Consider the following 288,358-nt stretch of genomic DNA (forward strand, 5'->3'; position numbering starts at 1 on the left):
ACACAATTATGGGAAACTGACTTTTGACAAGGGTGTCAAGTCCACTCAATTGGGAAAGAAGAGTGTCTTCAATAAATAGTGTTGGGAAAACTGGATCTCCACTTGCAAAAGAATGAAGGTGGGTCCTGTTCTCATACTATTACAAAAATCAACTCAAAATGAATAATAATAATTTAAAAAACTGAGATATAAGAGCCAGAACTGCCAAACTCCTAGAAGAAAATATAGGGAAGTATCTTCAGGACTTTGTGTTAGGCAATGGTTTCTTATTAGACTTTGCACCCAAAGCACAAGCAACAAAAGGAACAATAGATAGTTGGGAACTTATCAAATCTTTTTAAAAAATCTGTGCCTCAAAGGTCTTTATCATGAAAGTAAAATGACAACCTACACAATGGGAGAAAATATTTGGATACCAATATCCAATAAGCATTTAATAGCCAGAATATATAAAGAAATCCTACAACTCACAAGGAAAAGACAAACAACCCAATCAAAAATGTGCAAAATAATGAATATGGCTTTCTCCAAAGAAGATATACACATGGCAAAAAAGCACATGAAAAGATGTTCGATATCATTAGTTATTAGGGAAACACAAATCAAAAGCAAGAAATAACATTTTACACCCATGAGAATGGCTACTACTAAATAAATGGAAAATTACAAGTGTTTAGGAGGATGTGGAGAAATAGGAGGACTCATTCATTGTTGGGGGGATATTAAATGATGCAGCCACTGTGGAAAACAGTTTGGCAATTCCTCAGAAAGTTAAATATAAGATTACCATATGACCTAGCAAGCCCACTGCTAGGTAGGTACCCCAAAGGATTGAAAGCAGGCACTCAAACAAATATTTGCACATTGATGTTAATGGTGGCATTATTCACAATTGTCAAAAGATGGAAGGAACCCAATTGTCCATTAATTGATCAATTGATAAACAAATATGATGCATACATACAAGGGAATATTATTCAATCATAAAAAGAAATGAAATTTTGCTATATGTGATAATGTGGGTGAATCTTGAAGACATCATGGTGAGTGAAATAAGCCAGATACTAAAGGACAAATACTGCATGATCTCAGTGATATGAAATAATTAGAATATATAAATTTATAGAATCAGAAACAGAATATAGGTTCACAGTGGCCACACTGGGTATGGATAAGGGGGTTATTGCTTAATTGTACAGAGTTTCTATTTAAGATGATGGAAATCTTTGGGTAGTGGATGCTGACAATGGTAGCACAACATTGTGAACATAATTAATAGTACTAAATTATATATTTGAATGTCATTAAAAGGGACTTAAAGTTGTGTATAGGTTACTAGAATAGTTTTCTTAAAAATCTATAGAACCATACAACACAAACAGCAAACCCTAATTTAAATCATGGAGTATTCTTAATAGTTCTCTTATCAGTTGTAACAACTGTACCACACAAATGCAAGGTATTATTAATAGGGTGGCATATTGGAACTCTGTCTTTTATGCATGATTTTTAATGTAAAAAAAATAATAGTCTGGAAGAGGGAGAAAAGCAGTACATGGCTGCCACACTGGGCTGAGGAAATAGAGCTCAGAATTCATGGCAACTAAACATTATATATATATAATATATATTTTATATATACATATATTATAATAGCTGGTATCTGGAGAAATGGGATGTATATACCAAAGGTCCGTAGTCATTGGCTGAGTCCTGCACTGCACATATGAGGAGTAAAGAAGGGGAAAAAATGACTTACCAAAGAGCAGCAGCTTAAGAACAGAACACAGGAGAAAGAGCACACACAGTGCTGGGGATATTGGAGATTGCTAGTATAGAGACACATCTCTAGCACACTAGGCATCTAGCTAAGGAAACAAAATGTTTTCACCTTAGGATAAGAGCCATGTACTAGAGTAGAGTCTATTTCTAGAATCCATCACAACAAAGCCTGAAACCAAACCCTGAAATCCTTACATGATTTAGAGAAAAAGAGTTCTACCAAATAAGTGGGACTTGGTTTGATATCTGGATATTTATACATATCCACTGTATAAAAGCCTAAAACTAAGTCCTGATGTATGTCAGAAAAAATATCTGAATTAGAGACTGTAGCAGTTTGATATGGTTATGAATTCCAAAAATAGATATTGGATTATGTTTGTAATCTGGTCTGTACCTGAGTGTGATTGAGTTATGATTAGGGCTTTGATTGGTTCATGTCATCAGGGCATTTAGTCCCCATCCCTTGGTGGATGGGCACTTACAGATAAAAGGCATGGCAAAAGATAGAGTTGAGGGCTTTTAATGTTGGAGTTTTGATGTTGGAGTTTGATGCTGAAGTCCTAAGCTAAAGCCCCAAGGAGAGAGACAGAGCCATTCGCCTGATAGTCTACAGCTGACCTTGTGAAGAAAACAGAGATGCTGAGCCCAGAGGAATCCAGGAAGCCTGAACCCTTGCAGATGTCAGCAGCCATCTCGCTCCAACACATGAAAATAGACTTCGGTGAAGGAAACAACTTATGCTTTATGGCCTGGTATCTGTAAGCTCCTACCCCAAATAAATAACCTTTATAAAAACCAACTGATTTCTGGTTATTTTGCATCAGCACCCCTTTGGCTGACTAATACAGAGTCCTTCCAAATAAGAGAAGTTTGGGAAACATCTTTGCCAATTCTTCTGAAAGTCATAACAATCCCATATGTGTATGCACCTGATTACAGAGCTTCAAAATTATAAAGCAAAAACCGAGAGATTTAAATGGAATATAAACAAATAAACATAGATGTTTAAAGAGTGCTCATTCAAAAGAAGAAAAAATTTTAAAACAATATCGAAAAATTAATTGCATTTCAAAAAACACCAGAAAACAATTGGAGACTACACACTCTTTTTAGGTGTAGATAGGATTTTCACCAAAATAAAATATTATGCAGGGAAGCACAATGTCTCAGTAAAACTTACAAAGCTAAATCTAACCAATTACATGGAAAAAAAAAACACTAAAAAAATTAATTAAACAAAACAAAAAGATAAATCTAACCAATTATATTTCATGGGTCATAGCAGAACTAAATCAGAAATCAGTGACAGTAAGATATCCAGAAAATCCCCAAATGTTTGAAAATTATTAATATATAATAATATGCAATAATGTATTAATACATAATATATATGTTTAAAGGTATGAATAAAAAAATAAATGCTAACAATATTAGGAAAAATAAAAACACAGTATAGAAAACTTACAGAACCTAGCAAAAAATAGTACTTAGAAGAAAAAACACTACTTTCAATATTTATATTAATAAAAGAAGAAATGAGTAATATCAGTAAGAAAAATTTTCACATTATGATGGTAGAAAAAGAGTAAGAGCAAGCCTAACGATAAGTAAATAAAACAGAAATAGCAAAGCTATGAGCAGACCCAATGTACAGAAAAATAGATCAAATAAAGAGAAAGAAGTTAACACAGACAAAAGTAAGCTCTTATAAAAGATTAAGAGAAAAATCACTGGTAAGACTAATCAAGAAAAGTTAAAGAGAAACAATACCAATGGCCAATCATTCCACATGAATTGCTTACAAAAACAGGGATAAAAAAATGTCCTGAACATGACCATTCCCACCGTGTGTCCACCACCTCCTGGTCTCTGGTTTGGGCCTTCTCTGATCCTCCCTTGTGTTCTTCTCTACCCTTGACTTAAGACAAACTTAATGCATCCACATAAACAGTAACCCAAAGCCCACCAGAGAACCATGAACATATATGTCCATGGTCTCGCTCCAGATCTTCCTTTGTTGGAATTATTCAGATGGTTTTCAAATTCAGAATTCAACACTCTCCTTCTTAACCCCAATTTGAATTAACCTAATCAGCTTTCTTCTTCCATTTAGATGACCTCAGATCATCTACCAAATGTACCAAATCTCCTAGGACCCTTTTTCCAGTTATGGCCTCATCCTTCCTGCAGATAAGCTAATGGAGTACCACAGTACCACTTGATGATTGGCATCATTTATTTGGTATGTCAGGGCTAATGCTTCAGAGCACATCTATTGTCCTTAAGAGAAAAAAGACATTGCAGGAAAAAAGTGATTACTGGTCCCTCAACCCATCTAGAGGGTGAGTGCTCTTGCAGAATTTGCAAGACTTCATTGTTGAGATGGTATGAGCACATTAATTCTGTTTATCTGTGTATTATTCAGAAAGGCAAGAATAATCATAAAATTCAATCACAGAAGAAATGAGTCCTAGTCATGGTCAAGAGAGCAAGCAACTAATACAAAAATCATTTCCAAATGCTCTGTGGAAGATTTACATATTCATAATGATTTTATTCCTCTATTATGCACCAGTTTTTATCACCTATTAATGAATTAATCACTGTGTGAATGTATCACATACTCCTATAACCACAAGCAATTTTGCAGCAGACTTTCCTTCATCCAAGTGTCAAGTACTGATAGCAAAATATGACCCTACCAAGATCTCCTTTCACTGGCACTCTGTGATCAGGAAAGGAGGGAGAAGTGGCTGGCTAACTTACATTTTCTTGTTATGTCTCATCTGAGATTCGTTTAAGGGACTCTGGTTCCTTCTGACCCACAAAGTCCATTAGATGTGAAAGTTCTAATGTTGGAATTCCTTTTAGCAACTGACATTTGCAAGTAAAAAATATTAAAGGATAACTTTGCTCTACTTTTTCATTGTGACTAAGATTTTAAAGGAAAGAAATTGTTCCATTTTTCTGCCTCAGGAAACCGAAAGTGAAGAACCTTAATGGGAGGAGACTGGAAAAAGTTTATAACCTCTCTCTCTGGGGAATAGCACCTTATGAGACATCCCACACGAGTCAAGCTTTTAAGTGACTTTGACCAGTGCCATTTTTCTTGTTATCTTTCACAATATTTTATTTTCCTCTGCCTTTCACAAGACTGTAATACCTGCAGTTCAGTCTCTGAGACCTTTACTAATTTACTTCCTACTCTAACAAAACTAACAGTGATTCCTGTATTTCTGAAGATCTCAAGAACTGAACTACTGTAGAAGGAGGTTCTAGTGAGGTGAGTCCTGTGAGGATTTCTGTAGAGAAAAATCTGCTACCAGTGGTTAACTACAAGCTCAGTAGGGGAGTATTTGTTATGGAGTCTTCGGTGGAAGGAAAGGGCTGGTATCAACTATTCAGAAAAGTGAAAACAGTAGTAGCTCATCTTTCATCTACCTCGGCAAATAGTAGACATCTTTTATTCTACCTCAATTGAGGACTGAGCAAAGGGAAATGCATTTTTATCAATTTTATTATAACATATTTATAAAGCATACAATTCATCATCCAAAGTATACTCAATGGTGTTTGGTATAATCAGAGTTGTGCATTATAATTCAATCAGTATTTTCATTACTCAAAAAAAAAAGTCAACAAAAAATAAAAGCAAACAAATGAAAACAAAAAACCCTACCAATTAATATTCACCTCTCGATCTTTCTATCCTTCCCCTGTCATACACAGCTGCTAATCTAATTTCATCTCTCCAATTTATTTGTATTTACATTTTGCATAGATAGTCAATATGTAGTACTTTTTGTCTAGTTTCTCATACTTAACGTACTTCCTTTCTTACAATTGATGGAAGATTATTGATATATTACTATACACTATTGTCCATAGTTCATTTTGGATGTATTTTTGCCCATATATCACCCTGGCATTAACCTCTTGTAATATTAAAATACATTTATTCTGTTTCAGAGAAAAACATTGTTATATATGCACTATTTACCATATTTATTTTTCTCATGAAGGCTTGCTATGCTATACAGTCACATGTTTTATCTCTCAGTTTTCCATCTAGTGATATAGATATCCTTAGACTTTCCTTTTCAACCATTGTTATACATATGTATGATACTAATTACAAATCCTATGATGTGCTTTCACCATTTCTATTCATTTACAAACATTTACAAACAACCTTTTTTTACCAATTCTGCACATATTAAACCTCAGCTTTCCATTCTCTGGTGATTTACTCATTACATTTAGTTCAGAATAGTGAAATCTTTACAATATTTTTCCTTTTGTGTCTGGTTTGCATTACTCAACATAATGTCTTCCAGATTCATCATGTTGTCATATGCTTTACAACTTCATTTCTTCTTATAGCTGAATAATATTCCATCATATATATAGCACAATTTGTTTATCCATTCTTCAGATGATGGACATCTGGGTTGTTTCCATCTTTTGGCAATTGTGAATAATGCCACCAAGAACATCGGTATGCAGATGTATGTTCGTGTACCTGCTCTCAGATCTTCTGCGTGTATACCTAGTACTGGTATTTCTGGGTTACATGGAAGATCCTATATCTAATTTCCTTAGAAACAGTCAAACAGTCTTTCATGGCAGCTGTGCTTTTACATTCCCATCAAAAGTGGATAAGTGTTCCAATCTCTCCATATCCTCTCTAACACATACAGTTTTCTGTTTTTTTAATAGTGGCTGTTTTGGTGTGATTTGCTTTGATTTGCAAGGGAGATGCATTTTGACTATAGCAGATTTTAAATTAATTCTCTGGATATCTTTTGACATAACATGATATTTAGAGGAAGATTTTGTGTTTCTTGGCTGGAGGATGAGGAAATTTCATGGCTACAGTGGGGTCTTGGGAAAAAAGACAAGACAATAGCCTTAGAAAACCATCATGTGAAAATAATTAGTAAAAAATTAATGTGGCTGTAAAGCCATATTATAAGGTATTATCCCAATTTTATAAAACATGCACACAAATACAGTTATTCAAATACATAATGTCTTAATTTTTTCATATGTATATTCAAGTTTTACTTTGCTGTATTCTACCCCATATCTTACAGACATTCTTTCAATCCTTTGGGGATTGCCCCCTGCTTTCCTCAAATTCATAGCTAAACTTGATTGGTTGGTGAGAGTTGATAGGGCAGAGGCAGGTGGAATCAACTACATTTATATCTGCTTTTTAGAATGCTTTAGACTTTGTGTAGAGCCTGGTACATACACATTTCATATATGCTTGAGAGGAATGTTTAAGTTTCATATGTTCTGTATTCTCTCTTTGTTAAATAAAGCTTGTTATTTAAGCTTGTTAATTGTTTCGTACAAGTCTAAATATTTGTTGATTGTTCCTTTACTTTGTTCATTCAGCAATTGAGATATATAAAAAACTTTAGCTATATTCATGATTTCATCAAATTCCCCTATTAGTTCTTTTAATTTCTAATAACAAACAACATATATTTTTATTAAGTACATACATAAAGTAGAACTGTTGTATTTTCCTGGGAACTGAATATTTTAGTCATGTGATAAATCTCTCCTGATGATACTTTTTGTCTTGAAGTCTATTTAAAAAACACACTAATATAGACAAACTGCTTTCTTTGAATTGCTCTTTGCATGATTAAATTTTTCCAACTCTTTTTCAACATTAAATGACCTTTTGCCAGTAACATATTTTCAGATTTTTCAAAATCTGTTTTAATACGCTTTTGTCTCTTAACAGATTTTGCCCTTGATGTGTATTCTGTTGAATGTTATATTTTGACTAGTTCCTTTCATTTTACTTTATTTCCATTTGTGACACTTGTTCTGTGCTTTTTTATTCTCCTTCTTTGCCATTTATTTTATCTCTATTTCTCCTTAAGGGCAAATACCTTAGTGAACTCTCATATACTGCTTCCTCATTACCTCTGCCCTATTATGTTTTTATATATATATATTTTTTTATTCATTTTTTAAAAATATTACATTCAAAAAATATGAGGCCCCCATTCACCCCCATTGCCCCCACCCCACCACTCCCCCCACAGCAACACTCTCCCCCATCATCATGACACATCCATTGCATTTGGTGAGTATATCTCTGGGCATCGCTGCACCTCATGGTCAATGGTCCACATCATAGCCCATACTCTCCCTCGTTCCATCCAGTGGGCCCTGGGAGGATCTACAATGTCCAGTAATTGTCCCTGCAGCACCACCCAGGACAACTCCAAGTCCTGAAAACGCCTCCACATCTCATCTCTTCCTCCTATTCCCTGCACCCCGCAGCCACCATGGCCACTTTTCCCACACCAATGCCACATTTTCTCTGTGGACCTTGGATTGGTTGTGTCCATTCCACATCTATGTCAAGAAGGGGCTTAGATTCCACATGGATACTGGATGCAATCCTCCTGCTTTCAGTTGTAGGCACTCTAGGCTCCATGGTGTGGTGGTTGACATTCTTCAACTCCATGTTCGCTGAGTGGGGTAAGTCCAATAAATCAGAGTGTAGGAGTTGAAGTCTGTTGAGGCTCAGGGCCTGGCTAGCATATTGTCAGTCCAGAGATTCAAATCCCCTAGATAAATCTTAAACCCCAGTACCAACTACAATTCCAGTAAAGTAGCATGAAAGGCTTGTGAAAAGAAATCATATCTGAGTCCAGCTCCATCATGCAGAAACACCAGCTCCAAAGAAGGGCCAACTGACATGGCAGTGAACTCCATCTGCCATGACCATAGAACCTGTGGGTCTCTTTAGCCCTCAAAAGAACCAATACCTGGGGTTGTATCTACTTTGTCTGTCTCTGAAACTCTGCTCATGTGTGCATAAGGGCAATCCTTCTGACAACCTCCAGACTCTTTTTTAGAGATGCATAGCCATATAAACTCATTTGTCCTTTCCATTTCCCCCTTACATTAGGTCAAACAGCATTTTTAACTCCTGTTATTATATGTAGACAGGGATATTCTGCTGGTCCGCGTTGAACCTTTAATTCAAGGTCATTTTCTAGTTACGTCATCAGCTGGTACTTGGTAGTGATCCCTCGGTCCTATTATGTTTTGTTTTGCTATATTTTTTTATTTTTATTCTTAAGGGATTGAGAAACTTTATTAAGTTAGTTCTTCTCTCTTACTTGCCCTTTAATTTGCATCATTTATTGACTTCATTTATTTATTTTTTATTGAATATTATTTCCAAAAGTATTTTGGTGGATACCTTTGTATTGCAAGTCTCCTGAGGTATTGAATCAGAGAATCAATTTTTGGCCCTTGCATTTAATTGCCATTTTGGTTAGATATAAAATTCTAGTTTCAAATTGATTTTTACTTCAAGGCTGGTTGACAGCACCACTTTTAAAACCCTGGGATGGCATACTTTGAAATTCAGAATGTGAATGACTTTAGAAACACTATTTAATGCATGCACTATATAGACAGTATCATATAGATGGTCAAGTAGGGGTCAAATACACTAATATTTCTGTAGTAAGATGTGAACATTCATACTAAAGTGGGATAAAAACAGAGAGAGAGAGAGTAAAAATAGCATAATCACCACCAATAAGGTTTTGGGTTTTTTTTGAGCATATTCTTTTAATTGTGCTAATATACAAAGGAAATAAGCAGAGATTTTAAGATGATAATGTATTATTCAACAGCTTCAATGACATTATTTTTTTGGATCTTCTCATTTGAGATTGCTTCTCTACTAATTGTTTTAACATTTTCTTTTTTTTTCATATAAAAATTTTATTTTTAAAGAAATTTTATATTACAGAAAAGTTATATTGAAAATGTAGAGGATTCCCACACACCCACCCTTATGCCCTTCCACATTTTCCCCTATAATAAAATCTTACATTAATTTGGTACATTTGTTACAATGGATGAACAGCTATTGAAGCATTGCTATTAACCAAGGTCTATAGTTTACATTATGGTTTACACTTTGCACCATACAGTTTTATAAGCTTTGAGAAGATGTGTATAATGACCTGTACCTGTAATTGCAATATCATGCAGAATAATTCCAATGCCCTAAAAATGCCCTATGTTTCACCTATTCTTTCATCCCTTCTCCTCAGAACCTCTGGTAACCATTATCTTTATATCAATGCTACAGTTCTTCCATTACTACAATAATAATGTCTACTTTGGTCCATGAGTGCATTCTTCTTTAATGTTTGTTCATTCCTCATTCTTGAGGATTTGGGGATGTGATACTCTCTCTGCTTCAAATCGGGAGGAGGCTTAGATCTTATGGGGCAGTTGGAAGGAACTGTTTTGCTTGCATTTGTAGCTACTTTTTGTTTTTTTTTGGATGGGGGTTTCCATAATCATCCTCTCATTTCTTCTGGGCAAGCCTGATGAACTGGAGAGTAGGTGTTGCAACTCTGCTGAGATTCAAGGCTCAAATGGCATTTGAACAGACCAAAGGTTTAAATTGCTGGGATATATATTTAACAGGTATATTGCTAATTATAAGTTCAAGTAAAAGGGGTAGAAGAGTTTTGTATAGGGAAACTATAAATGAGCCTAACTCATTTACATTGGGAAATAGATTATTTTATATTTCAAGGCCCACTGATGGGGTGCTGATTTCATGGGGTTGTGTGCCTTGCCTATAGTGTCTGGATGTCTCTAGAACCCCAAAGAACACCCCCGTTTGAGGGTTTGTTACTGTGGCAGTTAGTGAGATCCTCCTGAGACATGAGTAAGTGTAACCTCTAGAATGACCTTCCCACTCACTTTGAAATCTCTTAGCCATAAAAATTCTTTTGTCTTTAATGATTCCCCCTTTTGGTCAAGGTCTTTTTCTAAATGCTTCCCTGGTTAGTATAAGGTATTAATCTCTTGGTGCCAGGGAAGCTCATCCCCAGGAGTCATGTCCAACAGCAGTGGGAGGTGGGGCTGGGAGGAGGTAGTAAGTTTATCTACTGTGTTTTGCTTAGAGGGAGGCCATATTTGAGTAACAAGGAACTTTTCAGGTGGTAACTCTTAGGCAATAGTTATTAGTAAGCTAAGTTTCAATTTTACAAGAATAAGATTCACAGGTACAAGCATTATTAGCAAAGGTCTGGCATATTGGTCTGTTTTCTTTTATTAGGCACTGCCTATGTACTCTAGAAATTTTTGCCACCCTATTTGAGAACATTGCAGGACTCCCTAGGATAGGAGTCTAATTTTTTATTACTGTGTGGGTCTCTACCCATTGAGATAACACTTTATGACAACATGAACACATTCATATTCCATAGAGGCATGCCCCAGATGTACCCTTCCCTACATATCCCACCACTATGGATACCCTGCACCAGTGACCCTCCCTTGCCTTAGATACCAAAAGAACATTCCCACAATTGTTTTCTCAGCTACAGTCTTCAACCTCCTCCTTCCTCCAACCTTCCAATTTCATGGATACCTCAACGCACCCTCCCAAACCTGCTCACAGTCACATTCCAGTACCATCAACCCCGCTCAAATCTCTACACCATCCCCATCCCCATCCCCATCCACTGCCAAACCACCATCACCCACCTTTTTTGCCCAGATTAAGCATCAGCTCACTATGTGCTACTCCCTTTCTATCTCCTGTAACCTATCTTCCAAACTCTACCTACATGAGTTTGCTCAATATCCTCGGTTCGTATCAGTGAGATTTTGCATTATTTGCCCTTTAGTGACTGGCTTACTTCACTCAACATAAGGACTTTGAGGTGCACCCTTCTTGACATATGTGTCAATACTTCATTCCTTCTTACAGTTAGGTAATAGTCCATCATATGCACCAATAAGGTTTTATTTATTTTTCTAATAGCTTTGCTGTCAAACTCGCAAAAGAGAAATTGTTTAGTTTTCAGTCTTTTGAGTTTCAAGGATTTTGGACCAGTACTATAAAAGAGTCCCTTCATTGTTCTTCCTCATGAAGTTTTGCTGTTGAGGATATAATCTTTGAATCTTTGTAGGCCATTTATTTTTTATCTCTGGTTTTTCAAATTTTTCTCTTTGCCTTTGATATTGGACAGTTTCACTACAATGTGTCTTGCTGTGAGCTTTCCTTCACTTTCCTCTTTGTCATCTCTTTTTCTTTTATGTTTTCTATTTCTTAACTCCATCATATCTCCTTGTGGGAGGATTTTCTATCTGATCTTACAAATCACTGATTTGTTTTCTAGATGTATCCATTGTGCTGTATAGCCAAAATATTACGTTCTAGAAGCCAGTTCTCCAAAGCCTAAGTTATTAATACTTATATTCTGCTCTCTGAGTCAGTGTGTCACAGGAAGGTATTTTTTTTTTATGGGGGAAGAGCCATATTAAAGAAAATGTCATTTTAACAAATAGTAATTTTCATATGCTATACTATATTCAGAGTTTAGGACACCATATCTAAAACATCCAATATGAGAGTTGCCATATGCAGGTTTCAGGCTGAATATATCTGTATTACTATAATATGAAAGAATATATAAACTAAATTTGAGTAGCTTCATATGATCCATGCATTCTCTAGATATATCTTTCTAGAAGAAAGGAAGTACATTCCAAGCAGAAGGCCTGCAAAAGCAAGGTGTCCTTTATATTTCTGGAGTTTAACTATGAGAAATGGAAAGCATGAGAAGTAAAAAAGAATGTTATTTAAAGCCTTCCAAGCCATGTAAAGGAAGAAGGAATTTTTCCTAAGGAAAACAGGGAACTATAACTGGCTTGAGGAAAAGAAATAAATTGAAAAAATAAGCCTGGAAAAGAGAAAAATCAAACAAGTGTTAAATTAGCCAGACCAATAAATGCTGTACTAGGGAGTAGTTATAAGTACAGAAAAGGGTGTGTTTCAACCCAGAGGGAAAGAGGATGCTAATTAGAGGCCATTAGAGGACAGCCAAATAGACTATAGTTAGTACTCCAATGTGGAACTGCAATACCGTGGCAGAAGCATATTTATACAAGGTGAGAAGCTGCAGCCATTTTGTACATAGGCCACTTCAGTCAGAACAGTTGAGGGAGGAGTCAAGAACCAGCAGAAAGACATCCAGGGCCAGGTTCCAGACCCAGGCTCCAGACCTAATAAAGGTAGAGAAAAAACACTGCGGGAACCAGAGACTTGGATACTACACAGCCCTCCTCTAAACACCAGAACAATGGACTCTTTCCAGACATTCTAACATCACACACACCTGACCCAACTCAACTATCCTCATTAGTAGACTTCCTTAGAACTTCCTACTGCCGCAGTTCTCAATCCATTTTCCACAAAGCATACTCGTGATTAGAGCCCATTAATGCCATACAAACAGATGGACAACAATTGACATGGGCCACTCACATGGGCATATCCAGTCTTTTAATCTGTCTGCATAAGGTGTGACACAGATGTCATTTTTCTCTTCTAGGCTCAGTCATACCTTGAGAAATGATGAATGAATACAAAGAAATTGTTCTACTGAAGGGATTTGAGGCCATCAGTGATTATCATTTTAACACAATTAAATCATTACTGGCTTCTGATTTAAAACTCACTAAAAAATGCAAGATGACTATGATAGAATTAAGATAGCTAACTTGATGGGGAAATAAAATCCCTGGGCCCTGCCTGTATGGACAAACTAATAGAATTATTCAAAGATATACTATCACTTAAAGACATCTTTGAAACTCTTAGAAAAGAGAAGTCAAAAGGTGAGAAGACTGCCTTACTTCTACTTTACCTCACCTTCCCCAAAGTTAAATAAAACCCTGTCTTGATCATAGTTGATTTATTCCTTTACCAGTTTATGACTCAGTAGCGATGATAATGCTGGTACCACAGATGCCAACAAATTGACAATTTAGGGCATTCCTTTTCTTATAAGGGGATTGATATGCTTTGGAGGGTATATTCAGGGTGGGGTAGAGAGCAGAAGTCCAAGGGATGGATGAGGCTGAGGTTTTCAGTACATTAGAAAAATTAGAAAATGGCAAAACATAACTACAAAAATTGTGGTTTATTTAAAATTTATTTACATTTAACCAATTACTGCACATGCCCTATTAAGACTATATGCTCCATCCCTTGCGTCAAAGATGAAGTAATAAAAATGAAGCAGAATTCTTAGAGGTGTAAACTTCCCTTCTTGTGAAATCACTGGGCATAAGCAGACTATTTTAAAAAGTCAAAGGCCAATATCACCACTTCTCACTTCTCATGTCAGATCATATTCTCTTTCATTGGCTTCTGTAATTTAAACAGGCCTCTGTAGAAGGTGGCCCACCAATTAGCATCATAAAACCCTTAGATCTTTTAAAAAGAGAAAATAAAATAAGATAGTGTGGAAAGGCTTTGACTGAGGTGCATGGGAGTCCAGAGGACGGGATGGATGTGCTCACTGCTCAGGGAATGTGTAAGGAAACCATTGAGAAAGCACTAGATAGGGCCTGTGCTTGTGTTGTATGTACTATTGGTATCTTCTTGGCCAGGCTTGGCTAATGTAATGGAGATACATAAGCATGTACTAGACCCATCAGCAGGAGCTGAGAGGAAACAGTATTGAAAATGCTTCAGCTGACCTAGACCAGCTCCTCTAGGTTTACTGTGTCCTCCTTGTTTCTGCATCAGTTGCAAAGAAAATCAAAACAACAGGAAAAACTCCAGTGAAAAGAACAAGCATGAAGACGCAAGTCCTGCTGCATCTGCACCCACGACAAGTAGAGCTCTGGAATCTGAAAGACAGAGGAGACTGCTGTAGGTCAGGTAAGCTTGAGGGAGTGGAGCGGATTTGAAGTCTACAGAAGGAAATTTTCTTTGGCTCTTCCACTTACTCTTCCCCATCAGGCACTAGACACTTCATTAATATTCCAACACAGTTCGTATTTACAAAATCAAATAATTTTTTACCATTGTCTTTGTGCCAGGTAATAAGATAGGCACTATAATAAATGTAATGAAGATATTTGTGATATAAACATATCATCATCCCCATTGCAAAGATGGGTTAACAACTGGATTAGAAAAATGTCTTGCCCATGCTTCCTTACATAATCTGTTTTTTTCTAATTCCAAGTCAGTTATATCCCACCACACAGGTCATTAGAGGAATGATGTGTATAACTTTTTCCTCCCCTTTTGTTTAATGAAATCATCTATGCCCACATCTTACCTCTATAGAGGTCTCAAGGAAAGCACTTACAGGTATAAGTAAACCTACTACACAGTAGTAGGTTGCCTTTAATACAGAAACCATTAATGAGAAAAAGTAATCTACTTTTAGAAAAGAAAAGGCACAACCAAAGAGAAGCCTGGAGCCAAAAGAACAGGATGTCTCAGGAGCAGGGCAGCCTCCCTGCCCTTCTGGAGCCAGGACATCTGCAACCATGAGCCTAGCCCCACTTCCCCAGATCTCATCAGCTTCATCCTCCACTTCCTTAACTGAGGTACTTTTCTCTTGTTTCTCTTTCCTTCCATTTCCTTCAACCCAAAGTATAGGACTTAAAATACAGGACTCAGAATTCAGTCAAAATTCTGATCCCATCTCCTATTTATAAAGAACTCCAATTACTAATTAATCTAATAGATTACTAAATAAGCAACTGATTAGTAATTAATCAAATATATATACTGACAATTCACCACAGAAGTCTTCTGTCTTGCCTTGGGGAGGAAGAGGGGGAGCAAGTCTCCACCACACTTCCTCCCTTTCTCACTAATCAGTTAAAGATTCTTCAACATACCATGCATGCTGCGTTCTTCCTCAGGGCCTTCACATACCATGTTTTCTCTGTGTGGAAATTGCTTAACTTGGCCAAACCGATCCACTCTCTAATCTCAAACCTGATAAAAGTTCCTCAGGGAATCCTTCCTGAGAACCTCTTCCTACCATCACTAGCATAGGTGAAGCCTTCATGATGTTCACTTCTGTGAGACCTTATTTTTTCTTTTCTACCATTATGAACTGCACTTTATAAATGTACATATCCCCCCTGCCCCAACTATGAATAGAGTTAACCTGCTGACCTTGTGAATCCCAGCATCCCAGTGTCTACTGCATAGGAGGCTCTCAATTTATACATTTGCTCAATGAACTAATTAAAACTAAGTACTAATGTGTAAATCAGCACAGCTAATGAAGGACAAATGAATCATCTAATTAAGTTAAGGAGATGATGTTTACATTGAGACCTAAAGTACACACACACACAAAGAGGTCAAATCAGAGAGTGGAGTAAAGTTTAGAGTTTGGGAAAATCAAGGCAGAAAGAACTATCAGCCAAGATCTGGAAATGAAAGGAAATTGACTTCAATTTATAATTTCATATTTCTACTAAAACTTTTTTGGGGAGTGTTTCTTTTTTAACTTTATTTTTAAATAAGTTTTAGATTACAGAAAAGTTATATCGAAAATACAGAGGCGCCTCATATACCCCAACCTCCCCCTCTCACATTTCCCCTATTAATAACATTTTACATGAGTGTGGTACACTTGTTATAATTGATAAAGAAATATTGAAGAACTGCTAATAACTGTGGTCTACACTTACATGCTAGTTAATACTTAAATTGCACTCATCTCAAAATTGGACTGACCAGTTGTTTTCTATGTTTCCCAAGAATCCATGACAGTATAATAACCAACAGAAAACCAAATGAGCTTTTTATCCAAAAGCAAGGGGTTATTTGCCTTGACATACAATGACATACAATGACAGACATAGATTATGATGGACCACTACTGAGAAAACCACACCTTCACAATTTGATAGCAGTTGTTTTTGTTTCCTTTGTATACAAGTAATACATGACTATTTTAGAAAAAAGTAGAAAATTCAGACAACTAATCAAACTAAAAGTAAATGAATTGATATTACCTGAAATCCCAATACTCAGATTATACAATTTTTCTGTATAACTGTCAAATATTCTCCTATACAACTATATAGATTTTTTTTCCTGAAAGTGGTTTTGTATTACCCAGCCAAAAGGGGTGCTGATGCAAAATACCAGCAATTGTTTGGTTTTATAAAGAGTATTTATTTGGGGTAAATGCTTACAGATACCATGCCATAAGGCATAAGTTACTTCCATTACCCAAGTCTATTTTCACCTGTTGGAGCAAGATGGATGCTGTTGTCTGTGAGGGTTCTGGCTTCCGGGGTTCCTCTGGGCTCAGCTCCTGTTTTCTCCACAAGGACAGCTGTAGACTATGAGGCTCTCTAGGCTTTGCCTCTCTCCACAAGGTCAGCTGTACACTACCAGGAGAACGGCTCTGTCTCTTTCCCCAGGTCTCCAGCTTAAGACTTCAACATCAAACTCCAACATTAAGAACCTTCAACTCTGTTGTCTGCCATGCCTTTTATCTGTGAGTTCCCACCCTACAAGGGGTGGGGACTCAATGTCCTAATCATAACTCAATCATGACCAGGTACAGATCAGATTACAAATATAATCCAATATCTATTTTTGGAATTCATAACCATGTCAAACTGTACCAGGTATCATACAGTAATTTTCTGTAAACTATTTTATTTTTAACATATTATGACCATCCTTCCAAGTTCATAAACAGAAGTAGCAATAATTACTTAATAGGTATAAATGTTCAGTTGCATAAAAGTACTACAGTTTATTTAAAAACTAACTTCCTGCAGATTAACTTTCCAATATCCTCTACTACAATTGTCCCTACAGTGAAAATTGTATCCTCATTGTCTTATTATGACTCACAAATTAGTTGTAAAATTTCTTCATGTGGGTCCTGTACCTTTCTTGCCAGATTGCATATAACCATTACTATCGTTACTCTAATTATGAGTCTATTGTTATATGAGTAATTTGCACTGGGTAAAGTGTTTCCCTTTGCTAGGGTCAATTGGTCACATTGATGAGGCATCATATCCCAGTAAAGTCCAATCACTCACAGGTCAATACTTGAAACACTCAAAAATGTGAAACAGTATAATGAGTTCTGTACAACTTGAATTTTGGTAGAGGAAATGAGGTTAGAGAGATATAAAAGGGTTCAACGGTGTGCAGCCTTTTGTCAGAAAGGTTCAACGGTGTGCAGCCTTTTGTCAGAAAGAGAGAAGTTAAGATGCTAATGTGAAAAACAGACTAAAAATTGAACAGTTTTACTCAGGGCAATGCCTGATCACTTTTGCATTTTAGCAAAAATTATTCTGGCAATTATTGGGACAAATGCAGGAGAGAGAGGCAGTATTTTGGGCAATGTAATTGGAATCATTGGTGTTCTGGAACCTACTTATTCCCCAACTAGAAAGAGTGTATGAATCAAAAGTGAGTAATAGTCTCAAGGAAATGAGATAGTGAGAAAGAGCAACCTTTAAGAGTGTAGAAGGGGAATTGTGTAGCTCATGGAAAAGAGAGAGTATGGGTGAAGGGAGAAGTGTAAGTGGGATGCATTTTGCTTCGTTCCTGGACTCTCATATTGTCTTTCTTTATCTCTCCTTCAAGCTCATCAAGACTAAAAAATGCAAGAATCAATCAATTTCTATTTAAATCTGGAAGTTGAAGTAATGAAGCTCTTCCCAATCAATAAGGTAGCATTAATAATGATTTTGTTAATGTCTTCCATTTATACAATAGATTCAGTAGGCAAATCCCAGGATATTAAGAGTTATTTATATCCAGTTTGTGGATTAGGTTGACTGCATTTAGAAAAGTTTCTACTTCTACTCTCCTATATTTTCTTAGAATACTATATTTTGCATCTGTAACATTGATTGTGTGAAAAAATTAAAATTTCCTTTTTTTAAGAATCTGCTTCTCCAAGAGTGCCAGACAGGCTTTTTCTTTTCTTTTTTTAGGCTTTTTAAAGGCTTTTTCTTTAATCCAGTGAGCTGCCTGAGGTGGTTGATGTGAAGCACAGGGAGTAGGGTCCACATTTTGTTAGCCACATTGGAATCCATATTTGGAATGTGATTTCCAGAATAAGACCTAAGATTAGGTAGGTTGGTCCTCTCACCTGAGGAAAAGTGAGAAGTGAAATTCAGTCTATGTTCAAATCTTTAAGTCTTATTATTCTAGAGAAGGGTTGTGGTTCCTGTAATTTTTACCCCAAAGGAGAAAACATTTGGGTAATTGGTCTTTCTGGGCGCACCATGGATGGATTGCACAAAGATATATGCAAGAAACTGCCTAGTCCTGGATGATGTGGAATATCTGATCCCATTCATTTGCTCTAGTAGATAAATTTCCTTAATAGTTCTCCAACTATATTGTCTCATTCCCTCATTTTAAATATGTGGCCTCAAACCAAAATTGCCTCAGGTAGAGGCATGCATAAGACAAAAAGTAGAGAATAATGAGTTGAGTTTCATTAAAAGAGCAGGAAAAATCATATAAGAAAAGTAAATGTCTAAAATTATCATTTAAAATATAAATACTGAATTCTGCTTCCAGTTATGATAGAGGATCTGGTTATTAAAAATAAAGGCTGAGGACAAGAAATTTTTCAGATAAAATAAAACTGAGAGAAAACCTAGCCAGTAGATATGCAATAAAAGAAAATATATAGAATGCTTTCTTGAGATCAAGGAACTAATATAGGGAGGGAATTGGATCTACAGAAATGAAAAGAAGCTAATTAAAATTGTAACTAAATGGATAATAAAAAGGTTTTCCTTAAAAGACAACTAGCTGTTTTAAGCAAATATGGTAAATTTGTAAGATGAGATTTATGACAAATTTAGAAATAAAAATTTGATGACATAACACAAAGGAATAGGATGTATAAATAGCACCATGCTCCCATAAAATTATTGTATATATATTTTAAAAGTCAGTAATTTATATTGTCATTCACATATTTCATAGAAAAAGGAATGTGGCATATGGGTCAGGGCTGTATGAAAAAACATTCAGATTTGCTAGATTATTATGTTTTTGAAGTGGGATGCATGAAGTGTGAAGTATGTAGCAAGAAATGTGAATCAGATATAATAAGAGGAAAATATGAAGTCGGAAGAGGGTTCAGATGTGAAATGTGGGGAATGAAGTGCTATGATATTGATAATAAATAAGACTGTTTGGTATAAGAATATGTAATGTTAACACAAAAGCACCTACAAAATCTTAATCAAAAGAGGTATAGATAAAAGCCAATAAAGGAAATAAAACTGAAGGCTAAATATTATTCAATGCATCCTCTAGTCCCTGCAAAATAGGCAGGAAAGGAGCAAGAGAGAAAACAAAAGACAGAAGAAACATGAAAAAAAGTAATATTGTAAACTTAAACCCTATCAAATCATTAAATACATGGAATGGAAACAAACTGAACACTCTGTATGAGTCAGGATTCCCCCAAAAAACAGGAATGTAGGATATGTATGTATATTAAGGAGTTTATTTCAAGGAGATGATGGGAGCCTGGCAAGTACTAACTCTGTAGGGCAGGCAGGTGGCAGGCTGGAAGCCCTCAGGCAGTAATTCTGCAGCAGATCTGAAACAGAAATTCCTCTTCCTCAGGGAAACCTCAGTTTTGCTTTTAAGGCCTTTCAGCTGGTCGGATGAGCCAGTCCCACATTACTGAGAATAACCTCATTTTCTTAAAGTCAACTAATGGTGGATGTTAACCACGTCTGTAAAATACCTTCGCAGCCATACCTAAATTGGTATTTGCCCAAGTTCATTGGTATAATAGTGCAGCCAAGTTGGTACACAAAGACTAACCATCACACACTCCAATTAAAAGGGAGAAAGTATTAACTGGATAAAAAAGCAAGACCAAGCTACAGAATGTCTACAAAAGATGCACTTAAAATGTAAGGCACAACTACATCAAAACTAAAATTAGAGAAAAAAGTGTAACATGCAAAATGTAAGCATGACAAAGCTGGCATTGGCTTATAATTATCAGACAAACTACATTTTAAGACAGGTCATTAAGAGATAATGAGGGATATTTCAAAGTGATATAAGGGACAATTCATCAGAATGTCCAACAAACTTTAAAATTATGAATAAAACTGATATCACTAAATTGAGTAAAAGCAAATCAATAGCCATGGTTGAATATTTTGATTTTAAATTACTATTGTTCATCACTGATAAAAAGAAAAATAATTGACTTTTGTGACCTTAGTTTCTTCCTATTGCTGTTGTGACAAATTACCACAAACTTAGTGGCCTTAAACAACACAAACTTACTATCTTACTATTCTAATGGGTCTTATAGGGTTCATATCAAGGTGCCAGCAGAGCTGTATTCCTTCTGGAAGCTCTAGAGGAGAATGAGTCCCTTGCCCTTTCCAGCCTCTATTAGCTGTCTTCATTCCCTGGCTCATAGACCCCTTCCAGTAAAGGCATTACTCCAAATTCTATTATGCTCAGTCTTTACCTCTCCTTCTGATACTGACCCTCCTGTCTTCTTCTTATAAGGATTCTTGTGTATATTGGGCTCATCTGGGTAACTCAGGATAATCTTCTCATCACAATATTCCTAACCACATATGCAAAGTCCCTTTTCCTATGTAAGGTAGCATACTCACAGGCTTTGAGAGTTAAAAGTAGATATCTTTGTGGGGGGGTGGGGGTGCATTATTCCATCTACCACAATATTCTTACTGATATTCTACCTTCTTGATCTATAACTTACTTAAAAGGGTGTTGACATTTTCAGTAATTGTTAATTTGCCTATTTCTCCTTTCAGTTATATACGTTTTTGCTTCATGTATTTTGACACTGTTGTTGTATACATATGTCTTCTTGTAGAATTGACCCTCTTATCAGTATGTATTGCCTCTCTTTAACCCTCATAATTTTCTGAAGTCTGCTTTATCTGAAATTAACCTAGCTACGACAGTTTTGTTTTGATTAGTTTTAGCATAGTATATCTTTCTCTGTCCCATCACTTTTAACTTGAATCTTTACATTTAAAGCAAAAATATATGCAGAAAACATACAGCTGGGTCTTTTTCATTTTTTAATCCATTCTGACAATCTCTGTCTTCTAATTGATAAATTTGGATGATTCACACTTAAAGTGGCTATTGATATACTTGGATTAATATGTATCATGTTTGCAACTATTTTATACTTGTTGGATTTATTCTTTTTAAAATTTTATTATCTTTTTTTTTTAAGATACATGGATCACACAAAATGTTACATTAAAAAATATGAGTTTCCCATATACACCACTCCCCACAACTCCCACTCCTCCCACATCGATTTCTATCATTAGTATGGTACATTCATTGCATTTGGTAAGTACATACATTTTGGAGCATTTCTACACAGCATGGATTATATAAACTACTGTTGTAGTTTACACTCTCTCCCAATCCATTCAGTGGGTTATGGCAGGATACATAGTGTCCTGCATCTGTCCCTGCAATATCATTGAGGACAACTCCAAGTACTGAAAATGCCCCCATATCACACCTCTTTTTCTCTCTCCCTGCCTTCAGCAACTCCCGTGGCCACTGTCTCCACATTAGTGATATAATTTCTTCTATTGCTAGAGTCACAATATTTCTAGAGTAGAATAACAGTAAGTCCACTCTAATCCATATTTTATTCTTCCATCCTGAAGACCCTGGGATGGCCATGTCCACTCCACCTCTAAATCGAGAAGGGGCTTAGATCCCACATGGCTGGTGGATGGACTTCTGTTTGCAGCTGTAGATTCTCTCAGTTCCCTGGTGTGGTGGCTGACCATCCTCACCTCCCTGTTAGTTGACCTGGGTAAGTCCAATGACCCAGAGAGTAGGTGTTACAACTCTGTTGAGGCTCAGGGCCCAGCTGGCACATAGACAGTCCATAGATTCAAGTCTCCTGAGCATACACCAACCCCAGCACCAATCACAGGTTCAGCAAAAGTGACAGAAGAGGCATGCATAGAGAGGTCACATCTGAGTGTCCCTCCATCACACTCAGGAGCACAAATACCAATTTGGGCCCATTAGCAAGGCATTGAACTCCAGAGTCATCTGTCATGACTGTGGAGCCTGGGTGTCTCTGTAGCCCTCAGGAACACCACTACCTGGGGTTGTATATACTTTGACTGTCTCTGAGATCCTGCTGAGATGTGCAAAAGTGTGACCCCTCTGATGACCTCCCAACTCATTTTGAAGTCTCTTAGCCATATAAACTAATTTGTCTTTATCATTTGGAGGCTCTCAGGAGGTAATTCTTAGGCACCCTGCAGCTCTAGGCCTAGTTGAAATTTCAAGCACACAGGTTCATAAGCATGGTCATCAGTATCAAGGGCCCATCATTGGACCTTCCTTCTTCACTGATCTTTGCCCTTGTACTTGGGAGAGTGTTGCTGCTCCATTGGTGAGTGTGGCAGAGTTTCTTAGAGTAGAACTCAGCACTTCCTCAGTTCTCATGTGAAATTCTACCCCCTATGTCAGTATCCAATGAACATCCAAACATATCCATATATTTATTTCTCTTTTCCTCCTTTTTTATGCTTTCTCTTGTTTTAATTGAGCATTTAATATGATTCCATTTTCTCTCCTCTTTTAGTATATCATATACTTCTTTTTTATTTTTTGAGTAATTTTCCTAAAGTTTCCAAAAATACATTTTTAACTAATCTAGATCCACTTTCAAATTAAATTATGTGGCTTCACGTATAGAGCAGATACTTTATAAGATACAGGTATTCCCAATTCCTCCCTCTCATGCCTAATGACTTTTATATTATTCATTTCACCTAACTATATGCTATAGTCACCCCAACCAAGTTTCTGATCTATATCATTTTCTTCTCTCTGAAGAACTTTTTAAAAATATTTCTTGCAGGGCAAATCCACTGGCAATGAATTCCTTCAGTTTTTATTTGTCAGAGAGAGTTTTTAATTTCTCCTTCACTCTTTCAAACTTTTTATTACGGTAACATATATACAACTCCAATTTTTCTATTTTTACCACTTTCAGTGAACAATTCAGTGGTGTTAATTACATTCACAATCTCATGCTGCCCTCAATTACCAAAACCTTTTCATCACCCTAAACAGAAATGCTACATCATTAAGCAACAATTCACCATCTCCCTGCTTACCAAGTCCTGTAAATTTATAATCACATTTTGTCTCTATGAACTTGTTTATATGTTTCATGTAAGTAAAATCATGCAATGCTTGTAATTTTGTGTCTAGTTTACTTCACAAAGATGATGTCTTCAAGATTCATCTGTGTAGCATGTACCAAAACTTCATTCCTTTCTGCAGTTGAATAATATTCCACTGGAAAAAAGTATCTATATATATATTTTTTACCATCTTTGGTTAACCAATTCATCTATTGAACTTGGGTTGCTTCCACCATTTGACTGTTGTGAATAATGAAGGATAATGTCAATAATTTCATTCAATATAGAATTTTTAGGTGGTTTCTTTTCTTTTTCTTTCAAATAGAATACAACTAAATACTTCACACCACTTTCTTCTTGTTTGTATTGTTTCTGGTAAGAAGTCTATTTCTTTCACGTTAGGGATGAAACTGGAAGTCAAGTTGGATCATTTAAAACCTCTCTCTTGGGTCTCTATTATTCCCTCTAACTAATAAAACAATAAGAAAATAATCAGAATATAGAAAATGCATAACAGCACATTCTATCACCATGACCAAATTATCACTTACAGATCATAATAAAAAACTTGAGACTAAACATTCTTTTCAAATATACATGGAATATTCACCACAATAGAACATATGCTGAGATTTATAAGAAGTTTCAGTAAAAGTCACAAGTTCAAAATCTTAAATATAATCTAATACCACACAGAATTAAATCCAAAATCAATAACAATAAGATATCTGGAAAATTCATAAGCATTTAGAAATTGCATACCATATTTTAAAATAGTCCATAGATCAAAGAAGAAATCAAAAAGTGAAGTTAGAATATATATTCAGCTAAAGGATAATAAAAATATATGATTAAAAATAATGATGACATAAAAATTTAAGGGACAGAGCAAGAAATATGCTTAGAAGGAAAAATTAATGCTTTAAATAATTACATTAGAAAAGTAAAAAGGAGTAAAGTAAATAATATAAATCTTGACTTTAAAGCACTAGAAAAGTTGGGAGCAAAGGAAACATTATGCAAGCAAAGGAATAGAAATAATAAAGATATGAATAGTAGCCAATTCACAGCCAAACTATGGTTCTTTAAAAATTAATAGAACTAATAAATAACAAGCAAGATTAATCAAGAAAAAGAAAGATAATACAAGTGAGCAATATCAGAAATCCTACAGATATTAAAAGACATTAAAAGGATAATAAGCAGAGCAGATATAGCTTAGTGGTTGAGCACCTACTTCCCATGAATGAGGTTCCAGGTTCAATCCCCTGTACCTCCTTAAAAAAAAAAGGATAGTAAAATAACATTACAAACAGCTTTATACCAATAAATTTAGTTTCTTAGATCCAATGGACAAAGTTCTTGTAAAACACAACTTGCCAAAACCTCTATTAGAAAAAAACAGAACATCTGAATATTCTTATATCTGTTGAAATAAAGGAATTTATAACCAAAAACCTTCCTACAATGAAAGTTCCAGAAATAGATATTTGGAGAATTCTATCAAATATTTAAGGAGAAAATATTAAAAATCTTAAAGTCTCTTTTAGAAATGCCAATATTACTTTCATACCAAATCCATTTAATGATATTATATGAAAAGAAAAATAAAAGCCAATGTCTCATGAAAATAAATATAAACATACTTTTAAAATATTTTAAAATATGTAATATATAATAAAGTAAAATTTGCATAGGAGTATATGGTCAATTCAGTATTTGAAACTTAATCACCCTATCCGTTTCCTTGTGAAGACAAAATGAGAAGGGACATTGTTCAGGTAACTGATGACTACATGAATGTGTATATCAATTTGATTAGCTAAGGCTCTGACACTAATAGGTTTTGTGTGTGGTTTTTTTTGTGGTTTTTTTGGCCTTTAGGAATAAAAGATGGAGAAAGGATTTAATACTCTTCCATTCCATTTTCTTCTCTGAGACCACAAAACTTACTGCTAAGCTTTTATCCCTGGGCCTAATATGACCTTAAAAAGAACTGACTGAGATTTCTTAGTGTGATTGCTTCTCTATTTACTCTTGCTTTTCTCCTTATGTGCTTTCTGGTCTTTCTCGTAGACTGTTGGATAAGGGCACAGGTTGGCAAATTTCTTTTCAAGTAAGAACCATATAGTAAAATCTCTAGGCTCTTCCATCGAGATGGACCCTTCTACAGCTAACTAGTCAGTTCTACAGATATAACATGACAGGAGCCATAAACATTGCATAGATAAGTAAGCATAACTGTGTCCCAATAAAATTTCATTTACAAAAACAGATGGTGTGTTGATTTGGGCCATTAGACTACATTTTGCTGACATCTTGGTTAGAACATCAGACATTTCCCTAAGAATTTTGAAGGACCTTGTAGATTATTACTTAGGATGATAAAAAGTTATGCTGGTTTATCCAGACAGCTCCTCCCTATATATTAGAATTCTTTGTGTGCTCTACCTGTAAGCTTTCTATTTAATGGCACAAATCACTAATATTTTGGCCATTGCATAAGTGTTAGGCAGGAAAACTGCAAATATTTGAGCATTTCTTTGGGCCATTAAAATTCCAACTGTACAGTGTAGGTTATGGAGGATTATTAGGAGTTGCCCTTATTGGTGACAGCAATTTGCTTGTCCTATGCTTGAGTCCCAATAGAAGAGGTAACCATATGAACTGGTTACCAAAAGGGGACAGGAAAATACCTGAACCATGGTCATTCCTTCCATGTGTCCTCTACCAACTGACTTCTGGACTGGGACCCTCTATCATCTTTCCTAATGTCACTCTCTACCCAGTATCTAAGACCACCTCAATGAATCAACTGAAGCAGCAACCTAAAGCCTGTAAGAGAACCAGGAATACAAGCAGGTGTTTGTGGTGGTCACTCCAGATTCTCCTTGCTTTTCTTTGACTTATTCCTGCTTTAATAGAGTTATTCAGACAGCTTCCAAAACCAGACTTCAATCTCTCCTTCATGACCCACCCAGCTTTCTTATTTTTAATGACCTTAAATCATTGACCAAACTTACTTATTTTGGGACCCTTTTCCAGATATTATCTCATGCAGTCTACACATCAGCTAGAGAAATGCCACAGTATTAACTGCTAGCTTGTGCTATTTATTGAGCATCTCATGCCTGTCAGTACTCTGGAGCACATCTACTATCTTTAACAGAAAAAAAATAAAGTAAAAACCTGCAGAACTTAAGGTCTCTCAGGCTTCAATATTTTTAGCTGCTCAGTGCTTTATCAGAACTTGCAAAGCTTAAAATACGTAATGATGTGAGCTCACTATCCACTTGTGTTTATCCATGATAATGCAGGAAATCCTGAGTAATCATGATTTAATCATCAAGGTAATGCAGCCTAGTCATAGTCAAGAGAGAAATTAGTACAAAACTCATACATTTTCTAGCAAGTATTTACATATTCTTTTTTTCTCTTTCTTTTTTTAAATGTTACATTAAAAAAATATGAGGTCCCCATATAACCCCCACCCCTCACCCCACTCCTCCCAAATCAACAACCTCTTTCATCATCATGGCACGTTCACTGCATTTGGTGAATACATTTTGGAGCGCTACTACACCACATGGATAATGGTTTACATTGTAGTTTACACTCTCTCCCAGTCCACCCAGTGGACATACAATATCCAGCATCTGTCCCTGCAGTGCCACCCAGGGCAACTCCAAGTCCTGAAAATGCCCCCATATCATATCTCTTCTTCACTCTCCCTACCCTCAGTAGCTACCGTGGCCACTTTCCCCACATCAATGCTACAATTTCTTCCTTTACTAACCATAATAGTTCCATAGTAGAATATCAGTAAGTCCACTCTACTCCATATATTATTCCTCCATCCTGTGGACCCTGGTATGGTTATGTCCAATGCACCTCTGTATTGAGAGGGGGTTTAGATTCCATATGGATGATGGATACAATTTTCCTGCTTGCAGTTGTAGGCACTCTTGGCTCCCTGGTGTGGTGGTTGACCTTCTTCACCTCCCTATTAATTGACCAGGATAAGTCCAATAAACCAGAGGGTAGGAGTTACAAGTCTGCTGAGGCTCAGGGCCTGGCTGTCACATGGACAGTCGAGAGATTCAGGTCTCCTGAGTATATACCAACCCCAGTGCCAACCACAGGTCCACTAAAAGTAAGAGAAGAAGCAAGAGTAGAAAGGTCACATCTAAGTCCAACTCCATCACACTCAGGAGCACAAACTCCAAAGTAGGGCCAACTGACATGGCACTGAACTCCAGAGCCATCTGCCATGACCATAGAACTTGTGGGTCTCTGTAGCCCTCGGGAGGACCAGTACCTGGGCTTGAATCTACTTTGGCTGTCTCTGGGACCCTGCTGAAGTGTGAGTAAGTGTGACCCCTCTGATGACCTCCCAACTCTTTTTGGAGACTCATAGCCATATAAATTTATTTGTCCTTCCCATTTCTCCCTTTTATTCAAGGTAGGTCAAAAAGCAATTTTTAACACCTGATATTACATGTAGACTGAGATGTTCTGCTGGTCTGAGTTCACCCTTTTATTCAAGGTCTTTTTCTAGTTACATCATCAGCTGGTGCTTGGTAGTAATCCCTTGGCACCAGGGAGGCTCATCCCCAAGAGTAATATCCTATGCTGAGGGGAAGGTAATGCATTTACATGCTGAGTTTGGCTTAGAGAGTGGCCACATTGAGCAACATGGAGGCTCTCAGGAGGTAACTCTTAGGCACCTTGCAGCTCTAAGCCCAGTTCATATTTCTGGCACACAGACTCATGAGCATAGTCATCAGTATCAAGGACTCATTGTTGGACCATCCTTCTTTATTGGTCTTTGCCATTGCACTTGGGGGACTATTGCTTTTCCATTGGGGAATGTGATAGAGCTCCCCTGGCTAGGAACAACTCCCTCAGTTGTCATTTTTAACTGTAACCACTATGAAAATATCCAAACATTTTTATGTACACTCTATACATGGCCTGGAGAAATCCCTCCCAACCATGTGTCCCCTATCAATAATACCCCACACCAGTGTTCCTCCCCTGCCATAGTTGTGCCTCTCTGTGGTCCAAAACTTCTTAAAAAATGAAGCCTAATATATTGCCAGGTTCCATTAATAATAAAATGGAATATAGTGATGGGTTTAAAGGTTAGATATACAATATATACTAATTTAGAAAAATTAAAGTAAAAATAAATTGGAGTATCAAAAATTGAAAAATCTTTGTTTTTGACATTTTACCTTTCATCACTGCTATAGGTGTTGCCCTTTATGTACAGTAGCAAGACAATTTCTTCCATTTATTCCTCAATGTCTACATCCTTTTTTTTTCTAATTATTAAGTTTGTCTTCACAAAAATTTTAGATCACAGTAATTCACATATACAATATACGGAACTCCCACATATCCAACATCAAACACTTTGTCCCTTCCCCAGCAATTATCTTTTTACATGTTCATATTATATTTGCTGTAGCTGATGTACATATTTTGAAACAATAGCTTTCAAACATGGTTCCACTTGGGTCTACACCATAGTTTATATTTTAGACTATGCAATTTTCTAAATTTTAGTTATCTTATGTTTTACATTATGGTTTACATTTTAGCCTGTAAACTTTAATCCATGCTCTATCAAGCTCCAGGTTTGCCAACTGTTAACAAAAGGGTGAATGCTTCATAAACAATTTAAACCAAAAGCATTTTGACAGCAGACCTTTTTCCATTTAGGGTGTGCAGTCAAGGGCAGGTAGCAATAGATGTCTCCTCCAAGATCTTTTCCTTCCATGGACACTCTGTGAACAAGAAAGGAGGTAGAAGTAGCTGAGTGACTCATCTTTATTTTTTTATATTTGAGATTCACTGAAAACATATAGGTTTCTACTGGCCCAAGGTAAGATTCTAATGTTGAACTTGAGTCAATATTTGTTACAAAAAACATTCTAAGAAAGGATAACTCTGCTATAATTTTTTCATTGTGATATTTGCAGAAAGAATTTTGTAAGATATTTACAGGCTGGAAACTCTTTCATTTCTCTAAGGAAATTGAAGGCAAAGAACAGTGATGGGAGGAGTCTCAAAATTTGCTTCATAACTCTTTCTCCTAATGGATAGCATGAGACAGCCAGTACTGGTCAGGTTTTTAAGTGACTCTTCTTGTGCCATTTTTCCCTGTTATCTTTCAAAATAGTTCATTTTTCTCTGCCCTTGAGGAGATTATAACATCCTACACTTCAATCTCTAGAATTTTACTGATTTATCTTCCTACTTTACTAAAACAATCAGTGATTCTTATTTTTCTGAAGAAAGTTCTAAGACCTATTCATCTATACTTTTATGGAAGAAATTTCCAGTAGGTGAGTCCTGTGTGAATTCTGTAGAGAAAGACCTGGTTACCTAGTTGGTAACCACAAGGTCAGTAGGGGAGAATAAGGCATGGAGTCGTCTGGTAGAAAAAGGATTGGTGTCAACTCTATTCAGAAAAGTGAAAACAAGCAATTGCTTGATTCTAATCCTTCACCTACTTAGGCAAATTAATAAACATCTTTATTCCACAAAATCTGGGACCTGAGCAAAGGGAAATGCATTTTGATTCTGACAGGTTTTTAAATTAATTTCCCTGGTGTATACTGATGTGAGTTGATACTTAGAGGGGAATTTTGTTTTTCTTGGCTGGAGGATGAGGATGAAACTTGGGGGTTAGGTGGGGGCCTGAGGAAAAGATAAGACAATAGCATAAAATTATCATGTGATAATAATAAGTAAAAAAAAAAAGAAGATATAAAGCTGTGTTTTATGGCCTTATTCCCATTTTAGAACATATGTGTACAAGCACACACATACATAGTAGATAAATTCTCAGTTCCACAAGCATGGTTATGTAAAAATATGACTTACTTATAACTTATATGACAGTTTAATTTTTATTTTTAACTTCTTTCAACACCAGGTGCCAAAGTTATTTCAGTTCCTTTGGGATTATCCTTTGCCTTCCTGAAATTTATTGAGATTGCTTCTGGGGGCAAGATATAGAGGAAAGAAGGTAGGAGGGGTCAATTAAATCTATTGCCTACTCTTGGAAGAGTTTTAGACTTCCTGTATGAACTGATAAAATAATATTTCATGTGAACCTGACTAGACTGTTCATTTCAGAATTTGATATATGTTAAAGCTTATTAACTAAGCTTTTAATTGTACTGGCCAAATTTTCTAAATGTTTACTTATTATTTTTGAACTTGTTTATTTAGTAATTGGGAGATGATGAACTCTTCAACCATAAAATTGTCATTTTTCCTTCCTTATAATTCTTTCAAGTTCAAAAATATGTTTATATACATGTATACATATATGAAAATTAAGTATATATATGCAAATTTAAAATGAATGACAGTATATATAAATATATGAGAGAAATATACTATATATTATTTATAGGATTATAATAGCAATATATTAATATATTAATAAATAATATGTATTTTATTAATAGTATTTTAATAACTATAATAAATAATTTAATAATAATTTATCAATAATTAAAACAGTTTATTTTCTTAGGAATTAAGTCTTTTATCATGTATAATAAAACTCCCCCTCTGATGGCACTATCTGTTAAGTTCTATTTGAAGCTAAACTAATATAGATAAACTGGTTTGCCTTTGGTTACTGTTTGCATATTAAAACTTTTTTCTTTTTTCCCTCCCTTAATCTTTAAATGATCTTTCTCATCAGTATTGGAGAGTTTTAAAAATTCAATTTTACAAAAGTTGTCTCTTAGCTGATAAGGCCCTTTATGTTTATAAGTTACCAATAATTTGTTTTGGCTAGCTTCCTTTATTTCAATTTGTGACTGCTTATTCTATCTTTCTTATACCTTCTTATCAATTTTTTATTTATCCTGTACTTTACCTTAAAAAACAAGTATCCTAATGAATTGTCAAATTCTATTTTCTACCTCCCTCAACATGTTGATATACTTCCTGTTTAACTTCTCTTTGATCAGGGTTTTATTTATTTTAAGGCATAGATGGACCTAATCAAGTTAGGATTTTTTGTTTGGTTGGTTTTTTTTTTCAAGTAGGTACTGAGGATTCAGCCAGGACCTCGTGCATGGAAATGCAGATACCCAATCACTGTGCTACATCTGGGGCCTTCAAGTTAGGTTTTTAGTCTTACTTATCATCTGGCCTATGGTAAACCTTGGCGTTACTTATTAGTATTGTAAAGAATACAATTTCTCAAAGATGTCTCTATGTGGTCTTTTTGTTGCAAAACTTCTGGGTCCTTAAATAATACAGAATGGTCTTTGAGGCTTTGTACTTAAACATTATTTAGGCTAGATTAAAATTCCAGTTTCAAAATTACTTTTATACTCAAGACAGGTTGACAGCACTTCTGGATACCCATGGGGCTAGATACAGTTTGAAATTCAGAATTTGAAAGCTTCAGAAAGGCTGTTTAATGCATACGTTTGAAATACTATATTTCTAGAAACACTGTATTACTAGAAACCCCAAAGGGATCTGAGCCTCTATTTCAAAATTAAAAGCATTAACATTACAGCAACATAAAAAATATGAATATTCACATTTAATTGGAATGAATAAAGATTATACATATCCTCCTGTCACCCTATATCACAGTATGAAAAGTATTCCATTGTACTGTTGCAAGTGGTTTTGCAATTTCAATCTGATTCTTGAAACTTTGTAAGTGAAACTATTTTTTATCTCTGGAAGCCTCAGCATTTTCACTTTGTTTTTAATGTTCATCAATTTCACTAAATTGTGTCTTTGGGTAGGTATTCCTTTGGGTGGGCCTGTTCAAACTGAAAGGCATTTATGTTCTCTAAAGAAGGAAATAATTCATAGCCCTGGGAATTTGAACACCCCAATTATACAAAGCTGCACATATTATACCTGATCTCTAAACTAGAGGAATTCGTGAATGTAAACAGAAAATTGAAATCCATACCATGCACTGAGTGCCATCAATGAAGTACACAAAGTGCTAAAGAGGCTTAGAGCAGTGGCTCTCCGGCCAATATGGAAGCTTCCAGAAGACAAAGGCTTGGCTGAGTCTTGACAGCCATATAGGAATTAGAGGAAGAAGGTGGACATGGCTTCCCAGGCAGTATGAAAGACATTAGCACATTCACCGGGGCTGGTAAAGCAAGGTGTACTGTATATTTCTGGAGCATAAGAGAAGTAAAAAGGGTAGATTATTCAAGAGCTTTCAAAATGTGCTAAAGAACCAGAAATTGTTTTCCAAAAGCAATGGGGGATCTATTGAAGGATTTTAAGCAGGCCAGAACTGTGTCTTTGTAGAAAGATAACTGGCTATATAAAAATAATTTATTGTAGGAATTAAGCCTGAAAAGGAAGAAAAAAAATCAGGCAACTGCCAAAATATTGCAGGCCAAAATGGCTGTAATCCTGCACTAGGCAGAAGGGGGAAGTACAGCAGAGTGACAGTAATATAGGTACAGAGGGCCAAAAGGAAAGGGTCTAAGCCCTAAGGAGTGAGGATGCTAATAAGAGCTAATTAGAGAAAAGGCATGTGGACTAGTGTTAGTACCCCAGCATTAAACTGCAGTACTGTGGCAGAGACAAATTACTGGACAGTGAGAAACTGTAGCCCATTTTGCACATGGGCCATGTGATGGTTAATTTCATGTGTCAGCTTAGCCATGTTATGATGTCCAGTTGTTTGGTCAAGCAAACACTAGCTCGATTGCTACTATAAGGGTATTTAGCACACAGAGATTTAATTCAGTAGTCAGTTGATTATATCTATTGCTGGTTATATCTACAATCAACAGAGGAGATTGCCTTCAGCAATGAGACAAGTCTCCTCAAGGCCTTGAAGAGAGAACTGATGATTTCAGTTGTCAGGAAGAATTCCTATCTCTATTTCAGCCATCTGGCTTTACCTAGAAAATTCACTGTCATCTTCATCAAAGTTCCCAACTCATGGCTTGCTTATCCTGGGAGAAGCAATGTCACCATCAAGATCTCAACTTGTGGCCTGCCCTGTTTTTCTGTTTTCTGTTTTTTTAGAGTACCCTGACTATTTCAAGTCACTTTCTTCAAGTAAGTGTAAGAGGAGTCAGGAACAAGTAGGAAGACATTCAAGGCTAGGCTCCAGGTAAATAAAGGATGAGAAAAAGAAACAGGGTCATTGGCACTACACAACTCATACTCAGAACACCAGACAATCGACTAACTCAACCAAACTCATCTCTGACCTCATTCATTTATTAATATTAACAGGGGAGAATTCTTTAGCAATTCTTAGAAACTTTCTAATGCAACAGGTCTTAATCCATTTTTCTCAATGATGCAAGTAGCAATTACAGCCCCTCTTTGTCACACACAGACCCATGGACAACTCGCGACATGGATCACTCACTCACATAGGCATAGCCAGTTTTAAACTGTATAGTGTGTAACATGCCCTATTAAGACTATTTGCTCCATCCCTGATATCAAAGATAAAGTAATAAAAATGAAGTGGTACTCTCAGAGATGTGAACTTCCCTTCTTGTGAAATCACTGGGCATAAGCAGACTTTTAAAAAGTCAAAGGCCTATATCACCACTTCTCACATCTCATGTCAGATCATATTTCCTTTCACTGGCTTCTGTAATTTAACCAGGCCTCTGTAGAAGGCGACCCATAAATTGGCATCATGAAAACCTTACATCTGTTAAAAGGAAAAGATAAGGTAAGAGGGTGGGGAAAGGTTTTGACTGAGGTACATGGGAGTCCAGAGGATGGGATGGATGTGTTCATTGTACAAGGGATGTGTAAGGAAACAAGTGAGAAAGCATGAGGCAGGGCCTGTGCCTTGGTTGCTACTATTGGTCTCCGTGCTCAGGCTGGGATAATGCAGTAGAGGTAGATAAAACCCTACTTAGACCTACAAGCAGAAACTGAGAAGAAATAACATTGCAAATGTTGCATGCTACCCTAGATCAATTCCCGGGATTTACTGTGTTCTCTTTTTGCTGTATCAGTTGGAAGGAAGTATAAAGCAAAAGGAACAGTGACAGACAAAAAGAGCCAGTAGGTTCCATCACTAATGCTAAATCTATACACACTACAAATGAAGCTTTGGAATTTGAATCAGTCAAGGATAGGCCTGTGTTGAAGGTAAGGTAACTAAGTTCCCACTAAAGAAGCTTCTGCACTTATTGTCTTGTTGTGAACACTTAATTCTTCATTCATTTCCCAACACACAAATGGATGAACAAAATGAAAAGGTTTTCTGGGGACAGAGTGAAAATGAGGTTTGAAAACTGCAAATTAATAGTTTCTGATCACCTACATTATTTCAGAAATACCATGCACTTCAAGCATTTGTAATATAATCCCTTGTAGTGGAAACACGATATCTTTTTCCCTGTCTTGGATATTTTCTAAAGTTGCAAACAAATTAGGAAACTGGCTTGACCTAGCTTACTCAAAGAGGCTAAATTCAAACTTGGATTTCCTAAATCCTAGCATAGTGCTGTTTCCATCAACAGAAAGCTGAGTAGAGGGGTGATATGTACATAATTTTCCCTACTGTATAAAGCAATCATAGCTGCCTACCTTTTGCCTTCTAGCTGTCTCTTCAGGGAAAAGACTGCAACTCCCTGGAGTTCTCAAGGACATCACTTCTAAGTGTATTTAGAATCTAATAATTAAGAGATGATTTGCTCAGTAACAAAAAGCTGTTTTGCTTCATTTAATATTGAAAACTATTAACAACAAAAACAAAACTAGTTTCAGGAAAAGAAAAACAAAACCACAAAAACTGTTGATTCCAAAAGGAAGCTATCCCACGAGGATATGCCAAAAACCATAGAGTCCAGCAAAGTCCAAACTGAAATTCATCCTCAGACTTCTCATATGTCTCCACCAACCTCATCCAGCAGTTCTCATTCCTTGCCCCTCCCTATAACATAATTAGAGGGATAATCAGAACCTTGAAAGTGCTTCTCTTCCAAACTCCTACTACATAAAATTTCTTTACGTAATTAACCACTCATTATTTAATTGACTGCATATATTGAGAGCCTTCTAGACTCTAAGACCTCTGCTATTTACAGGGTATGCATTTATGAAATAAATCCTTGACCTCACAAATGTTGTGATCTTTTGTAGGTCCAGGAGTAGAGAGAGGGATGGGACAAGAAGCCAGAGTAATAGAGATGAATTCAAGAGTGTGTTCATCCTCTAATTTCTAGTTCCCTTTTGCTCTTTTCCCTTTTTCTCACTGCCCAAACTTCAGAGTTTATTTTCAACATTCCATGTTTCTTCCCACATCAGGTGTTTTGACATATGCTATTTCTCTTGGTTAGAATCCACTGACCCAAATCTCTTCAACCTTTAGGTATCAGACTCAATCTCTTCCTCTGGCAAGCCTTCACTGATACTTCCCTTCCAGAAGAGATCAGGTCCTTCCATTGTTTGCTTTCACAGCTCCTTTCACATTTTCTGACAGCACTTCTGTTGCTCCTTTATTTAGATACGTTTTTCTAGCCTACTAGACAATAAGCTTGGATTATATGTACCCTGTCCAAGGGGAGAGAAGACAGAAGTAGATTCACATCTGAGTGGATCAACTCATATCCCAGCCTGCCTTTTGTTTTACCCTGATATGACCCTTGTGGTAACCTGAATTTGAGGTTCTAAAGATATCTGTAGTGGAAGAGGACGCATAGATTGCCCAAGGCAACTTGAGGGTTATGCAAAGCAGAATTAAGAAAGCTACTGTCTAAACTAATTTCTTGCCCAAGTCCTAAACTACTCTGACCCACTTTGCAGTTCATTCCCAACAAACCTCAAGGAACGGTTGGATATGACTTCCTAAATAAAGTGGTTCTGAATTTTTGCTTTTGCATTGGAGCTGTTATTGTTGTTGCTGTTGCTATTTTTGTTGCTAGTTTCAAGATGCACATTTCCCCCATAGTCTCTCCAGGTTTTATTTGAGGGACAGACCTAGCAGCTTGTGCCTGTTTGCCTCTTGGCCTAGGTAGCCAAGGAGGAATTCTTCTTCTAGTCATTGCCAGCTAAGGGCCTATGGTTCTCTGCTACTTCCATGACATATAAGGACATGTCCAGACAGCTCTGCATTTCTCATGCATACTGGCTTGGAAGAGACAATGAGACACTTTCTAAGACACCATTTGCCTGAAGATGTGATGGCCAATTCCACACTCAGGAATCATTCTGCTTCCTCTGAACATCCTTGGAACACAGGACTCCCAGGAAGGCTCATCTGCCTCATCAGCCTCACATAGCTCAGCAAATCACGTAGGCATTCCTTCCTTAGGCCCAACGCCCACCATGGTTTCCCAGAGAAAAAGCATGCATGACTACCTTTAGTATGACACACTTGGTGAGCAAGAAAGTCTTGCTCATTACATATTCTCCCAAAGATTTTCTCTATTAAATGGTTCTTCATGCTTTTTTAATTCAAATTCAGAAGCATGCCAACATTACCTTTGTTTTCTTCAGTCATGTCTTCCTTGAAGCAAAGGAGCTCTAAATGGCATAATCCTGAGCAGGCATGGTACAGGTAGAGGGATTACTCTGAGGGACAATAATCAGTTACTATTTTAAAATGTTATCTAACTCAAGATTGCAGGCATTCAAATCCTATTCCTGTGATAAAAGATTTTGTTTTATCTGCCTTTGAAAAAACAAGAGCTCTAGATTTTCCTATCATTGATATCATATTACTACATGTTAGAGAAATGAATTTTAAAACTTCTTTAATGAAATGCTTCCAAGCATACAACCATTTATGGGGTTTACATCACTAGATCAGCATAAAGCATGATCTGTTTGTGGATCAGAGCAGATACAAAAATCCCTGCATCAACCATGGAATACCAAAGGCAATAATTATATTTCTGTTAAATGGCCATTTACTGAGTGCTAAACTCAAAACTAGTGTTATTCTTCATAATCCCCCATGAAGATCTATGGTTAGTCCCTTTCACACATGAGAAAACTAAGGTTCATAGAGTTTGTGTATCTTAACATGGTCACACAGATAGAGAAAAGTAGAGCAGATTCAAAACCATCCTTATTGAATTCCAAACGGGCATATATTAATATTAATTCCAGAGTCAATGTGTAGATGTTACAATGACTGTAATTTATTTTTAAACATGTCATAATTGACAGTGTTGTGTTTTGGGTTTGTTTCCAAAACCCATGTTCTGCAAGCCTTCTAGTGAGGAATGAGAGGCTGGGCCTGGAGGCAGTAAATGGATGTCCTAATCAGAAAAACATACTACAGGGCCAGGTGCATCAAGCAGCAATCTTATCCACACTCTATCAACAAGTGGCAAACTAGATTACCAAATGCCAAAAATGGTAAAACAAACAAACAAAAACTGGTTGATTGACCTAGTTTGATGAATGCTTGAAATAGGCTTTCATTTGTGAATGTAAAAGTAGTCAAGATATATGATTTAGAGACACTGTTACACTTGCTTGAACAAGATATAAAAATCCAAATAATGATAATGCCCTAGGTGAAATCCTGAATAGTTTTGAATATGGTTGAGAACCCTAAAGGATTCTGGTTGCCTGGTGTAGGCTGCAAGGGTGGTAGAATCCTGTATCTGGGAGTGTGAGCATTTTAGAGGGTCTTTCTAGCACTGTGATAATCAGAGCACCCAAAAGACAAAAAGCTGGGTTTTCTAGAGCCTGAAAGGCAAATGTTAAGAACTGATTTTTATATTTGCTTCTTGAGAAAGACTTAGCCCATAAGTGCAGCAAACACTGTATGAAACTTACTTGATTTTAAACTAATTTTTGGTAGATAAAATTAACGCCAACAGTGTATTTGACCAAGTACACATAAGCCAGTTTATAGCAAAGTTAAAGCCAGGGTCCCATCCTGGACCAATGATATCTCAGTGACTTGAGCTTTTAACGTCTACACAATCAACCTTATAATGCTGGCAGGGGTAGAAGCAGGCAAAGTGGTTAGACTATCTAAAAGTCTGTTATGATTCCAGAGAAAACTCGTGCAGTGAAGAGCCTGTTAAAAAAAAAAAAAGATGAAAAGGGTAGGTATTATGTTTCATCTGATACTGAAAACTACTAAACCATATACAATTAAAAAATGTTATTTTCCTTAAGAAAATGAAAGACACAACCACTAAAAGTGATGACTCCAAAAGAATAATGCTATTTCCTAGGTAAAATCAGTGTCCATAAACTTCAGTGACCACCCCCACCCACAATGGGATGACATCCCCAGGCTCCTCATATATCTCCATCAACCCCATCTACCAATTTCTTATCCAAGGTTCTATCATCCTATTCTCTTTCATTCCTCCCATCCTTCCCCTGAACCCCTGACAATCTGATATTTTTACTGTCTCTAATGTCTGCCTTTTTCAGAATGTCATATAGTTGGAATCATATGTATCTTTTTCAGACTGGTTTATTTCATTTAGCAATACACATTTAATATTCCACCATGTCTTTTCATGGCTTGATAGCTTGTTTCTTTTTACTACTGAATGATATCCCATTTTATGGAGGTACAACAGTTTGTGTAGCCATTCACAACTTTGTTGCTTCCAGCTTTGTCAATTAAGAATAAAATTGCTATAACTTTCATGTGTGGCTTTTAGTGTGGACATTAGTTTCAACTCTTTTGGATAAATACCTGGGACCACAATTGCTGGATCCTATGGTAAGCCTATCACTTAACTTTGTAAGAAACTGCCAAACTGTCTTCCAAAGTAACTGTGCCATTTTGCATTCACACCAATAATGAATGAGAGTTCTTGTTACTCCATATCTTTACTAGCATTTGATGCTGTTAGTGTTTTGGATTTTAGCCATTCTAATAGGTGTGTACTGGTATCTCATTGTTTGTTTAATTTGCAATTCCCTAATGACATATGATGAGCATCTTTTCATATGCATATTTTCCATTTTTATATCTTCTTTGATGAAGTATCTTTTCTGATCTTTTGTCCATTTTTAAATTCTGTTTTCTTATTTTTTTAAAGAGTTCTTTGTACATTTTGGAAGGCAGCTATGCTAACCACTATACCACCAATGCTCGACTCTTTGTACATTTTGGATGTCAGATATGTATTTACAAATATTTTCTCCCAGTCTGTGGCTGTCTGTTCATTCTCTTAAAAATGCCTTTCACAGAAGTTTTTAATTTTAACGTAGTCCAACTCATCGATGTTTTTTTCACAGATCATGCTTTTGGTATTCTATCTAAAAAAAGTCATCACCAAGTCCAAATGAATCAAGGAACCAGAATCAATCCTACCAGAGTAACTCCATGTAGCTCTATTTGTTTTGATTCTGAGAAGCGCTAGAAAATTTCATACTTTTACATTTTACATTTAGGTCTATGATCCATTTTGAGTTAATTTTTGTGAGATGTGAAAGATCTGTGTCTAGTTTCATTTTTTTGTGTGTGGGCGTCCAGCAGCTGTATCACCATTTGTTGAAAAAACTATTTTCTTGCCATTGAATTGTACTTGCTACCTTGACAAAGATCAGTTGGCTATATTCATACAGGTATATTTCTGTCCATTGATCTATTTGTCTATTCTTTTGCTACTACCACACTCTGATCACTCTAGCTTTATAGTAAGTCTTGAAAACTGGTGGTTCACTCCTCCAACTTTGCTCTTCTGGATCTTTTTCTTTCCATATAAATTTTACAATCAATTTGTCAATACCACAAAGTAGCTTGCTTTAATTTTTGTTGGGATTGTGTTGAATCTTGAGATCATGTTTGGAAAAACTGACATCTTAGTAATATTGATTCTTCCTATCCATGAACATGAAATATCTCTTGTACTAGTCACTGTTCTCTAGGGAAACAGAATCAACAAGAGATATCTGTATGTGATCTTTTAAGAGTCTCTCATGTGACTGTGGAGATGCACAAGTCCTCATTCTGCAGGCAGGTTGCAGCCAGGGGCTCCAAGGAAAGTCCAGTGAAGGTTCTTGATGAGTTCTGGGAGATGCTGGCTGTTCAAAGTTGAGCTGGGAAATTCTCACTCAATGCTGGAATCACTTCCCCTTTTAAGGCATTCGACTGATTGGATAAAGCATCACTAATTGCTGATCATAATCTCCCTGACTGATGTCATTGTTATCAGCTATCTATGATTTACCACTACAGTAAAGTCAATGCTGACTAAAGTCCACAAATGCCCTTGTATTACAATTAGCCCAGTGCTTGCTTGACCAAACAGCTGGGCACCATTACCTGGCCGAGTTGACACATTAGTCTAACCATCATATCTCCCCATTTATTTAGATCTTTCATTTCTTTCATCAGAGTTTTGTGGTTTTCTTCACACAGATATTTTTCAAATTTTGTTAGACATAACTATTTCATTTTTTGGTGATAATGTAAATGATGTGTTTTTAATTTCAAATTCCAATTGTTCATTGCTAAAGATAGGAAAACAACTTTCTTTTGCATATTAATTTGCCACCTTTCTATAATAACTTATTATTTCTAGGAATTTTTGTCCATTCTTTGGAATTTTCTACATAAGGCAATCATATCAACTGAGAAAAAAGACAGTTCTATTTTTTCCTTCCCAGTCTGTGTCTGTTTTATTTCTTATTCTTGTCTATTGCATTAGCCAGGATTTCCAGTATGATGTTGAATAGGATTAGTGAGAGGGGACATCCTTGTCTTGTTTCCTGTCTTGTTTCTCACCATTAAGTATTATGTTAGCTATAAGTTTTTTGTAGATATTTCTTAGCAGATTGCAGAAGTTCCCTTCTGTTTATAGTTTGCTGAGAGTTTTTAATTATGAATGGATATTGGATTTTGTCAAATGGTTTTTCTGCATCTATTGTTATGGTCATTTGGTTTTTCTGCTTTAGTCTGTTGATTTTATGGATTAAACTAATTGATTTTCAAATATTGAACCAGTGTTACATATCTGGAATAAATCCCATCAGGTCATAATATAAATTCTTTTCAAACATTCTTGGATTTGCTTTGCTAATATTTTGTTGAGGACTTTTACATCTATGTTCGGATACATATTGGTCTTTAATTTTCCTTCCTTGTCTGGTTTTGGTATTAGGGAAATACTGACATTACAAAATGAATTAGGAGGTGTTTCTTCTGCTTTTATTTTCTGGAATGAATTGTAAATATTGGTATCATTTTTTCTTGAAATATTTGGTAGAATTTACAGGGAAACTTTCTGGATCTGATGTTTACTTTTTGGAAGGTTAATTGCTGATTCAATTTACTTAATATAGGACTGTTCAGATTATTTGTTTTTTCTTGTACGAGTTTTGGTAGATTGAATCTTTCAAAGAATTGGCCCACTTCAACTAAATAATCAGGTTTGGGGGCATAGTGTTGTCATAATATTCCTTGATTATCCATTTAATGTCCATGGGATAAGTAATAATGTTGCCCCTTTCATTTCTGATGTTGCTAATTTGTGGCTACTCTCTTTTTTTCTTGTTTGGCCTGGCTAGAGATTTGCCAATTTAATTGATCTTTTTGAAGAACCGATTTTTCGTTCTCTTGATTTGTGTGTATGTGTATATTCTGAATTTCATTGATTTCTGTTCTAGTTTTATTCCTTCTTCTGCTTACTTTATGTTTATTTTGCTCTTCTTTTCCTAGTTTACTAAGGTGAAAGTTCAGATTATTGAGTTTAGATCTTTTTCTTTGCTAATATATTCACTCAACACTGTACATTTCCATTTAAGCAATACTTTTGTTGCATTTCACAAAATTTAATAAGCTGTATTTTCATTTAGTGCAAAATATGTTTTTATTTTCTCTTGAGACTTCTTCTTTGACTCATGTGGTATTCAGAAATGTCTTGTTTTATCTCCAAATATTTTTTAATTTTCCAAGCTGTCTTTCTGTTGTTGATATCTAATTTAATTCTATGGTCTGAAAGCATACTTTATGTGATTTTTATTTTTAAAAAATGTCTAAAGTGTGTTTTTTGGCCCAGGACACAGTCTATCTTGGTAATGTTCCACGTGAGCTTGAGAAGAATGTGTATTCTGCTGTTATTGCATGAAGTATTCTTTAAATATCAATTAGCTCTAGTTGATTAATGGTGCTGTTCAGTTTAACTATATCCTTACTGATTTTCTGCCTTCTGGATCTGTCAATTACTTTCAGAAGGGTATTGAAGCCTCTAACTGTAATAGGGAATTTGTATATTTCTCCTTGCCATTCTATCAGCTTTTGCCTCATGTATTTTTATGCTTTGTTGCTAGGCACATATACACTAAGGACTGATGTCTTCTTGGGGAATTGACCTCTTTATCATTATGGAATGCCACTCTTCATCTCTGATAATTTTTCTTGCTCAGAAATCTCTTTTTTCAGAACTTATTATCTTTTGATCAGTGGTAGCATGGTATATTTTGTTTCCATCCCTTTGCATTTAATCTCTTACTCTTTATATTTAAAATGGGTTTTTTAATGTAACATTTTGTGTGATATATTAACTTTAAAAAAAGATAATTAAAAAAATAAAATTTGAAAATAAATAAAGTGGGTTTCTTATAGGCAACATAGAGTTAGGTATTATTTTGTCTAGTCTGATAGTTTCTGTCTTTTAATTGAAGTTTTTAGACCATTCACATTTGAAGTGATTATTGATAGAGTTAGATTACTATCAATCACATTTGTATCTCTTTTTTATTCATTACCTTTGCCATTTCCTTTTCTTTTCTGTTTTCCACTAATTTCTGCCTTCTCTGATTTTAATTGAGCAAGTTATATTATTTCATTTTCTCTCTTCTCTCAGCATATCAATTATACTTTTTTTTCAAAAGTTTTAGTGGTTGCCCTAGGATTTGTAATATACATTTATAACTAACTCCATTTTCAAATAATACTACACTGCTTCATAGGTAATACAGATACCTTAGAACAGGGTATTCCCAATTCCTTCTTCCTGTCTCTCAAAATTGCTGTCACTCATTTTGCTGCCCATAATATATTGTTCCATTATTATTTGAAGAAATTCTTTATCTGTCAGATCAGATAAGAACAAAAAATGTATTTTATTTTCACCTATTTCTTCTTGAATACTCTTCCTTTATATAGATCTGATTTTTTAAATCTCCTTTTTTTCCATGAGTGGAATAATACCAGTTTATAATTTTCTACCCATCTATAAGTCATCCTGTCTAACATTTCCTCAGCTCCATCCAATTGAGTTGCTTCTTAAGGCTCAACATTTAGCCTGAAATTGCTCTCCTGAGAGAGTAACTCTGTATTCCCTCTTTAATTGTGCCTGTTCTTTTTGCCTGCCAATTCGAAGTAGAAATGAAGATTGAAGACTGTGCCTAAAGAAGTTTCCACAGAAGAGGGTTTCCAGAGCAGGCGGAAAGTGTCGGTGCTGAATGCAACAGAGCCATTTGCATATAGGTTCTCAAAGGGAAGAGAGATGTTTCACGCCACAGTGGCTAATGAGAGTGAATTCTTCTGAGTGAAGGTTTTTAATGTCAACTTGAAGGAGAAGTTCTTCCAAAGACGGTGACTGCCATATCAAATTATGTTGGCCACAATGGCTTCGTGGAACTGTACACTGCTGTATCTATGTCTTTTGCTAATGTCGACTGAAAGATGGAGGTCCCAAACAGCCTTATTATAAATGCAAATACAACCCCTAAAGGTTGCTTGCAACCTCCAGGAACATCTGTGAATGGGCTGTTTATGGGACGTAAGGTAAGCCCACACCTTTGTTTTGTACAATTTTCTTCAGCAGCATCAGAATGCCATATGAGTTTGGTCATTTTACTGAACCTATGAGCTCAAGGTCCCCTGGTCAATCATGGTACAGTAGAATATTCCTGTTTCAGGATTCTAGGATATGTAACCTGTTAATATTCCTCTTCTCATGCAAATTGTTTAGGAAGAGATTATTCAGGAAACCTTGGCATTTTATCAGATATGATGGTCTAGTCACAGCCACAATAGTCCATGACAGTGCAGAGTTCACATCAACATACATATCCTGAGGATTTTATTTCTTTGAGTTCTGCCTCATCTATATCAGCAACCGTCTTATTTTAATTGTGGATAAATAAGTTTCCTCCCAAGCTTAGATTCTGGTTATGGCAGTTAGAGTAAGAAATTAATAGACTATTCTCCATTAGAATGCAGCTATGTCTAACACTTAGGATTCTAATCATCTGGACTCTAAAGAATCATTACCATGTCCCATTTATTCATTTCCCAAAGACTGTTGGGCATTAAACAATAAAAGAAATAAAGAAGTTGAAAAAGACTAGAGAAACTTAGTTTATTTGCTCAATTTTAAAATATGAACAATACAATGCAGAGCAGTTTGCTAAATTTTAGAATTAGTGTATGTCTTTCAGTCTCAACACACCATGTAAACTAAATTCACCCATCCTTACTTTTTGTGTAAAGTATTGTTTCACACTCCATTATATGTCTTCTAGAGTGGATCTTTATTTTACCTGTGTTGTTTTCTGTACAATCTGCTTAAATGACAGGGTATATATGCATTTGTAGAATGAATGAGTACAGGTGTGAGCAAAATAGACAAATAGAACAATTGAATTAGATGATCTAATTCTAAAAGGGTGGATAGGTTAGAGAAGAGTGAATAAATGGAGAAAGTAGAAAAAAGGAATTAGACAATGGGATAAAATATTCAACTTGATGAGGACATGCACCAATAGTTCTCAAACTCATTATGAGCTTTGACTGTCCTTTCCTCCCTGTAACATAGGTAGGGAACTTGGCCTCCTGGCTATGTCAGTTCTAATATGGGCGGTCAAGCCCAACCAACTAATTTGATATTACAGGGAAACCACAGGTGAGCCCAGCATAGGTCATGACTTTATTACTTACTCATACACAGAACCGATGGTGCTCAGCCTGTTTACAGGACCCCATGGTGGGAAGTACCACACCGTGCTCCTCACCATGGTCTGTGCCACCTAACAGATAGTCAGCTTTTATAAGGTTACAAACAGTGGGACTAGTTAACAATTAGCAGACCACCTCATTATTATCACAGGTGTTCCTTCGATGCTTACATATAAACCCCTGTTTAGGAGGGCCAGGTGGCTGGCCAGACCAACCCCTCCTCATTCCAGATCCTCAGTTCATGGAAAGAGCATTCCATCTTCATTTAGCCTACACTCCAGGTCCTAGGACAGGTGCCAATAAACCTAACAACGTTATCAAATTCCTCTGTATACAGGCTCCTTAAGAAATACCAGATATCTGAGGAGGAAGCAGGAAATAAAAGGAAAGTAATTGATTTGTCTAAAAGAGCCAGGCAGATAAAGCCTGGAATGAGGAAGGCTAGAAGCATTCAAAAAAAAAGGAGGATTCTCTGACCAAGTTATCTAAAGCTACTAAGGACTGTAATTCCAGAACTACATTTTGTATATACCCTGTCAAAGACAAATGTTTCCACTAAAATCAGAGATGTGGAAATTCCCCAACTAGTATTCAGAAGATGGATGTTAATTTTCTTTTCCAGAAAATGGTGAGGGATTGATGAACATTCTATGAAATGTAAGATAATACAGGGAAGATGGAAGTAGTGACCTATGTATAATTAACTAAAATCAACTGTGAAGGTGATAAACGTAAGCTCATCTGCTTTGAATTGTCATTAGGTGTGGATAAGTATCAGCTGAGATCTGTCTTTCACAGTTTCTTCAAAGTAGGAACTGGGTGGGGGACATAATTATTCCAAAGTGGCAAATTAGGCTTTAGAGCAGGAGTTCTTAACCTTTTTCATTCCATGGACCGCTTTACCAGTCAGCTGAAAACCACAAACCCCTTCTCAAAATGTAGCAGCAGATAGTTTTACAACACTTAACATTGGCATGTCTTTAAATTAAATTTTAGCATTATTTAAAATTAATTCTACCTCATGGGCCCCTGAAATCTTTCAGGTTAAGAACTCCTGCTTTAAAGAGGTCAACAAGTGGCAAAAGAACTAAGCCTTGCCCTATAGTGTATACAAAATCTTTCTCGCTCTCTCACTGTTGCTCTCTCCCTTCCTCCCTCCTTCTCTGCCTCTTTCTTTTTTCTTTCTCCCTTCTTTTCTCTTTCTCCCTTTCTCCCTTCCTTCCTTTCTTTTTTCTTTTTCTTTCTTTCCCCCCCTTCTTTCCTTCTTCCTTTCATCCCTCTTTCTTTCCTTCCTTACATTTCTTTCTCTCTTTCTTGAAAGAAGGAAAAGTTTAATAATATTATAGAAAGAAAATTCAAAAAGACTTTCAAAAGGATATGGTACATAAGCTAAATATTTTAAAAATTGGTAGACTACCAAGGGAGAGAGATACTTTAATTAATATTTGACTTGATTGACAGATTTGTCTCAAATCCTGACTCTAATTTTCTGATTGACTGAGGAGCTTAAATGCTAAGAATCTGTAAAATAAGGGAAATAGTTTCTATTTCAGAGGGTAGTTCTGAAAATTTGGTAAGATAATGCACAAACATCACTTATTACAGTGACTATCAAATCAAAAGTTATTGTTAGCAATGCAAAAGTGGGGAGAAATGGAACACTGCATATAATAACCTCATACTGTGAAACAGCAGATGGTGTTTTAGAAAACGGTAAATTTAATAGATGTGGATAAAGGGGAAGCCAGATAACGATTTTTTTTTCAAAAGATGAGGAACACAAACTACAAACATACACACATACATAACTCAAAGGACAGACAAAAATGATATTTATGAGATGGAATATGAGATAGAATTAAAAGATCTTTAGCAGAAGAACACTTTTTTTTTTCTGGCAACAATTTGGACAATGGGTAAAGGTAAGGTTCTACATACAGAGAGATCAGTGAAAAGATTATTGCGAAAATCAAGAACTAACAAGTGCAGGAGAGATTAGTGGATGAAGAAGAAAGAATTGTGAAAGTAGATTTTTCTTTCCCTGTGCCTGACTAGGGAAATGCCACCACAGGTATCTGGATGATGATTGGACTATTCGCTAAAGCAAAGAACACAGGAGGAAGAGGAGAATTAGGGAACCAAAATGTGTTCTGCTTTAGACAGAGTGAGGTACAAGTAGGACATTCAAAGGATACATATCTGATATATAAATCTGCAATTCTAAAAGAGAATTTTGGATTGGGGCTTTTGCTGATCACACCAGCATACACAGTTGATAAAATAATTGCTTACATACTTTAGATTACCTAACTAGAATAGTAATATAATGCCAAACACTTAGGATAGGCTAGATTTAGCAGTTTGATATGGTTATGAATTTCAAAAATAGATATTGGATTATGTTCGAAATCTGGTCTGTACAGGGGGGCATGATTAAGTTATGATTAAGGCTTTGATTGGGCCACAAGGGGTGGGAACTCACAGACAAATAGCATGGCAAAGGACAGAGTTGCGGGGGTTTGATGTTGGAGTTTGAGGCTGAAGCCTTAAGCTAGAGTCCCGGGAAGTAAGCTCACAGAGGAAACAGAAGCCAGCCCTAGGAAGAGAAGAATGCTTAGCCCAGGAAGAAGCAAGCCCTGGGAAGAAAGGAACCTTGAACCCAGAGAGAAGCAAGACCCTGGAAAGGAGGAACCCAGGAAACCTGAACCCTTGCAGCCGTCAGCAGCCATCTTGCTCCAACACATGAAAATAGACTTTGGTGAGGGAAATAAATTATGCTTTGTGGCCTGGTATCTGTAAGTTCCTACCCCAAATAAATACCCTTTATAAAAACCATCCAATTTCTGGTATTTTGCATCAGCACCCCCTTTAGCTGACTAATACACTAGATAATCTTCAAAGTGCTTTTCATACATTAACTCCTTCTCCTTTCATCATTTGTGATAAATAAGACATGGGAGGTAGTTTGATAAGGAGTGGGTGGTCAGCTGAGCTCATGCCAGATCTAAGTGACCAAGGATGCCCCTGAGCATCTATGTTAATCATCCAATACAAAGATAGACCACCTATGTAGCTGGACTATCTTTGTCTTACTTCTTCGAGGTCACCAAGGCCAAGAAAAGCAAGAAGCAATCCTTCAATCCTGATTCAAATATGGAAACTTCACTTGAGTCCTTTTGCTAAAAAAATCTTGATGCTGTTAATAACTGTGCTTATGGATAATATATATCTATATATGATTGAAATTTGAAATTTATCAGCTATTGACTCTACTTAATGGGATTAGAGGTACTTTTAATTTTTTTCTTTAAACTTTTTTAAACCACATTTTGCATCTATAACTTTTGCATTTATACCTTTTGAAACAATATACATAAACAGCTTTTTTATCCTAAAGGAGTGTTTCCAACGAGTCTCTTTAATCCTTTTATGAGGTGTTTATGAGCAAAGACTTACTCTGTGGTCTGCAAATCAGATGGGGCACACAGGCCCTAACAACATTTGGATTTCTGCTCTGGGTATGATCTTTAGAGGATAAAACCCTTGCCAAAAATAAGCAGACTGTGCCATAGACAAAGGAACCCAGCTGAGGAGGCAGATGGTGGCTGAATATCTTGTTGTGTTGAGTGGCTGCTTTAGCGCAGAACGAGATCTTTTTTTCAGAATTGGTCTTCTTGAGGGGGCATAATTGAGTACAGAGATCCTTTCTGGTGATTTCCATCAAGACATTCCTTTTTGTTACAATTATTTCTCATAGCCCTGTCTAATATGAAATATCCAGTCCTATTCATTTACTAAGTACCAATAACTCCTTAGTTGCTCTCCAAACATATTTCCTGGTTATCATATTCCATATATATATTTCATAAGAAAAATTGTCCCAGGCAAAGACCTGCATTAGACAAATAATTAATTTACTTTGGAGTAGAAATAATGGTGGATCTATGTTAAAGAAGGTATATATGTAAAAAGAGAAATTTTCAATGAATTAACTGATCACATATTTGGTACCTAGTATTTTACAATTATTTTGTGTCGCTTAATATTTATACTAACTCTAGAAGGTTGATAGTTTTCTCCTTATTTCTATCCCTATATGAGAAATAAGAGGAATGTAAATGTAAAGTCACTTTCCTCATGGCACGTAGATGATAAAGTATAGAGCTCGATTTAGAATACAGGCCTGTTGGTCTGGTTTAGGGTAGGGAAGGGAACAGTGGTAAGGTGGAGATTATAAAGGATACAGTGAGAAAGCCTCCTACCATGATGGTCTGAAGCTACTTATGACCAACGAATTTAAGGAAAAGAGGCATTAGAATTTTGCCTTACAGTCTGGGACCGAAAATACAAATAAAATACATTTCAGTGCTTTCTTTCTGATTGTGTGTCTTTTATTATGATAGGTTTAGATGCCCAAAGTAAGATTTAAATATAATTGTTTCGTTGATGAATACCATTTTAATAGCATTGCAAAATATATTTCAAAATAATTTTGGGGAACCAGATTTTGAAGGAACATTAGAAGTTACTTAAGCCAATTTCCTCATTCTCTACAAATGAGAAGATTGAAGTAGTCAAGATCACAAGATCACTCAGTTAACTGGAAACAGATTTCACCCTGAAAAGATAGCACAGACTGCCGAAACTTCCTCCTAACACAAATTTGATTTATGGGCACTGAGAAAAAGCACTGCTTGCATTCTGATGTTTGTATTCTGAGCTACTCCAATACTTCATATTCATAGTACTTTCTATCAAGTTTCAGTAATTGACTATTCTTCAGTATGTAAATGACAGTAATTAAGAATTAGATAATGAGTCATTTCAGTAATCTGTCTAATGTCGTTATTTTCTTTGTATCATGCTAAGTCACTTTTTTTGCAGATTCCAGGAATGTTTAATAATTAATAAATCTTTAATTCACACAAACAAAAACATTCTAGAAAAAAATGATACAGGGGAGTGGATTTGGCTCAACTGATAGAGAAAGAAAGAGAGAAAGAAGGAAGAGAAAGAAGAGAGAAGGAAATGATAGAACCATTTGACAAAATCTAAGATTATCTGTAATTTAAAAGGGCCTCCAAATGGCAAGAGCTATGATTAAAGGTGTGTGGGTTGAAGGGGCACTTACTGTAACTAGGCAAAGAGAGGATATTACTCTAAATGATAAAGAATATTTAGCTCAAATCAGCAAAAACTTCATATCAAGCATTGAAATAACAGTCCCCAGTCATCATCATCATTATGTAACTCACTTCCAAGTCCTCTTCAAAGTTCCAAATCTGAACTCTTTAGGATTTTCAGACACTGTTAGCTGCTAGTTACGTTAGTGTTCCTGTCATTACTATTAATACGACCAAAAGACTTTTGCATACACATGTGTACACATTCCTATTTCTAAAAGAATTTACCAAACCCAAATGGTCGCTACAGATTAAAGCAAGGAAGAACCTATTGACACTGATAGATGGACCGATGGAGGGTGAGACGTTCTTAAAATTGGCAGGAACATGGCGTTGGACATGGGTTGTGGTCGAAAGGAGAAAAACATTATTCCTCTTAGACTCTGACAGCAAAGGGACAGACAGGGAAAGTTTATTCTTTCAGGGACACGAAGGGTTGATTTCTAATGCTCCTAATTAAATAATTTGTGCTATTGTCTTCTGAACAACTTAATTCCTTAGAAAAGTGGAGCCATAACAAAATAGAAACTATGCCAACAATTCTATTCTTAAGTGTAACTTTGGAGGCAGTTATATATATATTTGTAACATTGACATCTCTCCTGCTGATTCACTTTTCAACTTCTAACTTCTCAGGACAGTTTCTAAATGTGAGGAGCATGAAATGACACTGCATTCAAAACAGTCTATCTCTGATTTTTACAAGTAAATAGCTTCATCCTCTAACGCCATGATCCCACTCTTGTTAGCACATAGATCTGGTTTCTGGGCTTCTCGGTTCTTGGCTTATGTCATATAAAAGAATTTAAGGACATGCTATAGGGTAGGCAAGGGAGTAAAGAGTTAATAAACTCTTAGTAAGGAATCCAGAAAAAGAGAAAAGTACATATCCAGGCATGAACCGTGGGCAAGCCGCAGCGTGAGATGCAGGCATGGTGCCCAGGCCAGGGCTTTTTAAAAGTCCTTCCTCCTCTCTCTTGGGGGGAGGGGCTCCAATTCTTTGCTGCTCCAATTTATTTGCCCCACCTGTCGTTTCTAAGGGAGCCAATGGTGAGGACTTTTGAGGGTATCCTAGGCTTTTTCTTGACCCCTAATGGGATTCTTATTCCAAATGAGATTCTCATGGCCTGGAACTTGTGGGATCCCTCAGGTTCCCGGGCAGAGTCTCATGGTCATGTTGTCTGCCGGCCATGTTGTTTGCCAGGCCACGGCTGTGACCCATGTCTTCCCTTTTCCTCTGCTAACGTGCCTTACTGATATTTTCCCCCTTGCTTCATCTTTTTTTTTTAAAAAAAAGCTGTACGCAGAATTGTTTAATGTAAGGGCTATTAAAGGAGGCAAGAAGAAAGGCAGTATATTTACCACAGAGTAAAATCAGTCCAATAGAATACAGTAATAGGTTTTCTTGGTGGACAATTTGTATGGAAGATATTTGAGAGTATCTAGGCAAGTTTTCACGTCAAAGGGCTCTGTCAGGTTAAATTGTGACACTGAGTTCTGCCCTGTATCTTACAGTTGAATCAAATATGAAGAAATTTCGTATCTTGAAAGTTTTTGAACAAAAATATCAGGAAAAATCATTTTCATTGAAATTTGATATATAAAGGTTTGGTGTGCTCTTACATTTGTTATCTGGTAAGGCCAAATATTGTCCCAAAATAATAAATTATAAATTTCATGACTGTGACTGAATTCAACCAAAAGCAACTTGGCATTTACTGAGCTCAAAATTCACTTCACAAGTGACTTTTAAAAATATCTTCTATAAAGTGAGGTAAAGCATGTGAATTATTGAGGTTGCTATTTATAGCTATTAATTTATCTAAAAATATAGCTTTACTAATTATTGAAAAACCCTTATCAAATTTGTCTCCCCAATACTGCCATAGACTATTTTTTCTTTTTTTTTATTGATTTTGTAAAAATATTACATTAAAAAAAAATATATGAGGTCCCGTTCAACCCGACCACCCCTACCCCACCACTCCTCCCCCAGCAACATTCACTCCCATCATCATGACACATCCATTGCATTTGGTAAGTACATCTCTGGGCATCTCTGCACCTCATGGTCAATGGTCCACATCATGGCCCACACTCTCCCCCAATCCATCCAGTGGGCCCTGGGAGGATTTACAATGTCCAGTGATTGCCCCTGAAGCACCATCCAGGGCAACTCCAAGTCCCAAAGGCGCCTCCACATCTCATCTTTTCCTGCTATTCCCCATACCCATCAGCCACCATGTCCACTTTTCCCACTCCAATGCCACCTTTTCTCTGTGGACCTTGGATTGGTTGTTTCCATTGCACCTCTATGTCAAGAGGAGGCTCAGATTCCACGTGGATACTGGATGAAATCCTCCTGCTTCCAGTTGTAGGCACTCTAGGCTCCATGGTGTGGTGGTTGTCCTTCTTCAACTCCGTCTTAGTTGAGTGAGGTGAGTCCAATAAATCCGATTGTAAGAGCTGGAGTCTGTTGAGGCTCAGGGCCTGGCTATCACATTGTCAGTCCAGAGATTCAAATCCCCTAAATATATCTTAAACCCCAACACCAACTACAATTCCAGTAAAGTAGCATGAAAGTCTTATGAAAAGAGATCCCATCTGAGTCCAGTTTCATCACGCAGAAACACCAGCTCCAAAGAAAGGCCATCTGACATGGCAGTTAACCCCATCTGCCATGACCATAGAACCCGTGGGTCTCTTTAGCCCTCCAAGGAACCAGTACCTGGGGATTGTATCTACTTTATATGTCTCTTAGACTCTGCTCAGTTGTGCATAAGGGCAATCCTTCCGACAGCCTCCAGACTCTTTTTTAGAGACTCGTAGCCATATAAACTCATTTCTCCTTTCCGTTTCCCCCTTACATTAGGTCAAACAGCATTTTAAAGTCATGTTATTATATGTAGACAGGGATATTTTGCTGATCCGCATCAAACCTTCAATTCAAGGTCATTTTCCAGTTGCATCATCAGTTGGTAGTTGATAGGGATCCCTTGGTGCCAGGGAGGCTCATCCCCGGGTGTCAGGTCCCACGCTGGGGGCCCTTGCTTCATCTTATGGACCTTCCTTGGGGGCAAAATAAAGTAAGGAAGATTCCCCCAGATTTGAAGTATGATTACCAAAGTAAAGGTCCGAGAGCTCACAGAGATGCTTGTCTGCTGCCATAGACATCTTAGAGATTTGGTTTTTATCAAGTGTTTTAAATATATGAAAGAGACAGAGAAATATCTCTGAAAGCATCTCTAGATTACAACACTACAACTATGAATCAGAGAGGAACACACAACTATGTTGTCAATATTCTTCCTCTAAATTTCATTGTGAGGCATGTAAGTTCATTCCATTATTTTTTATGTATTTTATGTTCTAAAATGTTCATAATTAATTTGAACATTCATTACTTTTGTTTTTTTTTCCTCACCATGAACTAAACAATTATATTCTGACTGTTAAATAATTCAAATAATTCAAAATTCTTATTGAAAAACCAGAGGAATCCCACTTTTGTGCCCAAAGAAAATTATCATCAGTTTACCATGTATCCTTCCAGACATTTTTCCATTCATTTATATCTATACATAATAAAAAACATCTTTATTTATAGAAATGTAACCAGTATGCCTCAGTTTCTTCATTTGTAAAATGAAGCTGGTAATAGTAGTTACATAATGTGAACATTAAATGAGGCAATTTATACAAAACACTTAGCAATTAGTGAATATGTAAAAAATCCACAAAGAAAGCTATTGTCATTACTGTTTGTAAATTACATTTATTTACCAATGAGTCCTGGAAATCTTTCTGTAATTGAACATATAAATCAAATTCATGTTTTTTAAATGATATCATGTTCAATAACAAATTCATCATTACTTATTTAACTATTCCTTTACTGTTGGTTACCTCAATTGTTTTAAATTATTCCTAGTGAAAAACAATGTTCAGTTAATACCCATAGGCCAACATATTTCTAGGATAAATACCTATAAATGGAAGGCCTGGGTCAAAGTATATGAACACAATTGTTAATACTTCCAAATTGATGTACCAGTTATTCTTCTGCAAATGTTGTTGTTTTTTTTATTTCTCTCCCCTTCCCCCACCAACCTCCCCCCCCATCAAGTTGTCTGCTCTCTGTGTCCATTCACTGTGTGTTCTTCTGTGACCACTTCTATCCTTATCAGCGGCACCAGGAATTTGTGTTTCTTTCTGTTGCATCATCTTGTTGTGTCAGCTCTCCGTGTGTGTGGCTCCATTCTTAGGCAGGCTGCACTTTCTTTAGTGCTGGGTGGCTCTCCTTACGGGGAGTACTCCTTGTGCAGGGACACCCCTGCGTGGCACAGCACTCCTTGCGTGGATCAGCACTACCCATGGGCCAGCTCCACATGGGTCAAGGAGGCCCGGGGTTTGAACCGTGGACCTCCCATGTGGTAGGCGGACCCCTATCAATTGGGCCAAGTCCGCTTCCCCGGATATTGTTCTTAAAAACCATATTGCTATCACATTTACAATCCTTGGATATGGATAAGAAATAGCCATTTTGTAAAATCCCAGGTCTAGTTTTTGTGAGTTTCTAAAAAAAAAAGTTTCATCTTATTTATCATAATACCAATAGGTACTTCTTTGCCCTGAGTTTTGGCAAGGAGCTGTGGAAAAATATATTATGGCATTTTCTCCCCGAACCCTTCCAGTTCTTTTGCTTTCTAGTTGCAGCAAGTCCGGAGCTGGTTGTGAACTCATGACTCATCAGTAAATCTTGTAACACTGCATTCTTTAGAAGTCCTGCTTCTCCTCACATGCCTTCCCCATCTGCACGTGGGCATGCATTATAAAATACCCCTCTTGTTTTGCCCCATTGCTGAAGATCAAGGTCAGAAAATGTTCCATCTTCCCACCGAATTGAAAGGGATATGTCAGACCAAAGAACAATTCAGACAAATCCTGCTTGGCGAGTAATTAGCATTTATTTAGAGGTCTTACATGGGGCCCTCAACCTTTGCGACAATAGGAGAGAAAGCATTTGTTCTTGAGCCCATTGCTGTACATCATGCCTGGTAAAATGTGATCCTTGGTCGCTATATCCACACAGGTTAACATAACTTTTATTAGCGCCCTGTGGGCAAGGGTCCTATGTAATCTATTTGCCAGGACCTGTAAGGGTATGCTGGCCTTGTGCAGATTTCCACTACTGTAAAGCACTGAACACTGTCAGAGCCATGAGCAGGTCTCACAGTCTTGTATAATACAAACTAGGTGAAAATATTTAATAGGGATGCCTAGTACCTTAGCCAGATGCCACCCTGTGGCAGCTCCTCTATGGCCACTCTTTTTGTGTAGCCATAGGGCTACTTCTTCAGGACCCTTACAGCTGGCTAACATTAGTTCTGACTTCCAAGTGTCATATAGATACTTAAAAATTCTAGGGAGCTATTAGGTTATACACAAAGAGTACAGCATCTCAGGATTGAGAAATAACATTTAGAGACCAGAGTCAAGGAATAAACGTGACTGCTGCAAGAGCTTACAATCTAGGCCCTAATTTCTTTACAAATATTTTAAATAATGCTGCTTCTAGAAGTCATTAGCTACAAACTATAGTAGAAGTTTTGTTTCATTTTAATCTTAACAAGAGTATATTAATAAACAAGTAAAACATAACTTACAGGCTTGCCTTCTTCTTTAAAGTCCCTTTTTGTTGAAGATAAGCTAATTGCATACTATTTTAGAGAAGCATCAGAGCAGAACAATGTAACTGATCAGGGACTTTGGTTGTTTTTATAACAATGTACAAAATTCTTTTAAGAATAACTAAAACTATAGCCAATAATACCACTATGCAGATCAGCATTAGGATAAAATATGGAAAGTGAGAACTTAAGTCTTTAAGAATTTTATACAATCTCTAAATATGTAAATAATTTATAAGTAACATTTTGCTTACTCAGATTTAACCAATAGAGGATTAGGAAATTTCTTCAATTTTACAACAATTCCCAAATGATGAAAGATTTTTCAAACATTTTTTAAAATTTTATGTATTTGTATTTTTTTTATTATTTCAAGTTTAATTTTTTTTTGTATTTCACTCGCTATTTTTAAAACTATCATTATTATATCATTTTCCTATTAATTGTATTTGGTTGTTTTGTTGACTTCAATTTTGAAGAAGCTTTGGGTCACAGTAGGGTTACAACTGTGGCAGGGACATAGGTGTGGGGTGTCAGAGATGTGGGATGCATGTGAGGAGGTTCACCCGGGCATACCTATAAGGCATATGAATGTGTTCAAGTGTTCATGGAGCATTGTCACAGTGGGTGGAGTTTCATGCAATAATCAAAAGAATATAGAACACCCATTCTGGGGAGTTCTGTCACAATCTCTAATTGGACAGCAAGAATTCCCTGAGTACAGGGGCATTTACTAGTGATGGAAGATGGACCATTGATGGGCCCTTAATAATGATGACGGTACTTATGAACCTTTACTTTTGAAATTGGAACTTAGCCTAGTATTATAGTGTGTCTAAGAGTTACCTCCTGAGAGCCTCCTTGTGGCTCAAATGTGGCCTCTCTCTAAGCATTACCCTCCTCCCAGCATGGGACATGACTCCTGGGGATGAGACTTCCTGGCACTGAGGGAATACTACCAAGCACCAACTAGCAATGCAACTGGAAAAAGACCTTGACCAAAATGGGGAAAGTGTAAAGACAAATGAGTTAATAGAGGCTTCAAAATGAGTTAGGAGGTCATTCCAGAGGTTACACTTATGCACATCTCTGCAAGATCTCATTGACTACCAAAGTAAATATTGCCTCATATAGCGGGGCTCCTGAGGGCTCTGGAGACAACTCAGGAGTTTGGCATCCTGCCAGTGGACCCTACTTTGGAATTTATGCTCCCCAGTGTGACAGAGTTGGACTCAGTTGTGGTTTCCCTACACATGGCTTTTCTGCCCCTTCTATTTGAACCTATAGTTTTAGCACTGAAGTGATAGGTGTATGTCCATGAGTCTTAAATCTTTGGGTTGTCTGTGTACAAGTTGAGCCCTGAATCTCAACAGATTTGCAACACATACTCTCTAGTCCATTGAACTGACCCAGGACAACTAGCAAGGAAATGACGATGGACAATGACCATCTCAAGGAACAGAGAGAATCTGCAACTGCAAGCAAGATAGTTCCATCCATCTTCCCAATGTTATCTAAGCCCCCTTTCAATTAGAGGAAAAGTGGGCATCACCATCCCAGAATCCTCAGGATTGGGGAATAAACAATAGACTAGAGTAGACCTACTGTTATTCTACTATAGATTTACTGTGATTCTAGCAATGGAAGAATTTTTATCACTGAAGTGGAGGCTTCTAAGGGAAGGGAGGGGGAAAAATAGGTGTAATTTGGGGAAATTTTTGGAACTTGGGAATTGTCCTGAATGACACTGCAATGTCAGATACAGGCCATTATATATCTTGTAATAACTTACAAAAATGTATAGGAGTGTAAACTATAATCCATGCTTAGTGGCAATGCTCCAAAATGTATTCATCAATTATAACAAATGTACCACACAAATGAAAGATGTTGTTAATGTGGGAAAATGTGGGAGGGATAGGGAGAAGGGCATATGGGAATCCCCTATACTTTTTTTTTAAGATTTATTTTATTTATTTCTCCCCTTTCCCCCCCTTCCCCCCATTCCCCCTGTTGTCTGCTCTCTATGTTGACATTCACTGTGTGTTCTTCTGTGTCTGCTTGTATTCTCATTAGGTGGCTCTGGGAACTGATCCTGGGAACTTCCAGAGTGGGAGAGAGGTGATTACTCTCTTGCACCACCTCAGCTCCCCTGTTCTGCTACATCTTCTTATTTTCTCTCCTCTATGTCTCTTGTTGTATCATCTTGTTTTACCAGCACTCCACATTGGCCTGCACTCCTGTGCAGGGTGGTTTTCCATGTGGGGCTGCATTTCCACATAGGCCGGCACTCTGTGTTGGCCAACTTGCCATGTGGGCCAGTTTGCTCTCGCCAGGAGACCCTGGGCACCAAACCCTGGAACCCCTATATGGTAGATGGGAGTCTAACTGGTTGAGCCACTTCTGTTTGCCCTCTATACTTCACTCCCCCCACCCCCCCCACCTTGTGGCTTGCTTGCTGTCTGCTCTCTGTGTCCATTCACTGTGCGTTCTTCTGTTTGTCTGTACTTATTTTTATTTATTTCCACCCCCACTTGCAGCTTGCTTGTTGCCTGCTCTCTTTGTCCATTCACTGTGTGCACTTATGTGTTTTTACTTGTCTCCCTTTTTTTGTGTGTGTGTCACCTTGCTGAGTTGGTGCTCCGCAGCACTTGTGGGTTGGGTAACACTCTGTGGCATTTGCGGGCCAGAGGCTCTCTGTGGCGTGTGGGTAAGCCTGCTTTCACAAGGAGGACATGGAACGTGAACCCAGGGCCTCCCATATGGTAAATGGGAGCCCAGCTGATTGAGCCACAGCCCCTTCCCTCCCCCCTATACTTTTTATGTAACATTTATGTAGTCTAAGTATCTTTTTTAAAAAAAGAAAAGAAAAAAGTATTTTAAAAAAAAAAAAAGAAGAAACAGTGGCCATTCCCAAAGACTGAGGATTGTTTAATGCAAATGAAGATTTGGAGTCTAGGAAACCAATGATAACCTGATTATGGAAGTGCTAATACTTATAACTTAAGAATAAAGAACTCATTCCTTCAAGTCAAAAAGTAGATAAATAAATAAAGCCAATGTCTCCATGTCAGCTGGACATATGCTCTGTAAGGTCCATAGAGAGTCCTTCCAAAAACAGTTTAAATGAAGGATTCTTAACACGGGGTCCATGAGCTTGAATTGAAAAAAAAAAAAACATTCCTGTGGGGACATGTCCATGAGGGTGTGATATATTGATTAAATAATGCACAGTATAGTATAGTGTGGATTTAGGAAGTGGTCTGTGATTCTCACCTGACTGGCAAAGGGGTCCATGGGACAAAAACGTTTAAGAACTCCTGGTTTAGGTGATTTTTTCCTTAATCAGTTCATTTCAAATAATTTTTAAAGTGCCTAGTGTATTGCTGACACTCAATAAATTACTAATAATGATAATATTATTAGAAGAAAATAGTAGAAAATAATTCCTATAATCTCTCCAAGCTCTGGGTTTCTTTAATGTGACCACAGACTCCCCTCATCCTTTTCCAATGAAATAAAATGCAGTATCATGCAGCTGTTGTCACACACACGCACAAAATTCAGCAGTAAGGCTCCCCTCCACTGGGGCTGTTCCAATTCCAGGTTTCTGCCAGTTGCCCCACTGTCTTGAGGGCTTTCTAATTCCTTAAGAATGTTTCCCATCTCTTGAGGGGTGGGTGAAGAGGTCTCACCTCTTTGTTCTAACCCTGCTCTAATTGACCTTATTTTCTTTATTTTGAAATGCTGCCTTTTCTAAACTTGGCCTTTAAGGAAAGCTGAGGGACTTTTCCTCTCTGTTCCTGCACTACTTCACTTATTCCCTGTAAGTTTCAATTACCAGTTGGAACACCTAAACTTTTTAATCTTCTTTGGGTTTCCTCTACAGAGTGGATTGTATTTTTCAGTAATATATATCTGACACGAGGAATGGGATAAGGATGCACACAAATTCTTTGTCTATTCTTGGAGGCATTTCCAGAGGTAGACATTTTCCTGGCTCAACTACTGATTTTAGACAGCCATCCTGGTTGAATCGAGATAGGGATTCTTCTTTACAAAACCATACTTCAGCCATCCTCCTACTTGACTCTGCCAATTTCTCTTTCTTGAGGCAGTCTGCTGTAGCTAACTCTATCATCCATAACAATAGACAGCATGCTTACTGTCTTTGTTAAAATTCATAATCTTTGTTCTTGGTGTATGGGTTCTATTCCTTTCAGTATTTTGGGGATGTCCCTGTACTCATGCAGAAATCTACAACAATCAAACAATTGGGCAAACCACCCCCCCCACAGAGAGGTAGAAGGCAATCCCCGGATTTCCCCCAAGAATTCTGCATACTGGCTCATGTTGAATTGTTCCAGTAATATTTGTCAAAAAGATTATCCTTTCTCCTTTAAACAGTGTTTGTACCTTTGTAGAAAACCAATTGATCATATATGTGTGGGTCTATTTCTGGACTTCCTATTTTCTTTCATTGATCTATATGCCTATCCTTTCTCTAACACCACAAAATTGTCTTATTATTTATATCTCTTTCTAAAACATTTTTAATGGTTGCCTAGAATTTACAATATACACTTCAATTAATTGGAATTTATCTTCAAAACTATTATGCCTTTTCATGTGTTGTGTAAAGACCTCCCTTCAGTACACTCTGAATTTCTCCCCTTCATATTTTGTGTTATTGTTGTCATATATTTTACTTTTAAATATTCTATAAACAAAAACTACATTGTTACTATTTATACTTTAAACCAGAGGTCGTCAGTGTCCCACCAGTGCCCAGTGAGGACAGACCAATACACCAGGCCCTTGATATTGATACTTGTACATATGAACATTGTTCTTGTGAGATTGAAACTTAATCTAGTAATACATATTGCTAAAGAGTTATCTCCTGAAAGCCCCCTTGTTGCTCAAATACGGCTTTCTCTAAGCCAAACTCAACATATGAACTCATTACCTTCCATCCCACCCCAGTGTGGGACATGGCTCCTGAGACAAGCCTCCCTGGCACTGTGGGATTATTGCCACATGCCAACTAGCAATGCTTTTGGAAAAAGACCTTGACCAAAGAGGGAAATACTAAATACAACTGAGTTTTTATGGCTAAGAGATTTCAAAGTGAGTAAGGAGGTCATTCCAGAGATTAGACTTTTTATGCACACCTCAGGAAGATCTCACTGACTGCCACAGTAACCAGTGCCTCAAACAGGGGTGCTCCTGAGGGCTCTAGAGGCATCCAGACACTATAAGCAGGGCAGGCAATCCCAGGAAATCAGCACCCCATCAGTGGACCTTGCCTTGGAATATATGATAACCTAACTCCCCAAAGTATCAGTTAGATTCATTTATAATTTTCCTACACATGATTCTTTAGCCTCTTTTTATTTATTTTTTCTCTCTTTATTTTTTTAAATGTTACATTAAAAAAAAATAAGAGGTTTCCATATACCCCCACCCACCTCACCCCACTCCCCCCACATCAACAACCTCTTTCATCATCATGGGACATTTGCATTTGGTGAATACATTTTGGAGCACTGCTGCACCACATGAATAATGGTTTACATTGTAGTTTACACTCTCCCCCAGTCCACCTAGTGAGCCCTGGCAGGACATACAATGTCCTGCATCTGTCCCTGCAGTGCCACCCAGGACAATTCCAAGTCCTGAAAATGCCCTCACATCATATCTCTTTTCCCCTCTCTCTACCCTCAGCAGCTACCATGATCAATTTCTCCACATCAATGCTACAATTTCTTCCACTATTAATCACAATATTTCCATAGTAGAATATCAGTAAGTCCACTCTAATCCATACACTATTCCTCCAACCTATGGACCCTGGGATGGTTATGTCCACTGCACCTCTGTATCGAGAAGGGGTTTAGATTCCATATGGATGTGGATACAATTCTCCTGCTTGCAGCTGTAGGTACTTCTGGTTCCCTGGTGTGGTGGTTGACCTTCTTCACCTCCATTAGCTGGCTGGGGTAAATCCAATAAAACAGAGGGTAAGAGTTGCAAATCTGCTGAGGCTCAGGGCCTGGCGGTCACATGGACAGTCCAGAGATTCAGGTCTCCTGAGTATATACCAACCCATGCCAACCACAGGTCCAGTAAAAGTGACAGAAGAGGCATGTGTAGAAAGGTCACATCTGAGTCCAACTCCATCACATTCAGGGGTACAAACTCCAAAGTAGGGCCAACTGACATGGCACTGAACTCCAAAGCCATCTGCTATGACCATAGACCTTGTGGGTCTCTGTAACCCTCAGGAGAACCAGTACCTGGAGTTGTATCTACTTTGGCTGTCTCTGGGACCCTGCTGAGGCATGCATAAGCACAACCCCTCTGATGACCTCCCAACTCTTTTTTGGAGATTCATAGCCACATAAACTCATTTGTCCTTTCCATTTCCCCCTTTTGTTCAAGGTCAAAAAGCAGTTTTTAACACCTGATATTACATGTAGGCTGAGATATTCGGCTGGTCTGAGTAGGCCCTTTTATTCAACGTCTTTTTCTAGTTACTTATCAGCTGGTGCTTGGTAGTAATCTCTCAGTGCCAGGGAGGCTCATCCCCAGGAGTCATGTCCCATGCTGGGGGGAAGGTAATGCATTTACATGCTGAGTTTGCTTAGAGAGTAGCCACATTTGAGCAACATGGAGTCAGCCTCTTTTATTTAAACCTATAATTAGCACTATACCTATTAAATATGTGTCCCAGAGACTTAAATCTTCTGGCTCAGCAGAGTTGAGGCCAACATCTACTCTCCAGTTCATCAGACTCACACAGGACGACCAACAAAAGGATTATGAAGGACAGCACCCATTCCAAAAACAGAGTGCTTACAACTGCAAGCAAGATCATTCCATCCATCTGCCCCATGGAATCTAAGCCCCCTTCCAATCAGAAGTAGAGTGGACATTAGCATCCCCAAATCCTCAAGATTAATGAATGAACAAACTAAGGGAGGAATGCAACTATGGACTAAAGGAGATTTATTATTCTAGTAATGGAAGAACTTGTAATATTGATATAAAGACAGTGGTCGTCAGAGTTTCTGAGGGGAGGGAGAGGGAATAATAGGTACAACATGGGGCATTTTTAGGACAGTGGAATTGTTCTGCATTATAATGCAATGACAGATACAGATCATTATACACTTTGTTCAAAACCTATAAAATTTATGTAGTGTAAGTGCAAACTGTAATGTAAGGCCATGGTTAGTGTAACAGCAATTCTTCAATATGTGTTCATCAATTGTAATAAATGTACCACACTAATGAAAGACGTTATCAATGGGAGAAAGTGTGTGAGGGAGAGGAGGTGGGATATATGGGAATCCCCTATGTTTTCAATGCAACATTTATGTAACCTGAAACAAAAGTAAAATGGTTTATGTAAGGTGACATGAACCATTGGTGGCATAATACTTTTAAAATTCATATTAAATATTTGTAAAGAATCACACACACACACACAGCTATGGCCCAAATGCCTTGTTCCCTCCATTTCCTACTATTATGTAGCTTAACATCTGTTTTTGTACAGCCCACATGCTAAGAATGATTTTTTAAAGATTTTTATTTATTTTTAACACATAAAATATATTTGATGGTTGAGGAAATAGCAAAATAATATTTCATGACAGAAAAATTATAATATTCAAATTTCAATGTCTATAAATAAAGTTTATGGAACATAAACATGTTCCTTTTTTTGTGTTGTCAATGAGCTAAGTAGCTGTAACAGAGAACATATGGCCCACACAGCCTAAAACATACTATTTGGTCCTTTAAAGAAGTAGTTTGCCAAACTGCATTTTGACCATCAACTTTTAGAGCACTTAGAAATAAATAAATAATAATTTTCTATTACCTTCATTTATGCCGTTTTTCAGTGTATACTTTCCTTTGTGTAGATCCAAGTTTCTTTGTGGTTTTTACTCCTTGGGGTAAAGGACTTCCTTTAAAATTTCTTTTATAGAGGAGTGTTGGGTGCTTTGAATATTTTTACACAGTTTAGAATTCTGGTTTGATTTTTTTTTCTTATATAATTTTAAAGATGACAGTCCATAGTCTTCTGACTTACAATAGTTTCTCACAGGAAGTCTGCTGTAATTCTTATACTTGTACAGGTGTATTTAATGTATGTTTTTCCTCTAGCATCCTTCAAGATTTTTGTTTGTTTTTTTGTACTTTTAATATGACATGCTTAGGTGTATATCTGTGTGGTTTACTATTATCATTATCACTGTCATTAAATCTGTTCTGTAAAAATGTTCCTAACATCTTGGGCCTGTGTTTTGTTGTCCATCATTAGTTTTGAAAAATTCTCAGCCTTCATCTCTTTAAAGTATTCTTTATTCCCCATTTTCTGTCTCTTCTCCTTCTGGGACTACATACTTGAAAATACTTGAAATTGTCCTACTTCTCTTGGATACTCTGATCTATTTTCCTTTTTTTCCTCTCCATTTTTTCTTTCTTTCTTTCTTTTTTAAGATTTATTTTTATTTATTTCTCTCCCCTTCTCCCTTCTTGCCCCAGTTGTCTGTTCTCTGTGTCTATTTGCTGTGTGTTCTTCTTTGCCCACTTCTGTTGTTATCGGTGGCACGGGAATCTGTGTTTCTTTTTGTTGCGGCATCTTGCTGTGTCACCTCTACATGTGTGCGGCACCATTCCTGGGCAGGCTGCACTTTCTTTCGCACTGGGTGGCTCTCCTTACGGGGCACACTCCTTGCACGTGGGGCTTCCCTACGCGGGGGACACCCCTGCATTGCACAACACGCCTTGTGTGCATTAGCACTGCACATGGGCCACCTCCACACGGGTCAAGGAGGCCCAGGGATTGAACCGCAGACCTCCCATGTGGTAGATGGACGCCTTAACCACTGGGCCAAGTCCGCTTCCCTCCATTTTTTCTTTATGTGTTTTATTTTCTGGTAATTTTATTGATCTTTAAGTTCCTTTATTCTTTCCTCACTGTGTTAAGTCTGCTGAGATCCTGTTAAGACATTTCTCATTTCTGATTTTTATATTTTTAGTATTTTATTTTGATTTTTTTCAGAATTTCCATTTCTTTACTGAAATTGTCCAACCAAATATGCATGTTGCCTACCTATTTTAATTCCCTTTCAGATAGTTCATACACATGTATCTTATCTGACTTTGGTCCTTTTCATTGTTTGTCTCTTAACATTTTGTGTGTTTCTTTATGTCTTTTGCTATGACTCTACTGAGGAGTTTAGTCAATCTGCTCAAGAATAGAGCTGGGTGTATGATTTGTTGTTTTTGTTTACCCTCCCTCCTATACTAAGGCTTAAAATTCTTTTAATTCTCATTGTTTATGTCTCATTGTCTTCTGCACTATTTTTTAAGTCTTTTCTTTATACCTGGACCTAACACAATGCTTTTTTACATTTACATGTCTTTGACTCTCCCCTGGCAGTAAACAATTATGACTTATTATTTGATATCTGTGTAGCATGATGGTAAGAAACAGGTTGGAAGAAAAGTGCAGACAAGTTCTCCGTTGTTCTGGTCCTGTCTGGTTTGGACAGGCATTGTGCCCTTTGGTCTTGTGGGTGGGCCTTTCCCTGAAATTCTGCCCCTCCTTCAGCTGTAAGACACCTTTTAATATGCTGTGCCCCTGGAAAATTCTGCGCTTTCCCAGAGATAGAAAAACTTTCCTACTTACTGCCCTTTGTGGTAATGGGTCCTCAGCCCTAAAGCTGACAGAGTTTGCTGCCATTTCCCCAGAGCTTTAAAGCTTTGATTCTGTAGGAGAGGATTCAGCCAGAGTTTCATTCCTTTTCCACAGTGGATGCTTTTTCCATCCCTGAAACCTACCCCTAATATTTTTCGTGACCATCTTGTGAGGCTCACTGAGAACAATCTTTAAGAAGGTGCAAATTCTCCTTATGGTTGAGGTTCCCGGTGGTTGTATGCTCTCTGCTCAGTCAACCCCAACCTCTAGTAATTCATTAAAACTTTTAGCTGAATTCTTCTATCCTGTTTAGTATTGTGTGTCCACCACCTGCCTCCAGGTAAGCAAGGACTTACAGGTCTTCTTTCCTTTGAAATGTTTGTATTTTCTTAAGATTTTGGATTATATGGTTGCCTTGCATCCTCAGCTGTCTGATCAATTAGAAAAAGCAACTTTGCAGATTACCTGGCTTTATTTTGTTGTTATAAGGGTGAGAGTGAGACTCCTTGAGGCTTTCTACTTTCTAAGTGGAAGCCAGAATCTTGCTTACTCTTTGTCAATTGTGTTTCTCTGATTATTAGTGACATTGACAATCTTTTCACATTTACCAGCATTTCATATTTGCTCTCCTGTGAATTTTCGTATTTACATCTTTAGCTCATATTGGCTTGTATACCTATATATAGGAAACTTTTTCATTAATCACTTTATTCATTTATTAACATACCTTTATTGAACAACCATAATATTCCTGAATATCTACATAAAGCAGATCGTTACTTCTACCATGAACTAAACCAAACTATGAGGCTGTAATGAATGAGAAATAAACTTTTATTATGGTAAGTGGTTGATATTTTGGAATATTTTCTCAAGAGATAGCTTTGTCTGACTAATTTTGTGGGGAGCCTGTGAACTGCTGTACTCAGGTGGCTCACAATACGGCTGAAGTGTCCGCACCGGTATTCTTCAATTAAATCCTGTTTAGACCATTTGACCTGATTGGTCTTTTTCATTTCACTTTTTGCACTGAATAACCTGGATGGAGGAGAAAGTATACAGTCAGAGATGCAGCTGATTAGTTATTTTTATCCTGCAAGTGCTGTCTCTGTTCTCCTGTTCCTCTTGTTAAATGCTTCCCTTCCTCCCACCTAGTACATTTTTCACTCTTGGATCACTCTCTTGAAGTTAATATCTGGCCAGATACATACATTCGTCCTTAGCAAGGGCACGTATGCAAGTGCCTCAAGCCTCCATTCCCACTCTTACAGAGATACACACAGATTGGTGCAAATGATGCAGATATAAGGGGGAAAGGACCCATGGCAGTAGGACTGGTGTCAAGTGGGGTGAAAGAGCTGGGTAGGCATTTATACTGAACTTGATCACCCTGGACTCTCACAGAGGCAGGGATGGCTGTACTGGCTCTTAAAAATGACTTCTCAAGGTGTGTATGGCCTGTGTCTACTTTTGTATACATTTGTCAGGATGATTTGTTCAACTTTGAACACGCTGTCTACATTAGATTATCAGTGTGACCAAGGGACTCTTCGTGGAGTTATGTGCATGTCAGATTGTATGTCTCTGCCTTTTGAAGCCCATATCCTCTTAACTGCATCTCTAGGATGTGAATTTCCTAAAAGACAGGTTCCTCAGTTCTGTGAGATACAAGTATACTAAGTATCAATGTCTTCCACACCATGGCCTGTTAAACAGCACCTGTTCTGGCTTTCTGAAAGCAAAATACCATCCCTTTGGAGAGCTGACTTTCTTCTGTGCAGATCCCACCTTAATGAAACTGTGAACTCCAGATTTCAGCTGCAGCTTTTTCCCACTCTTTGACAGCTCGAAGCAAGTAAGTCGAAGTTTATCCCCTTCTTTACAGTTGACATTGGCGCATCGTTCAAGTGCAAGTACTTCCATACTACCAGTGTCGTCAGAAATCTCAAATAATATACGATTCTTTCCTTCTGTTACCTGCAAAAGAAAATAAACACACAACCTCTGATAATCTGATTGATGACTGCTACATCAATCAGATATCAGAAGCAGCAGCCTCCAGGAAAAAGAAAACACAAGGAAAAAAATTCAACTTTCAAACTGGTAAGTATATACCTAACACATATTAGCAGATTCATATAGAGGAGGCAGATATGTCTTACTTAGAACATGTTGCCTCCTGAGTACCACTTTCCAGTCCCAGACTCTCTTCATTCAGGAGGCCAGGATGATCCAGCTAGGCAACAATTGGTACATGGAGAAGATAGGGCTTCTCTAGAGCCAGTAGCCAAGGCAGTCAGGGAAAAAAGGCCCTTAGACTGGATGAGAGTTATTAAAGTAACAAATCCTTGAGATATGAGAGTAAAGATGCAAGACCTAATAAAAGAATAAAGTGTCAAGGAAAGATTCCTTTTATTATTACTCATGTTTAGTAAGTCTCCTCATATGAACTCTTTCTTCTCCTTTCTTCATTTGAACACAGTTCTTTAATTCTGTCCTACTTACAGGTCTTCCAGTCAATTAATATGGCTTATTACTTATTATCCAAATACAGTTATTTTTCATTCACAGTAACAGTCATTTGAAGAAAAAATCATATGTATAACGTACAAAAATAAACCAGATGACAAATATCATTTTTCATATGAAGTAATCCCTTTTTCAGAAGCTATAAGGATAAAAAGATATTGAAGCAGGAATGTGATGGCTTCTTGAGAATAAAAACACTTTTAATGTATTTGAGTTTGGAGACATAAAGTCTGCACTTTACCTTAATTGGGTTTATTTGTTTTAGATTTTTCTATATATATCAATACATTGAAATAAATATTTTCTAAAGTTCCTTCAAGATTGGAGTAGAGAATAAGTTATTTATACTAATCAATACAAAATCATGTATGAGAACTTACCTTTATGACTACATAGACACCGTTCACAATTGTTCCAATGGGCTGAATTTGAAGCTTACTTATCTTTGGGGTTTCACCAGCTTTTCTGGTAATGTGACTAGGAATATTCATCTTTTGGTTAGATTTCGCATCAGATACACGTGAGGCACTATGTACTTCCAGAAAGCCACTACGCCTATAATATTTTGATAATACAATGATTCTCTTTGGGATGAATTTATCTTTTAACCTTGTATTGAAAACTTTTACTAAAAAGAAATCACTCTCAGTAGCCACTGTAGCATGAAACATCTCTTGTTTCCCTTCTTGGGTCTCAAATTCAAATGGCTTCATTGCTTTTAGCACCGTGACTGTTAAACGGTCTTCCTGCAACTCTTCTTGTCTGATAGATTCCTGTTGGACCATCGTCTGCTTCTGTCAGAATGAAGAAAAAAAAAATACGTAAGCTGTGAGTAAAGAAGGTACTACTGAGGGAAACTTACTTCACCCTTAAACCTCAAGGTGGAATTAAAGGAAGAGATATAGAGGAGTTAGGCAAAGATGAATTATCTAGATAGAAAAGAGAATGCAGGGAGCAGGGAGAAGGTATTAAGTCTTGTGTTCGGAAGAGTCAAAATAAGATGGTATTTGAGAATGCGGGTTGAGCCAGACTCCCTGAGTCTGAATCTTTATATTCCCATCTACTTTGTCACCTGGAGCCAGTTACTTATCCTCTCAAAGTTTCCTTTTCCTTATCATAAATGTATCTGGTACACAAAACTACATGATAAAAATTAACCCCTATTATTATTTAGTGCTTTGTGTTCTTTTAAATACTAAAGACAGAATAGCTGTTACTCACCCTTTCTAATAGCTGTTCCTAGAGTTATATCCTGAGTCAGAGTAAGATAGAGTCAGACCAACAATACTGGTCCCTGGCAAACTCTACTAACTCACTTCATCAGGAAGGAAGGAAGAAAGAACACAACCTTCACATTAACCACGTTTCCCACAGTTTATCTTACATGCTCTGAAGTACAAGGCAGATAACTGACGGCAATGGGCAAAATATGGAATCATGAGGTAAACATTCATATCTTCATTGTTTTACAACTCTTTAATAGATCTTAGGAATCAGGGCACTCATCCTAGATCCTGCATTTAAGAACTTCACACATCCATAGTCACTCAGGAAGTTGAATGAGAAACATGTAAGGGGAATAAACCAGAGGGTCAACGATATATATATATGCAAAGAGCCCATCAGATCCTGGAAACATTGCTAAGGCAGAGATGGTGAACATGCCCTTGTTCTCTTCTCTTGACTCTGTTAGAGCACATGATGTCCTTGTTCCTCCCCTCATGTCTGTCTGAATAATCATGTTACTCTGGTATAAATGTGGGAGAACTCAATGAGCTCCCCAATTTGTAGGGATGGCCCTGGCATAATACAAGTACAGATGAAGTTATAATGTGAATAAGGGGGAGACCTATTTCAGAGTTCTCACAAGTTAAAGGGGGAATTGAAAAGGAGAACCCATTCTACTTCAGTGAATTTACTACTGGAAAGAATGAGCTATGCATGAAGGTTAATGTAAAATAATTAAATCATGTTATTTACCGTTATTTAAAACTTGAAATAATTTAAATATCTAAAAATACAAATTTGGTCAAATAAATTATGGTACAGTCACATATTATAATACTATGCAAATGTTAAAAATGCTTTAGAGAAATAATATGACAAAGTTGTAATTAACTCACAAAAAGGTAAGGTTCCAAAGAGAATATACAATGTATTTCTCACTGGATAAATAAACAAATCATACACACAAGTGAGACATTTAATAGTACCAAATATGTTTTTTTCTAAATAATAGGATTATAAGTAACTTTATTGTCTTTTTTTTACCTCTGTTTTCCAAATTAAAAGCCAAGAGATGATATTTTTATCATTAATAACAAAAGCCAAAGCTACCTTCCCAGTGTCTAGAGTCTAATGGAAATACAGAAAGAAAAAACAAGGGGAAGGGGGGAGAAATAAATAAAAAATAAATCTTAAAAAAAAACGGGCTTATAAAGTCAAGTGTAGAATTTCTGAATGGAATCTCTAATGAGAACTGTAGAGTGGGAAATGACTGTCCCATGGCATTCCTGATGGACACTGAAACAGAGTTATTAGCACTAATGCAAGAAAATGTCAGCCTCACTTAGGTTTTTCTCTTTGATATCATGTATCTTTAGTTGGGTCTTTCAGACTAAATAATGCATACTTTTATTACATATAACTAGAACACAATACTTACACCTGAATTTAATCAACCTGACAACTCAAAGCGTTCTGGACCAAGCCCTTGAAAATTTGCCAACATGTAGGAAGTGGCTGCTTTAGACAAAGACAAGGAAGTGCTGTATAATCATTTTCCCTAAGTTAACACATCAATAAAATGATATGATACCTGCTTCACAGGAAATGGAATTTCACGTGTGTGGTGGATTCTGTCATGAGTCTCCCAGATGTATACAGGCCGTCACCCTCCATCCAAACCATGGCAATTCTGAAATGCATTCCTAGCTCCTACATTCCCTGTGGGATGCATTGAGGCCTTTGCTGCAAATGCATGAAGTTCAAATTCTCCCTCTTCTCCTCCTTCCTTAATACTCTTCTGGTATTAATCCTGAGAATACTCTTAAATAAACTTCCTGAAAATAACTATCCATTTCAGAGTTTTCTGCCAACGCTTGGCAATGTGTTAAAGTGCCCAGAGCATGGAAGAGATTAGGAGCTCAATAGGCGTTTAACCTGACGAATCTGAAGCAGCTTCTGTTTGTGATACTCTTAACTTTTCTTATAGTCTTGCTTTCTTTACTTTCATGCTGTGAAATAAAGAAGACAGTCCCAAAGTGGAAAACGACAGGATAGTGATTGAAGGATGCTGTAATAAAGACTAAAGACCACTTGACTTATCCCATCCTACCTTAGTATGAGGAGCAACTTCTGCTGCTGCATGTTGTTCCGTGGCATCATTTCTAGTGGCTGCAGAGGCACCAAGGCTCATTTTAGACTGACTCTTCTTTTTCACTAGTGTTGTTTCTTTTTTCTTTTCATATTTCTTATCAACTGATTCAAAAAAATTTAAAGACACATTAACCTAGAGGATATGATCATAAGCAGATGAGAAAATGTAAGTAGACAATGTAAGTATCACTTTGTCTCAGGAACAAAATAAAATTCTCTTGAGTAAAACCTGCTTTAGGGTTGTACATACATATACACAATTACAGTTGCATTTGCCTATTATTGCAGGAGGCTAAACTTTTAGAGGCAATGTAAATATGGAAATAGGATACAAGAAGAGATTTTGCATCTAAAAATAGTGGTCTTGTTCATTAGCAACAAACTCTGCCAAGGGAAGCAATTAGAAAAGGTCGGAAAAGTTTATTTATAAAACTACTGGTTAAATACAATGTGAAAATATTAAGAAAGAAAGAAAAAAAAGATTAGCCAAGCTCCTAAAGAGCCATGACCAAGAAATAAAAGCAGTTAATACAAGTAAATCCACATATGACAAGGTATTTGGATTAGTGGACATGGACTTTAAAATAAGTCTGATTAGCATGCTAAAGAAAATAAAGGAATTGACGCACAAAATAGTGGGAGAAATAGATCAATTCAACAAGGAATAGATCATTCCAACATAGAATTTCCATCAATAAAAACAGAATCAAATGTATATTATAAACATAAATATGCAATATCTATATTAATAACTCATTGGCTAGATGTAATAGAAAACTGAACATAGAAGAAGGCAGGATTGGGAACTGTAAGACAGGCCAATAGAAATCATACAAAAAGAATCATAAAGAGAAAAATAGAAGGGAAAAACAGAACAGAGCATAACAGGTGTACATGTAGAACATGCTTAACAGTTGTACATATATATGACTGGAATTCCATAAAGAGAAGAGGGGAGAATAATACAGAAGCAATATTTGAGAAGATAATGACTGGGAATTTGCTGACATTGAGGAAAGGCCTCAAAACACAGATTTCAGAAGCTTATTAAACAACAAGTAGCAAATATACAAAGAAAACAACAACTACATATATTATAGTCAAACCACTGAAAAACAAAAATGAAAGACTATCTTAAAAGCAGTGAAGGAAAAGAAAGACATTACTTTCGAAAGACATACAATAAAACCTATACCTAACTATTCAATAGAAAAATTCAATAGAATGACATCTTTAAAGTACTGAAAGAAAAACATTGCCAACCTACGGTTTAATACGCGTGAAAATATCCTTCAAAAATGAAGGCAAAATATAAATGGTCTCAAACAAAAATCTAGGAGAAATCATTACAATCATAAATTCACTGCAAGTAATAACAAAGGGAATTTTTCAATTGGAAAGAAAATTATCCTGTATAGAAACAAGTACTTTAGGAAGGAATGAAGAGGATTGAAAAAGGCAAATATGTGGAAAAATATAAAATATTGGCAGTTCAATACCTTAATAATGATGATGTTATCTTATGTACAGTTTATAACATATAGAAAATATAATAATAATAGCACAAGAGGAGACCAACTCTAATGTGCAAGTACTTTTCAAGCCTCTTCTTTTATCTTGCTTACTAATGCCACATTGATCAAAGCAAGTCACATGGCCAAGCCTAGAATTAAAGGGCTAAGAAACAGTATCTCCACTTCCTGGTGGGTGTCTACAACATCATGATACAGGGATGTGATAGCCATTTTTTATAGCTCATACCACAACATCCACTCATAAAATAAAAGTAAAAAAATTTTAAACTATTGAAAGTGTGAGAACGCAAGCCACAGAGTAAGAGAAGAATAAATAAAATCCCATGTACTGATTAGGATAGTAGTATACCTGGTGTGTATACTTTCTGATACCTTATGTACATATAAAACAAAGTGTTGGCATACAGAATATATAAATAACTCCTATAAACATATTTAAAAAGACAGATAAATGGGCAAACCTTGAACAGTCACTTTACAAAATAAGATATCCAAATGGCCAATAACCATAAATGTATAGACAGTGCTCAACCTCAAAAGTCATCAGATGAATGCACACTAAATTCATATTCAAGACTTGATAATCCTTTTTTTTTTCAATGAATCTGAATTTGAAAAAAATATTGTGGAGTAAGAAGAATTCTTAAATCAGTATGCCAGTTTGGAAAAATGTTTGGCACTATTTATTACTAAAGTTCAATATGTACTTACTTTAATATCCAGTAATTTCATTCATAAGTGTATAACCAAGAGAAAAATATATACATAAATGTTCATAGCAGCACTAATCATAACAGCCCCAAACAACTTAAAAACAATCAATGGCAGAATGGATAGATATAAAATATTCATATAATGGAATATAATGTAGCAATAAAATGAATAAACTTGCTACAAATGACATGGATGAAATTTTATTAATATTGTTTGAAAAAAAGGAGACAAACATAAGAGTTCATATTGTATAATTCCTTTTATGTTCAAAGAAGGCAAAACTAAGCATTTCTGGTGTTATACTTCAAGATAATGGACATCTTTGAGAATGATTCTTAAAAAGGGCACAAAAGGGACTTTAGAACTGTTGATAAAACTCCATTTATTGACAAGGATGGTAGACTTCCATAGCATATATCTTTCTTTTTTTTACTTAAAAAATTATTGAGAATATCATTCATACATACACATATGAAAATAATAAATGTACAGTAAAAGTTATGAAATTACAAAACATGTATAACATCATGCAGGACTCCCACACATTACTCTACTACCAAAACCTTGCATTGTTGTGAAATACATCTTGTTTAATAATTTACTGAGCTACACACTTATGACTTGTGTACTTTATTTGTGAAATACTCTAACAAAAAGTAATATATGGATAAGAACATATATACACATATGTATATTTATATGTATTTGTGTGTGCATGTATGCATCTATGCATTAATATATTTCACTCAGGTAGCCTTAGTTATTTGAATGAAATCAAAGCATCTTCTTTGACAATACCTACTCATTAACTTTTATTTCCAGTAATGCGTTCTCCTCTCAAATTTATAATCTAATTAAAGCTGCCTTTATCTTTTCCTGAAACAGGAATAGTGATTCCTCTAATAGCTAACTGGGCCCCTAATATTTTTCTTCTACCCAGATCCAGAGGGAACATTTCAAAATGTAAATCTGTAAATCTGTAAATCTGGTGTCAATTCCCTTGCTTAAAGCCTTTTGTAAGCTTCTGATTTCTCTTGAAACAAAGAGAGAATTTTGATCTTGTTCAATAAGGTTTTGCATCTTATACCGCCTCCTATTCTCTGCACCCCAGCCATGTCTTGTTTCCTTTCAAGTCCTCAAACAAGTCAACACCTTTTGCCACAGGAACTTTACCCCTAGTGTGCCCTGTGACTCAAGAGTTCACTCTTCTTCTTTGTTCAGAAGTGCTTAAGGGCCCCTTCCTTGGGAAGCATCTTCTGATCAACCTCTACTCCGATACCTGGGCTATGTCAGATTCCCTTAACGCAGGCTTCCAAGGACCATCATCCTTTCTGTCAGAGTTTAATACGTTTGTTTGCATCTAAGAAAGATATCTACCCCCAGCATTAAAATACAAGCTCTATAAAACTTTGAATTTTTAAAAACTTTTTATTGTGGCATCACATATACTACATAAAATTTCCCATTTTAACCACTTTCAAATGAACTCAGTGGCATTAATTAAATTCACAGTGTCTTGCTACTATCACCGTTATCCATTATTGAAACATTTTCATCACCCCAAATAGAAATTGTGTCAATTAAAGAGTAACTCCCCATTCTTCCTTCTCCTCACCCCAGCTCCTGGTAACCTGTAATCTACTTTCTGTCTCAATGAGTTTTCATATCCCAGATATGTCATGTAAGTGGAATCATACAATATTTTTCCTTTTGTATCTGGCTATTCTAAACATGGAGCCTTCAAGGTTCACCCATGTTGTAGCATATATCAAAACATCATTCTTTTTTATAGCTGGATAATATTTCATTGTATGTATTCTATAATTTTTATACATTCATCTGTTGATGGACACTTGGGTTGCTTCTACCTTTTGGCAATTGTGAATAATGCTGCTATGAACATGGGTGTACAAATACCAGTTCGAGTCCCTGCTTTCAGTTCTTTTGGTTATATACCCAGGAGTGGGATTTGCCGGGTCATATGGTAATTCTATACTTAACGATATGAGGAACTGCCAAAGTGTTTTCTACAGAGACTGCACCCTTTTACATTCTCACCAACAATGTACAAGGGTTCCTATTTCTCTGTCCTTGCCAGCACTTATTTTGTTTTCTGTTGTCGTTGTTGTTTAAATAATAGCTCTCCTAATAAGTTTGAAATGGTATCTTATTTTGGTTTTTATTTGCATTTTCCTAATGTTGAGCATCTTTTCATGTGTTTACTGGCTGTTTATACATCTTTGAAGAAACATCTATTCAAGTCATTTGCCCATTTTTAAATTGGACTTTCTTTTTTTTGTTGAGTTGTAGCAGTTTGTTATATACCCTGGTTATTAAAGCCTTATCCAATATATGATTTGTAACTATTTTTCTCCGATTTTTAATTGTCTCTTCACTTTCTTTAAATGTGATGAAGTCTGTTCTTCTGTTGCTTATGCTTCTGGTGTCATATATAAGAAATTACTGACAAATACAAAGTCAGAAAGGTTTTCCTCTATGTTTCCTTCTAGAATTTTATGATTTCTGGATTTACTTTTAATTCACTGTTACATCCTCAGAACCTAAAAAAATGTCCCAGTACCTGCTAGAAATTCAAACAGATATTTACTAAATGAATAAATGGATAAATGAATGGATGAGTGGATGATATACTGGCTTTTCACCAATGCTACCAGAATGCAAACCTATAATCTGGCTCAGGTCCCTTAGCTGTATGATCAAGTTATATTTCATCACGAAAAGCTAACTTCCTAACCTTACTTGAAAAAGGCCATGTATCAAGATGACCTTGTTCAATTATTTAAGGTACTATTAGGCAGAAGAGGGAGTGAGAAATTATTGGATGTTGTTCCTGATGTAACTTGAACAGTTCTGAGCTGAAATAACACAGTGATGACTCTGAATTTAATAGAAGGAAGAATGATTTAATTATTTGAAATTTCTAAGAGTAGAATGAGCTGTATCAAGAAGTAGTGGGTTCTCTGCCACTGGTTTTAAAAGAGGAGAAAGTGATTGACAATCTGTCAGAGATATTATAGAGAGACCTCTGCTCTAGGAAGATGTTTAAATACCTTTGAATTGTAAGTTAATTTACTGAAGCAGAGTTTCCAAGAGGTATGCAGGGAAAGTCTCTCTTCTTTGTTGACCATATATGAGAAAAAGCAGAAGCAACAGAGGCCAAGGAATCATTGTACCATTCTGCCACATGGATCACTGTCTGTGATCACTTGGTATCAGAGTGATATCAAGGAAATAGCTGTAGAAGAGCTTATCTTCCCATCAAATATCTCAAATTTTTTTCAATAATCAGGTATAGATTTGTCATTCATTCATCATTTTCAACTTCCTGGTTTAATCTGACAGAGTTTTTATAGACTTTGATCTCTCTCAGCCTCCTTGTTCCAGTCTGAGGGTTCTTGTATTTTTTCATCTCTCTTCTATCTACTGATTATTGACTCTGCCTTCATTCAGGATTTCCCTAATTCTCCTGTGTCTTCCAGGAGGTAAGCTCATGAGCAAAAGAGCATATAGCACTCTTTGTGCAGACATACAGTGATTATGCAGACAGAATGTTCCATAAAGAATGAAAGATGAAATCTACAGGAAAGAAAAAGAAAACTAGTTTCCTACCATAATAATTAGGGCCAACATGGGGCATAAATGAATTTGCTAAGCAAAAGTGGGCCTAAGAATGACTTTGGATAGAATTTTAGAGCTATAAAGGAACTTAATTGATTTCTTATAGAGGTTACAAGCTACCACTCATCCCAGAATTTCTAACATGGTCCCAGACTGGATATTTTACTTTAGCAGGTCAGAATAAAACCCCAGGGCCATTAGAACAGCAAAATGAGGGAAAGATAACATTAGGAGAAATTTGGTCCTAACCTGGTCAGAAAGAAGAATGAATTGTTGATTGGGGTGAAAAAATAAAAGACATTCCTACATATTTTCAGCCTTTATTTGTCAACACTCCTAGTTTCCCGGCTCTTGCTCCAAGTATTGCACTTTCACAGGGCTGGCTATTTTGGGCAATTATGTGTAGTTACTGCCACCTTGTGGCCATATCTAAGAACTACACCTTCCCAAACCAAGTACTCCAGGAAAATAAAATGCCTGACATAATCAGTCCCTTTCCTAAAGTGCTTTAGATACTACATACTAGTTATTTCTGTATAACACCATGTGCCCTATATCATCACTTACATGGTCTAGTTTAATTTTCATCAAAATCATGTACACATACATACTTATACTAAATACTATATAAAAGCTGTCAGTTGATTTTTGCTTTTTGTTAGAGTTCAATTTAAAATACTAAAAGTGCTGCATTTGGGAGAGTACTCAGATGATACTTGGGTGAAATGCTCCTTTACTGACCCTTTTTAATCATTTACATCTAAAGCAAGGCTATATCAAGTATATCAACTATTTTAGGGAACAAAATAAGAAAGGTAGAGCAAATGAAGGTACTGCAGATGAAGACAGTTCAGTGATCTGTTTATCTGCTTAATCATAGAAAAAACAGTCTTTGTTTTGGGAAACTTATATTGTCAGTGATGGTTATAGTAGAGAGAAGGAAAGACAGCTTATGAATTAGGAGAGAATCTGAGAAAAGATTTGATTACTGAGAAGTTATCACTGAAGTCCTCTGTCCATGTTCACTGCAAAGTAAAGTGGAAGAAAAGACAGGGGAAGGTAAAAGATTATGAAATGATAAGTGGTAACTCTACAGCTATAGCAAGAGATGACAAACATACTGGAATGGATTTGTAAGATAGTAACAAACACTTCCTAGCAATTCTCAGAAAGGGGGGCGAAAGGGCAAATGTATACAGTTAACAAATTCCAACAACATGCAGTGGGGCTATTATTGCACAAATATCGTAAAATGAAATGCCAGGTTTAGCTAGACAGATGGACTGGGAAGGTGAGAATATTTCCATGTTACCTTTCTCCTTCTCTTCCTTAAGAATTTTTGCCTGGTGCATATAATTCAACTTCTGGAAAATAGCAATGGTCTTGTCCAGAGCAGAGATGACACCACCAGCATTTTGAATCATCAAGTCAGCTACCTCAGTCCGGTTTGCCTTCTCTAGCTTGCCTGTGGAACTCTTCAACACATCTCTCAGAAAGAACTTAAACCTTTGGAGCTCCTCGTCAGTGATGTCATCCAGGCCCTTGAGTAACAGGATTTCCTTATATTCAATCTCCATCCCACGGCTTTGGAATCAGCCTATAAGAAATCCAAAACCTAACATTATACCATCAAAAATGAATTCCACACTCAAATATTAAGCAAGGAGAGATGTTAACATCTTTGTACGAGGAAAATAAGCAAAATATTTACTGTATAGTAAAGGAGATTTAGGTGAAATGTAAATAAGAACTTCTTAAGCAAAACAGCCATTATTACCCAGAAAGCATTTCTTCAGAGGTTACACCTGCCTCTGAAACTCTCAGAGAAGAGAATACATCCGCTTTTATTAAAAAAAAAAAAAAAAAAAAAAAAGATTAAGAAGGCAGAAGTATCATCCAACAAAGTACATGTGTTTAAAGATACAATTTGATAAATTTTGGCAAGTCTGTACACTTGATAAAGTCAAATATATCAATTTTTCTTATGGATTGTGCTTCAAATATCATACCTGAGAAATCTTTGCCTAACACAGATCAAAAGATTTTCACCTATGTTTTCCTCTAAAAATCTTGTAGTTTTGGTTTTACATTTAAGTATATCATCTATTTGAAGTTATTTTTGCGTATGGAGTAAGGTATGGTTCAAACTTCATTTCTTTGCAAATGGACATAGTATGTTTCCAGGAATACATGTTGAAAAGAATATCCTTTCTCTATTGACTTGCTTTTGCATCTTTATCAGTTATCCATATATGAGTGGGTCTATTTCTGACCTCTTAATTCTGTTCCCATTGATCTATTTATCTATCTTGATGCTAATCCCACATTGTAGATAATTTATGTCTAGTGTAATATCCAAGATAATCCACAAAATATTATAATAATTCAGCAAAGTTTCGGTATATAAAATCTATATGAAAAATGCCTTTATTTCAGTAACACACAATTAGAAACTTGAATGAAAAAGTTACTATTTCTAATAACCATAAAACTGCAAGTTACCTAAGAACATCTAATGAAAAATACATAAAACCTTTACAGAGAAAAATTATAAAACTTTATTGAAAGATATTAAAGAAGATCTAAATAGATAGAGGTATATGTCATATTTTATGTGGGAAGATTTGTAACATGAAGACAACATTCTTCTCAAATTAACCTGTAAATGCCATGCATAATCTCAAAGGACTTTCCATAAAATGTATCAGGTTGATCTTAAAATTTACAAAAAAATAAGGATTAAAATACCCAAGCCAAAGTTCAAAATGATATTTAAGGAAACTCTAGCCCTATTAGATATCAATACTTATTTAAAGGTATGATAGGTCATGCAGCATGATAGTGGCACAGGGAAAAAATAGGTTACTCAATAACAATAGGATGTGTGGAAACAGAACTGCATATATTTGAGAAGATGGTTTTATTAGCAAAGTGCCCATAAATTACAAGGAAGGGATGGCCAACTATAAAAACTGTTGAGATAAATGACACTCTATATTGGAAATGATGATATTGGATTCTTATCTCACAACATAAAATATATTCAAGACCTAATGTGACTAGTAATGCCATTTGGAAAAAAAAATAGGGTATCTCTTATCACATTGGGGAGGGGGGGTTTTCTTATATAATTAATATAAAGCACAAAAAGCACAAGCCAGGAAAGGAAACTGTTAAATTTGATTACATACAAATTCTAAATTTATTTATGAGAAAGGGACACAGTAAACAAAGTGAAAATTCAAGCTAAATAATAGGAGGAGATATCTGTAAAATATATACCTAATAGAGATTCTGTATTCAGAGTATTGGAGACCCACATATCAATAAGTAAACGATAAACAGCCCATTTGAAAAACAAGTCAAAGGAATTTATAAGCAATTTATTCAAATGTCCAATAAACATGAAAAGATACCCCACATTACTAGTAATTAGTGACTTCCAGAGCAGCTTCCCATGGGGTGGAGGACACAAGCCAGAGGACAAGAGTTTTAGTTTATGAACTAAAATAACAGGCTGTGACTTTTAGGGGCACTTGAATACCCATATCAGTAGAATCAGTGTTCATAAATTCTGAATTATTACTATTTATTGGCATTATTTTTTCCTACAAGCTGCAGAGAACTGGAGAAGCTTTACCTATACATGTATGGTTTGAGTGTAAATTCAAACTATTAATCTGGGACCTTGTTAACACATTTGAAATACTTGGAATGATAAAACCAGCCAAATGTCCCTGTCCTACCAAAGACAAGAAAGAAGAAAACTGACGTTTGTTGAGCACCTATCACATGCTCAGCTGGGCATGTTTTCTACTTGCCTATAAGAATTTCTTCTTACTATAACCCTATTAAATAATAGTGTAAGTATACTTTGGTCACATTTATATATGAGGAAATTAAGACAGCTATTTCTCCGGAGTTTTGTTTTTACCTTATAAAGGTAAAATTTGCATTTTACTCTGTAAGATAGGTTTAGTTAAAGAATTTTAAAAATACTTATCATTGTATAAGATTTATACCACAAGACACAACCTTCATGTCTGTGCAGAGCGCTTATGCCCCCAGGGGCACACACTAGTCCGAGAGGGGCTCTCTGGTGACTTGCCTAATGGACCTCCTTTTAGTGCCTTACAAAGGGGGTTCACACAGAGCCTGGAAGCTGCAAGGGGAAGGAAACCGTTCATAGAGCACCTATTTGTCTCTGAAGTGGAGATGGTTAATTCTTACCTTCCTGGGCTGCTTCAAGAATAGATGATATAAGTACCCAGCAGGGTATGCCTGACACACACACACCAGTTGCCATTCCTTATGATCTCCCAATTATTACATGTTTAATGTGGTATCTGAGGTGAAATGACTTACTTGAGGTTACACAGCTAGTAAATGAGAACAACAAGGCTCAAGAATTCTGGATCCAATCCTCTGCTCGTTCTATCACTAACTACTCTTACTGTTCAGAGAGTGGAATGATTTTCTGGAAAAAAATTTTTAAAAAATGAAAGAATGAGAAAGGAAGAGAGCAGTAAGGGAGCGAAGGAGGGAAGGAGGGAAGGAGGGAAAGAGGGAGGGGAAAGGAAAGGAAGGAGGAAGGAGGAAAAAAGAAAAGGTCGATGTTATAGACTATGATTTGGAAGGTACGCACCCCCCAAATATCTAGCTCTCTTATAATTCTGATACTAACCAATCTTTTCTTTGCCTAGATCATTTATCTCTCTTTACCCAAAGTATCTGCCCAACTTGTTCTCTCATTTTATTTAGATTCCTCTCAAATGTCCTCTTCTAGGGTATGCCTCCCCTGACCACATTATATAAAGTAGCACCTAACTCCATTATTCATTGTTACCTTACACTGCTTACTTTTCTTATAGCACTTTTCTATTTGACATTAAAGTATATATGTTATTGTTGTTTGTTTAGTTGTTTTAAATTGTCAGTCTCTACTAGAATGGAAGTGCCACGTGGGCAGGGACTTTGTCTGCTGTTCATTGCTTTACTCCTATCATCTGTAATCATATTTGGCACACAATAAATATTTTTAAATTACCTTTCTAGACTTCACTGCCTAAATTTCAACCCTGGCCACCTCTACCTTCTAGGCTCTATTGGATCCATTTGGTTTGGTTACTCAAGGACCAGAGTTGCCTGAGCTTGGATAGAGTAAATCTCTTCACTATATATCCTCTAAGAAGGGTTTTCAAGCCAGAAATAGTACGTATGAAAAGTAATCAATAGTTAAAAGTGAAAGAAATCCAGAACAAAACTGTGGTCAAATCATAATCCTATTTGTAGAATAAATGCAAAAGAAGAAAGGGTTGAGAAGGCTTGTTAAAATCCAAGAGTTAAACATCAAAATATATTCAAGGTGAGGAACTTAGAAAATTCTATCCTTGCAGAAAAGGGATTAATCTAACTTCCTATAGTTCCATTGCATCAGTTAAACTAGATTCCAGGAAGAAAGTAAAACATGGTGTATTACAGAGAAACTCAACACAGTTCAGCACTTTTCCGAAGAAAGCCGATACCAAATCACAGTATTTTAATGTGTTTCTGCGATTAGTTGTTTGTTCACGAATTTTAACTGAAGAATACAATATTTATTTAGGTTTTGGTTATACTTTCATTCTGGTTATTCAATATATTTTGCAATTACAATATTGTGCAACCCCTAGATGACCAACATGAGGCTAAGAAACAATAACTTGTAATATATATTCCAAACCTGAGAGTAGCTAGATCTCTGCTCTTAATGTGATCCCTTTCTCTGCTTTGTTAGTTGGTGATCCTGACACCAAAATCCCTGAGTGGAATGATGAAATCAGTCTTTGGCACTGTGAGCCTGAGGAGCAGCCAGGCACCTATATCACTGGCCATGGAAACAGAAGCAGTCAAAACAGTAAGCACTTCCTCCACTAACTTTCTACTACCTTGCATATCCAGATTCCTTTTTTTTTCTTTTCTGATACCCATTGGCTGATATGTTAAGTTGTTAAAGATACAGGAACATTATCTGGAAGCACGGGAACTTCTTCCTCTATACTGAAAAGTCTAACACTTTAAAGGAAAGGAAATTCTAAATTAGGCCACTATCTCTTCATCACTTGCAAAATTTCCCCCTCTTTTCAATGTAGCAGCATCCCAAACCAAGCAAAAAATACTAAGAAGTCTAAGTTCCTGTTCATTTTTCCCTTGTGCTGAGTATATGTGAGTAAATTATAGATTTAAGTAATTTGAAGTAAGAATCCCCAAAATTAGATGCTTATGATAGGGAGTTTATGATTTACCACAATAAAGAATCTTATCTCCAATTTTAATGTAAAATAGTATCAGGAAAAACCTTGAGAGCAAAAAAAGGAAGTCCTAAAATAAAGCAGAGTAAAGGAGTTATCATTCAAGTAAGAATCATCCAAGACAGCTTTCTGGAAAATGTACTAGTTAGATAAAATAAGTAAAGTAGAGGATGAAAATGCAGAGATAAAGGCAGATAGGAAGGCATGAATTGTCTGCTAGAGTGAGGTCAGAGAACAGCAGCTTGGATAAATCAGAAACTTCACTCATTCATATAGTTTCCACGTGCTGTGCTGTGAAGAGGAGCTTCATGGTGCGAATTCTAGCCATAGACAGTAGGAGAGAATTATCTATAGCATCCCTGGTGTTCACACTGGGAGCTGGGCTAGGATTCACTCCCTTCTCCTGCCCCAGTGCTGCTCCTAACTATTCCATTCAAAGTAGAGCAGACAACTCTTAGAGTTAAAAGGATGCTCTTTTTGCCACCAGAATTGCTCAAGGCCTATGGTATTAGTTTGGGACAAAAGTAAAAGTAAAAGAAGAAAAAACGGAGACATATACTACAGAAGGCAGGAAAGAAAGTCTTGGAGGGAGATCATTCAAGTTGGAGAGGAAAGAATGCCACCTTGGAATTCAACTGAGTTCCCACTTGACACTTGCACCTTACCTTTCCCTTTACCCTCAACCTTCCCTACTCCATCCCTCCCCAGATATTTGGTTTCTTACTTTACCTACCACCCTGACTTTTGCACATTGTCATAAGCATTTATTTGTTCTTTTTTAAAAAATTCTAATCTATCCTCATTCCTAACCACTAAAACATTCCACTCTTGCTTTTCTGAAAACTAAAATTTCATTTCTAGAACTGATTACTTGTTCTAACCCAAAAGTTCATTAACTTCTTTATGCCTAAATTCATAGACCCCATGCTGGATTCTTCCCCATACATAACCTCCTGACCCGAACCATAAGTAGTGGTGATATTCATATATTTAACAAGTGGTGTGGCACAAGCCCTATGTGGCACAGCTGCCCAATTAGGATGGGTTTCTTTTGCAAATGACCAGTACATTACATGGCAATACTTCACTGCCCTTATCTCCAACAGCTCTCCTGCTCACTTCATTGCAGCCACATTGACCTCCTTACAGCTCCTCAAACCTTTCAGGAACACTCTTATTTCAAAGACATTTATATGTGCTGTCCTTTTTTGCCTGGAAGATCTTTTGTCAGATTTATATGGTTTGCACTTATTACCATCTATCTACTGTTCATTCTCTATATTTTATTTATTGTTTACTTTTGTCTCCACCAACTATCATGTAAGCTCCACAAAGTAAGGATCTTTGTATATTTTATTTCCTGCTGTTTTCCCAGCACCTAGAAGAGTGCCTGTCACAGAAGCACAATGAATGTTTTGGAATTAATTAAATAACTAATTTAATCAAAATTAAAATGCTCTAATATAAATAGTATTAATGTCTGCATTTTACAAACCAGGAAATTGTGATTCAGAGAAACTATCCAACTTGGTCAAGCATACAGTCAATGGTATTAGTTTATGTTTGTCTGGCTACAAAGGTCATGCTCATGCTGTGTTTAACAAGAAAAGGGTTTGAGGTTGGCATGTGGCCTGCACAGGGGCAGACGTGTGGTTTTTATGCCCTCAGTTCCCTTCTGGTTAAACGAATGTATTTTCCACAGTGGATCTAAATTCCTCTCACTTCTGGCCCATATGCTTATGTTTGGATCTTGAATTTAGAGGATATTTGAAGAATTATAAAAAGAAATGGTGGTGTGGAAGAGAAGGGATTAAACTCAGGGACATTGATTACCTATAATCCACAGGCACTGATTAACAATTGAAGGTGAAAGAGGGAGAGAGTAAACAATTACCTTTAAGTTTCTAGTTTGAAAAATTAGGTAGTTGGTAAATGAAAATAAGGAAGGTAGAATACACTTACTATAGAGCAGGGGCTCTTAACCAGTAGTCCTTGGGGGTCCGTAGAAAGACTGCAGGGAGTACATGAGGTTGAACTGAAAAAAAATCAACTTATCTTTATTTTCTCTGACCTCTAACTGAAATCTAGCATTTCCTTCACTTACAAATTTTTGCAATAAATAAATTACAGTAGTATTCATTTCACCTGACTGGAACAAAATAGGGTAAGAACCCCTGCTATAGAGTAGAAGGTATGCTTGGGAGAAGTTTGGATATATTGCATTTGAGATGCCTTCTGGGCTTGGGGTAGAGATGGGGTTCCTAGCCCACTTCTTATACCCTCTTATTCTGATTACATGTTTTATTTTTCTGGTTTCCTATTTTTCTGTATCCCTAATCTGCTGTCATCAGCCCTGACTTAGCTTCACAATTTGATCCTGGCACTAATATAACTCAAGTGGGAACGTAGGCTAAAGTAGAGGGAGGAACATGATAAGATAAGGAGGAGGGCTGGTTCTTCTGGAGGGAAGAGGCATTTCAGTGCATCACATCCAAAGAACATGGCAAGAAGTTTGGTTTCAGATATACCAGTAACAGACAATCCCATTTGGCAGGAGAAGGTTCTAAGCAGGAGGTGAAACTCAGTGTCAGATGGAATGTGGGTTGTACTTCAAGCAATCTGAACTTTCACACAAGGATCTTACTCAGCAGCTGGTATATCCACCTTTTAGGACAAGGGAGTTAGAGTCAAAGACTTCACCAAGCAAGGTAAGGTTAAGGACTTCTCACGGGAATGAAAAGTAGAGCAGGATTAACAGAGGCAGTCACTCAGTTGTTGAAACCAAGTCAGGTTAGCCAGGGAGAAGGGTCAAGAAGGGTGTGGAAAAAGTCAGCAGTTAGCATGGTTGTTATAGGATCTGTGGTGAATTCTGGACGTGTGAACTGGCTTGTGATTATTTCATGTGACGGCCGTGATTGACTTAGATATTTGGCAGCCTGCCAGCTTAGTGGCACAACCTTGCAGGGCTGGGAAATGTTCTGCAGGAGGCTGTATATTCAGTAAATCAGTGTCCAAAGCATGGTGGTGTAACTCCCAAAGGTAGGAATCAAAGAATGGAAATGAGAGGGGCACCACTCACTATTACCCCTAATGATTCACTAGCAATTTTATATTTGCCACTTTAACCATTGTAAGTGTTCAATTCAGTGGCGTCAAATTACCTGTACAAATTTGTTCTACCATCACCAACTACCATTACTGCAACTTTTTCATCAGCCAAAACAGAAACTCTTTATCTTTTTAAACAATAGCTCCCTCTTTCTACCTCCCTCAGGCCCATGGTAACCTCTAATGTTCTTTCTTGCCTTTGTAAATTTACACTAGAAAATTTTTGCTTCCTATCCCCGTGACCTTATTCTCTACTGGCCTAGAAGTCTGTTCCAAAAGGAGGCGTGCTTCCACCATGAGAAACAACAATGATTCCATTGTACTGGAAGTTTAAGACTGTCATTCAGCCACTTTGGTCTCCTCAAGCCTCTGAATCAACAGGCAAAGAAGTGAGTTAATGTACTGTCTGGAGTGATTGATCCTGATTACAATGGGGAAACTGGGTGGCTACTACACACTGGAGGTGAGGTAGCCTTTGTCTGGAATACAGGAGATCCCTGACAGTGTTCCTTAGGACAACCATGACCTGAGATTACAGTCAATGGAAAACTACAATAACCCAGTCTGAAGGCTGTACTACTAATAGCCCAGAATTCAGGGAAGAAAATTTTAATCTCCCCACCAGGCAAAGAACCATGACGAGCTGAGGTGCTTGCTGAGGGTAAAGGGAAGATGGAATGGGTAGTGAAAAAAGGTAGTTATAAAAATCAGCAAGAACCATGTGACCAGTTACAGAAATGAGGACTATAATGGTTATGACTATTTCTTTCTTCATTTTATTGTGAATGTTTGTGTATTTGTATATATAGCAAAAATCTTTGTTTTCCTCCCTCCCTCTTTTATCTCTTCATCATATAACATAAGTTGTATTAACTTTACATCACAGTATTTAAGTTATGGGATATCATGAAGAGTGAACATCATCCAAGGTGTGGATTCTCTTCTAGGGAAAGGGCTAGAGCATTTCAGCTGTGCAAATATCATGTTAGGCAGAAATGTGACTGGAGAACACACCAAACCTCGCTTCTGGTACAAAATCTGTATTAGTCAGGGATCTCCATGGAAAGAGAAGCAACAGACTATATATGTGTGTTTATAAAGAGATTTTATTTTAAGGCAGTGGATTGATGAAACAAAAAGATAATGCTAATAAAAGTGAAGAATAAGCAAATGGATAGAAAATATTTTTTAAAAGATTTTTTATATGAGAGAAAAATTTTAAAGTTAGTAGAGTGGTAGAGGATAAAACTGAGGAGCTCTCAGAGAAAGTATACCTAGAAGATAATGAGATGGAAAAAAGAGAGAAAAAAATAAGAAATTTAGAGTTTATGCAAGGATGTCTAATAATAAACTAACAGGTTTTCAAGAAAGAGTAAACCAAGAAAATGAAGGAAAGAATTATCAAAGAAATAATATTTAGTTAGATGAATAAATGAAACAACATACGGGCACACTTTTTTTTCTTCTTATGAGAGAAGTGGGTTTACAGAACAATCATGCATAAAATAGACGATTTCCATATACCATTCCACCAACAACAACTTGCACTGGTGTGGAACATATGTTATAATTGATGATAGCACATTTTTTATAATTGTACTATTGATTAAAGTCCATCATTTAACTTAGGATTCCCTGCTTGTGTAGTGTAGTTCTATGGATTAAAAAAAAAAATTTATTATGTTCTCATATATACAATCTAAAATTTCCCCCTTTAAATCACATTCAGATACATATTTCAGTGCCATTAATTGCATTCAAAATGTTGTGCTACCATCTCACCACCATCCAATCCCTAGTATTTCCATAATTCCAAATAAGAGCCCTTTACATTTGAAGCCTTAACTTCCTATTCCCTATCCCCACCCTTCCCTTTGGTAACCTACATTCCAGATTCCAGATTCTATGAGTTTGTTTATTCCAACTGTTTCAAATCAGTGAGATCATACAATATTTGTCTTTTTGTGTCTGGCTTATTTCATTCAACATGATGTCTTCAAGGTTCATCTAATTTACTGCATATATGAAGACTTCATTCCTTTTTATGGCTGAATAATATTCCATTGTATATATAATAACACATTTATTTATCCATTCATTGTTTGATGGACACTTGAGTTGATTCCAACTTCTGGCAATTGTGAATAATGCTACCAGAACATCAGTGTGAAAATCTGGTTGAGTCCCTGCTTTCAGTTCTTTTGGGTATATACCTAGCTGTGAGATTGTCACATGGTATGGTTGTTGTATATTTAGCTTTGTGAAGAATGGCTAAACCAACTTCCACAGTGGCTTCACATTTTACATTGCCACCAGCAATGAATCAGTGTTCATGAATTCCTCTGCAGTCTCTCCAACACATATTTTCCTTTTTTAAAAATAACACCAATTCTAATGGGTGTGAAATGGTATCTCATTGTAGTTTTAATTTACATTTCCCTGATGGCTAATGATGTTGAGAATCTTTTCATGTGCATTCTTGCCATTTGTGTTTCTTTGGAGAAATGTCTATTCATTTTTAAAATTGGGTTGTTGTCTTTTTGTTGTTAAGTTGAAAGGTTTCTTTATATATTCTGGATATTAAATCTTTATCAATATGTTATTTCCAAAGATATTTCTCCTAGTGTGTAGAGGCTATCATTTTACTTTCATGATAAAGTCCTTTGAGGCACAAAAATTTTATTTTTGATAAGATCCCATTTATCTATTTTTTCTTTTTTTTTTTTTATTATGCTAAGTCTGAGATACCACTACCTAACACAACGTCCTGAATATGCTTCCCTACATTTTCTTCTAGGAGTTTGATAGTTCTTGCTCTTATATTTATGTCTTTGATCCATTTTGCCTTGATTTTTGTATACGGTGTGAGGTAGGGTTCATTCTTTTTTATTGCAAATGAAGATCCAGTTTTCCCTGCACCATTAGTTGACAAGACTGTTCTTTCCCAATTGAGTGGTCTTTGACACCATGTCAAAAATCAGTTGGCCATAACTATGAGGATTGATTTCTGGGATCTTCAATTTTATTCCATTCATTTATATGTCTACTCTTGTGCCAATACCATGTTCTTTTGATTACTGTGACTTTTAATGTGTTTAAAGATCAGGAACCATGAGTCCTCCAACTTTGTTCTTTTTCAAGATGGCTTAAGCTATTTGGGGCCCCTTACCTTTTCATATAAATTTAATGATTAGCTTTTCCATTTATGTAATGAAGGTCACTGAAATTGTTATTGATATTGCATTGAATCTATAAATTGCTTTGCATAGTATTGATATTTTAATATCTAGTCTTCCAACCCATGAACATGGAATGTTCTTCCATTCATTTAGGTCTTCTTTGATTTCTTTTAGTAATGTTTTGTAGTTTTCTGTGAACAAGCCCTTTGCATACTTGGTTATATTTATTCCTAGACATTTGATTATTTTAGTTGCTATTGTGAATGGAATTCTTCTCTTGATTTCTTCTCCTGATTACTCACTGTTTGTTTATAGAAACATTACTGATTTTTGGGTGTTGATCTTGTACCAATCACTTTGCTGAATTCATTAGGTCTAGGAGCTTTGTTGTGGATTTTGTCAGGATTTTCTGCATATAGGATAATATCATCTGCAAATAGGGACAGTTTTACTTCTTTTCCAACTTGGATGCATTTATTTCTTTTTCTTGCTCTAATATGCTGGCAAGAACTTCCAGTATAATGTTGAATAACAGTAATGACAGTGGGCATCCTTGTCTTGCTCCTGATCCTAGAAGGAAAGCTTTCAGTCTTTCACCATCAAGTAGGATGTTAGCTGTGGACTTTCCATATATGCTTTTTATCATGAGGAAGTTTCCTTCAACTCCTAGTTTCCTAAGTGTTTTTTTAATCAAGAAAGGGTGGTGGACTTTGTCAAATGCCTTTTCTGTATAAGCAGAAATGTTTTTTTCCTTCATTCTATTAATGTGATGTATTACATTAAGTGATTTTCTTATAAACTAACCTTGCATATCAAGGATAAATCCCACTTGATCATGGTGTATAATTAATATGTTATTGGATTCAGTTTGCTAGTATTTTGTTGAGGCTATTTTCATCTATATTCATAAGAGATATTGGCCTGTAGTTTTCTTTTCTTAATGTATTGGTTTTTTTAAAGGTTTATTTTATTTCTCTCCCCTTCCCCATTTTCTGCTCTGTGTCCATTCACTGTGTGTTCTTCTGTGTCTGCATGCATTCTTGTCATGTGGCATTGGGAAACTGTGTGGCTTTTTTTGTTGCATCATCTTGCTGTATCAGCTCTCCGTGTGTGTGGCATGATTCCTGGGTGGGCTGCGCTTTTTTCTGCATGGAGCAGCTCTCCTTGTGGGGCACACTCCTTGCGCATGGGGCACCCCTATGCAGGGGACACCCCTGTGTGGCATGGCACTCATTGTGTGAGGCAGCACAGCACATGGGCCAGCTCACCACATGGGTCAGGCAGCACTGGATATTGAACCCTGGACCTTCCATACGGTAGGCAGATGCTCTATCAGTAGAGCCACAACTGCTTCCCTCTTGTATTTTTATCAGCTTTTGGTATGTGGGTGATGTTGGCCTCATAGAATAAGTTAGGGAGTGTTCCCTCCTCTTCAATTTTTTTTGGAAGAGTTTGAGCAGAATTGAAGTTAAGTCTTCATGGAATGTTTGGTAGAATTCCCCTGTGAACCCCTCTGGTTCTGGAATTTTCTCTGTTGGGAGGTATTTTTTTATTATTGTTTCAGTACAGTTGTTCATTGTATCATCTTATAGTCCTTTTTCTATTTCAGTGGAGTAGGGAGTAATGTCCCCCTTTGTGTTTATGATTTTTATTATATTATCCTCCCTTTTTTTTTTGTCAGTCTAGCTAACTGAAATTTTATTGAAATTTTCAAAGAACCAGTATTTGATTGTGTTGATTCTATTGTTGTTGTTTGTTTTCTATTTCATTTATCTTCAGTTTAATCTCTGTTATTTCCTTCCTTCTAGTTGCTTTGGGTTTAGTTTGCTCTTCTTTTTCTAGTTCTTACAGTTTTGAGGTCAAATCATTGATTTGAAGTTTTTCTTCTTTTTTAATGCAAGTATTTAGAGCTACACATTTCTCTCTCTGTATTGCCTTTCCTGCATCTCATAAGTTTGGGTATGTTGTATTTTCATTTTCATTTACCTCAATATACTTCCTAAATTTATTTCTGATTTCCTCTTTAACCCATTGGTTGTTCAATAGCATATGGTTTAATTTCCACATATTTCTGAATTTTCCATTTCCCTCTCTCTTATTGATTTCTAATTTCATTCCATTGGGGTTTGAGAATATGCACTGCATGATTTCAAAATCTTTGAATTTATTGAGATGGGTTTTGTGACCCAATATATAATCCATCCTGGAAAATGAACCATGTACATTTGAGAAGAATGTGTATTCTGTTTTTGTTGAGTGATATGTTAGATGTTATGTCTGCTAGTTCAAGTTGGTTTAGAGTACGATTCATGTCTTATACTTCCTTATTGATCAGCAGATGTTCTATCCCTTATTGAGAGTGGTGTAATAAAGTTTCCTACTATTAATGTATGCCCATCAATTTCTCCCGACAAATCTGTCAGTATTTGCTCCATGTATTTTGGGACTCTGTTGTTAGGTGCATACATATTTATAATTATTAGTTTCCTGTTTATTTTCCCCATGGTCAGTATATAATGACTATCCTTGTTCCTCATAAATATTTTTTGCTTAAAGTCTATTTTACCTGATATTAGTATAGATGCACCAGCTCTCCTTTGGTTACTACTTGCATGGTATATTTTTTCATCCTTTTCTCTCAACCTACTTGTGTCTTTGATTTTAAGGTGGGTCTCTTGCAAACAGCACATAGTTCCATCATGCTTTTTAGCCTTTCTGCCAGTCTCTGCCATTTAACTGGCAAGTTTAATGCATTTATATTTAAAGTCACTACTGATAATACAGGACTTTCTTCTGCCATTTTGTTATTAGTGGCCTGCCTTTGTAAGTCTTAATACCTTTATTGATCCTCACTTCCATTAATCACTCCCTATAACTATTTATTTGGTTTTTTGTGTGTTGTATCATTTTAAGCATCTTCTCATTTCTGTCTGGATATATTTTCCATCTATTTTATTTGTGGTTAACATTGGGTTAATATTTAACATCCTAAATATAAAGCAATGACATTTGGTTTGAAATAGCAACTTAACTTCAATAGCATGCACATACTTTTCCTATACTCCTCTGTCCCTTTACCATGTTTTTGTACTTGTTAACACTTATATCTTTCTACATTTTATGCCCATAAACATAGATTTTTCATTACTTTTTATGCATTTGCATTTTAGCACCTGTAGGAAGAAGTGGAGTTACAGACCAAACAATACACTACAATAATACTGGCATATATAATTACTTAAATACTTACATTTACCACTGGTCTTTATTTCTTTGTGCTGCTTTGAACCTCTGTCTAGTGCCCTATGTTTTCAGTCTGAAGAATTCCCTTTAACATTGTTTATAGGGCAGATTTGGTGGTGACAAATGCCTGCAGCTTTGGTTTATTGGAGAATGTCTTAATCTTTCATTTTTGAAAGGAAGTGTCACTGGATATAAAATTCTTCACTGGCAGTTGTTTTCTTTCAGTACTTTAAGTATTTCAACCCACTGCCTTCTTGTCTCCATGGTTTCTGATGAGAAATTAGCACTCCACTAATTGGGACTCCCTTGTATATAATAACACACTGTTTTTCTCTTGCAGCTTTCAGAATTCTCTCCTTGTCCTTTGCATTTAATAGTGTGATCAATATATGATGGGGTATATTTTTCTTCTTGTTTATCCTGTTTGGTTCACATGTTTGGCTAAGTTTGTGGCATTCCCCTTTCTTTCTTCTCCCTCTGGGACTCTCTTAATGGATATATTTGCATGCCTGATGATCTCACAAAGGTGTCTTAGGATATTTTTGCTTTTAATATTTCTTCATTCTCCTCAACCTGATGCTTTTCAAGTGTCTTGCCTTCAGTTTCACTGATTCTCTCTTCTGCCAGCTCCAATTTACTCTTGCAAACCTCCTGGGCATTTTTCAGTTCAGTTACTGGGGTCTTCAAGCCCAGTAGTTCTGCTTGGTTCCTTTGTAAAATTTCTATCACTTTGCTAAGACTTTCATATTGCTTGTTTCTTGTTTTACTGATATACTTTAGTCCTTTCTCTGTATTTTCCTTTGACTCCCTGAGTATTTTCAGATCATTCTCAAAAGGCTTTGTTGGACATCTTCACAGTCTCATCTTCTTTGTTGGTATTTTCTGGATTTTTATCCTCTTCTTTTGGATGGGCTATCACTTCCTGTTTCTTTGTTTTCTACTCTTTTGTTGCACACTGTACATTTTAATATTTTAAAGTGCTAACTCTGGGATTCATTCCCTGAGATGTCTGTTTTTTGGTTTTGTAGCCAGCTGGTGATTAGACAGAGATTTTCCTGAGCTTCAGCTCTCCTGTCAGGAAGGTCTGTCTAAGACAAATGCAGTGTGTGGGGTTTTTCCTATTTTTTTCAGTCTCTGTCTTGTCCTGGGCTTTTGGTTGTTAGTTCTTTTGGAGTTCCCCTGATTACATGAGTTTGGTTATCTATTCTGTTCTCAAGAAACAGTCTTCCCTCTTCCAGGTGTATGAAGCGAGAGGACTGTTTTACCCAGACTGGCCACCTCTACAGGCTTTTGCCCTCCTTTTGTTGTCCCCAGATGCCTTTGCCTGGAGGGCAAATTCTGGGAGAAGGGCACAGTGTAGAGTACTTTCCCAAGCCAGTCTTTCCCAGCCAAAACTGGCCAAGGCCCCATGAATGGGGTGCAGACTGACTCCAAAGTGCCCTAGGAAAGGGATCAGGAAGGGTGCCCAGAGCTTCTCTGATGACTCCCAAATCTGAGCTTTCCTAGCCTGCTCAGTGAATGCAGTCCTTCAGCTAACTCCTCCACAACCCTGAGAAATGCAGCATCTTTAAATCTCCCACTGCCACTGCCCCCTGCCCAAGGTGGGCTGAGTGATGTATGTCACTGTCCTTGTCTGGGATGGGTTGAAACAATAGCTGCCAAATTCAGAGCCAGGCCCTCAAGAATCTGAATTTGCTAAGCAAAAACCATGATCAATGATCAGCCACACTCACTTCTTTTCTTGAGGAAGAAGACTTTTATGCTCCTTTTTGTCACCAACAGCTAGCCTAGGGCTTGACACCACAGTGGCCTGCCATGACAGTTGGGGGTATGGGCACTAGTAGTTGTCTCACAGAGAGAGTAATTTACTGTTATTTGCCATAATTTATCAGCCTTTTACCTCTGTTCTCTGCTGGATATTATACAGTGTTCTGGCCTCTGAAGTTTCAAAATAGTTGTTTCAGACAGTTCCTGCCTGTTTAATAGCTGTTTTGGTGGAAGGGCTGAGTCCTGGAGCTCTCCTCTGCTATCTTCCCACAATCCTCTGTCTGGCACATCATTTTTACATTACAAAACATCAAAGAGAGAAGACCCTATAACTTCCAGAGAAAAAAATACATCACATCCAAGGATTCATAATCAGAATGGCATTGGCCATCTTGAAAGCAGCCCTGGAAACTAGAGGAGAGTTGTGTGATTCCTTTAAAATATGAAGGAAAAGAATTTTCAGAATTTTCTATAGCCAGCTGGTAGTCGATTACTGGAAGTGTAAGGAATGGACAAAATTATTGAAGGAATCTCCAGGACACTGGTAATGAGAACCTTGATTTGCCCAGGAAGCAACTTGTTCAGCTTCATCCTTGAAACAAGAGGGTGGAAAATTCCAGGAGGATGGAAAACTCAAGGAGGGATATTTTCAAAGGAAATGGTGTGTGTGCATATGGGTATGTTGCAAGGTAGTAGGTGATTACTAACAAAGTATATGAATTTATTTTGAGAGAAATTTTGTAATTCTGGAAGTTTGCAAAGAATTAGTGATAAGCACATAAAAAATTGAACTATTAAAGAATGTCCTTGACTTCAGGAAAAAAGTAATGCAGAAGGATGGACATGTATTCATGATATACTACATGGCTTAACTGTGAACTATATTTACACAGTTATAATAATATAAAACATCAAAAATTTACTTAACCAAAAATTGTGAAATGACTATATTGGGAGTAGAAGAGAAGGGAATCACCGATGTTTGTAAGATGTGGGACAGTAGCGTTAGAAATATATTTTCATCTTCTATTTCTGAAAAACAACAGATAATGAAATGGCTAAAGTTGAAAAACTAAGAATATAAGCATATTATTAGAAAAGGTTAAAAATGGTTGCTTCTGGCAAGTGAGATTTGGAAACAGGGCAGCATGAGGCATTGTCATATTTGTAATACTATGTGAATTTTAATCTATATATATTAATTTGATGGCACTAAAGATTAAATGTAAAATATAAGAGGCTCTACTAGATGCACACTAAAGTACTTTCCTATACTTCCATCCTAAGGATCTATATTTTTGCTATTAATTCCAAAGGTGATTGACCACAAAATGTAATAGTATTCTGAAGTTGAATTAATTAATTACTTCTAGCAAAGAGAACTTGGGGATAGTTCATTAGGGAGAAAAAAGAGCTGGACCTGTAACAAAGTATCAGATTTTAATAGTGGGTACGCGAAAAGTGGAATTCCAGGCAAAGGGAATGAAATAGTCAATACTTTCTGGCTATGGGAAAACCCAGTCATTCTCTTGGAGTCCTGGTTGCCCCTAGCACAGACAACTAACCTTAATCACTGCCACAAAGTGCTAGACCCTTTCCGCCAATTCTATGTAAGGACATAAGGCCACAACAGCCCTTCGCGGCAAATATCAGAACATCATCTCATGAATAAGGGAACTAAGATTTAGAAAGGTTAAGTCACTTGCTCAGAGATATCCAATTAGTAAGTAGAATTTAAATCATATATATATATGGCTAAAATGTCTATTCTCTTTCCATTACTCTGCCTTCTGCAAAGCAATTGGACAAAATTTATATACCCAGTATACAAAAACACCTTGTAGGAATACAAAGACAGGTCAAATAAGCAAACGCTAGGGGGTCAGGCCCTGTACTTCGTGGCCCCCCCACCTCTAGTTCTCGCTCACCACATCCTTTCTGGCACAAATCCACAGTTAAGCTTTCTACCAGGGAGAAAGAAACATTTTTTAAAAGGTTTTGTTCAAGATTCTTAGTTGTAAACAAGAGAATCTACTCCGACTAGTTTGGAGAAAAGCGCTTAATTAAAGAATATTAATCCCTCAGAGGTATCACTGGGAAAGCGGAAAGAATGGAGTCAAGTCTAAGCTCATAGAAAAAGAAAAAACAGTACACCACACTTCCCCATCCCCTCTCACACACAAACCAACCAAGCAGCAAAACTGTTCTCCATGAGTAAATGTGCTGCTTCTGTGATTACACACAAGATGTCAAGACCTGATTTCACTGCAGTTGCTAAATGTTACTTTGGTTTCAGGAATTCTACCTTGTAATTGCTCTGTCCCCTAAAACCCAGACACTCTTGAAGCCAGCTCTAACAGCAAAATGGAAGCTCTATGTAAAGACATGTCCTCATGTTGATGTCTTTCAAATCGAAGATCACTTAGAGGCACATGACTGGGGAAGCTAGGCCACAGGTATCCATCTCAGCTGCAAGAGAAACTGAGAGGGAAAACGAACTTGGCCCAGTGGTTAGGGCGTCCGTCTACCACATGGGAGGTCCCCCGGGGCCTCCTTGACCTGTGTGGAGCTGGCCCATGCGCAGTGCTGATGCGCACAAGGAGTGCCCTGCCACGCAGGGGTGTCCCCCACGTAGGGGAGCCCCAAGCGCAAGGAGTGCACCCATAAGGAGAGCCGCCCAGCGCAAAAGAAAGTGCAGCCTGTCCTGGCGCCACCCACGCTACCCCTGCCGCTGACGACAACAGAAGCGGACAAAGAAACAAGACGCATCAAATAGACACAGAGAACAGACAACCGGGGGAGGGAGGGGAATTAAATAAATAATAAATAAATCTTTTTTAAAAAAAGAAAAGAAACTGAGAATTTAAGTTTTGAATTCTGAGTGAGAAGGTAGGAATTGTTACGTGTGAATTTTCCCAAACATAGAAAGTGTATTTAAAAGATGCCGCCACGTAGCCACGAATATGAAATGGGTCCATTATAAACCTATTCAAAAGAAATAAGGAGTCAAGGATCAGTCCCAGGTGTTTGGCTCAGGGAAGCAGGCAAATGGTGGTATCCTTACAAAGAAAGGGAAAGCTGGGGGAAGAATAGGTCCGGGCAGGGGAGGAGGAGAATGTGATTTTAGTGCTACAAGTGTTGGGTTTGAAGTGCCTGTGAGATACGTAAACAGAGGTATTTAATTGAATATTAGAGCCTGGGAGCGTAGATGAAAGGCCAGGATTCTAGAAAATGCCCTGGAGTCTGTAGGACAGGAACAGATTGTCCAGGGAGAGAACACTGAGTGAGAAAAGGTCATCTGTGGAGCCAGGGGGAGATCAGACTTAAGTGATTGGGTAGAAGAGAAAGAGTCAGTCCTTTATTGTTAATGGAACCACAATTCTACCAATGACCTAAGCTCCAAACCTCATGGTCTTTTCCAATCCTCCCTCTTCCTTGACCTCTACATCTACTTGGCATCATCATATTGACAATACCAGTGATAGGGCTAAATCAGGGGTGATGGCAGTCAAGTAAGGTTGTGATAAATTTGAAATGATCAATATACCTGAAACTAAGTTACCCCTTAAATATTAATATGAAGCCTGACTGAAGAAACTGTCCCTGTGTTAAAATGCACCAGTGTGCCCGAAGATAAGAACAAGAGGGATCAAAATAGTGTTTTTTAGTATTTACAGCCCAACATTCATATTAATCATTTACTAATGAATTTTTAATGATAATAATCCATCATGCGATTTGTGTGTTATGAAAAGCAACCCCAGGCTTTTCCTTCCTCTGGTAAGTCTATTTTTGAATTTACTAGTGACAAGTAGCACAGCTGGGTGAGCTTTTCTGCAGTGCCAAAATGGTCCTCTGATCCCTAGGGTTTTCGGCATAATTAGAAATTTTACAATTTACTCTTGTTTCTTTTCTATTTCCATTTACCAAAGTAGATGAGGTAAAATTACAAAATGGTGAAGAGAGTTAACGCAGCTGATGGTAAGTTGGGGGAGGGGGCTTAAGTAGGACACTAGGTAGGTAGGAAGTGAGGGGAGAAAGAATAGAAAAGGCATCGGGTTATTTTGATATTATCAGACTTAGTTGAGGTTTGGGGTGACAAACGATTGTTGTGACTATGAGACATGCAAGTTGTGTCTCTGATGCCTGGTTCCTCCAAATTCTTGAACACATGCCCAGGGTGTATCTCCAGTAAAGGAACATGCCTTGAAACTATCAGATGAAGGTGTGCCAGGCACTAGCAACCTCATGAGTCAGTTGGGCCTGACATTCTTTGGTTCAAAATATCAAAGACATGACTTGAAGCTTCAGCCTGTTTTTCTCAACTAAATACTAAAACATATGCATCTTTGGAGAGTTTACATTCCTCCACTCAGCCCCTACTTCAATGAAACTGTCATGTCCAAATTTTAGTTGCAGCTTCTTCTCCCTATGTACCGATGGCCCAGAACAGCGGTTTGGAAGTTTATCTCCATTCTCACACCCGACTTTGGCTCATTGGCCAACCCACTACCTCTATATTCCATCTTTGTCCTTTTTCCAAAGAAAACACAACATCCTTCTTTAAAAAATCTTGATAAGATTGAGACAGGCACGATTTTCATAGCAGATTCTGGCCTTAGTGCCCTGAGCCACCTGTGAGGTACTTAAAAGCATTATTTCAATTTAATGTTCCTAACAATCTTGCAAAGTTAAATACTCTTATTATTCCCTATTTATGTAGGAGGATATAGAGGCTTAGATGTGTTATGTGAATGGACAAAAATCATACAACTAATGACCAGCAGAGAGAGGGGTTGAGGTTCAGCAGCTTGGTGGCAGTGCACAGGCTCTTAAGTGACAGGCCATGCTCTTAAGTGACACAACACTGCCCCCTCGTGACAAAATGAAGCTCACCCCTACAACTAACAGGATAAAAAAGAATGCACATCAGCAAATAGAGGCACAGGAGGTAGATAAAGAGTCTTGCTTAGAGAAATCCCTTTTTTAATCGTTTGCCCAACTCCACTATAACTAGGCTTTCCCGTTGAGTCTCCTTACCTAGCTCTTCCATAAAAAGCTTCTTTCTTTTACTCTCACAAAGGCTGAATTTCTCCTATGATTCTGATTGTAAAACAAAACAAAACACAAGTCCATACTGCTTAGTTCTTTAAATTCTAACAATTCTTTAAATTCTTTAAATCCAAACAATATGGCCACTCGAGGACATTTCCCCTGAGCCCAGAATCACAACACTATGTATATATTGTTCCCACTATGGATTTATTCTTCTAGGCTTTCTATAGCTCACTGTTCTTTCATCTCTACTCTGCTACTGGCATTTAGTCGGATAACTGTTCACTTCGAGTAACTGGACTGGAGGTCGTAGAGCACCACCCAGACTCCCTGACCCCCACAATTAAAGGATTCAAACCTCCAGCTGCAGGGAGTGTTGGCTGCTGACAGAGAAGTTCCTCTCATAGAATGTCCTTATGTTGAAGGGTGCTGCCTCACCAAGGTCACATCTCTCCTTGGAGGCAGTCCACAGCCAGTGACTGGCTGATGGGGAGGTTCAAAGTTCCACCCCTCCTGCAACCATCAGTCCAGTACCCAGCTGGGAGACCCCATTACAATTGTAGACCCCAATTGTAATGGGAGACCCCATTACAATTGTATTACAATTCAATTTCTCCCTCCTTCCAACCCTGCCTCCCTCAGCTCCTTTAGAGATGTTGTTCCTAAGAACACTTCCCAACAAACCTCCTAGAGAGTGTTTCTTGGGGAACTGACCTAAGGGAATACACATCTCTTAACTGCAGCCATATTTACAAATACTGTCACTTGAAATAAAGTGCAGAAATGCAAAGTAGAGATATGTACCAGAAAAGGACATAAATACAAAAGAAAACAAACACAGAAAAAAGAAATGAAACACAAAAGAAAAAATAAAGATAAAAAAATAAAGAGTACATGAATACAAAGTACAGAACATGCAGAAGGAAACTAATACATGAATCAGGAGTCCATGAACCAGTCCTCCTCATATGCTGGTAGAAGCGTGTGATAATTTCACATTTTATAATTGTTATCATGTCACATAAATACCCAGCCCCCAGTTTTTTTCACGTCTACATAAAGAGGTTTACTTAGATGTTTTCTATGACCACTTCAGAGAGGGTCCAAAGCTTTACCTCGAATCCTGATAGTGAAAACACTTACCATCTTTCCTACAGGGTTGTGTTTGAAGAGTTTTTGTTTTTTCCTTGAGTTGTTCACCTAGTCTTCTGATATGGTGATTGGAGACACAGCTCTTTCAATTATGTCAGCATCAAATGTGTATACAGCATGGTTCAATTGTAGGAAACCACTGGGCAATAACATTTTGATTCCTCTTTAGGAAAAAAATATCTTTTAAGTTGGTGCTAAAAACTCTTACTAGGAAAAACTCACTTAACCATATTAGCATTAAATGTTTTAGTCTCAAATATTCCAACACAAAATTGCTCCATTGCTTTTCAGCACCATCACACCTCCTGGGATCCCTGAGGACCTTCCTGATGTTTTGGTCCCTTCTTAGAATGGAAATATCAGAATAAAGTCATGGATCATGACAGGGAAGATGAATCACTGTTAAATGAGAATTCTCAGTCTCAAGAACATAGCTTGTATAGTCCTAAGAAAATGATGAACTTAGGAAGGGGGTAAAAAATAATAAGTAAGGGAAGCCGACTTGGCCCAGTGGTTAGGGCATCCGCGGTTCAAACCCCGGGCCACCTTGACCCATGTGGAGCTGGGCCATGTGCAGTGCTGATGCGCACAAGGAGTGTCCTGCCACGCAGGGGTGTCCCTGCATAGGGGAGCCCCACGTGCAAGGAATGCACCCCGTAAGGAGAGCCACCCGGCGCAAAAGAAAATTCAGCCTGCCCCAGAATGGCGCCGCACACATGGAGAGCTTACACAACAAGATGATGCAACAAAAAGAAACACAGTTTCCCGTGCCGCTGACAACAACAGAAGTGGACAAAGAACATGCAGCGAATAGACACAGAGAACAGATAACTGGGACAGGGGCTAAGGGGAGAGAAATAAATAAATCTTTTTAAAAAATAAGTAAAATAATAAAAAGATAAAATAAAAAATAACAACTTAAATTATTTTATCTTTACTGTTATTAATTTCCATTATAACTAATTAATAAAGATGGAAAGAGAATGGTGACATAAAGGCTAAAGTTCCAACATTCACCTGTTCTTTGTCTCACAAGTGTGGAGGACAGAAAAGCTTACATTCAGTCAGATTAATATTCTGTGTTGCTTCATAACCACTCAAAAATAGCTGGTAGGTGAGTCAGTCAACAATAGCAATTGTCATGAAGTGCCTTGATGTGCTCTGACTTCCCCTCCTTTTGCTTCTTGTAGGCTGGTGTCCTTTCAACTATTCCCATTGTGGAAGGGTAGGAGAAACTCCTGGGACTACTGAATATTCACAGGTTACAAGACTATCCTACAAGCCTGAGAGTGGACCACGTGTAACTGATGACAATGAATACAATTATGTACTTTAAAAGTATAATAATTATGTGAATCATCATTAGCTCAGTATTCAGAACCCCCTGTAGGATAGCAAACTCACAGCAAGCAGCTCAAGGTCTGCTCCTCTTGGTGCCCTTTAATTTGATAAGTAACTCAGGAGGTAGAAAGGAGGTGCGAACAAATGGCCTGAATGTGTATAGATACGTGTGTGTGTGTGTGTCCTTATTTCAAAATCCCAATAATTTCAAAAGCAAAAGAGGTGACTCTGTCTCTCTTCTTTCAAAAGGTCCTCTTCAGGGGGCAGACCTTTTAAATGATATAACATATTTTAAAAAGTTCTGGAGTGAAGGGGGTTTTCAGACACATAGAACAGAAACCGAATGATGTCCCCTGGAGTCATGCAAGGTAGGAGGGCTGGAGAAGGCAAACAGGTGGATTTGTTCAAGGATGTGAACACTCTAAAAAAATAACTTTATCTGTAGTGTTCAAATTGTGGAAGGAAATGAGTAAACCTGGATCAGTGATTTTATAGTTAAAGATTCTTGAAAAAGCATTACAAATAATTATAACCTAGCAATTCCACTTTCTGGTATTTACCTTCGGAAATAAAGCTATGCAGTCAGATTTAAAATGGCTACTTGTCCTAACCCAACTTTTAACAGTAAAATATAAAAATATCTGATAAGGCAAAACTGAGAGAATAGCCACCAAAATGATTATGAAGAAGAATATGAGACAGGAAATAGTTCAGGATGTTGCATTATCCGAAAACAGTAAAAGCCTACATATTATGTTTCCTAAATTTCATAAATATATATGCGGCAGGAGTTTGTGATAGAAGCTAGCTTTAGTCCTAATTAGGCATAAATTAAGCCCACAAAACATATGGGAAACTGGCTTCTGTTCTCTGCTTAGCCCCACTTTATCAGACTGGGGCAGGCTAAGACTCTCATCTTTCAGGGAAAGGGAGAATGTTTTGAAGAGTGAGGATGGATAGGGAAACACAGACCCACCTCAGGAAGCGGAGAGAGAGCAAGTGAATACTTAGGTCCCGAGCATTCTCCAGGCTCAACTACAACCCTAGGGATGGGAGCAATTTTTATACCCATTTTCAGATTGAGGCACACAGAGGATTACTTGCCGAAGATATAAGTAGAGAAGTCAAGATCTGATCCCAAGTAATTTCTCTCTAGAGCCTGAAATCTTAACCACATACCAATCTACTCTGGTGTAAATAAAATAATAAAGGACATTAGCACACTCACACCACACTTACCTTACAGTTAAACACAACTGGCAAATAAACATATGAAATCTTTATCAGTGATCAATTAGGAAAATAATTTAAACCACAGTGAGATGCCATTTAACGACCATAAGAGAAACAAATATGAAAGTATAACAAATACTGGTGAGAATGTGGATAATTCAGAAATGTTATTCACTGCTGAGAGAAGTATAAACAGGTACAGACAATTTGGAACATAATTTGGCATCATCTATTAGTTTTGAAGACACACATATCCCATGACACAGCAATCCTAGTCCTAGAGAAACTTTCTAGCAGCTCTGTTTGAGAAAGGGAGGAGGCAGATGTAACTATTAGAATTTTCCAGAGCAAGAGCACCAATAAGAGATATATATATCAGTATTTTGATCTTTTTGCTTTGTTTATGTAATTTATTTCTAGTCAGTAATTCCTGTTCCAGACAGCTTATGCTAGCAAAAAAAGGTAAAAACAACCTGGACATACCAAAAAAAAGTATATAAAAATTATAAATTCTTTCATTCAGCTCATTTGCTTTTGTTTTGGATGTTATTAATAAAACAATATAACTTACTGTCAATAAATGAGAAAATGTAACCAAAGAGAAGTAGGGAAAAAAAACACTCATAATCCCACCATCCAGAGACAACAATTAATAATTAACACTTTTGTCAATTTTCATTGTCTGTAAGATAATATAAAAATATTTTGTTATACATGTCTTATAATCTACCCCAATTTATTTAGTGAAGCTAAACCAAAGGGCAAAAAATTAAAATTGCACCCTCTTTCTTTTCTTCTGTATATTAAAGGATTTGGAAAGTAATTCAATCTTTTTCTTAAGCCAGTACAAGAGTTAGAGCTTGAATGGAGAAAAGCTTTTGTTAGGAGCATCAGCTTCAATCAGCTGGTAGTGGTTGCGTGAGCACTGTTTTGAGACCTGTAGTGAGAAAGCATCTGAGCTGTGCATCACCAGTTCACACCCAGGGCTCAGAAGAGGGAGGCCTGGTGAAAGCACTCATGCCCTCTAGCTGCCACCACAGCCTACAAGGCCTCTTTGTTACGTGTTAGTGCCTCCTATTTTCTCTGTTTCCACAACTAAGTGCTCTAGAATACTCTCTTTACATTCTGCATCTTTCTTTATTGTGACCATTTGAAGCTGGATAGACCCCAGAAAATGCTGTGCTTAAAGCTGGTCCATTCCTGTGGGTGTGAACCTGCTGATTAGGCTACTTCTGTTAAGGGTCTTTCGATTAGATACTTCAATAGGGGTATCCAGGGGTGGGTCTTAATCATCTTATTGGAGTCCTTAATAAACAGGATGAATTCTGGAGACAGAGAAAAAGCAAAGGAAACTAAAAGCTGAAACAATGAAACCCAGAAGAGAAAGAAGAGACCAACAGATGCCAGCATGGGCCTTGCCAATGACAGAGTCTAGGATTGGTCGTCGGTCTTCCGGGAGAAAGCATCACCTGATGATGCCTTGATTTGGACATTTTTATGGCCTCAGACCTGTATGCTTGTGAGCAAATAATCTTTTCTGGTATATTGCATTTCAGCAGCCTAGTAAACTAAAATATTTATCTTCCTCTTTTCTGGCCTCTGTTGATAGGTACCTAGTTTACTCTTTTCAAACAGAAAGGTTGTGTAATTGAGATCTTTATGGCACCAGATTTGCCTTGAAGTAGAGAAACTACCCTTAATATCATAATGGATGCCTGGAAACCTGTAATGGCCAGGAGCATTAACAATTTTAATAACTTAATTAATATGCTATTCATTGTATACTATTAAGATTTCCTAAGAAGGGTTAGCAATGTTATACATTGTATAATATCAAGATTTTCTAAAGAGGTAGGGGCATTGAAAAGGAAAACATCAAAGCTTCCACTTGTACTTTATATTGCTGACTGCAGAAATTTCATTTAGATGTAGGACTATTATGGTGATAGAAGGAGACAAAGTTAGGAAGAAATTGCAGAGAAAATGGAATTGAATCAGGGTTTCATATATTAAATCTCAGTAAAACTTGAGACATCACATCAATTCACCTATGCATTTTTATAATATCTCCTCTATTACCATAAGCCAAATTCTCATTAGTCTTGGTAGAATATGGCTGGACTCAGGAAATACTTGGCTACCAAGGGGAAGGGTGCTAAATTTGTATACAACATAAAATTTCTTTTGAAACTAATGCATAATTACAGGATTACTGTACCTTGTAATCACAAGGTTACTACAGCCTGAAAAAAAATCTCTTTTAACTTAGTTACCCAAGCTTTCTCATTTTTGCTTCAAGAGAAGTAACTTGATATAAAGGAAAGAGCAAGGACTTTAAAATTTTACACATCTTCAAATCCTGACTCTTCATTGACTAGCTATTTGATGTTGACACAGTACTCAGCCTCTCTGGGCTTTGTCTTGTAAAGTGGAAGTATAATGCCCACAGGCAGGAATTGTGAAGAAAAGTATAATAATGTGCACCTATCACCTAGCACAATGAGTAGGTCCTGGTATGAGCTTGGTAAGTGTTGGCTGTGCCATGTGCATCATGGGAATAATAACCCAAGATTTAATTCAAAAGTTGCCATTTATTTTCACTTCAAAAATTTGATGGATCTTGATGCTATCTGCCATGGTCTCCTCATTCCACCTTCACGAGATGCTTCTTAATTATTGTTTTCTTTTGGCAGCTGTATTAAACAGCCAAAGGGATGCTGATGCAAAATACCAGAAATCGGTTGGTTTTTATAAAGGGTATTTATTTGGGTAGAAGCTTACAGTTACCAGGCTGTAAAGCATAAGTTACTTCCCTCACCAAAGTCTTCTGCCACATGTTGGAGCAAGATGGCTGCCAACAACTGCCAGGGTTCAGGCTTCCTGGGTTCCTCTCTTCCCAGGGCTCGCTTCTCTCTGAGCTCAGGGTTCCTCTCTTCCTGGGGCCTGCTTCTCTTTTCTCACAACTAAGCTCCTCTGTGTGCTTACTTCCTGGGCCTCCAGCTCAAGACTCCAACTTCCTTTCTCTGTGGTACATATTTTCTTTGTCCCCATCCACCAAGGGGTGGGGACTCAATGTCCTACTGATGTGGCCCAATCAAAGCTTTAATCATTATTTAATCAAGTAAAAGTAAAACCTATGAATCCAATATATTCTAATATGCCCAGAGGGACAGACCAGTTTACAAACATAATTCAGTATTTATTTTTGGAATTCATAAAACACATCAAACTGCTACAGCAGTCTCTCTAAATTTTCTTAATTTCTGTGACCTACTAGTTCTTCCATAAGGTATGATCACAGCCAGAACAGCAAGCAGTAGTCTCAGGCAGACACACCATGACCACAGACTGCCTCGCATTAGGGCATGAGAGCCGAACCAACGAAGAGGAAGGAAGCTTATAGTTCTTAATAGATGTTAACTGTGAGAGCAGAGTTCTAGTATGAGCTGCTCCAAGGTAGCTCTAGAAGTGACTTTCATCTCCTGGGAGGCTCTTCAGGGGCTTAATTGTCTTCTGGTGACAAAAATAAAGGCATCCTTGACCCTATCTTCCTTGAATCTCTTTCCTGCTTGTGACCTGGGTGATTTCTGAGGCACTGGGTTACTATGGGATTGAGGCAATTCCAAGACATGGAAAATACGGGGTTACAAAAAAGAACATAAAGTCAGAAGTTTGAAGCTACCAGGCCTCTCTTTCTTCCTAGGGGAGAATGGATTCATGAACTGCAACATACAGAAGTGCCATTCCTATTAACTCCTACTGAGGTTTGCTAATTCTCCCTAAATCTCAGGCAAGCCACTAAATCCTATAACTGTAATCCCTGAACTATGATATTCCTTAATATCCAGACCCTCAAAAAAACACTCCCACTTAGAATGAAGTCCTTTTATAGTTTATAAACCCCTTCCACATACATATTTTATTTGACTTTAATGCCTCAATTATTACTTATGAGGTAAGTAATACTTCCCAGAGGCTTCTAATTCCAAGATAAACTGTTCTTCATTGGACCACAGCCACATCATCTGACTCCTTCTTCATTCCAGCTCCCTCCCCTCTGAAATTGCCTATAGTACATCATTAGAAAATTCTCACCACACACATGCACACACACCCTATATTACAGCCACAACAAAACAGTTTAGAGTTATGCTAAGTATAGAGAGACAGTTCAAGTGATTATACAAGAGTCAAGATAAGTGAGAATGGGTTTTGCAATCAGAATGTCTGGATTTGAAACCTTATTCCCCCACTTAGCTGAGTAACTTTGGGCAAGTCACTTATTCTTTCCATGCTTCAATTCCCTCACCTGTAAAATGAAGAGTATCATAAAGCTGCTGTGAGGATCAAGTAAGTTAATGCATGGAAAACACTTAGATTAGTACCTGTTATATGGCACAAACTTTTTATAAGTGTTAGCTCTCATTACTAAATTGGAAAATCAATTTTCCAACTCAAGAATTCACAGGCACTGAAACCACTCATCCACAAAGGAGAAATAAAGAGATGCCCACTCCACTCAGAGGGAATGTTTCATTCCCAGTAGGGATGTCCTTCATTTTTCTCATTTTGTGGATCTTCAAACAGTTTATGAAAATACATTTTTAAAATCTCTATGGTGTAGTTCAGAGCTGAGGCAGAATAAACTATTTCTATCACGAATTCAGCTAACCTTAAGCCTATCAACTATTACTAGCTCACATTTCAAGAACTTTCATACATCCAGTAATAATAATTTAAATCTTCTAAACTCATCGCTGCAGATATCTAAGCCCTTTGGAAACAGAATTGCCTCATATTCAAAGTCTATCTCACAGCACAACGTATCAACCTCTAAGAGACATGCAATCTACAGACTATACAGCCAACTTTCTTTTTTATTGGACACCTATTATATTCCAGACACTATACTGACTCAGAGAAATATAACAGAAAACTAGACAGACGTAGTCCCTTACTTTATAGAGCTTAAACTCTAGAGTTGTGCCATTCAGTATAGTAACCACTAGCCATATATGGTTATTTAGACTTAAATTAATTACAATTAAGCTAAATATATATTTCCTCAGTCACACTAGCTACATTTCAAGTGTTTAGTAGTCATATGTGGCTAGTGGCTATCACATTGGACAGCACAGATACAGAAGATTTCCAGCACTGTGAAAAGTTCTACTGGGCAATGCTGATGAAAAGATAAAAGTTCTATTGGGCAGTGCTGATGAAAGTGAAAGATAAAGGCAAATAAACAGGCAATAAAAATACTTTGTAAAAAATCTCCATAAAGTGCAAAGCAAAAAATCCCTAACTCAGATTTGAGGACACAGGGATTAAGGAAAACTTCTTGGAGATAGGGACATCTAAACTGAGAATTGTTTGTTTATTCAATAAACAAGTGCCAGGTGCTGGCCAAGGTGCTGGGGATACAGGAGAGAATAATACAAACAAAATCTCTTCCTTCATAGAGCCTCAGTAGAGGGAGACAGTCAATAAGCAGACACATGTATGGATGAGATGATTGTTGTTGTGTCTCCACTTGGCTTCCAGAGCTACCTCCCCTAGGCTGAAGTGCTTTCTAGCTGTGGTGGGCTGTCACCTGCCTGAAGACTGGGGAGTATACCAAGCCTTTATCATGCATTAGGTGATGATATCATATATACTCATAACTTTCACAATTTTCAGGTTTATTTTCCTAGTCCATTATGTCAGAAGGGGCTCACAATAATCACTAGCTTAGATTTCATCTCAGGGAAGCTGTCAGTTGGAGCAGAAAAGACTTCTCTAGATCAGTCTGACGAGACAGCCGTCTCACTTCACCAAGCAAAAGAAGAGAAGAAAACTAATAAGATTTTCTTAGTCCTCAATTCATTACTTTGTGATTCTGGGCCGTAAATATATGAGTGCAGTGATTCAAATAATCATTCTTTAGATGTTTAAGTTGATGTTTACCACTAGTTGGAATGCACCAGAAGTTAAACTCACTTTTTTTTTTAATTTTAAAAGAAGCTTTAGATTACATAATATTACATCAAAAATATTGGGGGATTCTCTATATACCCCACCCCCACACACACACACACAATTTTCCCCATCAACATCTTTCATTAGTGTGGTACATTTGTTACAATGAACACATGTTGAAGCATTGCTACTAACCATGGGCTATAGTTGATAGTTTACACTTTGCACCACACGATTTTATAGGTTTTCACAAAATGTATCTGTTACTGCATCTGTTATTGCAATGTCATGCAAGATAACCCCAATGTCCCTAAAAATGCCCCATGTTACACCCATTCTTCTCTCTCCCTCCCCTCATAACCTTTGATGGCTGCGCCTTTATATCATGATGAACTCACTTCTAAGCCTTCCCCCTTTCAGTTGCCTCTCAGGTTTCTTCTTTCCTTTCATTTTCCCTTCAATATCCTCTTGGCTTCAGAGAGGCAGGAACTTCCTCCCCTGAAGACCAAATCTGAAAGGTAAAAGGAAATCCTCTATGTAGCTTTCTCCTTTTGATTTCTTAAAAATCTTCTCCCTCTCTCAGATCCACCCACACTAACAAGAGGAGGATGTTAAGAAGATTTCAATTATAAATGGAGGCACTGTTTTTTAACTTGATCAAGCAAATGGAATTTAGCATAAAAACTATTCTAGAGAGCTCCCTGTGGTGCTGGCCTGTGCATCCTGGTGCTGGCTACTTACACCAGCCCCCCTCCTCCCCCAGGAACCAAGAGACCCAAGGCCTCCACCTCGCCCTGCTACATTGATGAGAAAGGTTACAACAACAACAACAAAAAAAAAACGACACACTCAATGGGGAAGGCACTCCCTTTGGGGTGATGGCAACCGTGGTAGTTTTGCAGCATTGCGCCTGCACTAAAGGCCATCGAACTGTACACTTGAAAACAGTGGGTTTTATGAACTATGAATTTTACCACAGTTGAAAAAATTAACAATGCACAACCTACAGCCTCTCGAGACAGGCAGTGGTCCTCACCAGCAAAAGAGGGCAGTGCTGGGAACTGGGGTGCTGAAGGTTGATGCATCACCCCAGCAAGCACGCGTAGCCGGAGGAGATCAAACAGGGGCCTCAAGTGAGCAGACCTGGTACTACAAACCACCACGTGGCTCGGAATCAGAATGCCTGAACCAACACACCGCCTTCTGGCATAGGACAGCAAGACCTTCTTGCTTCTAATAGAACTCAGGCAACAAATGCACTCCATTAACTTCGCCTGGGCTTGAGTTTGCCTTCAGCAGCCATGCAAGTATTCACCGTCCCCACCGGCGAGCTCCCGAGGTTTCCAGAAACCGGGTTGTAACTCAGTGAGCTCTGGATTTGACAAGTCTCCTCCTGGCTGGGCACTTGGGAGGGCCTGGAGCAGCCCTGTGTGGGTAAGTGTTGGCTGTGCCCTCCATACGGGGTGACGTCAGAGTGAGGTTAACCCGGTCCAAGAAGGCATCATCCCGGCTATGACAGCCCCCCACAAATTCAGGCCTCATTCTTCCAGGAGCTGGGACCACTGAGGAGGGATGCAGGTCATCCCAGTCCCACCCTGTGCCTCCTGATGTCATCTGCCAGCCAGCTTCGAGAGGCAGGCTGGCGTGCATCCTGCCAGCCCTTTGATGCATCTGGGTAGGACTCCCCACAAGTCCTCTGCCTGGCAGCCCAGCCCCTGTGTGCATCCCTTGGACACCAGCTGTGCCTCCCACCCCACACACAGCCCTGCCACCACCCCTCACCGCCCCTTTCACAGCCTTGTCTCTCCTTTTGCAGGACACCTGTCTCTATTAGTCAGCCAAAGGGGTGCTCATGCAAAATACCAGAAATTGGTTGGCTTTTATAAAGGGCATTTATTTGGGGTAGGAGCTTACAGATTCCAGGCTATAAGGCATAAGTTACTTCCCTCACCAAAGTCTATTTCCATGTGTTGGAGCAAGATGTCTGTGACGGTTCAGGCTTCCTGGGTTCCTCTCTTCCCAGGGCTTGCTTCTTTCCAGGCTTAGAGTTTCTCTCTTCCTGAGGCTCCAGCTAAGACTTCAGCATCAAACTCCAAGATCAAAATTCCAACATCAAAAACCCTCCAACTCTGTCCTTTGCCACACCTTTTATCTGTGAGTCCCCACCCACCAAAGGGTGCCCTACTGGCACAAGAGGTTTACATAATTAATCAAGTAAACCTATGAATCCAATATAATCTAATATGCCCAGAGGAAAAGATCAGTTTACAAACATAATCCAATATTTCTTTTCTGGAATTCATCAATAATATCAAACTGCTACACTGTCCTTTCCAAAACTCCACCTCTCCCTGTGGCCTCTCAAACAACACTCCCACAGACACACACCAATCTCTCCTGTGGTCAGGGAGAACAAGCTCCACAGAGGAACAACAGAACATTCCAGAAGCATGTGTCTCTGTGACCAGGCCTGCTCTGATCCCTTCCACTTCCAGTGGTTCATTGTGGGTTAGGTTATGAAATTGTTTTTTATATATAAAAGTTCTGTTTAACCTCATGCCAGGTGGGACCTGGTGGGCACCAGCCCTTGGCAGCAGGTATAAGGAAATTCCCTTGGGGTCCTTTAAGGACAGAGGGCACCAGCTCCTACAAAGGTAGACTGCAACAGCCTGGTCACAGAGGGGTCTGGTACCTGCTGCTAGTCTCCCCATTGCTCCTGGGCCCTGGTGATGTCAGCCCTAGGAGAGGGACCCACATATTGACCAACTCAGAAAGGGGTGATTTCCTATCTGAAACAATGGAGGCAAGAAGGCAGTGGTGTGACATAAGGTGCTAAAAGAAAAAAAACTTCCAGCCAAGAAATCTCTGCCCAGCAAAGCTGGCATTCAAAAATAAGGGACAGTTCAAAATATTAACAGATAAACATAAATTAAGAGAGTTTGTCAATAAGAAACCTGCCCTTTGAGAAATACTAAAGGGAGTTCTGCAGGTTGAAAGGAATAAACAGGAAAGAGAGAGTTGGAGGAAAGTGTAAGAATAACTGAAAAGATAAAAAGAGAAATAAAAATAACATATGGCATACATAAACCTAAAGAAAATATAGCTAATGTAAGTAATTCCTTGACACTAATAACATTAAGTGTTAATGGCTTAAGCTCTCCAATCAAGAAATACAGACTGGCAGAATGAATAAAGAAATATGACCAATCTACATGCTGTCTACAAAAAACTCACCTTAGACACAGGGACACAAGGAGGCTAAAAGCGAATGGTTGGAAAATAATTTTTATGCTAATAATAACCAAAAAAGGGCAGCATTAACTATACTAATATTGGACAAAATAGACTTTAATTGCAAAACTGTTGTAAGAGACAAAGTAGGACACTATATATTAATAAAAGGGGAAATTTATCAAGAAGAAAGAACAATCATAAACATTTATGCACCTAACCAGAGCACCTCAAAATATGTGAGGCAAACATTGAAAAAACTAAGTGTAGAAATAGATACCTCTACAGTTATAGTTAGGGGCTTTAATATACAATTATCACCATTAGACAGAACATCTTGACAGAGAATCAATAAAGAAACAAAGACCTTGAATAATACATTAGAGGATCTGGACCTAATAGACATATACAGAACACTGCAACCAAATACAGCAGGATATACATTCTTCTCAAGTGCACATGGATCATTCTCTATAATAAACCACCTTCTAGGCCACAGAACAACTCTCAATGAATTCAGAACGACTGAAATTATACAAAGTAGTTTCTCTGACCACAATAGAATGAAGCTGGAAATTAGGGGCAGAGAAGATTAGGCTCAAATATATGGAAGTTAAACAACACACTCTTAGACAATCAGCAGGTCAAGAAGGAAACTGCAAATAAATCAGTAAGTACCTTGAAATAAGTAAAAATGGCAACACTGGAGAGGGAAAAAGAGATGTGATGTGGGGCATTTTCAGGACTTGGTGTTGTCTTAAATGATACTACAGGGACAGATGCTGGACATTACATATCCTGCCATAACCTAATGAATGGACTGGGGGCAAGTGTAAACTACAATGTAAACTATAATCCATGTGGAGCAGCAGGGCACCAAAATGTATTCACCAAATGCAATGAATGTGCCACAATGATGAAAGAAGTTGTTGATGTGGGAAGAGTGTGGGGTATATGGGAACCTCTTATATTTTTTAATGTAACATTTTTTGAGATCTTTGTATCTTTAAAAAAAAAGCCAAAAAATATATTTTTAAAAAACCTATAGGGGAAGCTGACTTGGCCCAATGGCTAGGGCATCCGCCTACCACATGGGAGATCCGTGGTTCAAACCCCGGGCCTCCTTGACCCGTTTGGAACTGGCCCATGCACAGTGCTGATGTGTGCAAGGAGTGCCGTGCCACACAGCGCTGTCCCCTGCACAGGGGAGCCCACGCACAAGGAACGCACCCCATAAGGAGAGCCGCCCAATATGAAAGAAAGTGCAGCCTGCCCAAGAATGGTGCCGCACACATGGAGAGCTGACACAAGATGACACAACAAAAAGAAACACAGATTCCCAGTGCCACTGATGAGAATAGAAGTGGTCGCAGAAGAACACACAGTGAATGGACAAAGAGAGCAGACAACTGAAGGTGGGGAAGAAAATAAAAATAAAAACCTCTGGGATGCAACAAAAGCAGTACTGAGAGAGAAATTCATAGCCATAAATGCATATATTAAAAAAGAAGAAAGAGCTAAAATCAAAGGTCTAACTGCACACATAGAGGAATTAGAAAAAGAACAACAAACTAACCCCAAAGGAAGTAGAAAGAAGGAAATAACAAAGATTAGAGCAGTGCTAAATGAAATTGAAAATAAGAAAGCACCAGCAAAAATAAACAAAACCAAAAGCTGGTTCTTTCAGGTTAATAAAATTGACAAACTCTTAACTAGACTAACAAAGAAAATAGAAGAGAAGATGCAAATCCATAAAATAAGAAACAAGGAAGGGGATAACACCACTGACCCCTCTGAAATGAAGAGTATCATAAGAGGATACCTTGAAAAATTGTATGCCAACAAGAATGGAAAATTTAGAGGAAATGGACAAATCCCTAGAAACACACAGCAGCCTTCACTGATGAAAGAAGACACTGATGAACTCAACAGATCAATCACAAATAACGAGACTGAATTAGTCATCCCAAACCTCCCAACTAAGAAGAGCCCAGGACCAGATGGCTTCACAGGTGTATTCTACTAAACATTTCTGAAAAAGCTACCAACTAACCTGCTTAAACTCTTCCAAAAAAAAAAAGACATGGAAGGAACATTGCCTAACTCTTTCTACCCTAATACCAAAACCAAACAAAGATGCCACAAGAAAGGAAAATTATAGACCAATCTCTCTAATGAAACTAGATGCTAAAATCCTCAACAAAATGCTTGCTAATAATATTCAACAACATATCAAATGAATTATACACCATGATCAAGTGGGTTTTATCCCTTGTATGCAAGGATGGTTCAACATAAGTAAATCAATCAATGTAATATATACCACATAAACAGACTGAAATTTTAAAAATCACATTATAATCTCTATAGATGCAGAAAAAGCATTTGACAAAATACAGCACCCTTTCCTGATAAAAACACTTCAAAAGACAGGAATAGAAGGAAACTTCCTCAACATGATAAAGGGTATATATGAAAAACCCACAACATTATATTAAATGGGGAATTCCTAAAAGCTTTCCCTTCTAATATTTGGAATAGACAAGGATTCCCACTGTCACTGGTCTTATTTAACATTGTAGTAGAAGTACTTGCTTGAGACTTAGGCAAGAAAAAAGATATAAAAGGCATCCATACTGGAAAGAAAGAAGTAAAAATTTCACTATTTGCTGATGATATTATCCTATACATAGAAATCCCTGAGAAATCTACAACAGAGTTTCTAGAGCTTATAAATGAGTTCAGTAAAATGGCAGATTATAAGATTAATGTGTGAAAATCAGTAATATTTCTGTACACCAATAATGCACAAGTTCAGGAGGAAATCAAGAAAAAAAACTCCATTTACAATAGCAACTAAAAGAATCAAACACCTAGGAATAAATTTAACTAAAGGTGTAAATGACTTGTACACAAAAAGCTACACAACACTGTTAAAGAACATTTTTTAAAAAGATCTAAATAAATGGAAGACTAAACATCATTAAGATGTCTATTCTGAAATGAGTTTATATGGCTATGAGTCTCTAAAAAAGAGTCTGGAGGTTGTCAGAAGGATTGCCCTTATGCACACCTGAGCAGAGTCTCAGAGACAGATAAAGTAGATACAACCCCAGGTACTGGTCGTTTTGAAGGCTAAAGAGACCCACAGGTTCTATGGTCATGGCAGATGGGGTTCACTGCCATGTCAGTTGGCCCTTCTTTGGAGCTGTTGTTTCTGCGTGATGGAGCTGGACTCAGATGAGATCTCTTTTCACAAGCCTTTCATGCTACTTTACTGGAATTGTAGTTGGTGCTGGGGTTTAAGATTTATCTAGGGGATTTGAATCTCTGAACTGACAATATGATAGCCAGGCCCTGAGCCTCAACAGACTTCAGCTCCTACACTCTGATTTACTGGACTTACCCCACTCAGCTAACATGGAGTTGAAGAATGTCAACCACCACACCATGGAGCCTAGAGTGCCTACAACTGAAAGCAGGAGGACTGCATCCAGTATCCATGTGGAATCTAAACTCCCTCTTGACATAGATGTGGAATGGACACAACCAAGTCAAGGTCCACAGGAAGGAGGAATACAGTAAGGATTAGAGTGGAATTAATGATATTCTATTCATGAACTATTGTGGTTAATAATCGAGAAAATGTGGCATTGGTGTGGAAAAAGTGGCCATGGTGGCTACTGGGTATGGGGAATGGGAGGAAGAGATGAGATGTGGAGGCATTTTCGGGACTTGGAGTTGTCCTGGGTGGTGCTCCAGGGACAATTGCCGGACATTGTATGTCCTCCCATGGCCCACTGGATGGAACGTGGGAGAGTGTGGGCTATGGTGTGGACCACAGGCCATGGGGTGCAGCGATGCCCAGAGATGTACTCACCAGATGCAATGGATGTGTCATGATGATGGGGGAGAGTATTACCGTGGGGGGATTGGTGGGGTGGGGGGATTGGTGGGGTGGGGGCGGTGGGGGTGAATGGGGACCTCATATTTTTTGAATGTAATATTTTTAAAAAAATGAATAAATTGAGTAGAATTTGAAAAAAAAAAAGATGTCTATTCTGGGAAGCAGACGTGGCTCAACTGATAGAGTATCCATCTACCATATGGGAGGTCCAGGGTTCAAACCCAGGGCCTCCTGACCCATGTGTAAGCTGGCCCATGCACAGCGCTACCACATGCAAGGAATTCCGTGCCACACGGGGTGTCCCCTGCAGGGGGGAGCCCCATGCACAAGGAGTGCACCCTGCACTGAGCCGCCCCACACAAAAAAAGCACAGCCCACCCAGTAGTGGCGCCACACACATGGAAAGCTGACGCAGCAAGATGATGCAACAAAAAGAGACACAGATTCCCAGTGTCACCAAGAATGCAAGAGGACACAGAAGAACACACAGCAAATGGACACAAGAGAGCAGACAATGGAGGGAGGGGATAAATAAAATAAAATCTTTTTAAAAAAAGACATCTTTCCTATCCAAACTGATTTACAAATTTAACACAATCCCAATAAAAATTACCACAGCACTTTTTACTGAGTTGGAAAAGCTAACTATGAAAATTTTTTGGAAGGGCAAGGAGTCCTGAATATGTTCAAAGACATACTGAAAAAAAAAATGATATTGGAGGAATCACACTACCTGACTTTAAAACATACTATAGAGAAGTCAATGTGGCTCAAGTGATGAGGTCTTCACCTACCATATGAGAGGACCCAGGCTCGGTCCCTGGAGCCTCCTGGTGAAAAAGAAGAGAAAGCATGCCTGTGTAGCAAACCAGTGCCCATGTGGTGAGCCAAGTGCCTGTGCAGCAAGCCGAGTGCCCATGTGGATGCCTGCGCAGTGAGCCGAGTGCCCACATAGTGAGCCAAGTGTCCATGTGAGTGCCCATGGGATGAACCAAGTGCCCACATAGCAAGCTGAGTGCCCACATGATGAGCTGAGTGCCCACATGAGTGCCTACATGGCGAGTCAAGTGCCCATGTGGTGAGCCAAGTGCCCATGTAGCAAGCTGAGTGCCCACATGAGTGCCTGCATGGTGAGCCAAGTGCCTGTGTAGTGAGCTGAATGCCTACTTGAGTGCCTATGCAGTGAGCCAATGCCCGCATGGTGACCTGAGTGCCCATGCAGCAAGCCAAGTGTCCATGCAGTGAGTCAGTGCCCATGCAAGTGAGTCATGCAGCAAGGTGATGATGCAACAAAAGTGAGATGAAGGGGAGAGTCAAGGTGAAGCACAGCAGAGACCAGGAACTGAGGTGGCACAATTGACTGGGAACCTCTCTCCACATCAGAGGCCCGCAGGATTAAATCTGCAGGAATGAATCCTGGTGAATCCTAGAAAAGAAAGATGAGAAGATAAGACAAAAAAAGAAATAGATACAGAAGAGCACACAGCAAATGGACAAAGACAGCAAAATAAACAAAACAGCAGGGCAGGGGACAGGAAGAAGAAAACATGCTACAAAGCTACAGTGGTGAAAACTGCATGGTATTGGCACAAGGAAGGACATACAGACCAATGGAACCAAATTGAGAGTTCTGATATAGATCCTTGCATATACAGTCAACTGGTATTCAACAAGGCCACCAAGCCCATTCAAAAGGGAAAGAATGGCCTCTTCAACAAATAGTGCTTGGAGAACTGGATCCATATTCAAAAGATTGAGAGAAGAACACCATCTCACATGTTATACAAAAACTAACTCAAGATGGACCGAAGAGTTAAATGAAAGAGCCAAGACCATAAAGACCTTGGAAGATAATGTAGGGAAACATCTACAAGATCTTGTATTAGGAAATGGTTTCATGAACTTTACACCCAAAGCACGAGCAATGAAAGAAAAAAACAGATAAATGGAACTTCCTCAAAATTAAACTTTTGCACTTCAAAGGAAAGTGAAAAGAAAGCAAAAAGGCAAACTACTCAATGGGAGAAAATATTTGGCAGCCATACATTTGATAGGGACCTAATATACAACATATATAAAGAAATCTTAGACCTTGAAAATAAAAAGACAAACAACCCATTTAAAAAATAGGCAAGTGGTTTGAATAGACACTTTTCCAAAGAATAAATACAAAAACATAAAAAGATGCTCAACATCACTAGCTACTAGGGAAATGCAAATCAAAACTACAATGAGATATCATCTTATACCCATTAGACTGGCAGCTATTAAAAAAAAACAGAAGACTACAAGAGTTGGAGAGAATGTGGAGGAATGGGAACCCTTATCATTGCTGGTGGGAATGTAGAGTGGTGCAACCATTGTGGAGGACAATCTGTTGAATTGCCATATGATATAGCAATAACACTACTGGGTATATACCCAGAAGGATTGAAAGCAGGGACACAAACAGATATATGCACACCAATGTTCATCGAGGCATTATTCACTATTGATAAAAGTTGCAAACAACCCAAATGTCATCACCAGATAAATGCATAAGCAAACTCTGGTTATACACACAATGGAATATTACTCAGCTATAAGAAGTAATGCAGCATTAACACATGGGACAACATGGATGAATCTTGAAGACCTTATGTTGAGTGAAGCAAGTCAGGTACTGAAGGACAAATATTACATGACCTCACTGATATGAATTGAGCAAACTGAGCAGAATCACAGACTGGAAAATAGGTTTACAGGAGACAGAAAGTGAGTAGAGGGTTGTGAGGCAATGCCCATATGGGAAAAATCTATAAGGTGGGTGTAGTTGTGCGGTGGATGGGTGTGACAGTGGTGCAGTGATATGATTGTGTTGGGCGGTGCTGACCTATGAGAGGGGTAGGGTGGAGGGATGTTGCACTGTCCATGAAACTAGGAGAAGGGTCAGGGGAGGGAGCAGATGAACTCTGGGGGTTTGCCCATGTATGGCTGAAACTACAACAATGGGAATGTTTTTTGGCAAATATGGCAGGGGAGGGCTAATAATTTAGGGTGTTGGATGTGGGGACATGCGGGACAGGGCGCACCTGGGGCAGGTTTCCAGGGAGTATGCATCCTGTCACAGTGTGTTGTATCAGTGGGTGGAGAGCCACACAATGAGTGGGAAGGTGTTGGACTCCCATCCTGGGGATTCCTGCTGTGTTCTCAAATAGAGGGGCAGGAGTCTCTTGCAAGCACTGGCAGTGACTAATAGAGGACAGGCTAGTACGTCAAGCCCTCAATATTGTTGTAAGTGACTATGAATCCTGTTCTTCAAGGGGTGAAGCTTGGTGGTTGCCATGGGTCCTGAGGGGAAGGGGAGGGAGGAATAGAATAGATGGAACATGGGGCATTTTTGCGGTATTGGAATAGTTCTACATGATCTTGCGATCGTGGATACAGGCCATGTTAAATTTCGTCAAAATTTATAAAAGTACATGGTCCAAAATGTAAACCATAATGTAAATCATTGACCATTGTTAGTAGCAATGCTACAAAGTGAGCTGGGAGGTCAACCCAGTGGTCACACTTATGCACGTCTCAGCAGGATCCCATTGACTGCCACAGTAAATATTGCCTCAAATAGTGGGACTACTGAGGGCTCTGCAGACATCAGACAGTACAGGCAGGGCTGACAGCTCAGGAGTTTGGTGCCCTATCAGTGGGCCCTACTTTGGAGTTATGCTCCCCAGTGTGACAGAGTTGGACTCAGTTGGGGTTTCCCTATACATGGCTCTTCTGCTCCTTCTATTTGAAACTATAGTTATTACTAGAGGTGGTAGGTTTATTGTCTAAGAGACTTAAATCTTTGGGCTTTCCATGTGCCAGTCAGGCCCTGAATCTCAACAGAGTTGCAACACCTACTCTCCAGGTGATTTTGGACTCACCCAGGACATCTAACAAGGAAATGATGAAGACCAACAACCATCTCAAGGAACAGAGGGAGTCTACTACTGCAAGCAAGATCATCCCATCCATCTGCCCCATGGGATCTAAGTCCCCTCTCAATTAGAGGTGGAGTGGGCACCACCATCCTAGAATCCTCAGGATTGGGGAATGAAAGATGGACTAGAGTAACTTACTGTTATTCTACTATAGACTTATTTTCATTCTGGCAATGGAAAATATTTTATCAATGATGTGGAGGCAGTGGCCACCGGAGGTTTTGAAGGGAGGGAGAGGAAAAATAGGTGTAATATGGGGACATTTTTGGAACATTGGAATTGTCCTGAATGACATTGCAATGACAGATATGGACCATTCTATGTCTTGTCATAACTTACAAAATTGTGCGGGAGACAGTTGAAACTACAATGCAAACTATAATCCTCCCTTAGTGGCAATGCTACAATATGTGTTCATGAATTGTAATAAATGTACCATACTAATGAAGGATGTTGTTAATGTGGGAAAGTGTGGGAGGGGTAAGGAGTGGGGCATATGGGAATCCCCTATATTTTTCATGCAACATTTAAATAATCTAAGTATCTTTAAAAAAAAATTTTTTTTTTAATATATAAAAGGCAAGTGGCTATGGCTCAAGCAATTGAGCTCATATTTACCATATGGAGGACCTAAGTTTGATCTCCCAGACCTCCCGGTAAAAAAAAGAAAAAAAAGAAAAAAGGCGTCCCAGACCAGAGCGGAGAGGCACAGGCCCCTACATGCTGGCGCAGAGAGGTGCAGGCCCCGTGTGGCAAAACGATGCACCAAAAAAGACGATGATGCAACCACATAGAAAAAAATTTAAAAAGGAAGGGGTTACACCCTCATCCCAGAGGCCCCATCAGGCTCGCAGACTCAGAAAGGACCGACGCCCCTGCCCACCGGCTTGCGAAAGGGATGACTCATTACATACAGGCCACAGCAGCTCAGGGGATTCCCACACAGGCTTCTGTCTCCCAAAAATAAGGCAAGCCTGGAGCAGCCTTAGCGGCCCTGCAGGGAGGGCCTGGCCCCAGCCCACTGAGCAGACCCAGAAGCACCCTGGGGAGACCCCTGAGCAGACCTGGGAGTGGAGCCGGGCCTCTCAGCTGTCACTCCCAGGAACCCCGTTGGAGCCCCTTGTCACCTTCCTCTCCCCACAGCACTGGGAGTTTGGCCTGGCACAGGGCGCCCGCGTGCCATTCACATGTTCCCCAGGCCCCAGGGCACCCCATAAGCAGCGGCAGTCCTGGGCCTCAGCTTCCCCACCTGAGGGTGTCAGTGTCCCTTGGACAGAGGAGCCTTGTAGAAGGCTGTCCTACGGACCAGGACAGAGGCTGCGGTGGACGCTGCTGCCTGCGCCTCTGCTGGGCAGGAGATGCCACATCAGCCGGTGGAGCCCCGGGGAGTCCCAGGGGGGCCCAACCCACCACCCGCTGCCTGAAGGCTCCTGACGGCGAGCAGCTCAGCCCCCTGCCCAGCCTCCTTCCCTTTGCTTTCTTTCCATCTGGGAGTGCCCCGTGGAGTCCCACAGAGTCCTGGGGACAACTTTAGAATCTTGGTGCCCCCTCAGCTTCCAGGAGGTGTGACGGTCCCCTTGAAGGCCCACCCCCACCCTTCACTCCCTCAGTCCAGAGGGACAAGGGGGAGTGGCTCGCAGAGGGGCCACGGGTGGGAAGGCAGGCTGGCTGCCGCCCAGCTCCTGGGGCCCTGGGGGTTCAGGCACTTGAGACGTGGGACCACCCCAGCACGTCCAACGTCCAGCTGCTCATCCAAAGAGGCTCACCTCTTTCTTCTTTTCAGACTCCTGTCTGTGGCCTGTGGCCTGCAGCTTCTGAAAGAGGCTTGTTCCACTTTCACCCTGAAGGCAGCTGACAAAGTGGTTCCATGAAGGCTACCCACCAGATTCTGGCCAGCTCTCGGCCAGAGATTCCCTGCATGGCGCCAAGCCAGAAGGGCTTTATGGACGGCAAGGGCACAGCCCACTTCTGGCTCCAGGAAGCAATGGCCCCCAGCTGCAGACAGGGACCTCAGAGCCCACGGTCCCAGGATGACTCAACAAAGTTCCCCAGACTAGTTTCAATCCCAGGATTTTGTGGTCTTAGGGTTCTGGAAGCTGGAAGACTGAAATCCAGGGACACACTCCGTCTTAAAGGGAAGACTCCATCTCACACTTCTGCCCTGGCTTCTGGGGGGTGGCTGGCAACCCATGGCATTCCTTGGCTGTGGTGTCACAACTCAATCTCTGCCTCGGTCAAATGTCGTGCATCTATCTCTACCTCCGGGGACCAAATCTCCTCTACTTATAAGAACACCAGATGTATAGGATTTGGGCCTCATCTTAACTCATCACATCTTCAAAGACCCTATTTCCAAAAAAGGTTACATTCGAGGGCTGTAGGCAAGGAGTGGACCGTGTCTTTATTGGGGACACGATTCAATTCGTAACATAGGTGCATCTGGCACCTGTTTCAGAGATCCTAATTAAAGGAGAAGGACACCGGCCAGGGCAGGGGCCTATGGTCAGGGGCATGTGCTCTGGAAGCCAGAAAACCAGCAAGACAGGTCACTCAGGTGCCTCGTCCCTCCTGGCTGCATCACAGAACTGCTGTGAAGATGAGGGAAGAACCCGCTCTGAAGGTCGCCAGGCCACAGTGCCCCAGCCGGGGGCCCTCTGTGAGTACCAGGGGGTAGTGTGGAGATAGGCAGTGCAGCCAGGCTGCATTCCAGACAAGCATGGGTGGGAAGGAATAATGGGTTTTCATGTCTGTATTTTTCTATAAAGAAACTCTGGAAGGAAAAAAAACACACAAACTATTCTAGCTAATATTTTCCCCAGGACTGGAAAATACACAGCTCTCCCTCTTCATGAGTTTTCTTATCTATTAGACAGAATTAATAGGGAAAATCTACATCTTCCTTTGCTTTATAATGTTTTCCACCTTTCCCCAAGTTGATATGTAGGGTCTGTGTAATTTGGAGTATTTGAAATATTAATGATGAATATGAGAATGAAGTGCCAAGATTAAGAAAAGCTCAGAAGGAGAAGAAGGAAAGAGATTGCTCGGGGATAAGGGCAATTGTGCAGAGTCACAGCAGTATGTCATGGTGCTTCTGGGTTCTAGAGCTGTCCTGTCAAAAACAATAGCCACAGGCCACACATGGCCACTGAGCACTTCAAATGTGTGGCTAAGGAATGACAGGCCTAGGCCCCATCCCTAGCCCCCGACGCGAATAACAGCCAAGACTTGCAGAAGCTGCAAGTTTATTATTAACCTGCCCCATTGTGGAAGTGCGACCAGCCGTTTACTCAGGAGTCACATTCCTTGACACACAGCAGCCATCCAATCCTGAGCCTACATGTCCAGATATAGTTCATTCCTCACAAGAATAGACAAAGAAGCCACATGACCCCATGAGCCCCTCCCACACCCCTAGAACTCACTGCCCCTAGCCCACCACTCCCTCGCCATCCCTCCAGGCCCTCGGGTCTTACCTAAGCCCCAACCCACTTCTGTTAACTAAGCATATTCCTGCCTATAGGCATACTATATACATTCACGACTGCCTCTGCCAGGGGCGGGCTGAAGTTTCTATCTTCAGTCCCCTTCCTGTTGGATTTTCTCAATAAATCCTTGCCTGTACTCGCTGGTCTCCACGTCCCAATTGTCTCACCCCAACATCTAACATTTGATGCTGGAAACCCGGGATCCAGGAAGAGGAGATCCCGCCACCATATCTTGGAACCTGGGAAGCAGTGGGCAGCGGTAGCTCGCCCAGGCTTACTCCTCGATCCTGATCGTGCAACTCTGGGTCCTCCTTTTCATCTTCTCTTGGAACTCCCCAGAGTGACCCTCAGAGACTCTTGGGATTGCACTAAGACCAGCAGATTGGTGAGAGCCTACCTTTGCTGTGGCTGTAGCTCCATCCTACACCGGACTTCGATTACCAGCTGGGTGAGTTAAGGGAACTCTCCTCTGGAGGATACTGTTCTTTCTTCCATCATTTTAGACAACTCTGCAAATCTTACCTAGGGCAGTGATCCTCTGCGTTTATGGGGACCACGGCAGGTGCCTGACCTGCGTCCCCAGAAGCCCCTCAGGAATCAAAGACATCTGGTCCTGAGTGTGGACTTCCTGCTGCTAAGGTTCTCTGACTACCTCGGGGACGCCTGACATGCTCAGTTAACCTTTGGGAGTCCCTGACTTCATCCCAGCTTCCGAAAATGGGAAACACTCCTTCAGCTCCTCCAAAAACTATACCACTGAGCTGCCTCCTTCAGAACCTTAAAACCTTATATCCTGAAGGAGATATCAGACCCAAGAAACTTATCTACTACTCCACTACAATTTGGCCTCAGTACAAATTAGAACATGAAAGTCAATGGCTGGAACATGGTACCTTCGACATACAGATCCTCAGAGGTGTAGAAAATTTCATCCAACACAGTGGCAAGTGGCTAGAGGTCCCTTATATTCAGGCCTTCCTATTTCTCCAAAATCGTCTTTCTCCCTGTCAAGTTGTTTCTCTTATCAAATCCTATTGCTCAGTCAGAAACCTTCTCATAAAACACCCCCACCTAAAGACTCTTCCGATTTTGACCCATATGAACACGCTCCCCCTCCTCCACATCATTTTCCCCTTCCGAGCCTCCAACCACACCCGTCCAGATTCTCCACCTCCGTCCCCTCCCTCTGCTCCTACATCCTTTTCTCTCCCTCATACTCATTCCCGTGGAATGCCTTCCTCTATCTACCCCACTACCTCACAAACTGAGCCACTCTCAGCCCCCCTACTTTCCCTTAGGGAAGTGGCAGAAACTGAAGGAATCACCCAAGTACATGTTCCTTTCCCACTCTCAGATCTTAGTCAGAAAGAACAATTAAGCTCCTTCTCAGAAAATCCTGCTACATACACTAAGAATTCCAACACTTCACTCGCTCCTATGATCTTACATATCAGGATGTCTATGTCATAATAACTTCTAACACCCCTGAGGAAAAAAGCTGCATTTGGGCTGCAGCCACTGCCTTTGTCGATTCCCTACACACACAGGAATATCAGGCAGGCTGTAGAGATTTAAGATTGCATGGCACACTTTCTAACCTGCATAATAGAAGGCATGACAACGGCAGCCCTCAAAGCAGTAAATTATGACAAAACAAAAAATTTCCCCAAAATCAGATGAAAACCCTGTTGCCTTTATGAATAGATTAACTGAATCACTCCTCAAAAATACTAATTTAGACCCTGATTCTGAATCCGGGCGACTATACCTACATACCACTTTATCACTCAGGCATACCCAGATATCAGCAAGAAACTGCAGAAATTAGAGGATGACCCTCAAACCCTTCAGAAAGACCTAATTAAAGCAGCCTTAAAGGTCGTTAACAATAGAGAGGAGGAAGCCAAATTAGAAAAACACAAATGGGATGAAGCTAAAGCCTCCCTCCTTGCTGTTTCCCTAGGAGTTGATTCCCTAAAACCCCATCGCTCTTTTTCCCTGTGACTGCTACTCAGACCCTGCTTTAAACGTGGGAAGGAAGGACACTGGGCACGCGCATGCCCTGCTTGTCCCAATTGTCTCACCCTGACATTTAACAAGGAACTGAACTTTAAATCGTACTTAATTTTAAACATCAATACTCGATTCAAGTAGAAAATTTTTAAGTATGATTGGAATAACTTGGGTATATGAATATACCACTTCAACTGTAAATTTTATGAAGTCTAAATACAGCTTAAGTATTTCTGATTAAAATTTAGCATTGGGAATTGAGATGTGCCGTAAGTATGAAATACATCTGACTTTAAAGAGTACAAAAAGTGTTAAATATCTTAATAAATTTTTTACAGATTACATGTGTATTCATATTGATTACATGATTTCTGTTGATGACATAATAACATTTTCTATATATTGTGTTAAATAAAATGTATTAATAAAATTGACGGGGAAGCAGACTTGGCCCAGTGATTAGGGCATCCGCCTACTACATGGGAAGTCTGCAGTTCAAACCCCCGGCCTCCTTGACCTGTGTGGAGCTGGCCCAGGCGCAGTGCTGATGCACGCAAGGAGTGCCGTGCCACGCAGGGGTGTTACCCGCGTAGGGAAGTCCCACGTGTAAGGAATGCGCCCCATAAGGAGAGCTGTCCAGGAATGGTGCCTCACACACATCTCACATGGAGAACTGACACAATAAGATGATGCAACAAAAAGAAACACAGATTCCCGGTGCCGCTGATAAGGATAGAAGCAGTCACAGAAGAACACACAGTGAATGGACACAGAGAGCAGACAACAGGGGGGAGGGGAGAGGGGGAAGGGGAAAGAAATAAATAAAAAACATAAATAATAAATCCTTAAAAAAAATCCCATTGTCTGAACCATTTCATAGTATTTGCTTAAGCACCCCAGGAAACTGAAACAAAATATGAAAAAAAAAAGTAAAATAACTCCTTAATAATTTTTATATTGATTTTTTAAAAAGGCAGGAAGACAATTCATACCTTCCCCAATTCTAGGCCCTCTATACATAGTAGAGAAATGGGATCTGCACCAAGCAGAAAATAGATTTTTGCATGTATACTGAGGTTTTAGGGTCTAATGTGTCATCTGTTCACATCCTCCTTCTTCTTATATACACTGAGAAATTACAAAGAGTCAGGGAAAATTTCAGGTGGGGGTGGGAATGTTCGATTCTGGAAAAGTCTCTCATTCCATTTGCCATCCAGAGAATCATATGACCTTATTATTATCATATGTCCTCACTACAATGCCCTCTAGGTTAGGGTAGAGGCAGGTAGAACACTAGTAACAACCCTACTGATGATTGTGATTTTCTTGTATTCCAGAGTTTAAGCATCTACAACAAACATTCAGTAGGACGAGGCTCATCTCAGTAAGGCAGAGCCACACTAGCTAAACACAAGCTCACAACAAAACCAGAGAAGACTGGGCATATAATTTGTTTTTGGTTCTCAGATTAAAGACAGTGACTCTCCTAATAGCAAAGAGGACAGAGAGTGGGGCCAAGAGCAGGCCATAACTTCTCCTTTGGAAAGTACTGGGTATTACAGAGCTCTCCTTCTTTAAGGAGGTTAAAACAATCTTACATAGAGCCTAATAAAAAATACACAGCAGAACAGAGCTAAAGAGAACTTTTACTTATAAATACACACACACACACACAAAAACTACACTTGGAAATAATTTACTTGTACTTTAAGAAAAGGATTTGTCCCCACAGAATTCATGACATAGAACTAATGAAACAAGGACACAAATGGGGAAACGGACTTTGGCCCAGTGATTAGGGCGTCCGTCTACCACATGGGAGGTCCGGTTCAAGCCCCGGGCCTCCTTGACCCGTGTGGAGCTGGCCCATGCGCAGTGCTGATGCGCGCAAGGAGTGCCGCGCCACACAGGGGTGTCCCCCGCGTAGGGGAGCCCCACGCGCAAGGAGTGCGCCCGTAAGGAGAGCCACCCAGCGCGAAAGAAAGCGCAGCCTGCCCAGGAATGGCGCCGCCCACACTTCCCGTGCTGCTGATGACAACAGAAGCGAACAAAGAAACAAGACGCAGCAAAAAGACACAGAAAACAGACAACGGGGGGAGGGGAGGGGAATTAAATAAATAAAAATAAATCTTTAAAAAAAAAAAAGACACAAATGGACAAAACACATGAAAAGATGCTTAACGTCATTAACCATTAGGAAAATGCAAATCAAACCACGAAGAGATAGCATTTCACAAACGCTGGAATGGCTACCACTGGGGAAAAAAAATGGAAAAATTACGAATGTTAGAGAGGAAGTGGAGAAATAAGAACCTCATTCTTCGTTGGTGGGAAAGGAAATGGTGCAACCACTGTTGAAGACAGTTTGGCAGTTCCTCAGAAAGGTAAGTACAGAATTACCATAGGATCCAGCAATCCCACTTCTAGATATATACACAAAAGAACCGAAAGCAGATACTCAAATAGATATTTGCACACCATGTTCATAGTGGTATTATTCACAATTTCTAAAAAATGGAAGCAACCCAAGTGTCCATCAACAAAATGTGGACAATACATGTATTGGAATATTATTCAGGTATAAACAGTAATGAAGTTCTGCGACATGCAGAAACTTGGATGAAACTTGACATCATTTTGAGTGACATATGTCAGAAACAAAAGGACAAATGTTGTATGATCTCATTATGATCTAATTATTATATGAAATAATTAGAATAAACAAATTCATAGAGTCAGAATCTAGAATATATGTTAACCAGGGCTTGGGATAGGGTAGTAAATAGAGAATTAATGCTTGGATGATGGAAAAGTTTTGGTAATAGATGGTGAGATGGTAGCACCACATTGTGAATGTAATTATAGCACTGAATTATATATTTGAATGAGGTTAAAAGGTGAAATTTTAGATTGTATACATGTTAGTAAAATAAAAATTATATTTAAAAAGCAGGACTGTATAACACAGTGAACCTTAATGTAAACCATGAACTATAGGTAATAGTACAATTACAATAATATTCTTTCCTCAATTATAACAGATGTACCACACTAATACAAGGTGTTGTTAATTGGGTGGTACATAGGAGCTTTGTATTTTCTGCATATTTCTCTGTAAACATACAACTTCTCTAACAAAAAAGAATTAAATCCAGCTTCTATGCTATTTACAGATGACATACCTAAAGCATGAAAATATTGAAAGATTGTAAAGGAAAGAATGAAAAGAGATACATCAGGCAAATACTAACCAAAACAACCAAACAAACAAAGCAAACAGATAGTATAGCTATATTAACATCAGTCAAAGAAGACTTCAAGCATCATTAAGGGTATAGTTTCTATACAATACTAAAGATTAAATCCACCAAAACAATATAACAATTCTAAACATGTGTGCACCTAATAGACTCATCAGATATAAACAATAATTGATAAACATGCAGAAAGAAGTGGACAAAAACACCATGATAGTGGTATAGATTACAGCACAATTCTTTCAGTAAATTAGAGTTCAAACAGCAAAAAAAAATTCAGTAAAATTATAGAAGAGCTGAATAGCACAATTAACAACTTTGATCTAATGGGCACAATTAACAACTCTGATCTGATGGAACATTTAGAAACATTTATTATATATTTAACAGGGCTATAATAGATGCCTTGACACATTTCAAAGAATAGTTATAATATGAAACTAATTGGCTTCCTTTCCCCAACTCCAGGAATTTGACCATGACTATGGGAAAATTGGGGTCCAATCTTAAATGGATTGAATAAATTTTCTGACATCTAAGTGACTAGAGGAAACAGAAATTAAACTGTGTAATAGAAAAATCTTATAAATCCACACTTCTTGCATATCCGAGTTTGTGGAGTGAGAGTTCCACAAAATACCACAAAACTGCTAGGTATTTTTTTTTTTTTTTAGTTTTAAGAATAGTATAATACTTTGTGCTCTGATGTTTTTAACCTAATATCACATAATAGACCTTTTGAAATGCCATTGCTCTTGTCTTTTTCCCAGGAATCACTTCCCAGATCCTAAGTGCTGGAGAAAATACGGCTCTTATTGGGACACAGAGACTGATTGACCATAAGCAAAGAATTTATTTACTGAGAAGCTCTCTCAATGGAAGGGGTCTGAAGAACAGACTTCAGCGGGGGGGCGGGGGGGGGGGGTGTTGAGGGTCTGAGTGAAGTGCAGGGGCCAATAGCAAGCCCTAGAGGTGTAACTTTCTCCCCAGATAGTGACTAGCAGATAGTGGGTTAGGGAGTTTCAGTTTCTTGGAATGCTGCATGAGCAGATATTTTTTGTTATGTAGCAGTTTCATCTCCCTCTGATATGTAAGCAGCGAAGGTTTCCATTTCCCTTTACTCCCTTAGGCAGGGAAGGTTTCCATTTCCCTTTACTCCCATCTCTTTGTGGTTTCTTTATTTAACCTGTGGGGAAGTGCCATGCCCTTAGGCACGTAGGCTTATGGGGGATAGAGTTAGCCTTTCCCCAATGCAAATCAGGGGAAACTAAGCTACAGTTTGTTAATTTTTGCAAACTCTAACACTAAGTTTCTCCCTCTTCCACAAGTCAGAAATCAAAAGCCCTTCCCTAAATATAAACTCATGTTGATAAGATGCCTGAAGGCCAACACACCCAAAAACCAGAATTCCTTTTAGGCTCAGTCTTGAACAATTTATTCTCATACCTACTGCAGCCAAATGCATTGCCTTTTATTAAGGTCCTGAGACTTTATGCTGAAAGAAAAGATCTTCTATTCCCTCAGTCAAACAAAGGTTTAGAATCAGACTACCTACAGTTCTTTCTTTTTTGGGAAATAGTAAATATTAGCTTTATTTTCCCCCATCACAGAAACTCATAACTACTATTTCCTCCTGATTTTTCAGATTAGCAATGGCTTCCCGTGAGCTTTTTCTAGAAAGTTAGCACAGGCCTTACCTTACTGGAATCTCCTCCACAACAGCTTAGTCTTGAATTCAAAGCTTCAGGGATGACTATTAGGTAGAAGGATAGATCAGATAGAGCTCTTCATTAATGAATGGTGAGATCCGATACAAAGAGATTTTGAAAGATACCAAAGAAACAGTGCCACTGTCTAGTTTCACTTGGGAAGTTGACCAGCCAGACAGTTAACCGTGTACTGAGCCTGTGGAGGGAGATTCCAACTAGCTTAGGACTTTAAGGCTCCTCCTATCAAAGTTCTTCACTTACTGTTTTTTTCCAGACAAGTAAGACCAGTTTTTACTCCTATTAACTTGAAAATTCAGCCCAAGATACTTAAGTGTGAGAAAATGAAAGCAAATAGCTCCTTCTCCATTTTGTTTCCCAAATTTTAAGGGAGTTTACAACCTAGAATAGTGTTTCACAGCATCACCCCAGGCCAGCAGCACCAGCATACCCATAAACTTGTTAGAAATGCAAATTCCTGGGTTTCACCCCAGACCCCTGAATCAGAAACCTTGAGGGTGACAACAACCTGTTTTTAAAAAGCAATCCATGGTGATTCTGATGCACAGTGAAGTTTGAGAACCACAGCTTAGAACATTCCTGTCTGTCTTCCAAGTAGGCCAGTAAACTCCTTAGCTTTGGGTGATGCTCAGTTTGCAATTATAATTACACCACAGAGAGAAGTGAATGACCTAGTAAATCCTGCCACATCCACAGGGCAGGGGAAATAGCTGGAGGAGATAATGTGATCATATTAGCATCACACTGTGGCCCTTGGAGCAGGGCATAAGTAGGTATGAAATGAAGTCTAGATAATCTAATCCGGCATTGGGACCAGATAAAGAAATGTGTTCAGGCCTCCTAGGACTATCCCTACCCCAAGTGTTTGCCCTACATATGATATGTTCTGCATGGCATCAGCCTAGATGTAGTACAAGAACCTGGCAGACCACATTAGGAATCTTACATTGATATTAAATTCTTTCATTCAACTATGCATTCATTCAAGAGATAACTGATGGGCACCTATGTGCTCAGCTTTGTCTGCTGGAAATTTTAAGTAGTGAAACTGCTATAGCAGGCTTCCTTAACTCTCCACTCCTTCAGGAACTGCTTGGAGAGGAGTTATGTGTCTTTTCCAAATAATGCTGAGCAAGGCATATCTTGCCATTGCCTTGGATTGAGCTCTTTCAACTCTAATGAATACAATAGGGCTGAAAAGCTTGATTATGTCATGGACATTGAAGACTAGTACTTGAATTGTAATACTACTTTGGATCTTGACTTTTGGGCTGCCTGGCATGCACATGATGTGGAATTCAAATCCTGTTTAAAAAAAAAAAAAAAAAGAGAGAGAGAGAGTTCACCACATCTTTCAGGAACTAAGCTTTTCTTGGCCACTGTTGTGATCAAACTTCAGGGTTAGGAATACCAGCCCCTTCAAGTCAGAGAGTCTCTGAAGACTTAAAAATAAGCAGCTATCATTCCCATCATGAGCAAATGACCCTGGCAAAACCAGCTATCTCAACAAGTAAGCTTAAGGGTAGGGGTCTCTCAAATGGCATTTTCTTGAAACAGGATTGATTGCATTGTCTAGTCCTATCTATCTCTAGGAATTAGGGAAGATGTGATGTGCTGGAATAGGCTAAGATTTGAGGAAGGGATTTTCTGAAAAATGTTGATGCTACTGCCAAGTTTCAGACAGTGTCGAACTTTCTTAAGTAAATCAGTCAATAGACAGTGAGGTGAGAAATGGGGTATGATCTTCCAATATAGTGACCTCAAACCACAAAACTAGTTGTATTCCTTTCAGTCGTGGAGGCTTACTGAAATCAGAGGCCACCTTATCTTGTATATTGAGATAACCTATTTGGAGAATATACCATCCAAAAATTGGTCCTCTGGGCGCTTCCATATGTATATTTCAGGATTTGTATATTTCAGCCCCAAACAGAACAATGACTACTGTGGCAGTTTGATATTATTTATGAATTTCAAAAAAGGTAATTGATTATGATTATAAACTGGTCAGTTTGTTTGGGCATAATACCCTTTGATTGTATTAGCTGAGATGTGTGATTAAATTGTGTTAAGATTAGGACTTTGATTCAACCACGTCACTAGAGTGTGACTCAGCATTGAGTCCCAGCCCCCAAGGACTGATAAAACAGACTCTCACACAGAAGTAGACACAGAGAGAAGATACACATAGGCTCCTGCAGCCCTGGGAAGAGAGAATGAGCCTGATAGTCTATAGCTGACCTTGTTAAGAGAAGAGAGCAGCTGAGTCCAGAAAGAAACGAGCCCTGGGGAGAGAGATGAGCTTATGCCAGCCTACAGCTGAGAAGAGAAGAAGCTGGGACCATGGAGCCTTAAGAGGAAGAAGGAAGGGTGAACCCTCGCAGTCATCATCCTCCATCTTGCATCAACACGTGGCAACAGACTTTGGATAGGAAAGTTCCTCTTATGGTACCTTGAGTTGGATTCTTTAGGGCCCTGTAACTGTAAGCTTCTACCCTAAATAAATACTCTTTTATAAATACTTTTTATAAAAGCCAAGAGATTTCTGGTACTTTGCATTAGCACCCTTTGACTGACTAATACAACTACATAAAGTGCGGTCCAGTATGATGAGTTTTTGAAGGGTCTTCTGGATAGCACTCACTATCAGCCTACTGGAATATGAAGAATCATATACACTAACTGTTGAGATACCAAAATTGTATGCTGGAAAAAATGCATTAGTTTATACAGAGTTTCCCTAACACTATCTGGAAAGCTTTACCTACTCACCATCCTCCCATTTTTCATTGGTTGCCTTTCCCTAACAAGGGTGAACTTATAAATACACCAGCCTGAGAGCTTTATAAAGTTCAGTGATGAACGAGAATGGTAGTGGGCACATATTGTCACAAGAATAACATCAGAGTTTGAATTTCTATCCTTTTTCATGAGACACACAAAGATCCCAACAGGATTATTTCAAGCACACAACTTTCATTAAAACTGAAAATTTTTATTTACATAATCCCAGGAGAATTGTTCTTCTGATTCCAAGTTTGCACATAATAAAGACAGTCACATTCTTTTTTTTTTAAACTGATTTTGTAAAAATATTACATTAAAAAATATATATATATGAGGTCCCATTCAACCCCACCACCCCCACCCCACCAGTCCCCCCCCCCCCCCCCAGCAACACTCACTCCCATCATCATGACACATCCATTGCATTTGGTAAGTACATCTCTGGGCATCTCTGCACCTCATGGTCAATGGTCCACATCATGGCCCATACTCTCCCACATTCCATCCAGTGGGCCCTGGGAGGATTTACAATGTCCGGTGATTGCCCCTGCAGCACCATCCAGGGCAACTCTAAGTCCCAATGGCGCCTCCACATCTCATCTCTTCCTCCTGCCATTCCCCATACCCATCAGCCACCATGTCCACTTTTCCACCAATGCTACCTTTTCTCTGTGGACCTTGGATTGGTTGTGTCCGTTGCACCTCTATGTCAAGAGGAGGCTCAGATTCCACATGGATACTGGATGCAATCCTCCTGCTTTCAGTTGTAGGCACTCTAGGCTCCATGGTGTGGTGGTTGTCCTTCTTCAACTCCATCTTAGCTGAGTGAGGTGAGTCCAATAAATCAGATTGTAGGAGCTGAAGTCTGTTGAGGCTCAGGGCCTGGCTATCATGTTGTCAGTCCAGAGATTCAAATCCCCTAAATATATCTTAAACCCCAACACCAACTACAATTCCAGTAAAGTAGCATGAAAGTCTTATGAAAAGAGATCCCATCTGAGTCCAGTTTCATCACACAGTCACATTCTAATGTGAGGATAACTCCACATCCTGTTCTAAGAAGACCTTTTCCTTGATTGACCATATAGTTTAACAGCCAGATGCAGGTGAAACAAGTGGGGAGACTGCCTGTGTGGACAGTAGACAGGGCTGGTGAGAGTATAATTAGGTGAAGCTCAGGATCATGGTGTGCTAGGCTTGCTGCAGCATAGAAAGCTAGCCAGAAAGTCTCGAGTGCAATAGGAAACCATATGGTAGATAAAAGACAGCAACATTGATTCTCTGGGATCATCCAAGAAGAGTATTATGGGTGTGATCCAAGCAGTGTATTAAGGGATAATTCCCTGGAGTATGTGCATGGGCCCAGTAATGCTTGAGCCTGCTGAATAGGTCAGGCATATGTGTCTCCAATGGTTTGAAACCAACTTTACTTGGATCTACGGCTATGAATCAGTTTCCCAAATCCATGGTTTCAGGAAGAAGGGATTGGTGGGCCTAAACCTGGCCATTTATATCATTACTTCCCAGGGCAGAGAATTATTTACTTAGAATATGATATATGTGCAGAGGCACAGGCTATATGACTGAGACCGCCATTTAGCCAATATCAAAGGAAAATTCCTTCTTCACTCCTCAATAACTTCCAATAACTCCTTCTTCCTTCCCTCTGCAATCACTCATGCTAGGGGCCCAGGTAAACTATCTGGAAGGCATGGCCTTGAGGATTATTGTGAATCTAGGCTAATGGGACAAAGATGATCTATGCCAAATTATCATCTTAGCCTGTTTGACCTGTCTGGTTCCTGAGACTATTTATTCAAATTTTCCTGGGGGTGTGGGGAAATATTTCATGTCAAATCTTAGAAAAACAGACATAAATCCATGTCATACCAGTTTCCTGGTCATTCTTTTCCAGTGGGCCCTGAGAAAGGCAGTGCTCACCAAATCTAACTGTGAAAGTGGCTTCATAAAGCCCATAATAATACATCCAGGAATTCTGCATAGTTTCCCTATTTTATCCAGCTGCTTATGCCATGGGATAACATACTTCTCAATCTCCTTTCTTAGGCAGGACAACAGAAATACCACTTTTAAATGCCAAAATGTCAGTGTCCGTCTCTTCATCAAGATTCAAAGCAGAATTAAGAATCACAGCCTTTCCAAATATTTTCAAAATAAGAGCAGTCAATGTCCAGAGTTAGTGGCTAGAATTGTGGAAGTCAGGTCTGCAAGCACAAGAAGATTAATCAACTCTACCCTTGACCTTTATATTGACTCCAAAAGCCACTAGCGAGATACAGAGGCCCTAAGATCCACTTTTGTTAGGTAGGTAAAACCACTGTGATGTAGGAGTCTCCTCTCTCTCTCAGAAAGGTGGTTGTCCATTATGATTGGCTCTGTCTGAGGTGTGGTGTTCTGGGAACCTGAATATGATCTGGGTGAAATACCAGTGGCCCTCAGGATATTATGCATGAAACAAAGATAAACTCTCAGAGACAGTATAATGAGAGGAACTCAAGTCAAAGCTAAGAAAACATTCCAAACGGATGGTCAGTATGAAGGACTATGCTGAGGAGTCCAGGTAGATGGCAACAACATGGGAATGGGGGAAACTCATGAGCACAAAAGGGTTTAAAGTAGAGAGGAAGACTGAGCCTGCAGGAAGAGAGCAGTCGGTGTTAACGGAACCCCTTTGGCCTTGGCAATGGTAGGAATGGATCCAATCAAGTATCCAGTTCTGCTTGGAAAAGGCCTGTGCACCTTGGGTCTTCTAAAGTCACCTGGCTTTAGGTATTCTTCCCAAACTGTGGGAATGTCCCTAGATGTTACTGGAAAGAACTCTAAGAAGGAAAAGTTATTGAATATTAACAACAACAACAAAAAAAATTTGCATGAAGGGAAACATAGATGAGTACAAAAATAGAAAACTGAATTTGGCTATCATGTAGCTTTTTGTGACTTTAGTGAGAGTCATTTCTGAAATAAATGACAGTAATGAATAGGAGGTCAGAAAGTGCTATAGCTAGTATAGACTGTAGTTTACAGAAATTTAGCACTTAAGGGAAGGAAGCAGATGGGTCAATGTACCTTGAGAGGCAGAAAAAGAAGTTGTTAAAATGGAAGTGACAGAAGTGTGTATGTGTGTGTTTTAGGTTGAGGGTCAAGAGTCAAAAGGAATTATGCCAAGAGTGAGGGTAAATAGATGATCAGGACCCTGAGGATATCAGGAAAGGTTGTGCTCTGGAGCAAAGTGAAATTTCACTCAGGGAAAAGAGAAGCAACTCCTCCCATAAGGCGGAAGAGGTCAGACTATAAATAGGAGCACACCAAGTTCACCTACATGCATTTTGTATATATATACACTTTTTTCTAAAACTGGGAGGTGCCAAGCTATCCAATAAGATAGTTTCTGCAGATGGGACCTAAAGTGTAATTATTCATCTCCTTCCCTAAATCAATGGATGGTTCTTTGTACAAGAGGGAATGCAAAGGGTCAAGAGCAAGCTTTCAGGCTCAGAACACCTGATATAAAATGGCTCAGAAGTAAGGAAAAGAAATCAAAGCCATGTTCATCTTGTTAGGCTTCTGGATCAAGAGGACATTTTGAGCACATGGTTGAATTTCACCCCACCCTTCAAATGTCTTGTTTCATTTAGTTTCCTACTTCTTTATTATGAAAATCTGACATATAAATTTGAAAAGAATAAAATAATGAACAACCATATACCCAGATTTAAGGTACATTAACATTTTGCTTTAAATACAAATATTATACACATGTGTTTGTGTGTCTCTATAAATTTATTTGCTGAGCTATCTGAAAGTGGGTTAGATATAATGATAGCCATTAAATACTTAAGCATTCATCTTCTAAAATAAGGAAAATCTATATAATCTGATGGCTGTATCTCTAGGAAAATTAGAAAAAATAACCTTTTATCATTCACTCTCCATATTCAATTTTCCCAATCATACAATGTCTTTTATAGATTTTTTCAAACCAGAATCCAATTATTTATGTACTACTACACTCAGTTGTTTCAAATCTTTTGTCAATTTTAAACTAGAACAATCCCACACACATATTGTTTTTTCTTTCCATGACACAGACATTTAAAAAGACTTGAGCATTTACCTTATAAAATTCCATATTCCTCATTTGTTTCATTGTTCCTCATATTATTTAACATATTCTTAAGTTGCCTGAATTTCCTATATACTGGAAATCAGAACTAAACTTATAATTAAATTCATATGAAACATTTTAGGCAAGGGTATTTCACAAGTATTGCTGTTATTCCATGTGGCATTTCATCAGGAGATACACAATGTCAAGTTCTCCATATAAATGATAAAGTTTGATGATGACAGATCTCTGTTTTAAAGGTACATTTTCCCCATTGCAAATAGCAAATACAGGCATACCTCATTTTACTGTGCTTGGCATTATTATGTTTTGCAGATATTGCATTTTGTACAATTTGAAAGTTTGTGGCAATGCTACATCAAACAAGTCTATTGGCACCATTTTTCCAACAGTGTATGCTTACTTTGTATCTCTGTGCCACATTTTGGTAATTCTTAACAATATTTCAGACTTTTTCAATACTATGAGATCTGTTATCATGATCTGTGATAAGTGATCTTTGATGTTACTATTGTAATTGATTTGGGGCACCACAAACTGCACCCATATAAGACAGTGAACTTAATCTATAAATGTGTGTGTTCCAACTGTTCCATTGACCAGCTCCTCTCTTGTCTCTCTCCCTCTCCACTGGCCTCCCTATTCCCTGAAACTCAACAATATTGAAATTAGGCCAATTAATACCCATAATGGCCTCTAAGTGTTCAAGTGAAAGGAAGAGTCCCATGTCTCTCACTTTAAACCAAAAGCTAGAAATCATAAAGCTTAGTGAGCAAGGTGTATAGAAAGCTGTGCTAGGCTAAAAGTAAGGCCTCTTGCACCAAACAGTTAGCCAAGTTGTGACACAAAGGAAAAGATCTTAAAGTGCTACTCCAGTGAACACATGGATGATCAGAAGGCAAAACAGCCTTATTGCTCATATAGAGAAAATTTAGTGGTCTGGATGGAAGATTAAACCAACTACATTTCCTGGAACCAAAGCTTTAAGGTCCTAACTCTTTTCGATTCTATGAAGGCTGAGAGAGGTGAGGAAGCTGTAGAAGAAAAGTTAAAAGCTAGCAGCAGTTGGTTCATGAGGTTTAAGGAAAGAAGCTGACTGCATAACATAAACGTTCAAGGTGAAACAGCAAGTGCTGATGTAGAAGCTGCAGAAAGTTATAGAGATTTAGCTAAGATAACTGATGAAGGTGGCTACACTAAACAACAGATTTTCAATGTAGACCAAACAGCCTTCTGTTGGAAGAAGATGCCATCTAGCATTTTCATAGCTAGAAAGATGTCAGTTCCTGGCTTCAAAGCGTCAAAAGACAGGCTGATTCTCTTGATTGGGGCTAATGCAGCCCATGACTTTAAGTTGAAGCCAATTCTAATTTACCACTCCAAAAATCCTAGGGCCTTTAAGAATTATGCTAAATCTACTCTGCCTATTCTCTATAAATGGAAAAACAAAGCCTGAATGACAGCACATATGTTTACAACATGATTTGTTGAATATTTTAAACCCACTGTTGAGACCTACTGCTGGGAAAAAAGGATTCCTTTCACAATGGTACTGTTCATTGACAATGCACCTGGCCACTCAAGAACTATGATGTAAATATACAACGAGATTAATGTTTTCATGCCTGCTAACACATCATCCATTCTGCAACCAATGGGTCAAGTAGTAATTTAACTTTCAAGTCTTATTATTAAATAAACATATTTTGTAAGGCTACAGCTGTCATAGATAGTGAATCTTCTAAAGGATCTGGCAAAGCAAATTAAAAACCTGGAAAAGATTGACCATCCTAGATACCATTAAGAACATTCATGAATCATGGGAGGAGATCAAAATATCAATATTTACAGGAGTTTGGTTTGAGAGAAGTTGCTTCCAACCCTTACGAATGACTTTGAGGGGTTCAAGACTTCAGTGGAGGAAGTAACTACAGACGTGGTAGAAACAGCAAGAGAATTAGAAGTGGAGCCTGAAGATGTGACTGAATTGCTGCGATCTCATTATAAATCTTGAAAGGATAAGGAGTTGCTTCTCATGGATGAGCAAAGAAAGTGGTTTTTAGAGATGGTGAAGATGTTGCGAACATTGTTGAAATCACAAACTAAGGAGTTATTACATAAACTTAGCTGATAAAGCAGTGGCAGGTTTGAAAAAATTAACTCCGATTTTGAAAGAAGTTCTGAAGCTAAAGTGTTACCAAACAGTATTGCATGCTACAGAGAGATCTCTCATGAAAGGAAGACTCAATCTATGTAGCAAACTTCATCTCTGTCTTATTTTAAGAAACTAACATAGCCACCTCAACCGTCAGCAACATTGAAGCAAGATTCTCCATAAGCAAAAGATTATGACTCGCTGAAGGCTCAGATGATGGTTAGTGTTGTTTAGCAACAAAGTATTTTTAATTAAGGTATGTACATTGTTATTTTAGACATAATGCTATTACACACTTATCAGACTATGGTATAATGTAAATATAACTTTCATATTCACTGGAAAACCAAAAAATTTGTGTGACTTGCTTTATTGTGATATTCCTTTCTTGTGGAGGTCTGGAACCCAACCCCCAGTATCTCCAAGGTAGACCTGGATTTCAGGATGGCAAAATGGTGATTTCTAATGGTATCATTTCTTCTACACTTATTAACAGGCAATCTTCTGCAATCCTCAGAATAGTTCCTACTCTAAAAGCAATATGGTAGTCCTTGGGGCTACCCAGCAATATTCTTTATTTTTCTTCCTCCTGGGTACAGAATGGGTATATTATACAGCTTTTATTTCAAAACAAACAATTCAAAATCTTAGGGACATATTACAATAGACATTTCTTACTCAGGCCTGTGATTTACCTGTGGCTCAGTTGTGGATCAGCCAGGTTTTGCTCTATCAGCACCACATGCCTCTGAGACTGAAACTCTGAAGAAAACAGCAATCACTACTGAGAACCTGCTCTTCTTCTGCTGGATTGTATGAGTGTAAAAAAGAGTGAAAGCACAAACTGCCCTTTACAGCCTCTGCTTGGGGCCAGCACACTAACAATTCCACCCACACTGTGTTGGCCAAAGCAAGTCCCAAACCAGTGGAAGGAGAAAATGTACTCTATCCCTGGGGAATGGGAAGGCAGAAAATTATTTCCTACAAATAGTATACAATCTGCCACAGTGGGAATGAGCTTTTTCACCCTCCTAAAATGGGCACGACCATGTAATATTCTTGGGCCAGTGAAATACAAGTAGACATCTGGTATGTTTTCCAGCACTTTACTTTCTACTGCCCCAGTGACCTACATCATTCTAAATGATAGAATCTCTATCACTTTGCATCCCTAAGTAAGGATGATGTGGATCAAAACACCCACCAACCCAAGATAGACAGGTAGTAAAAGTAGAAATAAATTCTCTTGTTCTAAGCCAGTAAGATTTTGAGGTTGTTACTGCAGTATAAAACTGCCTATCCTGACTGATACAAAAAGGGCAAAGCTTGATTATTTCCTTTTAATTACCAATTAAATCACAGTAGGGAATCAATGCACTAGTATTCTCCATTGTGGAGAATAAGCTTTTTTTCCTTTTTTCACTTTTTCAATTATCATTATGATATGGTCAATGGCAGACATTATTCTCTTTGATGCTCATATTGTCCCAGATTTGGCCACTGGGAGACCCTTGAAGTTAGCGCCTTCTGACAAGATGTCCACCAATTAGTCTTTGGCATTTCTTTGCTAAAGGTACAAGAAGATAGTCTAAACTCACCTTGAATTTTCTCTGCCTCGAATCTAGAATTATCCATTTCTCCAAGGAGTTCTGCTTCCTTTGACTGAGAACGGCATTTCAAAAATAAGATCTTAATTCCAGAGGAATTCATTGCTTACTGGAGCATAATAGTTCCTAGGCTTTCATTGAACAGAGTGCTTTCTTGTACTCTCTCTGTCTCTGTCTCTATTTGTCTGTCTGTCTGTCCCTCTGTGTCTCTCTGACACACTCTCTCTCTATAAATGTATACACACATTTATAATATACTTTTAGACTGTATGTAAATAAATTACAGATAGATTACATGGATTCTACTGATTCTACTATATATAGTACATGATATATATGTTACATATACAAATACATTTTTATGTATATGTGTGTATATGTTTGTGTGTATAAAATCTCATGCTCCTATTAGTAATTCCAGCCCAGATTTTTCACTATAGGATTTTTTCCTTTTAACTAAAAATCTTGGTTAGTATTAACATTTTTCCTTACTTACTTTTTTCTATAATATAAATAAAATAATTTCAAAATAACAATACCAACAATATAACTACTTTTTTAAGTTTAAGATTTCCTTGACTTCTTTTTGTCATTACAAAGTATGTCACCAAATGATACAGTCTTATGTGCAAAAGACTTCTTGAATTAATTCTTTTTACCTTGTATTTATCTTATCTAATCAATATGAAATTCAATTTGCTACAGTTTTTACTAGAGAGACAAAGTATTTTGCAATTAAGATAGCTAAATCCAATACAGGGTAAAGTTATCCCATTTTGTTATATACACATTCCTGCCTATATACCCCCCAAACTCTGTTTCCTTCTGGGGAGGCACCTGTTGAATGACCTGTTAGGGCCAATATAATGGGTCCTAGGACAGCTTGCTCTGTCACCTCTCCCCACTTTTGTGATTGCCTATGCTATTCTCACAGCTATTGTTTCTTTTTTTTTTCTTCTTAAACTAAAATGTCTTTCCTGCCCCAGAGCTGGCTGTGAAAAGCTTTAGGTACTTAGAATCCCTACACTAATAAAATACAAAATAAATAAAATAAGCCCTCATCTTTATAGCTCTTGAACCAGATCTGGAAGATTGGGTTATCATGTACAAAACTGCCACTGAGGTGAGGACCTGACTGCAGGGATGACAGAGAGACTCTGGGGAGAGAAGGTGAGGGAATGGGATACAGCTCAAGATAAAGGGCTGGGAACCTGGTATGACTATCGTGAAGAAGTGCTGATTATGGCATCCAGTGCTGTGAATATGGTCTGGGGAAGCCTCAGGGAACCTGAGTCAGGGCCATATGATGCCCATGGAGGTCAACTGTGTTCCAGTTCAACACAAGTTCAAACAAGAGGAAATGCGCTTACCCCATTACACAAAAACAATAGCAACAACTAATTCTTAAATAGCAGTTACTATTCTAATGATTTACTTCTATTATCAATTTAATTTCTCCCCGTTCCCTGCCAGACAACTCTGTGGTAGGTGCATGTTTATTCCCATTTTACCAATAAGGAAACTGAGGCAGAGAGAGGTTTTGTAACTTACCCAAAGTCATAGAGATAGAAAGTCACAGAGTCAGGATTCAAACCCAGAGAGGATCATCCAGAATCCAGCATATCATAGGAAGCTCTTCCTCCAAGAGTCAGGTATTTGACTATGAAAGTTAAAGAATTATTCAAGACAAGTGAGATTCTTAATTTCCTGCGTAAAATGGTGATAGAAACTATTGAGGGAGCCCTCAAACCAAGTTTTCAGTTCTAGTTAAACTTAATCCTTAAGTGAATGGAGGATAAATTTTTTGTTTAGACTCTCGTCTTGGCACCTAGTCTAACCCCATACTCCTATTCAAATAACATACTGTGACAAGTGTTTTAATTATAAACACAATGTGGTCATTTTGTGAGTGTACTGTGAGCATAATCTATGTAAGTGGGAAAATTATGAGATCCCAGAGACCAGCTTGTGAGATTTTATAAGTTATCTGTTTTTGTTTGTTTTCTAGGTTTTTACTTATTTACTTTGCATGTGTAACTTTACCCACCATGACACCTGGGCTCCCAGTTCTCTCTTATACTCTAGAATCTAAACCTGGACTGCGGCGGCTTGCTCGGTCGGTAGAGGTGGGGTCTGGCTGCGGACAAGGGGTCGGTCCAGCTTTGGACGAGGGGTCGGTCCCGCTTGGGACGAGGGGTCGGTCTGGCAGCAGACGAGGGGTCGGTCTCACAGGGGTTGCGCGGTTCGGCTGACGGGGTCACCCGGCGAAGCCGGCGACGAGGGGTTCACCTGGAGAAGCAGGCGACAAACTGGGGACAAGGGAGGCCAGGCCCTTGTCAGGGGCTCTCAGGACTGGAGGGTGCACGGCAGAAAAACTACCGCGGAGACAAGGTAAACACGCAAGTCCACTTTATTGAGGGAGAGGCAACAGTTTTATAGGGGCTGGGGAAGGCTGATTGGTTGAAGCCACGCCCTGTTCTGATTGGTTGCCGGCGAAAGGTCAGTGGGCGGTACTGGACGGGGGAGGGGTGGTGGTTAGGGATTGGCTGTCGCTGTTGCTGGGGGAAGGGGCAGGGTTTAGGGATTGGTGGCTGCTGTTGCTGGGGTGGAGGGCAGACTTGAGTTTCCCGCCCACGCCTGGCTGTTGCTGCTGTCGGGGGAAGGGAAAAGGACAGACTGGAATTTTCCGCCCACGCCTGGCTGTTGCTGCTGTGGGGGGGGGGGGGGGGGAGGGAAAAGGGCAGACTGGAATTTTCCGCCCTGCGCCTGCGCAGGGAGAAAGAAGAAGAAGGGTGCCGCCCCACAGGCATCGTGTGGCGCCATCCGGGAGGAGGGGCGGCCGTGGAAGCATGGCTGCCGAGAAGGGGAGACCCGAGGGCACTCTGCGCCCATGCCGAGCTCCCTTCAGGGGTGGCGGTGAGTCCGACCAGCCACCCTATTATGGGGGCAGCGGCTTGGCCTGCCGCGGCTGCTCCCCCGCCAGGCCAGCAAACCACACTTCAGCCCGAGGGGTGACCGCACTGGACTCCAAACACACATTCTGGTCTTTGGCAGAAACAATTCTCTGAGCTTCCTATGCCGATGTTATATACTAGGTAGTGATCACAGGGTGCTCTACTGACAAATACTGCATTTCAAGAGCATTCTCCCAACTGGAAAGTAAAAATGAAAAGGAAACAGAAATTCAATGGATGTAAAGTGGTGAGAAACCACTCTTCTTCTTGGCACTCAATTTAAAATCATGTTGAGAATTCTGGGCTTTTCTGTTTATATATGTTTTTCATCTCCAGCAAAGAGTGTAAGCCAAGTGCCTACAAAGAGCTATTGCTAAGTCCCACCTAGCTGCTGGGCTACCACTATGCAATAAGTCAAGCAGAGAAATGACTGGATGGATGAGGAGATGGATGGATGGATGGATGGTTGGATGGAGGGATGGAGGGATGAAAGAAATAATCATTACTCTTCCACTCTCTTTGCTCTTGGTTGATTTCATCATTTATCTGCCTTCAGCAGATACTAATTTGCAGAGAACAGAATCATCTCAGGAAAAGGTTTACTAATAACTGTAAATATATTAGTTCAAGTGACGCTAGCTACTGCAACAGAAAACTAAGAAATCCCAGTGGCTTAACACTGAAAAAATGAATTCTTGCACACATTCCAATCTGAGGTGCATGTTCCTGGCCAGGCAGCTCTCTTTTAAGCAGTGACCCAGTTTCCTTCCATCACTGTGGCCATGCCATCCTCGAGAGCTGGCTTCCAGCAATATCACTGGCATCTATACCCAGCAAGCAGACAAGAAAAAAGGTAGTGGAAAAAGGTACATTTCTCTTTTTAACTACCTCTGCCTGTTAGAGATATATATCACGTGCCACTGGTGAGAAATAATGGCTCAGTCCTATCTAGTTAGAAGGGGGTCTGGAAGATGTGGTCCCTGGAAGGAAAGCATGAACTTGCAGTGAAAAGTTAGCTGTCTGTGCCACAATAGCTCCAAGGGACTTAGTTGGGATCCTGTTTTGAGAGCCGCTTGTTTAGGAAAATATGGCACTGGCAAGGAATTTAAAGGAAAATAAAAGATTAAAGGCAGCTATCTCTCAAAAATCTTTCATCAGGGTAGAAAAAAAATCAGTCTAGGGAAGCGGACTTGGCCCAATGGATAGGGCATCCACCTACCACATGGGAGGTTCAAACCCCGGGCCTCCTTGACCTGTGTGGAGCAGGCCCATGCGCAGTGGTGATGCGTGCAAGGAGTGCCCTGCCACACAGGGGTGCCCCCCGTGTAGGGGAGCCCCACGCGCAAGGAGCGTGCCCCATAAGGAGAGCCGCCCAGTGTGAAAGAAAGTGCAGCCTGCCCAAGAATGGCACCACACAAACGGACAGCTGACACAACAAGATGATGCAACAAAAAGAAACACAGATTCCCGGTACCACTGATAAGGATAGAAGCTGTCACAGAAGAACACACAGCGAATGGACACAGATGGCAGACAACTGCGGGTGGGGGTGGGGGTGGGGGTGGTGGAAGTGGAGAGAAATAAAAATAAATAAATAAATCTTTAAAAAAAAATCAGTCTAAGCTCACACTGTGAGATGATTTCAGTAGGTTTCTCTCTTCCTTATGTCCTGCTCCTCCCTAGTGTTCTCCTGACAGGCATTTGGCACTGGCATGGTGACCCCTAGCTTTTGGATCTCTCTATTTAGTAGCAATTCTCTTCTATTTTCTCAAGGTACTGCTCGGTGGCTAGAGCTAATCAAAAGCTAAGATGTCCACAGATGACTCAAGCCCCATCTTGATAACATTTGCATAATAACATGATCCTTATTTCCTTACTCCAAAGACTATACAAACTTTGGACCCCATGAAAATGATTTTAGCATTTTAGATAAGCCAATTTAGGAGAAATTTGTCAGGCAGTTAATCCTTTGGAAACTCCTCAAATCATAGTGTACAAGTAGCGGCTTCTATATATGAATAAAGTCAACCAACTAATAAAATACTAAAACTTTAAGATCTCTGAGATTATTTTAGTTCTTTAACTCTTAAAAAGACCCTTAACATGCACTTATAAATCGAAAGGACATTATGAAATAGGAAAAACATATTCTCCATTTTACTGACGAGGAAACTGAGACTCAGATAAGTTAAATGACTTTCCTGAAGTCACAAGGCTAGTAAATTATAGACTCAAGACTAAAGCCAAGATAACTTGAAAGCTAAATTCAGTGCTTTTTCATTATTCTGAGAAAAATGAGCCATTGCCCAATGTTTCCAGGGTATTTAGAAGTTTCTGTCTTTTAAATTGTCTCCTAGCGGAATACAGTAAGGATCAGAGTGGACTTAATGATATCCTATTCATGAACTATTGTGGTTAATAATTGAGAAAATGTGGCATTGGTGTGGAAAAAGGGGCCATGGTGGCTGCTGGGTGCGGGGAATGGGAGGAAGAGATGAGATGTGGAGGCACTCTCGGGACTTGGAGTTGTCCTGGGTGGTGCTCCAGGGACAATTGCCGGATGTTGTATGTCCTCCCATGGCCCACTGGATGGAACGTGGGAGAGTGTGGGCTATGGTGTGGAACACCGGACATGGGGTGCAGCGATGCCCGGAGATGTACTCACCAGACGCAATGGATGTGTCATGATGATGGGCGAGAGTGTTACTGTGGGGGGAGTGGTGGGGTGGGGGTGGTGGGGGTGAATGGGGACCTCATAGTTTTTTAATGTAATATCTTTTTAAAAATGAAAAGATTGAGTAGAATTTGGAAAAAATTAAAAATTAAAAAATTAAAAAATTAAATAAATTGTCTCCTAGCAAAAAGTAGCCAATTTACTTGTTTTCAGACCTGGTCTCATTTTTGAGGTTCATTTCCTTCTTTTCTCTCTGGCATCTATTACCTCTCAGTCCACTCAGTCCATATTTTGATTTGCCTCTTCCTCCACCTTGAATATTTCTGACAGTCAATTATCTGGGGTGGGGGTGAGGGGATGGGGAGAAAGTTCATATTTTAATTAAAGGTATATGCCTGAACTTACTACATTTGCTTCTCAATCCACAGGAAGTTTCCCACAATCATTCCTTTCCTTCCCACCCACCCTGCCAATCTGCACCTCAGGGCAGTATTTCACTCTTTTAGCCTCCTCCACTTTTTCTTTTTTTCTCTCTCTCCCTCCCTCCCTCTGCCTTCCCTCCCTTCTTTATTATCATGAAAGCTGATGCAGGAAGCAGATGTGGCTCAGGCAATTGGGCTCCCAGCTACCACATGAGAGGTTGCTGGTTTGGAGGCAAGCTAACACAGCAAGAAACTCAAGAAGAAAAAACGAAATAAGAGACACAACAAAGCAGGGAGCAGAGGTGGCTCAAGCAAGTAGGTACCTCCCTCCCACCTCAGAGGTCCTGGTTCGGCTCCTGGTGCCTCCTAAAGAAACAAGGAAGATGAACAGACACAGCAAGTGAAAAACAACAACGGGGTGGGGAGAAATAAAGTAAATCTTAAAAAAAAAAAAAGCTGATGGAACAAGCACTAAACCAAAGCTGGTAGAAAAGCAAGTGAAGGTCTATGACCTGCCACATATGTTTAAAACATGACTCAAGTTATAAACCACAGATGGAAGTGAATTCCTTCTCAAATTCCAATGTAAATCAGGACTGCTATATAGGAGGGCTGGTGTGTATCTGTCACTAAATTATCCTTAGGAGAAAACCTACCTCACTGAGTACATTTTCTCAGATTCCCTAATTTGTTCAAGATATTCTTTACAGTCCTCATCTCACAACCCTTCTTTTCCACAACACTTATTCCTTTAAACATTTTCTCACAATTTCTCACCCTCCTTTCCTTGGCTCATTTTGTTTTCAGGAAATCTTTCTTAATTATTAATGCTTCAGAGTGATGGTTCTGCTCATTTCTTCCTCTCAAAACTTACAATATTAAATTTCTTGAAGTTGTTCTATAATATTTTGTTGCTCTGAAATTGAAGTTGAACTAAGAGAATTGAAGTTGGCAAATTGTGGGCCAAATTCAACCTTAGCCTGTTTTTGTAAGGATCCTAAGATTCATTTTTACATTTTAAAGGGATGTACACGAAAACAAAGAATAATATTCCACCGAAACTTTATGGCCCCAAAGCCTAAGATATTTAACATCCAGACCTTAGCAGAAAAAGATTGCCAACCTTTGTTCTAGACAATTGAAAAGTTCTGGTCCCCAGTCTATGGTCATCCTAAACCTTTATAATTCACTGAAGTTCTCTTCCCAGGTTACTACAGTAGAAGATACAGGATTATAGGGCAATGAGTTGCAAAAAGGAAATGGACCCTAAGGTCCCTAATATTTTCCCTCATGTGAATATGGCCACTTTTAGAAGAATTTAAAATTCCTTTGTATTTCAATTTGCTGTATAGTGGCTATGGTATTTTTGGTCATAAAGGACAACTCAGGTCATGGCCTTCTATTTCAAAGTATCAGGGGTCTACTGGAGGACCAGCACCTGCCCTCCCCAGCCCAGTAGAGTAGGAAGGAAAAAGGTGAGGGGCTGTGGCATGCAGGTCAGCAGGATGATTATGCAGGAAAAAGGACTGAATACCCCCCAGGCGGTGACAGAATCTTCCCAAGCCACTCCAAGCTAGAAACCTATTTTATTATTTTCCCCACATTTGCATGATGCCTCCTTTCTCTGCTTCTGCCTCCCCTGTTAGCAGAGGAAGTTGTTACTGGGGAAGTAAGAGTCTAGGAGGCAGTGAAAGCAGTGTCCCCAGAGAGCCAGATATTGGTCTGCTGCTTTGAAACAAATATCAAAGACAGGGTATGTCATGAGCATGTAACAGCATATACCTGGAAAAGTCTGCACCAAAACACCTGACCTTGTGAGAGGAAATATGGTCTCCCCAGCCAAACAGGATGAAAGCAAAATAATAGATATCCAAGAGTAGAACAGCAAGCTTTATAGCCAAGACCTGCATAATGTAGGCACATAACAGCTGTAGAACAAGCCATGCTCACTTGGTCAGCCAGAGGCTAGGAAAGGTGATTTAGGAGACAAATGCGAACACAGTAAAAATTATAATGTCACGGGGAAAGACTCTTGCAAGCCCAAGGCATTGCTCCTACTAGAATATAAGAAGTCCAGTTTTCAATAAAATTTCCAATTTTTGGTACATGTTTATTAAAACTGTATGAACTGGTTTTTGTTTTTTTGTGTTTTGTGGTTTTTTTTTTATTTAAACCTCAGGATAAGATGCTTGTTTGGGGTCATATGGTTATAAATAACAAGACAAAGAATAGAAAGGCAGGGAGAGATGAGGCGGGAACATAGATGAAATCAGACAAAAGATGCAGCTTGGACTCTCAAAGGTGCCATCAAGAAGCTGTATAATTTTTCTCCAAGTTTCGGTTTTCTCATTTATAGAGTTGGAACAAGGTCCTCTTTTCAGGAATCTTGTGAGAATTAGAAGTTATTTTTCTCCCGTGGTCGATTCATGGCTGACCCCCCAGGGGGAAAGAGGCTTCTACGGGGCGTCAGGCCCCAGGACCTCCTGCTCCAGGAAACGCGGGGGCAGGGCTGGTCCGAGTGTTCCAGTGCCGAGTTACACCCACATTCCCAGGCACCGCTATATCCATATGTCCACTTCCCTTTGGAATAAAAGATTAGAAAACATACAGTTCTCACAGTCAGCACCACCGGAACTACAGGAATTCTTGGCTACAAAAAGGATTCCAATCCTGGGGCCAGGAATTCTGAGCAAGTCACCCCCGTCACCTGCGTTGCCTGCTGGGCATTCCCGACCCTGGGTGCCCTGTAAGGTCCCCTCCTTTTTCTGCCTCTCACTGTGAATCTCCTGTTTCCTGACATTCTCAGTCTCCTTAAATCCTTCTAAATACATTCACGTGATAGGAGATATTCCTGTCTGAAAATGGAAATTAGGGATGGAGGAAGTGAAACAGAGAGGAAAACACACGACCAAGATTTCACTGGCCTAAGAATCCCCACCATTTCCTGCACCGTGGCTACCTCTATAAGGTACCAAGTAATATCTCTTCCTTCTGGGCTGCCAAGCCTCTGGCTTTATCAGTAATGAAAATGTAACTTAAAATGGGTAGAATCACTGTGGAAACAATAAAGCAGAGCCAGTGAAACTGAATAGGAATATATGCGATGATTTAGCAATTTTATTCCCAGGCTATAACCTGAAAACATTTACACCAAAAGTACAAGAATATTCTAGTAACATTTTCAATAATAGCCAATGAACATGAATAAACCGCGTACGTTCAAGGACATGGACAAATCTCAGAACACAATGACGAAGGGAACAAAATCAACTCACAAAAGAATATGCTTCCATTTGCATAAAGTTTAAAAATAAACAAAACTAGGTGACATATTATTTAGGAATAGCTGTATACAAGATAAAAGCATAAGGGAAACTTAAGAGGATGATTGGTAACCGCTGGGGGTCGGCAGGGAGGCAATGGAGGAGGTTCAAAGGAACTGGCAGTGTTCTAATTTTAAACTGGCTGGTCAGAACTTGAGTGTTTATTTTATGGTTGTAATTACACTTTCTAAAACTGTTTGTATGCATTATATAGACCCTTGAGTATATATAATTTATTTCATAATAAGAAAAAATTAACGTAACCTAAATGTACTTGGGATCCCCTGAGTAGCTTCTGCTCTCACTCCACACTATCTTCAGCCCGTTAACGGCACCGGCATCAGCATTGCCTAGTATTGTAAGTTTTATTAAAAGTTGTGTGGAAGATGGAAAAGAAAGTTACCTATTGCACGGCACATAGAAGAAATTAAACTTTCTAATTAGTCATTTCCATTCTCCCTTTCTTTCTATACTGCTTTTACAAATCTCCCCTCCCCCGCCCCATACAACTGTCTCCTCCAAAGCCTCTGAAAGGCTCCTCTCAAGCTACAGCAATCCTTCTTCCCAACGTACACAGTGAACCGCACTGATCAGCTCTTGCTCTAAAAGCATGATTTAGGGGCATTTATTGCCTCCCCCACGCACACAAAAGATGCAATTGATCAAAAAACTATTGACTAGCACAAGAAACTACTTTCAGACAAGAAAAGGTGCAGCTGAATGGGAATCCATCCATGATGCAAAATAGGAGTAAAAATCCAAGGAGTACTGACAAATAAGGTAAGTATTGTAATCAGGAGCCGAATAGATTCAGTCATTTGTTCACTTTACTTAGCTAATGATTTCTCCTCACTCTGCAGTGAGAAGGCAGAAGCCATTAGCTGTGAAGTCCCACATTTTAGCAGCAACCTACAGACACACCTATTCACATGTACCCATCATATTCCTCCTCCCTCTGTAACTGGGAAACGGAAACTCCTTCCACCAAAGCCCACCATACCCCTTGGGTTCTAGACTCCACCTTTTCTTACCTTCCAGAAGACTCTAGCCTTTCTTCTCCTGAACCTCCAAACTCCCTCTCTCCTGGATTATCTTCACTGTCATACAAACACAATCGGCTACTGCTCATTAAAAATGGAACAACAATAAACCTTCACTGGCCCACATCCCTCCAAACTACTGGTTCACTTCTCTGCTTTTTTTTTTTTTTTTATTGACTTTGTAATAATATTACATTAAAAATATATATATATGTGAGGTCCCATTCAACCCCACCCCCCCACCCCCCCCTCTCCCCCCCCAACAACACTCGTTCCCATCATCATGACACATCCATACTTCTCTGCTTTTTTATAACCACATTTTGTGAAAGGGCACTTTTCATATACTGTTTCACTTCCTAAACTCTCTCTCAGTCTTCTCCTGCTATCATCTGGCTTCTGACCTCATCATTCATTGAGTCTGTTTTTGTTTTGTTTTGTTTTGTTTTTTGAGGTAGTGGGGCCAGGGATTGAACCCGGGACCTCATATGTGGGAAGCCAATGTTTAACCACTGAGCTACATTGGTTCACCCAAGATGATTTTTTCATTTGTTTTGTTTTTAGGAGGTATAAGAGATCAAACCCAGGACCTTGTACATGGGAAGCAGGCATTCAACCACTTGAGCTACATTTGCTTCCCTGAATCTGTTTTTGCCAAAGCACCCAGTGACCGCCACGTTATGGTAAAGTCAGTGGACACCTGTCTGCTTCATCTGACTAAATTTCTCAGCAACTGCACTCCCCCTTCTTTGAAACATATTTTTTGCTTCCAAAAACCATCCACTTGTGGCTATTTCTGCTCAGTTTTCTTTAAAGGAATCCCAATGGCTTGTCTCTCTACACATTCTTTTCCTAAGTGATCGCACCAATTTCCAAAGATTTTATCTGAAGCCTCCAAGCTCAAGGCTCCTACCCAACTTCCGATGCTGAACATTTACTTGGGTAATCACTCACACCTCAGATACGAATGGGACTCTTGACTTTCGCTCAGGTCTGTTTCTCCTTCTTCTAAACCTCCTACATCAGTAAATGGCATACATTACTTAAGTCAGAGAATCCTTGATTTCTTTCTTTCCCTTATCACATCCAAGTCATCAACAAATCTGATCAATTTTTAACTTCAAAAGATGCCTCAAACCCACAATCTTCCATCTTTACTGCCACTACATTATCCCAAGACTGTAAATGCTTCATCACTCATGATGGTACTGCAATGGCCTCCTTGCTCTTCTCCCAGGCCCTCCCTTCTAAACTTCTAACTAGGGCAACAGCCCTCTTATATTCTCACACCTGCCTCTTTCCATTCTTCCTTGGCTTACTCTGCCAAGAGTGGGTGGAGATCCACACTTAATTCAGAATCTTCATGCTGCTGTTCTCTCTGTCTTGAGCATTTGTCCCCCTACTTTTCTCCCTTGCCACCAATGAGATAGGCTTCTCATTCATCTTAACTCAAGTAGGTCCTACTTGAGTAGGTCCCTACATCAATCTCTGTCTCAGTTTCTTATTGTTTCCTTCATAACAAACTCATTACAAATTGCAGTCACTTCACTGTGTTTGTTTGTTTGTCTGTAGTCTGTTTACTTGTTTTTTGTCACTCTTCCCTACTAGAATACAGATTTCACGAGGGCTGGGACCTTGTCTTGTGCATCATTATTTAACCAGTTGCGAGCCTAGAGCTTGACATCAAAGAATTGCCAGATGTGATGACAGAAGCAAAGAAAAGAAATATTTATTATAAATCCACAAAAAATTAATGACTGCATTATAAATTAATTTATCACTTACAATGGGCCAGCCATTGTGTTAGGGAGACAGAAATAAATGACAAGTGAATACATCATGGTGAGCACCACAACAGAGCAAACACAGGATATGACAGGTATACAAAGGCAGGGCACATGACCTAGATGGAGTCAACCAGGGAAGTAAATCAAGAAAGGCTTGATATCTCAGAGGATGTTATAAGTTACCAAGCAAAGACTTCCAGGAAGGGCATTCAAAACAGAATAAAGAAAAATTGTACAAATCTTGGAAGAATGATTGACCTTCATGACTCTTTGCCATTCAACTCCAGCCAGAAGCGCTGAAACCAAGGGGTCTAATTTCTGCCCCATTTGCACTCTCCTTTCCTTAATGCAAAACTAGAAAAATGCACCACATTTGAAAACATCACTTCCTCTTACCCTCTGCCTCCAGGAAGTGACATTTTTGATTTATCTCAGGCACATGTCTTCTGAAGGATATTTTCAACCCACCTGTAAAATGTACCTACTTCAAATGAAAGGAACAACTTGGAATGCATTCTGAGTGGATGCTTACTACATTAACCTGAATGAGAAACTCACCAGAAAGGTGGCTACTGCAGTGTCAGAATATCCTTTACTCAATGCTTTCTTGAAGATGAACAAACCACTTATACACATGATGTCAGCACAGTCAAGACAAGCCCTCATTGGGCTTTCTCAATGCTCAGCGGAAGACAGATCTTCAACAAACCAAGAGCCTGAATCCACTGACCAGGAAACTTCTGGAATAGTGTATTTATAACAGAGAAGCTCCCTGTGGCTCTACTGTTAAAGTTACTCTATCAAAACATCTATGGTTAAAAACAAAACAATCAGCCAGAGTTGCAGATATGTGGTAGGTATTAACCAGAATATGAATTAAAGCAAGTTTCTAAGTCTAAGATCTGTGGATTGACAGGAGTCATTTCTCAGTCCCACTTAGTTAAGCAAAACTTTTTAATAAGATATTTCTTTCCATGCTATAGACTTGGATTTCTGCCTAAAAGCACAGAAGTTAAAACCACAAGGATCTTTAGAGGTAATCTAGTCTGCCTTTAATAACTGAAGAGCTCGTAGGCCAATCCCATGTCAAGACCACATGTGTAGAAAGGGTGCTGCATGACATCCCAAGCATCCACCCCAACCTGCCTCGACAGCCTCCTTCAGCTGCTAACAGTCCTCAGGGTGCAGGGCAAACACCACACTGTTAGACGCTTTCTCCACCCCAGGTCCTGCCATTTTTTGTGACTGTGTGACAAAGGTGGCATGTCCAGAACTCTGCCTTGTCTTTTCATTGACTTTCATTGCCATTAACCTTCTCTTTGCCTGTACTGCAATCATTAATACCGAATCTTTTCTGCATGTGAAATAATACAATCAAATAGTCCATCCTCTGAGAATAAACTTGGATCACTTCAGCTTGTTTACTAAATTACATCCCACGCACCAGTGTTCTGACTTCTTTTAACCCATCCATTAGCTTCCCTTCTGGCTTCACATCCATGCTTATCGAGCTCAGCATCTATGGCCCACCCCTTGCCAGCACCTAAACCTCCTCTGCCTTTCTTCTGCCCTCACAACTCCGCCCCCCCAAACTCTAAGTCTGGGTCTCTTTGTCTCTCAGCTTCCTCTGTGTCTGTACCCGGGCTTCTAACTGCTAATTGCTACTAGAAACAATCACACAACTATCAAGTCATAGTAACAAACTTCATCTGGGTTCTCCACATTGCCCCTCAAACCTACTGTTTCCTAGTTGTCATACTCTTCCAAATTCGGTAATTATTATTTCAGGTTTTCTTCATTCTCCTCACATAGTTGATTCCTCTACATTTGTGTTCATGCAACAAAATATCTAACTTCCTACTTCCTAGAAAATATGGAATCCATTAGATAGGTGCTCCCTCGACTTCCTAACCAACCCTAACCAAGCTGACACCTTTATCCAGACCTGCCCTAACCTCCTCAACTTCAGTCACCACAGCAAAGGTGATGCCTCCCATTAAGTCTTCAGCTAGGTTATGGATCCCACAACACAGCACTGTGGTTAACACCGCAAGTCTCAGGACAGACTACCTGGGTTTGAAGCCGAGCTCCACAACTTACAGTGTGGCCTTGATCACTCACAGAACCCATTTGTGCCTCAGTTTCCTCATGTGGAAAAGTGGGATGATAATAGCAGCACCTGTCTCAGAAAGGTTCTTAAGAGTTAAATGAGAGATAGCTCTTAGAACAGCTCCAGCACATAAAAGAGCACAATAATGATTTTCTTTTTTTTATTTCTGACTCCTTCTTTGTGACTGATCAATCTATCGATTACTTTTTCCTTGTTCCTTCAGCCTTTCTCTTTGTATGGGATGATTTCCATGAACATTTAAACATTTCCCCCCATTCCTCTTCCAAAAAAGAACAGCATGGCTTAACCGCACAGACCCTTCCAGCTCCCACCTCATCACCGAACTCCATTTCATAACAAACGTATTAATTTTTTGCACTCTCTGCCTCCACTTCCTCATCCCCCTCTCACACATGAACTCCCTGAAATCTGCTTTGTCACCCCACTGGAACTACCCTTGACAAGGTCACATATTGCTAAATTCAAAAGAAAACATCAACCCTTTTCAGCGACATCTGTCACTGCAGCCAGCTGCCTTCTGTCTTGACTGTGCCTTTTGTTGGCTCTGACTCCAGGCCTCCTAGTCGTCTTCCTGCCTCTCTAGCCAACCTCATTGCTGGCTCTTTCCTTCTCGAATGAGTCCTTCCTTTTTGTTTAATTTAATGGAAGTGTTTTATTTTTAAAGAAGCTTTAGATTACATAAATGTTACATTGAAAATATAAGGGACTTTTCATATACCCCCTCCCCCACTTTCCCCCACTCACAACATCTTTCATTAGTGTGGTACATGTGTTACAACTAATGAACACAGATGGAAGCATTGCTACTGACCATGGACTATAGTTTACTTCATCCCTTACACTTTGCATCACACAATTTTATAGGTTTTGACAAAATGTATAATGGCCTGTCCATCATTGCAACATCATACAGAACAATTCCAATGTCCCCAAAATACCCCATGTTACACCTATTCTTCCCTCTCCTTCCCCTCAGAACCTCTGGTGGCCACTGCCTTTATATCAATGTTGCAAATTCTTCCATTGCTAGAATAATAATAAGTCTACTTTTGTCCATAGTTGCACTCCTCCCTTATGTTTATTCATTCCTCAATCTTGAGGATTTGGGGAAGGTGATGCTGTTTCTGACAGAGAGGGGACTTAGATCTCATGGGGCAGATGGATGGAACTATCTTGTTAGCAGTTGTAGATACTCTATTCAAATAGTGATTCCTTATATGGTGGGTTCCCCAGGGATCCACCGTCACCATTTTTCCTTTCCTACTCTATACACTATGAGAGTACTCTATACTCTATGAGATATTGACCACTCCTAAGGAACCAATTTACTTTCAACATATTAATACCTCCTCAGACTTAGATTTCTCTTAGTCTTCTCTCCAGAGTTCTAGGCTCATATATCCAACTCCTACTAGACATATCCATGTGTACAGCTTAGACACCTCAAATTCAATATATTTAATGTGAAAATACTTACTGTCCCTTACCATTTGGAGAATTTACTTCTTCTCTTGTGTTCCCTCTCTCATTAAATGGCACCTTCATTTACCCATTTGCTCAATCCAGAAAGATGCAGTTATCCTGGACTCTGTGCTTTTTCCTTATCTCTTACAGCCAACTGTCACTAAGTTCTATCTACTCTACATCCTAGATATTGCTCAGATTCATTCACTTGTTGCCATCTCCATTGCCCTAATACAAGCAAATGCCACATGCACATCCCTTTAATCTCCAACCTGGCTTCCCTCCAGACCTTCTCCAAGTTTCAGCTAGAATAATTTTTCTAAAACATGAATCTAAATGCGGTCACAGACACTCCCCCGCCCCACCACACACACACACTCTTAAATCTTTTATTGGCTGGTATCTGTCGTTAGGCTAAAATCCAAACTTCTTAAAAAAGTTTCCCTGTCCCTCTGTAACCTGGCCCTTGGACTAGGCTTTGTTGTCATAGCCTGCCTGGTGTCCTTTTGTTCTCTCCTTCCTTCAAGGCTTAATGCTACTTTTTCCAGGAGAGCCTCCATGACTCTCAAGCTTCTAGATGCTTCTGTGGCCTTCCCTGTACTTACCCTAGCAGAGTACTTGCCATGACTTGTTGCGGTGACAAGGAATGTCTGTCTTCCATACTATATAGCAAGCTCCATAAAGACTGAGATTGTGTCTGTCTCATACTTCATGTCACTCGTGCCTCTCAAAGTCCCTGACATAAGTGGGCACTTAATAAAGACTTTTTGACTAAATTAATGGTATTTTTCCTGTGGAATGCTCAGTACTTCATATTAGCAGTTTTCTAAATTCTGTGTGAATCTTGGCTGGGCTTGTATGAGTAAAATGACCCTAATTAAGAGTTATTGACTGAGTGATGAGAGAGGCAACACCTAGAGTCTTTCAGTCCTGAACTCTCCAAGAGAGTGAGTATTTGTGAAGGAAAGGAATTATTTAATAAAACCTAGAAATTGGGGAGCAGTTCAATAGAGTGACCCAAAGAGCTTAGAGAAAAGGTTTTAATGGGCATTGTGTGCAGGTCAAGATAGACTATTTTCTTTTAAAAAATCATACATGGAAGACTAGTTTCCAAGTGCTCGGCTTGGAAACTATAAAGAAATACATATTTTTAAAGAACTGGAAGAGAAGAATTTGGGATAGGAAGGGATTGAATAACAAAACCTAAAATTGAGAGATTGCTAATTAGGACATCTCATAATCTGGACAAAGTTGGTGTCTGTATTCTCTGTATTTTCTACAACGTCAGCCATCAATATCTTTCTAATTTATGCCATTTAAGATAACAATCTGTCATTTTATTTCTTTTCTTTCTATATGGGCCACGGATAAGCTTTGCAGACAACAAATGCATTGAAATGGGAAAGATTGAGGCATTTGGTCAAAAGACGAAAATCAAATGTCTGGTCATGAAACATTTTACTGTACCCGCTTTGATCCACAAATATATAAAGTAAAAGAGTATCTGAAAATTGAAACTCGATTCGGAGGGGGAGGATATGTATGCAAGAACACTGACGTTTCAAAGAATAAAGGTTTAGAATTTGCATTGGAAAAACCCAGCTGGTGATGTTGGGTATGCTGTCCAGCAGGTGGCGCCCTGAACCAACTAATAGGAAACAAGTTACCCAGGAGTCAGGCACATCCGAAGTGTTAACAGCAACTCTTCTGTGATACTATATATTCTGATCACACACAGGAAATTATGGAATCCACAAGCTCTGTAGAATGCACGCATATGCATGCACATGGACACATGCCTCCACTAGGGAATCGAGCAACAACACTACATAATAAAAGTGAACACTAACAAGCTGGACATATAAATTATGTATGTCAATTGAATTTGTTTCTCTGAGCCAATTCATCAAATCAAAATGGGCCCTTAACATCGCCTAGTAAATATTCTACACTTCTCTGCTATATTATTATTCTCTCACTCTCCACAATAACTACCTCAACATTCTATGCTCTATTCTAACATCCAATACCCTCTTTTCCCCCAGAAAAAGATGATATAGCTACTGACTTAAACAAATAAACAAACATACATACATACATCAGATGAAACTGTCTTATCTTCCAGACACCAAACATGCAAACCTATCCACACAAATTCCATCATTCTACCCTCCTTTTCTCCTACTGCAGTACAGCAGTTGTCCCTCCAGCTACATGGAGCAAATCCTCTCATTGGGTACGCTAGATTCTATTCCCCTCCCAACTTCTCAAGAACTTTGAGCTATCATTTATGTTTTTCTCTCTTTCTCTTGAATGTTCAACCTCTCCCTCAATGATTTTCTTACCAATGCCTTTCAAATAAGCTCAAGTCTCTTCCATTAGAAAACAAATAAAGTGGGGGGAGGGATGGATGAAACAAATTCAATCAAGAGCTGATCACTGTTGAAACTGAATGATGACAGTTCTTAATACCATTCTCTCTAATTTTATGTTTGAAATTTTTCATAATAAAAAGTTTTAAAAAACAAAACAAAAAACAAAAAGACATTCTTGCCCAGTTCCTCCGGTATTCCAGGTCACCACCCTCCCCCCATGCCTTCTCAATCAAACTTCTAAGGGTTGCCTATATCCTTTTCCTCCATTTTCTCACCCCCCACACTTCTGTAGTCTACTCCAATCTGATTTCTTGCCCCCATACTTCACAGAAACTGAAACAGCTCTCACCATTGATGTTCATGTTACTTAATCTGATGTATATTTTTTAGCTATAATCATTCTTGAATTTGCAGTACCCTGTGATGCTAACGATAGGTCCTTTTTCAACACTCTTGGCTTCTGAAATTATAACATTCTGACTTCCCTCCTACTTCTCTTGCCACAACTTCCCTAATCCTGCTCCACTTTGCCATTAAACATTGGCATTTTTAACAGCTCATTCTTGGGCCTCTCCTCTTCTCACTCAATACTTTTTCTGAGGTGATCTTATTCATAGTTTTGACTTCAAATGCCACCAAAATGCAGGTGACTCCCCAAATTAACTCATCAGTTCAGACCCTCATCCAATCCTCAACTTCATACTTACCTGACATTCCTTCTTGAATCTCTCAAAACACCCCAGAAGCACCTCGAAATCAGAAGCTCGAAACAGAACTCACCATCTTCTCCCCGAAGCCTGGTCTCCTCTCCTGTTTCCTGCCTTAGTGAATGGTATGCAAGCCAGAAATCTTGGAGTCATCCTTGACAACTCCATCTCTTTTGTCCCATTTCCAATCCATCATCAAATCCTGCACATTTTAGCTCATAATATCTCTAAAACCATCTTCTTCTTCTGTCTTTACCATCACCATCATCATCAATCACCCCCTAATCCTATCATCTCTCACAACAACTACTTGTGGCAACTCCTAATTTAGCTCCAGCCTCTCTATCCTGGCATCCTTCCACTCTGCTCTCTGTGCAGCAGCTGGAGAGATCTTTCCAAAATGCAAATCCTATCATGTTATTCTTTGGCTTAAAACCCTTCAGTGACTTCCCATGGCTTTTAGGACAAGGACAAAGCCCCTAACAAGGCTACAAGGCCCTCTAGGTTCTGCCTCCTGCTTTCCTCACCAATTTCATCTCACACCATATTCTCCCTTCCACTCTGTAGTCAAACCACACTCACTTTTCAGTCCCTCATACTTGGCACACTCCCTTTTACCCAAGACCCTCGTTCATGCTGTTCGTTCTGTCTGGAATACTACTCCATTCTTTGCTTAGTGATTTCCTACCGATATTTCAAACTCAAGTCAAGAGACACTTCCTAGAAGGGTCAGTTTCCCCTGCCACAGACTTTCTTTGCTCTGTGGATATCTCCTTCAGTCACAGTCACAATTGTATGTTTATTTGTGTGATAATGTCTCTCTTTCTGCTCATCACTGTACCCTAGCTACCTGGTTCAATGCCTAGTACGTTGTAGGTGCTAAATAAAAATTGGTTGGATAAATAAATGAACCAATGTTTACTCCCTGTCAGGTCTCTGTCTACTTAACATGTTGCTAGGCTACCTCCTCCTTCATCTCTGAGCGGATACTCAGGGACGACGAAGTCATCTCTAATATTAATATATCTGTCTGCTTTTATTACTAGGGTACACCAAGCACCCATATAGGGGGGTATGTGCCAGACATCACTTACTCTAAAATTTGGGGCTAGATCTTTATTTTTATATATTTTTAAAATGCAGCTATATAATAAAGCAGAACATAAAATTTGAACTTGAAGGCAGCATTAAGAAAAAGACTTCAGAGAAACATTGTCCTTGGCACAGGCCACTTTAGGCTCTGCTTTTTGACACCTGGAAGTAAGCATCGCTCTCCTGTGCTGTCAGGGTCACACTTCAGTACAAACATGCAAAAAGCACTGCTAAATGTTTGTACATAAGCAGAAAAGAAAGAAAAAGTCCCATGTTCATGTTGCCTCAAAATAAATAGAACTGGCTCTAAATTGTCTGCTATTTTGGAGGCTAGCATTTCCCTCCTCAAAAGTGGCCTACAGATGTATCAAAAGAAAAGATTATGACAGGTTGTTAGTGCTTCCCAGGAGATGCTCCCCTGAGATTCAGGACCGAGCTGGGCCCAGGGCAGGGGCGGCTCCAGGAAAGGGCCTTGGCCCAGCCACACGGCAACCCACACCTGGTCTCCAGTCTCCACCCCACGACCTTTGGTTTTGCTTAATCCCAGTCCTCACAATGCCTACCTGCCTTCTCTAGACACTTGCCCTCATTGCTCCAGGCAGAGAGGGCTTCCCACGATGCTGTGCAGAGTGGACGGGCTGTGAAACCTTGCTTCCAGCTCTGGCCTCAGCACGGCTGCAGGGCTTCCATGCTCGGAGCCCCTCACAGTCACCACACAGGAGTCAAACAGCTCCTGGACGATAAGCACGATCAGAAATGTATGACGTGTTTCCTACTTCTGCCAGGACTTCACCACGCCCAAGCATTTTCTTGGGGTAGAAGCATGAGACCCACATTGTTGCCTCTCTTAACCCCCCACACAGGGCCTCCACAAAGCTCTCTTGACACATGCCATCTGAAGAGGACTGGATGAAAGAACTGCCCATAAACAAAGGAACTAGCCTGTGATTCGCACCTACTTCCATCTAAGCATCCAGGCACTTTACATTTTACCTTTTTTATTATTTACCTTCTAGATATTATTTGGCCTGTTCTCAAGATGAGGAAACCAAGGCTTAGAGAGACCTAGAGCCTGTCCAAAGTCACACAGCAAGTAAAGATCAAGACCTCAGATTGAAACCCAGGGCTGTGTGGTTCCCATACAGGTGCTTCTTCCACTGTGCTCCTGGTTTTCCATTTCTCATCATCATACTCCACGTTTCGCCATTTGGTCTCTCCAAGGGCCATCGCAGAGGCAAAAAGACCCAATCTCCAAAGAGGACATAGAGAAGGTTAAAGATATTCTGTTCCATTTTAATTTGTAGGAAGTATTGAGGAGTATAGTAGCATTTTGGGGAGTAAGTTCTATTTTGCTAGGACTTTTACAACAGCAAAATGAAGATTTTCACTAGTAGATAACAACTGTGGTAATGGAAGAAATATAGCAAGTTACTAGGCAAAATATAGGTTAAGTAGGTGTCAGGTCAGCTCTCCAGAGATCTTAAATCACTTTTGGAGATGGACATGGTTATAAAAACCCTTCATCTCTGTGCTGCTAGTACCACTACTTGGAAGCCACAGCACTACACTCTGCCATTTCTAAAGGGCAGACCTACAAACCTTCTCCCCCACTGCAGTCTATTCTCTACCAACAGTGAAAATTAGACATTTAACTTTTATTTTTTTTTTTTAATTTTTTTATTTTTTATTGACTTTGTAATAATATTACATTAAAAATATATATGTGAGGTCCCATTCAACCCCACCCCCCCACCCCCCGTCTCCCCCCCCCAACAACACTCGTTCCCATCATCATGACACATCCATTGGATTTGGTAAGTACATCTTTGGGCACCTCTGCACCTCATATACATTGGTTCACATCATGGCCCATACTCTCCTCTATTCCATCAAGTAGGCCCTGTGAGGATTTACAATGTCTGGTGATTACCTCTGAAGCACCATCCAGGGCAGCTCCATGTCCCGAAGACGCCTCCACCTCTCATCTCTTCCTGCCTTTCCCCATACCCTTTGTCCATTATGTCCACTTTTCCCAATCCAATGCCACCTCTTCTATGTGGACACTGGATTGGTTGTGTCCATTGCACCTTTATGTCAAGAGGAGGCTCAGATTCCACCTGGATGCTGGATGCAATCCTCCCATTTTCAGTTGTAATCACTCTAGGCTCCATGGTGTGGTGGTTGTCCTTCTTCACCTCCATCTTAGCTGAGTGTGGTAAGTCCAATAAATCAGATTGTAGGTGCTGGATAGACATTTAACTTTTAAATCATATCCCTTCACTCCTCTGCTCAGACCTACCAAAGGTTTTCAATAACACAGAGGGAAGCCTGACCTACAAGGCCCTATCTACATCAGTGCTTACCAGTCTGAAAATTTGGTGGCAAGTTTTCTGTTGTCATAAGATTGGGGGACCACCGGGGTTCCTGGGATTTATATGACCAGCAATGTGCAGAAACATCCCACGCAAAAAAAAAAAAACAAAAAAAAAAAAAAAAAACTGCCCCTGTTGTTGGTGCCCTTCTTTTGAATGACTTACTAAAAACCTATTTGTAGGTAAAGTATATGAATCTGGAGTCTAACTCATTTTTACATATAAATGCAGAGAGTTTTCTGCATGGTTTAAACATCTTAAATATTGCAGGAATGCAATTTACTACATACTTTGTAAGGAAATTTACTTTGTTTTGATCAAAAATTTATCAAGAAGTGTTCCCAGTTTAAAAAATCACAACACTGCTGGTGAGTGACACCCCTTGTGAATATTTATGTTAGCAATACAACACGCCCGCCTTGGTCTGCAAACATAGCTGCTACGTTCAAGGTGATTCTTCATATAACCACAAGATGGCTGATGTGGCATGTCCATATTAAAATCCTTATTATTCCTTTGAAAATTTATTTCCCTTTATTTTTTTATTACAATTAGAAGATTATATTGATTTGTTTCACCGTGTGCATAGGAAGGTTATATTGCTTATGAATCTGATTATAAGACAGTAAAGGAGAAGTGAGACTATATCAGACTTATTATACAAAGGTAGAGTTGGAGGTGACAGGCCAGAGAACCCTGTCCTGTGTGACACACCGCCTATTAGTCTCTGAACTACTGTCATACCACTTTCCCGATCTCTCCTTCCATACCAACTGCTCTGACCACAGTATTTTTCCTCAAAGCCGCTAAGCTCATGGCCATCCCAGGGCGCTCTCGTTTGTGGTTTCTCTCTTTGGAATGCCCTTCCGTGCAGCTCTCATTGTGCTCCCTGGCTTCATTCAGGCCTTCACTCAAATGGCACCACCTGCAAGAGGTCTTCCTTGATCAAAACTCTTCCCATGAAAATTCTTCCATAGCATCTATTGCTACCTCAATTTATTCCATAATACTTATTTACTTGTCTACAGCTTGTCTCTTTCATGGGAATATGCATGCCATGAGCATGGGGACTGTTATTTTGGGTCCCAGTACTTAGAATATTGAAGATGGCACAAAGTGGCCCCTTGAATATTTGTTAAATGAATGAATTAATGCATAAAGATATTGCCTGTGTTACTGGCTCTCCAGGAGCTACATCTCTTTCTCTTTCCTATCTACATAATTTATAGCCAACATAAATTAGCATTAATTCTTTCAAATATAGCCATCAAATGCCTATCATATCTCAGACACTGTGAACACAATAATAAATAAGACATAGCCTACCCACATACCCACATACTTTGCAATTAATGGTCAGGTCCAACACCTCTTAAGTAGTTGAGTCCTACAGTGAAGCAACTTTATATTTGAAAAAACAACTACCATTTACATTTTAAATTCTAAGGGTATGCTTAAAATACATTAATTATGGTATTCGTAAGAGTTTAACCCTCATGTATTAAGAAGAAAACTGTTATCACACATGGAAGAATTTTCCCCAGTGTGGAAAATCTTGCCTCCAGTCCTTGTAAATATCCTGCCTCAAATCCCCTAAATGCCATCCCTCAAAGATTGAGGGAGCTGAGGGGTGACATCTGGGTAAGTAGAAGTTTCTAGTTCCCTTAGGTATAGCTGGCAGAGGCGTCTGCCTACCTGGCTGAGCTGAAACCCTGTATCTAGAACACAGAGGGAACATCTGTCCTCTGATAGATCCCACCAGCCAGAAAAGCCAATCTGTCTTCTGTCTTAGGGTAGCCAAGGTCAGCATCAGTCCCAAACTGATGGCACACAGGAGCCATCAGTTCCAAGCAGGGACCAATTAGGCAGACCCTCTCTACTTCCTTCTTTCATTTCCCTACTTTGTGGCCAGGTACCTTTCCCACGTACTGAAAAGAGAGACAAAGCCATTTGGAAAATTAACATCATCAGCCTATAAATTTTTATAGAATTCTACAATAAACTTTTTCATCCATTTTCACATTTTTAGGACAGATATATAATCCTGTTCCTATAAATAAGCAAATTAAAATTCAGAGAGGTTTAGCAAGTTGGCAAAGCTGCAATTTAAACCAAGGCCTTCTGATTCCAAGTTAGAAAATGGAAATGACTGGCTACAATCAGGCTTGGGGGATTATCTATGGGTTTTAGTTCTCACTGGCATAGGACTTCACCCTGATCGGACATCTCAGCTAATCCATCTTGGGTACACATCCCCTCCCGACCCTTACTGCCCCTGCAATTCCATGAAGCCTGATCATTTTTCCTAGAAAGTCTCTAGAAATGAGCAAACCTTAGAATGGACCAGAATGAAGTTTATCCTTGCCCTGACCATTAACAGTGATTCAGGGACAACCTTACTTTCTCAAAACTTACTGTGGGGCAGCTGCATTACAGTAGAATGATGCAGTCAGGAGAAGTTCAAAAGATGTGATATTAGGGATTGTGATTGAAAAATGTCACACCCCCTTAACAACAATCTCCTCCCCCTACCATATGCAACAATTTTTTCTCTCAGGCTAGGACTTAAAGCAATAGTATGTAGGATTAGCTGAGTTAACAATAAAAGTAAGTCTCAAGGAAGAGCTGCTTAGGAATTTCTTGACCACACCAATATCTTCCAAAGGGTTTATCCACAGGGCTGGTAGGAGAGTTAGTATTTGAATTGACATTCCACAAAAGTAACTCAGAAAGGTAGAGCTATGTTGGCTCTCACTGTAAGGCTTTTAAGTCACATCAAAGTAATCTATTACTTCAAAAGAATTTTAGGAGTTTCAATTCCTATGAGCATGTGTGTGTCCTGGAGGGGAAGGGGCACATCTATTTCCCTCAAAGTCCTCCTGTCTGCCCCGTCAATACCCTACCCCTGGCACGAGTGGGTTAAACCCTGTGAGTACTCCCCAAAGTGCAAGTGAAAGGCTATGTCATCTGCTCACCAGTCCAGAGCTGCCCCACATGGGAGAGATGCTGACTCTCCCCAGAAGTGGAAGGAGACATAAGTCTTCTTAAGTTTCCATTGTTCACCTGAGGTCGCGGTCAGTTCCAGGCACAGAAGTCTTCTCTGGCTAATATACTAAAGACAGCAATACGCCAGAGTATGAGCCAGATCAGCCCAAAATAGAATCCCAAGCCATGTCCCAATCTGGCTGAATGTGGCCCCATTAGATGAGAGAAGGAAAGAGAGCAGAAGAGAATGTGAGATGCGAGAGGTGGTAAGAATATAGCTTGTTGGAAATCCAGAGTTAGGAAAATAACATTCAGATGCAACCCTCCAAGCACGCCCTGCAAACAGGAAAGGTGGAGGACTTTTCAAGTGAGGAGATCAGGGCTTTGAGTTTCTAGGGACAGAATTCAACTCACGGCTGGTAATTAGTATATAGCTGTGGTTTGTTCCACTGAAACAAAGAGCAAAGACTACATTTCACCTTGTAAATGAGGAAATGAATGATGAGCTTTAGCACAAAAAGCCCTAGGAAAGCAAACAAAGCTGACAAAGATAGTATAAGAAATTACTCTCTGCATGAACACGTCTCCTGATCCATAAAAGATCATCTTGGTCAAAATGGGTGTTACCCTAGAGGACAGCTGGACATCTTCCCATTGGCATACAGGACAATCTGTCTTTTTGGTTTTCGGCGGTAAGAGCAAGGAATTATAGCAGTTCCAAACCTGTGACCTGGCATTTCAGTCACTGTGTGCCAATTATCCCATCATGAAGCAAAAAATTCAAAGGTTGTGTTAGACTGAGCAGAAAGACGTGGCAGATATCGGATCCTCTGCTAGACAATGAAAGCCAGTAAGGGAAGTGCAGAGAACGAATGAACAGGGAGGGGAGGGAAAAGAAGAAGAGGTCCAGGATTCCCAAGGAAAGTGGTTTTCTTCAGCTCTCCCAAAGCCTCCGGGGAGAGATAAATATAATTATCACCCTAGAGAGGCAGCAAATATAATAAAAGAGGCACCTGCCAGGTGATCATCTCTGCCGGGACTCGAACCCGGAACCTCTGGATTAGAAGTCCAGCGCGCTCGTCCATTGCGCCACAGAGACCTCACCACACACACAGCATCAGCACCAGAACTGAAAAAGCACATACCTTCTGCATCACCAAACCATCTCTGCATCCTGCTCTCTGAGCAGTGTGTGTGTGTGGGGGGGGGGCAGGGACAGCTGGAAAATCTGGAGTGGAGATCCACCAGCCGGCTCCATCAAAGCTTTTCTCAATACCCTGGTCCTGGGGTCCTCAGAGAATTGGAGGACGTAATGGTGAACATTTTCCCAATTCCAGAATCCCTAATGGACAAGGACAGAACAAGAGCCTTTGCTCTGTTTCCCCTCCATCCCTAAAAGAGGATTCCGAGGAAGCCTCTGTGTTCTCATGCTAATTAAACAGAGCACACCCAGCCCTGCGGAGAAAGCAGAAGCCATCTCTACCTCCACCCCTACTCCCTCAGTGTGGTTTCACCCTGGTCCAGCTATTCTCAGACAGGGGCTGGGCAAAACTGGGGGATTCAGGAAAACCCTGGATCCTAGAAACAAAAACAGAAACAAAAACCCTGGATCCTAGAAACAAAAGAGCTGCTTCCGTAAAGAAACAGTGTAACAGCGGTAGAGAATAGCAGGGAAGCAGGACTCCAGGAGACTGGTCCAGTTCTCAGCTTTAAGAGCTGTATTTGTCAAGCCCCAGGAAGAGGTACCGGGAGTCTGATTTGATGTTCCTTCAGCGTCTTCACTAGAATTAAGGATAGGGATGGAGGCTGTATAGTATTGAATTCGTGTGTTAGAGTGTGAGTGAGTGTGAGGGGGAGAGGGAAAGGGAGAGAGAGAGAGAATGTGTGTGTAGGTGTGTGTGAGAAAGAGAGGAGAATGGCAATTTGTTCATGAAATAAATGGTCCTTACATAGCCCTCCGGGAATACCTGCTCCCCCTTCCTCCACCTTCCCCAGCCCCAAGTCCCTGACATTCTTTCCTCCCAGAGTTCTGCCTAATGCAAAGAATAAGGGTTTCTCAGCTGCCTGTGCTTGCTAAAGTTGTCCTTGAACAAACAAATTGATCCTCCATAGCTGGATACTCTGTCCAGATCAAAGAAAATGGTTCCTATATTTAAGTCTTCTAAAGAAGACAATTCCATAATCACTGCTGGTTATAATTTCCACTGTGCCAGTTCTCCTGAATGTCTAACCTAAATCCCTCTTACCTTACCTTCAGCTCATATTCTATTTGGTTCCCAGACACATCGGGAGATAATTGGTGTCTGCTCCTGATGACAATGTATTGATTTAAAGACTTTGATTCAATGTCTGCCACCCCACTCCTACTCGAAAGGTGACAATAAAAACAGAGAGTAGACTCAGTCTCGCCCCTCATCCCTTGCAGCATGTGCTTTCCAGGCCACAGTGTGTTCTGGACACTGCCAACACATAAGTCAAGGCAGTTCTTTCTAACCTGTGAGATCAGGTGCCAGTCAAATGAAGAGACTATATGACTAACTGAAGTGCTTACCTTAGAAGCTCTTTAAGGACTCTTCTGACTCTAAGACTACCATTGCAATACGCTACACTTCCCTCCCCATTCAAACAGGCCTGAGTGAGACCTGGTGGGGAGCAGGACCAAGCAATTCAGTGGGGTCAGGGATGCGATGAGAGGGCTCTCTAACACCTGGGGGAAAGCAGCCACTCCAAACATGTCTGCCTGTCATCTAGGACCTAGAGGTAGGTATATTATAAATCTCAAGCAAGTAGGCAAAGAATGGGTATTTCTTCACACATTTACCCAGAGGACTCCCAGCACCTGACATATAGAACTGAACGCTGACCCGGGTATTACTTTGGATGGCAACTAATAATGTCCTAGTCAAGGAACTAGTCAAGGGGCCATGCGGCAAAGAGAGCTGAACCCACAGGCCAGCAGTGAACACCTCCAGTGCAAGGGAAATGAATGCCTAGACTCTTAGACTCCTTCCACCAGCTCAATGTTCTACATACACACTTATGCCCTCTGCTCTTCACAAAGACACTGACCCTTACCCAAGAAATCTATCAGTCCCTGGAATTATCCTCCAAACTTCACTGCCTCTTGGACATTGTGTGTTCTCCACAGCCTGGACTCCCAGCTCTCCTACTTTCTCCAAGAGCTTCAAGCTTCAATTTTTTTTTTTTTTTTTTTTTGCAATGTTCTCACTTGGTGCTGGGAACACACAGATGAAAGAAATAATGGCATGATCCCACCCCCAAGGAGTCTGTAGGCAAAATCCAACATGGGAACCACTCTGAAAGACAAATAGGAGACAAGAAAGAATCAATCTTATTGCCCACGGGGCAAGGTAGCAATTTTTCCAAATGAAGAGTCAGAGGTTGTGGCTCTGGAAGCAGAAAGGCCTAGCTTCAAGTTCAAACTGTGCAGCTTTTTATTTTGAGATCTTGAGAGAATTACTTAACTTCTCTGATCTTCAGTTTCTTCATTTGTAAAGTGGGGACAATAATACAGTAATGTTGTTGGCAAAGATTAGTTGAGATGTCCTGGAATGAAGGGTGTGTTCCCTTCCTTTCTCTATTCCATGAGTTATAATCCTCCATTCTCTTTCCTGGTTTGTTCCTTTCTCTGTTTATACCCTCCCTTCATTCCCCTCTCCCCCAAATCAACCCACAGAAATCTCTCCATTCTAGCAACCAACCTCCACCCCAAGTCTTTCCAGGTACCCTTTATAATCTATATTAACAAAAATACTCTGGACTTAGTCCAAGGCTTTTTGTTAAATAAGAGATATCTAACATTTCTTGTTTAGCTTTATCATCCATAAATCAGATAAAGTTTCTTGATAAGCAAGTTAAGCAAGTGTGAATAATGTCTCTAAACTAGGTTTTTAATTTTAAAATAAGGAGGGAAACATTCAAAGAAAGCCATATTTTAAAGTGGCAGGAAAGATGAGGTTAAGCCATTCAAAATGATTGAGGACAGTACATTTTATCTTCTTTGAAACTAGATATATGTCATGTGCATTTATATAAACCCCTTAGGAGATAAGTACATTCTTTTTCCAAAAAAAACCCACTGATTTAACTCTACAAAGATCTGTGACTCAAACATTACTCATGCTGCTAAGTGAATACCTCTCCTTGACCCTACAGACAAACTGGTGAGAGTCATACATTATTTCATTCATAAAATGATGCTGGGATGCATATGACAAACACCAAAAATTCTCCCTCTGGCCTGGAAACAAATACAATTAAATCCCACACGCACTTCTGGGCATACTCACAACTTCCCTAAAGGCACCAATACCAACTAGTCCATGTTTTAAATGCCAGGGGATATTAGATGGAGTAAGACAGTGAAATAATCCTATGGACAACACGGTCCTTACACTCTGTACTTTCATCTTCCTACAATGCCCCAAACTTTATAAACTCAGACCTATTATGAACATTTTCACTAGACGTGGTTTCCATATACCTTTTTCTTCTGTCCCTGCCTACTACCAGCTTCCTCTTACTACTCACCTCCTAGGAATCAGCCTACCTTGGTGCCTTCTGTCAGCACCTCCTAGGAGTATTGAATAAAGTACTTTATAAGGTCAGGTCTATGATGCTAAACCCACTCTGCAGAACTAACAGGTGTTCAGTTCATAACTCCCTACTCTTTAAAGAAGGGCAAAATGGATATCCCTATACAGTAAGTGTCCCTCAGTTCCATTTTGGACATTCTGCCTTCATGTGATCTTGCCCTGGGCTCATTTGTCTATTCCTCACTTTATGCATTTTTCTAGCCCCATCCTAGCAAAGCATCTAAGTTCCCTAAGTTTCCCATTGCCCTCCTTCCTCAGCCAATGAGCCTGGCTGCAGATAGTACACTGCCTTCTCAACTCTTCTCTTATCATCTAAGAGGGAAGAAGTGAGATAATGCAGGTAATAAGACTGAGAATCAAGTCAAAGGAGAGAAAATGCAGAGTCAATTTTGCTTTAATTATCCCCTCCAAATTTCAGAAACCTTTCCTGGTCTAGCCCAGTCCAACTGGGTTACCCAGCCCTCTCAAGCTTCCCCCAAAATATACCTAGAACCAATCTCTTTAGACATTGGAATGGACCACCAAGGGCTAGTAGACAACACAATGCACTTAGTAATCATAAGTCACAGTAGTTCTCGACCCCCAAAATGGGATTTGGGAATGGTGAAGAATCCGGGATAGAATCTGCCTTTCCTGGGAAACTTGCCCGCCCATACACAGTAACCCTCCAGGCCCCCATGAGTGAATGCCTCTATTTCCCACCTGGCTAGAGAATTCTAGAGATGTGTCACAAGGATATGTGTCCCAATGCTCTCTTTCATCAAGTAGGATGAGGAGCTGGCAATGTTGAACAAAAGTGGGGCAGAAGGCTGCCATGTCCCTCCAATCATTATAGGAACTTTGGGGTAAAATTTCCCTTTGCTTCATCTGGATCCCCCAACACATAAAATTAATTACACGCTACTCTCTAGCTCAATTCCCTTCTCCTCTTTAGAATTGGACACTCTACACCTTGGTTTCTAATCCCAAGACATTACCTTCCGGAGTGTTCAGACCTCGCTCACCAGTCCTGTCCTCTTACTTTTTCTTCTTCCCATCCTCAATAATTTTCTCCTTCCTCCTCAATGTCAGTCATCCTTAGTCATTTCCTGCTTTAAAAAGTCCCTTTCTCCTCTGTGCAGACCTCTCTTCATTCATGTCCTTTTCACTTCTCCCCTCATTCTGCAGTCCTTTTCCAATCTAGTCCATAATGCTCAATTCTCTAGGTTATGTCCCCATCTATTCTCATTTGTCCCAGGACTCATCTATGCCAAACACTATTCTCTAAAGTCTTTGATCCTGGTCTTGGTCAGATTCAGCCCACTGGTCTTCTCTCTTTGTCTATCTTCTTACCAAACCTTAAGGTTTTCTTAACTTCCCAAGCCCTCTGAGCTCCTCTGCCAACCCCCTCAATCATTATACTCTGTCATTTGGCACCAGAGTCTTAGGTATTCTCTGTTCTTCATCCTCAGGCCCCTTTTTTTCCCCTCCATATTTCATTCTCCAGACCTCTTTACTCAGCCGCTTTCCATTCTTTCAGTCTTGATCTCCCATTCTCCTTAACTCTTAATTCTATAACATCTATTTTTCTGAATGTCCTTCCACCCAGTGGATCTAGCGTGACATTTTTCAGCATTGTCCAGAACGAGGTGTTTGTTCATACTTCATTCCCCATGCTCACCTCCAGGATCTGGCTGGCTCTACAAAGCAGAGCCAGTGTCTGTTTTGCCTCTTTGCATGGGACGCTGTACCATGGGCTATAAAAATAGGAGGCCTTGAATAGGGGCCTACTAATCCCCAGGCATTGCATTACTATGGGGATAGGCTGGCATCTTTAATCTTCACTGTCACTCTGGCATTCCTGGTCCTAAAAGAGCCAGATACTTTCAGCCAGAGACCAAAGAGTTAGAAAATGCATCCAGGAAGTGTCAAGGATTCTATGTTCATAGGCCAATGGAGTCAAGAACAATGATTTCACCTAATATTATGAGTAAACTGTGCTCTTTTTTTTTGTTTTGTTTTGTTTTTTATCCTTCAGCTATCTCAGTCTCACTTCTCATTCAGCCTGGAATGAGTTATGTGATGAATCAGGTAAAGCAAACTCCATATTGGGAAAGAGAGTAAAGTATTCACCTTTTGCAATGTATCAGTTTAATTAAACAAAATGTATGGTCATGAAATGGTCCAAAGATTAAACTTGTCCTCACAAAGGCATCTTATATTGGACAAATCATACCAACATCCATACAATGTTTATCCTGACATAATGGTTGACCATTACCTACATAGGATTGGTCCTTCTAAATTCTGTTCCTAAAGAACATTCAGTTCTCACACTGATCACAGGGTCAAGTATAAGCTGCTTAATCTCATTCAGGCTTAGGTTCTTCTCCTTTTATATATGGCTGAATTCCTAAGATCCTCCCTAGTTCTGCAGTCTATCATTTTACTCTAAATTCTTTATGTCATTTTATCATCAGACATATCCTGTAGCATGGGAAGAACTATTACCATTATCATCCTTTTACAAAATAAAAACTTTGATCAAAGACATGAAGTGGCTTGCCCAAAGTCACTCAACTAGCAAGTCTTGGGGCCAGGACTGGCCTCTCTGTGTGCAGGGTTTCGACCTCCGTCATTGATGCAGACAGGTTTCCAGAGAGGGTGCCCGCCGAGAGGCACAGACTAGTGCTGTTACAATTTGTTTCAGGAAGCAAGGGTCTGAGCCTTTTCCCCAGAGGTCTCGTCCCTGTCTTTGCAATTATAGAGTGATGCTCCAAGGCTAGGCTAGGCTAGGAGGGGCAGTCAGGCCTGGGAAGAGCCCCAAGGCGGAATAAAAGGTTATGGGTGCTTAGAAGAGAGGGAGAGTAGCATTAGATAAATTTTCTGTGATGTCTACTTTAGTGGCTCATTCTACTCTCAGTTATCTTGAGTTAGAACATAGGAAACTGATGTCCTTGATAAATAAAACAACGTGATCAATATCAGTTAGCTAGTCATTCACAAAGCTGGTACCCACTGTCAGGGTATCTGGCTCCTAATTCAGTTCTCTTTTTTACTGCACTATAATGTCACTCAATCACTTCTGGTTATATAGTCTCTTTGAAAAATGTAGGGAAGGGGAAGGAGGGTACTGAATGCTTAGTGTAATAAACTAGAAAAATCGAAAGAATCAAATAATTGCTTCCCAGAATTAGAGAATGCTGAAAATGGGAAAAAAAAATAAAAAATAATTTAGTCTCAATTTTAACCAAATATACCAGTTGATTTTTTTTACCATATGCATTTGTTACTTTATAAATGTAAAAAAAAAAAAAACAACCTAGCTTGAAGATTAAACTGATAATGCTAACAGAATTAATGTTTACTTTCTATTCTCTGTATTTCTTTAGTCTATAATTTTTGTCAATTCTCTCCATCTATAATTATATGGATTACTAAACTCAGCCCCATAGAGATTAAATTACTTATCCAATATTACACACAAAAAAAGATTGTCATTATGGTTCAATTGGAAAACTACAGACTCAAAAGTGAGGATGAAAACGGTTTGAATTCCAGCTCTGGAACTTACTGGATGAAGACAAGTGCCTAAATGAAACTCAGGTTACTCATCTGATTTTTTTTTTTTAATTACAAAAATTAAAATATCTGCCTTGTAAGGTCAGCATGAGATGTATATGAAATAAAATACGAGAAAATTTTTAGACTAATTTTTATCCCCAGTCTCTTTTCCCTTACTCCCTACCCATCCCTCAATTGACTGCAGTCTAGCTGCTGAGAAAATGTTCTTGTTAAAGTCACTAGAGGCTTTCTAGTTGTCAAATTCACCTTTCTGCAGCACTTCACACTACTGACCACACCTTCCTTCTTGAAAACGTTCACTCCTCTGGCTTCTATAACACATGCTACTCTCACTCTCCTCCTGTTTCTTGGCCCTTCCTTTTCAATCTCTTTCACCAGCCCCTCCTCTTCTTTCTGCTTCTTAAATATCAGTGTTGCAATGAGCAGTGTTCATCAGACTTCAAGTCAGAATGTTAGTATTTTTATTTTATTAAATAGAAGAGAAAGGAAATAGTATAGCATAGCACAGCAAAGAACAGGATAGGATAGGATAGGATGAAAAACAAATGATCAGAGGGAACTGCCCTTTAATAAGACCAAGGATTACTATGACTTTCGAAGTAATCAAGATAAGTTATAAAGGAGATCTGAACCACAGTCATAGAAATGGTTTCACGCTACTAACAAATTGAAAGAAGGCTGATTTGATAAAAGCAGTATTGGCATCCAGTCACTTATGCCAGAAAGCTGGAGTCTGTCAAGACTTCTCTCTCAACCCTTATCTTCCAAATTTAATCACTGCTAGTTGAATCAATTCTGCCTCTTTAATAGCTCTCAAATCTATGTCTCATTGTCCATTCCCATTGCTTCTGCCAGGTTATAGTTCACTTTCCTAGGATGATTTTTAGAACTATTTTAATACCCCCCTCCCCCTCACACACACACACACACCTGTCAACAGCACTGCTCCCCTCTCACCCATCGGCCATCCACCAACAGAGCGATCATGATTTTTCTTGAGGATGAAATCCCTCAATGTTTCTCCATTGCCTAAATTTTCTCTTATTTGTCAGTACTGCCTAAACACAATTTATCATCTGATCCCTATTGAAACTCATTTACTACTATCCCAACCCCTACTTCTTCCTTATGTTCTGCAATGTCAAAGTACTTACAGTTCCCTGAAAAGAAAGGGGAAGGGAGAGGGTTCCATTTTTATACTAGTATGCCCTGATATGCAATGTTTCCTCTTTCTGGAATACCCTTCCTTCTCTTCTCCCCACCCCCACATCTACCTGGAAGATTTTTCCTCCTCCTTGACGATTTGGTTCAATCACCTCATTTTCTGTAATATCCTCCCTGACATCCACCTCAGTCCCACGAGGTTAGTCCTCACCTATCTTTCCAGCATTACCGCACCCTGTGCGTGTGGCTCTTGGCACCCTGAGTGCACTGCACTGTGATCAGTTTTGTGCATGTCTGCCTCCTGCCAGACAGCAAGCACTTGAGTTCTTTCTATCCTTGACAGTCTGAGCAGTGCCTGCAATGTGATAGTTACTCGATATGTTTACTGAAAAAAGAATGAATAAAAGACATGACCAGAACTGGTGTTTTTCCTTCTAGCCCATGGTTAGTTCCATAATATCATAACTCTTTATTTTTAATAATGGAAATATTAGGTGGGAAGTCTCGAAATGAGACCTGAGAACTTTAGATCGACCTACTTGTCTACCTCAAAGTGGTAGAGCTCCTGTTTTCCTTTACAGTATCAGTATTTACATCCAGTCTACTGAATATTCCCTAGTAGATGGATTCCCAATAAATTAAGCTTAATGTGATTTGAACAAAAATTAATCTTCCTCCATCACAAAATACTACATCCCACAAAAGAAAACTTCTCCTGACTCCACTATTTCTTTCAGTGTTTCAGCATTTTCCAATTCACTCAGATCCCAAACCTGAGAGTCATGCCTGTCTTCTCTCTCTTGCTTCCCATAACAACACCATATGTAGCTTGTCCTCTCAGTTCCCAAAGCCATTACCTTAGCTCAAGATATTTTTACTCTGTTCCTGGATTTCTATCACTATTTTATTTTTGAGAGTATAATGCTTTTATTCACCAGTAAATTAAAAGTCCATTTCTAGATGTTTCTTTATCTTGTACACTGCAATTGTTTTACTAGCAAGCAAAGCACTGTGAGGGGAGGCCTCACCTAGGCTTCAAACTCAGACCCAACTTCATCTTGACTTCTGGAATAATAAAGTTCATAAGTCTCTTCATCAGATGCAACCACATGCAGCCAATCATGAAGACTGTTCTTAAGGTATTTCTTGGTAAGGTATTTCAAATACCTTTTAGAGAACTGTTTCTCAGAAACAACTGTGATTTTATTCTTGAAGTATTCAATGAGAACAGCATTTCTCAGATTTCTAGTTTTCCCATTGACTTTAACCTTCTCCCAGAGAAACTGTTCAAAAATTCCGTCTTCTGCTGGATGAGCAGGATCTAAGTTAAACTTCCAGGTTGACATCTTAGGCTTCTTGTCTCTCTGCAGTGCCATCTTGAGGATTGGCTGAATCATCAGAGAGCTCTATCACCATCTTGGAACTGATCTTCCTGGAATAAGCTCTTAAAATTATTCTTCTTTTGTTTTTACTCATTCAATACACAAGCAAATGATTACTTCTTAAAAATTTTTAAGTATACATACAGTATAAAGAATTTCAGTCACCCTGCTTATGTCTTAAATCTCATCTCCATCTCAGAAGTGAATACCTGAGTTTAATGTGTATCTTAATAATAGGAGCATTCATTGAGAGCCCACCATATGCCAGATACTATTCAAGGCACTTTAAATGAATTAATTTATCCAATCCTCACATGAACCCTAGAGAGAAAGTATTATTATTTCTATTATTCCTATAAGAAATATAAAATAGTGAGGTTAGGTATCTTGCCAAGGTCATTTATATAAATACACATTTACATATATAAAGGGTACTGTTTTAGGTTTTTTTCCTATTTTAGCTTAATATTTTCACTTAATACATCTTGGGTATCTTTTCCTATTGGCACATATAAACTTACTTCATTCTTTTGAACTGTTATGTTGTTATTATAAAGAATAGATATAGCAAAATTTATTTAACCAATTTAGAATTGATAGATATTTAGGTTGCTTTCAATTTTTCCCTACTGGAAACAATGATGCAATGCATATACCTGTACATAAATCATGGTACTGATACGTGAGTAGATCCATAGCACAGGTTTGTGGAAATAGTACTGCTGGTATTTTTACTGTAAATTTTTATATATTCTGCCAAAATATCCTCCAAAAAGGCTACGCTGATTTACAGTCTAACAATGTAAAATGGTGCTTGTTTCCCCATATACTTGCCAACACTGAATAATATCTATTATTTTAATTTTTAACAATCTAATGGGTGTCACTGATTCTTTCTAAATAATCTACGGTTTCTTTATTGCTTTAATTTGTATTTTTCAAAATTCAAATGCAGTTGATCATTTTTTAAGATGTTTGTTGGACAACTGTATTTCCTGAGAATAAGCATATCCTTTGCCTATTTAGCTATTGCATTGTGTGTCTTTTTTATGACTACTTGTTGGATAGTTATCATTTTAACACTTTGGTGTGTGTGTGTGTGTGTGTGTGTGTATATATATATATATATATATAGTAAAAAAGATTTTCCCAGTCTGTAACTGGTATATATATATTGTAAGCTGGATTCTCCCAGGCTGTAACTTGCTTTTTAAATTTTGTGTATGGTGTCTGCCATCATATCAACTTTAAATCTCATGCAGTAAAATTTGTCAGCCTTTCCTTTATGGATTTTGAATTTTGTGTCTTGCTCAGGAAGACCTTTCCCAAGCTAAAATTATAAATAATTTCCTATAGTTTAAAAAAATTATTTTTTTTAAACTTTAGCACTTAAGCCAATCTGCAATTTATTTTTCTATATGGTAAGGAAGGGCTAAGTACATCCTTGCCCCCCACTCCATCTCAACTGTCAAGTAGATAACCAATTATCCTAGTGCCATTCCTTAAACAGTCCAACCCCTAGGCACTAATTAGAAGTGTAGTATATAATGAAGGTAGCAATCTTCTTCATACACTGAATTCCCACACTGGGTTTTGACTATGCTCTATCTTCTGTTCCATGAATATATTTATGCATTCCTGTGTGAATGTTGCACTGTTTGAATTGCTATATTTTTTAAGTAACTTAGGATATCTGGCAAGCCCTCCTTTCCCCTCACCCCATGTGTGTTTTCAAGTTAAGTGTGACTATTCCTGGACTTCCAAGGGAATGTTAGAATTGGAGAAAATATCATATTGGGTTTTAGCATGGGATTGTACTGGTTTTGCAAATTAACAGGGAGAAAATTAATATCTTTATCACACTGAATCTGAGGATTAATCTTTCAATGCCAATTCAATCATGTAACATCCTGTTACAAAATTTTTCTGACTTCAATGCTTGGTTCTCAAGTGCCAACCTCCCCAATTTGGTTTAAAGCCAGCTCACCAAATTTACTTCCCTTTATTCTCATCCACAAAATTTTCAAAACAAACTAGTATACCTCTTTTATTCTAAATCATCATTCATTTCCCTTGCTAACATTGCAATGCAATGAAGAGGGGAAGAAAGCAGAGACACTCTCTGCCACACACATTCATCCTTAGGCAATGGCATTCTGGGTCTATCAAGGTCCACCATTATGCTTTAGGAGGCGAGAATGGGTCTATTTTTACTAGTGTGAAGAGATCTGAGTTTGAGGGCAAGAAGAGGCTCTTTGTGATTAAATAAGCAATGAAAACATACTAATCTAACTACATTCATGAGACAGAGAACTGGGTATTGAGCTGGGCAATAGAAAATGGGATTTGGAACTTGAAGAGATCTTACTGGGGTCCAAGTTCTCAATATGCAGGATATATTTCCTACAGTATTTCTGGCAGATGAAATAAATGTTAAAGAGGAATGAGAAACGGTTAAAGGAACTGAGATGATTTTACCTGGGAAGAGAAGACTGAAAAACTGAAAAATGTTTTATATATGTATTTGAAACTCAGGAATTGGGAGTTAGGTCTTCCAAGGAGCTGAGAAGAAGCTGCATTACAGCAAAGCAACCACACTGAGGGAGCAGAGGATCAGGAATGGTGAGGGGTCAGGGTGGCCACACGAGGGTAGCAGAGAGCAGGCTATGCCTGGCCATCGCAAATAGAGAAGACCTCAGTGAACGTGAAAACGTAATTGGGATTGGAAATCTAGGTCCAAGTTCTTTATATTCAGCAGTGGGCACAGAGCAAGATTCCATGTTATATCCAGTAGAACCAAGAAACATATCTGCTCCAAGGTAAGAGGGAAAAGAGCAAAGTGGTTAATAACTGAGTACTAGGCTAGGGGTTTGAACTAAATTTCCTCATTTGTTCATCATAACAGGCCTACAAGACAGACAATAATCATTTAAAATTAGTGTTTAATAAATGAAAAAACTGATCTCAAAGTTAAGTGGCACAGTTAGCGTTCAAGCCTTGGTGAGTCCAGTTTCAAAATCATGCTTCCTCATTGTCCTGCACTACCTCTCCGGTAAGTCAGTAATGGCTCCTTGTAGCAGGTTACCTTTCTTCAGGCAGGACACACAGCCAGCCCTAGTCCTCACCAAAACTAGCCATGGCTCCACATGAATGGAGCAGAGAATACCCAAAACCTTTCAGTCTCCTTTCTGGTTTAGTCACAGGAATTGCAGCAAAAATTGTCGCCCTGACAGGCATGGATGTGTGGGTACACCGGTGCACGGAAGCCCTAAGATTGCAAGCTCTGGTGGCAACCCTCACCAGGAGTCAATGAAATATTATTTACCTAGGAAGAGAATACTATTCCAGCAATAGCAAGCTCTGGAATTTTAAGGTGTAAAAAGACCTTGGGATCAAAAAGGACCACAAGCTGACCACAAGTTAGCCAAGAGGCAATTTACAAAATGAGAATAACAGAAAAACATACAAGAGATAGCATCTCATTTTCTCATGTTCAACCCATAACAGTGATAGCCTTACTCACCCTCTGGGACATGTTCTGAAGCCAGCTATCTAAGAGAAAAAGATGAGAGACGAGGTATTGAAAAGATAAAAGAACGGGCAAAAGATTAAGAATTAGGATATTCCACCTGATGTACAAGAGGTTGAAGGGCAATTTAAAATAACAGTCTTCATGCCTCTGGAGGGACATTATATAAAGATTGGTAAAGGGAAAGAGATGTTTTCTTTCACTGAACCAGAGATAAAACTTTAAATAGCAGTGAGAGATTTACTTTGGAGCTAAGATTAAAAGTTCTTGATTGTCAGATCAAATATATAATCATAGAATTTGGACACTCTTCTCTAAATGAGATGGATGAGGGTATTCTCTTTCATTCATTCATTCATTCATTCATTCACTCATTCACTCATTCATTCATTCATCCATCCATTTAATAAGCACCTACTATGTACCAGGTTTTGTTATGTGCAATCAACATCCTTCCATTTCCTGGTAAGTCAACTTTGATCAAAATAGACAGGGTTTCTGTTCTCATGGAGAATACATTTACTGGGAGAAGGGGGATGGGGCAGATAATAAATAAACAATCCAACGATAAATTGAAAGAAAACAGCGATAATGAAAAATGATTGCAAGAGAATGGGAAGGCCTCTCCAAGGGGGTGACATTTAAGCAGAGATGCGAAAGCAAGAAGGTGCCAGCGCTGCACAGAGTAGAGGAGGGGCATTCGATTCAGAAGGATCAGAAAAAGTGTAGACGTTTAGGGTGGGCATGAGCTTCCTGTGTTGGATACAAAAAGTGTGGCTGTAACGGAGTGGGAGAATTACATGAGTTCAGAGAGGCAAGGGCCAGATTGTGTGGGACTTCATAAACCAAGTTAGCCATTGCTGGAGAAGAGTCAAGAAAATTATTTGTTGAAAGGATCAGTGACATTTTTTTGGTTTTAAAATTTAACACAATTGTGTTCTTTTTTTATATATAATGATTTTTATATTACTTTTAATAGATGTTTTTTTCTTCCCCCTCCTTGTTTGAGCTCTCTATCTGCTCTCCGTGTCCACTCACTGTGTGTTCTTTCTGTGTCTGCTTGTCTTTTTCTTCTCATCCTTCTTTTTAGGAGGCACTGGGAAACTGATACAGGGACCTTCCAGTGTGGGAAAGAGGCACTCAATTGCTTGAGCCACCTCATCTCCCTGGTCTGCTGCATCTCTCACTGTCTCTTCTCTGTGTCTCCCTTTGTTGTGTCATCTTGCTGTGCCAGCTCTCCATTCACAGGCCACCAGCTTTCCTTGGTGTGGGCCAGCTTGCCTTTGCCAGGAGGCCCCAGAAATTGAACTAAGAGCCTCCCATATGGTAGACAGGAGCCCAGTTGCTTGAGCCACATCCCTTCCCATACAACTGTGTTCTAATGAGCTCTTTGCACATATGTTTCCCTTGGGAGTCAATGAGCTCTGTGAGAGGAGATGCAGTTTGAGGTGTGCTGCTACTCAGGATTTTCAGGGCCTAGGAATCACCTAGAAACAGCTGTTAACAGTAAAATCAGGAATCTTTATTATTCATTTATGGAATCAGAATATCCTGGGCTTCCATATTATTTTAATAGGTAAGTGTTACAATCAGCACATTGGTACTGATTTGCTGGAATGACTAGGAGTATTAAAAAAATTTAAGTAAGATCTAAGAGTAAATTAAGATCTCTTCTCCACCAGTTAATTTGTGACTTGTGAGAGGTAACCAGATTTCCCAAGCCTCATTTTTCTCATGTGTGAAGTGGGCATTATACTTCCTACAAGTCACAGAGCCATGCAAAAAGACTAAAAATACAGCATATGCAAAATGCAGGCACAGAGAAACCACTCTGCAAATAATGGATGAATATATGTGTGAATTATGAAATGTATGCGTGAACATGAACATGACATATATGTGTATGTATCTTACATACAACATACACACCCATTCACTACTTGCAATGCTTGATTTTTTTTCAGGAGGTACCAGGGATTGTACCCAGGACCTCATACTTGGGAAGCAGGTGCTCAACCACTGAGCTATATCTGCTCCCCAATGAGAGTTGGGCTTTTTGTGTTTGTTTGTTTTGTTTTTAGGAAGTACCAGAGATCAAACCCAAGACTTTGTACATGGGAAGCAGGTGCTCAACCACATGAGCTGCATCCGTTCCCCAATGCTTATTACTATTTTGAGGCTGCAATGCTCCTTACCACCAGCAGAGAGCCCAGGATTTCAGAGACAGAGATGGGATCCTGGACTAGATGCCAATTTCCACTCTCCACTCTCCGTACACAGTCTTTCTTCTCTTCCCTCCTCCCATTCACTTGGCCTAGTTATTCTTCATCACCAGGCCCCCTACCCTGCTGCCGCTCCTTCCCACCTCTACCGTCCTCTAAGAGAGAAAATATCTCGCTTGTCTTTCTTCCCCCTACATTCTAACCTTGGAGCTGACCCCCTGACAGTTACCAGGGGGATGGTCTGGGTAACAGGTGCTGCTGAGTTCAGACTGATTTTGCCAGGAGCTGCCTAGTATGACCACCCACCAAGTTTTTCCAGGACTTTGCTGGGAAACCCTCTAGTCCCTTGAAAACCGGGATGGTTGAGGACCGCTTCTTCCATGCAACTTTATGACCCAGGGGTTCACTTAATCTGGAGATGCAGTATCGCTGTGCACCACCACGCATCTGTGTGCTCTGTGGCATTGCCTGCACTGTGCATTGGTACCTGGGTCCCATAACTGTGTTCTGGGTGTAATGGGTACAATACCCACAGGGTCTAAAGACAAGACCACACACAGTGGGTCCTATCCAATGTATGGTAGGAGTCTGTGGTCCCCAGAAGGGTCAGACTTCTGCATCAAATGAGGTGTTTTCTCCAACACATCCATCCACCACTGCCAGAGTTATCTTTCTAAAATGCAAATCTAGCACTGACATTTCCCTGCTTAAAACCCTTCAATGACTCCTTGTGTGCAGAATAAAGAACAATCTGTAGCATAAATTCCCTTCACAATCTGGTCACAACTGACTATACTGTTTCCTGCTTTACTGCAAATACAGATGTTGTTCCCTCTCATGTAATGTCTTTCATCCTTTCCACACCTGGCCACCTCCTAGTCATTCCTTAAGGTTCTTCATGAATTTAATCTCTGACTTTTCTCTGCTTCCACTGTGCCCTTCTATAATTTTACTATACCACTTATCACATGGTATGGTAATTACATGATTGCATTTTCTGTCTTCCTTACTGGACCAACAGCTCCTTGAAGGTAGGTTTCATGACTTATTCACCCTTGTTTTTTCACGTCCCGAGCACCAAACATTGACATTTGTTATAGCAGTTTTTAATATTCACTGTTCTCTTATGATTCTATAAAACAAACCATTAAGCTGTCATATTAGTTTTAATTATCAGGTATTTTGCATCTGAATCTTACCCCATTCCTGACTTTTCTATTATCCCTCATAGATAAAATGAGACTCAAATATAGGGTGGGACTTGGAGACAGGGCCAGAACATCCATTAAGTGTTTTATTTTGTAATCTAAAAAGAAGATCATATCTGAAGTTTATAGAATTTTTTAGGGTACAACAAAATAGCCAGGTCAAAACACCCAATTTCAGCCAGCCTAGTGCATGGCATGCAGACACTAAATAAATTATGAATGAATGAATGAATGAATGAATGAGTTAATAAGTAAAAATGACAAATCAGTGAGTTCTGTTCTGAATATGTGATTTGTGTGTTTATACCTAAGCAGGTATGTTCACCAGCTATGGCTATAAAATGATGAGACTTGTATTGATTTTATTGGTTTTAACAAAGAGACCATAATTCCATTGCTCAGAATTTTTCTAGAACTCTTCTTTGGAAACTGCTTAGAGAACCAAGAGCCAGCATATAAGTCCATAGAAACCATTTACTTAGGTACAGCCACGTTTTGTTTTTGTATATTACCCAACATGACCCACCATTACCTCCTAAGTTTTGGATACCAAAGACATTTGGCTATTTTCAAAATTAAAAGCCATCCTCAAAGTATAAAAATTTTCCACAACTGAAGCTATGCAAAAGGATGTGGCAGGCTCTAAAGTTAATTCCAAGAATTAGAGTATCTTGAATAAGTGGATGAAAATGTGTGTATATATGTAATAGAATCAGTCACCTTACTCTGCACACATTGTATCTATGTGAACACATGCATTCATATGAGTATTTTAACAAAATGTGGTTACATGTATATTTGTGGGTCTGCAAAAACAGTTGATCAAGTCTAAGTTTTTATAAATGTATCATTTCAAATTAATTCAGTAAAACAAACTAAACAGCCACTTTCATCAGTTTTTAAACTATGTACCAGGAATTCCTGGCCTCAAGCAGCTCACAGTTAGAAGGAAAAAAGACACAGACAAACCATTCCAACAGTAATAGAAATTAAAAAGTGGCAGTATACATTCAATATATGGTAGTACCTAGCAAAGAATGATTATCTCTGGGAAGACGGCATCCCAGAAGCAGTACCACCTAATCAAAATTTGGATGGATAAACACAAGTTTCATCAGGCTTAATGAGATGGGCAATCCAGGTATACAAAACAATATGTGCAAAGACACTGAGGCATGGAACAACACAGTGTGTCTGGGAAATTACAGGCCATTCAATACTGCTAGAGCATGGAATGCAAAGGAAGGAATGTGGGGCTATTGTGCAGGAGAGGCCACTGATATCCATGTAACTGAAAATGTGTATTTCTGTTTGCAGATGACTGTGTGTGTCTACTGTCTTCCCACAATACATCAATCAAACTGTAGTTGAAACAACAGTGGCATGCATATTTATTACATGATTTTATTTTTGCCTGAATTTATCATAAACATTTTTCTCTGGCCTCTGCTCATATTTGTTCTAGTGCCCCATTATTCTCTCACCTTTTACTCATTTTCCCATGCAATCTATTTATCTTACTCCCCTTCTCCTTGTCCTCCCCATATTGATCTCAGCCCATCCACTGTCTCATAGGTCAACCTCCGTTCTAACATCAGGTGACTCTCCTTTTCTCCTTGAGAACCAAGTTCAAAATGTCCTCTTCTTTCAGATGCCTTCCCTGGGTGAGTGTAATAGTTTAAGAGTCAGACTTTGGAGTAGACAAATCTGTATTTGAAACCTGGGACTATCATTCACTATCTTTGTGCTCTCATGCCAGTCATTTTCCTTCTCCAGGCCTAACTGTCCTCCTTTGTAAAATAGGAGTAATGCAAACTGCATAGAGGGCTTGTGAATATTTAAGGGACTAATAAATGTAAATAACTTAGTATAGTATCTGGCACACAATTGGCCCTTAACAGTTATTGCTATTAAGCTAAACATAAAATTGTCTAGTGATTCTCATGCTTAAGTCATATACATACATAGGGTGATTTAATTTGGTAGGTGTTTTTACCTCGGCTTTATCTGCTTTGCTAATAAGCCTTGGGGAGCTGCTATGCTGCACAAATTCAACGTAAATGATGCTCGTTGGAATTGTGCAATATGGCAACCCTGGGAAGGAAGCCTTTCTTTTTAGTTTGTTTCTTTCTGTATTTTGGATATTTAAACTTTATAAAAAATTGGTTTATTGAAAGTATCAATGGGGTTTCTGAGGTGAGAGATTTGGCACTGTTGGGGTAGTTTGGGATGTTTGATTTGTCTTCTATTTTGCACAACCATTTATTTAAAAAAAAAAAAACCAGCTATGCTGGGAAGCGGCTGTAGCTCAATCTGTTGGGCTCCCATCTACCATATGGGAGCCCTGGGTTTGCATCCTGGGGTCTCTTTGTGAAGACAAGCTTGCCCACACGCTGCGGAGAGCTGCCTGGTCTGCAAGCATCACGGAGAGCCGCTCACAGAGAGCACACTCAGCAAGGTGATGCAACAAAAAAGGGATACAAGCAATAACACAGAAGAGCATGCAGCGAATGGACACAGAGAGCAGACAGCAAGCAAGCTGCAAGGGGGAAGGGGAAATAAAATAAAAAAATAAATACAGACACAGAGCAGACAGCATTCCAAAAAGAGGCCACGGGGGGTGAGGGTATTAAAAAAAAACAACAACAACGATGCTACTAATAAAACTTAGTATTTTAGAAGTCATTTCAACCAGAGTTAGGATTTTTGGAGAGGGTCATTCAAAAACCATTTGTTGGCTAAAAGAGAAATGAGCACAGGCTTTAAAGTCAAGCAGACCTAGATTTGAACCCATTGTTTACAAGTTACATATTCTCCTTAAACCTTTGTTGTATCCTATTTGTAAGGGAGCTAATAATCTCAAGCACTTAAGGGTAATTTCAGGGACTTAAATGAGCTACTGCATGTAAAATACATACCATAAGGTCTGGCATAACATGGGTTTTCAATAAATGGTACCTGTGATCATTTTTATGTGAAAGTTGCAGTCCTAAAACAGATTAGAATTAAAATGTTAGTTAAAATTGGCAATTAAAATGGAGGTGGTATTAGGATTAGTAGCTAGAATGTGTAATAGATTACAGTTAGGATTAAAATTAGAATTCAATTAAAGTTGGAATTAAAATGCATATAGGGGTTATGATTAAGGATGGGGTTAATTAAAATTGGATAATAGAAGTAAGAATCAGTACGAGGAGTACTGGTTTAGTTGGGTGGAAAATTGAAGAGGAAAGCAATGCAAAAACCTATGCAGAATCTACTGAGAAAGATCATACAGAGGAGAAGGGTTAAAGTGCAAAGCAGAATCTAAATGGATACAAAGCCAAATCTTCTGAGTCCTTTCCCTATAGGTGCAGTCATCTCCCTCCCAGAGGAATATGTAAAATGCACCCCCACTCAGGCCCCGTTTCCTCCATCTCCCCGCCCAAGGAGGGAGCAGCTTGGGGGAAAGGAATGTCCAGCACCCACACAGCTGTGTCTAGTCCAGCACCGATGTGATGCCAGCACCACATTCCACACCCCCAGCTACCCAGGCTGTTGCTGAGTGGACAGGGGTATGTATCCAGGAGCCAAGACGCGCCTACCTCCCTGCAGTCCTGACTTTCACTGTAGTTACTGGGTCTCTAGTCCCACTGGCAACCTACTGTGGACTTTGCACAGTCTCTGAGAAACGCATACTGGGTGTCATAGTATTTTAGAGTGTTAAGTAACCATGGAGATCACAAACCAACATGGATACGTCTATTTTACGTATTTTTAAGATTGGGATAATGCTCATAGGTCAGTCTTTAGAGAAGGTGGTCTCCAGTGAAGAAGGTGTCTGTGAATGCTGGATGTCCATGTGAAAAAGGGACTAGAATGAGTGGAGGTTAGGAGTTATTCCAAATGGGGGTATCACATCTATGTAGGAGAGTCCACTCTCTCATATCGGATGGCATGAGGAATTTCTCAGATTGGATCATGCTCTAGGAGTACTGGAAATGAATCTCCTTAGCTGTCGTGCCCTCCGCCCCCAGGTTTATATGAAGATATAGGGAAAGGACATCTATCTCCCTTCCCATCCAATACTGTCATCTCCTTTCCTAGTTAGCTTGTGTGAGCATAGAAAGTTACTTAGCTTCTGCATCTGCTCAACAAGGGATATTAATTACAAAATCTTGATGTCCCCTTATAACTCTAATACTCTTTTATTCTATAATTCTAAAAGCCAACAACTGCTTCCCATTCCTAGGCCCTACACTGCTGCCAAACTGACGCTGATGATGTAGAAAAGGGAAGAGGAGCCAGTGGGAAAAGAGCATTCCAGAGTCTCATTTGCTAGTTCTTAATACTCTCCAAAACAGCTTTCCTCTTTTCCTCCCACCCTTGGTTCTCATCCCATGCAGTTACAGTAGAAGTTGGGGCCAGACGAGCAGAATCCTTAGAGAATTAAGAAGGGGAAGGCAGAAGGGGATCATTGCAGAGCAGCAGATGGAAAAGATGACTTGTTAATCCCACATCCCGCCCTCCCCATCTCACCCATCTCCAATCTCACTCCCTACCACACACTAACCTGTCTTCTACTAAGCCCAGCTTAGATGATCTCTAAGGTTTCTTCTAGCTCCAGAGATAATCCTCTTTATCCATCAAAACCTTAAAATTAGTATAACTTAATCCTTCCCCTCTGAAGCCCAATTCTCTTTCTTAAAAGCATGCAATCCTTCCTCCTCTCTGCATGACTAATGTCATACCAACCTGGTCACAGAAAGTTCAGTCTTTCCTTTATCTCCTCCCCACATATTCCAGCCTCTTCTCTCTCTTACATCCACTTCTTCACACATCAGCCAGTGTCCTCCACCTCCTTCAACTAAACTATCCATCTCCATCTGCAGCTCCCAGAGATTTCAAAATGTCAAGCATACAGAAACCATACCATAGAGAAAGCATAGGGGCAGTGAGAGAAAAGAGTGGGGCAGATCCTGAAGGATCTCCTGGGATTATTCTCTCTTGGTGTCTCCACCAGTTACAACGGTTTGTATAAAGTCTTGCTTACAAAGTACTTTCCACATCCTTGTCCTTGAGATACTAGGTGATAGAGACATTACCTACATCACAGAGGATTGAGAAACTTTGTTTTAGAGGGAGACATTTTTGCTAATGTTACATAGACATTAGCAAAAAGAGGCACTGTCATGAGCACTAAAACAGGGCTGGTCCAGGAGGTAGAAGGCCTGAACCCAGATCCCTGCTCTAGGAACAAAATATTAGCCTTACAGGTCTGGAAGACACTTTGAAAGTCATTTTGTTCCATGTCCTAGGCAACATTTGTGTTCTCTACTATTAACTACCAGTGTAACCCTGCGTAGGTCACTTAACTCTCCTCGGGCCTCAGTTCCACCTGTGTCATAAGAGGTTGGATCAGATGATTTTTAGGATAAATCTTATATATCTCAAATTATTCGATTCTATGACTCTCAAATTTAGAAATTTATTCGCAGAATCTAAGCTTCAGCTAAACTGCCTTAGAAGGTACCAAGACTCTTCCAGAGATGCTCAATCACAAAGAACAGCAAACCTCAGGGACTTCGGACTCTTGAGTCAAGAGCAAGTACAAACACCCAGCCTCACCCATCCATCTTATATCTGGCCTCAGTGACAAGAACTGAATTAGTCACAGATGCACTGGTCCTTAAAAAGGCAGTTCCCTGGGGGTCTGTAGAGCAGACCATTCACCCAGGAATCTTACTAACTACTAACTCTAAAAGGACTAGATGCTCTGAGAGATTAAGAAAGAAGAGAAAATACTGGTAGGGGGTAAGGCTAGGGGGAAAGGGGTGGAATAAGGAGGGTTAGGGGGGACAGCTACTGACTTGCAGTAGTTTTACAGGTTGGTTGGACAAGAGTCTGAGGTGAATCCACTGCTTTTAGAGAATAAGCAATTTCTTTGACAACAGATTAAGGGAGCTATTGGTTCCCATGGCCTGGGGGTGTGCTTGAGGATGCCTTTCAAGGGGGGCTGCCTGGGGCCACAAATTGTTGGACAGACACTTGGGGCTCTTGGGTCAGAGAAACTAGGGATGCCAGTGGTTAAGGGAATGGTCAACATAACCAGTTATCCACTAGGGAGCTCTCCCCAGGCACACTGCCCGACAGGGAGACCTCAGGGGTTATGGGGATCCCCAGTAGCCAAAGGATGGAAGGCGGGGCTAGTGGGCACGCCCTTGCCCAGGCCTGCAGTGGCCACTCTCGCCAGCTGGCCCACCGCCCTGCCCCACTCCCCTCCCTCCACCCCAAGCCTAAGAGGGGTGCGCTCTGGGTCCCGCTGCTGAGCCAGCTCCCTCCCTCCGTTCCACACCCGAGCCCGGCCGGTGGAGCTCCCGGGGGAGAGGGTGGAAGACACCACGACGGCACAAAGGGGGTATGGGAGGCGGGGGGAGTGGGGAATGCGGCAGCCTGGCACCCCCCCGCGACCAGCCCAGCCCCCCGCCACCCCCTCCACCTCCAACCGAATGGTTTGCTCCGAGCGCCCTATTTAATCCCCGCAACTGCAGCAGCGCCGGCTCCCTCCCGGTCCCCGCCTCGGCCCCGGGCTCCTAAGCGGCTCGGGGGCGCCCTTCCGGTCAGCATCGTCTTCTGCCCCCCTCTCCAGCCCCAGCCCCTGGGGACCCAGGCTCGCCAGCGCTCAGCCAGGGAGCCGGCCGGGAAGCGCGATGGGGGCGCCTTCCTCCCTGCCTCTGCTCTTGCTCTTCGCCTGCTGCTGGGCGCCCGGCGGGGCCAACCTCTCCCAGGACGGTGAGTGAGGGAGGGGGCGGTGCCAGGGGAGGTGGGGAGTGACCTGGGGCGGGGGCTCGGATCGGGAGTGGGGGCGGAGGGAGCCTGGAGGCTTTGTCTGGCACCGGGGTTTAAAGTCGCCGGCCGCTGCTAAGACCCTTGTGTCTGTCTGAGCATCCGTGTCTCTGTGGGTCGTGGGGTGTGCCGGCGTGTGCACTTTGCTGTGTACACGGCCGAGGGTCTGTCTGCGTGTGCACGCCTCGGGTTTGGATCTCGGGGTTTATGTCTATTATGAGCAGCCCCGGGGCTGGAGGCAATGTCCGTGTGTGCGCGCGTCTGGGTGTGCGCGTCTGTGTTGGTGTCTGGCTCTGCGTTTCTGTGTCAGTATCGGTGTGTATGTCTGTGTCAGTGTGTGTTGGGGGCGGAGTGAGGTTCGTCGCTGGGCGTGTGTCGGGTGTCTGTATGTATGTCTGTAGGGGTTGTGTAGCCAATGCAATCCCCCAAACTGCTGTATGCAAACATTTCTGCTCCCCCGCCCGTTCCCCCACCCACGGCGGAGCTCCGAGTGGGCTGGGAAAGGGGCCTGGGTGAGGCTGCCGAGGGGGGCGTGAGCAAGGAGGGGGGGCTTCTCCCTGGAGCAAAACAACAACCCAGGGCGGAGGGGGCCGCTGGATGGCAATAACACTAGGTGACGGAGGCTGGGAAAAGAAACCCAGACTGGAGTGGAGGAGGGGGGTCTGAGAGGGGATGGGGGGTGTTGGAGGGCGGGTGGGCAAAGGAAAGGATCAAGATATTTGATATGGAAAACCCATAGCTAAGCATTGATTCTCCCAATTCGGGGTGGGGTAGCATACCTAGCCCCTTTGCCCCATTCTGGAACTCAAACCGTCTTTGGTTGGTAATGGTAGAGATGAAGGAAGAGAGTGGGGGGAGAAAGGAGGCGGGGCCAGGAGTGAGGGGACTCGAGGAGCCCCTCCCGGCAGGGGCCAGGCTATGTAGGTCAGCGTGCGGGGGCACCCTCAGCCTTTTTAAAGGCTGCTGATGGTTAATGGGGTGGCAGGGGGCAGTTTGTAGGAAGACTAGGATGGGAGGCAGAGTTCAGTCTCAGGTCCCTGGAGGACGGAGCTTAGGCTGGGAAGGGACTAAAGGAATGCATCCTCCTCTTTCCTCCTCACCGGTCGGTAGAGGGCTGGGTGGGGGAGGGGGGAGAGGGAATAGGACCTCTGCGGAGCAAAGGGATGTGGGGAGAGTGAGGGGGAGGGTGGTGGCTATGCCCGGCCAGATGCCAGCGAAAAACAGAACAGAAAGAACCGCAGGGGAGGAGAAAGGGGAGGCGGCTCCTGGGCAATGGACCCAGTGGCCAGCAGGGATGGGCACAGGGCGGGGCGGAGGTGGAAGGGGAGGGGTTGAATCTAGGGAGAATGATGTAGAGAATTTCAGCTGAGGAAAACAGGCTAAGAGCCAGGGTGCTGGAAGAATAATTGCTCCACCTCAGCTGACCTCCTCCCCTAGCCCTGTCTCCACCATGATAAAGGAGCTTCCCTTGGTATGGGGACCCTGGGGATCCCCTTTCTACAGCTAACTGGCTGATTCCTTCCATCCTCTACCCATTAAAACTCCCCAAAGGGAGTTCCTGCCTGAGCCAGCACAGAGACAGGAGCCCCTGCTCCTGGAATCCCCCTTCCCAGGAGGACTGCACTGCTGACCCTACTCACTGAGGAGGGTGAGCAGGGACCTGGGAGAGTAAGTGCAAGGCGAAGAGAGGCTGCTGGGGGTTGGGCCTCAATGCTGAAGCCCCTACTGGGCCTTGACTTTCAACTACAACCCCTGGCCTTTCGAACCTACTCGCTGCATTAGAGAGGCAAGCGGGACACAAACCACACCTGTCAGGCTATGGGAGCTAATGGTGCCAGGCTGGGACCTAAAAGGAAAGAGAGGTGTCATCTCAGAAAGCTGTGAGCTCTTCTACTCTAGGATGTAAACACTGGAGAAAAGCAAATCTGCACACTAGCCAACTCTTTATTCTCCAACTGCATTATTCTGTCTTGGTCTTCCTCTTTAAGGCCTCTTTAGGCCCCTACTCAGGCTTTAAAGTTGAGAGGCACAGAAATGCTCTATTCCTGATGCTAGAAGTTTGTCTTAGAGCATTGGCTTGAAGGAAGGAGTGGAAAGCAGTAACTTTTGAATGAGGGATTTCTAGATGAGGAGGGAGGTCTGGAGGTCTGTTCCCGAGGAAGAGTCAAATCATGCATCATTTCCCTTGTGGAGCATTATCTATATAATCTATATAGTGGCCACTTGGGTGGGCACTGTCTCAGATTATGCTGATGGACAAGACAAAACCACATGCAACTTTCTATTTTAAACTTATCCTACTCCTTAGTTTCTGGATCTCAGAAGGCCAGCTCTGATGGTGAAAGGCAGGTATATAGGTTTAAAGCTCATGGGTAGTGATCCTGAAGGCCATTCTAACCAGGATTATGCAGATATGTTTACTACCCTAGAGTTGGCCTGGGCAGGGGACTAGATTGTACCTATCTTAACTGGTAATGTCTGACCAAAACCAGAAGAGATGTGGTATGAAGGTTTAAGGAATATAGCCCTGCCATAGCCTCAAACATAACTTGAAACATTCCTACACCCAAGTTAAAATTTTTAAATATGCCCTACATTTCCCAACTTTCTTCTTTAGGAGATACCTGATATGTGGATGAATGAGTGGACAAGATTGCTGTGGTAGGGTGTCTGTTTCCATTTAGAATAAGGAAAAACAAGCTTCATGTACTGCTGGGGTATATAACTCCCTGAAGTACAGCATAAAATTTATTTAAGCTCCATAATGCTGAACAGGGATTGAGAAGTTGGAAAAGAGCAAGCAACTGATATCTGAAGCTGGCCCTTAGTGCTGTGGCTAGAAGCTCTGAAACAATTAAGACATTTAGAGTGTACCACTGATCCCCTCCTTTTCACATTTTCCTAGTATGGGCAGCAGTTGGCAATTACAGACTTGGGGGGAAACAAGGCCTATCAGTTTAAAGTACCCTGCAGTCATATCACTGGTAAGTTGCTCGGCATTTGACATCATGACCAGCCTTCCTCGGATTCACCCTTCTCAAGTTATTTACATACTCTAATCTAATTAGATTAGAGTTGATCTAGTTAGAAAGGGAGAGTGGACAAACTCACTTTGCTTTAAACCAGGGTAGTAGCAATTTAACCTTGTACAGCACTGCCCCACACATGAGTATCTTTCCCTACCCAAAGACCTCTGTCCACTGCCATCCATTCTGCAGCCCCCTGGCCAGGTGCCCAGTGTAGAGAACATGCCCAATGTGCTGGAGAGGTCCAGCAGGCATTCACTCTAGCTCTGCCCACAGATCTGCTTGGCAGAGCTACTCCATCCAGTTTCTTTTCTTAGTTGCTGCTGTAACCCTTAGGAAGGATATGCCCTCCCTTCAGACATGGGAATAGAAGCATTCCCTGGCACAGAAAAGTTGAGGCCATCACAGAGACACTGGATATAGTAAGTATAGTCAAATTTAGTTAATTCCATGCAAAATCAGTCTTCCTAATGTGGGGCCCAGGCTGTGGAATGTCAGCCACCTAGCTAGCAGTTAGGTCCAAGATTCTATCCTAAGTTTTCCCTAGGGCTGAGAAGCACTGCTGATTCTAGTAATTTCCTCTAGTGTTTCCACTCTTTTATCTAAAAGACTGTGAAGCCCCTTTATCAAATAAATAAAAGGAGAACTGTTCATGTTCAAACAAAGAAATAAGCTCTGGAGCCTTTTCCCCTTCTAGGAAGGGGGCCACCTCTACCTCCTATAATCCTTAAAGCACAACTTGGGTGGGGTTCTGCTAAACAGTGTGACGCCTTCTGGCCTACACTGACAGTAAAATGAACCAGCTCACTACTGTAGGGCTGGCCAGTGCCCTCTCTCACTCATTTTCAGACATTCACTATTCACTTGGAGAGTGACTCATACTTCTGCAGCCAAAAAAATCCACAGATGGCATCCTTTTGGTGTTCTGGTCACTTTGAAAGCAGTCCGGGTAGTTTGTGCCATTTCTCTGTAAATCCATAGATTTGACTTTGATACTCCTCGCTATTACTACTTTCTTGCAGTCCAAATAATATGTACAACAGGGTCAAAGGGAGCTTTTCCTAGTCACGTGGTAGGAAAAAAATCTCCACAGTTATCACCAGAGAAATAAAACCCCTAGGGCTGTGACTAGTTACATTCTCTGTTGTTTCTTATTCCAGTGGAACTGTATATGGCTCAACAATCCCCTTTTTGTCATCGACTTCTCACTAATGGAATTCCATCGAAGGATGGTAATCTAGGTCCCAGATTCTCCGTGAAAACAAGCTATGGTCTGGACCAGATCCTTACTGACTACTGAGTGAAAAAGTCCAGGGTATTAGAAAGTTTGGGTAATTATATCTTCTCCTTTCTCTTTCATCTTATACTTCATTATTTCCTAATTAACCACTGGGTATAGGCCCAAACATTTTGTTTCCAGGATGGGGTCATGTCCTGGAGCCCACTCAAAAGCTCTGACAATAGCAATCCCTTGTAAACTGCAATGTTTATGAGATAGAGAGAAGCAAACAGTCAGAAAAAGATTCAGGTCTCCAAGAACCCAGTAAAATTAAGGATATATACTCCATTCATTATAAAACAGAGAACAAGTCTCTTGGAGCAAAGGACCTGTCTGTCTCTAGTAGCAGCAGTGGTCATGGCTCCAAACAAGGTCAGAACCAGCTGATCTCGGGGGTCCAATAACTACCCAAGTGAAAACTCAGTCCAATCCTGCTATAACAAGGAAATCTATCACTTCAGCCACTGAGAAGCTAAATTCTCAAGGGTCTTGAACATAAGAAACATTTGAGATTTTTGCATAATAAAGTCTCAGTAAAGCTACATATTCTTTACTAAAACAGCAAGAACTGCTTTTCTTTACCAAAATTCCCCTAAGCCTAAAGAGAGTGATGATATTTCACAGCTACCACAGAGACTCTATATCCTGAAGACCACTCTCTTCTTAAGACAAGTGATCCCAAACCCCTTTTCCATATATAATCTAGTCTGGACTATTCACAGCAATTAAGGCACTCTGACCCTGATACCTCTCATCTCGTACCTGATGGTAACACACATTTAAGCTTCCTTGTACCCTTGTGTCTCTGAAGGGCAACAGATGCTCTGTTGGATATTTTCTCTCATTAGAAGATAATCCTAATCTTATTCATAAGCAATTGTAGCAAATTAAAACCCCTTCCACCATTACTAATACCTAGGGTTATGTCATAAGTCCTGAGGCTCATGTTGGCAATCTCAGTCTGATGGTGATCCTCATTTTTTAATATAATCTCTTGGGTCCAATTCTCTGACAGGTTCAGAGTGCATTAGAAGGCCTTTTAGATCAAGAGATGAGTGCAGTGGGATTCTAAAGGAAGTGCTGAGGTCTGTTTCAGTTTGACAGCTCAAGAGTTGGCTGCCTTACCCATAATGGGAGTTCCCCTGTTCTTTGTGGAACACTCTACCTGTGCTTTGAGCTCTCCATGGTGCTAGTCCCTGATGGTGACACTCCAGGCTCTTCTTGTTGCTCTCCGTGGTCCTGCTCTCTCTCTAAGCTTTATAATCTCTTTACTCTCCACAGTGCAGCCCTCAGAACAGGGTTGGAATCTCCCTCCCCCAACCTACCACAACAAACACACATGAGCTCAGTTATGATCACTGACCTGCTCCACCAGGAAGAGGGGAACAAAATTCTGAGATATATCTCTGGAGAGTCTTCACAGCCAAGTAATTCTCAGATTAAAAAGAAGAGCTGTTTGAGATCCTCAGAAGACCGGGCATAGAGTGGCCTCAAATGGCCTCAAAATACAAATGCTTTACCATATATGGCCTCAGATTAAAAACAGAACAATGAATAGTCGTGTTTTAGGTTGAGACATTATTGTTCATCTCTGATAATCATATGAGTCTGACACTCAAATTTAACTGTCCTGACATAGTGCCTTCTTTCCCTTCACCCTTAACCTTATGAGTAAATGCAAAGACATTATACAATAAATGGGTCATCAGAATAGTTAATGGAGGAATCTAATATATGAAAGGCATAGAAAACAAGTATCAAAACCCAGACTCATTTCCCCCCACTTTTACAACCAATTTGTACAGAACCAATACCCTTAAATATAACTGTCCCATCTCAGAATCCAGATCCTTGGTCAGATCTCAGTAGACACATCTTGAACTGGGCCCTGCTACTCTTTTGCATTATCTGCCAATAAACTGATGATGTCAAGTGCAGCAAGGAGCCGAGAATGCTCAGCTTCTGCCAGTCTGAGGCTAGACAGCTTGTTCCTCAAGTCACATTGGAACTATGAAAGCTTCTCTTCCCCTAAATTCTGATTTCCCTGTGTTGATTTCTACATAACAGTTCATATGATAGAAAACACTCATGAAGGACCCACAGCAAAGTCTAGCTGTGAGGAGAGGTTTTCAAAATTAATTTCCAGGAGCGTTCTTTCGTTTCCTCATTTGAAACAAGGAGAAATTTCATTCCTCAAGGACAGGTAATGGAAGTGATTTGTCTTTATAAGTGAGCCTTCAGGAAGACAGGATAAGGGTCAAGCAACAGCTGGGCTATCTCCCATTCACTCATCTCCCCGGGACCCTTGTTCCCACCAAGAGAAGACACATTTAATGGATAATTCTAACGCAGAGATTTCAACATTTTTCTTTCAATATGTCTATCACCCTCTAGGTAAACTCTTACCTATGGTATTCTTTAACCCTCTCATCTTTCTATAACTTTTTCCTGGAGGCCTCCAGAAGAATAAGAGAGCTGAATAACATTTGAAAAAAAAAAAAAAAACAAACTAAAATGTTGTCTTCTCTAAGGATTTATTTTCCCTTCTACCAGCTAGGCTTACACTAATTGTCTATTGATTGCTAATTATAAGCACCTTTGGCTCATTTACTTCCAGTTCAGGGTCAAGAAGGTCAGACACATTGCCTTGTCCTGGGGGAAAAAATGGAAGCCAAAGTCTTAGCCATTCATCTCTAAGCCAACAATTCCTTGTCTCTCTCCTTCCTCCTTATAGTGCCATATATTGGCAAGGTAAGATGGGAAACTAGTACTTCCGATACTGCCATATTTCATTGGGATTTGCAGATCTTTATTTCATATATTTATTTTTCTTCTTCTATGCCCTGGCTCTTTGCTTCCAATTCTGATTGTAGAATTCTAGACAGAGCCTCAGACAGGTAGAAAAAACTCCTGAAGATGAACTGGTTTATTGCATCTCTGATTTAAATACTCCTGCTCTTTCTTTGAAACCCAGCAAGTTTCCAATAAGTACATTGATGAAGGTACCTTGTGAGTTAGCACAGTGGTCAGCCTTTGAAGAACCCAGAGTGTGGTTCTTGCCTTATTTAAAAATGTAGGGCCAGTTCTATCATCCTCATCTTAATCATCTGTCCCAACAAATGCAAAAAGATGAGACAACTGCACTCAGTAGGTGGAGTCTAGTTCTTAAAGATGAAATTTTTACAAACATATGTTATATGATACCTCCTCTAACCTCTATCCTATAATCTTAAACAAATATAAAAACTGCCATCACTAAGCCCCTGGGCCTCACATATTATCATTTAGCCTTAGCCTCAGCTCCCACTTAATGCCAACTCTTCTTTGGTTTCCAAGCTCTGGAGTCAATGTTAGTGACAGATGGACTGAGCCTCAGCCCTCGGGAGGAGATGATTCTGGCCCTCTCCTGGGGAGTATGAGCAAAAGAGAGCCTGAATTCTGCTTTGGGGAGAATCTCTGCGTTTAAGCCATATGGTTTTCTGGAAGTAGGAAGTTCTGATTAATATAGCCATGTGAAAAGGGCTCTGTATCTGGGTCATAAGAAAAGCTGTGTGTTTATGTCAGAAAAAAAGGAAAACAGAGATATGAATAGTGAAAATTGTAGTGTGTCATATGCGTATTGAAGGATACATGCTGAAGGAGAACAAGAGGGCAACCAGGTCTTAATAGCTATGCATCTTAAAAAGGGAACAAGAATGAATGTATACCTACATCAAAGATGAGACATTCTGAAGATTTAAGAAGAGAGGATGAGATATTTGTATCTGAACAATATTATTTGCAATTAGAGGGATGATGACATTTGTAATCTTGAAAGACTGTTTCATGGAAGAGTTAAATTTCCAGGAATACACAAAGTAAGGCTAATGTGAACAATGTGCCACAGAATTTTTTTAAGTGAGAAGAATGAAGGGAAGAGACTAAATCTCAGCTAGGATTGGGGGAAGCAGGGAAGCTAGAGTAGTGTGGGTGTGTAGAGCAGAACACATTTTCCTTCATGTAATGCTCCTAACTATTGCCCTGAACCTGTCATCTATTCCCTGACTCTGATCATCCAGTGAAGGGAAACAGTAAAAACAAGTCAGTAAAACTAGAACCAGCAGAGATGAATGCTTTCTTGCCTGGCTTCTAACAAATTAAACTTTTTCCACAGCATTGTCATCCCATCACACCAAGCCAAAAGCCTGAAATATCTAAAGTGTGATATAAAGAGCAAAGGAGAGCAAGACAGAACCTTTTGAGAAAAAGAATTTATCCATGCACTCAAACAGCTATTGAGGCACTGGGAAAGGCACTAGAGAGTATGAGCAAGACTTTGTAACCTGGACTGAGATTTTTCATCCTCTGGAAATTTATCTTTATTTCTCTCTGATTTTCCTGGGCTATCTTTTCCCATTCCTTATTTTTCCATACCCTTCCAATGAGCAAATCTGAATTCTGCTCTCGTTTTACCCTACACTGACTCTGATATGTTTCATTACCCCATGCACTTTCCTAAGATGGGAGATTTTCTTCCCTAGCACTATTACATACATATGACAGTACTAGGATAAATGCAAGGAAAGAGGGTGAAACTCCTCCACTCAGTGGAGGGGACATCTAAGAGTTAAGACAAAGTTTGGCCACTTGATTCTCTATTGCATTTGCCAGCAGATCTCAAGTCATACCTGTCCTGCTTTCTGAAGTATGTGAGCATGGTTAGTTGGGAATGAGGAGATGAGGTTAATGGACATTTCTGAAATGAAGTGATTTTATCCCTGCCTTTATGAACCTACTCAAGAAACAACCAACGAGGGTCAAACCCCTGTACAGAACCAATTTTCCCTGAAGTTCTTTGAAAGAGCCATCCCCAGTGCTCTGCCTTATCCCATCTCCGAGCCGTTTAGTGCAGAATACTATAGATTGATTAGAGCACATAATCCAGTCCTAAAGAAAAGACCTAAAGCCAGGAAGGGGCTCCTTTGAGGGCAGTTTCCCTTCCTTTTTGTCTTCCAACCATAGTTCTCTTTAGGACAACTCAGTATTGGCTACCAAGGGACTTGTTTTTGTTGGGGGCCAGCCCAGGGCTCCCTCCCAGTGCTAATGCACTGAGAACACTGACTCAATAGCAAATCAAAGCAACAGCTGTCCCCACCTCCTTCTCTGCCACCCACTTACCAGTCTCTGCTCCTTGGAATCTTAACTAAGTCTCTGAGGGGCCCTCGCAACCTACCACAAGCCCACTTCTGCCTCCAGGTTTTTTCTTTCTCTAGCTCAAGAATAGGACATTCTCCTCTGCTTTGTGATCTCTTCTCTTCTAGTCCCGCTCTCCCACTTCACAATCTGGTCGGCATTCCTACAGCTCTCCACCATGCAGGTTCCAGCGCATGCACACTGGACCTATCCTTTTAGCTCCTACAGGCATGGCAGTGTCTTCTGCCCTTTGGCCTCCTCTTTTGTGGAAACTGGAAACTGGTGGTAAGGCTCTGAAATCTGTGAAGATGCATTCTTTGTGTCTCAGTTTCCTATGATCCCAGTGGCCTTAATTGTTCTTTCAGGGATTCCCCTCTTATCCCATGCCAGCTTCTTCAACTTACCTGGCATTTAGTAGAGTTACCTCCCTTGAAGTCTAGGGTCCTGTAAGATAGGGAGTGGGAAGGCTGGATGTCACTGGATGTGAAACCCCACTGAATGGTCACTTAACCCCTGACAAAGGCTGTTAGAAAATGACAGTGACATCAGGAGACCAGGGTTATAAACACAGATCTACTCCTACCTACCTGTGTGTCTGTGCTCAAGTTCCTGAACCTCTCTGGGCCTTGGTTCCACATCTTTAAAATGAGAGCACTGGACTAGATGCTATTTAGTCTATGTTTCTAAGACTTATAGAAGGGAAGAAACATTTTGGTCAGATTGAGGTGTAATTTTAAAAAATAAGAAAAATTATACAAATTCAGCAGTAGAAGTATACTGGCTCCATTTTCTATATGGTGGGAAAATGGTTTTAGGAATAACCACTTCTAGCCATCAGAGGTCAGGAGAAAATGACCAGACATGCAAACTGATTCCAGGGTTTTAGGAAATATATAAAATATATTCATTCATGATATCTTAGAGTTCAATACCCTTGGATATGGAAAAACATTTAGAATAACTTTTTATTTTTCAGTGGGAGAGGGCCGACCCCAAGATAAGCTTTTCATTTTAACCCCCACACAGGCAAGCTGGGCAACTCCTCAAAGAGCCCCTCTCCTTCATTCAGCTTGGAGAGAGGCTAGCCACACTTCACTCCAAATCAGGAAACAAGAGCCATCCATTCCAACAACCTGCTTAGGACGGAACCCAAAGGTGCCTGCCAATGAGCAATAATGAACCGCTTTGAGCTCAGGCTGGGTACAGGCCCCGTCCAAACCTAAATCTCCTGGATCATCAAATAGCATAGGATTCCTGGCTCTATAAATCTTGGCCCCTTGGCCAGGCCTTACCAAGCAAAGGGGTTAATCAGCGTGTTAGGAACGTCTTACAGTGAAGATTTTGTTCCCTCCAGTATTTACCACTTATTTTCACTTATACTCACATGCCTCCTAGGGAATAAAGCAAAGCCAAGAGAAAGTAGTGACTTCGAACCCAAGAGGCTGCTGGGAGCCAGAGGGAAGTAGATAAACAAGCCTCCCAGAGGAAAAAGCAGACAGTGACAGAAAATAAAGGAGAAAGGGAACAAGGAAGAGTAAGGTCTCTCAGTAGCCCAGCCAGAAGGAAGACTGGAGTGTGGGGAAGCCGGGCAGAGAGAGGCTTAGATCAGGGAGGCAGGCAGCTGGAGCAAGACTGAGCTCCCAAGTTCCGAAGTGAAAGTGCACAGGAACACGTCTGAGCTCAAGGAAGGAGAATCTTAGGAGATCCTGCTGTGTGGGAGAGGACAGAGGCCTATCCCTGAGGAGCAACAGAAAGAGAAGGAAATAAACCTGAAAAAAACAGGGCATCCCAGAGGACAGGAGAACTCCCACTTCTTATGGACCCAGCTTTTGTATGGCTGCACTGAAAGAGCTGAGATATTAGGGAATTGGGAATTTAGGGGAGGGCAAAGTTGGAAAGGGACGGAGGGCAGGAAGTAAGGGAATATTTTTACTCCCAGGCCCTCAACCTATTAGGAAAGGACATGGTGACTGCAGTAGAATTGACATAACACTTCTAGGAAGTTTAGTGTAAACAGAGTCCTATCAAATCAGGGTGTTGTGCTCTAAAGCCTCTGAGGCCAAAGCACTGCTCCAAAATTTTGGAGTAATCTCCTAAATTAAGACTCACATGGGATTGGTCTGTTTTCCTCCAATTCCAGAACAGGACTTTTCACTGTCAAAGAAAAATGCAGCTCTGACCATGAAGAAAAGCTCCAGGGCCTGAGGTCTAACCCTGGTTTTGTCATGGCCATTCCCTTCTGTGTGTGATCGAGATATACATAAGTTTTAGGGTCGGATCATTTGGTCAGGGAGCCCAGCAATGGGTGTGGGTACACCATTCTAAAAGTGGGTCCTTTCAGTATTCTGGGCCACAGCCCCCAGTGTGTTTTCCCTTGGAGATAACACTCCTCCACCCACCTGTCATGGAAGTCGTGAGGAATAACAAGTAGGCTGCATGAAGCATATTTTTAACTGTGGAGTTAGAGAAATGCTGAATCATCATCATCACCATCATCATCATCATCATCAACTCCTACTCAGAGAGCAGGTTTTCTCAATAGGCAGCGAAGTAGGGCTCTGAACCCAAGCCCTGGCTAGGCCAGCAGTGGTTATACAAAAATTCTGTTCCCTTTTCCCATCCTCCCAAAGGTTCATCTGTGACCCTGCTAATGGCCCCAAGGCCTATTTTATGTAGGTCCCCAAAACAGGGCAGGGAAGATCTATAAACCAGGGAATCAGGGGTTTTATTGGCATGCTCTTATAGATGTCCTCCTAGAGACACTTAAATTGGAGACATAATACATTTTTATTTGTTTGAGTCACTCATTTATTTATTCAATAAATATTTATTGAGCACTTACTATGTGTGAGGTCCTGGGCAATGAGTGAAAAACTCAATCATGAGCACCAGTGTATGTTTTAAAGAGGCACATTAGCGAGTCTCCAATTCCCACTTCTGCCACTCTTAATCTGAACAATCAGAAAGAAATCAGTGGGTGAAAGGAATACTTTGTCCTCTGAAATGCTGGGAATCCTAAAGATACTAGAACTCACTGGTAAATAAACCAAGAATTAAGAAATCCCTAAAGCAATAGAAGGCAAAGGAGAAGATAATCTTTTCACTTTTAGCCTGGGTGCTAGAGTGCTATGAAAATGTGTGGGAATTTTATTTGTTTTAACAAGGCCTGTTTGTTGCTTGGTTAATTAAGAGTCCCACACTGTAAGGTGCTTAGGGGTGCAGGAAAGAGCCCTAGAGATAAAAATATATTAAGAAATTCAATTAAAGATATACTTCAGTGGGTTCAAGTCATAGCAGCACCACCACCACCCATTTCCAACTTGCTGCATTTTTATTTTTATCATATTGCTAGTGAGTGTTGTGAATATTATTTAAATAGACTACCTTTAGTCAGCAAGAAGCAGCTCAAAAGTGGCCATGAATGTAAGAAGGAATTTTTTCCCCTATGCTCTTCCAAACACCACACACACTACATACTTCTGCAGAAGAAAGCAATATAGCAATGATGTGGAGAAAGCCTGGACTCTGTAGTCAGAAAAACCTGAGTTTAAAGCCTGTTCAATCCCAACACTTATTAGATGTACCATATGGATGAGTTATTTAACTTTTCTGGGCCTTAACTCATCTTCAACATGTGCATAATAATACCTATTAAAAGGGATGTATGGGAATAATGAATATAGAGAACCTAACTTGGATTGTGACACATAGAAGGTGCTCAATAAATATCAATTCCCTTCCTGAGGTTTCTAGAGCCTCAGCTGCTGGATGGTCTGCCCTTGGCTTATTTCTTCCTATACTATTTAGTTTGCTACTTCCTCTGCCTGGCAGATTTTGCAACTAATTCTCACACTAGAAGATATTCAACGCCTTTGATTATCTTATTAAATGAATATTTGATAAACACCTCTGTGCATAATAAGCTGTGTTAGGGCCGGGATTAGATACAAAGGTGTATCAGGTATCAACCTTACCTGAAGAAACTTTATAATGAGGGAAACCAAATTTGTAATACAAAGTAGAGAGTGATGCATCATTTTTAAAAAATGTAGATAAATGTAACTCAAGGAAATGAGAGACTACTTCCATCTGGGACAAGCAGGGAAGCCTTCTTGGAAGAGGTGCCACATAAACTAGGCTTTCAGGATAAACGGTTTAGAGCTGTGAATATGGGTAAAGGGTATTCTAAACAAAGTTATTGCTGGAAAGGGACAGATGCAGAAAAGCAAAGGTTTTTAGAGAGAATGCTGAATAGCTTCATATGTCTGGGGTTTGGAATGAGAGAAGCAGAGAAAAGACAAAGCTGAAAGGCAGCTTGGCATCACACTGCAGAGGACCTTTGGGGCCATGCTAACATATCTGGATTTTATCAGAAGACAGTGGGGAGTCAGTGAAGGTCTCCAAGCAGGGAAGCGATAGAGCGATAGGAGCCGAGCCCTCTTCGTCTGCTGCTCAACGTGTGCAGCCTGGGCCTCCCTCACTAAGGGTCACGTGGTCTCGCTGTCTAGCCTATGTGGCAGCAGCTCCTTCCAACAACCCTGAGTCGAATTTTTACTATTTCCACTTCAAAGTGTGCACTGCCTTTTCAGTGTACTCGTAAGTTTTCTTTTCCTGTCTGAATTCATTGACGGAATTTATGCTGAAATCATAAATGACTGGCATGCTCTAACCCAAAGAAGGCACAAGCCTTTCACAACACGGGTTATGATTTCTGCCACTTATCCACGTTTCTGTTGATAGCATTATAATCACTTATCTTCCCCCAGGAGAGTGACCATTCAGAATTTATCATTACAGGTTTACAATTTTATAAAAACAGCAAGGAAACTTTTCAGGCATACTAACAGATAGTTTTCAAGAGGAGATATGAGATCATGAACACTTTTCAGAATGAGAGGGAGAAATGTTACCCCGGGGAGGGGGGAACAACCACCACTTAATCAGGTTCTTAAAACCTTGCTATCAGCCTGAGTTCCCATAAACCTACAGATGCAATATATCCGGCATATTCCAAATACATCATGCATTGGAAGTCATTTGTTTAGTTATCAGTTTCTTCTTCTAAACAATTCAATTTGGTTTGATTGACCTATACCACCATGTCACGTATTCATCTTAGCAGGAAAAAAAAAATGCCAGTGAAATACAGGAATGGAGAGGGATAAAAAGGACATAAGCACAGAGAAAAGCAACTGAGGAGGATGCAGAAAAAGACACAGACCAAATCCATGCTGTTGGACAGAATAGATGCTCTGCCTGATTAAGAATATACACAGCATAATGCCAATCGTGGTGGAATGAATTACCAGAACTAATTAAAGGTATTGAGAGCCCACTGTGGGCTAAGTGCAAAGGATACAAAGGTGAATAAGTTAAGGCCCCTGCTCTTAACCAGCTCCTAGTTTAGATGAAGAGAATGTTAACTATACAAATAATTAAAATGCAGTGTGCTGAAATGGTATCAGAAGTAGAAGCTGTTGAAAAAAGCTTTGAGAGCACCACCAGAGAGGGGAAGCTTGTTCTTGAGAAGCATGCTATTTGTGTGCATTTAGGTAAGTCATTGAACCTCTCTGAGCCACATTTCTAAAATCGATTATACTTATCTGGCTGCCTACATCTTAAGCTTGGTTTTGAGAGTAAATGCAATCATGGTGGAAAATTCGTTCAGTCAGCTGAAGTTCTATACCAAGGGACAGGACAGACACTCCCTCCGATGGAGCAGATGCGTGTTTAGTGCTTGCTTTGTGCACTGACCCCTCTGGCTGCTTCCTTCCCATCCCTCCACCATCCCACACCTTAGCACAATATGTGGCTTCCTACAGTATGCTGAGACAGAAACACACAAACCTGGAAAATTATATGAAACACTCACCAAACTCAGGTGGGTTCCATCTTTGAAGTTCATAGAAAGCAGCAGGATGAGGACTCTCGGCGCCCCGGAAAAGCTTCTGCTGGATTTGGAAGCCCTTTTCCGGCCCTAGCCCTTTCCTTAGCCTCATCCTTCTTGTCTCGCTGCATCAGCACTTTCTCCGGCCCTTTCCCTGCCTACTTTTCACTACCTGTTAGGTTTTTCTGTTTTCTCTGCTTTTCTCCCTCTCCATATTTGGGAATTAGCACTTCTCCCGCTTGGGAACAGAGTAGTTTCTCAGATCTCCTGGATGATGGTGGTGAGGAACAGTGGAGAGCGGGGAGCTGTCTCAGGAGGCCGGTGAACATCTGAAGCCATCTCTAAAGAGCCTCCTTCCAGGCCGACCGGATCTCTCTCTTCCCCATTCCCACCCCTCCCCAGGCCCCACCCACACCCCCGACATACTCTCAAGCACTCCTCTCTCCCTTCCCCTAGGTCCCTTCACTCAGCCTTCCCCCGCCCCCCCGTCCCGCTTCTCTTTTCTTCGGATAAACAGTTCTCTCTCAAGCCCTTTCTTCTCCGCCGACCTGAGCCCAGGTCCCACTTCTCTTTTCAGTCTCACTTCCGCCCGGGGCCTCCACATCCCCGCGCCACCCTCTCTGGGCCCCAGCGATCCCTTCTCTCCCTTCCCCGGCTGCCTCTCGAGTGCGCTGGGAAGATTTGCCAGGTTCTCGGGGAACTCCAGGGCCCCGGAGGCCCCGCAGCTCCCTGCTCTGCTCAGCAGCCGGTGACCTCACTGGATTTGGCGCAAGTGATTGGCTCCTCCTGCGCCCTACGGCGGGAGCTCCCGAAAGGATGGGGCTTGGCTGGTTTCTTTGTCCCTCCGCCCTTACAGCCGCGGTCCTTAACGGAAGGGTTTGGGCTACCTTGAGAGAGGAGAGGTGGTGATGAGGCCCTGGATGTGAGCCAGAAAAGAGTGCAGAATCAGTGACAGAAACGGAGGGCCGCGGACTGGGAGTGGAGTAGGGAGACTTTAAGAATTTGTGTACCCATTAGAAGATAATCATCTGTTACGGGAAGTCTGGGGCAATTTTCTGCCCTAACAATGATCACTTTTTTCAACTGATGGCGGGGGTGGTGGTCTCACCTTGTAACAAAGAGAGCTTGGGCTTGGAATCAGGCAGCTGATTTTCAGTTCTTCTACTTGCATGGCCTTGGGCAAGTCACTTCATTATGTTTCCACTCTGCAAAATAGGAGTGATAATGCCAGCCTAGTTACGTCACAAGTTTATTACAAGGATTAAATATGAAAGTATTTCATAATTATTAAACCTGTGACTATTTTAATGACTACTAGGTTGTAGAAGAAAGAATCCTGGATAAGGAGTGAAAAATCTTTGGTTCTCTTACATTTTTCTGTAGTGACCTTCGTCAAGTCACTTTTAGTCTTTATGGACTTCATTTCCTCATCCGTGAAGAGGGATAATTGGACCAGATGATCTCTAAGATCTCTTTTGGCTTTACCGTTATATGATACACAGATAAAACTTAGCATCCTTCTTTAATTCACTCCTTCACAGGAGAAGTTCACTTCCTTTTTCAGGACTCTAGTTAATTTCTCCCCTTTTTGAGAAACCCGCCTTCTCTTAGGTATCCTGATGAATCTTCTTTTCTTAAGCACCTCGCCTCTCCCCTACCCTCAACAATAGAAGTACAGACCTCAAACTGTAGCAGTATATATGTAGGGTTCATCCTTGATGGAGATTCTCTCCCCAGGCTACTGGCAGGAGCAGGATATGGAGCTGGGAACTCTGGCTCCACTGGACGAGGCCCTCAGCTCCACAGTCTGGAGCAGTCCCGACATGCTGGCCAGTCAAGGTGAGACTTCAGGCCCCCTCATCTCAGTGTCCCTCAGTTCCCTCACCCATTCTCATCATCTCTCACTCATGCTGCCTCCACCTTATGTTCTCACTCCCCTCATTACCACACAACTTTCTCCTTCCCATTTGATATTTTATTTCTTAATTCTACACCACCAACTTCTCTTGCACCTACTCCATCATCCCTTACTCCAGTCCAGAGACCTCTGTACCCCCTCTACCTCTTTCCAAAAATAAAATGATTCCAGGGGAGTGTATTACTCAGAAGAAACAGGAAAGACACATCAAGGTAGAATTCTTCAAAGGGAATCTGGGACAAAGGGATCATTAGTCAAAAATTGGAGTATGGCTAGCAGTAAATGAAAAGTTTCCCAAATGTTTTGTGGACTATACCACTTCCAAATGTATTCAGCCAGCTCAGTCACTGGCACATTAATCTCAAAAATCACAGCTTGAATTCTCATGTTAGTCAGTTGCTTGAGAAGTATTCTAATGAAAAGAACACTGCATTCAGAGCCACCAGAACTAAGTTCTAGACCTGACTAGAATTGCTGAAGCAGAATGATCATAGGCAATCATTTCACCTCCATTGCCTCATTGTCTACACCTTTAAAATGAGGAAATTGGATTACATGATCCCTGAGACCCCCTCAGTTCTGAATTTTATGATTCAAAACACTCTAGCTAGGTGATTGGAGACAATCCTGAATGAACCGTTGATACTTGGTATCTATTCCAGCACATGCCACTCACTCTTCAGCCTCTTCTCTGCTAGCAATGCTCATTGTATATTTCTCGGAAATGGCGTTCTGGTGACCAAGAAAGAAAGGAATAGGCAGACAGGATAGGATGCAGTCAGCACTGGAGGGACCCAGGGGTTGTTTTTAAAGTGTTCAATAAGAGGAGTATAGGAGGTTGTTCTCTTGGTTTTCAGTTCAGAAATAAACAATACTGGTTAAATAATTTAGTGCTGTAGAACAAATTTTGTGGGTGTTTCAGAATCAGAGCTGGAAGTTTTTTATGTTTTGTTTTGTTTTTCTTTTGTTTTGTTTTTTTTGTTTTGCTAGTTCTGTAGAGCTTTCTGGGTCACAAAAAATTAGTTCTGAAGACTAGGGAATCAATATGGGGAATCAGACATCCATGGAATGGGGAATATGGAAAAATGTTGGGCAGAGGAAGCACATGTTACCATGTCTGAAGGGCTTACAGCAAGGCCTGCCAGAAGTTTGCTTGGGATTCAAATGGCACACCCATAAGATATCTTATGAGACCGTTTCTTTAGTTGACTAAGGAGAGAGGAAAATATATTTGCATCACATTGAAGGGAAAATCCCTAATCCTTTACCCTTAAAAAGAGTATCAGGTTGATGATTTGGGTCTGTGTGTTGGGAGGTGGGTGGTACTGATACTGAAACAAATATGTGAAGGGAGTTGGTGTCTGAAGGGAAGGTATTACTGGAAGAATTGAAAAGTCTTTGTCAACATGTTTCTGTTTTTATTTACTTATTTTTGTTTGTTTTACAGTTTTATCAGCTATACATTGTGTAAATGAACGTAAAGTGAGAGAACTGGTTTGGTCTCTTCCCCTTTTGACTTTCAGGATTATTAGTCACAACCACTTCTCCTGTTCTTGCTCTTACATGCAGGTGGTGGCAGGAAGGCAAAACATAGAGTGACAGATTTGTATGTGTGTTTTCAAAGGTGAATGGTAGAACCCTATCCGAAAAGATACATATGCAGTGGTATATGCAGATTTGGGGCACCCTTATTCCTCTGTATGTGGCCCTTTCGGTTCATTCAGCAAACTTTCAAGTAAATATATGTTTTCTGTATATTCAAAGCCAGAAGAAATAAGGTCTCCCCCGCCCCATCACCACCTCTGTTTCTCCAAGAAGCCTTAAGAGTACACAGAGTCTTGGGTCTTAGAGGGTCTGAATTAGGTGAAGTAGACATTGGCCCAGAAATGGGTGGAGGTGGTAGGGATTCCTCATGAACGGACCCTACTCTCCTTCTGCAGACAGTCAGCCTTGGACATCTGATGAAACCGTGGTGGCTGGTGGCACCGTGGTGCTCAAGTGCCAAGTGAAAGACCATGAAGACTCATCCCTGCAGTGGTCTAACCCTGCCCAGCAGACTCTCTACTTTGGGGAAAAGAGAGGTATGCCCCATGTGTTATCTCTTTGGGAACCACAGGCTCACGAAGGGATCTGTGGAGCCCAAGAGAGATATGCCTGTGATCCAGAGGCTGGGAAATGTGGAGATGTGTTGTTTAAGGAAGTAACAAACCATAGTCTCTTCAAATGGTTCCAGAGAAATGTCAGTATTACAGTTCTAGGCCACACGTGGGATTATAGGGTCCTGGAGTGACTTCTCAGGCCAAGTTGATATCAGTGCTGGCCTAGGTATCTCACAAAGAAGCCCACAAGACCCATCCTACTTCTCCTAATATATTAGGCCACTGTGCCTAATGGGCCAGAAAAGTGACTGAATGACCTAAAGATTGCTCACATTCAAGGCCAGCTTCCCTCTCCTCCCAGTCCTACCACACTAGGGCAGGCCAAGGAGCAGGCCTGGAAATAGAAGGTGAACATAAAAAGTGCTATAAAAGCCTGGCTTCCAATTCTCCCTCTTACCCCCAGCCCTTCGAGATAATCGGATCCAGCTGGTTCGGTCTACTCCCCACGAGCTCAGCATCAGCATCAGCAATGTGGCTCTGGCAGACGAGGGCGAGTACACCTGCTCAATCTTCACCATGCCTGTGCGAACTGCCAAGTCCCTCGTCACTGTGCTCGGTGAGGCTCCCAAACCCCAGTGTCTCTGCAGCATGCTGCCTTGCAAACATGACTCTCTAGGTTGGCTCCTGAAGCAGCCTGCAGCCAGGCACGTCTCCAAGCTTTCTGGCGATGTTCAACCTGTTTCCTTGCAATGGGATAAAATGCAAAGGACACTGGGTTCTAACCCTTCCTCCTCTCCTCTACTGTTTTATTTTAAAAATGTCTTACTCTCTTTGACCTTGAATTTCCTGGCTCCTAAAAGAAGGATGATCATGTCTAGTTCATCTACCTCTCAAGAATTCTGTGAAGGAACTATGAGATGTGCATGCATGTCTAATTAATAATTTCCATAACAAGTTATCTCTGTTGCTTACATGCTGTCATCTTCACCCTATATTTCAATTTCATTCTTTGCTTCCCTGAGCCTCACACTATTTCTGTGGCCCCCAATTGTGCAATGGGGCGTTGGGCATTGCCACCTGTTCCAGGTATGGTATGTCTTCCTAGTACATGCCTTCCCCAGGTCTTCCCTCATGGGCCTTAAGGAGAAGATACAAAGAGAAAGATTTTTTTTCCTAGTTTTCTCCCACCCATCTAAAAGCAAAGTAGAACCCAGGTATCCTGACCTGCAGGATGTCTTCTTAGCAGGGAGAGCTTAAGGTATGACCTCATGGTGCCTCTCCTTCCTATCCTGGCCATCCCCTATCCATGGCAGGAATTCCGCAGAAGCCCATAATCTCTGGATACAAGTCATCATTACGGGAAAAAGAGACAACCACCCTAAACTGTCAGTCATCTGGGAGCAAACCTGCAGCCAAGCTCAGCTGGAGGAAGGGTGACCAAGAACTCCACGGTCAGTAGTCCGGGGATTACAGAAAGGGACGGGGGGAGGGGAGGAAGCATAGAGACAGAGAGAAATATATGTCTGTGTATGTGCACATAAGGCATGGCGTAATGCAGAGCAGGAGAAAGAGAGTGACAGATATTTTGTGTATACTTGTGTGTGCGCTAGGGCCCATATTCTCTCTGTGTGTACATATCCATTTCACAACTTTCTAAGTTTGAGTTGAGCGTCACCATCTGTATGTCTACATTGGGGCCCACACTATGTATGTTTGGGCTCACTCTGTCTCTGTGTGTGTATGTTTCTGTGTCTGTGCTCTAGGAGAACCAACCCGGATACAGGAAGATCCCAATGGTAAAACCTTCACCGTGAGCAGCTCAGTGACATTCCAGGTTACCCGGGAGGATGATGGGGCCAATGTCGTGTGCTCTGTGAACCATGAATCTCTGCAGGGAGCCGACAGATCCACCTCACAGCGCATTGAAGTATTATGTATGCCATGGGCTTGGGGTTTAAAAGGGATCCAGTATGAGGTGGGCATTGGGGGAAAGGGAAGCACGGGTGACTGTACATGAAGCAATATGCAAAGAAATGAGAGGCGGCAGGACCAGCCCAGAGCTTGGCAAACATTTTTCTGTAAAGGACCCAGTTGGTAAATATTTAGGTCTTGAGATCATAGGGTTGCTGTCTCAATTACTTAACACTGCTGTTGTGTTAAGCAATCATAGACATTATGTAAACAAAAGAGCATGGATGTGTTCCAATAAAACTTTATTTACAAAAGCGTGCATCTGGTAGGATTTGGCCCGTGAGCTGAGTTTATCAATGCCTGGACTAGGCCAGTGTTAGGCAGCTAGGTGTTAAATTGTAGTGGCTAGTGTAGCAAATCAGCAGACAGAAGACAAGTTCTAGTCTGCACTCCACTTGCTAGCTGTGTGATGTTAAGAAGATTGCTTTACAGCCACTGAGCCTGATTCTTTATTTGCTAAATGAGTAGGCTAAATGTGAGGATCACTAAGGCTTTGTTCCTGGTCTGACATTCCATGATTTCAAGAAAATATGGGTGGTAGGAAAGCACAATTTCTCTGGTATCAATAATCTCAGACCTTCTTCTAACAGAATTCACCTATCTGACCCAGCTCCATGACTTTTCTGGGGGTAATGACCCAAAATGGCCACGGCAACTATCCCTATCCCTAACCTTTCCCAGGATCCTCATCCCTCATGAAGTCTGCCTTGAATAGGGATGGGAATTTTTCTTCCTCATCTGAGGAAATTTGGATTTTTTCAAAAAAGAACTTTTCTGAGTATGTGTGTGGGGGATCTAAGTGGAAAAGGAAAACAAAGTACAAAGGCAGAAGATAAAGAGCTATAAAATAACACATCTCTTGTCCTAACTTATTGAAAGTCTGGGCATTTTTTTCTAAAATGACTAAAGCCCTTTATCTCTTTTTTATGGGACACCCAGCTTGATTGCTTTTCCTCATTTTAATGCTATTAAATCAGTTGCTAGACTCTTCATTAAAACTCTACCATCTGACGGGTTTGGGGTGGTATCACTTTCCACTTAGTGGGCTCTCAGTCTCTTTCAGAAGTTCAAAAAGTACAGTGGAGGCAGACGTCCTGGGTTGTAGCTCTACTGCCCCAAATTATTAGCTGTGTTAACTTTGGCCAAAGCATTTAATCTCTTTGTGGTGCTTGTTTACTTCAGTGAACTACTGTGAGGATAAATGAAACAATACATATGAAAGAAACATCAAAGTTCTATATTGTTTTATGCTATTTCCCTAATTATTATTCCTGAGCGGCAGGCTCCTGGCCTTAGTCTCTGTCTCCTGGTCTGAGCCACAAAGCCTCCTCTGTTAGGTACCAGACCATCTGGCGATTACTCTCCAGGGACCCTTTTGGCCAAACTGTGATCAGCACGCAGTCAAAAAAATGCTCTAGTCCAGGCCCATGCTAGAGGTTTCTATGGCCGTCGGGCCCCGGAACACCCATTCTCTCACCTGGCCTGTTTCTCTTTGTCCTGTTGCATTGAACTGAACCTCCTTCACCTTCGTTAACTGATTGTTAAGGTTGGCTCTCTCCTTGGGGGAAGCTCGTGCTCTTTATCTGTTGTTCTAAACCAGCATCTGGTAGTATTGTTCTAAGCGGCCATCTGGACCTAGCTTCCTAAGCAGCCCTTTGGCATCAATGGCAGATGCTATTATTCTTTCACGGAGCCCATCTATACTGTGTCACTGCCTTTTTGCAGCCAAAATATGACCCCCATCTCTCCCTGTTTCGAAGCCCTCACTTCAGTTTTGGACTGACCATTAAAAATATTCTGTGTTTAAGGGTTGTTTCCCATTCTAAGCTCCCTTGCAGAGCAGAGAGGCCTGATAGGTTTTGAGCTCAGTAAATGATCAAGCTCAGGCTTATTTGTTCTGTCAAAAATATGTATTAAGTCCCATCTATGTGCTCAGCATTTTTTGCTAGGCATGGTTAAACCACTTATCCCCTTTCTTAGGTCTCTGTTAAGTCTCCCCTTGGGTACCCACTGAGGACAGAGCTTCCGGAATCCTATCACTACAAGGTTGCAACACAATGAGTCCCTCACATATTCAGTAGCAATAGTAGTCTTTGTTCACAGGAAGTAAAGGGAGGAAGGTCTTTGTTAAAAGCTCCTTAGGCTCTTGAGGCATTTGTGGTAGAAACCATAGTGCATAACTGAGTGATTTCAAAATATATATGAGAGTAGGTGATCTCCTAAACAGTATGGTGAGTTTTGCATTGACACCATTTCCTTCTCCGCAGACACACCGACAGCAGTGATTCGGACAGATCCTGTGCTTCCCCGGGAGGGCAAGAGGTTGTCGCTACTCTGTGAGGGTCGCGGCAACCCCGTGTAAGAAGATCAGCTTCCTAGACCCTGATACCCCTTGGAGCTCTCAGAGTGTTGTCTTCACTTGCAGGCTTCCTATCTAATGTGCTGTCCCAGCCTTCCTCTTCCCTGCCACTGTCTAACAATGCCCATCCTCTGATTGTTTCTCCTGCAAAGGCAGCAGGCATGGTGGTGGGGAGTGCATTCCCTGGCTGAGCCCTTGGGGTTCCCATCATGAACCAATTTGCAGCAATATACAAGTTAGAAAATGTCCACCCTCCCCAAAATGAAGCTGAGCTTTCACCCTCCCCTTGCTCTGAGCAGCTCAGCCTCTGTGCCTCTCTAACTTCTTGAGCCCTCGTCAAACTTTCCTTGATTTCCCCTGCTCCAGTTTTTTCTTGCCTTCCTTTAGCTCCCAGTCCTGTTCTCTCCTGAACACTTCTGATTTCTCTACCTCAACAGTCCCCAGCAGTACCTATGGGAGAAGGAGGGCAGCGTGCCACCCCTGAAGATAACCCAGGAGAGTGCCCTCATCTTCCCCCTTCTCAACAAGAGCGACAGCGGCACCTACGGCTGCACAGCCACCAGCAACATGGGCAGCTACAAGGCCTACTACACGCTCAATGTGAACGGTGAGCCTCCTCGGTTCTCCTCACTGCAGCATCTACCCTCACTCCTCTCCTTTCCATTCCACTTCCCAATTTCATCTCTATACCATGACTGGGAGTGGAGTAAAGGACAAACAGCCCACCAGTGGTGGCCTGGGGACTTAGGCCCTAGGTCCACTCTGGAATGTATAATAAGGAAAAATCAATAGAAGGGTGGGCTCCCCTCTGCCTTTGTTCAGCAGTGTGGCATAAGTGACAGTGTCCTCCAACCCCTGCACTCACCTACAATAAGAATAATAGTGCTGTGTTTAGAGGCCCCAGACCTCTCGAGTGCAGGTGTAGAGGCATTTGCCTTTCTAGTGGGCTCTTCTCAGAGCTGCTTCTCCCGGCACTAGGTTTGGGATGCACACGATTGCAGTCACTTCCTTTTCTGCAGACCTTGGACGCACTCTTCTGGGTCCAGGCTGAAAATAGAGATAAGCTTGAACTCTGCTGCGAGTCAGAATCTTTACTCAGATGCCATATCTTCTAGGAGGACTAGGTGATTTTCCTTCTCTGAAGTTCTTCCCAAAACTGTGATAACAAAATTAGCTTCAGGAGAAGTAATGGGCTAGCACAGAGTCTCCTTTGTGAAGAGTTGACAAGGGATTTTTTAAAGATCCAAAAGGCAGTGGGGTCCTGCTAGAACGTCTCATAAGCCTCTTCTTCCAATAGGGAAAATGCACTAGTCAGGGGCATGTCAGAGGCTCCCCTACGTGGAATGTCACTAAAGTAGTGGGGGGATACCAGCCCGGCCTCCCAAGGTTAACAGGCCTGAGTTCATGGAACCAGACTCTCTTAATTGGTGATTCTGACCTCAGCATGTGGGGGCTGCCTCGGCACAACAATTGAGGCTATTGTAGGACTCCTGGAGCAACTCCAAAGCACTGAGGTCTGGTCACTCTACCTGAACCTCTCCAGGCCAACTCTGACAGTGGTTGGCATTAAGAGAAGGAGCCACACCTCCCCAAAGTCCCTGTGCCCTTGTGATTGGTACCTTGCTCATCAACATCTGTCCTGTGGTAAAAAACCCAGAGGATGCGGTTGGCCTTCATCTGCATCCAGTACTGACCCCTGGTGGTAGAATCAGTTGTTGCATCTTCTTCCAGGAATATCCTAAGCAGTCTTGACTCCTCCCTGCCTGCCTGGACTGAAATTAAGTTTAGTTCTACCTAGAGACAGGTGCCTGTGAGTGATGCCCCAGAGGTCTGTCTGGTCATGGGAACCTGTGATTTTCTAAGGAATTTCCATTTCCATGGCCTCTGGAATAATTAGCCAAGATTAACTTTCCATGTGGACTGTGTCTCACATATCTCCCAGGGACAGTGAGTAAACTCTCTCAGATTCCTCCAAATTGCACCATCATACCCACCCCATAATATCATGGAGCCCCCAGACCCATTCTTCCATTCCTCCTAAGCAAAGCACAAGGAACTAGAGCATAAATGTTTTCTTTTCAAGTGAAACATAGACAGGCAAGGAGCTAAAACGCTGGCCCAGTCAAGCTTGAGGAGACATAAGGTAGGAGAGGCAACATATATAAGGACTCAATGAGGCATCAAGACTCAAGCTGAGTCTACAGAAAAGCAGTAGCTCTCCCATGGGCGGGAGAGCTATATTTATGACTATGATAATTTTGTATACCTCGCTGGGTCTCTGAGTGTGGCTGGTGCTGGACTTGCCACACCTGGCCCAGTCTATACTGTGGGAATCTGTCTTTGGTAAATGTGGCTAAATTCTCTAAATCTGATGGCTAAGACGTGAGCCATCCCTGGAACAAGCAGTTTAGGCTTTGTCCTTCATATAAACCTTTGGATGGTGGAAAAATAAAGGTGGAGTCCCAGATCTCCTATTGGAGTAGGCTAGAGAATTGGGGGTTTAATGGAATGCCAAACTCCCCTGCCAAACACTTTACTTTATCCAGGGGACCGCTGTCTATCCTCTCTTATAGGTTCTGTCAAAGTGCTTAATCCTTGAGCCCATCATGTTTTCATTGCTCCTTCCTTACCCAATCTCAGAGCAGTGGGTAAATAGGCTGAAAAGTCCCCGAGAGAAGCCATCTCAGAATAGCAAGCTGACTGGAGGCTGAGAGGCCATGGCAGCTAGTGAAGGAAACCCAGAAATTTGAGTAAAGAAAAGAAAAAAGAAAAGAAAAGAAAAGAGAACAAGATAAGATAAGCATTAAAATGATGACATTTGACCACAGTCAAACTTCAGTGTCAAGAACTCAACTTAGAGGCTTGGGTGTGATCAGAAGATGTATTTGCACATGCATGCATCAGTTTGTTTTAACCATTAATAACTAGGCACTGTGCAAGAAACTGGAGTACAAAATAAGGCGTATCCTCATATTTTGAATGACGCCGCTCCATTGTCCGTTCTCTGCAATGTAAAACTATCACAGTCAAAAGCACTGCGGGATAAGGGTTCTTTGCAGATCTGACTGTGTGAATCCCCACTCCCTCCAGACCCCAGTCCGGTGCTCTCATCCTCCAGCACATACCATGCCATCATCGGCGGGATTGTGGCTTTCATCGTCTTCCTGCTGCTCATCCTGCTCATCCTCCTTGGCCACTACCTGATCCGGCACAAAGGTCAGAGACAAGTGGGAGTCATCCGGAGAACTGGGGAGGATCCGGAGAACTGGGGAGGAGTGGGGGGGGGGGTAGGCGGGGAGGGACCTCAGAGCCTCCGCCTCTTGGAGTGTCTGAGAAAGAAACATAATGCTGCCAACCCTTCGGTAACTGAGCACCACAAACCCCTCAGTAAAGCAACTCACTTGGTGACAATCCAAGGAAAAAAACCTTCCCACTCAGCTGCAGCTCTCATGCTGCTTGGCCTCCCGGGTCTCCTGCCATAAGGCAGAAAGCTCCCTGGACCTCTGCATCTCTACTCCGTTTCGCAGTTCTTTTTCTGTTTAGCCTGAGTTCCTTCGATCTCCTTACCTCCTGTCCCCACACCGGTGCTTTGCTTTTCTCTCTGCTGTTTACCTTCCCTCCTTTATCCATACCACCACCCTACCCCCTCTTCTCACACGCCTTTCTCTAAAACTCCCTCCAGCCCCTTTTGGTAGTACTTCTGGCTAGAAGCCTGACTGCACAGGTTGGTCAAATGCTAGCCGATCTCAAACATCTTGCCCACAAAGCTTGCATAGCAGTTTCTCCATCTCCACCTTTCTTACGCACGCCCTCCGTCTCTTTTTCACACACACTCGTGCACACAGACACACACTTTTGTTTTTGCCTATTATTACAGATGGGATTTTAATTAAGGGCAGGATTCATTAATTCTTGGGGGGTGTGGTCAAGGAGGGATGCTGGAAGCCAAATGCAAAGTGGGGAAGGAGGGGAGGAAGAAAGCTCTAGACAGAGGAAAAATACCTGAGCATTGTGTGGACGGTGGAAGGGAAGGTGGGCAGGGTGGGCTTCCCAGCTTCGGAGGCTGCTTCTGAGAGCAGGAGCCTCTGTCTCTACCCAGGAACCTACCTGACCCATGAGGCAAAAGGCTCTGACGACGCCCCAGATGCGGACACAGCCATCATCAACGCAGAAGGCGGGCAGTCGGGCGGGGATGACAAGAAGGAATATTTCATCTAGGGGCACCCACCCACCTCCTGCGCTCCCCAGGGGCCCCGTGGAGACTGCTGGGGCTGTCACCAACCCGGACTTGTACAGAGCAACCCCAGGGCCGCCCCTCCCGCTTGCTCCCCAGCCCACCCACCCCCCTGTACAGAATGTCTGCTTTGGGTGCGGTTTTGTACTCGGTTTGGAATGGGGAGGGAGGAGGGCGGGGGGGAGGGGAGGGTTGCCCTCGGCCCTTTCCGTGGCTTCTCTGCGTTTGGGTTATTATTATTTTTGTAACAATCCCAAATCAAATCCGTCTCCAGGCTGGAGGAGCAGGGGCCCTGGGGTGAGGTAAGCAAAAACTGGAGGGTTAGGAGGAGAATGAAGGTGGAGGGGTAAGGAAAGGGGAAGGAGCAGGGCCGATTTGGTCATGGGAGGAGGGGGCGGGGTCTTTCGGCAGCCCACCCTCACCGCAACCCATCCTATAAAACAGAGCAGCTTCCCCAGACTTCTCCAGGGACAGGAGGGTTGTGAGCAGAAGCTGGAATTGGCTGTTCCTCTGCCAGCCACAAGCGGAGAGCTAGGACGACGGGGAGGAAGGGCCACCCCCACGCCCTTTCCACCACAATGGGAAAGGGGTAGATGGAGGAGATCCCCAGGAGATGTGACCCGCAGCCACGCAGGGATCCAGAGCTGCACCATGGGACGAGGGGAGGGATGGCAGAGGCTGACCCATCCTCTCCCCACCTCCCCTGCAATGAATGAAACCAGGCCCTTTTCACAGGAACTGCCCTTGGGGGGTAGCAGAGCTGGCTGCGGGCTCCTTGCTACAGCGGCTGTGGGAGAGGCGCTGCTCTGGGGCCTGAACTGCATCTGCTTCCCCCGCCAAGGGGCCCCCTTGCTCTTAACCGAGGCCCTGGACTGTTGCACGGCAACCGCGCCTCTCAAGGCATTGCTCAGCAACTCCCCCGACCCTTTGTGCCCCCTGTGCCTCCTTCCCGTTTCCTAAACCAGCCTGAGCTCTTCCTCCCTGACCGGCCAGGCAGATATAACAACAAAAATACTAAAAGGAGCTTCAGTGCACTGAGCTGTTTCCTGCCCAAACTAAGGGAATAATGTGAACTCTGAGTATGTGAGTGCGTGCGTGCGTGCGTGGTGCGTAAGTGTGTGTGTTTGAGCGACAGAGAGAGGTGGAGGAGGAGGGGCAAGGCCAGGGGTCCTGGGCAGGTGGGCGGGGCTGTGGGGACAGGGAAAGGAGGGCTTGGGGAGGGGAGGATCCCTAGTCAGGGTTTGTACCTCACCTGGGATGTCGCGCCATCCTGGTATTTCCTAAGCCACGCCCAGTGCCCATCTGTCTTGGAGAAAAAGGAGTCCCAGAGCTTGTTTCTCCCAGGTTGTCCCGTCTTCCTAAAACACAGAGCATCCCACCCCTCCCTGGTTCTCCCTTCCCCAAGCCATGGAGTCAGTGCCACAGCCTTTGCTATGCATCCCCCAGGCCTCTCCCTGGCACTGACCCTGGAATGATCTACTTTTCCCATAGTCTGTAGTCAGTAAGTTGAGGACTGGGAGTGAAAGCCCCTGCCTCCTTCCCATCTCCACCCCTGCTTTTTATTTTCTGTCTTCCTTCTGTGGCCCGGAACTGGTTGCCGTGGAGATGATGTTGCTCACCCTCTTTGTCCCAGCCGGCCCGCCCCGCCTCAGAACCAGGATGCCCCTTGGCACTGCTCTCACCCTCCTCCAGCATGTCCTCCTGCTCTGACAAGGAGCATGCAAAATGGGGGCAGCTGCAAGCCAGCAGGTCTGCCCACCCCTCAGTTCAGGTAATACTGCTGTGAATCTTCCAGTCACTGGGTAGGATCCTGGGCAGCGCAGGCAGCCCCTCGCCTAAGCCAGGACCCCCTCCCCTTACAGCAGCAAAGGAGCCTGGGGTCCCAGGGCTGTCAGGTTCCCTTGTCTCCAAACACCTGCTTTTGGGAAAATGACTTTTCCTCTTTGAGCTGAACCACTCTGTCCATATTACACAGAAGCCATATTTGTACGGGGGGCGGGGGGAGAGGGGCTGTTGTGCCGTGTGTGTCTGTCTGTCTGTAGGTGGGCGGGGGGAGGAAGCAGGGAGGGGATCGTGTATCTTTATAATCTTTCTAACTCTCCTGTGCTAATCTCAGAGGGACCACCCTCAATATATCTGGATTATCCGTGTCGTTCGGCTGCCTCCTTTTTGCTGCTCTCGCTGCTGCTCAGATTTCTGTATAAAGAAAGGCTGTTCTTCTAGTCTCCCCTGCACCTGGTACCTCAAAAGGTGGTGTGTCCCTGGCCATGCCACCTTCCAACGGTATCTTTGGATTGCAAACAATATTCCTTTTTGAGGAAGAAAACTTTAGTCAGTCTCCTCTCCCTGCACCCTCTGTTGCTGAGTTCTTGTTTCCCAGATAGTGTTTGGGGGTTGGGGCATCTGGCTGCTCCCTGCTGTCCTTTGCTAGGTAGTGCTGGAGAATGGTGACATGAAGGTGGGACACCTGGAGAACTTCACCAGACTCTCCCAAATCTCACTTTTTAACCCCCCTCACGTAGAACCTGGAACTGGAGCTATTGTCCTGGAAGAAAAGGGGGAAATGTCTCTAAGGTACCTGGTCTGAGATGTGGCACTTCCCTTCCCCACTTCTCTGTACATGGGACAGAAACTCCTTGGTGGAATCTAGGTTAAAATATCTTGAGCTTTCTTGGGCAAATGAAACAGTGTCCCCTAACCAATCCCTCTCTATCTACCTCACTGTTCTGGCTTGGATGCTCCATTGTCCACCCCTCCCAGTTGCCTCCCCAGCAGAGGTAATAAGATGCAAAGCACAGGTATGAAACTGCAGAGATCATGGGAAAGCAGCCAAGGCAAAGGGGCTGCCTAAGAATTTGCCTACAGGGTAGATGCCTGTTCTCTCTGTTGGCCAGAGAGAAATAGCTCTTCGCTGTCATTGCTAAGATGCCGGGCCAGTGAAACAGTTTCCAGAGACTTTATGTCTCCCAGCAGAAATATGAATAGAGATTACCCCATGGGCAACAGTCCCATTTTAAAGTATGCTGCCCCATTGTCCCCCTGAGTCTACTTTAACTTGTCAGACCATGTGTTCTCTTTGGTATGGAAGATGCATTCACTGTGCCCATAGGTGACTAAGCAAAAGCCCAACTGCTCTCCAAAGTAGCTTCATCATGCAGCCTTCACAGCCACTCCCAAGCCTTTCCTCCTCACACTGGAAAACACCCAGGCATAGAGATAACCATACACACACCCAGGCACCCCCCCAACTGACAGATATATATGCAGGCTGATACGCAAGGACACAGATAACTAAGTACATTCTTATACCCAGACTGACACCCGCAAAGACCCCAGATCCACACATATACCCCTCAGGTTGTCAGCATTATATGGCTCCAATCACACATACCCACCAACACTCCCTCCCACAAACACGTAGCTTTTGGCCTGCATTCCTTGGACCAAGTTCAAGGGAGTGGAGGAACGGTGAGAGTCACCAGCTGCCCTTTCACTCTAGCATCTCTCTTATCTCTTTCTCACACTTTGCCCCTGACCCCCTCTTCCTTCCGTATTTTTGAAGACTTTCTTCTTGCTGGAAAGTCCCACAGGCATTTCAGCCTCCCTTTCCAGCTCACCTCTCTCCACCTTCGGGAAAATACCCTTTTTCTAGTCCCCACCTCTTTCCTTTCCTGAGTACAGGTCCTGACCAGTAGAATAATCCAACCTCAAAACAGGAAGCCCCCAGGGCCAGTGCCCATGTAGAACTGAGGCTTAGGAAGGCAGTGGGCGTGGGGTAAGGGCTTCCGGAATGCCCCCCACCCACCCCATGATCCTGCCCAGTAATTGATGGCCCTCATTAGTCCTTGCCACTTATCTCAGAACCACCAGCAGAGCAGAGCAGCCCCAGCCCTCTCTCTGCCTGCTTGAGCCCAGCCAGTGCCATGGGGAACTGTCTGCACCCGGTGAGTGTGGGGCCAAGCCCACAACCCTTTCTCTCATTGCCCCCACTTCCCCTTCTGCTTACTTCTCTTCTTCCCTCATCTTATCCTGTTCCCCTTTTTTCTCATTAAAAATTTTTTTAACTTTCTTTCCTTCTTACTCCAGTTGCCTGGGTCCCCCTCGTCATTTTCTTTCTCATTTCCCTTTGCATTCATGCCCACCCATTACCCTCATTATCATCCCTCTGTGAACTTCCTCTGCTCTTCCCGTCCTATCCACCACCCCTTCCCAGTTTCTCCTTGACTGTCTTCCTCCACAGTCTCCTGAGTCTTGCTTCCTTTTCACCATCTCTACTGCGTGAAGCTCTCCCAGCTCCTTTGTCCTCCCAAGACCAGTTTTCCCTTTCTCTCTTCCTACCTTCCCAATAGTTCCCAGGAGACCCTTCAGTGGGGAGAGTGGGAGTAATTAGATGTTCTGATTGCCCCTCTGGGTGTGTTCTCCAGGTGGCGCCCTCCACGTCCATAAATGACATCTCGAGTAAGTTGACCTTAGAAGAATTTTGGAATGAGTCTGAGTGGAGTTACCCTTACGAATCGCTTGACTACAATGATTCCAGCCTGGAAGCAGCTGCCCCCTGCCACTCCTGTAACCTGCTTGACAACTCCTCGCTGCCCTTCTTCATCCTTGCCAGTGTCCTGGGCATCCTAGCAAGTGGGGCTGTCCTCTTCGCCCTCTTCAGACCTCTCTTCCACTGGAACCTCTGCCCGGGCCGGCTCGTCCTGGCACAGTTGGCAGTGGGCTGTGTCCTCTTCAGCATCGTGGTGCCCCTCCTGGCCCCGGGAATCAGTATCACCCACAGCACCGTCCTGTGCCGTCTGGCCCACTGTGTCTGGTATAGCTCAGCCTTTGCCCAGGCCCTGCTGTTAGGGTGCCGGGCCTGCCTGGGCCCTAAGCTGGCTGAAGACCAGGTTCCAGGCCTCATCTTGGGGCTCACTGTGGGACTCTGGGGAGCAGCTATTCTGTTGGGACTGCCAATCACCCTGGCCAGCGACACTAACAATGGGTTCTGCACCCTGATGTCCAGCAGGAGCCTGGGAGCCTTGCAGTCTGTGCACGCTGCAGTCTGTTTTGCCATCTTCTTCTTGATGCCACTGGGTTTGGTAGGAGCCAAGGGACTGAGGAAGGTGCTGGGGAAGGGGCCAGCACCCTGGATTGATATCCTGTGTTTGTGGTTCATTTTCTGGTGGCTTCATGGGGTGGTTCTGGGATTAGACTCCCTGGTGAGGTCTAGGATCATACTATTGCCATCATGCCTGGCCCAAAAGGCCTTTGACTTTGTGCTGCAATTGGCAGAAGCCCTGGCAGTATCACACTGTGTGGCTACACCCCTGTTCCTGGCCCTGTTCTGCCACCAGGCCACCCGTGCCTCCTTGCCCTCCCAACCCTTCCCTGCAAGATGGTCATCTCATCAGGAGTCCCTTGGAGGCAAATCCTAGCTCTCTTCCCACCTGTCAACATGAATTAAAGTCTACACTGCTTTTATGAAGTGAATGACTTCTTATTTGGGGGATGAAGAGGAGAGGAAGGAAAATGGGAGCAGGGAGAGATTTCACACCAGCTTTTCCTGCCAGCATCTGTTCTTTTAGGCCTGGGAAGAAAGTAAGTGATGTACAAATACCCTCAGGACTCACAGATGTTCCCTTGAGGTGTGGGGTTGCAGCCATCTCACAGGGAGGAAAAGAGGGACCAGAGCATCAGGGTAACTGCGAAGCCTGGAAAACTAGAAGAAAAGGCTTAGCAGGTAAAGGAAGCAGAGGGGCAACAGAGAGCAGGTGGTATAGGAACAGAAACTAGAGCAAGAGCACAAGAGTGAAGATCAAGCCCAAAGCACTCTTGCCGTTCCCTTTTCTGGCCTGTCTAGCCTTCTTGCTCCTGGACATCTGCTGGCTTTGTCTAAAGGTTATAGGGTGGTGGGGGAGGGTAGGGAAGCATCCTGGGGACCATACCTAGTTGAAGGAACATGCCAAGTTCATTCTAAAAGACACTTCCTAGGATTCATCTCGCCAAGGCTTAGTCGTCTTTCCTCAGTATTACCCTAACCCCATGTGTCAATAGAGGTGTGGGCATCAGTTTGTCTCGATCGTGTTATATGTGTGCATGGAACAACGTATGTCTACACGTATGATTGCATCTCTGCCAGAGTCTGAACTGCACCTACTTATGCCTGGGCACTGAGCTCTCTCACCCCGCCACCCCCCACACACTTAATTTTGCTCCCCATCCTTGTTCTCAGGATATGGAATCAGGACTTATGACTCATGTCTTACCCATGTGAGTTTTCTTTACCCTGGTTTCTTTGCCTAGACACTTCTGGATAGGATGTGTAGAGGGAAAAAAGGTCAAGAAGTTGTGAAAGGTGGAGGAACGTAAGGGTGTGCCTGATGTGATCCGTCTTCCGTTGGGAAATACCAACTCTTGAAACAAACTTTCCTTTCCTGCACAAATATTTCCTTCACCTTCCACAGGATACTCCTATACTCTGCCACCTCTTCCCTGAAAATCCTCTGAACTTCTGGCTACTTAATCCTGACCCTGCAGGCTTTCCCTCGGGCCTTACACAGCTAAGTTTAGGTGGTGACTGGAAGCCCCTGTCACGAAGGGAACAACTTCCACTGTTACCAACAAACACTGCACAAATCACACACACAAAGTTATATATGTTTCTTCCTCAAGTCCCGTTAAAGGGGCACGGTAAACTTGAGAGGATGTATCTGAATACATATGTATCTGAATACAGATGTGGTTTTTTCGTTTTTCAAAGACGTGCTATACCTGGCTTCTTCTGTGAGATGATCTACTCTACCCTTCGGACTTGGGAATAAATTGGAGAGTCCAAGAGAGAAGCAGAGATGATTTAGAGCATCCTAGGCAGGAGGGTACAAAGGGTCCAGAATTTTCCTGGCTGGGTACAGTGACAACACCTCTACATCTCCCACCTCCTGTCTCATAGCAACAACCAGGTTAGCACCTGATTGGCCCGTCATAAATTGAAAGGCAGGATTTAGAGACTGATTGAGATGCAGAAGACATTCTGAAGCAGAAAGAAAGGAAGACAAAATGAAGAAAAAATAATAATTTCAGATCCTAAATTATACTGAAGTCTGACCACAGTTCATGAATGTGTCCCAGTGTTTTCTTTTTCTTCTCTTGCCTCTCCAGCCTCTTCTCAGTATTCCCTCTCCAGCACCTGAGCACTCTCTCAGTCTTAGCAGCTGTTGTGATCCTCCCTTATGACATACTGGACTCATAGGCTGACCTAGTTGTCAGATATGAGAGGATGTGTTTATGTTTTTTCTTCCTGAATCTTGCAGTGTCAACCTGGTCCTTAATTTATGGCCACTAGGGTCATCTTATCTACCACCCACTCCTTGCCTGCGGATAGAAATCCCTCCTCACTTTGTCCTGTTTGAGAAAACCCCATAGTCTTGGGTAATAGCTCAGAGCTAGAGCAGCCCTCACACAAAAAATAAATAAATAAAATAAGGAGCAGAAACCGGCAGCTGATAAGAGGTCAGGGGTGCATGGGATATGGCCTCCCAGTTATCTCCTCCTTATTCCCATGACTGCCAGCTTTGCCCCACTCCTTTCATTATCTACACAGCCTTCTTTCATCTAAACCCTGACCTCAGTCATTTCTTTAAGGCTTTCTTCTTGGTACTGTTAACCCTGTCTACTTAACCAGCTGCATGCCACTAACCACTCCAAAATTGTTCTGAATCTGACAACTATTCTGCAACTCCTAGGGAATTCAAATCCTGTTTCCTTAGAACCCTTAAGAATTTAATCATAGGGTTGGCAGGGACTTTAGTCATGTATGAGTTATTGGGCCTTTTGGCTAAGGAAAAATCCTCTCCGAAAGATGTGAACCAGGAAGGCAAGCTCTTGGGAGTACAAGAAGCCCGGGGGAGGGTCAATTTGCATTGCCTCTTTAAGGAAAGAAACTTATTTCTTGAGGTCCCTGACTATAAGATTGATGCTCATATTCCATTTATTTCAGGCTGGTATCCCTCCTGGAGGGTTTAGGAAACAAATACCTGGTTGTCGTACTCTTTTCTCCACCCCTCATCTGTCTCTCTATCCTCTATCCTCAACCCCATCATCCCTTATTCCTGCAGCCACCCTCAGAGGAATTCTGATTGAGAACTTCCCTGGGATTTCAAATCCAATTCATTGCCAACTCTAATTGCCAGGGATTTGCATGAAAACCATCGTATGCTATCTAATTATTCTGACAACCGCAGCCCGCAGTCTGGGCACAAGGAGAATCGTGGTTTTAATTAACAATAATGTACCTTGCAGACAAATGTGACTGTTTAGGTTAATTAACAAGTCCATGTCCTTCCAAACCATCTCTAGACATCTAGATGATTTGAGCAGGTAGAGAGGGGGTGGGGGTTGAGAAATCAGTTCAGCAAAACTGCGTGTTAGTGTTCATCTTTTCTTTAATCATTCAGCAAAGGAAAGAGGGAAACTCCAGGAGCCAGGTTTCTGGAAAATTGGTTAAGGGGAACGTGGGATCCTTGCTCCATGAGCATACAGCAGATATCTTTATTCACAATTAGATTTAGGAAACTTTTAGGCAAAGTTTTACAAATGAGAGAATGTAATTCTCAAATATCTCTATTGTTCAGTTGTTTGCAACCGTGGATACAAGCATGAGGGCCTGAACTTTGTCATCACTGTCTTTTCTCTCCACCAACCATCCCCTATAATGTTCCTAATACATTTTGGGACATACAAGTCTCTTTAAACTTGCCTTCTCCCTACAATTTCCCAGATAAAGTTCCAGTTCCCTCATTGCCCTCCTCTCCCTCAACCCCTTCAGGGATAATTGCCTATACTTTTTTCCTGGGTAGTTCTTCATGTCTTAGAAGAACACATTGTATGTAACTCCAAACGGTGTCTTTCTTCACGGCATGGACTTGGTTGTTTTCTTCATCTAGTTCAGATATTATTAACTTTTGGGGGGGTGGTGGCAGAACTCTTGGAAAATATGGTGAAAGTTGTAGAATATCTCTTTAGGATCATATAATATTGTACCCACAATCTGGCATTTAGTTCCTCTCCATTGTACCTGCAGTTCAGTCCAAATGCTTTTGCCTGAAATAAAAGAACTTGCCTGGCCAAACTGTGACTTAGTCTCCCTCTTCCTAAGCTTTAGCCTCAGTGGCAACTTTTCTGCCTTTTGAATGGGCACATCTTTTCCCACTCCACAGTCTTTGCACTTGTCATCTCCTCGGCCTGGAAGGCGCTTTTCTGTGCTCCTTCCATGCCTAACCTGTTTCACATTTTGGAGCTCAGTGCAAATGCTGCCTCCTCAAAGATGGACCATCTAATGTGGTGCAGCCCCCAGGCCATCCCATGCACTCATTCATTCTCTGCCACTTTACCTGGGATGTTTCCATTGTAGCATTTATCACACACAGTAAAATAACCTTGTTTTAATTGATTTGATTACCAGTTTACTGCTTGTTCACTCCCTTCTTCTATCACTGGTTGGGAAGAGACTTGGAGGACTGTTAGTACAAGATTTCTGGCCTATGAACCTGATTTCTATGACAACTTATGGCTGACTGGAGTTGGGGCACTTTGCCACAGGTTCTGGGCCACATGTTGGAGGAACAATGCTTTCTTTCCTTTGGGACACTGCTGGGCTTTGGACAACAGGGGAAAGCTGGGGAGGGCTGTCATGTTTCATCTTTACTTGAGGAAGAGTGAGTCACAGGAGACTCCCCCAGAGTTCCAGGAGAGAAAGTCTTCCATTAGCTCAGAATCAAATTCAGATTTCATCACACTCAGGGAGAAAGCCCACACTCTTCTAAGACCTAAGTCATTTCAGCCTCCCTGTTGATCTTTTCTTCTTTCAGCTTTCCCTCCTCCTCTTTAGGTTGTTTGGCCACCCTGTCTTCTTAACCCCTTCCCCACTTCTGAGCTTGGGCCCATTTTCTTTCACCTTATGGCCTCTGCCGCCCCCTTGTGGAAATCTATCTCTTTGCTCTTCTGGGTGCTTAGAGTAAGTTTACCCTTAAGGCACTTAGGTGTATAGAATTTTTTTCATTTAAAGAATTTATTGTGCACCTACTAAGTTCTAGCAGGATTTATAGGAATACTGTAAGAGACAGAAATGATGCAGACACAATACTAGAGTTCAGTATCTCCTGGAATCTACCTAGTTTCTTTCTGACCCTGTCCTTTCCATGGTTCTAAGGATTCCTCAGCCTTCCTCCCAACAACTCTGAACATGTTTCGATCCCAGGACACACAGAAAATCCACAATGCCCTCAGTCACCCAGGTTTTTATTTCACAGCCAAAGACCCTTGGCAAATCACAAAGCCCCTCATCAATGGTGGTCCTGCCCCACTGTTGTGTCCAGAATGATCTTTCTGTGCAGATGCACAGATGATACAAGAGAGAAGACCATTTGCCCTTACACTCTCTTCCAAGGTAGGTGTGGTGGACTCTGGAAGCCAGGGTGCTAAAAGTCAGTTTTACCCAGAGGAGAGGGAATGGGTGTGGAGAACTGGAGAAGAAAGTTCTTCACAGATTAGTTGGCCATTTTTTTGTTTTCAACCTAAGAAAGAGGTGAGACTGTTTCTTCTAACAACCTGGACATTTCCAAAAACATGACCATGCTTCTCCTCCCCATCGAATCTTTCCATTTCACTCTCTTGGTTGATTGATAGAGGGAGATCCATGGAAAGCTTGGGAGAGTGTGAAAGGAACATAGGAAAGGAAGGTCATTGGGATAGAAAAATTGAAGAAATTAAATAAAATTTAATAGAGATTAATGCAAAACCTGAATTTAAAAAATCAATCACACAGAAACAGGATGGAAGAGAACTGGCTCAACAGAAATTCTTCTTTAAAAAAACCAGCAAACCAAAAAGCACTTAGAGGTTTTGCTTGGCCACAGGCTAAAGATGATTCAGTAGTATGTGTGGCAGCCAAAAAGCTAATGCAGAGCCAAGCTGCATTAAAAGATGCAGTGTACAGGACAAAGGAGGGCACCACACCACTTTCCTCTGCCCTGGTCAGACCACATTCAGAATAGAGGGCTCGGCTCTGGGGGCCTTGCACTGAAAGTGTCACTATCCAATTTGAGCTCTTAACAAGGAGGGATGGGGTAGCCAAAAGGATGACAATCTAGAGATCATGTTACCTTTATAAGGAGGGACTGAAGGAGCTGGGGGCACTGGAAAAGTGGAGAAAATACCTAGCTGTCTTGAAGTAACTGAACAACTATCCTATGAAAGAAGCAGCTGACATTTGCGTAGCTATGAGCTAAATACTCTGGATGGGAAGAAATAGCATTCTGGCTGAATGTTAAGAACTTTTCAAAACAGGAGCTGTGCCACAGAGATGGACTGTGGCTTTCTTGTTAATTTTTAAAATATAATATATATTTATTTACCACTAACTATGTACTTTATACTGTTTGGTGAACATATAGAATGTAAGCCTTCCCTGGGTGGAGCTTAGAGACTAATGCGAAAGGCAGAGATTAGACATATAAACACATAGATAAAAATGTAATTACAAATGCTGTTATGAGAGAAAAGAACTGGTGTCATGGAAGAGAATAAGAAGAGAGAACTAATTTAGTTATGAGTTCATACTTACAGAAAGGGCTCAAGCTGAAGCTGAAAAGTGACAAATTATTGCAGTGTGGTAGTGGGATTCTTGAATTGGGAGACAGCTGAATCAGTTCAGTGGCTTTCTCCAAATTGTCAGTACATCAGAATTACCTGGAGAGAGTTTTAATAGTTTTTGACCCAAAACCAAAACATTCTGAATCAGAATATTTGGGAATAGAAGACTATGGAAATCCTAGGAAAATATGCTAAATAAGAGAGGTAGGTGAAAATGCATGTTCTTTGATTCTAGTGTCAGAGTCTCACTTGTGATGATTTTTCTCTCTTTGTTTGGATTCTGGAATTAGATTCCCGTGGCTCATAGCTAGGATGCACTAGTCACTTCAAAACATGATTTGTAGAAGAGGTTCCTAGCCAGGTATGCACCTGACGTGAATTTGTCTTAGCATGGGGGGGGGGGGGGGTTAAATAAAAAAAAAAAAATTTGTCTTAGCATATGGGTACCATTCCAGGCACCAATTGCTGCAGAAAAATTGTACCTGGTGCCAGGGGTCCCTCTAGTGGTCCTAAGTTGTCACTTCATTTCCTGCTTCTCTTCCAGGTCCAGATTTGGCCAGAGAATTATAAGCAATCTCTGATGTAAGGGGGATGAAAGGATCTTACGAAAAGAAAGCTTAGAAGCCTAAATACACAATATGGAAAGTTCTCTATGATGAACATTAATAAATAGAGGCTGCAGCTGCTTACCAAACTCCCCTGCTCCTTGTTGCTGCGGCTTGGATGATCTAGGGGAAGGGGGTTGAGGGAGGGGCAAACTTTACAAACCAGGGCAGGCCATTTCCCAAGATACCGGGTTATCGATTAGGGACTCCAAGGGTCATTGCCATTACCTGGACGTGCCCGAGTTGGGTGCTTCGATGGGAGCATTGGGCTGAGTTGGGAGATGTGGCATTCTGAGCTGTGTCACCAGCTTTCTGAGCTTTCGTTCTCACTTGAGAAAAGGCAGGTAAGGATCCCTACCCTGCCTGCTCACAGATCTGATGTAAGTATTAAACGAGCTGACAGATGGGGAAGCTCTAAAATGAGTTACAGCTGTGAGGAAACATCGCATTTAGTATTAAAGAAGAGTTTGCCCCTCTGGCAACCGGGAAAATGTTCCTTGCCTTCTGGGACCATTCCACCTAATGCGAGTTCTTACAAAGGTAGCAGTATGGGGAGTTTCACTGGTGGGTGCCACCCCAACACCTCTGTTCTTGTGTCTTCATTTAGCCCCTGTGACAACCTGGCTAAGAGAATCTGCCTTGAGACAGTGTTTAATAGGAAACTTTCATAAAGCATTCCTTTAGAACAGAGGCCGATATGGTGGGGGTGAGGGTGATGGTGGTAAGGGACTGTTGGGAGGCATTTTGTTAGCATTTGGGCTGGCATTTGCTGCATTACAGTATTATTTAGAGCAGAGCATAAAAAGCTCTTGGATTGCCAAAAAGCAGTGATGCCTCCACAATGCCATTTACCATACCCAACTTTCCTTCAGGGACCCTAAAATGACCATATTCCAGCTCTTCTCACACATTCTCTCCTGCAGTTTCTGCTCATTGGAATACGGAGTCCTTTGGAGGCTCCTTATGGCTGTGGGAGGGTAAAGCAGTGGGGAAAACTTGTCTTCTCGGCAGCCACTTAGCTCACCCCCCTCCCCACCCCTGCAACCAATACTCTTGGAAAATAAATTAATGCCATATACCCTGCACACTTGCTATTCAACATGTGGGCTATTGGCATCAGTTGGGTGCTTGTTAGAAATGCAGATTTTTAGGTCCCACTCCAGACCTGCTAAATTCAAATCTGCACTTTCACAAGATCCCCAGGTGATTTGCATGTATCCTGGAGTTTGAGACACATGGTATACTTCGTTGGACATTCGAACCTTGGCCCTGTCTTTATCCAGGACCTCTGTAGGGGTACCACACCTGCATTCCTAGCAGTGGAAGGCCCTAACTCCTGAGACTTTTCCCTTCTCCAGTCCCCTTGCCTTCCAGACTCCACTTCAAAATTCAGGCATGACCATACATTGGCCACAGGCCCTGCGCAAACACTTAGTTCCAGTGTTTTAAACAAAGTGAGAAAAGCTGCATCCCCATTCCTTCGCAGGCTCCCTCTGTGAAGAAGTGTGGACCTTCTTCAATCCTTCCATAAAATGGCAGAGGTCTGAGGGCTGTGCAGCAATGGGGAACACAACTGTTCTCTCTTCTTTCTCCTGTTCCGGGTGAAAGAGAGCTCTTGAAAAGGAGGCTACGGGAAACATTGTCATAAATTGGGTGTGAGGTGAGGGCAGGATCAGAAGTGACTAAGTGTTGAGGGGCCATGAGGCAGAGGAAGGAAAATTTTTTTTTTTTTTAAAGATTTATTTATTTATTTAACTCCCCCCCCTCCCCTGGTTGTCTGTTCTTGGTGTCTATTTGCTGCATCTTGTTTCTTTGTCCGCTTCTGTTGTCGTCAGCGGCACGGGAAGTGTGGGCGGCGCCATTCCTCGGCAGGCTGCTCTTTCTTTTCGCGCTGGGCGGCTTTTCCTCACGGGCGCACTCCTTGCGCGTGGGGCTCCCCCACGCGGGGGACACCCTTGCGTGGCAGGGCACTCCTTGCGCGCATCAGCACTGCGCATGGCCAGTTCCACACGGGTCAAGGAGGCCCGGGGTTTGAACCGCGGACCTCCCATATGGTAGACGGACGCCCTAACCACTGGGCCAAAGTCCATTTCCCAGAGGAAGGAAAATTATCACCTCTCCAGGGAGCAGAGAGATCCACACAGGGTCCATGCTCACACTCCCAAGGATTCCTGAAACACTTTTAGAGATCTCACTTGCTCTCTTTGGTAAACATTGTCCTTACCTTGTGTTCCTCTTTTAACATAGAAGCTCCCCTAAGAGGGGTAATGAATTAAATAAGACACTATATGCAAGATAATTTTTCAGAAATGTTGCCACAAGGAGTGTCAAGGAAAGAGGAGAAAATTAGGCAGCTGAAGAGGAACTAGGAGCCAAATGGAAAAAGGAACAGAAATGAGGGGAGAGTAAAGAACTGCTTTATCTGCCTCTCAGTCATGCCCTGGGGCAGCTCGGGCAATGATGTAAGAAGAGACGTCAGCCTGGATTACATATATTCGGCTATCCCCAATAGGTGGGAGAAGGCAACTAGCATTTTCAGTCTCCAGATGGACACCCCTGCCTTTAGCCTGGCCCACCCCAACATATCTCCACCTGCAGTTAGAGAGACTGAGCTTCACTGGCTTCCCACTGCCCTAGGGTAAGGCCAAACCCTAGTAAAGCACCCCAACCCCACACCCACCCCCAGCCTTGCCTGGGCCAATCACACCCTCACTTTAGTTCCAGACACGTTGAATGACAAGTAGCTCCCCAAAGAAAGCCACGTTCTCAGGCCTCTGTGCCTTTGCACCAGCTGCCCTTTGACCTGTAAAGCTCCCAATAGCTCCCCCCTGGCTGACCAATACCACCTTGTCTTTCAGGACTGATCTGTGGGCATTCTCTGCATTCCTGTGGGCTGGACTGGTTATTTAGGTGTGTCTGTTCTGTGCTCCCAAAGTATCCTGGGAATAATACTTCTCACCCTGCACTACGTAACCTCTGTGTGCCAGTGTTGTCTTCCACTGGTCCAGGTTTCTTAAGGACAGAGTATATGACTTTCTTTTCTTTTGATTTCTGGAATCTAGCCAGCACTGGACAAACATAGTATGCATTTTAAGTGTGTGTTGTATATATCAATGCAGGGGTTGAGATCAGATGTTAAGTACAAAAACCTTTGGGGCTTTAATGTACTCTTTTGACAGAACAGAAAATGGGGATCAGAGAAATTATGCAATTCTACATATTAACGGTTAGGAACCAGAAACTCTAAGACTTGAACCCAGATCTGTATTTCACAATGACTTCAAAGCCCTTTTTCCTTCTTTTCTCTTGTGCCCAGCTGGTGGTGAGTCATAAAGCACAGGTCTGTTGCTATCTTTTATCATCATAGATTTGAGATATTCAAATCTGATCTTCTAGGACGGGTACCAAAGAGAATCAAGTTCAGCCTCCTTCTCATTTTATTGATGATAAAGGTGAGCCTCCGAGGTGTGAAAGCTTCCCATTTTATTGTGATTCCCAGAGTAACATGGTAATGTTGCCATGTTACCACATCATGGTCTGGGCCAGGATGGGATTGGGTGGGTGTTGGTGGGGGGTGCTAAGGAAGAGGAAGCAGACTGGGATCAGAAAACCCTCTGCCTGCCTTCTTCAGATCCTATCAATCAGGATCAAAGCAATATGTATTTATTGATAATGAACATACCCTGGTTCCCTAACCTCCTTCAAAACCCCCAGCTATGGGAGAGAAATGGTGAGAACAAAAGCCATGATTCTCCAGTCACCCCTTCAGCTTAGAGCCAGCTTCCTCCATCCTCACCCCAAGGGGCAACTCCAGATGGAGAAAATAGCTGATAGTCTCACATTTACATATATTTACATATGTTTTACATAGCCACACAAAGATACTTAGTTCATTCTCAGGCAATTTTCTAGTTAAATGTGATTATTGACACCTTCAGGTTGTCATGGATAGATTTTGCTTTTCTCACTTTCCTTACCACCTGCCTTTAGTCCCTGAGCCCTGTCACTGGACGAACTTGTGTGCCTGAGAGTTTGGGAAGGGCACAGGAACCCCAGTGTCAGCAAGGTGGCAAGGAGAGTGAGCAGTAAGGGCACCGCTAGCAGCCTCACTTGAGACCCTAAACTGCAAAACACTCCAGTGGTGGCTGTTAGTCACATCTGCTGTGTTCATGCTCAGATAACAACCAGGCTCATTAGAAGTTCTCAGTGACGTAAGGTGCAGTGCAAGACCAAAAATCCTTTTGGCACCCTGGGCAGTGGGCAGATGCCAAGCATTATGTGGTCATGAGCTGCTGTGAAGTCATACACCAGGCTCTTACTCCCTTTAGAGTCTTTACCTTATGAATACTACCCCAACTCCTCTCACCTTTTTCTATGAAACTAGCCTTTTTCACTATTTGGCTCACAGTGAGTTCTTCCCAACAGGCTTCTAGTGGTGCAGAGACTCAGAAAGACCCAGAGGGGAGTCTGTTTAGTCTTTCAGAGTGTTAGACAGTCAGCAGGCATTGCTGGGTGCTTAGAGAACACAGGAAGTAAAGGACAGACAGGGTCCTTGCTGTCCTCCCTGGCATTGATAAGAGCATCTAAGAAGCAATGGATGAGGGGGCACTTTTGGGACTTGAAATTGTCCTAAATGATATTGCAGGGTCAGGTGCTGGACATTATATATCCTGCCATAACCTACTGAATATACTGGGGGATAATGTGAACGACAGGCTAAACTATTATCCATGTGGTGCAGCAGTGCTCCAAAATGTGTTTGCTGAGTGTGATGAGTGTGCCACAATGATGAGGGAGGTTGTTGGTGTGGGAGGAGCGGGGTGGGGAGGGGGGTGGTATACAGGAACCTCTTATGTTTTTTTGTAATGTAACCTTTTTTGTGATGTATTTATCTTCAAAAAAATACAATTTACAAAAATGATGGGGGTGGGGAGGTGGGGAGTAATATGGGAACCTCTCATGTTTTTTAATATAACGTTCTATGGGATCTATTAACTTTAAATTTAAAAAATGTGTTAATTAAAAATAAAAGCAATGGAACTCCAGGGCTTTTCTTCTTTGGGTTGCTCAGTCAGAGAAAAGACTCTCCTTGCCAATGATTTCGGAGAGCATAGAAGTTAGAGAGTTCTTCAATATGAATTTGCTTATCCACTAATCAACAAATATCTTCTATGTATTTCAGTAAGTCCTAAGTGTACTAACTACCTGAAACACATTAGGTGTTCAATAAATACTTGCCCATTTTGTTGAATACAGTAGGTGTACTGTGCTAGTTATTGTGGGATTCAGAAATTTACAATCTACAGGTCTTGCTACCTAGAAACTCAGAGTCCATGAAGACACTTGAAAAATTTTATTGATTTTTCAATAAGTCAATGGGAGGTCATGTGACATAGTCATTGAGAAGAAAGGCACTGAAGTCAGGGACCCATATTCATTTCCCAGCTATGTGATCTGGGACAATTAACTGACCTTCTCTGAGTCTCAGTTTTCACATTAAATGAATGGGGCTAGCAGTACTTCTTACATGGGGTCAGTTGGAGAACTAAATTAGCTAATGTGTAAAGAATGCAGCACAATGCTTGGCACTGCATACGCTTTCAAGACACTGGCTGAAATATAAGAAAGGCATAATTAAGTACCAAAATATGTGAGTTAGGGTTGTACAATTTTTCAAATTAGAAAGAACCTTAAAAACCATTTAAATCCGATGTTTCCCAAACAATGGTCTATGGACTGGTGCCAGTTTGTGACAAGGTTTTTACCAGTCTGCAGTAAAATGAAAAAGCAAAAAGACAATGTAGCAGTAATCTAATCTTTGGTGTTGCATTCCCTTTCCTAATGTACTGATAAAAGGTATATGGTAGAATTATTAATTCTAGATCAGTCATCCATTTATTGTTGTTGTTGCTGTTGTTTTGTCCATGAAATCTAAAAATCTGAGACCCAAAGCTCTAGCAGACTGATCCTCCAATAAGTAGAATAACCTTATATATCATCTTCATGGCTCCACTTGAATACTTCCAAGGCTAGGGTGTTGTCATTGCTGGGAGATTCCTTTACCCTTAAAGCCCAAATAGAGTTAACAGAACAAATCTAATCCCTCTTCTCCATGACTGTACTTCAGATTGGTGAAGGCAGCAACCATGAGTAATTCTAGTGTAGTGGGCAGAGCCTTTAGTTTAAAATCAATTCCAGTTCTACTAGCCTGTTGGTTTACTCTTCTCAATTTCTGTTAAATGGGCTAAGAGCATCTACTATTGAAAAATGTGGGGATCGTGGAGGATAATATATGTGAAATCACTTTGTAAATGGTGAGGTGCCATTCAAATATTATATTAATAGCTATAGGACAGCCCTATTTTCATCAGGAGACCTTCATGCAGCACATAGTCCACTCTTCCATCAGCTCAAATGCTCCCCATGGAGTATTATACCCAGAAAGAAACCCAATCTTTAGATCAAGTTGATTCTGTGGAGCAAAATGGGACGGAGAGCTGGACTGAATGGTCTTTAGGGCTTTGAGTTCCATGACTATTATCCCTCTTGACATGGGCACTCTACTTTTATGCTATAGTCATAGTACAAATGGGTCCTGTTTCATTTTTGGCCAGCTAACATCCAAGAATCTCAGGACAGCTAACATTTGGGAGCACCTACAAGCTTTCTCCTTATCTATTTTGGCTTCAAGACTACAGCAATGTTTACTCTGCCCTTTCAAATGTAAAAAACCTTCTCTTTGGAGAAAATACCAACAAAATAAGAGCTTAATACGGCTGCCTTTTCTTTGACATCAGTTCCCATTTTGCCATCTCCATTAAGCCCATTATTTCCTTTTTCTTTCTCTTACATGGAATATCCCCTTTAAAAGCCATTTGGAGTTATTATCTTGCCAAAGACCTATGCATTCTGCTCTTTATATGCCTCACAATGCCTTGAGAAGTAGAGAGAAGCACACTCAAGTATAAAATAGAGGTTAAGAGTGTCAACTCTGGAGTCAGCTTGCCTAGATTCAAATCCCAATTCTGTTGCTTACTGGTATTTTGATTTTAGGCCAGTAACTTAACCACTTTGTTTCTTAGATTCCTCATTTGTAAAAAGAAGATAAATGTTGCACCTACTTCAGAATATTAATCTGAGAAGTCAGTGAGTAATGTATATTAAAGTGCTGGGAGAGTACCTGACACATAGTAAATCCTCAGTAAATATTGGGCATTAACATTATTATTGTCCTTACAGGACCATGTGAGCGTTTAGATTTGTTCTGAGTTATGCTCTTCTCCTTATATCTTTTGTGCAGGTCTTTACATAATCTGAACTCATCAAAGAGCTCTTTAGACAGCCCCATGGGTTTTGTTAGCTGCCTTCTCCTTTTTATCAGGATGACTCATGATTATTTTATTTGAATTTCATTTCTTAGAAGTGCCCATTGCATTAGAGAGTGGAGCTCCATTACTGTTTGGCATCACGAGTCACAAGATCATCATCCTTTGTTCTGCACTTGTAGAAATCTGGGGTACACTGATCTGACTCTTCTAATGATTTATTTATACACTGCCTATTTCCCAAAAGGAGTAGAAATTGTTGCCTTATTGATTATAATAAGGGGCCACTCTGTCATTTATTATTATGGCTTCTGAGATGCCATCTTCACTTATTTCCCAGTTTCTTACCATAGCCACATCACTAGCCAGGTCTTCTTTACTGGTCATAATTGAGTCCTGAGCACAGGTTCCCCCTCATTGCTTTTTCTACCTACCGAGAGATGAAGTTGTCAGCAAGGCAAGACAAGAATTCATCAGATGTTCTGCATGAGATTTCCAACAGATGTCCTGCTAGTTGAAGTCCCTCATCACCACTTGCCTCTCTGCCAAATTTTTGCAATTCAGAGAAAAGAGATTAGAGAGATAGCTATGTGCCAATTGCACATGTGTCTCCCTCATCTTCTCTGTAAGAATGAAAATCCCAGGAAGATTTGCTATTCTAGACATGTTTCCCACATGGCTACAACTCTGCTATACACACACACACAGTTTTGGGGTTTTTTTGGAAGAAGCTTTAGATTACATAGATGTTACATCTAAAACACAAGGGATTCCCATATATTCCATGCCCTCCCCCTCCCATACTTCCCCCCATTCACAACATCTTTCATTAGGGTGGTACATTTGTTAAAATTGGTGAACACATATTGAAGCATTGCTACTAAGCATGGTCTATAGTTTACATTATAGTTTACACTTTGTACCACACAATTTTATAGGTTCTGGCAAAATGTAAAAGGGCTTGTGTCTGTCATTGCAATCTTATGAAGAATAGTTTCAGTGTTTCCAAAATGCCCCATGCTACACCTATCCTTCCTTCTCCCTCCCCTCAGAACCTCCGGTGACCACTATCTTTTTATCAATATTACAATTTCTTCCATTACTAGAATAACAATAAATCTACTTTAGTCCATAGATGCATCCCCATCTTATATTTGTTTGTTCCTCAATCATTAGGGTTTCAGGATGGTGATGCCTACTCTGTTTCTGATTGAGAGGGGACTTAGACCCCATGGGGCAGATGGATGGAACTGTCTTGCTTTCAGTTGTAGATATTCTGTTTTGTTTATATTTAAATCAATCGTTATAAAGTTTAGGATTATTCCTTGTCATGAAGCAGCTTTGAAAGAACTAAGTTTTAAAGATGACTTCCTATCTGTGCCACCTTCCATAATGGATATGCCTTACCTGAAACACTGTTAGCAATGTAAAATCCTTGGGTTCCTGGTGGACTCCTTACCACCATCATCTGAATGCTGTATTATCACAGCTCTGTCTGGCCATTCAGCTGATCTGAGCTGTTAGCTAAATATATTTCTATGTGCTTTTCATCTGCATAGGTATTTTTGGTAGTTCTTTCCCTTGTATCAGGAAAGGATTGCTACCAGTGGTAGCAGCAATCTACATTAAATTGAACATAATTCTTTGAGGGCAGAGGTCAGCTCTCTGATTTTCTCCTGACTTCAAAGGAGGTCAGTGAACTGCAGTAAAACAACAGCAATGGTTTATTGAACATCTACTGTGTGTCAGACACTGTTGTTGGGATAAAGAACACAAGGATGATAAGACACAGCTCCCACCCTCGAAATACTCTTGGAAGTGGCAGAGATAGGCAGATAAGCATATTATTGCAACACCCTGTGGTGAGTGCAGTGAAGAAGATATTGCTCTGCCTATTACATGGCAAAGAGGAAGGGCACCCGGACAGGCTGCCAGTCAGTGATGATGCTAAACTAACTGAGACCTGACAAATTCCCTGCTGTAAATAAATGTCATCCAGTTTTTTTTGTTTTTGTTTTTTAAAGATAGATTCCAGTTGAGGCACAAAATGAACCCTTTCTTCCCCTTGCTGAGAAAAAATGATCAGCCTTGGGGTTTGAAGGCTGACAAGGGAAAATTTCCAGGTAGCTGGGCACAGAGCCATTCAGAAGATAGCCTGTAAATTAGGCTTTGGGCAAATGTCTGGGTCCTGGCAGGCCAACACCTCTTTTACGTGATGAAGGTGGAATCAGCCATTGGTGGGGAAGATCTGAGAAAAGAGACGGGAGAACCTGAGGGAGGCAGAGGAGAAAAAAGTATCAGGTCCCCAAGTCCCTAAGCAGTTACCAGAGTTAGGCAGGATCCTGGGCAAGGAGAGATCAGGCAGGGTTGGTGGACAAGAGAACAAGCAGCTGTGAAGGGCTACAGCTGTGAAGGGCTGGAAGTTGGGCCTGCACTACAGGACCATGCCAGCAGTACAGGCAGGAAGCAGTCCTCCCAGAAAAGCCCCTGGCAGTCTGCATCTGGAACGCTGACCGTTCTTGTTCTCCTGGACCAAACAGCATGGAATCTGGTTTCTGCCTCAGTAATGCCTGCAACAATTCTCCAGTCAATGCAACAAGTCCAGGAATCCAGTTAATTCTCTGATTCAACTCACCCAAGCAGCACTGCTGGACAATTTGAAGCTTGAGAAAATCCCTAATTACCTAATAAGGTAGTGTAAGGGTTGTTTTGAATTTTCTTCTATCACCTTGCATGGGTTAAGGAGTTCAAGAACCTATGAGCAGGGCATGGCCTGAAGCAAGATGGAGACAGAGGTAAATGGATACCTCTGTTACCAAAAGACAGATAGGAACCAGTCAGGTGAGGGGAGAGGAGAGATGGGGACCCCAGGTAGAAGGGAAATATGAGCTGGCACAGGCGGAAAAGACCAAATGATCTGAGCAGGAAATAGCAAGCGGGGCTAAGTTGTTGGAGCACAAAGTAGGATGCAGGAGTGATGGGAGCAGTTGGGGGGGGGAGGGGGTTAGACCATGGAGGACTTTGCTGAACAAGTCAGGGAACCTGAATTCAATTCAGTAGGTAACATGAACTCACTGAAAGGTTCGAAGCATGGAAATGAGATGATCAGGATTTGCTGTTATTGGATATTTTAGATAAATCACTTTGGAGGTTATGGAAACAAAGAACTGGGCTTAAGGCAGCAAACAATGAAGCAGCTATAACGGGCCTGATAAGAGATGAGGGTAACTTGAACTAGGAAAGTGATAGTAGGAATAGGGAGAAGGGGATGACTCTGAGAAAGACCTAGGTAGCAAAATCAGCAGTACATGTTAGGAAATGAGGCAGAAGAAAGATAGAGCAGGCAAGGATGATATCTGTGTTTTTACCTTGAGTGAAAAGGCAGTTGCAGTGTCTGCCACATAATGGGTGCCTGATAAATATTTATATAAATGCACTTCACTGTCATGAAGATTGCTTTGTCTATCATTAGCATTGAGTGTTACTAAAATAGACACTTAATAAGAAATCAAGAGCTTCAGATTCTAGTCTCAGCTCACTCATTGTGTGATCTTGGGAAAGTCACATTGTCTGTTTTTTCTATAAAATGAGAGGGTTGGATCAAATAAATTCTAAAGTCCTTTCCATGTTTGACTTTCCTGGCAAATTACAGCAGTCTTTTATGGACTACTATTGGAAATGAGTCATAATTTATGACAAAGTTTCCATAGGTAAATGTGATCCAAATTTTAAACAACTAACTTAAAATGAGTGTTTGGAGCAGCCTTCTAAATTGAGGTCTGCCAGTATTCTCTCATATCATTTCCTTTCCCCCACACTGGTATAATTTCCTCATAAATATAATTTTGCTTGTCCAAAAAATTTAAAGAGACTCTGACATGTTTTTGGATCCCCTGTAATATCTGGTCCAGTGCTAGGTGCATTCCATCCACTCAACATTACTTGAGCTGAATTGAATTGTGTCTCTCTGCAGGGGCTTGATTCTGATCCCAAATACTTCAAGAAAGCATTCATTCATCCATTCAATCAACATACGCCTATAGAATACATAATCAAGTGCAAAATGAACAAGACATTGACAGTTTTCCCAAGGAGTAAATAGTGTAGGAGAGCAGATAAGATATGTGTGCGGAAAACCATCGTGTGTTCTGAGAAGTAAATGGTTCTATGGAAGAAGCGCAGATAAAGTGGCATAGTTGTTAAAAGAAGAGAATCATTACTTCAGGGAGAGGAAAGGAAAGTATAGACCATTATCTTTGGGAGGTACTATACTGGCTTGTTCCTCACACAGAAAATATGTGGCTACGAGCCCTCTTGCAGTTCCTGGATGGTGAGGACTTGGACTTATCTGGCTGGGTGTAACCGTGCCCTCTGACCTGGGCGGCAGAGTTCTGCTGGTGTGACCGTTCAGCCACTAAGTGGTCACACTCCAGTTGTTGGCTTCACAGAGTGAAAACAGAGTTCATGGAAAGATCACTATACTTTTAATCATCATGCTCTACTGCCTCTCCAGCACTTTGTAAATTATATTATGATATTCAATGTGAACAATAATATTATTCTAATGAGATATGCCAATCAGTTCAAACAAAAACAAAGTAGAGACAGTAAAATGCAAATTACATAAACATTAAGAATTGAAACCAGTCATACTAGCTTCTTGGTGGATGGCTCTGCTCAAAAGATAAAATTATAAATTACGTAATTAGCACAAACTCTTAGCACTTGAAAGACAATTGGTAATTATTAAAAGCCCAGCCTTTAAATTTTACAGTTAAAAATAATGCCTTATAAGTGTAAGTGACTTGACCAAGGTCACAACGGTGGCAAACTGAAGAACTGAAAACCAATTGGTGATTGTAGAATTTAGAATTAAATGAGGGGGATATTTTAAAAAACTAATGATGTAGAATTTCTGATGATTGATGAATTGAACTTTTCCTGCCAAAGTATATTTCTCAATTATTGAACTCCTTCTCTAAGTTAATACTAGAAACACACTTTTCTTTTATAATGCTTCTTGTAGAAGAAAATTTAAAGTAGAGCCTCATTGTTCTATTTGTATTACGTCAGATGCCTTGTGACATAGAAATTCTAAGTATTCCTCTTCTTTTACATTCACAGTATTTAAAGGTGGCTACTTCCACCAGGTATGTAAGAAGGAACACCATCTACTATGAGTAGATTGTTGTTTTCCTATAGTGTCATGCCAGGGATTTGCTTTTTATAGACTAGGGAGTTTGAATCTCTCACAAAATCCCATTTGCTGCTACCCATGGCGTATAGTTCACATTATGGTTTACACTTTGCACCACATAATTTTATAGGTAGCAATGCTTTAATATTTGTTTATCAATTTTAACAAATGTATCACACTAATGAAAGATGTTATTAATAGGGGAAAATGTGAGAGGGGAAAAGGGAGGGATGTAAAGGAATCCCCTGTATTTTCTATGTAACTTTTATGTAATATAAAACTTCTTTAAAAATAAAGAAGAAAAAAATCCGTTTGAATTTTCTTCACTTGGCAGGCCAGGAAACCTCTATTTACTGACCAGTTTCCAATGTTCTGCTACTTTGGTCTCTGGTAAGTGACTGAAGCCAATCTGATGAACTAATTTAAACTGTGTTCCTGACTGATAGTGGCTTTCTGTGTGATTCAGATAAGATATGTGCAGCAACAAGAGCCTTCACAAAAAGAATTCAGAGTGCCAAGACAGAACCCCTAGAGAGGAGGAATTGGGGTAAGGATTGTGAAATAAAACTCTAATGAACAAAAGGTAGTAATAACATGCCATTTACGGAATGCTTGATCTATGCCAGAGATTTGGCTATTGAATGGAATTTCCATAATATTCTTTGAGAGAGTCAAACAAAGATCATACTTTATTTTCTGTTTTTAAAGCCCCTTTAACTGCAGCCAGGAGGCAACACTTGGAAACAGAGAGCTCCAGGATTCATACCTATCATATTATATTTTCACAGGGCATTTTGAGTTTGGGAGAAAGATGGACCTTGTTTTTTAGTGGGCCAAAGTTAACATAGGCCTAAATCTTTCTTACAAAAGCCAAAAATTAAGTTCAGAAGAAACCTTTTAATTAATCAATGAATCAGGTCGTTAAACAAATATTTATTATGCATTTTCAAGATATCAGGCATTGAGAAGGCCTTACCAAAAGAAGACCATGCCTCTTTTCTCAACTAGAGGCTATCCTGGCTCAGTCTTGATGACCCTCAGAGAAGGGAGGTATTGGTTTCTGCCCACGAGTGCCTTGGCTATGAGCTCTGCTTCCCAAAGAGAGGGCAGAATCGAGGGCCTGGAGAAATGCTTTTACTTCAGTGACGGGGCTCAGGCCCACACCCTGTGGCTACAGCTGAGTGCCCACAAGTTCAGGGTGTTGGCTCAGAAACAGGTGGTGTTCATCTGGGCTGGTGAGAGCACATGATCTTCCATGAACAAATGACAAAGCAGATGCCCAGAACAACCCCCACACGGCAGGCTCCGGGGCCATTTTTTTTTAAAATTATTTATTTATTTTTTAAAAGTTACATTAAAAAAATATGAGGTCCCATTCAACCCCCCCGCCCCCACCCCCCACTCCCCCCACAGCAACACTCTCTCCCATCATCGTGACACATCCATTGCACCTGGTAAGTACATCTCTGAGCATCACTGCACCCCTAGTCAATGGTCCACATCATAGACCACACTCTCCCATGTTCCATCCAGGGGGCCCTGGGGGGATCTACAATGTCCCGTAATTGTCCGTGAAGCACCACCCAGGACATCTCCTCGTTCCGAAAACACCTCCACATCTCATCTCTTCCTCCCATTCCCCAAACCCAGCTGCCACCATGGCTACCCTTCCCACACCCATTCCACATTGTCTCTGTGGACATTGGATTGGTTGTGTCCATTGCACATCTATGTCAAGTGGGGGCTTAGATTCCACATGGATACTGGATGCACTCCTCCTGCTTTCAGTTGTATGCACTCTAGGCTCCATGGTGTGGTGGTTGACCTTCTTCAACTCAATGTTAGCTGAGTGGGGTAAGTCCAATAAATCAAAGTGTAGGAGCTGAAGTCTGTTGAGGTTCTGGGCCTGGGTGTCATATTATCAGTCCAGAGATTCAGAACCCCTAAATATATGTAAAACCTCCGGGGCCATTTTTTGCTGCTGAGTGGATTTCCACTGCCACCACAGAGGGCGAGGGAACAGACACTCCTCTGAAGGTCATGCTCCAGGACCCCAGCCTTTCCCCTTCACTTGTCCTGCGGCACCCCTCCCCCACAGCTGTTTCAGAATACAATGACACTTTATTGCAATAGTCAAAGCTCTCAGGATACAAACTATATCTGGGTGAATAATTACAAGTACAGGTTTATTACTTCATCTTGGCATGCATTAACATATAAAGCGAGGCTTTATTGTCATCTCCATCCCGCTTTCCAGTTTTACCTTTTGTTCCTCCTTCCCCACCAATACTAATTCGAGGGTTAATTTCTTTTCTTCCCTGGGTCACTGAGGAGACAATGTCCTTAATATCTTGCCTTCAGGTCCATACTTCATTTTGAAGTCAAAGCTATCACCTTAACTGCTGAATCCAACCAGGTGACTTCCTGATTTCTGCCTCCAGATTTCCCTGGACAGGTCAACAAATGGCACATTTTTGAGAAAGCTTTAAAGGTCTGGCAAGCGCAATATGAGTCAACCCCCTGATTAGAATAAAAGGTAACCTAGTAAAAGGGATGTGGCCAGTCTTTGTGACATTTCACCATCACATCCCATTTGAAATATTGGTCAGATTCTGGAAGCATTTTCAAATTGGCATGTATGGCCATGTTAGGGGCAGGAATAGCAAGGATCTGGAACCATATAATTAATTCATTTAAAAATATTTACTAAAGACTTCTGTAATAACTACAGCAGTAATAAGTCTTCTTGAGTGCTTGCTGTGTGCCAGTAATTATGCTAAACACTTTATATGGGTTATTTAGTTCAATTTTCACAATTACTATATGAAATAGGAAGGACAATTTTCCCCAAGTAGGAGCCCAGGATTTGAACCCAAGTAGCCTGACTTTTAGAGCCTCTGTACTTAAAACGATGTATCAGGTCTTGTGCTGTGTGCTGGGGAGTCAAAACATTAATAAACAAGACAAATAGTATCTCTATTGCCATGGAGTTTACAGTCTAGTGGCAGAGGTAAAAAAATGAATAATTGTCAAACATTACAAGGGCCATGATAAACTCATGCTTTGCTCCTGTGGCATAACATTGCTGGTCTTCTTGCATCCTTCTTCTTTCCCCTCTTAGCCACATATAAGTGAAACACCAAATTCATCTTCCTAAGGAAGAGAGTCCTCATGCCTGTAAGTCTAGGATAGCCTAAACCCTCCTCAATTGGAACCTGTTAGTCAGGAAGAATTGAAAGGACTAAGGAAGTTTATGTAGAAATGAGAAGACTCCAGGAAACACGGTAGTTATTTTCACATACTGAAGGCACTGCCTTATGGAGCATAGCAGTCAATGGCCCCAGGAAATCCCCAACACTGTCCACAGGGCTGTGGCCTAGAGCTCCTACCCTATGCCAGGGACTATGCTTGGTGGGATTCTAAGGCAAATCTTAAGAAGGCTAAGAACAAGTCTGAAAGGCAAAGGCTGAGAGTCACTAGATTAATGCACTAACTGATTTCACAGATACTAGGAGAAAAATGGGAAAATATGGTGGGCACAGAGAATCATGAAACCCAAAAGAGAAAAGCAACCAAGAGATAATTGGATCCAGGACACCAAAACAGAATGAAACAAAACAAAAATAAAATAAAATGAAAATGAAGCAAAACAAAAAATCCAGAACCACCATTTTTATTACTGATGAGTCAGTGAGAGATAGATGGAAAGTTTGGGTTTTGGGGCCGGTCAGTCTGTCCAGGTTCCAAACCCTGGTTTAATAGGGCTTGTGATCTTGCGCAAGATAATTAAATTTTTTGAGCAGATATTTCCTCATTTATAATCATAAGGATAGCAATACATATGTCAAAAATTTAAGTGACAGAGGATGTGATAAGTGCCCATTTATGTGAAAAACTACATTAAATTTTTCTTAGCTTCATTCACTCTTTCATTCTTTGGTACAGAGATGGGAATAGGGAAGTCATGTTGAAAATGCTGCAGTAAAGGTATAAAGAACAAGACCAGGAGCCAGATGGAAGTAAGGTTGTACATTATTTGGAACATTTTCTTTATAAATTAGAGAAATTTAACTCAAACTAGACAAGAAGGAAAAAAGACAAGAATAAAAGAATAAAATTTTTCATATAATTAAAAAATCCATAGCCGGTAAGGCTGGATCCAGGAGCTCAATGACATCAACAGACATCTTTCTCTTAATCCCTTGGCTCTTAATCTTCTGGGTTTGTTTTTTCTTAGGGAGACATTTCTTAATTTGCAGTGAAAATAGCCTGTGGCATCTCTAGACTATGTGGTGCTTAATACCTGCAATTTTGAAGTAGAGAAATCTCAGAATCCATACCAATCCCTAAAAATCCCTGAGCTTGCTGGGGCCATATGCCCATCTCTGAACTCGTCACTGTGTCTGGGTTGAGAATAGCAACTCTGACGGACCATGCTGGACCACATGCTCAGCAGGATGGTGGAGCCCCATCACCCCCAAGACTGCCATGGGCAGATGATCCAAACGGACCAGTTAGAATATTCCATCCCCTTGGACACAGACCAGAGTGCAGGAAGTGTAGTTACTAGAAAGCAGAATTTTATTACCAGAGGAGAAAAAGATGAAGAAGAAAGAAAACAAAACCAACAGCTGCAACTGGGAAGGAGATTGAAATTCAAGATATATAATAAAGCTATTAATAAATGTTATAGGTGCCAGTGAGGCAAAAGCCAAAAAAGGGTATGGCTTCTCATCACTAGTAAACGAGCTTAAGACATTATATCACCATGAAAATGCTTGAAACAATTGATAATATTGGTAACACTCTTTGATATAGGCAAAGTGATCCTGCCCTAAGACATACATTGTAGAGGGACCCATGTATCATGAACACAGCTGAGAATGATTTTATTAAAAAACACAAGGGTGCTTTTGCCCTTGGCACACTGTGCCTAGTGCTGGCCTAAGGACACATAATCCTAACACTCATTCTTGTAACTAGCACCTTTCACTGCCCCAGAGAAATATTTTGCCTTCAAGATAAAAAGCAATCTGTCTAAATAACACTAGGTTCTTTGGTTGTGGCACCATGAGATGGATACTCTCTGGGGCGAGGGGAGGTTTGAATGATAGAAGCTCTTGGGACAGAAAAAACAAATAAATTAACTTGTCAAATTTTTCTTCTCAGATAACGTGAATGCACTAGGTATAAGAGATTATCATTTCCCAGTGGTGCCAATTGTCCATTTTTTTGGTTTCTCTTTACATTCCAATTTGTGATTTCAGAGAGGCTCACCAACTAGCACAGGTTGCACATGGCAGATGAGAAATGTTTTGCAATGTTAAAACAGTTTATATTACTCTCAAGTTTAAATATTTGTAGTCAACATAATTTGCATAATATTCACAGATCATGGCACTGATTCTTTGCTTTGGCAAATAAATGGATATTGAACTCTAATAAAATAAAATAGTTTTATCTTAAACAAGGAATCCATTATATGTGTTTCAAAATATTAATACAATTTTCAGGTTCAAAGTTAATTTTAAATTAAATGCTTGATAGTTATTAATTATGTCGTAATTGCTTTTTAATTTTAACAAGCTAAAATATTTTAGAAAAAAATCATCCTTGAAAACATATACAAAGCATTTTGTTTGTAAAACCCTTTATATTTACTTAAATTAGCATTTTTATTAAAATGTTCAAATTAAGCACACTTTGAAGGAAAAGACTTTTTTTAATTCTTTAGAACAATGAGAATCAAGAATGTAATAAAAATGAAAAAGAAATTTGAACACATAAAAGATAAACAGGAAAAGAAAAAAAAGAGAAAAGGGAATAGACTATTTAGAACTTTAAACAATGAAAGTAAACACATTTCTGATGTGCATTTAACCCACATAAAATTTGTGATTAGGCTTTTATAAATATTATAAATTTTTATTGAATAAAGGTTAATGTTTATGACAACAATGCACATGAGCAAGAAAATTATTCACATCAAATCTACAACTTGAACAAGGTAAAATGGGATGCCTGCAACTCTTTGTATCCCTTACAAAATGAAGGTATAATAGCTAATACAAACAATAAAAATGAAAAAGAGAATTACTCCAATCGAATTTACTATTTCAAAATACCAAATACAATTTTGTTCTGCCTATTGAAAAATAAAGAAAATTACATTTATGAAATTGTCTAATTTCAAGGTTGAGAAAGACTAAATCTCTTGAGATTTATTAGGTAAATATTCTGGAAAATGTTCACTACATCTTTCTGACATTATAAGGATGTTCTGAGCAAAACAGTACTCAATTCAAAGTAATGTGTCTATGCCAGAATTTTAACCGAAGAGGCAGAAGGTATTTTTGGTGCCATATATATTTCTTGGTTTGAATTTGTCACTAGAAGACATGACCTTAACTGTGCCAATAGAAATGGAAGAATTTAGTAACTACATACAATATTTTCTGGGTCTACCAAAGATCTTGATGAAATCCACACGAAATTTTACCTTACAGCAACTCTTAAGCAAATGATAGGCATGCTAATTAAATGTTGTTAAAACAAATAATTTAGGCTAATCAAGGTAAGGTGTTAGAAGAGGTAAGTGAAACAAAACAAGGTCCTTAAATAAATTGTAAATGGTGGTCTTCAGCAGACAATAAGTTTAATTTGTGCTATCTACAGTTATTTGGTAAGAAATGTTGCTTGCTATTAATAAGTTAGCAAAATTTCAGCAATACCACACCAACAAAACCAAACAAATAGCATTTTAAAAGATTAAAGAAATAATTTTCATAATTTTAGGGAAAATGCATTTTTTTCTAAAATCAAATAAAACTGCATGTGAAATATGCAAAACAAGTAATATTCCATTTACAGGATAAATTAGAGATAAAGAAACTAAAGTATTTCCATGACTTAGAATTAAAAGATTCACATGTAAAAAATTCTGGTATTAATTTCTGTACAGACTCTTTTAAGTCCAATGGAGATAATAGTATAGTCTTAAGTAAAGAGAGATAACTGTATATTGCCATGTTTTATTTTCTTTATGATATCCCAGCCTTGACAGTTTTGGAAGAAGAATTTATGAAATACTGTATAATTTATTTCTCTCTCCTTGCCCCCCCCCCAACCCCAGTTGTCTGTTCTCTGTGTCTATTTGCTACGTCTTCTTTGTCTGCTTCTGTTGTTGTCAGCGGCATGGGAATCTGTGTTTCTTTTTGTTGCGTCATCTTGTTGGGTCAGCTCTCCATGTGTGCGGCACCATTCCTGGGCAGGCTGCACTTTGTTTCGCGCTGGGTGGCTCTCCTTGCGGGGCGCACTCCTTGCGTGTGGGGCTCCCCTATGCGGAGGACACCCCTGCGTGGCAGGGCACTCCTTGCGCACATCAGCACTGCACATGGGCCAGCTCCACACGGGTCAGGGAGGCCCGGGGTTTGAACCGCGGACTGCCCATGTGGTAGACGGACGCCCTAACCACTGGGCCAAGTCCGCTGCCCCCTGTATGGATTTTGATGTACTTTTAACAATAGTGAAAATTGTGATATGTGATAGTAATCTATATGATGAAATTTAAATATTTTGTAACATATTTGGTAATAAAGTTAATTTATTATATTTGATCCCATTACAGTGTTTGAACATAATATGTAAAATTCACATTTTATTACCAACTTTAAATATTGCTTAGAACTCAAGGAAAATGATCTAATTTGACATTGCTCTCAAAAAGACAAAAAATATGTGAAAATATTGATCAAAACAGCGTGATTAGTGATTTTTCTGAAATGAAAGCAAGAAAACATATATTTTATGAATTGTGCAAGTGTCTTTTTTTATTTCATATCGGAACATATTCAGTTCATAAACAGAACACCCAGACATCTGCAACAACAGATAATTTCAGGCATCTTTGACGTTTTGCCAGCTTGCAGTCACATAAAAACATTCTTTTATACATAATTTTTCAGTTTTGTTATTATGACGATATATTTGTCTGGGTGAGATTTTAAAGCATCTTATTTATCCATTTTTCACTTGACATGTACCTTTTATTTATTTAGACACATATGTAGGCCTCCGTTTGTGCTTTTCCATAGCGAAACACTGGTAGAAATAGTCCTGACTACTTTAAGCAAGTTTTCAGTTGGGGTAATCCTTCTCAAAACCACATTTTCTCGACTTATGGAAATTCAATACCTCTGTCTGATTCCCTTGAATTCCCAGAGGTTTATATTCTCATATTTCCCTCTGGTTTCCACTTACTGTTTCAGTTATAGACTGCTTCATGTCCAAAACATACTGCCTGGCTCATGTGTTCACCCTGGTTCAGTGCTTACAGCTTCTTATGTATGGTGTGTACTGGGCTTCACTACAAGTTTGAGAAAGTGATAGAGAGGAGAGGAGGGTGCAGAAGTCTTGGCAGAAATGCACACTTGACTAATCCTGGCCTAAATGTTATTTTATCTACACTCCATGAAGAGTGGTTCAAGTTTATGGCACTTCTGTGGGTTACACAGGTTTCCTACCTTTTTGTTGGGTCCTTTTGCTCCCATTTTTCTTCCCATCTTTTTCTCAACCATTCCTCTTCCAAATTATGCCTGTGAACTCTGAATTTATTTCATGCTAGAATGCAGAATAAAGCTCTCTCCAGCCCTTACCCCTGACCTTAGTTTCAGGCCCACACTCGCTGCATCAAAACCCTTTAAGCCAACTGGCAAAGGGACTGTATACTCCATTAGCAGAAGAGTCCTTGAGGTTTTTCTTAACAAGATCAACCCCCTACCCAAAACCCTCCCCACTTAGAAGGCAGCCCTTGTTTTAAATAGCAGCATTCTTCTTTCCCCCATTTCACCAGAAATAGTTTCATAATAGCAGAACATGGAACTGTGACCCATCAGGAGATAAGCATAACAGCATGACTTTTGTTGGTGGGTATTGTATTCACTCAGAACCACTCAACAATTAGGTTTATGGCAAAGTTTCATTTAGACTGAAACCTCTTTGCAGAGATGATGGGGAATACACAAAGGTAAAGTGGAGGTGTATTGTGACACTTAAAAAACTGCTTTCATGGACCAGTCCAAATGGGGTATAACCACCCAGAGGAGGGCACTTACTATTGGAGTGTTAGGATACCCTTGTCAGGGGGAGCCCGGTGACTCTCAGTTCCTCCCAGGGAACTGCTGGAGATTAGGATTTAAGGTGGCCTCAGTTTACCAAGTGGTTCTCCATGAATGAACACCTGCCTACTGGCAGACAAAATCATTTTGGGGAATATCAATTTTTCCATACTTGTCTAGATCATTTCTGAGAAAGGGGAAAGTTGGAAAGGACCCATTCTTACATCTTACTATCCCTTCTTCTTAGAATATTCTGGTTCCTCCCAACCTCAAGTACCAGAAGTCTGGGGATATTCAGTAGTTCATGAAATGGAATGAATAGCCACAGCTTCCTTCTGGGGTATATGTATGTGCCCCATGACCCTACTACCCTGAGCTCAACTGATTGGCCAGTGGGTGGTGGGAAGATGATACAAACTCCAATCACCTCTTACCCCTCACATTCAAGCAGTTCCAAATCCTAACAATTCTACTTCTTAAATACTTCTCCCTTCTGTTCATTTTTCTTCTTCTTTTTTTTTTAATTCACCAGTGCATACCAGAACCAGGACAACTCCTTTCCCACCTCTTACCTGGATTAATGGAACAACTCAATAAGTAGTCTCCTCGTGTTAAGGCTTGGTCCCTTCTTCCAACTGTTGCAGTGGTATTTCTAAAGTGCCAATTAGATCATGTCATTTCCATGATTCCTTTGCTTCAGTGGCATTTAGGATGAGGGCCACACTTGTTGGCATGATTAAAATATCTTAATAATCTGGACCCTCTATATCTTCAAGGCATTATCTCTGTGTATTTCCTCCACATAGTTCCCCTTGCACGCCATGCAGCACTACACTCTAGTCATACTTAATTACTTTCAGTTTCCCAATCACGCTATGTTATCTCTCTAGATCTTTGTACATACTGTTCCTTTGTCTGTAAAGAAGAGTCACCATAATCTCCCTGCTGACAAATTTCTCCTCTTCATTTACTTCCTATTTTGGATGTTACTTTCTCCAAGGAGCTTTTCTTGACCTCTTAGACTGGATTAGATACTCCTTTCATGTATTCCTATTATATCCTCTAGTTCCTTCACAGCATTCATTACATGATATTGTTATTACCTCTTTATTTGTCTTTCTTTCTCAGGTTTAAATTCTATGAGAAGATTCTATATCTCTCTTCTCCCTTTTATCCCCAAACCTTGCAGAGTGCTAGCACACAGTGGGTGCTCAGCAAATCTTTATTAAATAAATGAATGGCTGCAAAGAGTAGTCAAATAGAGTAGGTAGAGAAAGGAGAAGTGGGAGATAGAGGAGATGAGTCACTCACATGGGGTCTTGGAGATCCTCTATAGGTTCCTTGCACCTATTTTGAAATGAAAGTGTTTATTATTGTTTCCTGAACTAATAAGTAATGACGTTCCAGGATTTGTGGAGTCTGACTGGCTGCTGAGACTGTTTCTTTCCTCCTTATCTTCCCATCCATCCTTTTAATAAACTTCTGTTAACTGAGATGATCTATGCATTTCTCTGTTTTTAAATCCTGATGGAGCCTCACTAACATCAAAATCAAAGAAAAAAATATGCAACTCTTGGACTCCCCTAAGCATTTAACTGAATATTTCATGCATGCTCAATATATACTTAACCACAGTACAACTAAGGATATAAATGTATAAAATATTATCCCTCTCATAAAAGAGCTTATAGTTAGAGAGTAGTATTACTAAGTAGTATCTGATAAAGTGCAAAATGAGAGAAACAAACAAACAAAAGATTTAGATTCCAATGAAAAAGTGCTGAGTATGAAAAGGAATCTTCAAAAAGAGCTTCCAGGAAAAGGCATACTAAGAGTAACTCTGAAATAATCGTGTCATTTGTATAGACCTGATATTCTAATTGTAGATGAAAAAGTCTGAGAATAAACCAGCCCATACCGACCTATAGGGGATATCTTTAAAAAACTATGGTTAAAAAAATTTGGTCTTTAAAATTAGATTCAGGGGTTTTTAACCTTTTTTGTTCCATGGACCCCTTTACCAATCAGGTGAAAACCACAGACCCTTTAGTAAGTCCACACTATTCTGTGTCTTATTTAATAAATACATCACATTCCCACCAACATGTCCCCACAAGAATGAAGTTATTTCTTGAATTTCAATTCAAGTTCATGGGCCCCTTGTTAAGAACCCTTGGATTAGATGGTGTTTCAGACTTATAAAGAGCTTGGGACTAATCCTTGCAACGAGAAAAAGATGAGCAAACTGAAAAGAAATGGCTCTCTTTTTTTTGATGCATCATTTCACCGGGCAAATCACCACCTCCAAATCTGGAGAGACAGGTAATCTAGAGTCACAGACAGATGTGCTTACCTTTAGCAAAAGTTGCTGGAGCCAAAAACTGGTATACTTAAACGGGAATTTTGATGAATTGCTGAAGGCTGAGTGTGGACTATCCAGACAGTGAAAAACTCAAGAACTCAAAAACTCAAAACTCAAAAACTCCTATGTGTATGAGTGTGGGAGTATGGCCACATTTTATGGGTTTTATCTCCAGGAACCCTACAGCGTTCTATAGTGCAGAGCTGAGAAAGATTTCCTTATGGCACTGATAGAGGGAGGAGAAAATTCCATTGTGAAATATATCCAGAGTGATCTCCATAACAAAGACTTACTCTCTGTCGGTAAAGATTTTGCCAGATCCTTATCTCACCTGATGGAAGAGCATCTGTTCCATTCAAGCATCTCTAGCCTTCCTGTCTTAACTAAGGGTGGAGAGGGAGAATAAGAAATAATTGTATAAAAGTGAAGCCCAAGGACACAAACCTACTCAAAGGCAGAGAATTAACCATAAGATTATAGAACACTTCCTCTTTCTGATACTTTTCCACCACCATAATAGGACTCCAGTATAATAATAGTGAGTAAAAGCTAAAAGAGCTGCAAGATGCAGAGTATCTCTGGGAATGAATATGTAGAGAATCTCAAAGTTAGAGAGGGGAAAAAAGCAAGGCTCCTAAAGGAAATTAAAGCCTCTAGCATCTATTGCTATGGCAAACATTAAACACAGCCCAACTCCTAGACAAGTTAACATAGAACTTCTTATGAAAGGCCTATTTGCCTTAGCTTTCTGTTACCCAACACAGTATGTGTAGCTTTCTATAAAATATTACAAGACATACTAGAAGTCAAGACAAAACACCATTTGCAGAGACAAAGTAAGACTCAGAACCAGACTCAGATAGGACACAGATTTAAAAATTATCAGCAGAATATTTAAAATTACTACATAAAAAGCTTTAATGGGAAAAGCAGACAATGTGCAGGAACAGTTGGGTAACGTCAGAAAAACTGGAACTTTAAGAAATAATTAAAAAGTAACCCTAGGAAAAAAAAAAGTAATGGAAATGAAGAATGCCTTTGATGGTCTCATTGGAAGACTGGATGTGGTCAAGGCAGGAATCAATGAACTTGAAGCTAAGTTATTGGAAACTTCCCAAACTGAATACAGAGAGAAAAACCAAGATAACACATGCACACACACACACACAAAACACACAAAAAACACAACAGAGTATCCAAGAACTGTGGGACAATTTCAAATAGTATGAAAAATGTGTAGTTAGAAAACTAGAAAGAGAACAAAGAGAAAGGAGCAGAAGAAAGATTTGAAATAAGGCCAATAATTTTCTGAAATTAATGACAGGCACCAAACCACAGATTCAAGAATTTAAGAGAACACCAAGCAATATAAATATTAAAAAGTCTATATCCAGGACTATCATACTCAAACTGGAAAAAAAGCTAAGGGAATAAAAAGATCCCTTTTAGGTTTTCTGGTGGATGTGTGGGAGTGCTGTATATTATATATATACATTGCTGTGGTCTAGGACTCCTGTGAAGAAAAGCTGAATAATTAGGGGGGGGGGGGGAAAGAAAAAGATAGGATGTGGAATTTTTTCAAGTCAACATTCTTTATCTAAGTTCTTTATCTAACTTTATCCAAGTTCTTTATCTATCCTTTAAGCTCATCGCTATATGCCATTCCCTAGTAAGGGACCATGAAATTATATTGGGCTTCAAATTTCGGGGAGTTCTGGATCACAGAGTGTTTCAACAATGGCAATGGAGGGATACTGGTATGGGGTACCAATGACAGGTGATATATGGCTGACAGGGAGCTGTACAGAACATATGTCCAGGGTGCATGGTAATGTTTGGATATACTCATAGTGGCAACAATTAAAAACCACAGTAGGGGGGGTACTGGGTTCCTGGCCAGTGGTGCTCTGTCGTGGTCCCTAGGGGAGCAGCGACAGTCTCCCAGGTACAGTGGCGGGGACCGGGAGGGAGCGAGGGTTCAACAGTGAGCCCCTGATGCTAATGACTATGCTTGTGAGCTGATAAACCCAAAATAAGAACAAGGCCTAGAACAACTTTGTGCCTGGGAATTTCCTCCTGTCAGCCTTCATGTTACTCAAATGTGGCCAGTCTCGAAGCCAAACTCAGCATGTAAATGCAATGCCTTCCCCCCAGCGTGGGACATGACACCCGGGGATGAGCCTCCCTGGCAACGAGGGACCACTATCAACTACCAACTGATGATGCAACTGGAAAATGACCTTATACGGAAGGTTCAATGCGGATCAGCAGAATATCCATGTCTACATAAAATACCATGACTTTAAAATGCTGTTTGACCTAAAGTAAGGGGGAAATGGAAAGGAGAAATGAGTTTATATGGCTACGAGTTTCTAAAAAAGAGTCTGGAGGCTGGCAGAAGGTTTGCCCTCATGCACAACGGAGCAGAGTCAGAGAGACAGATAAAGCAGATACAACCCCCAGATATTGGTTCCTTTGAGGGCTAAAGAGACCCACGGGAGTTATGGTCATGGCCGATGGGGTTAACTACCAGGGCAGATGGCCCCTCTTTGGAAATGGTGTTTATGTGTGATGAATCTGGACTCAGATGGGATTTCCCTTCATAAGACTTTCATGCCAATGTGCTGGAGGTGCAGTTAATGTTGGGGTTTAAGATATATTTAGGGGATTTGAATCTCTGGACTGACAATGTGATAGCCAGGTCCTGAGCCTCAACAGACTCCAGCACCTACAATCTGATTTATTGAACTTACCACACTCAGCTAAGATGGAGTTGAAGAAGGACAACCACCACACCATGGAGCCTAGAGTGATTACAACTGAAAATGGGAGGATTGCATCCAGCATCCAGGTGGAATCTGACCCTCCTCTTGACATAGAGGTGCAATGGACACAACCAATCCAATGTCCACATAGAAGAGGTGGCATTGGAATGGGAAAAGTGGACATAGTGGACGAAGGGTATGGGGAAAGGCAGGAAGAGATGAGAGGTGGAGGCGTCTTTGGGACATGGAGCTGCCCTGGATGGTACTTCAGAGGCAATCACCGGACATTGTAAATCCTCACAGGGCCCACTGGATGGAATGGAGGAGAGTATGGGCTATGATGTGAACCAATCTATATGAGGTGCAGAGGTGCCCAAAGATGTACTTACCAAATCCAATGGATGTGTCATGATGATGGGAACGAGTGTTGTTGGTGGGGGGAGAGGGGGGGTGGGGGGATGGGGTTGAATGGGACCTCACATATATATTTTTAATGTAATATTATTACAAAGTCAATAAAAAATAAAATTAAAAAAAAAAAAAGTTCCCTTTTAGACTTGAAGTTGCCCTGGATGGTGCTTCAGGGGCAATCACTGGACATTGTAAATCCTCCCAGGGCCCACTGGATGGAACGTGGGAGACTATGGGCCATGATGTGGACCATTGACCATGAGGTGCAGAGATGCCCAGAGATGTACTTACCAAATGCAATGGATGTGTCATGATGATGGGAGTGAGTGTTGCTGGGGAGGGAGTGGTGGGGTGGGGGTGGTGGGGTTGAATGGGACCTCATATTTTTTGAATGTAATATTTTTACAAAATGAATAAAATAAAATAAAATAAAAAGGAAAAAAATATTTATCAAAAAAAGTTCCCTTTTATAGAGAAACTTGGATAAGAATTACAGAGGACTTTTAATCAGAAACCATACAAGCAAGGAGATAGTAAAGTGAAATAGTTAAAGTTTGTAAGAAAAAAAACTCAATTTTACCTGGAATTTTATAATTTTATATACAACAAAAATATTCTTTAAAGGTGAAGGAGAAAGAAAGACATTTTCTTACAAACAAAAACTCAGGGAATAATAATCAACAGACCTAAATTTGCAAGAAATGTTAAAGAAGTTCTTCATGCAGAAGGAAAAAGATATGGGTCAGAAACTGGGATCTATATAAGAAAGGAAGAATGTCAGAAAAGGAATAAATGAATGCAAAAGAAAATATTTTATTTTTCTTGTTTTAAAATTATACAAATTATACTAAAGTAATAATAGTAACAATGTACTGAGCAAGTATAGGATATGGATAATTGAAATTAATGACAGCAGTGTCATAGGGATGGGAGGAAGGAATTGAGAATACTTTGTTGTAAGGTACTCTACCACTGTGAAATGGTATAGTATTATTTAAAGATATGTTTATATTAGGCAAAATGTATATTGAAAACCTTATGGTAGCTAATTAATTTTTAAAATTATAACTGATATGCTCAGAGAGGAGATAAAATAGAACTGTATAAGATGTAAAAATAAAACAGAGATAGTAGAAAAAGATGGGGAAATAGAAACAAATGCCAATAAATAGAAAACAGATATAAATAGTAGCTATTAACCCAACTTTATCAATAATCACTTTATTTATTTATTTAATTTATTTCTCTCCCTTCCCGCCATTGTCTGCTCTATGTCCATTTGCTGTGTGTTCTTCTGCATCCACTTGCATTGTCAGGCGGTCCTGGGAAACTGCATCTCTTTTTGTTGTGGCATCTTGCTGCTTCAGCTCTCCATGTGCACAGGGCCATTCCTGAGCAGGCTGCACTTTTTTCGCACTGGGTGACTCTCCTTATGGAGTGCACTCCTTGTGCATGGGGTTCCCCTATGCGGGAGACACCCCTGCATGGCACAGCACTCCTTGCATGCATCAGCATTGCGCATGGGCCAGCTCATCACATGGGTCAGGAGGCCCTGGGTTTGAACCCTGAACCTCCCATGTGGTAGGCGGCTGCCCTATCCATTGGGCCAAATCGGCTTCCCAAATAATCACTTTAAATGTGAATTGTTTAGTGAAGCAGATGTGGCTCAAGTGATAGGACCTTCACTTACCATATGGGAAGACCTGGGTTTGATCCCTGGTGCCTTCTGGTGAAAAAGAAGAAGAGAAAGCATGCCTGTGTGGTGAGCTAGTGCCCACGTGGTGAGCCAAGTGACAGTGCAGTGAGCCAGTTACCTGCAGTGAGCCAAGTGCTCACGTGGAGAGCCGAGTGCCCACACGGTGAGCTGAGTGCCTGTGTGAGTGCCTGCATGGTGAGCTGAGTACAAATGCAGTGAGCTGAGTGCCCATGTGAGTACCTGCCTGGCGAGCTGAGGACCTGTGTGGCAAGCTGAGTGCCCGCGCGGTGAGCCAGTGCCCACACCAGTGAGTCATGCAGCAAGATGATGAGACAAAAGAGAGATGAAGGGGAGAGTCAAGGTGAAGTGCAGCAGACAGGAACTGAGGTGGCACAATTAACAGGGAACCTCTCTTCATATCAGAGGTCTCCAGGATTGAATCCTCGTGAATCCTAGAGGAGAAAGATGGGAAGACGAATAGAGAAATAGATACAGAAGATCACACATCAAATGGACACAGACAGCAGAAAACAGTAAGGCAGGGAAGGGGGAGGGGAAGAAAAAAGTGAATTATTTAAATACATTAAAAGGCAGAGAATATCAGAATGGATAAAACACAAGATCCAACTACATGTTATCTGTAAGAAACTCACTTTAAAAATAAAGGTGCAAGTATGTTAAATTAAGGGAATGTGGAAAGATATGCTAATGAAGCAGGCTAGTAAGATAGGGAATTAATAGATGGATCTGGAACCTGGCAGAGAGTCCACATGGACATCAATAACTCCAGGATGGCTGTGGAAGACCCCCACCCCCAAGATTCTGCTATCCAGAACAAAGACTTCTTCTGGACGCAATGAAAAGCCCCAGATGTTCCCTAGGGACTTTATCATTGGGTCCTCAGTAGAGGATTGATGTGTGGAGTAATTAATCAAAACAGCAAAGAGCTGGAACCCCTCCCCTGCCATTAACAAAAAGGTGGAATAATTAATAGTTTATAAAGCAAACTGTGAGGCCTGAGAGCCCTCTGAACCCATTCCTGACCTCTGCACGCCACTCTTGCCATTTTCCTCTGCTGTGTGGCCATGCAAGTAAGCCTGGGGATTTATAACCTATAATGGGGAATTGTAGTCTGTAAACCCTCTTTATCAGTTTTCAGCTCCTTCCTCTCTACCTGGGACCCCTGATCTGTTATTTTATCCCATTTTTCTTCCCTCCCTACCTGAATAAATTACTGACCTAACTCACCTGGGGTGCTCTTGAAATTCATTTCTCTGGCATAGCCAAGAACCTAAATAAAATCTGGTAACACTAACACAAATCAAAAGAAAACTGCAGTAGCTGTATTAATTTCAGACAAGTAGATATTTGAATTAAAAAAATGATCAGAGATGAAAAAGGATATTATGTATTGTTAAATGGGGTCAATTATCCAAAAAAACACAAAACAATTCCAAATATGTATGTACCTAACAATATAATGTCAAAGTACATAAGAAAAACTGATAGAAATGAAAGGAGAATTGGTAAAATCTGCTATTAAAGTTGGAGACTTCAACATCCCTCCATACGTAATTGACAGATCCACAAAGCAGAAAATCAGTAAGGATACAGTTGAACTTAACAACACTATCAATCTACTTTATCTAATTGACAATTATAAAATACTTTATCCCAAAACAGCAGACTACACATTCTTCTCCAGCACACATGAACATTCACCATGGTAGACCACATTCTGGGCCATAAAACATAACATAACAAAGTTAAAAGAATAGAAATCATACAAAGTATACTCTCGGATTACAGTGGAATTAAATGGTAAATAAATCATAGAAAGATAGCTGGAAGATTCCCAAATAGTGGAAATTAAGCTACATAATTTTCTCCATATAGTAACTTTATTTTTAGAGAAGTTTTAAGTTGCATAAAAGTTATACCAAATGTATAGGGGAATCCCATGTACCTCACACACTCCTCCATTTCCAGTCATTAATAACATCTTACAGCACTGTGGTACAATTGTTACATTTGAAGAACAAATATTGAAGTTTGCTACTAACCAAGGTCTATAGTTTATATCATGGTTTACACTTTTCACTGTACAGTTTTTATAGAGTTTGACAAAATGTAAAATGGCTTGTATCTGTCATTGCAGTATCATGCAGAATAATTCCCATGCCCTAAAAATGCCCCCTGATCCACCAACTCTGTCCTTTCCTTCCCCACAGAACTCTGGGAACCATTATCTTTATATCAATATTACAAGTTCTTCTGTTACAACAGTAATATTATCTACTTTGGCCCATGGTTGTATTTCCCCCTTATGCTTGTTCATTCATCTATTTTGAGGCTACATACTTTTAAAGAACTAACTGTCAAATAAGAAATTTCAAGAGAAATTAAAGACTATTTTGAACTAAACAAAAATGAAAATATGACATCAAAATTTGTAACATAACAGAGAAAGCAGAGCTTAAAGGGAAATTTATAGCATTAAATGCATATATTAGAAAAAGAATGTTAATTCTTCCTATTTTCATCTATACATTCAACTAAATTCCATTCAAAATCCCTGCAAGCTACTTTGTAGATAACAACAGACTGATTCTACAGTTTATATGGAAAAATACATAGAATAGTCAACACAAAAATGAAGAAGAGAAATAAAGTTGGAGACCTCACATTACCCAGTTTTGAGACTTACTATAAGTTTACAATAATCGAGACAGTGTGATATTGGCAAAAGATATATAGATTAACAGAGTAGAAAGGAAGTCCAGAAATAGACCCAAACAAACACAGGCAACTGATCTTTCACAAAGAAGCAAAGGCAATTCAATGGAGAATGCATAGTTTTTTCAACAAACGGTCCTAAAACAAAACAATTTCCATATACATAAAAATAAACCTAAACCAAGACCCTATATCTTTCATAAAAATTAACTCAAAATGGATCATAGACCTAAATGGAAAAAACCAAATGATACAACTTCTAGAAGAAAACATGAGAGAAAACCTAGGCAATCTTGGGTTTGGTGATGAACATATAGATAAAATAACAAAAGTACAACCTATGAGAGAAAAAATCAATAAATTGCAGTTCATTAAAATTAAAACCTTTTGATATTTGAAAGACATAATTAAGAGAATGAAAAAACAAGCCACAGACTGGGAAGAAATATTTGCAAAATACTTATCTGATAAAGGGCTTGTATTCACTAAGTCTCCTCTCAATTAGAGGTGGAGTAGGTAGGCATCTCCATCCCAGGATCCTCAGGATTGGGGAATAAAACAGGAACTAGAGTGGACTTACTGGTATTCTACTATAGACTTACTGTGATTCTAGCAATGAAAGAAATTATATCATTGATGTGGAGACAGTTGCCACTGGAGTTGCTGAAGGCAAGGAGAGGGAAAAAGAGGTATACTATGGGGGCATTTTCGGGGCTTGGAATTGTCCTGAATGATATTGCAAAGACAGATATAGGACAATATATATCCACCCATAACCTACAGAATTGAGTGGAAGAGAGTGTATACTACAATGTAAATTATAATCCATGCTGAGTGGCAATGCTCCAAAATGTGTTCATCAATTGCAATGAATGTGCTACACTAATGAAAGAAGTTGTTAATGAAGGGAAAAATGGGAGATACGGGGAGTGGGGCATATGGGAATCCCTTATATTTTTTCATGTAACATTTTATGTAATCTATGTGTCTTTTAAAAATAAGTAAAAAATATATTTTAAAAAAAGGGCTTGTATCCAAACTACATAAAGAACACTTAGACCTCACCATTAAGATAGCAAACAACCCAATTAAAAAGAAATGGATAAAAATCTGAACAAACACCTTACCAAAGAAGAAAGACAGATGGCAAATATGTGTATAAAAAGTTCCTCAACATCGTTCGATATTAGGGGATTTCAAATGAAAACAACAGTGAGTTATCATTAAACCCTTTTAGAATAACTAAAATCCCCACCACCCCCAATCTAACAAAATCAATTGGTGACAAAAATGAGGAGCAACAAGAGCTAATCATTGTTGGTAGGAATGCTGGTAGAAGACAAGTTTGTCAGTTTCTTATAAAGCTAAACATAATCTTACCATACAATCCAGAAATGTGCTCCTAGATATCTATTCAATTGATTTGATAACTTAGGTCCAAACAAAAACCTGCACATGAATGTTTTTAGCAACCAAAATGTCCTTCAATCAGTGAATGGATAAACAAACTTTGGTACAACCATACAGTAGAATATTATTAGTGAAAAGAAATGAGCTATCAAGCCACAAACAGACATGGATGAATTTTAAATGCATATGGCTAAGTAAAAGATGCCAATCTGATATAGCTGTGTATTGTATGATTCTAATTATGACATTCTGGAAAAGTTAAAATTATAGTGATAGCAAAATGATCAATGGTTCTAGAGGTTAAAGGTGGGGAGAACATGGAGTAGTTAAATAGATAAAGCAAGGGAATTTTTTAGGGAAATGAAATGATTCTGTATGATGCTGTAATGGTAGATACTTATCACTATGCATTTGTTGAAACTGGTATAACTTTACAGTACAGAAAGTGATCCTTATTGTATGCAAAGGTAAAAAATTATTTAGGAGATCAGGAAATTACAAGATGGAATGCAGAATATGACCAAAAACTACCTGTCTTACAAAATGCATGAAACAACCTTCCTGAAAAGGAGGGGGGAAATTTCTTGACCAAGTAACTTTGGAAAACACTGGAGTTTGTAAGACTAAAGGCAAATGAAGCTGCGTATAAGCATTGTATGCTAGTTTCTAAAGGTTCCTGTAGGAAACTACAGAAATATTGGTTAATAATTCTTGTAACACACATATATACTAGAATTAAATAATTATGTTAATAGATGGCGAATTATCAGAATTTACAGATAAGCTAGGAGAGGAGTCTAGAATGATCCAGACATGAAGGATATGTATATTTACACTGGTTAGCATACATGCATACTTTTCCTTGCTCTGTCAGGTGACAGAGGCTAGAAGCAAGGATGCCCAGGAGCAATGAGCACACCTAACATCCAGATCTCCACATCTTGGTTTCTAATACTATTCTCTAATAAAAAGAACTAGCATTACTTGGAGAAATATCTGATTCTAGCACTTGGGCAAGAAATATTCAAGAAGATCCTGAAGCATGTTGTAGTGCCAGAGGTAAAGAAATAATCAAACGAAACCTAACCCAATGGTAAGTGTATATCAAAAGAACATAAAAGGGAAGAGGACTTGGCCCAGTGGTTAGGGTGTCTGCCTATCAAATGGGAGGTCCGCGGTTCAAACCCCGGGTCTCCTTGACCCGTGTGCAGCTGGCCCATGCACAGTGCTGATGCGTGCAAGGAGTGCTGTGCCACGCAGGAGTGTCCCCCGCGTAAAGGAGCCCCATGCTCAAGGAGTGCGCCCCATAAGGAGAGCTGCCTAGCGCGAAAGAAAGTGCAGCCTGCTTAAGAATGGCACCACCCATACGGAGAGTCGACACAACAAGCTGGCACAACAAGATGATGCAACAAAAAGAAGCACAGATTCCTGTGCCGCTGACAACAAGAGAAGTGGACAAAGAAGAAGATGCAGCAAATAGACACAGAGAACAGACAACTGGGGTGGGGGGTGGGGAGGGAGAGAAATAAATAAATAAATAAATCTTTAAAAAAAAAAGAACATAAGAGCCAACTGAAAGGATTCCCAATGATCAAAGCTGGAATAATTGAAACAACAAAACAAAATATTATTGAATTATAACCTAAAGTATAAAATAAATATCCATCAATCTATACTGATGCAAATAAATAATTGAAAAAATAAATGGGGGAGAAAAGATAAATCTCCCAAGAAGAATAATTCCAAATCATTTATGTAGATATTCCATCCTCAAGAATGTAGACTATAACTCCCTACTCCTTAAGTATGGGTTACATGTAATGACTTCTTTCCAAAATGTAAAGTTTGGAAAGGGAAAAAAAGAATAAATTCACAGTGAAGAAACCTGAGAAACAGTACCTCAGCCAGATGATCAAGATCAACATCAAGAGTATCACATAGATAGTATGTGACCTTGATATAATGTGATGAGAGTGTCAATTTTCCTATATAATCTTCCTGAACCCTCATCAGAAAAATCCCAACTGAGGGACAGCCAGAAAAATACCTGACTAGTACTCCTCAAAATTGTAAAGATCATCAAATATAAGAAAGTCTGAGAAACTCTCACAGCCCAGAGGAGCTTAAGGACAAATGACAACTAAATATAATGAGGAATACCCATTACATGCATTGTATGGAATCTTGAAATAGAAAAAGGACACTGAATAAAAAAAAGGAAATCCAAATAAAGTGTGAACTCTAGTTAATAATAGTGCATCCGTATTGGTTCATTAATTGTGACAAATGTATCATACTAATTTAAGATGTTAACAAAAGGGGAAACTGGGTGCTGGTATATGGGAACTCTCTGTACTATCTTCACATTTTTCTATAAGTCTAATCTTGTCCTAAAATAAAAATTTTACTGAAATAAAAGTAGATTAGACCCAGATGGCTTTAGGGTTGGGGCATTGGAGTTATGGTGATATTTACTGGAATATTAACTTCAGAGGATTAATTTTATGGTGTACCTATCACTGTGATATTTCTGGTTGTCACTAGTGTTCGGGACCTCCTGCCATTCTTGTTGGGAAATAGGAACACCAGGAGTCTAAGCAGCTGAATCTGGGGGGAAAAATCAAGCTATTAGCCACACTGGACAGATTCTCAGAAAATATCTAAGCTATACGAAAGCTCATTGTTGTTAAAATCATGGCTATGGTTTTCTCAGAAAACTCTACATGGTGCCCTTTCAATTACTGATGTCTCTTAGTTGTTTTGAGAAAGATTTGAGAAGAGTCATGACCAGAGAAATAATTTCTCAGCCAACCACACCCAGTCCCATGTGCATCTAACATTCAAGAACCTCTTACCTGAGGCTTTATGTCCAAAACCACCTCCACCCCATTCCACCTCACCATGAACTTCTGAATCTTTTAGTAAAAAATGTATTATCTCATTGTTCTGGAGACCAGAAGTCTGAATTCAAGGTTTTGGCAAGGCCATGCTCCCTACAAAGGGTCTAGGAAATAATCCTTCCTTGCCTCTTCCAGTTTCTTGTGACTCCGGGTTTCCTTGACATGTGGGACATGTGGCAGCATAACTCTGATCTCTAACTCCATCTACACATGGCCTTCTTTTGTTCTGCGTGTTTATGTCTTCTCTTTTTCTGTCCCTTATAAGAATACTCATGATTGGATTTATGGCCCCCCTAATGGAGAATGGTTTCATATCAAGATCCTTACCTTAATCATATCTGCAAAACCATATTTCAAATAAGGTCGTATTCTGAGATTCCAAGGGAATATATATTTTCTTGAGGAATGTCATTCTACCTACTATGGTAATTATTTTAAGTTCTGACTCTAATCAATTATAGTATTTCAGAGGTTTTGCCCACTGAAAACCAATAAATCATTTCCATTATTTCAAATGTCCTAAAATAAATTATATTTTTGCCTTCTGTAAGGTATTATAGGCTAATGTGATGTCAACTTTCACTGCTTTTGCTTAGAGTTACGTCAATTCAGTTGGTAGCACTTGTTCAGAATCTTTTGAGTTTTTAAAATGAGACCATGAAGTATTTGAGAAACACAATTTATTTGGTAAAAAATATCTTTAAAAATATGCAGTTCCAGGAGGAAATTTAAAAAGTGATTCTTTGCTAAAGGCAGTAAACATAAGATCCCAATATAATAAGCAGACTGTATTTTACCACCATTACTTCACTTAATGCTTACTCTTCTTGTCAACATAAACCAAAAGAAAGGAACTCCCACTAAAATAACACCAGCTCTCTCACACAATAGCAACCATTTCTTAATTGCAAACCTGAATGGGAAAATGTTTGTTTAATCTGTATTCATCTGAATTATTTTCTCACAGATTGCAAGTCACTAGCAATATGCTAGCCAGACCACATCAATTTCATCTTGGATAGAGTCTTCTCCTTACCCCTAAATCAGCCAATGAACTCCTCTGAAATAAATATTGGAGAGGAGATTCTGGATATTTGGGAGAAGAAGTTTTCTCCGGAGTCTTCAATACTTCTCTGTTGGTGGGAGTTGGTGGCAGCAATCTTTCCTGACTGGAGCTGATTTAGGATGAAGAATCAGGAAGATTCCAAAGAATAAGTATTCTGTCTGGATAGAGAAAAAAATCAGATTAAGTGCAATCTAGAATTCTTTAAGAGAAAGAAAAAGGATAACACTTTGTGGATGATAATTAGCAAGGAGGGTGCTATGTACAGTCAGTAAGCAATAACTGTCATCAAAAGCACTTGTTAACTGAGATAATAGACATGAAAAAAGAAAGCCCAGGAAGAAATAAAGGCCAAAATGAAACAAAGCAAAAATGGATGTCTTGTAGGAAAAGGAAATGAAAGTTTTAGTAGGCTGGCCAGCATTTGAGAGTTATTGGTTTTAATGGTTTAAGTGTAAAAATGTCTGAAATAAATTGCTTGCCCTGAGTCACAGAATTAGTTACAGAGATGCCACTGGAACAAAGTTCCCCAGCTCTCAGCATGGCATTTCTTTTTCAGTTTCTCCATGCTTTAGGCCTTTTTCTCTCTCTTTCCTGAAAGGAAGACCAAATGGGGACATGGATGGACTGAGGACTACAGGGCCCCTTTGCCCAAATGGTCACTGGGTTATCCTCAGTATTCCAGGTAATGAAATCTCAATATTTACTGAACATATTCTAGTTGTCAAATACTTGCTAATTCTTTCACATACATGGGCAACCCAGATGTCATGTCAATATGTCTGTTGAGTCTCAAAGATGACCTTTGAGATATACATAAAATTGCTTAAAATGTCTGATGGGAAGACCAAAACCCTCTTCTAATATTTGAAAATATACCAGGAATGATATTTTCATGCTTGTCCCTAATTCTGATGTCTTTTCCCCCTTATTTTATTTATGCTACAAATTATTCTGTTAACACAAGATAATAGCTACAATAACAATAAATCTGCTTTGGTCCATGATTACATTCTCTTTTTATTTTTGTTCATTCTTCATTCTCAAGGGATTTGGGACAATGTCCACTCCGAATGTTTCAGGCTGAGAAGGGATGTAGACATAATGGGGCAGAGGAAAGGAATTGTTTTGTTTGCAGTTGAAGATACTCCTTGTTTTGGGGATGGGGTTAGTCCATCACCATCTTTTTGTTAACTGTACAGGGCAAGCCCAAAGAACTAGAGAGTAGTTCTAGTTACTACTCTGTTGGGTTTCAGGGGTCAATGACATATGAACAATCTGAATATTTATGTTTCTGAGAAATAACAGGTACATTGAAAATTATAGGTTCAAATAAAGGGAGTAGAAGAATCATGATTAGGAGAATTATAAATGAATGTAACTATGATATATTGGGGAAATATATATTCCCAGATAGGGCCCACTGAGGAGCTATTGATTTCATGATGCAGTATGGCTTGTGTATGGTATCTGGACATTCCTAGAGCCTTCAGGAGCCCTTTTGCTTGAGGCTTTATGAAATCTGCCTGAGACCTGCCTAAATGTTATCTCTGGAATGACCTCCCAACTCACTTTGAAATCTTTTAGTCTTAAAAACTCTATTTTATTTAATAGTTCCCCCTTTTGGTTAAGATCTTTTTCCAAATGCTTGATATTAATCCCTTCCTGCCAGGGAGGCTCATCCTTGGGAGTCATGTCTCATGTCAGGCAGAAGTTAGTTTATTTTCAGAGTTTGGCTTAAAGAGAGGCCACTTTTGAGTAGCAAGGAGGTTTTCAGGAGAGTCATTAATTATAATTAGGCTTAGTTTCATTACTACAGGGAAGAAGGTTCTTAAGTACAAGCATTAAGGTTGAAGGTGTGGGGAAGCGGACTTGGCCCAATGGATAGGGCATCCACCTACCACATGGGAGGTCCGCAGTTCAAACCCTGGACCTCCTTGACCCATGTGGAGCTGGCCCATGTGCAGTGCACGCAAGGAATGCCGTGCCATGCAGGGGTGTCCCCGCGTAGGGGAGCCACACGCGCAAGGAGTGCTTTCCGTAAGGAGAGCCGCCCAGCACAAAAGAAAGGGCAGCCTGACACAACAAGATGATGCAGCAAAAAGAAATACAGATTCCCAGGGCCACTGATAAGAATAGAAGTGGTCATAGAAAAACACATGGCGAATGGACACAGAGAGCAGAAAACTAAGGGTGGGGAAGGGGAGAGAAGTAAATTAAAAAAAAAAAGATTGAAGGTATGGCATATTGGCCTGTTTTCTTTTGTAGGGCAAAGCTTATATATTCCAGAGTTGTTTATTTGTTTGTTTGTTTGATTTCATTTTATTTGAGATAGTGGCAGGACTCCCCAGGAGAGAAGTTTAATATGTGGACCTCTGTCTATCCACTAATTATGATTTCTTAATTACACTTGATCTCACTTGCCCTTTCTTCCTGTGGCTACTGTCTTTTCTATTTCCCATACCAGTACAGAAGATGAACTCAGCCCATTTGGCTTGTTTGCCACTAAGTATGAATTAACTAGAGACTTGTTTTTGTAACAGAACTAATAGTAGGAGGGGATTAAGAAGGATTATATTATAGCACCACATTGCAAACCTTGCAAACCATTTCATTGATAATATTTGACAACTAGTCTTTATATTCTTCAGCCATCTCCATTTGTAAAATCTCTAATTTTACCATGTTTACCCGTAGGTTATCATCTCTATCACATTATCCAGTCATTGTCTATTTCTCTTTCTACAATCTCTCCTTTATTCTCTTCTCTATCTCCAGAGAAACCCCAAAATCCAGGTAATTTTTCCTGTGAAAAGCAGCTTTAAATCTCTTTGCTTATATGTTCTTCTCCAAACAATGACTTAGGGTGTACAGGAAGGGAGAAGTGGGAACTCAACATTGTGACACAAAGTATCCTAGAACAGCATTTTGTTAATGAAAAAGCCATTTTCTCCAGAAAGAGGGAATAAGTGGCTAAAGAATGGAATTGCTTTAAATAGATTTTCCCCCTGTCATTTTTTTAATTTGCTCTATGTTCACACCAAGAAATTCTGAGAGTCTCAGATCCTAAAACCAGGATTTGTTCTCATTAAATAAATTAGTAGGGCCAGAATTTGACTTCAGTTCTCCCTACAGGTACCTAACAAGGTGTGGATTCAGGTTTTGAATGCATGAACGTAAATTTTTATTTACAATAAGAAGAGATGGGTCTTTAAAAGGGGTCTGTGCAAATGAAACAGCAACTGTAGCTTCATTAGCTTCTAACTAAATCCACCTCTGAGAATACTCAGAACTATAAGAACTTCCTAGTTCATCTAGAGCTTAGCCAGGTACATAAACTTAGCTATAATGGAAAGAAGTCATCCCCTAAACTAGCCTGACCCAGGACATCCAGATGCCCTGTTGTACTCATAAAAAACTACTATTGGGAGCCGATGTGGCTCACTGGTTGAGTACCAGCTTCCTACATATGAGGTCACGAGTTCAATCCCTGACCCTGGTACCTCAGAAAACAAAACAAAGAAACTTATATAATGTATGAAACCTTGACATTCATTAATACTTTTTTTTTTTTTTTGGGAAAAAAAATTTTTTTATGTACATTTGGATAACATGTTTTTTGTTGTTATTTTCATTTTTTTAAAAAGATTTATTTCTTTTATTTATTTCTCTCCCCTTCCCCCCCTCCCCCTTGTCCGTTCTCTATTTGCTGTGTGTTCTTTTGTCTGATTCACCAGAATCTGAGTTTCTTTTGGTTACGTTATCTTGCTGTGTCAGCTCTCCATGTGTGCGGCCCCATTCCTGGGCAGGCTGCACTTTCTTTCGTGATGGGCAGCTCTCCTTACAGGGCACACTCCTAGCATGTAGGGCTCCTCTACGCAGGGACACCCCTGCGTGGCAGGGCACTCCTTGCGCGTATCAGCACTGCGCATGGGCCAGCTCCACACGGATCAAGGAGGCCCGGGGTTTGAACTGCAGACCTCCCATGTGGTAGACGGACTCCCTAACTACTGGGCCAAGTCTGCTTCCCTCATTAATTCTTAAAAACATAAATTAAAAAAATTCATAAGTAGAATATAATTATTAGTGCAAGCTTCATCCCTATGGCATCCTTACTTTTAAAAGTCTTCTTTACTGAGCAATCTTCTTGAAAAATAATAAGCAAATTAAGTTATTATTTTTCTTAAATAATAATAATATTACACATGTATTAAGTTCTTAGTAAGTGTTAGGAACTATGCTAAGAACTTTTCGTGCATATCCATATTTAATCCCTACAATAACTCTTTCAAGTGTGTACTAATTTTACTCTCCACTTTACAGATAAGAAAATTGAAGCTTAGAGTTTTTATTTTCCCAAGGCCATAAGGATTCAACCAGTTTCCAAATAAAGTGTTTTGTGATGACAAAGGTCAAATAATGACCATTACACAATACTGTACCTTGAGTAACAGGAAACTCAGCCTCACTCTGAGAACCCCACTTCATGCCCAGCACTGTGTGTGAGAGAGTTCTTTACCTTGAAATTAAATCTACTTCCAACAGATTCTGTCCAATCACATGAGGCTGTAAAGAACAAGACTCTTCCAGCATTAGCCTTGTGACTTTTCTTCCATGGATAATCCTTTTTTCAGTCCTTTGAAAATTCTTCCCCAGAATGTTAGCGTCACAAGGACAGAGACCTTTCCTTTTCATTTTTTTTTAAAGGTTTATTTTTTATTTATTTCTCTCCTCTTTCCCTGCCCCTACTCCAGTTGTCGGCTCTCTGTGTCCATTCGCTGTGTGTTCTTCTGTGTCTACTTGTATTCTTGTCAGTGGCACCGGGAATCTCTTTTTTTTGTTACTGCATCATCTTGCTGCATCAGCTCTCCATGTGTGTGGCACCACTCCTGGTCAGGCTGAGCTTTTTTCACACTGGGTGGCTCTCCTTATGGGGCACATTCCTTGCACGTAGGGCTCCCCTACGTGGGGGACACCCCTGCGTCGCATGTCACTTCTTGCACGCAAAACCACTGTGCATGGGCCAACTCACCACATGGGTCAGAAGGCCCTGGGTTTGAACCCTGGACCTCCCATGTGGTAGGCGGATGCTCTATCCATTGAGCCAAATCTGCTTCCTGACCTTTTCTTGTTCTCTGCTGTATTTCCAGTGCCTGGAACAGTGCTTCCTGCTGAAGGACTAGTGAATGAAAAAGGCACTGAGAACACATCGCTTCTGTGGTGTTCTTGCCAAAAGGACATAGCCTGACTCTAATCATGAGGACATGTCAGATGAATTTAAACTAAGGAACATTCTACAAACTAACTGGCCTATACTCATCAAAATGTCAATGTCATGAAACACAAGGAAAGACTGAAGGTCTTTTCTGGATAAAAGAAGAGCAAAGAGATGTGGTATGCAATAGATGATCTGGGATTTTCTTTTGCCATAAAAGATATTAATGTGATGACTGGTAAATCTTTAAAAAAAAGTCTATAGTTTGGATAATGATATTATAACAATGCTAATTTCCTAATTTTGATAATTGTATGATTATGTAAGACAGTGTTTCTCAACCTATTTTTTCATTATTTTTCCTTCTGAGAAGAAAATTTAATTAATTAATATCTAAGTTATATTAAATTTCTCCCCAATAAAGTAAATTAAATACTACAAAATCAGATTTTGGCAGTAAAGTCGAGCTTTGAAGGGCCACAAGTCACTGTAATATCTATGTTGTTTTTGGTCCCCAAGAAGCAATTTTTCTCCATAATGTATACTGTAAGGGAATATCCTTGTTTTTAGGAAATACACACTAAAATATTTAGGGGTAAAGGAGCATTATGTCTGTAGCTGATTGTCAATGGTTCAGAAAAAAAATGAATATAGGTAAAACATCATATATATATATATAAAACAGAAATGTGTATCTATGTGTATGCATATGGGTACATGTATGTGCTTGTGTACAGAGAGAGAGTAACAAACAAAGTAAAATATTAAAATTTGAGTATCTAGGTAAAAAGAATATGGAAAGTCTTTGTAGTATTCCTGAAATTTTTTCTGTAAGTCCAAAGTTATAAAAATAAAATAAAAAGTCACAAGAATAAAAAAACTCTTTAGAGCTTGCCAGTTTAGGGTGATGTCACCACAATGGGAAGCACATGTTTTCTTTGAGAAGAGCACACAAGTCCTACAGGACTAATCCAAACTCTCTCCATCAAAGGACTGGCTCCATCATACTTGCCCCCAAAGGAATACTGCTTTTGTCTCAGAGTGATCCTTGATTCCTCTCCAACTGATTGCCCCTTCCTTACCTGAGACTTCCTTTCCACCTACATTCTATAATGCCAGATATCAACTCCAGCTGGCAGACAACAGAGGAAAGAGGGACCTAGGGAAGCTCAACAATGGGTAGACTATGCTCTTGATGCCCAACGGGTAGACTATGATCCTCAATATTTTTTGGTATAGAAAGCATTTGTGGCCCATAAACTGGATGCTGTAGTACGAGAGCTTTTAGTCATTGGTGAGGTTGGTATGTAGAATTTCTCTAGAATTAGCACACTTAAGCAATGTTTATGGATAAGAGATAGATAAAAATTATCCTACCTATTTCATGTTGACTTTCATATTGACCATATGTTGACTTCTGATTATCTTTGATCTTGCTTATTATATACTGGAGTTTACATAAGGCTTATAAATATACACTATCTTATTTAAAATGAGAGTGACATTAAAGTTTTCATAAAGTAGGCCACTCTTCCCTAACATACATATTTGATTCCATCAACTTAATTCCAGAGAAATAAAAGTGTTGATTTATTGAGTATAACGAACAAAAGATGTGGAAAATGTCACCTTGTTGTCTCACACTTGGTCACTGGATAGTTCAAAGACACAAAATTCTCCCTGTTGAGTTGGATGTGGGTGATGATAAACAAACATGTTGTTAATCATTTCCTTGGACTCTGATTTTGTTTCTCTGAGTCCCTATCATAAATCCCCTTTGAGTAAGAAGAAGAAAAGTTGAAATGATTGGTGTAAACACAACTTTGCTGTGTGTCCCATTTTACCACCCCCCGCCACCTGTTCATTAGAAAATAACTAAATCCCCATTAGCTCAAATGTCCCTAAAGCCATCATCTCAGAAGCAGAGGCTCACCTCTCGTGGACTTTCAAGATCCATTCAGAAATGAGGGCATAATAATTACACACTCACTTGCTTTACTTAGCTTTGGAAGTATAGAAGAAATAGAGAAATTCTGGCCAGGTATGACAAACAGTACACACTTACCAATAATTTACCAAAGTTTCCAAAGAAATTATATCCGGTGAGACTTCTTTTGCTTTTCCTTTCCCTAAGACGAGATAATCATAAAAGTTTATTAAGGCTGTTCTCCACGTGAAACCAAAACCAGCTTTTCATTCTTCATCTCCTAAAAACAGATCATTATGACTAGAATTTTCATAATGCCTTAATTATTTTTCTTTCTTAATAATTGTTTCTCTGTATTGTTTGTGCTCTAGTCAGAACTCATATTTGAAGGAAAATCAGAAAATGTGCTGTTTGGGGAAATTTACTGTGTGCAAGGAGAAAATAGCTCATTTTAGAGGAGACATTACAGATATGTTAATACTTTTATTTTTACCTAATATTTTATAACATTTTGCATATTGAATCTCCTAACTAATCTCATTTTATCTTTGTTGCAAGTCCTATGAAGTAACTAGCTCCCCATCCCCATTTCACAAATAAGGAAACTGAGGCGATAGAAGTGTATAACTTACTGAAGGTCATATGGACGTTGAAATGGAAGTGAGGGGACAGCCCTCAGTTTCTTGTCCTTTCTCTGTTTAAATGGAGTTTCTCCATTTAAACTCCAAGTAGATACTGACTGAGCAGTTCTGGTGGTTAGTGGAGCTCAGAAGCAACTGCTCATGACTCATCCACTCAGGGAGTTTATCACTGCAAGACCAGGTGGTGGTTTTAACTGTTATACCATTTTACTCGTTTTTATTCTTAGTCATACATTTGTTTCTTTTATACCAATGATAGTCATTAAAGTTAGATCATACAAGAGCATTCATGTTGAAATATTACAAGTTAATGAGTAGCATAAAAAGAATCACCCAGAAAATTTACCTTTAAAATAAAAAATAACCAAAAAATTTAAATATACAAAAAGTAGAGAAAAGTTATGTATTAAACACCTTTCATCTTCCAGCTATGTCTGTCGTTATTGTTTCCTGTCTCCTTTTTAATTAGTGAAATTTATGGATACAGTCAGAACCTCACCCCTGCCCTTTCCTTTTACCCTCTCTTTTCTCAGAGATAATCACTACATTCAAGTTTGTGTGTATTTTCTTGCTTGTTTATAATTTAGTACATATATCCCTATCTAGAAATGATACATGGTATTGTTTAAATTGTATTAGTATATATGTATTTCACTTTTGAAATTATCTGTATTGTCAGAAAAGATCTTTATCTAATAAATATCCTCCTATGGCATATCAAGTTGTGTTTAGCCCTTTTAAAAAGAATACAACAAAAATCCTGGAAAGTCAGCACTTGCAAAGTAAGCATGAATTTGTTAAAACAAACAAAAAAATGCCCTAAATGTCAGAAACAAAGATCAAAATCACCAAATAAATGTTTGCATATTTCTGATATAGCAACAATTAGTTAAATTTCAATCTCCATTTTAATACAAACTGTGATATATAAAAAGTTATTTTGAGTCTGCCCATAAATTACACTCTTTCTTTCATAATTTAAGTTTATTCAATAACTTGGAGCAATTATTAAATGTATATAAATCAAGTTTGTCTTTTTAGATATATAGTATGAATATTATTAAAGACTTTAATCAAATAACTTACAATATGACCTATAATTTTAACTTATTAATCTAAAATAACATTTTATGGAAACTACCTTATTTATTTTACGTCATGTAAACATAAAGTATAAAAAATGATTTTCAAACTTCTGAGAATTCTTAGTGTTATATATTACTTATGGATGTAGTTTCAGAAGTAAAGGAGAGAGAGAGAAAGAGATTGATTTAGATGAATTTTAAAATTATGCAAACAAGACAAGAACCTTAAAAGGTTTTATTTCCAATCATCCCATTTTAACTAATCTGTTACTATTGTCCTAAAACAACTAGTTTACTTGCTGCTTATTGCTGAGGTGAAACCAGAAGAACACTGGATTAGTCAGGATTCTCCAGAGAAACAGAACTGACAGGATATGTTATTAAGAGATTTATTATAGAAATTAGCTCTTTCACTCTGATTGCATGGATTGGCAAGTCTGAATCCATAGGGCAGTATGTAAATTGGAAACTTGATGATGTTGAATTCCTCAGGAGAAGTTGCAAGTTGGGAACTCTAATGAAAGTGATAATGAATTCCTCAGGAGAAGTTGGCTGACAGAAGTAGATATAGAAATTCTTCTTTCTGACTGCTGAAATCCTTAGTTCTCCCTTTAAGAACTCCAACTGATTGGATGAGGAGATTCATCTCATTGCTGAAGACAGTGTCCTTTGTTGATTGTAGATGCAATCACTGACTAATGATTTAAATCCTCAAAATACCCTCACAAAAACAATAAGGCCAATATTGGCTTGAACAAACACCTGGGCACTATAACCTAGCCAAGTTGACACATAAAATTAACCATCACAACAACTAACCCTAAATCACCAATCCACAAGCTCAAGAATTAAGTCAATGCTTTTGTATTAAAACTGAATTTTCAGGAAGTTTTGTTACACAACATATTGAGTAGAAATAGACTGTTACAATTAACTTCAATGTATTTTGTTGTTTGTAACTGACTTAACTCATACAACTTACATTAGTTATTCTCATAAACCTGGAAACACTCAGATTAACTCATTTCACAAGTTGTTTTAGGGTGTTTACCATATGTTGGTCACAGTGATAAGGGCTGGAGACAGAACTGAGGGGGAAAACATGAATGACCCATGTTCTCAGATTTTCAAGTCCAATAATATATGACGACTAAAAACGGAGAATTTACAAAAAATTTTTGTTGGAGACAGAGAAACAAGCATTGGAATAAAATATTTATAAACAGTCAGACTTAGAATAATAGATTTAGGTCTTACCATAGCTAGCTTGTTCCTAGGATCCAAGAAACTATTCCATGCTCTCTTGAGGTAGGCTAAGTCTATTCAAGTTCACAGACACCTTCTTTGAACTCTCAATTTCCTAGCTGATGGCCTAATTCTAGGTAAAAGGTACCATTTTGTTTTAGTTTGCTAAATACTGCTTAGGCAATATATCAGAAATTGATTGGATTATACAATGGGCATTTATTAACCTACAAGTTTACAGTTCTGAGGCTGAGAAAAATGTCCAAATCAAGGCTTTTGGAGAAGCTCTCTCCCAGAAGACATGGCTGCTGACTATCCTGGACTTCTGTCATGTGGCAGGGCACAATGGCAGTGCCTCTGTCTTCTCCTCCAGGCTCCACTGGTTTCAGTTTCTGACTGCTCCTTCTGTGGCTTTTTTTCTCCTGGGTTCCACTGATTTCAGCTTCTTGCTCTTAGTGCTTTCTCTCTCAGCTTCTGTAAGCTCCTCTCTGAGATCCTGGGACTTATCTCTCTGCTCTACAGTCCTTACCCTCTGTTTTTATCCTTTGATAAAGGACTCCAATAAGATGATTAAGACCCACCCTATTTCATGCCTTACTGAAATAATCTAACCAAATGGTCCCACCTCCAATAGTTTCACACTCTCAGGAATGGACCAGTTTCAAGAACATGATTTTCTGGGGTACATACATACAATCTTTTTTTAATTTTATTTTTTTTTATTTTATTGATTTTGTAAAAATATTACATTAAAAAAATATGAGGTCCCATTCGACCCCACCACCCCCACCGTACCCCTCCCCCCCGCCAGCAACACTCACTCCCATCATCATGACACATCCATTGCATTTGGTAAGTACATCTCTGGGTATCTCTGCACCTCATGGTCATTGGTCCACATCATGGCCCACACTCTCCCCCATTCCATCCAGTGAGCCCTGGGAGGATTTACAATGTCCCAAAGGCGCCTCCACATCTCATCTCTTCCTGCCATTCCCCATACCCATCAGCCACCATGTCCACTTTTCCCACTCCATTGCCGCCTTTTCTCTGAGGTCCTTGGATTGGTTGTGTCTGTTGCACCTCTATGTCAAGAGGAGGGTCAGATTCCACATGGTTACTGGATGCAATCCTCCTGCTTTCAGTTGTAGGCACTCTAGGCTCCATGGTGTGGTGGTTGCCCTTCTTCAACTCCATCTTAGCTGAGTGAGGTGAGTCCAATAATTCAGATTGTAGGAGCTGGAGTCCATACATACAATCTTAACACCCAAATCCTCTTAGGTCCTTTATAGACAACCTGGAAACTTTTTCATCAAAAACACAGAGCTGAATTCCATTTTGCCATCAGTCAAGGGCAATCTCTCTCATTCACAACTATCTTGAACTCCATGGACATCTGAATCTGTGAGTGTCTTAAGTCTCCTGTGATGTCTCATCCCCTAAACACATAGTGGGGAAATGTTCCTCCAGCAGGTCAATTATTATCATCTTGTAGTACTAAGAATATACTGTCACAGTTTCCTTACATACATAAAGAAGTAAAATTTTACTTCATGAGGACATAGAGCCTCTTTCCTTGGGGGTATAAATGAGACTTTTCAGCAGAAAACAGAGTTAAAAATGAAAGGAAAGGCGGCAGACTTGGCCCAGTGGTTAGGGTCACATGGGAGGTCCGCGGTTCAAACCCTGGACCTCCTTGACCAGTGTGGAGCTGACCCATGCCCATGCACAGCACTGATGTGCATAAGGAGTGCCCTGCCATGCAGGATTGTCCCCCACGTAGGGGAGCCCCACGCGCAAGGAGTGCGCCCTGTAAGGAGAGCCACCCAGCGCGAAAAGAAAGTGCAGCCTGCCCAGGAATGGCACCGCACACACGGAAAGCTGACACAGCAAGATGACACAACAAAAAGAAACACAGAATCCTGTGCCGCTGACAACAACAGAAGCGGACAAAGAAGATGCAGCAAATAGACACAGAGAACAGACAACTAGGGTGGGGGAAGGAGGGGAGAGAAATCAATCAATCAATCAATCAATCAATCAATCTTAAAAAAAAAGAAAGACCCAGCAACTGAAACAATAGAACAAGAATAAACAAATTAGTATTTTAAATCATTTCCTTGTCCAGTTAATATTTACTGTTTATAAGTTTGCCTTTCATTGTTGGAACAAAGGCCCTGCCCTTAAAAGTAAAATATAGGAAGTCAAAGAATAAGCATCTCTCCATTGCAAATTCTGCTGCTATCCCTACCAGTACTTCTGAAGACCCAAGAAAAGCAAGATGGAGAAGCTTCTTATTCTGGTTGTTCTGTTCCTCACTAATATCTCAGGAGGTGTGACACAGTTAGTATGACTCAGGTACTGAGTCCAGATAGGAGGAAATTTTCTCCAAGTCCTAGGGGAACTGGAGTTCACCAGCTTTTGTTGAGGCTCCTACTGTTTTGGGTAAGGCAAAACTGAAGGAGGTGTTCAAGTTATCTATGTCTGCATAGAAAATTACCTCTAAACTTAGCTTAAAGTGACAAACATTTATTATCTCATACTTTTCTGTATGTCAGGAATCATGGAGTGGCTTGGTGAGTAACATGGCACAACCTCTTATGAGGTTGCAATTTAAAAGCAGAATTCTGGTCTTATCTGATGATTTAAGTAGGGGAGGATTTGCTTTCAAATTCACTTTTGAGATTGTCTGACAGAATTCAGTTCTTCAAAGACTGTTGGATTGAGAACCTCATTCCTCATTGGCTAGACGGGAGGTCTCCTCAGCTCCTTGTCTCATGGGCCTTTCCATAGTATGGCCCACAATATGGAAGCTGGCTTCCTCCATTTTGAATGATCCAACATAGAGAAAGCATCTAGCACAGAAGTCACAGTCTTTTTGTAATGCAATCTTGGAAGCAGTATGTCTCATTTCTGCTGTATTTTATTCATTAGATCCAAGTCAGCCTTTTTTAGTTTCCTAGCCTGCTCAAAGCAGAAACCATGAAATGGGTTGGCTTTTAAACAATGGGAATTTATTATCTTACAATTTGAAGTCTTGAGAATGTCCAAATTAAGGCATCATCAAGGAAATGCTTTCTTCCTGAACACTGGCTCTGGCACCCCTTGGCTCCTCTGCCACATGGCAAGGCACTTGGTAGTATCTGTTGTTCTCTCCTTTCTCTTCAGGGTTTCACTGATTTCAAGTTGCTACTTCCATGGCTTTTTCTCTCTCTCTATATATAGTTATTCCATTTATAAAGGACTCTGGCAATAGGATTAAGATCCATCCTGAATGAGGTGGGTCATATCTTAATTGAAGTAGTCTCATCAAAAGATCCCACCCACAATGGGTTTACACCTACAGGATGTATCACATTTAAGAACATTTTTTTTTTCTGGGGTACATACAGCTTCAGCCACTCAAAAGGAAGGGAATTATTTTTGAACATATTTTTGGAACTACAACAGATGGTAATAAGTAAGGATTTACCTGACCTAATGAAGCTTCAGGTCTGGAGAAAAGAGAACTGGCTTTGTTTGCTACATAGGAAAACCATTACCACCCATCTGAGAGGATAAGGGCTGTGGGGTTTTTCTTAGAAACAGAAGTTATTGAACTAACTGGAGTTTTATTTTCTGATCTTTCTCAAGGCCCCAGTCTGGGCTAAATGAGAGGAAATATGAAACTTAGAAGGACCTTAGACCTTAAACCAAACTAGTTTCTCCCAAACTAATTTAATTGTGTTTGTGAAGTTGTTAAACTTCTCTGAGCCTCATGTCTCTCATCTATTAAATGGGGATAAAAGCAACATCTGTCTTGCAAAGAGTTGTTATGAAGACTGGCTGAGATTGTTTAAAAGTAAAATGTACTTTGTGTTGTATAAAATGTTGTATAAAGTCAATTTTTTATTATAAGTAAAAAAGTTTTGGCACTTTTTTTCTTTGTCACTGCCACTAAGGACAGCCACATCTTTTCAAGTTTGAAATGCCCATTTCTCTATCATATCACTAGCAGTTGTAAGTTATTCAAAACCCCACCCTCTGACTAACTTGCTATTTTGCTTCAGGTTTGTAAACTGAGAAGGTTACAAATAATATAAAGAAAAATAATTAGAAGACAGGGTAAAAATGCATGATTTACTTTCCTATCCCCCTAATCCCTGTTGTACTGGCTGAATTCTTTCTCTCTCTCTCTGGCTACTCAAGTCTGTAATTTTTCCCTAGTTCCTTTTAGTAAGTGCTTTGCTCCTACTCTTTGTCCAGGGCAAACATTTCATAAAAAATCCTAATATTGACAGAAATAAGAATTTATGCTGTTTTCTAATATCCTACTGTGAAACCAAACTAACTCAATTCAACTTGATAATGTTTCCAGGTTACTGTCCCTTGATTGATTTAGTAATTTTTTTCTAAATTTTTTTCTGAGACTCATAATGTTTGTTAAATGGGCCTTCATAAAGAAGAATAAAAACAGAATAGAAACCTCTTACGATTAAGCCCTCCTCTTTTCTCATTGGTCTTAAGAGGAAATAAGTCAATGATGTGTAATTCTATGATCTTGAGGTTACAGACTTGGAGAAATAGACAACATGGATTTGGCCCTAAATTGCACACGGGAGCTGCAAAAAATAAGTGGAGAGGGAGGGTAGGACCTTATGAAGGTCTGAGTCACATGGTTTGCATACTACTCTATTACTCAAGACTTCCCACTAACCACAAGCACTGACAGTAGTCCTGCATAGCCAAGCCATGGTTCAAGAAGAACCATTATCATTTTACCTAATCCCAGCCTTAAGTGTTCCATGGGAGAAACCTAGGAATCTGACCAGTGAGGGAAAATATGGGGTGCTACATGCTTCATCTGTTACATTCAATGAGTCAATAGTGTTTCATGTTCTGTGACTGGTGTTTGCTGTTCTATGAAGAAGAGATCTGTGAGGAAGATAAGGAGAGTTGGTATAGGTCATCTTTAATTCCTCTTTCTGGAAAGAGAGCTGTGGCAAACACGCCTTTGACGCTAAAATTCTGCTTGCCCAGTCAGAGATAATGCACTTTGCAAATCCAGTGTGCTATATATACTTTCTGTCCAGTGGTGTAAGTAGAGTTCACAGTGGGAGCAAATCACACAAAAGAGTTGACAGAATTTTTGTCATATTGTCTTTTCACAGACCCAAGAGGGAAGGTATTAATTTCTCTGAAGAAGCCTATGTATTCCTTACCCTATGTACTCCTTAATCACAACAATGAATAAGTCATTGCAGACCTCACATTTTGCTTGAAGACCTTCACAGACTTCCTCCACATGTACAGCCTCTTGTACTGCACTCAGTGCCATGCAAATGGCCTTCTCTTTGTGAACAAAATGGGAGAACACATCCTGTACATTGGGAACACTGGAGTCACTTTCACGGCACCCCCATTGCCCTATGTCCTTGGCTATGTCTGTGCTAGCTGGCAGTCCAATTCCAGGATTGCTGAACTCTGGGTGAAAGGGAAGTCTGTGGGGAGGAAGAGTCTGAAGAAGGGGTGCTGTGTGGAGCAGATGCAAAGATTAACCTGGGAAAAGGCAAGATTCCTTTGGGGAAAGTTTTGATGCAAAACAATCCTCTTTTGGGGATATAATGGGGTGTGCCCTTATGGAATCATGTGCTCTCCCTAACGGAGATCTGCACCTCATTTTACAGTGGCAACATCCTAAACTGCAGACCCTTAATTATGAAAAATATGGCCATGTGGTGATGAACACCAAAATATGGGCTTGAGCCCAACTATCGTCAGACATGATTGCGTTTAATAACAATCATTCATACATACTCTTTGAAATTAAATGCATTGATTTCAATGATTTCTGGCTTTGGTTAGATGGTATAAAATACATAAAAAACACAAAGGAGTACGTAGGCCTCTAACACATTCTTTATTGTTGAAAAAGCCACTACTTTGGGTAACTAGCAGTACAATTCTCTGCATCATCAAACTGTAGGAACTCAAGAACACACTGTCTTCAGTATGCAGCACCAATCTTACAGACCCTTGTATTGCTGTGGACAGATTCTATAGGGGTTCTGTATGTTCCAATTCAGAAATCTATTAAAATGAATCCACTACTGGGGGAGCCTTTCAGGAATGGACTACTAAAGTGAGAGGGACCCCCAAAGATAGAGTCCTGACTTGAATGGGATTTTCTCAGAAGCAGGGCTGTCAGAGTGTTTTCCTTGTACCTATCCCAGAAAGGACTCAGTGGTGTCCCCAGGGAATACCCAGATAAAAGCAAAGATAAACTGCTCTGGAGTCTGCTCTTCAACCTCCTTTCAGGTTCCTCTCTTGGGAGAAGCTGTTCTGAGTGATGAAGTCTTCTATTCTCTACTCTTAAAATGTTTAAAAAAATATATGAATATTTCCTTCTTGGTCCTTCTACCATTAGGGATTCCCAGGTCCTTTGCTTGACATGCACTTTGAATGCATATTCGATGGGGAACACTTGTGCTACCCTTAGTGGGGAGTAGGGCAGAAGGTGGGAGACACAAATTGATCTTCTTTTTATAACAGCCCTTTATGGACCAGAAAACATTTGATAAGTTCTGCCTCCTGTTTTCTCCAGGCCAAATAATCTTAAAACTTTATCACAAATCAAGGTGATCTTCCCCTTAAGAAGACAATAAAAATAGGAGAGTAAGAGACTCCCAGTCTCTTATTTAGACAAATGTTTAAACTTGGGCCTAAAATTGCCACCCAACTGTTCATAGAAAGTGAGCTTATCAATGTAGAGGTGAAGGGGGTAAATGCAAGAAATGGGTACCAAGTCAGGTTCTACATAGAGAAGAATGAAAATTATATGACTAATTTCTAGTTTTGAGATAGCAAATTTAGTTGGGAAATGAGATTAATACATTTAACTTTAAAAATATCTTCAGATACACCTCTACTTGAGACTACAGTAGAGCATGTGCATCACCCCATAGAAAGCATATAAAGTGAGGTGAAATTCAGTTGTTGCATAAACCAAGTTGTTTACTGACCATGTAACATACCACCCATAATTAAGACTCTGTGAGAGCACGGTTCTAATGTCAAACTCAAGAAAATTGCTAAGAATGCATTTCAGAGGACTCTTGAACAGGTGAGAATGTTTAAAGATGATATTTCTTCTGTACTGTCGGAGGTCTGATATTCTTGTCACTGCCCACTGGAGACAGTGATGATATATGGGAGAAATAGTATGAGTTGTGTTTCCAACACATACTGTACACAAACCATGTCCTTTGTGTAGTTTTAGAGATTAATATTTAGCTGGCATTTATGTTACTCTTTTAACCTATCACTTCACATGGGCATTTATGCAGCCCACATTTTCTGGTATTGACAAACTGATAATAATCCCAACCCTCTCCACCTTGTGAGCAGTATCTGGTAATTCCACTGGTGGTAACCTATGAGATTAGTAGAAGGTAGAAGAGAATGATGAGGAAAAAGTCAAGTCAGAGAAACTCCTGATTCTTTATTGTAACCACCAACTTTCAAAATTCTCTCAGTGGGGGCTGCATGGGGGCCTCATATTTTTTGAATGTAACATTAAAAAAAAGAAAAAAAGAAAAGAAAAAAAAAAGTACTTCAGACTTTAATAGACTCTATGCTAATCCCCAAAGCTCCTAGGCAAGAAGTTTTCTGCCAATAGCACGGTGAAGGGCATCCTTGACCTCTTTGTTCCTCAGAGTATATACAACAGGATTAAGGAGTGGAGTAAAAACAGTGTAAACCACTGAAATCAGCTGATCCTGGTCCCTGGTGTTCTCTGACTTGGGTTTGAGGTAGGCTATGGAGGCACAGCCATAGTGGATGATGACCACGGTGAGGTGGGAGGTGCACGTGGCAAAGGCCTTCTTCCGGCCCTCAGCTGAGGCAATCTTGAGGATGGTGGAGATGATAAGGATGTAGGAGATGAAGACCAGGCCCATGGGCACCACAATAACCAGTGAACTGACGATAAAGTTCATGATATCATGAAGAGTGGTATCAACACAGGAGAGTTTCATAACTGGGCGGATGTCACAAAAATAATGAGCCACCTCCCTGTCACAAAAGGGCAACCTGAACACAGAGGAAATCTGAATTAAGGCCACAAGCAGCCCAATGCTGCAAGCCCCCAACACCAGCTGGGCACATACTCTCCTGTTCATGATGATCGTGTACCTCAAGGGGTTGCAGATGGCTACATACCGATCATATCCCATTGCTGTGAGCAGAAAACAGTTGTTGATGGCCAGTGTGATAAAGAAAAACATTTGGGTGGCACAGCCAGCCAAAGAAATGGGCCGACTCAGGCCTATGAGGCTGGTGAGCATCCGTGGTACAATAACCAGTGTGTACACAGTTTCCGAGGTAGATAGTATACTAAGGAAGAAGTACATGGGGGTGTGAAGGTGACGATCAATGCTGATAATGGTGACAATGATGATATTTCCCGCCAGGGTTAAAAGGTACAAGGTAAGAAATACCACAAAAAGCATGAACTTGTATTCATGGAAGCTGG

General features: G+C 40.1%; 4 protein-coding genes, 1 non-coding gene and 1 pseudogene across 10 annotated transcripts in view; 2 read left to right on the forward strand and 4 right to left on the reverse strand.

The window, feature by feature from the left end:
* Positions 1–67,143: 67,143 nt before the first annotated feature.
* On the reverse strand, positions 67,144–207,997 carry AIM2 (absent in melanoma 2). Of its 3 annotated transcripts, none has more exons than XM_004474249.4 (6): positions 207,921–207,997; positions 79,435–79,719; positions 72,194–72,336; positions 69,237–69,650; positions 68,116–68,304; positions 67,144–67,365 (listed from the first exon to the last, which is right to left on the reverse strand). In XM_004474249.4, the coding sequence occupies exons 2-6, from the start codon at positions 79,697–79,699 to the stop codon at positions 67,345–67,347; spliced, it is 1,032 nt and encodes a 343-aa protein (XP_004474306.2). In that variant the 5' UTR covers positions 79,700–79,719; positions 207,921–207,997; the 3' UTR covers positions 67,144–67,344. The 3 variants fall into 3 exon arrangements, with proteins under 3 accessions (XP_004474306.2, XP_004474307.2, XP_058165918.1); XM_004474250.5 differs by lacking the exon at positions 207,921–207,997 and adding an exon at positions 132,010–132,213; XM_058309935.2 differs by lacking the exon at positions 207,921–207,997 and adding an exon at positions 110,847–110,934.
* Positions 169,087–169,160, reverse strand: TRNAR-UCU (transfer RNA arginine (anticodon UCU)). The gene has a single exon. It is a non-coding gene; the product is annotated as a tRNA-Arg (tRNA).
* Positions 178,434–178,781, reverse strand: LOC101440545 (ribosomal protein eL22-like pseudogene; annotated as a pseudogene).
* On the forward strand, positions 192,024–222,668 carry CADM3 (cell adhesion molecule 3). Of its 3 annotated transcripts, XM_071207495.1 has the most exons (11): positions 192,247–192,517; positions 196,758–196,928; positions 209,673–209,774; positions 211,794–211,934; positions 212,416–212,568; positions 213,266–213,403; positions 213,716–213,886; positions 216,191–216,281; positions 216,720–216,889; positions 219,373–219,498; positions 220,382–222,668. In XM_071207495.1, the coding sequence occupies exons 3-11, from the start codon at positions 209,693–209,695 to the stop codon at positions 220,498–220,500; spliced, it is 1,191 nt and encodes a 396-aa protein (XP_071063596.1). In that variant the 5' UTR covers positions 192,247–192,517; positions 196,758–196,928; positions 209,673–209,692; the 3' UTR covers positions 220,501–222,668. The 3 variants fall into 3 exon arrangements, with proteins under 3 accessions (XP_004474305.1, XP_004474304.1, XP_071063596.1); XM_004474247.5 differs by lacking the exon at positions 196,758–196,928 and having other exon boundaries at positions 192,237–192,517; XM_004474248.5 differs by lacking the exons at positions 196,758–196,928; positions 209,673–209,774 and having other exon boundaries at positions 192,024–192,517.
* ACKR1 (atypical chemokine receptor 1 (Duffy blood group)) lies at positions 222,205–225,983 on the forward strand. 2 transcript variants are annotated; one of them, XM_012517915.3, is made up of 2 exons: positions 222,205–222,287; positions 224,941–225,983. In XM_012517915.3, exons 1-2 carry the CDS (start codon positions 222,210–222,212, stop codon positions 225,931–225,933), a joined length of 1,071 nt encoding a protein of 356 aa, XP_012373369.1. In that variant the 5' UTR covers positions 222,205–222,209; the 3' UTR covers positions 225,934–225,983. The 2 variants fall into 2 exon arrangements, with proteins under 2 accessions (XP_012373369.1, XP_004474308.2); XM_004474251.4 differs by lacking the exon at positions 222,205–222,287 and adding an exon at positions 224,353–224,460.
* A 61,494-nt stretch (positions 225,984–287,477) lies between these two features.
* The window catches only part of LOC101441422 (olfactory receptor 10J1-like), a 933-nt gene continuing 52 nt past the window's right edge, over positions 287,478–288,358 (reverse strand). Inside the window, exon 1 of the mRNA XM_004474268.1 lies at positions 287,478–288,358. This exon is cut by the window's right edge and continues 52 nt beyond it. Coding sequence (XP_004474325.1) covers positions 287,478–288,358 — 881 coding nt within the window.

The sequence above is a fragment of the Dasypus novemcinctus genome, chromosome 13, assembly GCF_030445035.2.
Source record: "Dasypus novemcinctus isolate mDasNov1 chromosome 13, mDasNov1.1.hap2, whole genome shotgun sequence".
Taxonomy (NCBI): domain Eukaryota; kingdom Metazoa; phylum Chordata; class Mammalia; order Cingulata; family Dasypodidae; genus Dasypus; species Dasypus novemcinctus.

What these genes read in the sequence shown, in the direction of transcription:
- AIM2 (XM_004474249.4), bottom strand. Translation starts at nt 79,699, where the DNA reads ATGGAGATTGAATATAAGGAAATCCTGTTACTCAAGGGCCTGGATGAC. An exon ending in AAGTTGCTCCTCATACTAAG is followed by an intron (nt 69,651 to 72,193) that starts GTAGGATGGGAT and finishes TCATTCTGACAG; the next exon opens with AAGCAGACGATGGTCCAACA. An exon ending in GTGTCTATGTAGTCATAAAG is followed by an intron (nt 68,305 to 69,236) that starts GTAAGTTCTCAT and finishes TTTCTTTTGCAG; the next exon opens with GTAACAGAAGGAAAGAATCG.
- CADM3 (XM_004474247.5), top strand. Translation starts at nt 192,436, where the DNA reads ATGGGGGCGCCTTCCTCCCTGCCTCTGCTCTTGCTCTTCGCCTGCTGC. An exon ending in GGCCAACCTCTCCCAGGACG is followed by an intron (nt 192,518 to 209,672) that starts GTGAGTGAGGGA and finishes TTCTCTCCCCAG; the next exon opens with GCTACTGGCAGGAGCAGGAT. An exon ending in GTCCCTCGTCACTGTGCTCG is followed by an intron (nt 212,569 to 213,265) that starts GTGAGGCTCCCA and finishes TATCCATGGCAG; the next exon opens with GAATTCCGCAGAAGCCCATA.
- ACKR1 (XM_012517915.3), top strand. Translation starts at nt 222,210, where the DNA reads ATGTCCTCCTGCTCTGACAAGGAGCATGCAAAATGGGGGCAGCTGCAA. An exon ending in CTGCCCACCCCTCAGTTCAG is followed by an intron (nt 222,288 to 224,940) that starts GTAATACTGCTG and finishes TGTGTTCTCCAG; the next exon opens with GTGGCGCCCTCCACGTCCAT.